The 288358-nt window shown below is 41.0% G+C and overlaps 7 protein-coding genes, 1 long non-coding RNA gene and 1 pseudogene across 10 annotated transcripts; 3 read left to right on the top strand and 6 right to left on the bottom strand.

Moving 5' to 3' along the window:
* Positions 1-1520: 1520 nt before the first annotated feature.
* Positions 1521-58376, bottom strand: pemt (phosphatidylethanolamine N-methyltransferase). Of its 2 annotated transcripts, XM_072373839.1 has the most exons (7): positions 58178-58376; positions 56785-56892; positions 39696-39811; positions 25978-26123; positions 20277-20388; positions 7521-7595; positions 1521-1863 (listed from the first exon to the last, which is right to left on the bottom strand). In XM_072373839.1, the coding sequence occupies exons 1-7, from the start codon at positions 58283-58285 to the stop codon at positions 1809-1811; spliced, it is 720 nt and encodes a 239-aa protein (XP_072229940.1). In that variant the 5' UTR covers positions 58286-58376; the 3' UTR covers positions 1521-1808. The 2 variants fall into 2 exon arrangements, with proteins under 2 accessions (XP_072229940.1, XP_072229941.1); XM_072373840.1 differs by lacking the exon at positions 7521-7595.
* A 40766-nt stretch (positions 58377-99142) lies between these two features.
* LOC140277994 (ras-related protein Rab-26) lies at positions 99143-172678 on the bottom strand. Its single transcript, XM_072372867.1, has 9 exons — positions 172143-172678; positions 169799-169909; positions 145282-145323; positions 142854-142920; positions 131580-131632; positions 108460-108525; positions 106881-106937; positions 106128-106204; positions 99143-101151 (listed from the first exon to the last, which is right to left on the bottom strand). The coding sequence occupies exons 1-9, from the start codon at positions 172317-172319 to the stop codon at positions 101049-101051; spliced, it is 753 nt and encodes a 250-aa protein (XP_072228968.1). The 5' UTR covers positions 172320-172678; the 3' UTR covers positions 99143-101048.
* On the bottom strand, positions 106365-229633 carry LOC140277993 (arf-GAP with dual PH domain-containing protein 1). Of its 2 annotated transcripts, XR_011909171.1 has the most exons (12): positions 229313-229633; positions 221568-221695; positions 218557-218648; positions 214682-214764; positions 210626-210738; positions 210360-210506; positions 209081-209164; positions 208867-208929; positions 207887-207958; positions 207562-207790; positions 206551-207121; positions 106365-106377 (listed from the first exon to the last, which is right to left on the bottom strand). XR_011909171.1 is itself a non-coding variant. In XM_072372866.1 (11 exons), exons 1-11 carry the CDS (start codon positions 229401-229403, stop codon positions 207093-207095), a joined length of 1131 nt encoding a protein of 376 aa, XP_072228967.1. In that variant the 5' UTR covers positions 229404-229633; the 3' UTR covers positions 206166-207092. The 2 variants fall into 2 exon arrangements, 1 of the variants encoding a protein (XP_072228967.1); XM_072372866.1 differs by lacking the exon at positions 106365-106377 and having other exon boundaries at positions 206166-207121.
* Positions 177682-197611, bottom strand: lmf1 (lipase maturation factor 1). Its single transcript, XM_072373359.1, has 11 exons — positions 197388-197611; positions 196410-196719; positions 195797-195807; positions 193113-193261; positions 187987-188052; positions 184348-184515; positions 183007-183187; positions 180731-180884; positions 179657-179840; positions 179301-179413; positions 177682-178230 (listed from the first exon to the last, which is right to left on the bottom strand). The coding sequence occupies exons 1-11, from the start codon at positions 197596-197598 to the stop codon at positions 178044-178046; spliced, it is 1734 nt and encodes a 577-aa protein (XP_072229460.1). The 5' UTR covers positions 197599-197611; the 3' UTR covers positions 177682-178043.
* LOC140277992 (transcription factor Sox-8-like) lies at positions 198414-202167 on the top strand. Its single transcript, XM_072372865.1, has 3 exons — positions 198414-199091; positions 200413-200657; positions 200761-202167. Exons 1-3 carry the CDS (start codon positions 198682-198684, stop codon positions 201462-201464), a joined length of 1359 nt encoding a protein of 452 aa, XP_072228966.1. The 5' UTR covers positions 198414-198681; the 3' UTR covers positions 201465-202167.
* A 1865-nt stretch (positions 229634-231498) lies between the features above and the next one.
* On the top strand, positions 231499-233828 carry cox19 (cytochrome c oxidase assembly factor COX19). The gene is made up of 3 exons (XM_072373277.1): positions 231499-231676; positions 232747-232858; positions 233463-233828. The coding sequence occupies exons 1-3, from the start codon at positions 231595-231597 to the stop codon at positions 233554-233556; spliced, it is 288 nt and encodes a 95-aa protein (XP_072229378.1). The 5' UTR covers positions 231499-231594; the 3' UTR covers positions 233557-233828.
* Positions 233829-237713: 3885 nt separating this feature from the next.
* On the bottom strand, positions 237714-243089 carry LOC140278619 (RNA-binding protein with serine-rich domain 1-like). Its single transcript, XM_072373665.1, has 7 exons — positions 243005-243089; positions 241126-241272; positions 240796-240975; positions 240495-240597; positions 240104-240257; positions 239873-240014; positions 237714-238115 (listed from the first exon to the last, which is right to left on the bottom strand). Coding segments are annotated over exons 1-7 (828 nt in total). The 5' UTR covers positions 243007-243089; the 3' UTR covers positions 237714-238015.
* Positions 243090-243433: 344 nt separating this feature from the next.
* On the top strand, positions 243434-246357 carry LOC140278766 (solute carrier family 2, facilitated glucose transporter member 11 pseudogene; annotated as a pseudogene).
* Positions 246358-283293: 36936 nt separating this feature from the next.
* LOC140278372 (uncharacterized) lies at positions 283294-284955 on the bottom strand. Its single transcript, XR_011909189.1, has 2 exons — positions 284851-284955; positions 283294-284661 (listed from the first exon to the last, which is right to left on the bottom strand). It is a non-coding gene; the product is annotated as an uncharacterized lncRNA (long non-coding RNA).
* Between the last annotated feature and the right edge of the window lie 3403 nt (positions 284956-288358).

Raw genomic sequence — 288358 nt, 5'->3', positions numbered from 1 at the left:
ATTTGCTTTGGAAGGATGTGTGTAGGTCCACTATGATGGCAGTTTGGGTCCAGTTCCTGGGGCGTCTGAGCTCACCGACATCACATTTTGAAGTTAAAACAATGCAGAAGATCACATGAAACGCAACAAAGGCTGTGTCGAGGGAAAGGGACAAAGCTGGGTATTAAAGACTAAAAACATGACCGTAATTATACTGTAGAAAATGTAGTCATCGGGTCAAAACATTTCAGAGAAACAGAGATTTATCAGGAACCTCTGGCAGTGATTAACTGTTTGCCACTATCAAAATGTTTCACTCTTGTCTGTGCAGATCTGAGACGTTGCAAGTGATGCAAAAGACACTTAAATGTAAGCAGCTAGAGTGCCTGCACCGAACCACATCTGTAGAAATCCAACGAGATCCTGGAATCACCTTTCAAATGACCTCCAGATGTGTTTGATTTTATGCTTTTTTCTGACCATGCTTTACAGAATATGCACAAACGCTCTGCCTTTGCATGCTGAGGTTAACGGTTTGAGCCTGGAATAATTACAAGCCTCCTGGTTCTGGTTCTCTCATGCTAAGTGTGGACTAAAATGTCTCTAATTTTTTAGCTGTAGTAGCACAAATGTTCATGAGGAAAAGAAAGAACACCCTCTTTTAGTTCAAAGGTTTTGGATTTCGGAACGTAATAAATAAAAAAATTAAAAAAACTGTTTGGTCCTCATCCGGTGTTAAAATAAGGTAAAAGCAACCTCAGAGGATCCAGAACACATTATATACAGTATTACACTGTGTTATTAAGTCAAGTCTTACTGCTTAATAACACAGTTACATGCGAGGTCAGAAGGTAAGCAGCAGTCAGCTGCTGATAATTTAAATGCACTTGATTAAAAATAGCAGAGACTGTGTCGGTTTGTTGGTCTGCAGCATTCAGGTGTGTGTAACACAATGCCAAGGAGGAAAGACATCAGCAGTGATCTTAGAGAAGCAGTTGCTGCTCCCTATCAGTCTGGGAAGGGTTAGAAGACCATTTCTAAACTATTTGGAGATATCATTCTACAGAGCAATATTATTCACGTGGAAAACATTCAAGACAGTTAATCTTCCGAGGAGTGGACATCCCAGCAAATTCAGCCAAATTCATGGTCAGACCGTGCAATGCTCCGAGAAACTGAAAAAACCCCCCCAAGAGTTACATCTCAGACTCTACAGGCCTCAGTGAGCACGGTCACATGTTAAAGTTCATGACAGTACAGTTTGTTTTTTTTGTTACCAGCTTTCTTTTTGAGAGATTCATTATCCACTCTGCCTGTGGGCAATGCAGCAGGAGCACTGAGGTACTTATGCTTGGCATTGGGACTGAAAATTAAGTGTTTCTTCTTTCATTCGACTTAAATCGAAAAACAGATCTGGGATGAAAACAGATTTTTTCATTTTCAAAAACGTCCCTCAAGTCCAACAAACACTGACACTTTTGGTAGTTTCTCAGACTTTTAAAAGCCCCTTTCACATATCCAAGTAAACGTAAAACATCAAAGACCTTTAAACAGATTTTAATGCATAAAATTGATTCAATTCTCCTTTCAACCACAGCTGTTGAATCAATATTCTTATCTCCAAACCATCAGTCCATTCTTTTACCCGACATATCATTTGGTCCAGAGTTACATTAGGAAACACTCGGTTCAACAGTGAACATTTCCTTCAATTCACGGTAGAAGTCAATTAATGACCAAGGCAGGTGCTCAATCTGCCTATCTGTCCAAACGATCAGATGGGAATCCTCAGCTTAACTCGGAGCAGGAAGCGTCTGGAAGTAAGGCGATCATTCGTGCTTGCGGCGCTGACTTCTCTCCCGATAGATCTGTTCAGTGAATGGTCTGTAAATACAGAAGAACAAACATGTAATAGGACAATAAATCAGAGAGTGGAAAACCGTACCAGTCCGTGCCAGGAGTGTGTGTGTGTGTGTGTGTGGTGAACCATGGCGGAGCTCAAGTGTACATGTGTATATGATAAGAAGATGCCTCGTATCTCCACGTGTTCTTCCACTCTGTTGCACATGAATGCACCGAACAGCTTTTCATCACTCAGAGGAAGAGTATTTAACGCCTGGGAGCAGAACAGGGATTAGACCATTTCTCTGGAACTCCACTGAATGTTTATACTACCCTACTATAAAGCCTGCACTGTGATATTGATTGAGCAAGGTGCAGAACTGTTTTCTTGGATGTAAATGATAACTGCAACCACAGTCATTTCAAAGAACATGAGATAAGTGAGCACAAAGACCACCGTGAGCGGCGTTTCTTTATCAATCCAAACTTATTCCGTTTGTATATATTCTGGCTTATATTCTCTCCAATTTCATTCCTTTTCGATAAAGTTTAGGAATAAAATAAAGCTTGTAGGGTTAGAAAAAGACCGTCGTCAATGTCCAGTTACAGACTTGTCTCCTACTACTGATAGTAGGAAAATGGCTACATAGTAATAGAAGTAATACAACTAATTCAAGTTCCTGATAGTCCTAATAGTTCCAACATTAGATCCAGAAAAGTCATTTAGGATCATAGGTTGAAAGTTTGTGAACCCCATTGAAAATTTCTGTGATACTAAAACTAAAAAAAAAATAAAGACAAAGACTGACTTTCATTTAGTACTCTTATTTTTGGAGAAGATAAAAGGAAAACAGCTCTTTCCAGCATGAGAGCCTTTTCTCAGCTGAGTAGCATGGTGGTGGCAGTATCATGCTGTGGACTTGAACATTGATTTCCAAATTCAAGCAGCAAATTCTGATGGGAAATAACGGCCATGAAGTAGGGGTTGAAAAGGACATCTAGCTTCCAAAGAACACGAGGAAGCTAGATTAAAATCCAAAAAAAAATGTACTTCAACAGCGACTGAGCAATCAAGAACTAGAAAATAAAAGTGGAAGTAAAGCTAACCATGGTTAACTTGGAAATAACATGAACTGAACACGGAGCAGGAGCTTTACCAAAGCAAACAAGGACCAACCAAACAAAACCAGAAGATGTTCACAAAAACATAACATCACAATCCATCCACCACGACCATGTCAGAACGTGTGAAATGAATCTCAGCATCAAGAGCGTAATGCAGCAATATAACTTCCTTAAGCTCGTTACCATAGAAAAGTTAAGGAAGAATAAAATGAATGTTCAGGAATTAACAGGACAAAATAATGATTTTAAACAAAGAGCTGAAGATGTTTTGGAGTGGAAAGCTTTAAATGTCTCCAAGCTGATAGGTTAGCTGCAGTTACAACACATACTGAACTGAATACTAGAAAGTTGGATCATTTTCCTCATTAAAAAAAGAACAAACATAACATTTTTGTAGAATTAGCCCAATTGGTTTAGTCTTTTATTAACTTTTACGACCTGTGAAAGTCGGATGATGTTTTAGATTATAAGTGACATACAATCCCAATTCTAAAAGAAGAAGAAGGGATGCTGTGTAAATTGTAAAAAAAAACAATCAAGAAAACAAACAAAAAAACCCAACATGAAGTAATGATTTTCAGATCTCATGAAGGACACATTTTTATTTACAACAGCTTTACAGCAGCACTTTTCCCCACTTTAAAAACTAACTAAATTTATTAGATTATTCTATTCTGGACAGCACGGTTACCATGACAGAATTCTAACTGTTAATTCCAGTGTTGACTGAGGGTAAGAAGATCATGGGCATCCAATATTGATTTCCTGACGGAGATGCCTCAAGATTCTCTGAATCTTCAGATAATACAGCACTATGCACTGTAGACAATGGAATGGAAGTCTTTGCAGTTTTACACTGCGGGACATTACTCTGAAAGTGCTCCACACTTTGTAGATGCACCTTTTTGCCTCTTCTGCCTCTTTAAGGTGCTCTTTTTATACTGAATCGTGTTACTGACCTGTTGCTTATTAAACAAATTACCTGCAAAATGTTCCTCCAACATTTTTATTTTCTAAACTTGCTTTTCCGGGCCTTTTCTTGCCCCTGTCCCAACTCTATTGAGACCTGTTGCTACCGTCAAATTCAAGATGAGCTAATATTTTGACAGCGTGCCTATGTGACATACAGTATGTTCATGCAGGCAGTCTTTAGCCCCAACCGTGATTGTTTTTTAAACAACCAAAGTAGTTTAGATTTGTAATCCTTTGTGATAGATTTGTGATTTTATTTCCTAAACCCAACCAGAAAGTGACGTAACATGCTTTGCTTACATGGAACTAAGGCTGGATTGAAGAGTTTGAACAAACGGTTGATACGAACGGTTTAGTTGGAGGATGTGTGTGATATCCTTTCAACATGTTCTCTATGAACTGTCATTAATAAAATGTTGGTTTACATGGTTTGTTTTGTTTACAACATACAGAGCAAAACCTAAGTTTGGCAGATTAAACAGAAAACAATTATTTATTCTAAGTAAGCATTGGCTGGATCAATCCATGGATCAATCCTCAAAAGGGCTAGATATAACCCTTATTTCTCTTGATGTCATCTTCGAACGGTGCATCTTACTTTGTGTCTTGAGTGTTATGAGCTTAAAAGGCTTCAAAGCATTCAGCTCACACGACACCTGTTCACTGCAGAGTTCCCTCATCCAGTCCCTGCGTGAGGTAATATCCCACCAGTCGCCTCACTCTGCATACAGTTTAACTAAATGAGATCATTCAGAGTCTGTGGTGGAGACATAAGACAGATATAGCATGCAGATCTTTTCACCTTCACAACATGTGGTAAAATCTGGCACCAGCCGAAAAGATAACTCACAGGTCGGGGTGAAAAGACATGATGGAGGCTGAGCATTGCAGCTAAAAACCTGCGCTCTCACCCACAGCTTGCATTAATGCCACATATTTCCAGACTCGCAGCTCTTTGACTCGGCCACGTCTGCTTTCATTTCGAGCCCCAAAGTGGCTTTTTTTAAATTTTACCTTCTTGGTTAAGTACGGTCCCTCTGAAAGATGCAGCGAGGCAGAGATGGTTGAATAACTTCCTGCCATTACTGGTTCTGATTTTCCACAGAAAGAAGGGTAAGAGGATGCGAGTAAAACCAACAACATACCCTTAAGGAGGTTGGACGGAGGCAAAAAGAGTTCATCGGCTGTAGTTCTCTGGTTAGCATGTGGACACATACGTTTCCCTCAAATGTCTTTGCTAAGGTTTATGTATGTGATAAATAAAGGTAAAGCAATGCAGTACATCACATTTCTTTGGTATGCAGAGAACCTCGTAAAAGCCTGGTAAAATACTTGGTTAAGATGAAAAATATTCACAGTACAGTGAGGCCAGTAATCAAAATAACGATTTATACAGTGTGACTCATTAAAGCAACCCTAGAGAAGTGTTTGAACCTTAAAACTATATGCTTCTGGCTTGCTTTGAAGTATATTGACAATTATTACACACATTTCTGGCCTTGAATCACTAGGAAATGAGGAAAAAAAAGATAATGTGTACAAACTAGACACGGGCTGAGAATAAACATCAGATTTACCGCTGGAGAGCTCAGAGATAAAACCCAACCCAGGATCACAGGTGAATCTACGGGTTTACTACCATGACACAGCACATAATAATATACCACATACGTGTGTCTTATTCTTGTTGGTCCCTGTAACACTGGTGTTCTATCCAACAACTGTAGGGGAAGCCCAAGAACAACAAAAAAAAAGTTGTCTGGTATTACTTTAAAGCCACAATTTGAATGTGGCCAAATGTTGTTCCCAGTGTCCGCGGTTATAATGATACACAGGTTCCCTGGACGAGCTGTTTATCGATAAGAGAATTAAAGTTTCACAGGGTAGGTCCTTATATTTGCTGCTATTATTCTCTAGCTATACTTGATGGATGATAGCTTTGACTGGATTGTTGGTCAGACACAGTAGTGCATTTAAAATGCATTTTATATGAAGTACAGGTGGTCCATCTTTGCTGAGTACTGTCACACTTTTACAGGTCTTGTCTGCTACAAAGATTTATAAAAGGGGACTGTTTACTCGTATATATATTCATCATGCATATCACTATGTCTCAAAAGTGTACAGCGACATCTCGTCTATCCTCTGTAAACTTACTTCTGATTTCAAAACTCTGGCAGTCCGAACAGAACCATTTCCCCTCTGTTGTTCCTGACCACCAAACATTACCGCATTCGTTACTACAGCTACCTGCCGTATCCCTTACTTTCTCACTAATAAATACAGTTTCCTGTCTGAGTTTAGCTTCACAACCAAACCAACACACAAAGTAGGGATTTCTTTCTTTAGCCATCACATAGAGAAAGTTTCAGAAGCTTATCAACCCACATCAGTCCTTGAAATTTCTCAGTCTTTCTGACAACAACAGAGAAGCTACTGTGAACATCACACCCACCTCCACAGCACTTTGATTGGACTTTTGTAAATTCTGGCCTGCATAGATCTATTTAGTCTTCTGTTTTCTGGAAAAACTGTACTTGTGGATGACATAACTAACAGAGAAATAACTTTAGGATTCTATTTCCCTCATCAAGAACCAGGCTGTGTGACTCTGCAGCTGCTAACAGCTGTTCACTGCCTTTTGTTCTTATTTGTTTTATCAAAAAATGTCAAATTTCACAGATCTGGTTGTTAAAAGGTGCTCTTATATTTAGCTTTTGTTGCGTTCTCGTACAAGACACGTTTGTTTTATACTTTTCTTGGACAAAATCAAATGGATGAATAGTATTTGGTGCATCCAGAGAAGAAATAAAGGAAATAACAAAACACTAGCATGTCGAAACTGTCAAATCATCCTCAAACAGCTAAAGCCACTTTCCCTCTTATTCGATGGGACGGTCACGGCTGTGCTTGAAAATATTGTGATTTATTGTGATCACAAATGATGTCACATAACAAAACTAACATCTCCATGCCTGGTGCATGTGGCTTCAGTCAGTCGAGTTTATATAGAAGAAGGATCAGTGGGGGAAAAGTGTGCAAGCAGTTTCATCTTGATCTCGAACTGTTTGAGATGTGTTTGAGTTGAAACTGTTTAGATATGGCTGCCCGCTGTGGTGCCATATCATTTACGTCACAACAGGCTCATGCAGTGACGATGCGGAAAAACACGATCATGGCTTAAAACTCCCTGAAATGTCAAGCTAAGAGTTTAACTAAGATGTTAAACTCTTCAGGAGGGAACACTGTGGGATTCACCGTTAGAGAACTCATCATCACATGGTCTGAATGGAGCCTTTGACTGGAATTGTTTTTTTTTAGTTTGTACCTGTGTTGATTAGCAATGTTGGATAAAACTGTCTGTGATGCTAACGCTTTAACTTTGACTTCAGACCTGTCAGAAATGTACTCTTAGACAGTTATTTTGACTTGTGAAGGATACGTGTCCACATTGTTGTATGTGAAAATTGGATTTTAGTGTTAATTTCATGTTGGAGGAAAAAAACAACAATCAAATGATGGTGTTAGCACCTGTTTTACTGTTGTTTTACAAAAATATCTTCTAATAACAAAGGTGAACAGGACTGGAGACAAAGACTCACCCCTCAAATCTTATTGCCACCTTGTAAGCCACGGCCACTATGACAGTCAGGACTAGACCAGCAGGACTGGCACCACTGGAGACAGAAAGACAGAAAGACACAAGAAACAGTGAGACACAAGTCCTAGTTTGCTTGCACAATATATAATTGGAACTCCACAGACAATTTTCTCGGTGGAGTGCTCCTCTGAGTAGTCCATTTAGCTTCCACAAAATGTGAACTGTGTAATGAAAGAGATGGGGAAAAAAATATATACGAATGTAGGGCAGCAGAAAACAGACTAAACTAAGGTTTAAATAAGAAAACAAAGCTTTCGTGTCCACATCCATCCTAAAATGTAAATTTGATGCATCAAACAACTGATAGGAAGCATTTAATCATCGACCTGAATCCCACAGAGAGGCACAGAAAAGGAAGTGAACTAATGATCGTCAATGTAATTACTGGAAAAATGGGGCCGAGTTACGTAACTATAGAAAAAAAAACAAAAAAACATAACACATTGACCCACATATACCTGATCAGAAAGCAGCAGAGAGACACAGATTCTTATCATCGAAAGAACAGAAAAGTTGGGATAGAAATAAAACCTGAACGCAATGACTTGCAAACCTCCCTAAACTAAAAATGTATTCATAACACATCTAAAAAAATAAATAAATAAGAGCTGGGTCTGGTTATGTGGGGAACATCTGCCTTTACCTAACCAGAGAGCAGCTCCATAACACCGATTTCACAGAGCGAGGAAAAGAAAAAAAACCAAAACATGCAGATACGCTTTCCTACAGGAGCACGCTCACACTGACATGATGGTGGCAATGAGCCAGGTGTAATCATGTGAAAACCTGAGATTGCAGCGCTAAAGACCCTCTCATGTGACAGAACAGTGCGAGTAAGAAACAGCAACACACACACACACACACACAATGCACTGCATCTGTGTGAGCTGCAATACAGTTCATGCTAAATATCTCAGGTTTTAAAACAGACTCATGTGAGTGTCAATCAAAACAATCCCTTTTCTTATCTAAGACACGACTATTATTAAAGCGCAGAGTAATTGCAGCTTTTTAGTTGTCATATGGTTCAACAGTAATGTGCAACCTTATTTCTTAAGATTAAACCACTTGAGTGAATAATATGTTAATTATCTGAACGCTATATTCTAACTGCTTAAGATGTTGAAGAGTCCAAACGGAGCATATCTGCCGTACAGCCGTGCGTCACTTCCACTTACACAACTGTAACCGTTTGGCATCTGAGGGGGACAAATCGTTCAGTTTGGAAGTGAAAGGTTTAGCACCCTTCCTCAGCTACAACAGACACGTCGTGTTGCTCTAAAACGCAGGAGGAATTGATAGGAATGCAAGTCTGAATGGGGCTGCATAAATGTAAGGCTTTAGGACAGTCTTCAGGGGAGCAATGACGCAAAATAACAAACAGAAAATGAACAAATCCAAAACACAATAAGTCCTTGTCTAATGCTTCGGTTACGCTTGCCGTTCTCACCCTGTTTTCTATTTATGCTCCACGAACACGTTTCATCAATTTGAAACGGTATTTGGACAGGTTTTTTTTCCATTTCATCCATGAAAGGCATCATTTCTTAAAAAGAGCAATGTTGTAAACTCCCACCCGCTGAGACAGTGAGTTACATCCCTCTAAGACTTGTTACGTTGACATATTATGTTCCACATCCGGTGTTGACGGCAGAAAGATGAGAACAAAGCTGCAGAGCCTTATAGAGGCTCTCTCTCGTGACTTTGTTTTCTAAGTCAGTTCAGTAGCAGCTGTGATTACCTTCTATTCATGGACTTCATCCGTATCAGATTTGATGCACAACACTGGCTTCAGTGAGGCCTGCTGAGTGAGACACACCATGAGTCAGCAGACCTGGTGTTGAGTCGCCTTTCACCACTGACCCACATTACAGACCGTCGTAAATACAAATGTCAAAACCAGAACGGAGCAGTATCTGTTCACTTGATTGTGCCACATTGGAACATTTTCCCCAGAATGACAAAGTGCTCCAGTTTCCTCTTTTCATTTCAAGCGGGGGAAATTGGATATCAATCTTTTTTTTTATTGCTATTTATGTCCCGTTTTTTATTTCTAATATAAGCCCTTTGGTTTCTTCTCACAATTAGACAGAAAACACCTGCTTTATTTACTCTGTAACGCAATGTTGGATCTCAGTCTTTTCATCCAGAGAGAGCAGCTGTCATTTTGCTGACAGGTGTTCTGAATAAATGAATATTACATTGCATATGTATGAAAAAGTCTGTCAGTTTTAAACACCCCCTCCCCTTTTTTTCTATTTTCTTATTTCTTAATGAAGCCTGTTTTTAAGCCTGACAGTCCCCTGGAACGTAGATTAGCAGAAATTAATTGAAATATGCAGGTTATTCTTGTGGCAGACCTGGAGGGGAAGAGCAGGTTTAGCCTTCACATGTTCTAAAGTAAAATGAATAGAATGCAGCTGGTAGCACATGACGGTGCTGTTGCTGTTAGAGACATTTGCATGTATCGTATGTCCAGTTAAAAGCCCGGCCCTTCATTATAAACGATGCTGGACTACATTGTGCTCATCTCTGTATTTCTCTTGGTGATTTGTGCTGGAGAAGCTTATTGCTCCATTATTTTCCTCCCGACTTCAGGGTACATATGCACATATTCACTGGGAACGTTTGGGCTCTTCTTTTTTTTTTTTTAATATTTACTCATTTAAGCCTTTAATACCCAATTTTTCGGTAGCTTTCAGAAAGACGGAATTAGGTGTCACTTTGTTATTAAGATAACAAGTTAATTAATCTTGTTTTCTCAAGATCACTACATAGATTTACTGTGAGCTTGAATATCAATGGTTCCTGTGTTAACATCTAATTTTATTGTTCATTATCTTTCTAATGGCGGCTGGGGAGGATCTATTAAGCCATTACCTTGAGGAAAGACTGTCTTGAGATAACAACATAAATCTGTCAATTGTGATGATAAGACAAACCTTGTTATTTCATGATAGTGATATTGAAAAAAGAATTCCAAGCATAGCTTCGCTCAGTTTCTTTCGCTCAGCGTTATTAAATAAATAACAGAACTTTAGAACGTTCTTCCTCGATGGTTTACCCATAATGACTTTACCCATACTCTGAGAATTGCTTTTTTCTCAGCATCTTGAAAGAAAAAAATGTGCCTAAGCTGTAGCTGAAGCGTTCGGTCTGTGTCTGAACATAAATCCAGATTTTTACAGCTCCAATGCACGACTGTTTTATTTAAAACAATGCAATGTGTTTGTTGGCTTGATGTGGATCTTCATGGCAAAATGACATGTTATGAGACAACTGTTAGTCTTGTGAAAGAGTTTTCTGTAGTATGACGCAGCTCCTCCTCTGACACACAGCGGAGGGCAGCTTTCATTGAACGGGAGGCCTGGAAATTTAAAGACACTAATTAACCTAACATGCTTGTGGGCGGAAGCCGGAGTACCTGGAGAGAACCCACGCATACACTGGGAGACCCTCTTGCTGTGAGGCAACAGTGCTAACCACCACGCCATCATGCAGCCCCCATGTTCATTCTCATGAGAATGTCAAATATCAGAAAGCGCACCGTGGTGCTTCTCGTCTCTTTCAGAGGCATGCCTGAAGCGTGAGGCCCATTAAAGCACAAGTGACCAATGTCTTAGGGACTGAATGTCATCAATCTCACAGATAATGTAGCCTATCTTATGCATGGAAAGAGGCTTCAGAGTGTAAGCATGTATACAGGCACCTGCGGTCTTTGAGCATAATGCTAACAATAGCATGCTAACATCCTCTGAATGTCAATGCTAACATGGACTTTTGTAAAGATATGCAGATAGTGAGTCACATGACAGTGAGATTTATCATGTGAAAACAGGTGCATGCTGCTGTAGATGCAAACTGACATGTCCGGGGAATCACCAAAATCTAAACGCCCCCCGGTGTCAGTAGAAAAGTTACTGAATTATTTCAGTCTTGTTCAAAGTACTGAACTGACCAACTATGGACACGCAACAGTGCCCAATATAAACTCAAAACCAGCCACATTGGCCTTGAGCTCTGCATTGTAGGAATGTTGTTTTATTCAGCAGTCTGTTCCTCAGTATAGTTGGCAAGTCACTGCATATTTATGTGAAAACATGTAAAACCTCCTATTAGCAAGGTTAGCACCAACGCTAACTTGGCTGGGTCCCTCATTGTCATGTAGACAAAGGGGAGATTGGAACATTTTCTGATGTCAAACAAAAGCGATAGCTGTACACAATCTGACGTCACAAGCCAAAAGTCTTAGTTTTCCAGTCAACACATAAACATTACAGTCTGAGTCAGCTATAATCTTTAAACTGGAAGGCATTTTCCAAATAGTAACCATATTTCCATGTTTGCGTGTACAGAGTCTTAGAAAACCAGTAAATAACATTCAAGAGGTTGCAAGCTGTGGACATTTTTGAACATATATAATTTTTGTACAGTTCTAAAATTACTGACTTCGCATTCTCATCCCTCCTTCCAACTGGTGTCCGAAACAAACAGAAATGTGACCTGACCCATTTTAGTTATAGCAAATCAGTTAACTACATGCATGTCACACGCATGTAGTTAACTGATTTGCTATGATTGTGAAGTTCAAACCTTTACTGCCTTTTTAAATTACAATAAAAGTAATATAATGTTCTCTCTGATAAAAGAAAAAGTGTTTTGCTTAGTACTCCAGCCTGAGCGAGGGAAGTTCTCCGACTGAAACTGAGTTAATGACATTCAATCGGGTGCTTTTTCATCATTTACTGCACAAGACACATCCTCCCTAATTTAGAGGTAGTGTGCAGGCTGCATGTTCCTGCTGCCTTCCCCCCATTTTCACCCTATATTACCTATAACGTTTGTGAGGAGCATCCTAAAATGTCCTAATGATGAAGATATTGTCCTCATTGTGATCATGAACTAAAATGTACACACACATATACAGACACACACAGCAAAAAGAGAGTGGGCGTTTTCCCTTGTTATCGTCTGCGTATGAATGAGCGGCAGCAGGAGACCTAAACAACAAGCTGTCGATGATACCAACAATCATGACTAGAATAGAAGAACTATTTCCTGAGGGAAAGTCTGAACAGATAAATCATTATGGTCACTGGTGGCAGCAGCACCATAGAGTTCAAGGTCAGTCAGACCACTCAAGAGTCCTTCAGATTTCCAGCCCTGCTAACAAGCATGCCATCTGCGTGGGTATTGTAAATGCAGATCTCATGGAGCAGATGGCGAAGTTAACGGAGGGGGTGGGTGTTGTGAAAGTGGACAGTTGGAAATCAAAGCTGTATGCTTAAAAACAAGCATGTGTTCTGTGTAAAATATTTCACCTCATGGTAGTGTGAGACATTTATAGGGTAGAACTACAACCCCAAATCACGAAGAGTTTGAACGGAAGACTTAAACTTCTGCGATTGAGCACAACCACAAGCCCATACCATCACAGAGCATGACTGCCTGACTGGTTGCTCTTTTTTATCTTTTGTCTGGAGCACATAGTGTTCATTTCTTCCAAAAAAAAAAAATCTGAGACACTGATTCATCTGACCACAAAACACCTTTCCACTGTGTGATAGTACCTTTCCCATGTTGGTATGTCACCTACTGATGAGTCATGGTTTTTGAACAAAGTATAAGTGAGGGATTGGAGATCATGGGTGTCCAGCATGGGCTTGCATTCTTGTTCTTAATACACTGAATTTACTCCACAGTCCTTTAATCATTTCACGATATCATTCACCATAGAAGAAGAAATATGCAAATCTCCCCAAATTTCCTTCAAAGAAGACGCTGCTTTTGTATGAAGTTATGGTTAGAATCAACTACTGAGATCACCTTGCGAGAGGCAGGGTGGACCTTATATGGGTCCCTCTTGAAAAGGAGTCCCTCTCGCTATAAGGTAACGGTGCTAAACACCAAACCACCCTGCAGCGCACCTGTCTAAAACGATTTCTGATCTATTCGCTCAAACAGCATTTGAACCGACTTTTCTAAAAGCTGAAAGGTAGCGGATGACCGTCTCTGTGCTATAATGTATGACTGGGAGATGAAAACAGCTTCCAGTTCATTGCGAAAGCAAGGACATGTGAGGGTGAAAATATGCAAGGAGATAAAGAGCGGTGTGATCCACTGTGTTAAGTCTTACAGAAGGAAAAATCCACACAAATAATACACTTTGACTGAACAAAACTGCTTCTGTTCTTTTACATAAAACCAGAATGGTTAGAAACACAGACTGAAAGGATTCGTTTAGTTATTTGCTTTAGGCTCATATAAAACAGGCCAAATAAAATCACCTCTGATGCGTCATGACCAGGCCATTACAGTAGTTAAATTTGACCTACACCATTAAATCTCTTATGCAACTGAAGTGTTACCCATGTTTTTTTGTTTTTTTTAAACTGAAACTTCTCAGCACTTAACTGTAACAGTAAGTTTGTTCTTGGACAACACTTGCAAATATCAGCGTGCCAAAGCAGAATCTGAAGCCTTGAAAACAAAAATCAGAAGCTTCAAATAACGACGATCTGAGCGCAACATTACACCAGATCATAAACACAACCACTTCACATTGTGTCCCATGTTCATGCCACAGCAGGTCAGGCTTGTTTTGGTCGTACCCACGCAGTGTCAGTCAGGTACTTTTAGTATTGTGGTTGCAGTACTCTTGCTACACTGAAGCAAAATCATCTCTGAACCACAGGCGCTAAACTGCTGACGGGGCAAATATAGCCATGAATACGTTCTCTGTCCATGATGATGTCTTGAGATGCATTTTATCATTTCATGATTGAACTCTTGCTCTGTTGTTAAACTCCAGACACCGCACAGTTTATTTGGGCCGCAGCTGGCAGAGAGTCGGGAGCGAGGGTGTGATTTGGCCCTGAGCGGAGAATGATCTTCTGAGAGTCAGAGCATCATTGTTCGGTCGCGCTCAGAGATGCCGCCTCAGCCCACAAGTACAACACATGACTAAGGTTTATGATGCAACTGAGGAGCAGAATTTACCACGGCTATAGTCACTGGGGTACTGTGACACTGATAAAGCAAATTAACTGTCTGAAGCTGTGGGGGAAATAAACTGTTGGGGGATGGCTTGCGGGACAGTTGGAATAGTTGGATTAAATAAGATTTTCATCATGTGAAACTCCAGGTCAGGTCATACTCTTCTTGAATTAGCCTCTTTACGACATAAGTTTTCACTTTTCTTACTGGCAGAATCCACGATCAAAACCACATTCATATTGCATCCCGAAGCTTGCGTGCACATATAAAGTCCAAATGTTAGATATGAAGCAAAACTTCAGGTAATGACACAAACATTCAGTATTCAGTTCAGTAACACCAACAAAACAAGGAAGACCCTCTTATTAAGTTAGGGAGTTTTATTCAATCTGGTGTATTCCTGCACGACACAATGAGTCCTCTTTATGCGAGTGCTGTGACAACAGATGCTCTTCATCCCTGCTGCATATCTGAGAGAACATTACTGAGAGTTGGACTGCCAAAATGATCACATTCACCAGTGACTGTAGGTGCTGCTAAATCAAGCAGGATTTAAATCTTGTGGACTTAAACTCAAGGACCTTGATGCCTTAAAGTGTGCTGAATAAAGGTTAAATCCTGTTAGTTCAGAGGCTGTGCAATGATTCCTTCATGGCTTTATGGGAAAAGCTCAAATCAAGAGTGGGCTGTTTTCAGTGTTGATAAGGACAAGTAACTGTCCAATAGTGTGACCTTCCTTGTGGAAACATCTGACAACTGCTGCATCCATTTACAGAAGATGCATTCATGAACAACGCAGAGGGTGGATCTTATTTCACAATAATTGAATAAACAGAGGAAGACAAATGGAAAATCCTTTCCTATCCTATCTTATATCTCAATTTGATGGCACTACATCCCAGTTGTTGAGATATTTCACTCACAGCCCTAACTGAAAAACCTTATTCCACTCAAAAAATTCTCTGGGGTTCAACCAAAGATATTCATCCTCTGGAGACCATCAATGTCTGTATGTGTTTCCTTACGTCTGGCCCCATTCCCTGGAGTCAATAGGCTTTTCGCCCTTGTCGTCACTTCTCTGGTGCAATGGTTTTCTGCAACCTTTCACACATCCTAACTCTGCTCATCTGCTCCTATCCTATCCCCTTCCTCTGTTCATGTTCTACCGAAATAATAGATTGGAGTCCAATCACCAAACAAAGTCATTTTAAATTAATCACTTGAACATCAATAAATTGCAAGCCTTCCTTTCACTTGATCTCTTCTTATCAAAATAACTGAGTGATATTTCCACCTGTGCCAAAGTAGTCGATGTAGGGTTGTGATCCTCTGCTGATACGCCTCTGAGCCGGAAAGGGAAGGACTAACCGAGACAAAACAATCTGTCGTAGTGCTGTTGGCATCGCAGTAAGGACACAGTGATTTGGGGCTGAGCCGCCTCTGTCAGCCATATGTGAACAGTGGCAGGTTAACAAGCTTATCTAGTGTCTTTTTTTCACGGCATGAAAAGGGCTGACAACAGTCATGTGTTGATATGGCAAGTGGGTTAAGTGATTTGGAATGCTTTTCAGTCTATTTTGATCATGAATACTTAAATATGTATAAATCCTGAAATAAATAAATCACATAAACATAACTAGATATATAGAATTGATATCGTAAAATACATACAATTTTTTATTAAAAACACATTATTAATAGGAAACTTTATTCATTTCAAGGGGCCTTTCTTTTTTAATTCTACATTCATTTATTTTAGAAGACTTATTTCATAATTCACAGTGTTTGGAGTCATATGTCAGGGGAAGTTTCCAGCTAGATGGAGAGTTTTAACATTTGATGGTGGTGTGGTAAACTGATTGAAACCAGATCAAAACTATCCTCCCTATTTAAATATAAGAACCGGGAACAAAAAAAAAGCTGGTAAATAAATGTCTCAATGGAAAATATTAGTCCTGCAAATGAAGTAAATGTCACATTATTTTAATCAAATTCACCTTAAGTAAATAAGTGTGGAATTATGAGTTAAAGTCACCTTAAATTAGCTGAAGTTGTCCATTAAAGTGATATATATTCTATACGATTTTTTGTTCCATGATTTACTTAATAGTTCTATTTATCTATTTAACTCACATTTTTCTGCATATTCATCACTGTTTATTGATTAGATAGATCTACATGTGCTTAAGTTTCTTATCATAAATCCAGCTAACAGTATGCCTCACTGGGTTTATGAAAACTAAGAAACATTCATTTTATGCTTGGTTTGATGTCACAGAGGAGGATTTTGTAAGGATTTCCAGGGGACTTACAATTTCCATTTTCTGTGATAACCTACATTTTCAAAACTCTGCATGGCAGCCTATCATACTGCTGCATAAGGAGTAATGCACAGCGAGAAATCAAGCTGTTTTTCTGCTGGTCGATACTAAAGCACAGGCAGAAACAAAGAGAAAGCTTCCACCAAGCAAAAATGCATAATAAGTAACCACAAAAGAAGAATATCAATGTGCAGCAATTCTATCTCCCATTTTATCTATTAAGCAACACAATTGTCTTGTCACTCTTGTTAATGTAATAGTTGATGTGTGTTTGCTTAATTTGTGCCAGCTAATCTCCTCCCCCTCTAGGTCACACAGCGAGCAAGTAAGAGGTCTAATGTGTGGGAAAGATTGATTTGGTGGAGGTGGAGAGGAAAGTGTTTTTGTCCTTCAGTTGCAGCTGCAAGCCAAGATTGTTCTTTATGTGTGTTTGATGATGTGAAAAGAAAACAACACAATTACCACAGCACTTTCTGTCAAAGTCACAGTTGTCTGGGAGGATTTTAGGCCGTTTTTCCCTTTTTTTTTCAGTACATGATAAATACAGCTGATGCAACGAGGCACCAAAAAGCAACACGGTTAACAATTACAAAAATGTGACCCTTCTGAAATATCCAATTTTAAAAAAAAAAAAAATACATGCACTTTCACTTTGTGGTGTTTAATTGCCCCATTACATTCCATCATGGAGTTCTCAATGAATACGGGTCTTAATGCAAACGACACATTCTACACCCATATAGGAGTGAACACAGCCCAAGTTAAAAGATCCTGGAATTTTCGTTTCGCATTTTTATCACACGTTGTATAATGTGTGATAAAATTACAATAGCATAATAAGCATTGCAAACTGATGAACTGATGACACATTGCATCCACTTTCTTAAGGACATCACATTTTAAGGTGCTGTTCATCTGCTGGAGATGGTTTTCTTTTTTTTTTGTCCTCCATTTTTCCAGTTTCCTTGAATATTTTCAGGACACACTGAACACACTCTATCAAACTGTTATCTTTGGCAATTTTCTAAAAGACAGTCACAGAAAAAAAAAAGACAAAACATGACGGGAACAAATGAATGATTCATGGGTCAGATTTTGGTCAATTATTCCTCAAATGATTTAATACAAGGTCAATGAAAATGGCTCCTTCACAGCAATATAGAAATAAATGAAGGACAGCCCAAAAGGGTAGAAATTGCTGCAGCAGAACAACAACCGAAACAAAGAACAACCCGATACTGACCCCGGGCTCAGTCAGTCCTTGATATGGAAGACAACAAAGCCACAAACCACCAATTACTGTCCTGTCTGTCCTCAACCATCGTTCCAGCCAGATCAACAAAGCCAGCCATAAAAATTCCACCCGCTTCATGTGAAAAACCCTTTTTTATTTTTTTGTTACAGTAAAAAAAAGTTTGCGCATTTTTCTCAAATATTCAGAATATTCAAAACTGATTGATTTGATTTCATTTTTGAAGACCAGAGCAACATAGCAGACACTGCTCTAACACTTGCAAGCATTAGCATCGTAGTTTCAGTCTTATACAGGTTTTGACCAAACTATGCATATTGTGTCCACATTGTGCAAGAGATGCCTGGCTATTCATAGTCCTGTATAAATTGGAATTTATGTATTGAAGTTACTGATCATGCCTGTATAGTTTACTGTAATTTCTCATTACCACGAGCTAATTTGATTTTCACCATTATTAAATTCTTACCTAGCTTTTGTTTTTAATTTTCACGAGCCTCCCAATATGCCACTCTGTTCACCAGTTAATCAGTAAAATGTGATGTATCATGCTCGACATGTGATGCAAAGATAGCTTCAGCAGATGGTCTCTGCTTAAAATGTTCAATGAAACAATCAAGTCGAGTGCCCGTAAACCCAAGCAGAGCGCTGGAATACCAGAGAAATCCCATGAGGTTTGTTACCCCAGTCAAATACGAGTCATCAAGAGGTTATCTAACATGGGTAAGAAATCCTCTGTGACCAATGATGTTACTTATGTCATCCAAAAGAAGTTTGGACATGGGTATGAAGATGATTGGTGAAAAGGTGAAAAAATGCATTTAAAATGATTCTGGACATTTTCTGTATCTCCTCTCTTTAGTCCAGAGGCTGTGGCATCCATGAGAAGATGGTGACACCTCTGACTTATGTTCACATATGGCTTCTTCTTTGCATGGGAGAGCTTTGACCTGCATTTGTGGATGACACTGTGAACTGTGTTCACAGACAATGATCTCTGGAAGTGTTCCTGAGCCCAGAGTGATGCCTGCTACCATCAGCTTCCAACGTTGATTTCTGGCCGTGTCCTTTGCACACAGAGATGTCTCCAGATTCTCTGAATCTTTAGATAATATTATATATCGTGCACCTTTGCCCATCTTTACTTCTGAGAGACTCTACCTCTCTAAGGTGCTTTTTTTTTATATCCAGTCGTGTTACTGACCTGTTTTTAAACAAATCTAACTGGTTGCCGGATGCATATGCAATCTTTTTTAATTTGTTTTCAACATCCTAACTTTTTAGAACCTAAAAATATCTGCTGGCTTGCTTTTTTGAGGGATACTGACTAACTGTAATTCTTTTAAAATGTATTCGCTGCAGCAAACGCACATCACTTCTACCACAATTCAGAGGAGCTTAAAGTAACCGCCAGTTTTGAGATATTTTACGCCATTATTCACCCTTAAGATGAAAAAATAAAGTGACAAAAGTATGATGACGGCAGAGCAGGCTGAGGCTGCAAAGAAAAGGGGTGGGATTGTGGAGGTAATAGGTGGCAGTAAGAAGACCACTGGTTTGATTACTGAGCGGCTTGAATACAAAGTGAAAAGGTGAACTAAATGAATGAGTCGGAGCAAAATAGGAAAAAAGACGCAGTAAGACCAATGCTGAGGTTCACATTCAAGCTCAGGGAAAAGTAGAAAGAGCGGCTCACAGCTTTATTTTTATCAGAGACATCGACCCTGTAAAGCCTGCCTAGCAACTACATGCTGAGCTCTGGGACACGTTGCAATGGTTGTCATGGAGACGGGAGCACACGTAAAAGTTTTCAGGAGTGATCTGCAACTTGTGGAAAAAAAACATTTGCTATTTTTAGGTTACAGTTCATCATTTATGCAGCTTATTGTCTTCATTTAGAACAGCATTTGAAGTGCATGAGCACTTTGCCACCCAGGTGATGGATTTTACTGAAGTTTAATTTATCCTCAAACTAACAACGTCTCAGTTAATGGTGAAGGACCAACCTCTTAAAACAGCTTGATTTGTAAAAACTCAATAACTCAATTGACACTCTTTTTGACTGAAATCACGAAAGTGCCCTTTTGCCCCACTGAACACACAAACACACACCCACACACACACTTACATGAGTGCCAGGCCGAGGTAGTTGGCAGTGCTGCCCCAGTACATTGGGTTCTCTGTGATATTGAAGGGAAATCCTGTCACCTTCTCATCCATGAGAATGCCAAAGTAGTCACCTGGGAAACAGACAATGAAACACACAGTGGATTAATGCTGGGACACAGTCACATGGGAGGATTTTGGCTCAATTTGACACGTTAACAACATTTAATTACTAAAAGCTGACAGATTTTTTTTATAACCGTTTTCTCGGTTCAGTAATACAGGAGACTGGTGCCAAATCCAGCGTGTACTTGGCGAGAACCATCAATTATCTCCAAAAAGGTAAAAGTCTCAAATCTGACTCCAGGGAACACTTTAACCAACGGCTCTGGTGAACTGGAATTCAGTGTCATATTTGTTGACAATGAATATTTGTTGGATTGCGTCATGCTGTTGCCTAGGTTTCTGCAACCTTGATGTCTTGTTATGAACTCGAACCAGAAAGATTTTGGACTTGCTCATAATGCGATGACCATTTTCACGAGTTCCTGACAAACCAACAGCACACTGAAGTCAGAGTGCACATGCATTACCAGGGAACTGAACTTTGGCACCACACTTCCCTGTTAATGCTTCCCTGTCTGGCTGCTGCACATCACCTGAACATCACTGATGTCAACAGTTGAGTATGAGCATGAGCTCATCTAAAGACTCGGGAGTTTTATCTGTGTAAAAGTGCTTGAACTCTCACTTTGTGCATGAGGATCTATACATTTTAATGTTGCATTTTTCCCCAAACGCTTTTGAACATATTTCTTGACACTACCTCAGGTTTAAACCTCTGGGTGTGCGTTTCCCATGGCGACAGCTGCCAAACATTTTGGAGACCAGTGTCACTAAGGCAACCTCCTGTCAACTTCTGCACCACGCTATTTCCTGGATAAACAGTGATCTGTGAATATATTTAGACAGTTGTTCTCAACTGCTATGAGCGTATCCGCCATCTCAAAATGAAAATATTTTGCAACCGCCTCCAAATGCAAGAATGGTAAAGGGTAAAATTGAATAGTATCACACCTAGATGACACCCACGGTTGGATGTCTGCAGGGCTGCGGAGCCAGTTTCAAAAAATGACAGGTTACTGCATTTGACAGATATTTCTCAGAGCTAGGTATCACTTGCAACATAGACCAGTGAATCACTCAGTTTTCGCAGAGGGATTTCACATTCACTCCTCTGAGTCAGTAACAGATCAGCCCTGACAATCACCTGCAAGCTTTTGACTCAGTGTGCTCGAGCTGAAATGCATACATAAATAGGACAGTGTAAGAGTTTTTAAATCTTGTGAAAATATCAGTTACGATTTTGTTCCCGCAAAGGAGAAAATCTTTTGTACTGTCAGAGCATTAAGCTGCATCTTGTTTTTTTTTTTTTAACAACTTAAGCCCACAGGAGTAAGTCTGTTTCCATCAAACAGTGAGGCCAGTTTGAAGTATCACGTAAGAAAATGCTCATGTAGCCAAGTTAGATTCCTGTCTGTTTCTCTAAATAACAACAACTTGAGAATCCTACTTGCCAGAGCCAAAAACACGAATTTCAGACCAATAATCAGTCTGCTCTGGCTGCTGTGGCTCAGTTTTAGATTAGACAACAGCCTTGGCAGCTTTGTTGATCTGATTGGTTCAAATTTGCTTGCAGCCGTGATGGACAGATGCTGCATCCAGTCACCAGCTAATATTTTTCAAAAGTGCCTGCTCTTTTTCTGCAGAAGATCTTCCACCAGGTGATTCAGTGGAACAAATACACCTTACATGTGTCACGTGAGGTTATGATAGAAAAGTAAAAAAGCTGATCGCAGCTGATCAGCGGTAGGACACGCTGGGCAGCGACCGTGCACGCAGCGACCGTGCACGCAGCGGCCGTGCACGCAGCGGCCGTGACGTAACACAGATGTTCTTCAGTTGAGATCTGCACAAACGTCAAAAAACATCCATATGATTGCAAAACTGCCGCACTGTAAAAATTGCCATATTTAGCGTTGGTTCGAACAGTTATTAAAGTTTTTGAAGTGTGGTCTTTTAACTGGGAAAAAAGTCACTCATCTGTGGCTGCAGATCATACCTCCATAATTTTCCAAAGTGAGAGCGCTCTGACCATGATCTACTGCCGACAGGCTGCAGCTGAACGACTGCCCTGTCTTGGGCTGTGTATCAAAGGATCGAAAGGATATTTTAGGAAAAAATAAATAAATAAATCTGTGCACTGTCTAAGTCCAACAGTAGCTATCCATAGCTAAGTGCACATTGTGCTTGGTATACCGAAGGCTTTGGGCAGATTTCTACCCAGACCACAAAGAATACTAAAAACTGAAACCCACTCCAGCAACCGTCCTCAACTGTCCACAGCATGCAGTTTAATTTCTCCGACTTGAAAATCACTTTATTTCATATGTAACTTCTTGTTGCATAAAGGGACTGAACCTTTAATTTAGTTTTACAATCTGACTGCATAATGATTAAATTCAATTGCATCATAAGCTGACACAGAAACACATTTTCTGAGTGAACTTTTAACTCCTGACCGACCAGCTGTTTAGAAAGAAAAATTGAATTTGTCTCTATTTTTTTCCCCCATTCCTTTAGCAAAGCGAGAAAAATAGGTTACCTGACCCCCACGAGGAGAATGGGAGCTAGAATACTTTGCTTGCTAACATAAGCACTGAGTCAGTGTATAGACACAACTGGTTGTCTGTAAACTCAGAACATCCCACTTTTGCTAGCTTTTTTTAAGCTTCAGTCATGACACTGAACAATACGTGATGCAATGCAACACAATCACAGAGTTCCCATCACAGATATTGTACCATTGTACCAGTCAACTTGCACTGCAGATATAGCTATTTAAAAATTCCTGCCTCTTGGAAAACATTCTCATTGCAGTGTTCTTTAATTTTTTGTGCAGCTAGAATTTTGGCCAAAAGACAAACGAGCTCAGAGAATAAAATGATTCATCAGCAGAAATATATTCTATGTTTAGTTCAGTGAAATTCTGACATGTCTTGTCAGGATGTCGAACTGAATGACAAGTATGTGTGTGTGGTCCAACAAAACTTTGAGTGCAGCAGAACTAGGACATTGCTCCCTGTAACCTGAACACTTTCTATGGTTTGATGTAATAAGCTGCATCAAATGTAACCACGTATACACACAAACACAAAAACAATTTCTGACCTATTTTGGGCCTTAAGAATAACAGGACATGCACATTCAACTACATCCCTCATGCCTCCTCAGTGTGCCCACACTAATATTTCTACACATACACACGCACGTAGGCTGTTGGCAGCTACAGCTGACCTGTTGATTTACACAAATGTGTGGCTGTTGGCCCTGTTTTCCCGTCAAAAAAGGGCTACTCATGCCTAAGTTACATAACACTTTTTATTATGTATGCTCATTTAAAGCACAACAGGTAGGGCGTGATAAAAGAGATTATATAAACAAATCTGTTTGCCATTCAGCAGCAAACCAGCCGCAACCGTCTTTCAACAATGTAACCTAACATCAATCTTTGACTTGCCAAAGCATTCAGATCCAACAGCCAAGCAGAACATCATTTTCCTATTATCTTGGTTCAGCGTTGTTTCATTTTTTCATTGTTATGAAAATGGTCAACGTGGACTTCCTGAGGGGTAGTGATTGCATTATTGTGGTTTTGATGTTGGAGAAATGGGCCTGCAATCAGGAGGTTGTAATCAGAGTTTGGTTCCCCCAGCCAGATGGCCAACTTGTTAACGCTACATGTAATCTAATTTCAACTGGACTCTTGTCAGTCCCTGTGCCATCAGTTTGAATCATTGGGTCACAGTGACATAAGGGGATTAATGTAGAGCCAATAAGACATATCAAATCACAACCCACACCTACAGGCTATATCCTCAATTATAGGTCTTCTATGCCAGGAGGAATGGGAAAGGAAACATGGTGTCATCAGGAGTTGCATAAAGACCATCCTTAAGTACGCACTCATCCTGAGGACTTTGGAATAGACTTTTGGATTACAATAGCAGTATTACAATTACAATGTTAAGATGAACCTCATCCCACTACTAAGGTATTCCAGGCTTTTTTTCCCCCAATCACTGACCTTTGAGGGCTGCTGTTAGCATAACGTGTGAACATTATTTAGAGAAGGCTTCCTGTAACCCTGACCCAGGCCGGTCTGTTTAGCACCTGGACTCTTTGGCTTCGAAGCCATTGAAATGCTTGGAGAATGATGTTTGGCATTGTGTTGCTGAAGTAAACGAAGCCTTGGCAGAAAACAAAGCAACCAAAACCTACAAAGATACATACGTCTTTTAATTCTAAGGCTCTACCTATCAGGACACGATTAAAACATCCTGTGGCCATTACCTACTAAATGAGGTCTGCAGAGTCTGACATGTAGCTCTTGTATTTTACTTCCATTTCTTTGAGCACTGTACAGTCTGGCCTTGGGGTGAGACCTTGATGAAAATGGCCTTATAAGATTGATAGGCAGCAACAACAGCTTCTCTTGGATTATTGCTTTCATCTTTCATCCTTGGCATTGTGTTAACACACCCCTGACTGCTACTTTAATACGATCAGGTTTCCACTGCATGAGTAGGACCTTATAAATACAATTTGAAATGACAATAGATGGACAGATTCAGGCTGATCATTGTTAATAATTTCTTTATTGGTGAACATTTTTTAACTCCAAAGTACCAGGCTCTCTTCTACCATATTTGAGAGTCATTGACCTACATTATTGCAGCCTACATTAGCCATTTCATGTCCCAGCTTCATTCCAACTCTCACTCCAATTAGAAGCTGAAAGATGGGAATTCAGTGACACGTGCACATGCACATACATGAGCACGTGCCCATGCAAGCTGCTGACACATGAAGTATGTAAACACATTTGCCCACGTGTTTGGACACTCCTGTCACCTCCTGCTGCTCCTCCTGTCTCTCCTCTGTGATGGACTGACATTTCAGCCCACTGATGGACAAAGATGTGGAGGAACCGATGCGATCGTCTGGATCTCGGAGATGACTCAGTCAGTTGACTGACCTAGAAAACTAGATGCCAATGCTTGGCAAATGGTCACCGTGTCCATGTTGTGCTCGTGTTGATTTGAGATAATGTCTGGATGTATGCTGGAGCAGCAGAAAAAAAACGAGCATGAGGCCTCAGAGGCAGAGGCGTGTAATAAAATTGAGGATATGAAAATGTTTGCTGCACGCATAGCAACGACAAGGAATGTATACACTGCTGGACATGCGTCAGATTTCATGTGTCTTCCTTAATGCTGGAGCTCTATCTATTTTTCTTTTATTTGTTTTCCTTCCTTTGTCATAAGTTTTCCAAAGATTTATTTTGTTTCATAAGGTGTGCCATTTGGCATCCCGGCGAGACGTATAGCAGGTTAAAAAAAAACAACAACATGTTATTCAAACTGTTACAATAAGAAGGCAAGAGACCAGACAGCCACAGCTTATCAGATTTCACAGTAATCCATCCCATAATTGTACTGACATTTCAAGTAAAACCTCCTGGAGGTGCTAAATAAGCCACCGAACTGACGTTAGAACCATGGATGTTTGCCTTAAATCTGATAGTAATCTACTGAGATGCAGGGCAAATTAGTTTAGGAACAAAACTGGTTCAGGGCCTCTTCAATATCTTTCACACTCACCTAGAAAGGTTCCGGTGAATCCCAGAGCAACGAAGCTGCCGACCACCAGCACGGTGCCCAGCACCAGGAAAGCTGCCCCGCTGTAGAGAACATCTGTGCGCTCCATCGCCTCCCACCTGGCCTGAGTCTTCATTGCCACCGTGATACTGGGGAACAGTTCAAACCACAAGAGCCGTCGTTCAACTAATGTACACAAGATAGAGTTAGTACGGCTGAGTTGGCCTGTGTACTGTAGCCGAATAATATTGTCGGTTTTATAAAAACAGCAAAAGAAAAACTGAACACTAGCTTCAGTTCAAAAAAGTAAAGTAAAAGGCTTATCATTTCTGTCTGAAAGGACACACTCCTGATCACAGTCACACAAGTTTAGGAACGTGAAAAGATGATATATCTCTTATTCAGTTAATGGGGACATGTTGGTCTGAGGCTTCTGGTCATTTTGGAACAATTCATTAGATTTATTTTTTTGTCAGCTATGGGCATCCAAAACTGGGTTAATACATTTATTTTAGATTTTCAGCTCAATTAAAAAAAACTCTGATTGCAAGGCAGCTTTTTCTCCTTAAGTGGAAGCAAGAGAGACCACCCACCCACAGGCACTGGACTGGGGAGCTGATGCAGTTTCTAGATTCTGAGAAAATCAGATCGACTCTGTGGTTCCGCTGACAGATTTTCATGAGATCTGGCCATCGCTCATCTCATTGTTGAGAACTGAGTCCGTAAGCTGCAATAATAGGCTGTGACTTTTCCAACATCAAACTCCATGCTCCTCTGGCTTCATTAAACATTGTTACTAAGGCTCCGTGCAGTGAAACTGACATATCAGGTGCTCCAAAAGCAAATTGTGATAATTAGAAGTCCGGTGTGCTCTGAATTGACTTTGATTGCGCACTGCTGCATTCGGACCCTAATAAAGTGAAGCAGGCCAGTTAAATAAGATGATCTGAATTCATTTAAAACAGTAATAGTTGGCACAGAAGGCCTAAAATCAACTCAAAAATCAAGACTTATTGTTCACAAGCCGATTTGTGCTATTCACATTCATGTTGTGATTAACAACACTAAAGAATAATCACATTTTCATTGAGTTCTTGACGGTCACCCTTTTTACACGAAAAAGTCGTGTATTTAAATGGGATTTAATGCTGGTGCGCCTGAGAAAAGAAGCACTTTCGTCTTTTCTCATTACTAAAAGTGGCCTGTTTACCCTCAGTGCTCTGAGGGCTGCTGCGTAATTATAGAACTGGAGTTGAATTTAGTTACAACAAGGGACATTAGTACTGGCTGATGTTCAACTTAATGGCTGCAATCAGCCCATCGGCAAATAGGATAACATCACCCACTGTCAGTGGTCAGTATTTTTCTTCTTGTGTCCTGTTGTGTTTCTGACTTCACCCTGACAGATTTTGTGTGTGTGTGTGTGAGAAGGGCTGAATCACTTTAAAACTGTTGAGTTATTTTTCATAACGCATATTAAAGACTTTCCCTGGCATTAAGGGGAAAACAGATACCAACAACATCATACATCATTGTAAAATGGCTCAAAAGGCCTGAAATTCTGCATTCTGCTGACAAGTCAGAGCTAATATACACTACTACTTTTTAATTAGTAACGTGACAACTGCCACAGGGATTAAAAAGGCTACAAAACCACACTAACCTGGCAACCCCGCTATCTCCTCTAATGCAGCCTGTGTGTGTGTGTGTGTGAGAGAGAGAGAGAGACTGCTCGTTTGTGAGAAGGCATTTAATTTTGGCTGACGTCACACTTAATTGGCGTAAGCACTGACAGATGATGCGAGGGTCACGGGTTGTGTGAGTTCGGTCATACAGTAAAAGCATTTTCATTTTGTGTTGCGTGTTCTCCCACAAAGCCTCCATTAAACCTGTCCGAAAATCAGCGCCTGCTTTCAATGGGTCCTCAATTTGTCTCCAGTGTTGCCCGCATGAAAATGCATGGCCTGTGGAAGCAGTCACCTTAAAAAAAACTAAATTTGTGCCCCAGTTCAGACCATTACAGCCTGAACTGTGATGGCACAGAAACTGTGCTAAACTGCTCGGATGAAGTTATTGGCTGGTTTCTAGGAACGCCCCTTACCTATTATATCAGCTATGATATATATTTTTAAAAAAACATCACTATTGCCTCAGTAACGATGTCTTAAAAATTCTTGCATTGAGAGACAGACTCATATAATTCAAGTCCCCTTACAAATAAGAAGCTGGATGGATACAGGAGAAGGTGAAGAAACAAGTTAGTGAGTTTTGCTCTAGTTGCAGAAGGCATGCTTGGTTTATGTCTGTGATGACATGAGATCAAATTCTGTAAGCCCCTCGTGTCTTACTCAAAGATGGTAAACGGGTCACAGGTCTGCAGTCACATATGAGCCAAGCAGAAGTGACCAAAACAGTTGATTCAACTTGATTCTTCACATTCAAAAAACACTGATGCCATTTCAAAATGTATACAGGAGACACTGAGTAGTTGAAAAAGTAGTTTTAACCGAGTAAAGCAGGCAAAACACTAACTAAGCATCAGTCTGTGTTTGCAGTGATATCTTCCCCCAATGCCAGAGTGATATTTGCACTAATTCTATTATACCCAAATATCCCTGTAAAACACAGAGCATTACTCAAAAGTGTGTTCTTTTTACCCACAGCCATCAGCTTCAGGAGCTGGTGTTGCCAGATCTTGTGAATGAAACCAGCAACCTTGGCTCTTACAAAAAAAGAATGCTTGTACATAACAGACCTGGCCGCAGTGGCGATGAAGGCGTGCGTCAAAAATCAGCTGTGTGTGCAACAAGATGCCGTCAATGATAAAATTAAAATATATTAATGTCTGCATTAATGCAAGTTAGTTCAACCATTGCTTCCTTTGAATATGGCGTTATTTGGGTTGAGGAGATCAAAATAATGTTGTTTACTCGGTAGTGTCTTATTTAAAGTGAGGGTCTTCACATCTGAATGTTTTTGAGCATGTCAACAAAAAGATCAAATTCTAGCTGTCCCGGCAGAACACTGGTGTATCATTTAAAATCAGTTCAGTCCCAGCTGTGTAGTGTCAAACGTTAAAAATGATGCTGGTGCTGTGATGAAGAAGAAACCTGTGGGGCGAGATGGTTATCGGCCCATCAGTCGGTTTTCTGAGGTCCTGCGTTTCAGCTTCACTCCTCAAAATATGACTCCAGTTTTTCTTGTCATTATTCCTTTGCCGTTTAAGTTGACAGCCCAAACTCTGGCATCCAGGTAGAACATACTTCTGTAATCAGGGATTGAAAAGTTAGCACTGAGATGCTTGTCCGTGGCCAATGAATCACATTAGGTCCGTTTATAGCATTTTCGGTGTTAGGGATGGAGTCAGTCCTCAGCAGAAAATCTCTTCATTTGCTTTACTTGGACTTTTAAACACTAATTTGACTGTTTATTGCCTTTTTAATGTCTTTCATACTAAGGTTTTATCTTGGCCGTTATGCCCAGCTGCTTTGCAGACGCCACCAGGCCACAGAGTCCAAGAGTTAATCCACCTCGAACTGGATGAGTTATGAGTGCATCTGTGCATTGTTAGCATGGAGACACCCATGGATTTGTGTGGGTTTTGGTGTGAATGTGGTGTGCTTCCTGCACACGAAAATGGCTCCCAAGACAAAACTAGGTTTGGGGTTAACAAGAGAAAACTGGGTTACGGGGTCTGTGTTGTGAGTCCTATGGTGCACTTCCTTTGTTAAAGGAACCATGAAGCATAATGTGATGTCGCATGGTGTTTGGCTACGTCAGACACAAAGAGGGCTGCGTCTTAAATAAGGTGGTTTGGGTTGGCACACTGCTGGGATTTGGATTACAAAAGAGATGGAAAACGAGGTCTGTGGGGACAGAGATGGGGGCAGGGGTTTAGTGGCTCTGAGGGGGGACTGACCGCTGCATGTCACATAACAGCTAAGGATGCATCATCGGTGAAACTAGAAAAACTTTCTTTGAAAATAGCCTTTTTGTATCTTACATAGATTTGTGCCTCATGCATATAATCATGACAGCCTTACCAGATGATTACGATTAGGGGAGAGGTCATAGATTTCTCTTCATCCTGCTTTTCAAACTGAGAAAGTCTGACTCCAGAGGAAAAATTGTGGGATGAGGAGGAGGATTGTGACAGTCGAGGTGAAAGGTTTCAGTGTGGGAGTGAGACAAAGTCGCCTTCGCAAGCAGCAGAGCTCAGAAACACAAGAAACACAAAGATCGAGGCATGTGATTTCACAAGAGCACATTTAGGCTTTTCATTGTGAGATTTCAAGAAAAAAAATTTGATTTAGAAACTTTAAAATCTACTTCGATATGTGCTCTAGTCATTTCCTGCATGTACTCAATGAAGCCAGACTGCATGTCAATGCTGCAGATCAGACAGGAAACAAAGGAATGAAAAAAAAAAAAGGAAGTCACAGCCGCTCCATCATCTCCCCATTTTCTTCTCGTCCTTCTCTCAGAACTAAGTAAATAACTAAAAAGCACAACTTCCTGAGTACTTTTATGCATTTACCTATTGTCAACAACAACAATAAAATTTTAAGAATAAATGATTATCCATTCACACATGTTGCAATGAGTCAAGTTGTAATGGATGCGCGATAGTGACATGCTCTATAACACAATGCATTGCTCTTGACCTCCATCTCTGCGCTCACATAAGAGGGCACAACAACAACCACACAGTCATTTCAGATTCAGTGGAATGAGGAGAGAAAGAGACGTCCTTTGGTTCCAAGGACACCAACTAATGTTGCACTCCACGACTCTCATCTCTCTGCTTTATTTATCTCTACATACAGCAGATAGCTCCTTTCTGTCCTTCCTAACCAGTACCACAGTCGACCCCCTTATTCATATGAAAGTCAGAAGGTCAAGGCTAAACCTTTATGATAAAAGAGAGAAATGTGAAAACAGAATGTAGGAACAATAAAAGAGACAAATACATTGAGTCAGAATATATGGAAAATAAAATGGAATTTTAGCACAACACAATACAAATTTATAGGAGGTGTGCATCTTTTCCTTAAAAGATGATTTAATACATATCTAATTACAACAAGGGGGGATTCATCACCAGAACGATTCGACATGGAAATGGATCATATATTTTCTTAAAGTGGACCCCAAAGGAAATGAGACAATGAGAACAGCATCGGACCCAAAATGGACCCCTGAGGAACCCCACAAGTGAGGGGGCTGCAGAGGAGGGACAATCCCCTCAGTGTACAGAAAACCTTCTCTGTATGAGGTTTCATTTAAAAAAAGAACTCGAGCCGATGCAGTCTGATACAGCCAAAAGCATTTCTTAAACAAATATCACTTTTCTTTGCAGATGAGTCATTATCTATAATTGTGGCAAATAAAAAGAAATAAACTAAAGGGAATCACAGTATTTTTGCTGCTTCATGGCACAAGAAAAAAAAAACCCTTACTCACTCACTTCCAACAGCTTTAATGTTTGTACGGTCACACTAAACCACACCTAAAGTTTCTAAATCCTCAGCAGCCTATCAATGTAATGGCATCTTTTATTGTTAAATACCAATTTGTATGAATTTCAATTAATTTTTCCACACCTTGACAAATAAAAAAAGGTGTCATGGCATATTTGAGTTGAAAGCCAAGTTGAGGGAGCATATCTTTAGCAGTAATTACTGATTTTGAATATGTCTAAGCAACCGCAAAAGCTCGATTAGCTGTTATCTTAGATCATCTAAGAGAAAGTGGCTGGTTGACTGCAGTCCCTCTACGGGGCTGTGGCTGTGAATACGGTCAGTTACATAAGATGGTATGAATCCATTTAAAATGGTAATAGCATTAAAGTCCTAAAACCAGCTAAAACTGAACTGTGAGCAACTTCCTCCTGCTTTTCACCATCTTTGAGGAGGCTTCACCTTGTCAATCATTCTTAGATGAAAAAGTTTGATTTGACATCTGCAATGATCTGCTTATCCATCTATGTGAAAGAAGTGCCAAAAAAGAAACCACACATACGGTGTTAACAGCAAAGTGGTAAAATGAAGCCAAAGGGTCGAGAGTGCCAACAGATTAACAGACTGATTTGGTCTCATTTTCAAGAAGATCAATGAAGTGAAGTTCTTTCCAAGGTTTTCATATCACCTAAACATTTCAGCAGAGGCTGGAGTGGGCATCTGCTGTCAGACTGATACATCATCACTGATATGGAAATGAATATCATGAAAAAAAAAAAAAAAACAGACCTGAAAATACTCAGACGCAGAAGTTCTTCATGATAACCTTTAACCCAATTTTTTAAAAGACGTCAACCGGGCAGTCGGAAGTGCTCTTCAGAAAACTAGAAACCTTAAACCACCTCAGGGTGGAGGGGACATTCAACAGAATCTGAGTGCTGCTACAGAGAATGATTATTCTCCAGTAACGTTTGTACTTTTCCCTGAAGGTAAAAATCAACCTCTGTAGAATTTCTTTCACAGTGGTTTCCATGGTCACGCAGCAAGCACTGGCGGTAAATTGTACCGCTGATAACTCCTTATTACAGGGGTGGAGCACTTTGAGAGATCGTGAGATCAGCGATCGCCAATGAGTCTTCTTGCCAGTCTTGGTGACCTTGGTTGAATTAACACTGAAACCTCCCAAAGCAACATGGCAACTGCTCACTGCATGACAACAACCAGTCTTCTTCTGGCGATTGTTCAGCCTCCAAAGACTTAAGACTGGTCATAAAAACTCCATATCAAAACACCATGTAAATAATCACTTACATACCTTTGAAAAGATTACATTAACAGAACTGATACTGAGATTGAGATACATTTCTGTTCGTTTCATCCATCTATTTGTCAAAGATAATGCGAGCCGATTACAGCCACATGAAAACAGTTGCTGATGTGCTGACGTTGCTCTGAGCAACAGTGACTTTGGCACAAGGCTTTGTACTGATAAGGCAAACGATTGCAAGAGTAACACAGATGGTTGCTGTACATGTTCATTTGACATACGAGACCTTTACCAGACCAACTAATGTGTAGCACAAATAACACGTTTCTGTGAAAATCTCTTTATTTGCTTTACTTGGACTTTTAAACACTAATTGTAGATACACGTAAAGCACATTTGTCACTTCCTGTTGGAGTTTAGTCAATCACTTCACTTGGCTTAGCCAAGAAAACAATCATGCTTCAGACTAAAACACTTTGTTTTTTTAGAACAGGACTGTCAACTTCGTTGATGCCATTTTTGAGTTGTCCTTTTTAGTTATTTACATCTCTTGTGGCGATTACCACAAGAGGTCAGTTATTCTTGAAATGTGATTACAGGCCGCTTCAGCCCGCATGAACTAAATCCCTTTTGGGATGTACTTGCACAAAGGACAGTCTTTAAATAACACGATCTTGGCAGCAAAACACAAACATAGCCACTGTACATTCTTTCTTTTTTGCTCCACTGGAATCTGCATTGCTTTATTGGAAATTTATGGACAATTTGGGCACTTTTATGAAGTTTCTAGTAATTTGTCAGATTTGAAACTGGTACATTTGATTCTCTAAACCTACAAGCAACATCTATATAGTACCAACAAAACTCTATTTAACATGTTCTTTTTTTAGCATCTAACACTTGATGAACAAAAACACGCACCCTGTGTTACATTTTCTATATTTAGTGCTTCTAAATCTTTAAACTCCACATCAACTATTTCATTGGAGCCAATCAAACACAGAGAGCTAATTCCCCTGGAGGAATGTAATCAAACTATTGAGTATAAAGAGTGGAGAGCATCACTGTTATGTCCTTTGAAGGTAAAAATAAATCCTCTTTCCTCTGTGCGTCTGTCAAACTGTTTTTGTCCTGCCTGGCTGAGCTTAATGTGTGTCAGTCAGCCAATCACAGCACTGGTGAATCAGTGCATAATTAGGTCAATTGGGCGATTAAGCAAAAAATCAAATTTCCTCTCACTTATGCTTCTCAGCAGCAGTCAAATCTGCTTCCCCCGCTTGGTTTCAGATCAAACCGTGACCACGGACGGCTGCTCAATGTGGCCTTAAGTCCTGCGAAGACCAAATCAGTACACTGACAGATAAAAAGGGACAAACATTGTGTCAGGGTTACGGGTCTGTTTGATTGGCAGGTCTGACCTAAAGTACAAGGACAGAGCAGTAATACTACAATAGAAAGGAGGAAGAGCCGTTCAGCAGCAATCACATGGCTTACTTACTTACTCTCAGGCTCATTTGACCTCGACTGTTGCTGCGTTTTCTCTCCAGCTGAGACGGACAAATATCTCAAACTTTAATCGTTGTTCAAACGAACGGCAATCAGAACTCCTGCTGTGTGCTCTTGGCCATTTCTTTAAGCGGTTTGGTAAAATGTACATTGATCTGGATGTGTTTTGGATGCCATCACCAACATCACAACCTGTCTGGAACAAATAATGATGGCGTTGCCTTTGCTGCTTTGTTAGCAATTTTGCTCAGGAAATTCATTTTACCTTCCTGCTCTCATCCCGTCTGGGTCCACTGTTCGAAAATAGCACGAAACAATATTTCTGGTTCAAATTTAGAGTGTGAGGCATAACTACACTACAAAATCCAAAAATCTCAATAAAAAAAATGTAAACTGTGATTTTGTAAAAAAACAATATATATCAAAATATCAATTCGGTCACTAAACATCCAGTCTCACGTGACTGGTGTTACCTTTAAATGGGGTTTCTACTGTAAAGTATGGCAGAGCTACTATGGGCAGGATAAGCATTAGCACCTGATTTTATTTGATCTCTTTTTTTCTTCTTCTTCAGTGTATTTGTTTGAAGTTAATCAAGCATTAGCTGGGCTGCTGTTCAGTCATTATTCATACTGCTCTGCATCCACCTGACCGAGGGGGAACAGGACAACACACTGAAACCAATTCTGACCATCTTAAAGAAGGATTTGGCTCATCTCGAATGACTTCCTTCAGCAGTCGATCATAATTACACAGCGACGCAACCGTCCATCTGCGTATGGCGCTGCAGGCCATCTATCAATAAAATAACTGCTTGTTATACTTGAATGTCCTGTGTTCTTGAAGGAATAAATGGGCTTATTTCAGGAAAGTGTATAGCCTGTAATAAATGGCCTTATAGAATTCGAGGAGCAGATATGAACATGTCAGCGGTGGCAGGATGAAAGCTTTCAGTGTCAGAAAACCCAATGAAAATAATGAATGAATACAGTGCTGACTTACCCCAGATAAAATGCCTTTCACAAAGAAATCTGATACAATGGCCTGTGTTAAAAGCAGCAGCAGGTTTCTAGGCCATACAGGCTTATGTAGGTACACTTTTCTGTGATGAGTAATCCTGTTAAATTACTGTGTGCCTTCTTGTATCATAGACTTAAAAAAGGATGGACAGTGTGGCTCCACTTTCTCTCACAGTGACTCAAAGGGAACTGCCATGACATGATTTTAGGTAACATCAGTTAGGGGTTGTCGAGCTCCTCCTCACGCCTGGCCGACTCAGTTGTGAGCAGACCCCCTGAACCACAGCTGACTGCTACTTAAAATGCAGCAAACTCTACAAACAGACTCATATTTCAATATGCTATATTGCTAAATATGAAAGTAATGTTTTAAATGCTCATCTGTGCTCGAGCTAGGCCAACTGAGGCATCATTTCAGCTCGTAGCTAATAGTTAGCGATGCCAACACAGTCCAGCTGTGTTTTGTTCAGTGTGACGGCGACACCTCTGTTCTGTCTGTTCGTAGAAGGACTTCATGTCTTCCTCTGACACAAAATACAAGTCCTTACAAGTCCATTGCGCCTTTGATGAAGAAAACACATTTCATAACATTTCTCAGGGTCAGTGTTCCAAACAACTGAAACAGAGGTTCAGTTGGTCTGAGAAAACTGACAGTTGCTGTCAAAAAGTGTAAAGGTCACAAGCAAAGTAAGAGGACAAGCAGGACAAGCATTTTTTTGTATCTATCTATATCTTTAAATCAGCAGGTGATTCAAGGCTCTTCAGAATAATATGTTATTTATTTTCTGTTCCTTAAGGTCTATCTTTGTACACGAGCATTAGGTGTCGTGTGTTCCATCACGTTGGTGCTCTTTGTTTATCCTTTCCTTATATTTCATCAGGTCAAGAGTCATGTGATTTGCCTTTGAAATTGATTTCCACTTTGTTTCACCGAGGTAAAAAACACAAGCAACCCGAGTTCTTTACTCCTTTATCTCAACACAAAATGCAGACGGCAGGCAGGAGTGACACGTATATAGCTGAGGCTCATTCCTGAATAAAACCTGTCTAGACAGCAGGATGAGGCAACAATTGTGCTCTGAAAAAGATTCAGAAGTCACAGTACTTTCTACCCAGCCTCCAACCAGCTCGGTGTGCGTCTACAGTACTGTGCAAAAGTCTTGAGTTACATTTTGTTCCATTTTGCTTCCAAGCAAGAGGCACAGTAATGCTGATTGATGGCTCCTAACGACACGACGAGGCATCAACAGAGAGTGATCCCGAGAAACTAAAAGCAGTACATTTACCACAGGCATGGGGGCATGGAGTGATTTGTGGGGCTCCAGGTCTGGTTCCCTCCCAGTTCAGTGCTGCAGCAGTATTTATATGTTTACTGTGATCAGACTCATAGCTTCACACCTCATCAAAATGAATGCAACAGTGGAATCCTTCACCGTGGCGTGTGGCGTCTCCAGCGTGTTGAAAAACTGCCTGTAAAGTCTCGTTTCTATAAAAAGAAAACTACGATCATACTTAGTGACATACATGAACCATTAATGCTGTGAGCAACTCTTTAAAGCTATTTGATGTCATGTCAGCTAAAGATGACTAAGACTTCATCATTTAGCCCTGTTTATGCAGCTGAGGACGATAAGGACTTATCTTACACTCAAAACAGCGGAAGACAAAGCAGACTTTCCTGAACTGTGCGACATCCTTCAGCTTAAGTTTAAGGATTTGTTACATGAGATATGAAGCAAAACCAGATGTCAGAGTGTCTGTAAACGGTAAGTGCAGTGAGCAGGCAAAAACAAACTGCATAATGCGTGTCAACATGGTCAAAAGCATGGTCTCCCAGTAAGAGACCGGAGTCCTGTTTTAGGATTTAGACTTGGTTAACGCAATTTCACTCAAGAACTACGCCATAAAACTATGTGATTTAGATGGGTAAGGCAGTGCCATGTGTGGCAAGGAGAGAGCTGAAAGGCAGAACAAACAGGAAGCCAGGAGTAGGTGAGGCAGGAATAAATGCTCCAACAAAAAAAGAACAACTTAGGGAACAATAGAATTACAAGGAAACCAGGAGAGCTTCGTTTAAACCAAAGATTATCAAAGACTGGTTATAAAGGGCTCTACAATTAATTCAAAATGCAGAGAAAGAGCAGTCTCAAGGTTCCCATTTTCTTTTTATACTTTTTTCCTTTTTTTTTTGGCTTCTTCTGGGCCGACACCTACTCATCGCTGAGGCATCCATTGAATTTGGCGGAATAAATCGCTTCCTCCCACGATTTCTTGAGGGGTTACAACCCATAGTTGGTGCTCGCAGCGTCAGTGATTACAGTTGCTGCCTTTGGACTGCCAGGACTTCCCTTAACATGAAGGGAAATCTCTTCAAACATTCTTCAAAAATATGCAGGAGCAAGTTCAAGAGATTAAAAGGGAATTCAAATAAAATGACTACACCTGCTTCACAGTATTTTAGTTTAAGGATATAAAAGTAATCTGGACAACTGGCTTTTACAGCGATTTTACAGCTATTTCACGTTTGCTGCTCCTGAGTGAGTAAATGTAATGTTGTGTATAACTATATTTAGCCTGTCTGTGCTTCTGAAGAGAATGATCAACAAAGGTCAACACACAAAGGGGAAAAAAAGGAACTGGTAAGACTATTTATCGCTTAGAGGCTGCTTTTTCTGTAAGTTGTTGCCCAGCAACACACACATCTCACACACACATGCTTTGGGAAAGAAAGAAAAAAATCTTACACTGACTTACTATATATGTGCAGCTACACTGAGGGTGCTTTGCCATCATTTTGGTAGAGAGCATGGGGTGACAAGGGCCTTTTAGGAACAAATAAGGAGGAAGAAAGAAAGAGGAGCTGAAAAAATCCATATAAATGCTGGTTAAGTGGGGGAGGCATTCACGTTTGAAGAAGAAAGCAGAAACAAAGACGAGTAATTGAGATAAAGAAAGCTTTTGTTTTGAATTTGTTGTGTGGACGGGAAATCGTCAACACCCCTTTGGAAAGAACTTTCTCCCTTTCGACTCACAGAGAGCATGTCGATCCTCTTCAGGTAGAACATATATAAGTAAGAGAGTCAGAAAAACAAGAGATACAGCCCAGAGAGGGAAAAACCGTGGGAGCACAACCTACACAATCAGTCTGTCAATCTTAGGCATTGATCGTGTACACAGAAACCACACATGGTTGGTCTTTGCAGGGACTCCCAGGAGAAACGACTGCTGTCACTCACGTGTGGAGAGAACAACAGATGTGCTGACAGTTCCAGTAAGGTTTGATTCAAACAAGATGCTCACATCTTTGACAAGGAGATTCAAACTTCACTTCTAGTCAATGCATACTGTATTTGAATCAGCAGGCCACTGTAGCACCCCATGTATGCGGTCACAGTGCTGAGGTGCCTTTCCTGGGCCCTCTCATAAGCATCCTAATCTGTGTGTTGTTGGTTGGACTTCGACTCCAAGAAGAGCTTCTTCAGAGAGAGATGAGATAATACAGATTAGCCTCAAGCGAGAATTACTGTTGGCCCTTTGTTTGTCTGCGTCACTCTTCACCCCGCGCAGGCGGAGGTTTTGACGTGCTTCATGCCGTCCTCAAAAAGCGAACAGCAAGTCGTCCTCGGTGAACCCGAGCAAAAGATCAAGAAAATATTTAGTCACAACTTTCATCATGACCTTTCTTTCTTCAACGGAGCAAATTAGCTCCCGTTAGCTAAGACGGCCCAACGCATTGTTACGCAAGTTACCAAGAGGTGTGATTCTCTGCTTTTGAAGAAGTTAACATCTAACCCTGTCTTATATGACTGCATTTGGTTTTCAAGATGGACAAATGATGCTCTTATGTTCTTTAAAAGAAAAACGGACCTTTTAAACCCTTATACCCCCTCACGAGTGCTTTTGAGCAGGTTATACAGTGGTAGGCATGTTCATGCAAAAGCACTGCAGATAATTATGTTCAGCTTTTGGACTGAGAAGTGTTATTCTCACATTGTTGAACTATTTGCCCACAGAGTCACAGGGCTACTGGTCAGACTACTGGTCTGTTAACTACTGCCCTGATTAGTTGTAAGATATTTCATTCGGTGTTATTAAACTTTTAAAGTATTTCTTTCCCTTTTTAAAAAAAAAAATGTGTTGCTTGCATCAAATTCAATTTCAGAAGGGAATTATCTTATTCATTTTGCACATATATATATCAGATTTATTGTCATGTAGATACAGGGAAATCCATGAAATTTCTCCTTTGCTTTTAACCCATCCAGCTGCTGTTGAACACACACATGCACAGGGTGGACTGCCACTCCTCCAGCTGTCAGATCACCAATCTTTGAATGGAGAGAGCGTGAATCGAAGTGGCTGCCCCGTATCATCTTATTATAAGCGCCTGTCGAAAAATTAACTCTTAAAATGCCCATCCGCATCTTAGGACCATGAAAGGCAGCATGTTTGAGGACAAATAAGATTTACCTGTGGCTTCGATAAACATTGAGCAGAATGATGACAAAGCCCAGGCAGTAACAGGCCAGGTGGGGGCTCCCAAAGATCCTGGAGAGTCCCCGGGTACGATGCTCCCATCTCGCCACCTAAGGAACGCCAGAAAGGAAAAGATCAGCTCACGTGACCGATAATTACGATGCCACCCATGTTGGAGTTGTGTTATTAACTAACAGCAAAGATCTCAATATCCGCTACGATTTTCCACTCATTTATGTTGGAAACCGAACTACTGAAGTAAGTTGACAGTGTTTACAAGTGTGTACGTTGCTTCTCAACACATTAGACCTGTTGGTTTCTCTTAAAACCCGAAAAGACATCTAATGCTGCACCCTGCAGCATCCACATTAGGAAGCTATTTATGCTGTTATCATGAGTCAGAGATGGTACAGCAACTTCACACAGCGCTGTTCAACATGATTTACAGCCATCCACTGGATGATGGAGTGTGCTAAAAATACTCAGGTGTTCTGCAGACAGACCTCTGATGTTATCAAAACCAATCAAGCCTTGGAAATGACAGAAAGGCACAGATGAGGAAGGTACAGGGAACGGCGCCAGATTGGCAGAACTAACAGCTCTTCAAGACAAATCCAATAAAGCCTTAACAGGCTCCACCTGCATCCCTATCAGCCCACTTACATCTTAGATGCAGACATGGGTCTTAAACAGAACAGTGGGAAGATATTTGAGAGGGAGGGATCTCTGACAATCTTTTATTCGTAAGAGAAGAACATCTGAGCAGCAGAAATGGGAAAAAAATAGCTAAAAGTAGCCCCAAGTCATTTTCACTGCATCACGCCCTTGTTTACACACAAGAATACACACTGTGGCAATTGAAACTTTATGTAATACAAAAGTGTGGCAAGGGTTATTTTGGGGTAACTTGTGTTAATTTTCAAACCCTTCAAGGGAGAAAGTCTGTCCGCCTGATCAGCAGCTGACAATTTATTCACGTAACGTACGGCTCTTTAATGGAGGACAACCTGCACACAAGCACAGCATCAGTAATATGGGTAATGAGGGGAAAAGAACAGGAACATAGACGGTTCATATGCTTGCAAGCAAAATAAAAGCAGAAAAAATAACACTTGAATAACAAAATATGCGGCCCTTAATTGACATTTTGTTAACTGTAGTGAAGAAAAACTGGGATTAGACACTATCAGCAGAATAAATTACACTCATATATACACAAATTTAAAATATGTAGACCTGTTAATGGGATGTTAGCAATGCCAGCTAACAGCTAATGTTGGTTTCTTAGCTGATTACAGCATCACTAGAGCACCTACTAGAGAGGGCCACCAGCACTGTGACTTGGTGGTCATTGCTGGTGGACATTGTTGTTGTTATTGTTCAACTCTTTCTTCTACTCCCCTCAACCTAATTGGTCCAGGCAGATGGTCATCTTCCCTGAGACATGTTTTATCAGGTTTCTATTAGGTTTCATCCTGGTAAAAGAGAGTTCCACCATTGCCATGTGCTTGCTCACTTGGCTTTATATCTCTATATCTATTGCCCTGAGATGGTAAAGTCAGACTGAGGTGAAATTTAATCTAACGTCTCCTCCAATCTGCTTTCTGTGTGACGACCACCCCCCAGAATAATCAAATTGCTGGTCAAAACCCCATCATCCTATCAGTGCTTTGGGCTCTGTTGGAGCCGGTGCCGGCAACTTGTTTTTCCTCAGTGAATAATGCTGCTGTCAGGTTGTCATACGATCCAAGATGACAACACTTCAGAAGGCCAAAGCCTTGCAGAGAATTCTTTTTTTTATTTTTTATTTTTAAAAAGTCATCACACCATAACAGTGCCTTGAGAAAGCTATGAAGAATGGCTGCTGCTGTGACACAAAAGCATCAGAATAAAGGTGTCTTTTTCTTTCATTGTTGTGTCCAAGCAGAGACTCGTGAGCGTGCACATTTTGACTTCCAAAAACACGCTCAGTGAAACAAATGATGCTGCTGACGATGTAATGTATAAAGGACCATCCCCTCTGAAAGTGTCAATTTTTACATATACATTATCCGAAATCTTATATAAAGACACATTTCCAATTTTATCTATTTATTTATTTTTTTTAACAATTTTGGCCATTGTCTGACAAACCAGACATTCACAGTCACTTAATCTGCCAGAGAAGTCGAATTAGAGCGCAGCCCAGCTCCCTGCTCCTCATTCTGGCTCTCTTTGATTGATTCACACAACCAAGGCTGCTCGTGGTCAAAATGGAGCCCTGATTAAATTTTGTGTGGAGAACTCCGCAGCACACACACACACACACACACCCACACACACACACACACAACACAAACGTTGAAAAAAAAAAAAATCATCATAATATTACATCATTAAACACCTAATTTATAGAATTTTAACTGTTGTAATTATAAGGAAAAAAATATATATCGGAGAAAAAAAAGTTAATTTAAGATCCCCCTAATTCGAAATGTGCATCCAGTTTTTGTTTACTCTATCAGTAATGTATCAACAAAACATTCTGTACTTCTATCGATCTATAACCCCTCATGTATCTTTTTTTAGCCCGACAGAGTTAATCCCCCACTCTCTTTCAAACATCACCACCTCCACTGATAACAGGCTGAAAAGGGCCGCATATCCAGTAGCTTACATATGGAAAACTGGACTTCTGTCAAGTCATGAAACACAGCTGAAGTGTAGCTATAATACGGCATCCTTTGATGTCATTGTACGTTCGGCAAAATTCAGTCTGAAGCAAACAGCTGAACTTAGCAGCTTAAAAAGGGTTTGATAAATTAACAGTAACTAGGGAAGGCGATACTGGCACGAAAAGGTCGAATGAGACAATAAAACAAGATGATTTGGTGCTTCATAAATTAAAGTTAAAAGTCCAAATAATTAGGAAAAACTTTCAAAGTTCAAAAGTTATTCAAGATCAAGGTCTAATTTATGAAACAAAGGGGGGGTGGGGGGTCCAACCAACTGACTTGTACTTGAAATAGTCTTTGTTCTTATCGCAAATACTATTGAACTACAAAGTAATCCTTCTCAAAAGCTTTTCTTCTCAAACTTTGGAGGACTTGGGGTTGAATTTGAGGCCATTTTTCGAAGACGGCCGACCAAAATAAAGCCTCTACGTGTCTGAAAATCAACTCAAATCCAAACAGCATTATGTAAACTAACTGATGTTAAACCAGCAGCAGATTTCTAGCTGAAAACTAACCTGAAGAAAACAGTCTGGAAATACTTTCCAGTGGCCACCAGCGCGACTCGCTGACACACACAAACCTTAGGCCTCCCTGCGTGGGTACACCTGAGGTCACGTAACCATTTCAATCAGAGTAATGGAGTCCGCTCAACAAAAAAAGGGAAACACGGAAGCAATCAACCATATAGTTCACTGAAGTCATGAGTACATATCAGAGTGTGCCTGGCTGAACCAAATGCATATGAATAACCTGATTCACGAGTCAGACCAGCTACTGTTTCTGTTATCTCTTGCATCACAGTTATTTTCAGTTCAAGTAGAGCTGCTTCATTTCTAACCAAAAGGCAGAAAAACTGCCGAACGAACAAAACAGCGAGCCGTCGTGTCGAACGAGGACACGTAAGCTCTGTGTACGCAAACAACTGTTTCTGTACACGTCAAGCAGCCACCGCAACGTTGACAGGAAAATAACTGAGTGAGGTTTCAGTCCAGTACTTACTGGCACTCCAGCTCCAAAAGAAAAACGCTGAATCTCAGCGGGATTGTCAGGTTTCCTTCCAGTACAGGACAAGTGTCTGTATGGCTCTTCAGTAATACTCAGTATTGGAGAGCATCAGCTGTGACTGAAATGATATTTGTCCATTTTTGTCCAAAGCTATTCGTCTTTTTTATTTATTACGTCAGCCCTGTCTTTGTTAGGAACAGTGTACGACTAAAAGAGATTGATAAGAGCTCAGAGAGCGAGGTTCAAAAATCTTATTTGAGAGTAAACGCAGAAAAATGAAAATGTTTCCAGATGTGGGCTGTAAACATCTAATCCCAGCTGGTGAGAGGCCTGTGACGGACAACAATGTACACTCACACTTATGCCTGCAGTCTTTAGAATCCCCACCTAACCTTCTGTAACATCTTTTAACTGCAGGCACAGGAAGCAGACTCCACACCGTTAAGGCTGCAGCTGAGATTCAATCGGCAACCTCCTCGGTGTGAGGCGGCTGTACCGCCCGTCACAAAAGAAAACCAAAAGCAGCATTTCTTTGAAGCACGTTGGTGTTTCTGTATGAATCAACATCTCGCTTCCTTTGGCCCTACGTGCGCTCGTTTCCCCTGACCTCAGACAGCTTTGGAGGTGATTTGCCTCTGCAGCAGCTGACATGGACAGCATGAGCTGATGAGTCCTTTGTTCCCTTATATGTAGGTCACTGGGCAGCTCAGACTGAGATGACCGATGACTGATACGATCTCCATATGTAAGGAGAAGCTCAGATGACGCTCAATATGCTGTTTGCTCTATCAGCTTGATCTCCACAGACGGGCAGGTTGATAATGCATGAATCGAGTGGCTTGTTCACCTGAGGCTGAGGGTAGAGTGGGACGTAACACTGTATGCATTTACTGGAAAAAAAGGGGGGAAAAAGTCAACAGGATCATTGAGCAGAAATGCACTCGGAAGCTGTCAGATACCATGGCAACCATCATCTGTAATCAGGCAAAGGATGCTTGTCAAAGCTGCGTATTTGTACTGAGATGGTGTGATGTTAGCATCTGAACTGTACTCCTGTATTTGAACAGTCACAGAGGTGTTGTCTTTTATTCATTTTCTTATAACCAGTACCACAATTGCAAGAGTGTAAATTGAACAGTGTTTATCTATAAATTTGACCATACTAACCTTGCAAGCAAGCTAGTTGCACTAGTGGTTTAAGTTAGGATAAATAGTACGCTTCCTACCATCTACCTCATCATAAGGCAAACAGAGATCATAAGGCAGTTAACTGTACCAGTTGCCAAAAAAGATGGATGGAAATTGGATCCCTCTGCTGCACGCACATCCAGAAATGTTTTTGATGATCTGGTTACCGAGCCAAGCTGAGTAATCAGGAATGAAGGGCAACTCCTTTGTATTTAGTCCCAGTCCCAGCAGTCTTTGTAGAGGATACCAGGCACTGATTTGTCACCTCATTAACATCATTCCTGCGGACAAGCATGGCGATGGTAGCATCATGCTGTGTGGATGTTTTACTGCGACAGAGGCTCGGAGACTTCAAACATAATGCTGAAACATGTTTGAGACCAAAGAACTGATCATACAATACGAAAGCCACATGCAATGACAATCGCTTTTAGTGCTCACAGCACTTGGTAGAGATCACAGATGAGAGTCTGAATTTAAAAAAAGAAAAGCTGAATTTTGTGAGAGCGTCTCGCTCTGCGCGTGGCTGTTGCAGGTGATTGTAAAACCTCCACTGAGAGAGCGAAGGAGCTGGCTCCTGCGTGAAAAGAGTATTCCGTTCCTCTTTTACTGCTGCAGTATGCACGCTTTTAAAAGCGCTTAAAGATATTAGATGACTAAAAATAAGTAAAACATTGGGAAAAATACGATAAAATAAATCTTCCCGTATAAGAAGCTTTACAAAGCGAGAGATAAAAATAAATTAAGGTGAAAAAAGCTTGACATGAATTTAAAAAATTAATTAAATTAAATGGGGAAAAAAGTAAAAGTATGTAGTCCAGTAAAAGTATGTTTTAAGAAGAGATTTAAAAGACAATGATTCTGCTGACCTCAGTTAGCCTCTGTCACCTCTGGACTTCAACCACATTACAGGAACAAGTAAAAGTCATCTGCAAGAGGGTCTCAGTCACGTAGAGGCTAATATTTTACTTCAAAAGGCAGATAAATAAGAAGATGAAAGGCCACTAAAAGTCAAGCTTTAAAAGTCAGTCAAATCTTAAAATCAATTCCAGCGAGTGCAAGGGGGCTCAAACTGGTGTAAATACGCTCTCCTTTTTTTCTCGATTCATGTTAAAAGTCTTGTATCCAAGTTCTGATCAACTGGAGCTGATCGATGGATTTCTGATTGAGAGAAGAAGTATTTGTGATGAAACATGAGGAGATCAAAGCGTGTAGAATGCTATCGGACTCAAGCAAAGGAAGCCCAAAGCTCGGAGACTATCTTGTTTTTATCCTTCATAAAGACAGCAGTTGATGATGTAAAGGTGATGTCGTTCCCAGTCCCAGAAGCGACACTCTGACCGCTCACGCCAGCCAATTCCTGTTGATCCCAAAAACTGTTTCAGTAACTCCTTTGTGTCCTTTCAGTAACTCAAAGCGTCGCCTCTGTCATTCAGCCCGAGATTACTTTACCATCACTGAATAGGAAATTTCTTCTTCTGCGAAGGCAATTTCTAAGAAACAGGGAATTAAATCAGATGGCATAACCAAGGTATTAAAGCCCATCGGGAATTTAACAGCCTTAACTGTCTGTGTGCAGTGGCAGGCTTGACAGTTGTAATAACAGTAACTAAGAAGAGCTGGGCTTCTTGAACAGTCAATTATGCGAGACTGCTGCGATGATAGTGCTGCAAATTGGAATAGTACATTCAAATGAACACACAATTTCCTCACTGTATGGACCGTCGTGGGACAATCGAAAAACCTCGACACACTCACATCTACAGCTTCAACTAATTCGTGACACACACACACACACAAACAGCAGCAGACAAACTGTGACATTTTAATGCACAGTCCTCAGCTGACGCAGAGTCACTAATAATCACCCTGCCATTAAGTTTGTATTCTAAGGCCGGCATCATGCCTCCATGTGCGCAACTCTTGTGCGTCACGGAATAAAAATAATCTGACAGAATGTTGATGGTGGAAGGAAATTTCGCCACGGGCGCAACATTAGGAAACTACAGTACATACAGCATATCTTCATTCTACGTGTAAATTGCACCAGACAGACAAGATTTCAGAATTATTAATACCTCATATCACATGATAGCGATAACAACAACTTTCTGTCTGTATGTCCCGCAGCCATTTGAGACCGTCAGCATTAGATGGAGTATTTCAGTGAGGGGACGGTGACAGCCTGACACAACCTAAGAGCAACTCATCGAGCTGTCATCCTCTCCGTCTCTCACGTGTGCTTCTCCTGGATTTAAATTGTTGATCTTCTCTATTCGACTGTTCGGCGAGCCTTTCATCTCTGCATCTCTCCCCCACCACCCCCGTGTTTCTGTCTTTCAGATAGATTTATTTCACTCATCAGATGCGACACTTCAGTCGGACTGCACGATGTTTATCTCAATCTGGTCCGCACAGTTGGCAATTAGCTTCTCCTTTGCCAGATGTTTACTTTGTAAATGACCGTAGATGTGCCAGAAGTCACACTGACATCACGTTGCACTTCCACATTGTTTGCACAAAGAAACAGCTCCAACAAAAAGAGCACATGCAAGCTGCTCTTCAGGGGATGCACACAATTTTGCATTTGTGTAACTGCACCCACTCCTTATTGTACATGACATTTCAACCTGGTGTTCCTTTTGAGCTTTCGTGTTTCTTTCTATTAATTTGAATTGTAAAAAAAGTCCAAACCTATATCAAAGTGTGTAATAGCTACATACTGTATGTGTGTGTGTGTGTATATATATATGTATGTAAATATACCTTTAAAAATTTTGGAAAAGCAGCTGGCAGAAGTTCACTCTGCATAGCAGGAAATAACTCCCCACAGTACATCCACTTCACTTCGAGTTAATATGGCTTTAAAGCCAGGGTTGATGCAGCTTTGTCCATCATGTGTGACAGTACCAAAGCAGAGCGGGGGGGTTCGAAGATGATCTGCTGTTGATACACATCGGAGAAGCTAAAAAGAGGAAGTCACTGAGGTGAAAGGCGCTGTGTGTACCAAGCAGAGCCGGCATGGCGGAACACGTCCAACAACATTGGCATCACTCAGCTGATTCTACAATGCCGGCTTGTTGACCATCACCATCTTTTGTCCACCGATAAATGATATGTTCAAGGGACTTTCGTCTTATTTCAGGGTTCAACTGGCAGATAGCAGGGAGGTGTTTTTTGCACAATGTTCTGATCTGATGGCGACTCTGAGTGGCTGTGGAGTGTGTGGGAGGAAAAAAAAAGCTTAAAGAAATTTAAACTTTGATTTGTTTATAAAAAGATCACAATTACATTGCAGTTTACAGTCGCCAGCCTTCAGGATACAATTGTCACTGTGATGTAAAATTGGGAATTCCACCAATTACTTACTGTTACGTCTGTCCACGGTTTAAACACAACATGCCAACAAAAATTTTTTTAAAAAAAGCCAAAAGGAGAAAGCACCTCAGCCGACACAATTTGCTGCACCTTCTACAAGGTCATGCTGAGAAGTGGGAGATATTTCTTTAGAATGTGATCATGATGACAGAATCAGAAAATAACATTTTCTTTTCCTCGATGAGATTTCAAGTCAGAAAATGCTCAATGCAACAAGCTCCACCTTGAAAATACCGGAGAATGACAATGCTACAGCAGTGAAGCTAAATCAATTGCTAAATCGATGAACTGCTCTTTCTTATGGTGGGTTCCTAGGTGTTCCTTAATAAAAAGGCCGACAATTTCTGTAAATCACGTCTTTATTTCATTCGTTGAGCTGTTTTTTGGTTGTCCAAGTTAGCCCATGCAACTGCTCTGCTCAGGCTATGCAACAATGTACAGTTGAATTTTCTCCATTTTGGAAAGATTTACACAACACCCCTAATGCTGCTAAATTATCTAGAAGATCAGAAGAATATGCTGGGCACAGTCTCCGTGCAGTAGTTACAATCACTTCCCATACCCGGTTATCTGAAGCCTGGTGTCTTGTCCACGTGATTGAACGTGAGATGTCAGACCATCACGGAGAGATAAAATAGGAATGAACACGCTGACCACTTCCCACTCTTTGCATTAGATACAGGTCGACACGACCCGTCACTCGTGCCATCTGAAACTCAAGTCTAATCTCATTTAGAAGCAGATTTAACTTTGAAATACTTTTAGATTTCTGGGACTGCAGCAGCCTGCTGTTAATGAAAAGAAAAGAGAAAATGAAATCCCAGTGAGACATCATCCTCGCATTCTGCACAAAGGAGAAATATCCATGCAAACCTGAACATCTTTTTAACGACGGGACTGTTTTTAAAAGCCCCGATTCCAAAAAGCACGACACATTTGCTGTGTAATGTGTAAATATAAATAGAACGCGTTTTTCATCAAAAAACATTTTGTTCAATTCACATCATCGAAAACATGCCAAATGAAAAGTGAGATATTTTACCAGATCACGAAAAATACGAGCTCATCTTAAATTTGATAGCTGACAGTCATGTTTACTACTGGGTGCAACACCCCGTTTCTTTTAAGAACAGTCTGTAAACATCTGGGAACTGCGGAGAGAGAAGTGTTGTCTCATTCTTGTCTGATTTAGGATTCAACAGTGTCGGGTCTTCTTTGCTGCATTTCATGTTTTCAACCAGTGAAAGGGTTAAGAGTCTGGACTGCAGGCACGTCAGTGCAGCGCCTGAACTCCTGTACTGTGAACTATATCCACCGTGACCATTTCAGGCAGACTTCAGTGACAGAAAGGAGCTACCTGTGGGACTAGCTAAGGACATAAAGTAATGAAAGAAGTATTCAGAGTATTTCAGAGGTATTTAGCGTTCACTCTGGTGATAAAGCCCGGTCACAACAGACAACATGACAGCACAGCAAACCACACATTTTGTGTGCTTTCAAATCAGTTCCTCAGTAACACAATTTCTGAACAGCCATGATCTGTTAGCATACGATCAAACTCAGTGTTATGGACGCCATCATAACACATAACAATTCTAAGTTCTCCCATTAAGTCCTGAAGGAGAGAGAACCGAAGCACAGCACAATCATCAAGGAAAGGAAGGGGTAAAGAGCCCAAAAGAGGACAGATACGTAGCCAAGAAAAGGCATGGGGCTCACTGGGGTGTGGTATAAGGTATTATGAAGGCCTACTCACATTATCACTGATTCACTCTCCATCCCTGTGACACAACTATTGTGAGCAACAGCAGGGGGCACAGAGAGCAAAATAGAGCAGAAGCAAAGTGAGAAAAACAAAGGAAATTAGACACAAAAAGGAGGAGGTAGAAATGGGACATGACAGAGAATAATCAGTGAGAATACATAATGAAACATTTGAAGGAGTGGACACAAGCTTGGAATAAACATTGGTAATGTGCTCACGATGAAGAGGTGAGTAATCTTTCCTGCCCCGGGAAGATAGATGCGTTGTACATGTCAAGCAAATGAGGTGAGAGAATCACATCGTGTGTGGGCTGCTTTGGATGGTTTGTATCCACTGAGTCTACCTTTAGCCACTAAAAAGAAAACAAAGCTGTGGAAAGTTGAAACAAGAAGAATATAACATCAGCCAGATTTTCAATGCACTTTTCACTTTACATCTCCATAACACGAAGAAGAAAAGAAGAATGAGAATGGTTCGAAGAAGACTTAATGCACACTCGGGGGAACGGAGACACTTTTCGGAACTGCGTCCGACCTGGCAATGATGATAATGTTGTGACTCACCGGCTGTTTCCAGTCTGGGCCAGAAAATACACTCACTGGCATCTTCACAGGTATTATATAACATTTAACTAAAGTGATTCCTCTTTTCTTCTTAAGGATGTCCACCGCAGTTGTTGTTGTTGTAGTTTTTCTCTCCTAAAGGTTTACTACTTTTTTTGGTTAATCTTTTAATTGAAAATATGAATAAAAAAAAATAAAAAAATACAAATCAGAATTCTAATGAATTTCAGTATTACGCAGCCTAGTTTATTGCCTTCAAACCAGTAAATGAAAACATATCTGACTATCATGTGATGTGGATTTGAAAAGCGAGTGAACGGAAAATGGACTTTTTGGACATATTTTCAGAAGGAGGGGCTTTTTGTATATGTATGACACAAATCAGCTCTGTGCCTGCTTAGGCCCTAAAAAGCTGGGCATGTGGTTTTCACATCAGTGTGTACAAATCGATTGGGACACTGTAGATGCCCATGTGGTTCTGTTCATACCACCTTTCGGGTCGGCAGCTCTGGAGCTTTCCATTCATTTGCTATACAGGACATCGTGGAGATGTGGATAACAGCAACGTCTCTCCTCAAAATGCAGCCATGTTGTTCTGCTGCTCGTCATTATCACACTACAATATTTGGGCTGCTCGGGTCGGCTGCCGGGGAACACGACACAAACTTCGTGTCACACAGGCTTATAGCACAAGCGGTGCAGAAACAGTTTGCCTGCAAGAGGCCTTAAGGTGGCACACAAGACAGCTTACGTTGAAAGGGAAAAAAATGAACAGTGGGACTGTGATGAGTTGGATAGAGGATGGATGGATGAACTGTGGGAACTATAATAAGTTATAATTAAGTTAGCTTTGTGCTCCTTCTTCTTCAAGTCTGAGCAAAAAGAAAGCAGCTGACACTAATTTTTCGGTATTGTTAGACTGACTGTTTTAAAGGAGATGGGAACACTGAGGTATCGGGCGTGATTCTGTGCGAGTGGCAAATGTTTGACATGGTTTCATGGGTCAGGTAAGAGGGCCCCAGGGCAGAATTTTGCGTCGGGCCTGAATTTGGTCAGGATGGGCTCTGACGTGTGCAGCACCCGATGACACCCCTGCAGTAAGTGCTCAGACGCAATTAGCATCAGCAAGTGCAGCAGACTGTGAACCGAGCCTAATGAGAGCACAAAATCGGAACTTTCCAGAGGCTTTTAGCGGCAGGGTTTAAGCATGAGCCACTGTGTGGAACACCTACACCTAACCGCCTCTCCGAACCCACACTGCGCAGGTGTTGTTGAGGTGAGTTAAGCCGGCAGAGATTCTTACATTGTGTGACTGGCCCTGTCCCGCAGGGAGGTCACCGAGCCCTGTGGCCCCACCGAGCCTGCAATTCTAACAAGGAATTCTCCACTTGCCTCCTCTCATTCTGGCTCTGGAAGTGGCACCATTTGAAAAAGCAATTTTGAAGACAAAAGAGTTTATAGCGGAGTGCTCTACTCCTGAAAACACCAATGACACACTTATTCTAACATGTCTGTGGTACATTTTTTTTTATATATTTAGGAACCAGTGAATGCGGTTTCATTCATGGGCAGTATTCATGTCAGTTTGACAAAATAAAAAGTTACACACTGGCAGCTGGTGGGAGGGGGTCCCACACACAGCAAAAAGTCAAAGGACAGGCCTTGCTGTCTGTGTCTGTTGCACTTGGAACACTGAGGAAATGCAAAGCGTGCCTCTGTTGTTAAAGAGCAGGTGAGGAGCTCCCCCCTCTGTTGTTTAACAGTGCATATATAAGTGGGGTATTAAAGCAGTGTACTTCCAGTCCCGGACCCCAACATTACGGAAGCGGTGTGGGATCATCTCAACAGAGAACAGAACAAAAACGCAGACAAAGAAGAGCTTTGGAATCTTTCAAGAAACCTGGAGAACTGTTCCTGACGACTACAGAGACTACAGACTTAAAGAGATGACAGGAAAGCTCGTCTGAGAGGGTTCAGGTTGTGTTGGAGAATAAAGGAGCTCAGACCAAACTTTGACTTTCATGCTCCTTAGAACTATGCAAAGTCTGCTTTTTGCCTTGTGTATTATAATTCCGTTTGTTTGCAAATGTCTCAATAAATTGCTGCAACTTTTTCTAGTTTTCCTGGCAGCCAACAGTACCTCTTCTGTTCACCACAGAAGCAATCGTGCAAAAGGGAATTTCCATTCATGGATGTGAAGAGCAGTTAGTCGAGCCACATTCCGAGTTGCTTGGGCCTCCTCCATTCTGATGTTTAATGTGAAAATCAACTGAAGCTCCTCACCCAAACCTATAGGGTTTTAAGCTCTGTTGTCATAAAACTGGCTGATTGTCTTGTTTTATGAATGAAAATTAAAAATAAAAAGGTGCAGGTCCAGCAGACTTACTTCATCCTCTTTGTGCTCCTTCACGTTTAAATCTCATTTCAGTTAAATCAGCCACACTGAAATACAAAAGTCGGAACATTTCTTGGCTAGAAGTAAAAAAAAATTTTTAAAAAACAGCAGGAAAACATTTTCTGAATAGTTTAGTAGATCAGTGTATCGTTTTTTTGAGTGACAAGAAAAGTAGCACAAGCTTTAACACGCAAAGCGGTTTATGCTATCAGATAATTGTTACCAAGGTCCCAGACCCTAATTAGCATGCTAGAGCCATGGGCTTACTTACAATCTGTAATCACAATGGGCAGGTGACGCACATTTAAAAGCTTCAGCACCACTGGGCTCCTGTAAACAGCCGCCTGACAGCGTATTTCAATAAGTGATGCCCACAAGCAGGTCATAAGGTTACTGGGGCTTTGGACTACTGTCTTTCTGCAACGTAATTAAGATTGTGATTTAGAGGACTGACATGTGATTATCTAACAATTGGACAACACCTTTTTTTTTTCCTCACTATGCAACTATGCCCATGATCAGTTTATTTCAAGTCCTGGGCCCGAGCACGACTGAAGCGGTGTGGGTTCATCTCGACAGAGAACAGAACAAAAAGGCAGCCAAAGAAGAGCTTTGGAACGTCCTTCAAGACTTGGCTCAAGACTTTTGCAAAGTCGTGTGTTTTGTTCACGTACCAGTTCTGTTCACCACAGAAGCAATCGTGCAAAAGTGAATTTCCATTCCCGCACCGATGCTCCTCTCGTCTCTCTGTTTTAGTCATGTGCAGGTTTCTTTATCAGCATCAGTCACACATGCACCCTCCTTGTTAACAGAATCCAAAGTAAAGCTATAAGTGATTACGAACACCTTTAAAGCATACTTGACAGAAATCATCAAAACCTTTCTGCATGAGCCTCTCCTTTTCTTCCCTTTATGGTGAATAGGATGGAAGGTGTGATAATGAACTGAGTCGATGGTCCAATGAGTCATTGTTAACGGGGTTAATCAACTGGCCGTCTTAAACTGTGGAAATTACGCCAATTTCAGCCAAGCTCTCAAACTAGTTCTGGAGATTACTGTAAAATGTGATCGAGATCATAACCAAGTTGATAATGGCTGATGTAACACATGAAAAGCATCAGAAAATGGATGGATGGAAAGGGATTCAGGTTTTCATGATTTTTAGGTGTTTTTATAATGGATAATCCATTAGCGTGTTGTTACATGTTAGCATTTTTTATTTATTTTTTTCCTGCTGGATCCCATTTGTGACCGAGGGCAACACTAAACTGGAGCCCACCTTTAAAGAATAGAACTTTTCTGTCGCCGATGCGGGCAACATTGCTTTTACCAATTTAAGATCTTCACGAAACATAAAGGAAGACAGCGGAATTAGGCTGTTGAATGACAGAATGACTGTGTAAGGCTGGGTGATATGGCAAATGATAGGATCAGAATTTTATTTTCTATACTAATCAATATGGATCTCGATCACGATATACTAATGCTGTCGATTTCAAAAGTAGACCGATAACAATAGCATTAAACAAACGTACTGCAGTCAAACTTCAGATTTATTAACCAAAGTTAATGACATGCGTTGCTAATCTCTGTGCTTCATTTTGAATGCTTTTCATATGGGGTGATACTTTTCTGCTGTTTGACGCCTGCACTGCAAGAACTGGTGCAACGAGTCGCATCGGCAACATTGTCTTAATCGGTTCCTCATCATTTTTACCGAATCCAAACCATTTCCGCACCACTGACGGATCTTTTTTTTGTAGCGTATCTAAACACTTTGGGAAGATAAAGTGAATTCAGCATCTATCGCAACCCAACCAACCAGCTTAGAGGGACATTACTGCCAACTTGTGGACTGCAGTGGGCTGAGGGATACACAGCTGGCTCTGTAGACAGATCCACTTAAAAATGTCTCGTGTTTATCACTAAGATTGCCGTAAATTTAGTCCCAGCCCTACTGCTACTGAGGTGTAAAGACGCGGCTGAAAAAGGTCTGTGGTACTGTAATCTGTAATCCTGTGGCATTTGGACCAAAGCCCGAAACAGGCTTCTCATTAAGACATGAGGAAATAAGGTAACTTGTTAGAAAATCTTTTTTAAGCTTGTTGATTTTACACACATATTATTGTGGAATGCAGCATAATAAATTGAGCGCTTCTGCTACTTATGATGGTGAGTGTTTTAAATAATAGAAGGTACTGTGGATTTTCATTAGCAGTCTTATTTTACCTTAAGGGAAATTGTGAGTCAGCTGAAGTCTGCATAACAGACACAACAGAGTATTTTCTCTTAGCGCTTTTGTCTAAAGGACGCACAAAGTCTCGGTTGTTCATGGGGAGCAGCAATCATGTTATGTAACCCCTGCACACATAGATCTGTCATCAGTCTTGAGCTGCAGACAATGGGAAATCATTTCAATAAGATTTCAGATAGAATCTGGACATGCATGGAGTCATCTTGTCAGTGCAGCCTAACAGTCAACAACAGACCCAAGGTCAGACTAATCAGACTCCGAGAGAGTGTCCAGAGAGCTTACCTTGATCTGACATATGGCCTCGGTTTCAACAGACACATAAGTTCTCCAACTGGTACACTGAATTTTCCACATTCCTTCTCCAGCTCGACACATAATGCTTAATGTGGATTATCTAAAGATATAGAATATACATTGTTTTATGTCAGGTGCTCCAAACCATGACTTGGAGTCAGCAAAGCGGCATAAACAATCCCTTACCATGTTCACTTGGCCAAGACTTGAAATATAACTCACTGTTTTTGTATTCTGTCTGGCCTACAAATAAATGAAAATAACAGTAATGCTTGTGACTAAAATTAATGCACAGGCTATGTGTTTCATCAGCTTGCTGGAAAAGGGCATGGTGCTCTTAAAGGAGACATCTTATGATTATTCATTTTTTTTCACAAGCTGGCACTATTTTCGAAGGTCTTAATGAAATGCCTGGAATGCTTTGGTCAAAATATCACAGTTCAGCAGCTCCTTTTTCTACCTTTAATTTACACCTATATTCAAGACACCCCAGAGCACACACCAAACTGAAAAATACTTAACAGCTAATTCTGTTCTCAAATACCTACATTCCCTTCGTCTGACAGCTGGAATTCTACCACTCCAACGGTAAGGCAGAAATTTGTTGTGAGTAATGTGTTGTACTTCTCCAAACTGTTAAAAAACACACGACTGAGCTAAAAGCCACTTATGAGAGCTCAGCTAACGGCTCCATAATCTCTAGATGTCACTATCGCTCCAGTTCTCTGTGTTTCGCTCATGTTTTTAGCAGTTACAGGAAAAGCCTGACCAGCTGTTTGAAAAGGCTGTTGCTAGTGCTACACTGATGGCGTGTTCACTGACAAATGGGGAAATAGAATCTCCAACTTCTGGCGTGCAAAAATGACATTGCCTTGTTTGGCTATAAAACATTGGGCAAAGCTGTGAAAGACAATTCCGAGGTCATTCATTTCTACAGCGAAACGCAATACGAAGGATGAGATTCTATGTTACTATCGAAGTAAAAAGCAAGCACTTTTGAGATACAATGAATGCAACATTGTCTAAAGTTGAAGGAGACTGGATAAACTTTAAATGGACGTAGGTTTCCACTTGAAATCTGAACAGCCAACTGGTCAAATAGGTCAAAGCAGGTCAAAGAGTTTTGTTTTGTTTTTTTTTCCTTTTTTTGCTTTCTTCAGGGAATCGGTGAGTTAAAAGCAGCTCAGAGTTTGCCAAGCCACTTTACCGTTAAGTCTATGTGATGCCAATTTAGTCATTCCCTCGTCTGTGAGGGTCCACCGGGCCCTTCTGCAGCCGAGTACTGAGTGTGCTGGCGAGACACGATCAATCTCCATTCAGTAAAACAACACACCAGACAAACATGATGAGGAGTAGATGAATAAAGAGTTTGTAGGAAATTCTACGTTAGCCACACTTCTACAATGTATCGTATGCTTGATGATACATATTTTCTACATATCATATATATAATATCATAGTGGCTGCTGCCAGTGCTTTAAGATATCACAGATCAGTATCAGCTGTACAGTCAACAGCACTTCTTACCACATTCCAGAAGAAAGGGTTGAAAATGATGGCAATCACAGCCACACAAACGCTAGAGTCCCGAAGGTTAAAGTATCGGAGGAGTTCTTCCATCACGGTCAAGTCCATCTGAAAGAAATAATCCTGTTTTAATAAGACAAACGAGAGAAATGTGCAAAACAACAAACAGAAACAGGATTTCATCAGAGGACCGACGTTAAAAACATGTGGCCTACAATCCGTTTTTGTGTTATTACCGAATCAAAATTTCAGAATTTTTGCAAATAAGATTGCAGTCATGGATCGTTACTGTTAGTTGTTTTTTTGTTTTTTTTTATCTGGCATGACTGGTCATAGTTTGGTCATGTGTCTCATGTGCTGCACGTCAGGATTTGTTTGCCAGTGTCTGTCAATGTTAAATTAAAAAAAAATCCTTGATTTAATTTTTAGCATCATGCTATCATCAATACATCATTAGTGTCTTTACAGTCAGACGGTATAATTAGGTCTGCAAATTTGAGCTCTGAAGTTTTAGAAAAACTTAAAAAGGCCAAGATGTTTGCACTGTGGAACATCCTGCTGCTTGTTTAAAAAAACTTTAATATGACTTGAATGTGGTTCCTCTGTGGCTTTAAGTGGGCTTTTTCTCCAATTTGTCATTTGTGATACAGATCAACACCGCTGGTCAGAGGTGCTAATGGACTACATTATTTTTTTATGTAAATTTTTAACTGAACGAGGATGTTTTTACAACTATGAAGCGAGCCCTGCTCACACTCAAAACTTTTTTTATTCCAGAATGAACAGTTTTGCCTGGTAACATCCTGTCAGTTTATACACCTTGTTGGCTCAGCTCAGTAGTCATGACGACCTGGCACTGTATTGTTGTTGTTCAGTATTGCTGAATAAAGCACCAACTTTAAGCCTGGAGACTTAATTAGCCATTCTGGGGCTTAGGCTCCCTGGCCTGGAGGCTGAATTAAAATGAATAAGTTCATTTTAGTCTGTAAACTAAACATTAAACTGTATTTTGTGAAGTGTGAATATTCACAACTGTTAAGTTTGTAAGGAACTTTAACCAAAATAAAAGCAAAACTATACTCAAATGCTGCCAAAATTCGTATCATTGTTTTATTGCTTCTGAAAGTTGAAATTTTTACAAGTAGTTTGTGTTTAATCGCAGTCAATCACAGCACTGCTAGAAGAAAATGTTGAACTGTTGCAGAATTGAGCAAGAAGCGGGCTTTTGTTTTGGAAAAAAAATAGCGTCAGTTGTGTTCCGGTGGTCAGGGCTCAATTCAGAGAGTTCACGTTCACTCTCTGTCAAACCGAGGATGACGTAGCGTCCCTCTACTGTGTTGTGTCCAAGTCTGACGTACTTGACAACTTCTGAACTGTTCAGTGTTAGCTTTACCTTCGAATAATCGACGTTGTTGAGCCCTCCGCAGCAGTCCAGCACCACGGGTTGGGTATTTTCAGCGGGGTTGGCGCTCCGCGAGGCAGCAGCCTGGCTCGCGCTCATCCACTCCGACTCCACGCTGGCAGAACACCTGCACGCAGACGTGCGTGGAAGATAACAAATGTTGCCCAATAGAGAGGGCAAGGTTCTGATGTTCACAGTAAGAGGAGGCTGTAGGCCTCGTTGAAGGGGTTAACAGCACAGTTCTAAATAACCTCTAACCCCGCTTAATGCATTCTGGGTAATGTGGTTCGTATGTCATTTATATCGAATAAAAATAATTGCATTTGAAAAAAGTAGCCTACTGTTTTCTTTTTTTAGGACAGAAAAATAGTTGTTTTGATAATATTTAACTGCCACAAATGGACAACCTGAAAGATTGATTTCGTTCATGGTTTCCTCCCTCGCAGTACATGAGTCATCTGAATCCAGAGTGACACCTGCTGGCTGAATATATTGAAGAGTTTGTGTGTTAATTAAAGACTCTTTGTATACATGAGTCATTTTCTAAATACATAAACGGAGGTTCGGTCTGTTGTGTTTTCCTATTTATTGTCCTCCTCTAACTTATTCTGTTCCACCTCTTTTCTTTATCCAGTTCACTACCCCCCTTCTTTCTTCTCTTCTTTTTCTCCGTTGTTTATATTTTTTCTTGTTTTTTTTTTCATTTTCTTTCCTTTTCCTCCTTCCTTCCTTTTTCATTCACATTTTGCACATCCTGTATCTCTTTGCATCTTTGATCACCACTCTGTTTACATCCTCATCTTTCCCTTCATTCCTTTTTCTCTTCCCCTTTGTCATTTCTAATTTTTTTTCGAATATTTTCTTGTACTCGCTCCGAGTTCTCATACTTGCTTGTTTTTCTTTCCATTCTGCTTACATGACACCTCTTTATCCTCATCTTCCAGTGACCTTCATCCTCTTTTCAAATCCCCCCTCTTTCACAGTCTCCGACTGTATCTTCTCTTTGACTGTTTCCAACCTTAAATTAGTGTCCTTGCTCATCTTTTCCTCTCCTCCTCCACCACCGCCCCCACCACCGTTTGTTTGGAGTCGTTCAGTTAAGTAGAAGACGCCTCTTGTGGAGGGAGAAGCAGAGGGAGCGCTTAAGAGCCTCATAGCTACCTGACAGAGCATAATGTCAATTCATCAGGTCGGCTGAGCCCAGGGTGCTAACATGTAAACTAAAAGGAGCATGACACCCAGCCAGCAGGTGAAGATTATGGCTGTAATTAAGATTCTCTTCTTCTTCCTACTTGAGTTCTTCTTTTCTCTCTTCCGTCCGGATGCACGCAGCATGGCATGTGTACTGTGCTGTTCAGCCCCTTTCAATCCAGAACAGAAAGTTATGTTTTCATCTTATTTTTGCACTTGATATAAGAACAAGTCAGATCGGCATTTTTATTGCATTACCAGAGGCTGTAATGGTATCCTTACGCACAGTGTCATCATCAGTCTGCTACTTTCAGAGGAATAACATGAGTCATGATGATTGAATAATTGAATATGATCAAAGTAAGAGGAAATAGCTGCTTAAAATAAGGTCAAAACAACAATCCTTGGGTGCAAAACTGCACCAAAAACGCCTATGATCAGTATCTCTACTAAAACTTTCCGAGGTCCCTCAGCTCTGATAAAGTCTCTCAGGGACCTGCCAGCATAGCTGCCACCAGGCAGCAGTGAAAAATCCCTCTTCATTTTTGAAAACAACCTCTTCACGACGCGACAATAGTGTCAGGTTTGTACACACAACAAAGTGTCAATGGAAAGACTGCGGTGCTCAAAAGAAGTGAGCGTTGATTTTCGGACCACAGGTTCAGGGCATAGTTTTTATGGTCAGGGCATAGTTTTTATGGGTTAGCAGATTGTGAGCAGCATTGGAATGAGGAGCAAGTGTTGACCTTAATGAGCAAAAAAGATGAAATAGGCTAAATATACTGACAAACTTAAAGACAAATTACAATTCAACGTCATCCCGGGCACCAAAATGACTTGGCCACAGTTTAAAAGAGTTACTACCCTTTCATAACATTATGTAACCCTGCACATCATATGCTTGAGCAGAATCTTTCAGTGATGCCAAGGGGTCCTGACCAAAAACCCTTGTGACAAGTCAGTAGGAGAACTTCGAAAATCGACTTCATGATTATAATTGAGGTCAGAAAATATCGATGTTTGATTTAGCTTAAAATTGAACTCCCTTGTATGTTTGATATTAATTGCTCAAATCTACTCCTACTCCTACTCCTGCCCTCCTGTGCAGCTGCATGGAGGTGTCTCTCTACCCCAAATCCTTTAATCTCTGCTGTATTACATCAGCTTGTATGAATAGAATAATTTAGGACCCGCAGAGGCAGAAAAGAAGAAAAATTAAGACAAACGGAATGATCAGCATGAGGATGCTTATTATGTAACCGCTGACAAAAGCTGTTATTGTTGATTATGTGGTATCAGTAGCTGCTTGCATCACCATAACCTTATAAATTAGGGTCTGGAACAGAATTCTTGATGAATTTTTTTTGCAAAGCTCCCGGTTCACCCTGAGTTTCATTCTCCTTTGCCATTTATAGTACTGATAATGACAAACTTCCACTCTTATAATCCCTGACACACAAAAAACATAAGCTTGTTCATTTGTCTTTATCAAAAATTTGAGTTGACTTCCAATAATTGTGTAATGCCAAACCCAAAATCAAACCACAACAATTGACATTTTTTTTGCCTAACCCTCATGTTTACATGCAGTCAACATGTCCCAAGAAAGAATGCTTTTTCCTCATTAGAACTGGGCTTTGTTACACATAAGAACAACTGGTCTTGACAAGGTTCGTGACTGTACTGTACCAGAAAAGGCCATAATAAGGTAACAAACACAAAAATGCACACGTGAAAGTCCATGCTTAAAAACAGTTCTACTGCATGCACATTAGTAAGTTTCTGTGCCTGTAACAGCTAGGCATTTACAGTTTGAAGTTGCTGTGCTACAGTTATTCCTCTCAGTATCAACGTTTCCTCCACCATCAGCCATAACATTGTGGTTTTTCACCTAACATCTAGGTCCTCTTCAAAACAGCAAATGAGCATTGATCAGTCAGGGTGAGGACAAATAGTACCTAACTGGAATGTCTGGGACCAGGAAGTTAGCATAAGGTTTTGAGGTCAATACATTGAGTTCATTTCATGTTTGAGATGTAAATTATTTACATATTTGAGTCTAAGAGGAAATATGTTTCTATAATTACAAGTTAATCACTCCACATTTGCATTGTGACTTCCAGAGTGAAAATCTAGTGAATCTGGGATCTCTGTGGACTGTGTTTGCTTCCCACAGGTGCCATTGGATTGATATTTGGAGAATTTGTTGTGTTCTTGTAGCCTTATTCTTTTACTGTCCTGCTAGGGAACTGCTCCCACCAAATGGGGGTGGTGATGGTCTGCAAACATGCCTAAAGGTCTGTGGCAAATGTCAAAATAACTTACATGTAGCAGTTATTATTCCTCTGAAAACTCACCTGTAATCATCAAAAATTGTGAACTCATGAAATATACTCATGGCTATGTATACTCAGGAGGAAGAGCAGTAGCCTACAAACCTGAAGGTCAATGGTTCAACTCCCAGCTGTCGAAGCATCCTGGGGCAAGACAACGAAACCCCACGTTGCCTCCAGATGGGTCCATCGTTGTATGAATATGGAGAAGAAAGCATATGTATGGACAAAGACTTTCTTGGAAACACACAATTATAAACGTAGAAGTCTGTGTGACATAGTTTCATTGAGTTAGAGTTGGTGGGGTCTGTCTATCAGGAAATACTCTTATTTGTTAACTGGCTGCACTAACTGCTAAATTCCATGTGGGGGTGTAAATGTAACCATCATTTTCAATTAACACATGATACTGCCATTTACTGTAAAGGATCCACCCAAGCTATAGTTCTCTACAGTGCAGCAACACATCCATTAACAAAGGTTTGGGCACACAACTATTTAAGTTAAAGGGAAACAGTGATTTGGATTAATATAGAGGACCAGTGATCAAAATAATGGAAGAATTGTTGCTAAAAAAAACACAACTTACAAGTTTTTTCTAGCTGATTTCTTTGTTTTTCCATCTCTGTACAAATCCTAAACTCCTCCTTTACACGGTTTGTGGCTGCACATTACCTGTGGCTATCATGCAAGCAGCCAAAAACAACAATGATGCACGTTGTATTTGTTAGCTTCCAGTTCAGTGTTTAATAAACCTATCAATTCTATCCACTGTTTGTTCAGTTTGCAGAACACACAAACGCACATCAAACAGCTGAGCCAACGCTTTTCCATGGGCTGGACAGGAAAAAAACATTTCTGCCACGTTTTCAGTCTCATAACGGCACGCCTGCACACAGAAAAACATCATGGAAAATTAGAAATATTCCTGATAAGAAGAAGGAAATAACACATGGAAGTGGAATAAAAGTGAGGAGATAGAAGGGCAGTCAGGCTGAACTCAGTTCATATAGGGATAAAAAATGCTGTCAGTCTGTCTTTGTGATCTTTCTCTACCTCACACTTTGATTATCACAGCCTGGAAGAAAACAGTTTTGCTTTTTCTTCTTTTCCCTCTGGTTTACAAATGAACACACTTGTGGCGTTTGGTTGAATTGCAGAAAGCTCACGTCTTTCAGCTGGGAGGTGGATAGAAAATGAGCTGTTGAGGCGCTGTGTGTTGTCACTCAGTAAAACGTGTTTGTTTGATGATTCCACCTGACAGGGGGAGTCTGCAAATTATGAGTTGATAAGGAGGTTTGTGCATGTGGTTTTGCCTGGTTAGTCATACAGTGCACCGATACTGAGCCAGACGAGGCACAGCGTAACATAACGACTGCACAAGCTGAAAATCACACTCATTTTTCCCTCTTAAGCTAAGCAAACAAATCTGATGCTGGAAATCTTTGGTGTTTTGTTTGGTAAATGACCTTGGTCTTACCATCGTTATATTCTGAAATACAGTCCGAAAAAGAAAATACACACTGTCAGCTCGAAGGTTTACCACATCTGAAAATAAAAAAAATCTTTATCAGGTCTTAAACTGAGGCAAATATAACCTCAATTGAAAAGCAACACGACTTATCACACCGTGTCCTTGCTAATTCAACAGAAACTAGAACAAAATGCAGAGACAGAGTGAGAAAAACAGCCCATGATTCAATAGCTTGTAGAACCACCTTTCGAGCAATAACATGAAGTAATTGTTTTTTGTATTCTGTTAACAGTCTCTCACACCATTGTGGAGGAATTCTGGCCCTCTTTTCTTCACCACTGCTTCACCACATTGAGGTCTGTGGGCAAATCTTCATCAACAGCTCTTAAGGTCCCACCACAGCATTTCAATCAGGTTAAAGTCGGGACTCTGACTGGACCATTGCATCACCTTGATTCTCTCTATTTTCAGACATTCTGTTGTAGATTTGCTGCTGTGTTTGGGATCATTGTCCTGTTTCAAGACCCAAGTTCAGCAAAGCTTCAACTGTCGGACAGATGGCCTCACATCTGACTCTAGAATACTTTGATATACAGAGGAGTTCATGGTGGACTCAATGACTGCAAGGTGTCCAGGTCCCGTGGCTGCAGAACAAGCCCAGATCATCAGCCCTCCACCACCGTGCCTGACAGTTGGTATGAGGCGTTGTTTTACAAAGATGGTGCTGTGTATTATAAACCTTGAACAGGAACATTGTTCCAGAAGTTTTGTGTTTTTTTTCAGATGTTCAATCTTTTTCTAACTGTACTGTCGTGAACTTTAAAATGCTAACTGAGGCCTGTAGAGTCAGATGTAGCTCTCGGGTTTTTCCATTCTCTGAGCATTGCAAGGTCTGACCTCGGGGAGAAGTTGCTGGGATGTCCACTCCTTGGAGGGTTGACAGCAGTCTGTGAATGGTCTTTCTCTTAGAGTGGTAACCCTTCCCAGAATAATGGGAAGCAACAACTGGCTCATTATCACCTTTGCTGATGTCTTTCCTCCTTGGCATTGTGTTAACACACAAATGAAAGCTCCAGACCAGCAAACTTCTTCTTTAACAAAGCTGTTCACAATCACTTGGGATCAATTAATCGAGTACATTTGACCGGCATCATCTGACTGCTATTTCCTATCCTCACACTTCTGCATTTTGGTACATATTCTATTCAATGAATATTAACATAATGTAAACATGATGTACTTAATTTCAAGACCTGGTCATTATACGCAAAGCCGCACACTAATGACCAAAACCGCTCTGTTCTTTTGAGGTCACTCGAAATGTGTATGAAAATATAAAAACACAAACCCATAATACAACTAAATGCACAGCCAGACTGCCATACTCTGTACAAAGAAGATACAGGCGTATGCCCACATATCCACCTGTTGGGTGCACGTAAACACTGTCTGTCAAAACAGCAGCTCGGTCATATCATTTCCTCAGCTTCCTCTTCTGTTTACAGTCAGGCAAGAGCGGGCAGAGGTCGGGGGAATAATAATGAGGTGGAGGGCTCCGAGTTTGTTTTCTCACAGTTCCCCCGCCCCCAGTGAAAGCCCTGAATCATCAGAGCCTGGCAACAAATAAGAGTGACGTTATTCAAAAACAAATATGAACATCGTTCTCATGAACTGTAGTGAACACTGGAAGGTGCTGATTGATATGAATGTAGTTCAAGAGAAAAAGTGAAAGCATCTACTTTCAAAGTATTTTAAACTGAATGCTGGGTTTGTATGTCTTGATTTATTATTGATTTCTGGATTTAGCATTTATGAAAGTCATGAAGCTCTGCCATGTACTGCTAGGAAACTTAGTTACTGATGATTATACTGGACACAGTACTCTGAACTGTTATCATGGACATGTGCATGAATCAAAGCGGTCTTTCAGTTCCCTGTTTTGGTTTTCAGCAGAAGACCAAAGAAATGAGAGGAAAAACACATACATATAAAAACCGTTTAGCAGCTAAGCAGCTGGATTTTTCTTTACGGGGGTAGGAGTGAATGTCACACTTTGCTTTAAAAAGGAGCCCTGAACCGACAGGATGACAAAGAGAAGGCTCAGTGAAGGTAGATGATGGCTGCTTGCCGACATGGAGACAGGCTTGCTGTTGTGAACGCCGCTGCTCTTCCTGCATTCTGTTTTTAACAATATAGATATCAAATTGCATTTTTTCAACATTTCGAGCAAAAAAGAAAAAGAAAAGAAAAAAACGTATTTCCAACTTTCACCCTTTCAAGTGAACAGAAACTAAAAAAAATTGGCAAACGTTTATGCACCCTGCATGGTCAGTTTAAAAAAAAAAAATTATGCATTCTGTGGCAGGTGAAAGTCTTTCAAACTCTTGTTTTGGGGAATTTTGCCTCTTGTTCCTGCTTAAGGCTCCTAGTTCTTGGAGTTTGTTTGATTGTCCAGCATGCACCAATACTTTGAGGTTCCTCCACGTGTCTTTTGATAATGTTTTAGGTTGGGTGATTCTGAGAGTTATTGTAAAATTTTTAGCTTAGGCTTCTTAAATTTAAAACACTGTAAATTCTGAGCTGCATTTAGGATATATTAATTTTTCATAATTATCTAATATTTATCCTGTTGCAGAAGATAGTTTAAGGGTGATGTTCTCTTCCAGAATTTGCTGGTATTTAATCAAATCTATTCATCCCTTTATTAGATCAAACTTTCTCGACACACTGTTTGCAATACGAGCCCAAAGCATGGCACCTTTAGCCCTGCGATTGACAGTTGGAGAGGAATAATTTTCGTAAAAGTCTGCACTGGTTCTACTCAAATATGAATTGTGAGAATTCTATTCAGACCTCATTGCTCAACAGAACTCGTGTTTTAAAAATATACTCGACTGATTAAGATTTAAATTTGCTTTATTTTTCGGCGAGGACAGGGGAAATGTCTTCCTCAGATCATTTCTCTGTGAGGGTCACACTTGCTCATACAGCCCTGTTACCATAGAACACAAAATAGGCACAAATATCCTATGAATAGTGGTGTCACAATCCATGGCTTGGGAAGTGTGAGATTGCAATGTCGTGCTAGGCTGTTGTTTCTTGTCAGGCATTATTCACGAGATATGACGGGTACAGTGACGCAACTAAGCACTAATTATATACATATATATCTATAGATACATTTAGAACAGACTTAACTATATAAATAAAATCAAACTGTAAAGCTCCTAAGTGCTATCCACTTTTTGGTGAGACTGCAGTAGAAAAATAACTACCAATGGATGGGAAGTCGATTGAGTGAAACTTTGAGCAGGATTAGTCTCAAACTAGCTCTATCTTGGATGAAGGCCCATTGATTAGCCCCTTCTTCCATCCCTTTCTTCGTACTGTTAATCTTTTATGCCTAATTCATCACCAGCAAGATCAAAGCAGAAAAAGGAAAATATCTGAATTCGACCATTTTTGGGCCGTTATTTAGAAACTACAGATTTTTGCGCTGTGAACCAACGTAGCTGTATCCCAGTCTGTCATGAGTTGGTTGAGGTGTGGCTGCACGATAGAAAAGTTCAAAATGCATTTGGTAAAGACGAAATGTATTTACTGTCATGTTCTCTTTTTCTTTTCACTGTAATATCTGTTTCAACTATCGTGAACAAGCCTAAAATACAACTATGTAGTTCAAGTGTGGGACATTAGTAAATGTTACTTAAGATCCAGACTCCCTTGAAGTGCCCAGACATTTGCTCAGTGCTTTTTCAAAGCTTAACCATTCACAGTGAGAGAAAGTTTGACGAGGGATGACGAAACCTTTGCATGTCACTGAACTACTCAGCGAAACAGTGACGGGGGTGGGGTGGGGACTGGTGAGAAGCAACAGGCCGATCCCGCACTCACAGCTTGTCTTTTTCCTTTGAGTTCCATTAACTGATTGACTTATTGACTGCGGCAGGGAAGAAATTCCCAAAGGATCTATAAAGAACAGCACAATTAAACTGCTTAGACTGTCTGAACAAAGAAGAATCTTATATATATGTAATCTTCTGCTACACATCTTGGGGCCTGATTACCACAAAGACAATTTTATGTTTAACTGTGTGTAGCGTGGGATGCCAGTGTTAAAAGGGGGGTAATGTCTGGGCAAGTTGCCCGATTATAAAACAGATAAATGACTGGAAGAAGCTAGAAATCTTCAGATTTTTCCAGACTGCTCCCCTGAGCCATGTAAGCATTTTATGTGTTGGTGTTATGGCCTCTGAACTTTTCCCTTAACAATAACACTTGATTGGTTTCCAGCACAGAAGAACATTTGACCACAAAAGAAGCAGACAGTTCATTCTATTGACAAACAAATAGGGGAGGGATGGAAGTCACAAGCTCTCATTTAGCCATGGATATCTCCGGTTAAATTTAGACCGCTATTAGCTGAAGCAGTTTCATCCTCATTACATTATTTATGTCATCACACAAACAGCTGTGAATATCTAACATACACAACTGAAGTTTCTAATCAGGACAAAATCCAAGAAAACATCAACCATATTTCAATTTTGAGCTTTCTTTGAAAGTTATACTTTTTAATCCCCAGTCCCTGAATCAGAAATTTTACAGGTTGTATGCTTCCACTTCTGGGGCATTGTTAAGAGGGCAGCTGGACACAAATCTATGATAGTGTAATGCTATCCGATAACCTTCATCTCCTGCCAGGACATGCAACCTGCAGTGGCACCAGAGGACATAGCTCACCGGTAAATAGAATCATACGTATCGTGCAGGTGAAGAAAAGGACACACGAGCAGTGAAAAGTTGCTTGTTCCTCTTCACTTTCCAAAGTTTTTTTTATGTAAGGGGGCAGTAATACTGTGATACTATGAAACAGCGCCGACCGTGTAGATGAAAACATAAACATAGCAGCGTGTGCTTTGTGTTTTTCAGTAGCATCATACAGAGCTTGGTCCTCGGTTTCTTCACTCCTCGTGGCCTTATTCAACAGCCCCACATAGACAGGCCCAACACAGATTTAACATTTAGAAAAGGTTAAAAAGAAAAAAAGACATCTTTGGACTAATTAGACATCTACTAAACCTCAAAATCCTCAATTTTAAAATCATTATAAAAAATTTGTTTCGCTAATATTGCTTTCTCCAAGAAAGATTGATAAAGAAAGATGTCAGAAATGAAGAAAACCATTGACCTCTCTCGCTTTTCTTCAGGTTTAGGTGGAAAGCTGTTGAGATGCAGGATTTCTCCACCCAGAGCTCCTACTTATAGAGGAAATTATATTCCGTTTTGGAGAACAATTAACATCCTCTCCACAGCATCCTGGCAGGACAGAGGAGCAGCTGCAGTGAGAGGCTCATCTCACTGCAGCTGCAGGACTGAGGGGTTCAGGAGGTCCTTTGTCCCCTTTGTCATAACGCTTTTTAACAGTGACTGCTGACATGTTTTTTCTCAAACTCATTTATTTATTTTTTCATTTATTATTATTATTGTTCTAATATACAATCATTGTAAATATTTCATTTGTTAAGCTGCTTGACTAATTTGAATTTCCCCCACTGGGGGATGAATAAAGTATTTTTCTATTCTATTCTACATGTTGTAAAAGTGAAGTCAGTTCTTCCATTCATTAAATCACAGAGCCATATTTAGCATCATAAATCTATTTTCCAGCTACTTATCCACCCATCCACCCAATTAAGAAGCACCCAATAATCCATTTGTGCATCTGCTAATCCAATCACTCTGTTCATACATCCATCCTCCCATCTACAGCCAGTTATGTTCAGAGTTAAGTCATAATTGTAATCTATTTTCCCAGTGACTAGTCTGCTGAGCTGCTCCCTGCCTGGCTGTCCATCATACAGTGTTCGGACACCACTACTACAGATCTCAGTAGTAAGGAATCAGATAACGCTACACAGGAAATTGATAGGAATGGCAAATTTGTCAAGGGAAACAAAAGGCGATAATCCTCTTGTTTATGTCTCAGGCAGTGCTGCTGCTATTGTCGTCATCTCGACTGGTTTAGTATTGAGCACCTCATCCACTAATTTATTACAATCATGTGTTGTGGAGCGACGCAGAGAACACATCACTGCGTACAAAGACTTACAGTAATACTTGCTGACGAGATGTACTGATGGTACACATGTGGTCACGAGTGTCTTGTTGTTTGGGTACAGGAGGTGGAAAGTAAACAAACACAGACAACCTCATCAGATTCAAGTTGGTGCCTGATGATGGAGTCACACGACGACGGCTAAATATACTTCTTTGATTGTTTCATAAGGAGGGCTTTATCAGTTTGAAGCCAAACTTCCGATAAAACACGGAGAGAAAAAAAGGACTGGTACAGGACAGCAACATTTACAGGACAACAATGACAACAAAGCAGTCATTTGCATAAGAAGTTAAAAAGGCTAATGGGCCACTGGAATAATTATAAGAGCAGCAGAAAAAAATGACAGAATTAAGAAGGTACAGAACGGTCTCTCAGCATGTGGACGTCAGCCCACGCAGTTACTGTTTATGTAAGCTGCAGGTGAATAACAGGACACACAGGCAGTGCAATCAACTGCTAACTTTGTATCTCTGTCTTATTGTTCGAATCTCCTCTAACATTGTGTCTAATGTGTTCACATAATGTTTTTTCATAATATTAAGTGGCATGCAAGTTTGGGAACCCATTCATCCTTCTAAATGCTTCATTTTTGCATTATTTCATCTTTTTTCCCTCTCTTTTGTGCATGATAATGGTCAGATTGGGAGCCTGTAATGCCCTTCGGGTTGCAGGCAGAGCATCTGTAGGCCTGTTTAATCTGATTTATAGCAATCCAGCATTCCAGTGCCCATCAGTGTTTACATTACATTACCTTGCTGTTGTTTAGCAGATGCTTTTATCCAAAGCAACTTACAAGTAAGACACTGGGAGGAAAGTATATTGAGTATATAACAAGGAATCTGGAGATCCAACCAGCAACCCTTCGATCTTTGCAATTCAACCAGAAAATATTTTGCTATCTCCTTACAGCTTTTTTGTGTTTTGTGGGCATCATTTATTCCTCCTGCTGGGGCAGTCAATATGTTTCCATGCACACTTAAGTCATGCTACAGCCCAGCTGGGTCATTAATTGGACCATTGCCAGTTGTTCCAGTGTACAACTACAGGGGGGGGGGGGATGGAGTTATTGACTGTAGTATGTTTGACTATGCTACAATCGATGATGAATTCAGGTTGGAACTGACTAGATTGTATTGAAACCAATGCTACAATCAATGCTCAATCTGGTTATTCATAGAGTCCACTTATCTTTTCATGACTGTATAATCAATGAGGAAACCAGTACACTACACAGGTTTTCAGCATCAAGACAAATGATTGCTCCGAAATCCCAAACAGACTGAAGTTTTGGTTTAGTGTCTTTTTATTTCAGGTAATGTGAATATAATATTACATTTAATACAAAATCTACAGAATTACTCTTTTAAGCATCCTACTGAACATTTTGTCTGAAAGACATCCAAATGGTCCGTAGATGTTCCCTATTTGATATCTATACCTATATGATATGTTTTATGAGCTAAAAAAAGGCTATTTGACGTTCAGTTCCTTATTTAGTCTATGTGCTGAAATGATGCCTTTTTGTTGATCACAAGTCACTTTGTTGTGAAATATAAGTTTGGAAACATTTCTTCACATTCTCCAATATCGTTTCATTTTCAACTGTTTTTTCCTCACATGTTGATGTTTTATTGACATTTTCAGCAGCTGAAAAGTGGTTGAAAAACGTTATTAGCCACTTAGTTCGAAGAGGCACCACCACTCTGCATCAGTAGTGAATCTGTTGAACAGATTAGTAGAGTAAATTAGTAGAATTGTTGAAGCTGTAATTCCCAAATCATGCTAAATCATTCAATTTCTTTACATTTTGTTTTTGAACTACCCCTTTAAGATGTCCTTCAGATATCTTGTTATCAGCACAAAGCCTAAATAGTTCCACAAAATCATTCTGGAAAAACAAAATGTTAGAGTTTTATGAATCAGCATGTGGAATTGAACATAGACATTCAGGAGTAATTCATCTCCCATCCACATTATCCGAGTATGTTAGCCCAACTAACAGGTTTATACATAACTTTTAAATGTGCTTTTAGTCAGACTGAAAGAAAGGACAGAATATTTATAACGCTTTCATAGTGTCAACAGGCCTCTCCTAATGTATGTGAACAAGACATAACCTAACAACCTTACGTTGTCAGAGACCAATCTATTTTACCCTGAAATTGTGATAAACAAGAGTTTCTATCCCATACAGATTTCAGTCCTTCTCTGAATATTACCTCGATCTCTAGGACTCTCTAAGAAAAAATACACTCTGAAACCTTTTTTTTTTTTTAAAGCAAAACATCTGAGTTCCTCTTTCTACATTGTTGGGCTGACTTCTTGAATCACACTAAAAACCGCTCCACTCAGGTCTTCCCAAAACTCCTCAGACACAGTTTCATCTATCTTACTCTCTGCTTCCTTACTCCTTCTCTGTCCATCTTACCCTCCACCCTCACGCCCTATCCTGTCATTACAGTGTAAATGAGGCGAGCCATACAGTTAGGTCGTGTGTGTAAACAATGACTCACCATGTCAGTGGATCAATACGGCTGATGGCTACCTCGTGATTTTAGCAGCCGATTGATGGGAAATGACAGCCAGGCTCATGTGAAATATTAACCGCAGCATGAAGACTAAAAAAGTAAATAAACAAATAAAAGCTGGTGATGGTAAGAGGGCGACTGCCATCAAATATGAGAAGAACGTCAATGCAATAGTTTTCTATAGAAGAAGACTATTTAGTCATGAATGAGCTATTAAAAGGTCCTGCATAGAAGTTATCGTCATTACAGTCCTTGTTAAAAAGTGACATGGCCTCAAGTCTTGACATTTAACACAGAGAGGTCCCATTAAATATACTATGCGGCTGTCCTGTCACAGTAACATACCACTGAACTTAATCCTCTATAAAAACTGAACGTGACAGAGGAAGAGGTTCATTCTGCCCTTTCCCTTTCGTATATTGTTACCAGGACATATGCGTCACTTCTCTGCAAGAGACTTTCTTCCGTCCGTCCAGGGAAGGAGATTAACATGCTTTTCTAATTCAATAGTAATGTTACATGTCTGTCAAAGAGATTCCTCTGTGGCACTGACAGAGGCTGGTCACAAAGTGGCCTTTAAATTTGGCAACAAGTCTGGGAAGAAGTATGAGTCATGAGAGCTCAGAGGGGATGTGTTCGCTCAGTTGGCTGGATGGTCTGTGTCTCTGACCATTTCCCTCCTCACTTACTCACTTAACGGTGACTTATTCACAAACTCAAATATGTTATCCTCTCATTTACTTATTTCACAGAATTAGCCATTCAATGACTTTCAAATCCACTTGCCGACTCTTTCATTTAGCCACTCGCTGCAGTGACCACCTCAGTCTCCAAGGTCAATAGGCCTTTGCATCACTTTTCAACACAATGGAAACTGTTCTACAGCTGCATACTACTAGATATCCTGCGGCAGCAACTAATACAGCAGCTGCACCAATAGAAACATTTCTTTGACAGTGCTATCTTATAAAGATATTGACTTGTATTCAAATCCAACAATCAGGGTATGGTTCAGTAGTCAAATAAATGACTTCCTATAATAATTTCTTCAGCTCTTTTCCTTGACCTGCAGTGTGGGTCTGCCCTACCGTTCAATAAATATTTCTTATGCAGTTACACAAGGGCTATATCATTTGTTTCTATAATAAGAAAAAATAATTCCTTTTATTATCGAGGTTTGTCATTTCATAAAGAAAAGAAGATTGTCACAAGCTGCTCACGCTCACTCTCATGTCCTGCTCATCCACACAAATCACGGTTAGAGTGACAGGATGAAAATGTAACTGAACTCTGCTTTCAGAGTTGCAACTGCGAGAAAATGTGGGACAGAATTATCTCCCCTCCATCATAAAGGATGTACCGGTGTTTCCTCTGCCAAAGAAGATGATAAAGGAAGCAAATAAGCTTATTTCCATTTAGGAAACTTAGACATCACTCATTATGGCTGCTACTTAGATATTTCTGGGTCATTTAATTATTTTAGTTACCTTTTTAAGCAGTAATTACATTTGTTTTGGGGGTTTTTTTGTCTTGATTTTGATTTTCAATCCCAATTTTTTGATTCCATCATTGACTATACCACTTTGTTATGGTGTCTAGTTAAAGTTATTAAAAAGGCATTCAAAGTAATTGCTTCAGAAAACATCTTGATTAGGTATTAAGATACTTAACAAAACCATTTTATAATCTGGAAAGAATCTCATCCTGACTCTGTTATGTGACCAGCTCAGGAAACCTTGCAGATGTTCTGTCACAGTGGGCTCATTGGCCAAGTGATGAGTTTAGGCTGAGAATGGGTTGGAAATGGCAGGCGGGACAATGCATAGCAGAAACACTAAGTAAGCTGTACAGAGGTGGAAATTGGTCGAAAAGGGTATTCCTGGCTTCTGCAATCAATATTTTTTCCTATTACTTTTTCACTCATTTAATGACTTACACACTCAATAAATACACTCTTCACAAGATAAACATCTTCATATATTACTGACTCATTCCCACTTTATCGTACATTCATAATGAAGAATTATTGATTTTCACTTTCACTTACTGACTCATTCAATGACTAAAGCTTAATTTATACTCTTCCAGAACGTCGACGTGACGTCGTCATTGAGCATCAGAAGTTCTGCGTCGAGGGAACACGTTACTCTGTAATTCTCCATGCCGGTAGGGAGGTGCGGCTGTGTGTTTGTGTGGTTTCAGGAGTTACTTGCTTTTTCTTCCGGTCACAGTTAACAACAGTAAACAATGGCAACCGAGGTGGAGCAGCTGCATTTGCAGTTGGAACTCATCAATACTGAAGAACAAATGCTTAAATTGCAAATGTTGAAGCACAGGCGAGAAAGAAAACGTTTGCGGGGGTGGTCTGTAAGACCAGCCGAGGCTGGGAACGGGTGAATTTACAACACTGGTTGAGAATTCACTGTACAAATGCACTTTCGAAAATTTCGAATGTCAACAAGCTTCTTTGCCGTATACAGCCATTAAGACCAGAAAAGGCAATTGTCGGAAATTACATTCTGAGCGGACCAATCACAGCCCTTACGGCCCGCGTCTACACGATGTGCAGTTAGAATTTTTAGCTACGTCGTGCCCAACTCAAAAGTTAAGATGCCAAGTGAGTGTGTGCTGTGCTGCTGCAAGTACCAAGACTTTTTTTTGTTTGTGTCTGGTTTCATTCAGTAATTTATGTATTGGCAGTTTTTTTTTTTTTACTCGGTCGCTCACTGATCTTGATGACAAGTCATTCACTTGATGACCTCTAATTCAACCTTCACACATTCATCCACTTACTCAGCGACTTTGACATTGAGGCGATAACCTTTGTGCCAGTAAGTCTTTTCTTTGTCCACCACCTTCCCCCTTGCTGTCTTTTTTGAGTACACCCCCCCATCCCCTTATGTATTTGAGAAAGAACTTCACAAATAAACACTCTCACCTTTTGATCTGGTCTTGGATCTGTGTAGCCTACAGACACAGCAAACCTAACACACAAACACTTTGCCCCGATTATGCAAAGACATGCGGCAAACTGTTTAAAATGCAACAGCCAGGCTGATCTTCCATGGTGAATTAGTTGATAAACATATGACTGCTGAAAGCACAAATTGTATGGTACTGACCTGCGTCAGAAGTGGATTAGTGAATGTTTTTGTGTGTTTTGTGCTTGGTGTGGCAGACTGAGCGCAGACTGCTGACTGTGAGGCCCACATTTCTGCAGGGCAGAGCTGTGCAAAGAATGTCGAAGTGTCATTAAGAGGGCTAATCAGGAGATGCATACAAGAAATTCTTTGCTAAGGGCAGGACTGCAAGGTACTGTACATAATGCATTATGCACATAATGTGGACATCTTTTAATACATATGTTTACACGGTGGTGTGGTGGTTAGCACTGTTGCCTCACAGTAAGAGGGTTCCAAGTTCAATGCCCACCTGGGGCCCTTCTGTGTGGAGTTTGCCTGTTCTCCCCATGTATGCATTCCCTCCAGGTACTCTGGTTACTAGGTTAATTGGTGACTCTACACTGTCCCTAGGAGCATGTGAGCATGTGTACATTTAAAACATAAAATGTGTTAGTAACCATCCAGTCAAACATGGACAACTAAAAGAATTGCAAAGTGAGGTTTTAATCTGTTGAGACGATAAGCAGTGCTCTCTGCTTTAAGACATTAGGGGTGCATCAGCTGATTGACTTATTGTGAAATTCCATGCTTATTAAATTAATTAATAAATTAAACTGTTATTTTTAACTCTTCTCAATCTCTGCTTTTAGTATCACACTATTTTATCAACAAGTTGTAACGTTTAATTTTTTCAACGCCCCAAGGGTTGGGTCTTTTCATAGACTTTTTGTGTTGGTTAAACTGGATTAGCCACTGATCAGCTGTTAGCTGAAACACAGGTAGCTAATGGCTACACCAAAGGCCACAAATTTGTCCCCTGGAGATGATACGCAGCTAAGGAAGGCTAACAAGAAAATTGCTGACCTCTTGGAAGATACCCAGCGGCTCTCCAGTGGGTTACAAAGGAAAGATGACCCTACAAGCATAATACATAGAAGTGGCCCATGAACAGTCGCCGTGGATTACCTCCCTCACCTCAGCTCTCCATTACACTGCACCTTGGGATCCCTCCACCGGCAAACGACCATCTTCCTGTCTACCTTAAATCACTAACTGTCCTGGACTGAGGTGGTGATTTGTGGGTGACAGAATATTTCTACTCGGGCAGCTGCACCTCCCTTAAGCCTCACAAATTGTTTTAAGATGGACGAGTGTTTGGCTTTTTGTCCCTACTGGCAGCAGGCAGTGATCTACCAGGTTCGCACTCTGGGGGCCCTGTGACCTGAGGGGCTGTAACTACGGCCCCTATTTTGTTTATGGACACTGTGGATGCTGCTGCTCTTTGCCAGGGTGGGTCAGTGTCGACCTTGGCAGGGCCCAGTGGTGCCCAGAGTCAGCCTAAGGCAGGCCCCAATTGTGGACAGAGGCCCGAGACTATGACTACATCTTCACGTCGCTGAGGGAGTCAGTCTGGTCATGACAAAATGTGGAAGTGCCGCATCCATTCATCCTAGCTATCTCTGGCTAAGTTTGTAAAAAATGAGGTATTGGCAATGATCCTCAAATCTTTTACCATGGCTCTGCACAAAACTCAACCCAAAAAGCATCCACTCACCGTTGTTTCTCTTCTCTCTCTGGTTCTATGAATAGATGTGCAGTCCTCTAACCTGCAAGCCTGGTTCCTCAAGAAATGAATCCATGGTGTGTCATTCACACATAGTGCGTGTTACGCCAGTCATTATGAGCACATAAAGTCAGTAACAACTGCTGAGCAAGAACACCCTCAATACCATGAGCATAAGTGTGATTCTCCGAGCACGTGTGTAGCCCCACCATTATCTGCAGTGACAATTTCAAATTCACTCAACACAAAATGAATCCAACTCCTCTTCATCTAATTTTTCCTCTGCAGCTTAATTAAGCAGCATAGATTCAGAAAATTTGATATCCATGGAAAATATATTCATGTGATGAAGGCAGAACAGTTAGCATTCTTGTTGTCAGATATACAGCTAGATGGCATGGTTAGCTAGTCAAGGGCAAGCCTATTACTAACACATTACAACGTTATTGGCAGGATTAGCTTTTTCTTGCCTTAATTACCTACTCATGACATCATTGATCTTGCATTGTAGACCCACCCTAAAAATCCTGAATAGAAAATTAATGACAAAACGCTTAATAGTGCAATCGCTCAGATTAGTAAAGCATAGTACTATATTTAAATATGCTTTCAACATCTATTGTCCAATACATATAACATGTTTCCACACTAATCTTTAAACTTGTCCAACACCGTTTTAAGAGACTTCAAAACAATCGAACCTCAGACTGTACATACAAGATGAACGTAGTGGTAGAGTCTGAAGAGTGAAGCCAGTGCAGAAACCTGCATTCTTTACATTAGTTTTGTAATTGACAGGTACTGAGTCAGACCCACCTTTTGTATGTCATGTCTGGTTTCAAAAAGCCAAGATAGTGGAGGGGATGCACTGATAAAACAATGGCTATATGCTCATATAAATAAAATTTTTAAGTCCTAGTGATGATCTTTTTATCTTGTTATTTTCTTGGTTTTAGTCCTTGATCGCTTTTAATTGGAAATTTTACCTAAAGGTTCAAATTTTGTTTGGAACATACTGATAATAACAATAGACTGTGTATAGATTAATTGATACTGCGAGAATAGGCATAGCTTGTTGAATAATAATGTGTCACAGTTGATGTTTTAATAGTCTTGTTTTCAGTTTCTTATGTTTTCTTTCTCATGTTTTCAGGTTCTTGTCACGTTTCTCCCCTGTCACGTTTGTCTCACTCATGTCACCTGTTTCATTGTCATCTGCTGCACCTCATCACTAATCACTCCCTCCACAGCATTTAATCTCCTGCTTTCCTTTCATTCATTGCAGAATACCCACCAACCTTTCATGCCACAGTCATGCCGAAGTTAAGTCTGGTTTTGCCTCATTGTCTTTGTTCTAAGTATTTTTTTCATAGTCTTGTTAATTCACAGTTTGGTATTTTTGAGATCCGACACTGCTGCGCCTTTTCTTGCTCCCCTTTTTGTTAATAAACCTTGTTACTTTTGAAAGAACTGCATCTGGGTCCTACCTCACCACCGATCCTGACATAATGAACAGTTTTTCCATTTGTATTTTTCTCTCACTGAGACATCAGTTAAAACCGTTTGGAATCCAAACTAGCATGTTCGAAAAGAGCAAAGTTCAAACCTGGCTGGGTCACCTGAGAACTATTAGTGTTGTATTCTGTTGAACATTTAATGTCATCTCCAGTAAATAGACTTCACCTTCAGCGCCTGTGTTTGTTGTTGTCTGTATGACTTCCATCGTTTATGATCAGCCACAAGTCCTACTCGGTGCCATGAGGTAACCAAACTAGAGTGGACAGAAGGTTGGCAAGTTGGTGTCGCAGATCAACACAACCATCAAGAGACCCGAGAAAAGGTAGAAGAAAAATGCTTTTATTTAAGCCTGTAATGAGACATCAACCACTGTGTTTTGATGACTTAATGTCTGGCTGAAACAAAAGGTGAAGCAAACATTGCTGTACAACAAACCTTGAAGAGAGGCAGCATGGTCCAGAACTGAATGTGTGAGTGGTTGTTGCATAACACTGAGTGAATCAGTGTACTAATGAGACCACCCACATCTGCCAGGTAAGTGCAACACTACGACACTTTAAGAGCAAAGTTTTGAAAGCACACTCAACCATCCTCCAGAGTGTAGAGGTCAAACACTTGTCTTTTTAGACTGTGTTTGCTAGAATATAAATCAAAGCATTGTGAAGTGTAAAGTCAGATGATTCAGTGTCCTGCAGAAGTGATAAATTCAACAGCTGGGGCTCGGACGGATTAGTTTCCTCTGTGTTGTAACCATATCCCTCATTTGTTTTCCCTCATCACTTCAATACCCTTGCAACTAAGGTCACTTGGACTTTCTCTGTTTTTCATGTGAGTTTTGGCATTCTGGTTATTTGCCATAATCACAACAAAAGAACCATGAAAGTGACATATCTGACGCTACTGTATAACATGTTGGGAACACATCAAGATTTGCAGGATTCACTTGAACGTACATAGCAGGGGAGTTCATTTCAACTAATCTTTGTTTTTCAATAAAATTCTATAGTTCACACTGTGGGACTGATGGGACATTAATGGCTTAATCAGTCAGTTAAAAGTGATAGCACGCATAGTAAAAGAATGTGAGTGTTAACCTGAAGAAGGAAAATAGCAAATAAACTTTGTCAATGCTTGTTGGTTACTTTTACTTCCACAACCCGTTTGGACCTTGTTAGTTTTAGGCATTAAAAAGTACTTGTACATAACCACAGCAACTTATGATTTCATTGTTACTAAGCAACTTTTTGATACATTTTACCTTCACTGATCTTTATTAGAATATTTATTATTATTACTTTTTTTTTTTTTTTTTTTAATCTTTTTAAGATTGAGAGTGTATCATGCTTTGAACTCTTTGATACACAAACTAAAATTAGCAAGCTATGCTAATTATCCAAGCAAGAAAGACCAAATTGTAAATTGAAAATGTCCAACCTCCACCCCATAAAGTGAGTCAGCTTAAACCAAAACAGCACATTTGCTGATTTTAGTTGTTACAGCTGAACCTAACTATACCATAAAGGCAAGTGCTATTGAATCCTTTCAGGTTATGGACCCCTTTATGTACAGCTACTGCTCTCCTGCACTGTTAAGGCCAAGCAGCAAGTATTTTCATGGCTTTCATCTAAGTAGGAAATACCAAAGTTTAATCTTATTAAAATCCCCTTGATTAGAAAAAAGGTCATTTCCTGTTTCATATAAACAATTGAACATATCACTGAAAAGAAAATTTGATTTTCTGTTTAAACAGCGATCAATGAGATGAAGTCTCGCTATTATTCATAGAGGGAGACTCATGCATGCAAGATTAGGAATGCCGTTGAATTTATTTAGCTTCTCCATTTTCATTATTTTCATAGCTAGGGCAAACATTTGCAATCATGAGACCCTCTGAACTCGTCTCTTATTTCCTTTCCATCACTGATCTTGTTTTCCCATAGAAGCCTCCAGACTTAGAGGTTTTCTTATAACTCAAAAATGAAGAAGTTGTTAAAGGTTAAATGAATCAGTTGAGAAATTATCTTATACAGTATATAATTATCTGGTGATACTCATTGAGGGGCTTGAGAGTTTATATATGTCTCTATCTATCGTAGATGACCTTCACTCCTGTCTCTTACCACAATCTAGTGAGCAAGCATAGTGGCATCCACCTTGTAATGAAATCTGTGGATTAAACATTTCAATCTAACACTATGTGATAACCCTTTTTACCATGCACCCACAAACTCACTGCTAGGGACAATTTAGAGTCACCAATTACCCTGACATGCATATTTTTAGGACGTGAGAGGAAGCTGGAGAACCCAGAGAAAAAGTAAGAACTATACGTTTTATTTTAAAATCGTGAAAAATTCAATTTTAGGCTTTTCACATGTCAGAGATATGTTGCGTCTTAGCATAAAATGACACATGGTTCTGCTGTTTACAGTCTGTAAAGAGTGGAAGGGATGACATGACGGCACGAAGCCAAAATATCTCTTATCTCCTGGTGGCTGCTTGCTTTATAGGGCACAAACTATCCATTTGTGTAGTACAGTGAGCTTCTCAGAGGAAGACTTCACAAACTTCCACAAGAACAATGCTCCTCCTTATCAACACGTCTTCTGTATGTGGAGCATATTTTTGAAGATGCTGGCATTTTGCCTGCAGCATCCAGCTTTAGCCTCACTGTCAGACGTCATGAGTGAAATACCCTTTTGTTTGAAATGAGTACAATATAAGTTAGATAGAAACTTTAAAAGGCAGCAGTTCACATATGACGTAGCTTCTGTGTTATTGTTCAATCAGACAAAAAATAGTTTAAAAAAATAAAAATCCACAAGTTTAAGAGGAAATATGGAAGGAAACTTCTTATCAGCTAGCGTTGCTCAGCAGGTCAAACTTGGTAACAACCACATAAAAATTAGTTGGGAAGTCCACAGAGCACTCTTGAGTCGCTGTAGATGATAAAAGTTTGTTCTTGCCCTGAGTAGCTGCTATTTTGGCTCACTCGTGAGAATTCCTTCCAGCTTCTCCAAACAGAGAGTGCTCTAACTGCCTGCTGCAGGTAAGGTACTAACAGGACTTGTTACAGGTTTAAGCAATTAGAAGTAAAGTAAAAAAGGTCAAGATCAACAGTTCCCTGCTGGAATATAAATCTTTTAGCTGTTAGGACATTAATTTCATCAATCTGGGCTGAAAATGTTGAATACCTACATACAGTAATTGTACTAATTTCAGGTTTCCAGATGGGTAAAATAGGAGTTATCCTGGTGAATTGGAAGGCATGAAGCCAAGGAATTTTAAATATAATTGCTATCACTCCATGAAAGACTGTATAAAACTGGAGAATTTGATGTACTAGTGTTACCGATATGGATAGTAAAATTTCTACAGGAGAACTACAGGGTTTACCTTCTGAATACCGTTATATGGAATGTTTCTGAAAACTCGTTCTCTAATATTCTGTTTAAATACACCAATATATTTTCTCATTAAATATGCATTTGTATGCATAAATGTCCGAAAGACAAAATACTCACCTAATTTGGTATTATGGATACTCTCCCCTCTGGCATTCTACAAGAAGACTTTTTTGGAAACAAAATATTCTAAATTCTCAACCATGAAAAACACTTTTGCAGTGCCTTCATAAAAAAATACCTTCATCCTTTGAAAGGAAGGGGAAATATTTTACCCTGCGTGTCTCTGCTGTTATTACAGTACCATAACTCCTGCAAGACATCTGTGCATGAGCCAATATTTTAACCCAGTTACGTCTACGTTTATGTAATTTTCGCAGTTTATAAATGAAGAAGAACGAGGTCATGGTCACTTTCTTTTTCTAAAAACGAAGTTGAATAGTGCAGCGTGGCGGTGTGACGGGGGTCATGATTTGGCTTATACAACCCATAACAGTTTCAATGATGAACTGTTTAAATGATGTTCCAAGGTTAGGAGTTAAATAATAATGAACACAATGGTAACAGTTAAGCATGAATGACAGGGATGTTTTATTGTAGCTACAAAGCTAGCTGTGGTGACCTGTGGTGAGAGCAAATATTTCTGTTAAACTTGCATAGACCAACTTGCATAGTTTAGACAAATACATTGGACACCCACTTTATAGCTCAAGATACTTGGACTCAACATCTTTGTGACTGACCTACTTTGGCGGTTATATATTTAAGAAAAATGGTTACTTTATATGAGGAAAGAAGGACAGGAGTCTATCTTTTCTACCCAATGTTTGTGAGATGGTCTGAGATGACGCTGAACATAAGCGCTAAATAGCTGTGGTTCAAAAAGGAACATCTTTGGTCTTGGGAAGTATTCGGTTAAAAAAGAAGAAACTGGCATAGCTCAAACCTAGAATAATAGGGAAAGATGATGTTGGGAAGATAAAAACATGGAGTGTGGATGATACTGAGGTAAAATGAAAAAAATGAAGAAACTGAAATTTCATAAAATAGCTGCAGCATCATAGAACAACAGAGAAACCTTTGTAATCTCCATCATTGTACGCCATACTGTATGCCAGACTAAACTGAATTTATCTGCACTTCGGATTTACTGATTTCCTTATTTGGAGCACAACCATGTGGTCCAACTCATGAATGGATTGCAGTGATCATTCAGGACAACCTCACCTTGATAAGCAATTATATGCACAAAGCGTCTTTGTTTTTCTGTGAATTTCAGTCAAGCTTCTTTTTAAAGTTTCACACCACGAACAGAGTTCAAATAAGAACTTAGAGGGAAGCATGGAAAAAAAAATCCGTTTTCACTAGTTTATCAGTTCTGTGTGACTCCAAAGGGTGCCTTTTTTTGGGGGACATACCCAACCCACAAAGTAAAGCACATGCTCTTTGTTCTTGTGTCACAGCTGATATGACACAAGTAAAAACAACGTCTCTGCACTTTAGAAGCAGTTTCCACACCATCATTCTCAGTACACTGATGTTTTTATTCATGCTAGAGATATAAAAGGCTGTATGTCAGAGACTGATTGTCAGCATCACCAACTGATTTCTGGAAAAGTTTTCAAGATTTGATTTTGTCATTTTGGTAACTTTTTAGATTTTAGAAACTGAGGAATCTGAGTGACAACCATAACAAAAATCTTCAAAGCCAGTTGTGACTTATCATTCCCAAAGGCATACCTTGCTTCTCATCAGTTTAATTTTATAAATGGTACCATCATTTTTAAAATCAAAATTGATTCAATTAAAACTAGAGTTAAAGTTAGTAATTGATACAATAAACATGTTAAGAAATGTTTTTGTAACAAGTAAGTAAGAAGTAATTTAGTTGTCTGCAGCTATTTAAACTCATTCATCCACTCATTCACTGTACAGTGCAGGGAGTCGGCCATTTTGCAGTACTGTACTATATATTGCATTACAAACTTGTCACATGGTTTGCTAACAATAATGTGTAGAAGACATACACTGCATCAGACATACGGACTATCATACATTGCAACCTTGGGTCAGCTGCTGTGGAGCTGACGAAGAGTGCTAATACTAGCTTGCGCAAACATTTGTTGTTAATTTTTTGGGATGTCTTGTCTGTTAAGAATGTTGAGCAAGTGATAGTTTTCAGGTGTCTCAACTGTGAGTGGTTTGTGTCTTTTGCTGCCTGCAGAAACAGTCCTCAAAAATGTTTCAGTTGTTCAGTCTAAACAGCAAAGGGATATGTTGTCATGTAGTCAATTTTTAAACATATGCTTACAACAAGCTACAACAAAGGGGCCATTGTAGCTCTAAATGCAGTTTAGCAATAGTTGCATTGCTGTGGCATATTTATTAGCTTTTCGTGGTTATTAATCTATTAGTATATTGATGATTATCATATAGTTTTAGCTCCAGTGTTTTGTTGGTGGATACAGTTTGAAAAAACATTTGTCAGTTCACACAGATTTCTGTCATAGTTTGAGATATTAATTAGCACATGTCCTCAATCAAAAACTTCAAACTTGTGTCCATCACCTCAGATTTGCCATGTTTCTATCCAGCAGGCATTAGTTTATGCGGCATATAATTAAGAAGTGCCACTGCATTCAAGTAGTGTCCGAAATGCGTGAGCTGCTGTGTGTCACTACCCAATGGGGAGCTAAATGCATTTTGTAATCAACAGTTGTATTGTTGTGGCATATTTAATAGCTTTTCATGGTTAATATTAATCAATTATTCATATATTGAAGATCATCAAATAATTTCAGCTTCAGTCAGGGCTTTGTTAGTGGATACATTTTGATAGAAAAAAATAAATAAACATTTGTCGGTTCACACAGATTTCTGTCATAAAATTTGAGAGGTTAATTAGCCTCAACCAAAAACCAAAGGCCAATTTCTGTTGTCCATCACCTCAGATTTGCTGTGTTTCTATCCAGCTGGCATTTGTTTATGTGATCATATAATTATGAAGTGCCACTGCCTTCAAGTAGCGTCCGAAACGCGTTCTCATACAAGCTTTTTAACAACCTCAGCAACTTCCGCCAAGGTGATGAACGAGTCTTCAAGTCCTCAGACTCTGCCTCCTCAATGGAGGACATGCTAGCCAGATTGATTAGATCCTCAAAGCACTCGTTCCACTGTCCGACAATGGCCGCGTTTCCCAGATTCGCTAAGAAGCTCTTAGCGAATCTGGGAAACATGGCCAATATCTTTAGTTCAGATCAGTAGTTCTCCACAAGGGATGCAACGGTACTCGGTAAAATATTGAACCGTTCGGTCTGCTATGCACGGGACAATACACCCTTATGGGCTGCAGGTTTTCGGTTTTGCAATTCATTTTGGGCTGATGCTTTCATGGCCACTGTCTGTGCCTGTCCAGGCAGTCGAAAAGCCCTCCACGCAAGACCCGAGTGAATGTCTAATCACTGTTGTGCCTCCTCCCATGCACCCCTGTAACTGGAGGCGAGTTCAAAGTGCAGCTCACAAAAGGAAGCGGAAAAAAGAAAACAAAGAGGCATGGCCAGCACTCGCGGAGAAGTTGAGAGCGGTGAACCAGCCATCGGGAGCACCAGAACATCTCCTGGTGGTCTGGCCGCCAAACTGATCCTTGAGGCCAACCGAAAGTCCTTCTCCATAGCCTCACTGAATTCCTCCCACACACAAGTTTTCAGCAACCACCAATGCTGCAGCCCTTTTAGCCACTCTGTACCCGTCAGCTGCTTCAGGTGACAGCCGGGACAACCTAGCCTGAAAGGCCTCCCTTTTCAGCTTGACGGCTTCCATCACCACTGGCATTCACCAGTGGGTCCTGCGGATACCATAAGGAATAGGCACAGACAACTTTCAGGCCACAGCTGTATCCGTAATGGAAGTCCTGAACATGATCCATTTTGATTCCATGTCCCCAAGATATGAGAAAAATTCAGGGGCCTCCGCCAGATGTTCTCAGTTCACTCTCACTCCTCATTTGGGCTTACTCGATCTTCTCCGGCACTCTCCCCCGGCAGCGGATCCAACTCACCACCAGCTTGTGAGCAATCAACAGCTCTCTTCCCCCGAGTGTCCAAGACATACGGTTGTAGCTATGATGACACAACTACAAAGTCAATCATCAACCTTTGGCCTAAGGTGGCCTGGTATCAGGTACACTTATGAACCACCTTGTGCTCAAACATGACATTTGTAATGGACAATCCATGACGAGCACAGAAGTCCAAACACAGGTCAGGGAACCTTTTCCTCTCAATAATGCCTCTCCGGGTCACTCAAGCATTGCTAACATGGGCATTGAAGTCCCCCAGAAGAACAAGGGAATCCTCCTCACGTGGAGGTGAGCGCGACTGAGCCCCAGGAGCCCCTGCCTTGATTAATTTATTTACCTATATTGTTAATTGATCATTAAGGTTCATAATTCTGAAAAATTAGGTAACCTGCATGCAGGGCGGCAACAGTGGCTCGTTACCGACGTATGTCTGTGGTTGCCGTGCATGTGTACTGCCTGATTCAAGAAAAACTGGCATCCAAACATATGTTGTGCAGGGAAAAACTTGCTGAACAGAAGATTGAGTCCTGTCATTTTAAGGGTGGAAAATCTATATGAATCTGACATTTCTTAATAATCAGTCTGTTAAACACTGTCCATTCTGTAACTGAAAGCCTTCAACTTGAAACTACAAGTGCATTGGAAGGGTACTGATTTAGTTTAAACCACCGTTTTAATCTTTAGTTTCATCTCAATTAATTCTTTGTCTGTTCACATCGTGACCAATTTTCTTTTAATCTGACCTGGTTTGTGGATAAAAAGAGAAATAAGTTTGGAAAACGCATCAAATAAGTTTCTGCACAGGTTCAAAGGAAGTTGGAGGTCTGTTTTTCTGTCCAATTTCAACTAAAAGCCTTCAATTAATTTCTCCCTTGGGAATAGGTTGATGAAGCTTTGAATGGAAATAGCTTGAACTCTGAAATACTCGAGAACAAACTATCAAAGTGATATCTCTGCACTTAAAATATTTGGAACATATTTTGTAGTAGGTATACAAAGAATCTGAGTCCTTCGGTATCAAAGGGGAAAAGAGCGCAGAAACAATGCCCTCGGATTCAATAAGAAATCAAAGCTGACCTCACTCAGAGTAATAAGATGGTCCCTGCTATTCATGCTCTAATGCTTAACTGAAATGGGTGCTGCACTATAACTCTTAGAGACATTTAAAAAGGAATGACTCAGTACCATTATGTATGTTTGTATGCTGGCTAAGGACACACTGCCATGCTGGCTGTAGCAAGTTACGGTACCTGTCATCCAAACATGGGCCTCCATTGTGCAATTTAACACTATAAACGCAAACATAACGAGGCTATTCCTCCAGTCATAACAGAAACACTCCAGCTCTATGCATAGATATCTTATGGATGTCCGTATTACAGAATGTAACCATTCAACTAGAAAGCATTTGATTAACAAAGTAATAGTGTAACAATAGCGGTAGCCCTCGGCACCCATTTATGAGCACAATTCCTGTAAGACTTGTACCATATCTTTTGCATGTTCATGCACACACACATTAATTCACTCAGTCACATGCTTATCAAACAGTTACTGTGTCATCCTGTAGTTTCAAACCATCAGTGTCCACAATTCTGTTCCATGGACTTGCTGCTGGTGTTGTTGCTGTTTGTGTTTTTTTTTTTTTTTTTATCCAGTTGTCTTGCTGCAGGTGCTCCTGATGATTCTTCACCTAGTTTCCCCACTGAGGTCATAGGATGTTTTCTGTTTACTCTTTCTACAGATCTAGCAGCTAGTTGTCTGGTTTTGTCTTGTTTTTTTTTTTTTATCATCTTCTCATATTAGTTCTTTGTGTCTCTGTCTCGTTTCCCTTTTTTCTTTGCTCTCCCTCTTCTGCATTAATATGCATAAAATATTTTATGAAAACTAAATAAATAAAAAAAAAACAGTACTTGGGCATCAAGAGGAGCTTATTCATGAAGCCTCCCTTGGCAAAGCAAATGTGTTTGGCACAACACAGTATTCATATTAATACTCTTCTTGCCATGATGCTGAACAGGACCATGTAAGAAAACCAAACAAAAGTGGCAGCAATAACTCTTTCGAGTTGGTGTATGCAATCTTCAGTCTCAAATCTCCAGCTGTAAATGAAAAAAAATAAATGCATAAATCAACCATAAGGAATTATTTCTCTAGTCTGAAGTTTAGGCACAGAGTTGGAACTGATGCTTCTTTTTGGCTCAGTTTCTTCAGTCCAGCGTTGAACTGGACCTAGTTGTTAAAATAGTCTGATGAAAAGTGGCTGCAGCAAATACAGTCTTTTGTCTCTCTTGTTGGAACATTAACCTCAAATATAGTTTATCCACTGGACTCTTATATCCTCTGAGGCTGGTGGTAGATGTAAGACATGCTCCTCAGAACAGCTGGCAAAAGAACATTTCCACAAAAGGCTGGCTTCTAGCAGGGTGGATGGCTAAGCAGAGGAGGGGATGTGAGCTAGAGGTGAGAAGCACTTTTGAAATTAAAATCAGGTTGGCTCATTAAATGAGGAACTTTCAAACAAAGGAGCACTTAAAAAAACGCTAGGGTTGTGTTTTGAGGGAGTTGGAGAGATCCCCTTTAAGTCTCTTATTGCAAAAAAGGTGAAGAGCTCGCATTTAAAGAAGTCAACACCACTACCTGTTCAGGTGAGGCCGATCTAAATTGACATTGCCTAATGCAAATCATTAGAGCACAAGCAAATACAATCAATGGAGGAAAGATGCGCCCGACACACACAGGCATGTGCACACACACACACACACACACACACACACACACACACACACACACTGTAAGATCACTGAACATTATAATGCAACATCTTGGCTCACAGGCCCTGATATTGTGTTCTCAGAGAAAGACAGAACAGCATGTAGTGGGACAAGCAGTCCCGTACTACATATTCATGAATCCCAGAGCAGCTCACTGGACTGATTGGGTAACAAAAGTGGGAACGAATAGTCAAATCCGTCCATTAGCCAAAGAATATGTAAATCATTCAATATTGGGTTTAACACACCTTCTCATGTCTTAAACATACTTTGCATTAACATCAAATTCAAACAAGATGATCCCCATCCGCATGCAAGAACATGATTAGAAAAACACCACTGTTGGCTTAATTCCTGCCTCGGGTCCATGAATGTGAAAGATGTTGCTATTTAGAACTGACCAGAGCAAAACAAGTATTTGAAGCAAAGAAAGATAATGGGTACATACTTCTGCTTATTCGCAAAGTTCTAAAAATAGTCATGCAGTAGTTTTGTATGTAATGAGAAAAAATAATTGCCTGCATACCAGTTCCTGTATGAAAATTACACCATGTACCATTTCATACAAACACAAATCTGTAAATTATGCTTATGTAAATTTTATACTGGAGAACAGACAGAGCTGCAGATTCTTTGTGGACATGAAAGTTCATGTTCACTTGTAAAATGCACAAAATAAATTAAACTTATATTGCCAGATGCCAAACACAACCTTCATAAACTAATTCAATCATACAGCACAAATCTCTGAGCACTTTAGACTTTGGAGTCCTTGTTAGTTTTAATACATGGGACCATGGTTTAAGAGACTCCTTGAGCAAAAATCTAACTTTTCTCGATAAAATAAAAATTTCGGAGACTGCAGACAGGTCAGCAAAGTAAGGCCAAATGTATTGAGATGGGTTATGTAGGTTATGTAATCTCAGACATTAAAAGGAAATGCGTTTAGCTATAACAAACAAATAACATGCATTTAAAAAGTCAAAGATGAGAGATTCACTTCTCTTCATACACTACAGCAAATATATTCGAGTTCTGAATGTCAAAAACAGTGAAGCAGAACTTATGTGAACATAATTTAACGTTAAGCTACCTGTTTATGTTAGGCAAACGTCCAGCATAGGTAACTGAGGCCAAAAGGTCCAAGTCTTTCAGATGAGAGTCGACTACAGTTCAGCTGGATTCATATTAAATAGATTCAAATGTGTAACATATGTAGAAGGTTTCCTTTCCTTTGAGTGTTCTGTACTCGCTGATCTTTGAAAATGAGACGTTGCCATGATGCAATGCCAGACAGCTGGAAACTCCACAGCCAACTAGTGCTTTATATTCAGTGCAGAGATGGATACATGAATAGTTTTGGTGCTGTTTTTAAGGTGAACAGGTTTACCGTGTTCTCACTAGGTAATCCCACACTTACTCATGTTACCGTGGAGCACAGTCGCATCAGTGGAGCCCCCACAACCCTGAATTTATAGTGATGCGTTCACATGTCAGCACACATTCTGTCAAGTTCTATATTTATTCATGTGACACATTGACATTTCGTCTTTGTGTAGACCACATTTCATCCAGCCGTGAAGCATGAGTTTGATTAAAAAAATGACACGGAAGGGAGATACTTCACAAACATTCAAAATCACATTTTACCAGCTAGTTACATTCGATATTTCCTGACAACAGCACTGCATTGTTACAGTATCTGGTAAAATTGCCACACTGCTGCATGCTGCCGCTGACATGTGAACTCAACACCATTAACGATAATTAATTATTATGTGTGCTTCCATACACAAGAGATATGCGTTTCACTGAAATAAACATGAACTACCAGACCTGCAGAGGAACAGAAGGCAACAAGATACCTTTCTTTGAATTAAGAAAAAAAAACTGAGAACACAGGGGACCGTGGAAATTGGCATATTTAGTTGTCACCACTACCCCCAACAACAGTGAAAAGACCTGTTGTGTTACAGGCTTACAATTGAGCTCAAATAAGTCGGAGGTTTTTATCCCATTTACTGGTAACCAGTAACCATTTCCTCCCGCAGATTCACAAACAAAACCAAGGAGGATGTCAGACAAAAGAAGCATCTGATCCCTCAGGAAATTACATTATAGAGTAGATGGTCTCGCACCCCTTCACTCTGTATAATTCCATATCTCAACTAGTCAAACTGACAGGACTGGACACTGCCAATCGCATGTGAGGATGTTGCTAGGCCAACTGCCAAACAAATGTTTAGAGAAGACAGCTAACACATCACCAGATGGCTGCAGCCATACAATGTCATAGGTGAATCACACCATCTGCCAGACACCAGTTTCTTTCACTGCACATGATCCACTGCAAGTTCAGACCTGCACTCCAAAGGTGGACATTCAACAGCAGACACTGGCGTTGGCTGCTTTTTCATTGCCAGATGTTAAAGAAAATGTTATTTGTACATTGTCTTTATGCATTTTACCTGAAGAGAAAGTTCAGGTTTTGTTGGAGCCAGACCTGTTCAAATCCTGGTCATATATGGACAGGTTTTGGACAACTTTTAAATAATTTTTATTGAAAAGAAAGAAAGCAAAACGTTTGACTTGTGAGCTATGGGAAGCTTTGGGTTAATTTAACCATCCATCAAAACATCAAACCTTTTTAAAAACCTTTTTGGCAGCAAAATTGTAATGATAAAGCAAGACTACAGAAGTATGTGAACCTTACAATTATGTGCTTCTGACTTGTTTTTTCTAGTTCATTGAATTATTGTTGTGCATATTTCCAACTTTGCTGCTATAAGAATATCTACAATCAACATTTAAAGGATTCCTCATTTATAATTTGAGGACTTGGAACATTCTAGTCACAAATTCAACTTGACAAATCTTGCATGTACAACACATTCTTTAACAACAATAAATCCCCAAATTGGGTTGTTTATATGAATGTGGAACAACTTCCCATATGCTCCTGTGGGGGTTCATCCAAAGTTAATTTAGCAAAAAGCCCCAGGAGAGTTTTGAATAATTCAGGCTGATAAGATTCTTGTTTGCATGCATGACCAGGAACTGCAGCTCCTTCCAGTCTGCGACTCATATTCCAACACAGTCTTAAAGCTATGTTTTCATCCGACAGACTGATGCAGTCAACTCTTTGCGTGACTATAGGACTTTCTGAATTTCTTCAGTATTCTTTTTGGCCTTAAGTTTAGCTGCTAAGCCAATGGTTGATTTGTTCACAATTATGTAAAAGTGAAGAAGGAAGGCCTGCAGAAGGCACTACTCTGTGGACTTCCATACAAGACACTACGAGACCCATCCTATGCTACTTTTGTCACGGTCTTTTCATTTTTCTACTTCCCTCTCATTGCAAATTATTATGGTTGTCAAAATACATGGATCGGGTCAGAAAAATTTAAAGGGAGAGGTCTCAAGCGGTGGGGATGTGCGTGTCAAGGAGCCAGTGTAGATGCTCTAATCTGTTAGCACCAGAGCCAAAACGATGATCATGACGCTGAGCGCATGCCGTGCCGTCGCTATGAACCCAGCTTTACTCATTTGAATATGCATGTGTCCTGACTGCCATCATGTCACGTTTTGAACATGTAGACAAACATGACTGCAACACGTTTTTGGGTGTCAGCAAGTCAGTGGAAGATGGATAAATGAGTTTCCATCTTTGGTTATGTTGCATGATTGTAATTAAATGAACAAATGAGAGGTTATAATCATCAACGCAACACATTGCAACAAATCATTCCGGCACGTCAGACTGCTAGCTGAAATAGCTGAGATTTTCAGTCTTTAATTAACAGGTCTTAATGAATTCATTATCGGAGCAAAACACTCTGGTTCCAGACTAAAGAAAAATGGATTTTTAAAGAGAAAAAAAGTGAAAACAACTTCTTTTTTATTAAGTTCTCAGCTAACAGGTGAACACAGTAAGAGTCGGGCCCAGTTTTTAATTTCTTCACATTTAGATGAAAAACAAAGGCATTGCTAAACTATTCACTAATCATGCCTGACTGGTATGGCGCTGCGCTTTCCTCTTTGGAATCAGTGTAGTATTGGGGCCTCACAGCAGCGCAATTAGCCTGTAAACTGCTCCCACAATCATGCTGAGTCAAGCTCAATTTAGGGCAGCTGAGAGCAGAGAGGGGACGCGATAAAGATAAACCCAAAAGGTCAAGGAGTGGCCTGGTGGCAGCTCAGCTGAACGTGTCTTTTGAAATTAGCAGAAGGCAGCTACAGAAAGCAAATGCAGCATATGTGACGACTTAGATTGTTTTGTTGGAAGCACCTTTGGACTGGCTGGTTCTCACCCTAATGAGCCTGTGTTTAGGCTTTTCCGTGACAGTTATTCAGTGTGACAGAAAAATCCGCTCAACCAGGCAACAGGGGGAATGTAGATTCATTAACAGTTTGAGTCAAATTGAATTATTTAAGCCTCATTTAGGTTTCGCCATATAAGGAAACCGTGAGTCCTTTCCCCCCTCAGTTCAAAACTCACATCATAAGCAATGCAATGAGTGAGGTAGACTTCACTCTGAGCAGTTCTGAGAATGTTTGACGCACAGAAAAATACCAAAAGCCTTCAAAATCTGCAGGATATTACAACAAATTAGAATTTGCCTTTCAAAGATCTGAACACAAATCTTTTAAATGTATTTTATGTAACAGTAGAATTGTATATTAGGCATAGAAATATCAACCCCCCCCCCCCAATTCTCAAAGCCTTACATCTTAGGTCCTGCACCCATCAATAGATGCTTAATAATAAAGTATATGACCTGGCCTGAAGTCAAAGTTCTGTGATCATTTTAATCCTTAAATTCAGTTACATCTTTTCATCATTGTTGCTGTGCTTTTGAATGGTTATAGTGTAAATTAGAATATATCAAACAATTCATTTTCCATCAGCCCATCAGTTTTTGTCAGTGATTCATTTTCACATGGCTGGATGTGTTGGAGGATGGGAGGAGTTCAAATGTGTTAGCATCACGTTTTCTCTTAGTTTCTCCTCATGCTTTGACTTTGGTTTATACATTCTGCACCATCCCCTGCCGCTTCCTCTGCACTGATGTTAGAAAAGGGTGCAGTCAGCGACTGAAGACAACAGTACTGTAGAAACACGAGACCGATCGTATCGATGGCAAAGGAAAGTAAACAAACCCAGCAGAGCGTGAGTGTCACAGCAGGAGGGTTTCCTCGCTGTTTGTTGATGGTCTTCTGCTGAATAGAGAGCAGGTTTATCTTAAAGGGATGTTGGTGGTAGACTGGATGTCTCCATAACAGAAACCACAGGAACACACACACGTCGCTCCATTCATATGTGTGAATGGCAGCTAAATCACCCACATCACTGTCAATAGAGTCACATGTGAAGATGAAAGAAGTGTTTGTTTCCAGCATTCAGATATCGATTATAGATGCGCTCTGAGAAGGCTACTAGGCTTCATAAACAAGTACTTTGGCATAATTACTGGCCACATTATAAATAAAGAGCAAGTCAACACTCTGACAACATTCACCTTCTGTTGCTACAGTTTGCCTCATGTGATAAAGCAGAACAATTTGATCCAGTCAGAGCAAGACTGATTTAATTCCAGCCAATCTGGCCTTATCCAGGAAAATCAAATCTATTCTAACTCAATCCAAGTTTGTGGTGGAGTCGAATTAGAGTGGAGTCCATCCCAGTCCACTCAAATCTAGAGTTTCTTAATCTACTGTAATCCAGTCCAGTGGAATCCACACAAGTCTGGTTGGTTGCAATATTAGATAGAACCAGTATTTAAGATTACAACCGGTTCAGTCCAGTCTAACTCGCAACAGTCCAACTAATGTCGTCCACAGTCTTTGGAAAAATGAATTCTTAAATTATGAGGAAGCCATTAACTTCCAATGCTACTTGGAAGAATCTTTTGTTCATCAAGCGTTAAAGAATGAGGTGTGCAGCATTCAATAAAGCCATGATCTTTATGCAGGACGATGCATCATGACATGCGCCCAGAGGCTCCACTGCTTAGCTTAGCCGATAAAAAGCCTCAAAGATGTCTCCATTATAACTTAGTTCCTAACCTCACCTAAACTGTACATGAAGGAGGATTACAGTCGTCCATGACTACTAGGTAGTGGTTCAAAAACGTTTCCCCACTTTTATATTCCATCAACACTTTTATTTTCCTTCAACTCAAATGACTAAATCTTAAAATGACCAACAAACACAATTAAAAAGAGATGAAGCCCAAAGAATAGAGCTCCAAAAGAAGAGCCTAAGACATGAGGATAAAATGCAGAACTTTAGGCTTCAAATCAGCACCTCACGCACCAGTGGGGGTGCTGATTGCGAGTGTGTCCATCTTTTATATACAGGCTATGTTTAGAGCTCGAGGGCCCTTTTAAAATGAAAGACTTTCAGTGAGGAATAACAACCCACCTCTCTGAATACAAAGGCTTTTGTTGCCGTTTCAATGACAAGAAACCGAGGCAACAAAATAGAAATAATGAGAAAAAAAAGAACTGTGGTAGTTAGGGAGAAGAAGGTAGATTTTGTGGTTTTATTTTTTTTTTAAGAATTTAGTTGTCCAAGTGGTATGATCCAATGGTTTTCCTGTCCTGAGGTCTGGTGATTCAAAAGGAGACAGACATATAGAAGCAATAAAAACCAGACAGGAGGACCGGCTTTATGTGCGACTGCCTCAGGCCGCCGAGCTCTCTCTGAATAGGAATCATTTAAAATAGCACAGGTGGGCTTGCTGTGAGTGCATGCTCGGTGTGCACGGGGGTGAGTGTACACTGTATGATTTTCCAGACATACAGTGGCCTTCTGGACACACGGAGGGCAAAGAAGCTAGCATTTCGACACACACACACACACACACACACACCACATGGCTTTGTTTGGGGATCCTGGTCACTTCAGCACACTGGAGTGGACTGCTTGGCAACTAGTTGAGCATGAACACACACAATCAGACGTAAACACACACCGGCCACTACAGGAGAGCCACTGGGGTTATGGTGCCCTCAGGTAAGGCTAATGACACGGAGAGTAACCAGTGCAACAGATGGCTGTCGCTAAGCCATATGAAGGCCAGTTGGCGAGTGGGAGGGCTACGACTGTCTTTTGTTTACTTACTCACACTATCGCACATATTTACACACATTCAGGCAGCTTGACCGCTCTCTGACAAATCCTCTTCTGCTTGCCAATCACTTTTTCCATGTAAGGAAACAATCTGGATTATATCAAAAAAAATATTGTCACCCTAATGACTCCCATTTTAGCCATTTTATTGTGACAAATGGCGGCCTCTTTATTTGTTCAAATGAAACTCCACTCAAATGAAAGTATAGAGACACTGGGTAGCAAACAGATAGCAGCACTATATTTACCACTGTAGCAGGAGAAATCTCCATGGGATACAAATAAAGCGGAGATCAAGGAACAGCACAAGGTTTAAATAAATTGTTTTTACCTTGGCACGGGGTGGTGGGGGGGGGGGCAGAGATACTGCAGTTCACAGGTTTTGCTTCCAGCCCCAGCCCACGTTGTTTGGATTTACGACTGCTTGATAGTTTTGTGGCTTTCTATGATGTCTTTGAGCCCTTTCGACATAACAACAAAGTCATGTGTACGTCTGTACATGCGAGGCGCTCACATGGAGATGTGTTTTTATGACAGTGGTGTTACATCACACAGCTGTCGTGGGAATAAATAGTCAAATTCTCCAATGTCACTTTCAAGAGGGAAAAAAAACAACCAGCTTTGGGAGCTAGATGGTTTGCAGTAGTTATGCAAGACTGACATCCAGAAGACCCAGGTTTTTCTCCTGTCAAAGTATTGTTTAGCCTCACTGTCTTTTGTTTTCATTCACAATGTCACATGGTTTGATTGAGTCAATATGATTGACATGGTCCGGGTTAGAAAAACCCCACGGCACAGCTGTTAGGAGGCTATAAGTACCATTCACCATTTTTTCCCCCTTACTCATCTTTGAAAATGTATCAAAATCGTTTATATGCAGACGAGACAAATGTAGTGCAAATCCAAATTAACTGTAATGTATTACTTTCAAAGTTGTGCCAATCCATGTCCACCTGCTCTAACAAAGTTATTTTTTTATGGCCATTTCACATTCGACTTTGAGACTTGGAGACAAAACCGAACAGCTAAACAGAACAAGGCCACGTTGCCAGGTTAGAATCTAAAGGCCAATTCAGCTGGTTGTGTGAAATATCGTCCAAATCCCAGCAGATCGCGGGATGCAAACGCATGTCAATTAAAGAAAAACAAATCCAACATCAAATGGAATGTATTTCAGTTTCAGCAAGCAAAATGCACCAGAGAGCAGGGGCTGCTGTGTGTGAACACTGAGCCAATCTGTGGTCCAACTGAGACCTCTGCTGAGCATCAAAGACACTACAGCTCACCCAAGCTTCATCAGAGGTCACCCCTAACATTGAAAAGTTCACACTTCTTCTATTACTTTGCATTTTGTGAGACTGCCGGCACTAAGCATATTCTTTTTCTTCAGTGTGAGGTTGCATGGGCCTCATGTATCAGCCCCACTGCTCTGCAACACACCGCAAGAACCGGCAGACTGAGGGGTCTCAGAGGTTTGGAAAACACGGGTGATGAAACTCATCAATGATTTACTTTCAAAGCGAGTAGGAGAGCATCAAGTCTTCATCGAGAAAATAGATGAACTTGCCTGACAGACACATTGGTTAAGGTCGTTCTGCCTTGGCTTTATACACGCTTTATAGACGGTAAACCCGTGGCAGGTTAGAGCGACTTACTTCAAATAAATGCTAATAAAGAAGAGAGAGGGGGACATGTCTCAGAGCACCACTGTCACACCGCTTCACACTGGGATGTCATAGGAAAAGTGGAAGAACGAACTTATTACTCAGTCTGAGTCACAGCCTGCCTGAGGACACGGTGCTGATCACACAGCACACGGAATCTATTTTCCACTCGCAGCCGAGGACACAGTAATACACCGAACACCTGAGATGTGGAAAGAACACATTTCATTTTATTTCTATCCTCCCCCATCAGGAGAACGACGTAAACAGGCAAAAGCGAAAAGAGTGAAGACATATATTCCAAAAACACAGCTGTAAGGTTCATTTCTTTCTCACTGAAAAATACAAAACGTGCTAAAAGCTTTCATTCCATGAAATCTACTTTCATTTCGTTACAATGCTGCAAAATAAAAATCCGATACATGAATCACACTGAAAGTGACTGAGATCATTTTTGTAGTCTCAGCCTGGTCTCTAAGGCACTGTCAGTTGGAAGAAACTGGAAAATAAATTGGCTTTCCTCCACTGGACAGCAGCGCTCAGAGAGACAAAGAGACACAAGGACCAGTCACAAAGCCGTAAATCATAGATAAAACGATCTTTTTACAAAATAAATCTAATTTAGCAAATCGTTCATCGGTGTGACATTAAAAAAAAAAAAAGCTGCCATTTGCTTTATTTTCGACTCAACCGCTTGCCAAAGGCTGCGTTCCAAAATCATGGCCACAGGAAGTACAAGCAAGTGTTCACTTAAAGTTCTGGGATTGCAATTCTGAAATCAGTCACTTCATCACATTTTACTGGTGCAACACATGGTGTCACACAATAGGGTGTGAGTTCCCAAAACTGAAACTTAAGGAGCGTTTTCACATCAGGGGATAGTTTGATGGGGCAGGGGGAGCCGAAACATTTCACACCTTTATTTGGTTTGGTTTGGTTCACTTTCACACCTTTATTTGGTTTGGTTCGGTTCACTTTCACACCGTTATTTGGTTTGGTTTGGTTCACTTTCACACCTTTATTTGGTTTGGTTTGGTTCACTTTCACACCTTTATTTGGTTTGGTTTGGTTCACTTTCACACCTTTATTTGGTTTGGTTTGGTTCACTTTCACACCTTTATTTGGTTTGGTTTGGTTCACTTTCACACCTTTATTTGGTTTGGTTTGGTTCACTTTCACACCTTTATTTGGTTTGGTTTGGTTCACTTTCACACCGCACTTGGACATCATCCGGTTACAACAGCTGCTCATCTGGGCCGGTACTGCCTGTAACGACCACTGACCAGGCAGGGGGGAGGGGACCCGGCGTATCGATCGATAAGGACGGAAAACAGAAATCCACCCCCTTCAGCCGGCTTGTTCACAAAAAAAAAAGCCCCAAAAAACAATGGAGCTACAAATAAAACAAGAAGTTGACAAGTATGAGCAGGCGGCGAGGCAGTGAGCTCTCCTACTTCCTCTCTTTGGTTCGCTCGATAGTCCGTTCACTGTAAGCAAACCGCATCAGACCCACATTATCAGGCGGACCGCAGCTTTCACACCTGCTCAGCCGAAGCAGACTGTCCCAGGAACCTAACCGTGGTCCATTTAAAAGCAGAGCAAACAGCTCTGGTGTGAAAGCGCCCCAACACAAAGGCCCAACCTCAGTTCCCCCACTTAGCCCTATCCATAATTTGTTCTTTCTTTCTCTGCTGCCGGCAGGTTACTTCTTAGTTGTTGTTTTTTTAGGGGGATTGATGCTGGTCATGTAGCCATTCAAATGACCGCTAACACCCAGACTGAAGAACTGGATGACCACTACTCTTTGATTCCAAAGCAAAAAAATAAATAAAATAAAACATTTGCCCAGCAAAAAAGAGGGGTTAACCAAGGGGAGTAAATTTACCCCTATAACCCACTTTTCTCACTGCTGGTCCAACATTGGTGCAGTTTGAAGAGCTCTGGGATGAGCAGCGTATGTAACAATTAGCCAGAGCCAATGTAATTACAACTTACAACCACAAGATGGCGCCACACAGCCACAGGAGAAACACTTGTCTTTTCAGCCGATTCTTTATTTTGAACACAAGAGATTTATACAATACAAATAATTGCATTTAAAGGTACAGATTACAAGTCAATGACACGTTAATAAATTATTTATTCTGAAAATTTAGGATCTACAGCAATACTCCTACAAATACTTGATAGTTTTTCCTCTCGCTGTGTTCATCAACAGCGGCAGAGATCAGCATGAAACCAACTTTGAGAGAACATGTGGAAAAGAAAGACGCTTCTTCAGATGGATAAAATCAGTGAAGCCAGCTTATGGCCTGAAAACGACAGCACCACCGCATCCCTCAGCCCACCATCCAGCCCTCCCTTGAGCTTGGATGATAATCTTAACATTGATCCGACAAATATCGACTCATTGACTTTACCCCCACTGAGTGGCAGATACTACGATGCCTCAGCAGGGACAAAAATGACAAAGCTGACAGTCAGACATCCTTCAAAGTTAAGCAGTTCCCCTCCTGTCTAACTTAAATTCTTTCCCAAACCACGTGCAGAGCTGGGGAAAATAATCAATAACCCAGTTGCTCACTGTTGTAGTTTTAATCACTGATGTGTACAAAGAGAGGAGAGAACCCCATTATCTAAATGAGCAAACCCGGCGCATAAGAAAGGAAATCTAAAGAACAACAGACACTGGCTCTTTATGGAACACCTCATGACTTTTACAGAGGATGAATTTGATTCACTGACTGTCAAAAACACTCAAGTCTGTTAGAAAAGCAAGGGCGAGGGATTTTGGTGACATCGAGCTAGAACAGCTGCAGATGACAGTAAATACTCCCTACAGGGAAAGGGAAAAAAAAAAAGACTCCAAAGGAATTTGGTTTATGCGTTTCGGATCACTGTAGAAGGAGGAAATAAATGGCCCTCTCTAAAGATAACAAACACTTTGCTTCTGATGTTCATGTGATTTTACCTGAAAGCAAACGTTTGGATTTGCCTAAATCCCACACTGAAACTCAAAGGTGATGCAGATCTGCAAGGTTGGTGGAACGATCCAGAAGAAGCTGGTGGGGAGGACGCTGAATTAGGGTTTACAGTGAGATTTTACACAAAACAACCATCTGGTTTATTTCACCAGCTTCCCGTTGGATTTTCTTAGAACACCGATACATTGAAAAAAAACAAAAGATCCGTCTCCTTGGTTTCTATTTCTATGTTACAAAAATGGATTTACACTTTGGAGATACAATCTATTTGAGCAACGAACCATTAAAACCTCAAAATCTGTAAAACGCAGAGTACAGTATGTTGCTGATGATGTAGTCACATACATTTAATATGGTCTAGTAATTACCGAAGAACATTTAGTGATGCTTCACACAGCTTTACACTTGAAATGCACCATGTGTCCACAGTTAAGGGCTCAGATCGTGTAGCACAGACACATCCACTGAAACAGTTATCCTGATGTCCTGCACACATTAACAGCACACGTCGGGCGCGTTAGCGTGTTTCTACATGTGTGTTGGATAAGATCCGTTCATTTTGTTACCGTCACAAGACTCATTTGATATACCGTACACAACATTTTCAGTTTGTTTTTTTCCCAAACCAGACCGGCTTTTAACAAACTACAAAGCTTTCAGAAATCAAAGTCAAAAAATATGTACATCACTTTTGGAAAACTGGCACAAAACGGATTAAAGGGGCTGTGAAGTGGAGTCGTGCGAGTGTGTCGACATGCATGTGTATATGCAAGCATGTGGACAGGAGTTCTGTTACATTCACAGTTGCAGAGGACGGGTGGGCTTGATGGGAGAGCCGAGTGGTCTTATAACCACAGAGAGATACTACAAACACTGAGAATTCACCCCCTACCTTGTTGTCTGTTCTAACATAACGTACCTGTGCTCTCTCTCTCTCACACACACACACACACACACACCACAGGATGGGGTCTACGAGCGGCAGCAGCCAGCGGTCCTCATTTCTTTGTCGACGTACTCTTGCAGCTGAAACTTGGGCTGGTCGGGTTCCTTCATGGTCCTGTGCTTCAGCTCTCTGGTGGACACACAGAAGGGCAGTGCTAACACAGCGCTAAACAGATGTTAAACGTGTTGCTGCTTAACCAACTTCATCATAACGCCGTCTATCTATCAAGACCTCCTAACTTAAAATCTGTAGAAGCCATTTGTCCACATCATCAGATTTGGCTTGTAGGAGTGTGTGAAAACAGACCATAAACAGAGCTCATGTCAGACTGGGAACTCTTACTTTTCTTTGTTTTGCTTTCGCTTCCTGTTCAGTCGGGTTAAGGGACCAAAGTACCTGTTGAGGGTCAGGATCAGACAGCTGGAGAACAGTCTCTTAAATATTGCTTCACATAGTTAGAACAACACACTGTTCTAATTCAGTCCAAACTCGGGCCGTCCTGAATGCTACTAATCCAAGTCACTGCAGAAGCCAAAATGTCTGTATGGAAGCCAAAAAGCATATCTCAAATGGAGTTTTCTGTCTCCATCTTTTTTTCTTCCTCCATTCTATTTTGGACATGTCAGCTTAGATAATGAAGTTTCAGAGGGCCTTGCTTTAGCATCAGCTCTGTAAACTTTGCACCCAAACTAAACAACGTACAGTAGAAAATCAACATTTAGTTTCGTTTGACCTCTTTTTTTCCTCCCAAACACCTGCAGCTCTTTGATCCAAGAACCGCTTTTAAATCTTTGGATGTTTGTCTGAAATCTGGAAATGGAGGTGGGAGGGGTGGGGTACAATTGCAAACTCGTGCACTCATAAATAGGTGCATGTAAACTGTCAAAGTGTCTGAGGATGGCTGTGTTGCAGCTGCCTGCCGGGCTCACGACGAGTCAACCCAGAAAATAGGAGAGGTTCTTTAACCCAAAATACGATCTTCACCCCAAACCTACCCACACAGAGTAACAAAAAGCAGAAGGTCTCCTTGCTGAGAGCCTCTTTGCTTTAAGTCACGCTTCCCACACAGGCTTGGTTCCTGCTGTATGACGCCTCAAACACAGATGCAGCGCACATTGTTCGTCTGCACAGTCGTCTATTTTTGAAAGTCACTGGCAAAGTTCTGTATTCTAAGAATGAGGTCGTGTCGCAGGAGTCGCAAACATGACTCAGAATTACGTCTGTAAAAACACAAAGAAGCAGAAATCAAAAGATATGGCTTTCTGGTCTGAAACGGCACCTTTTGTCGACCGAGTAGTCGGTGCCACAAATGCAGAACTGGAATTAGGAAAAGAACACTATACCTTTAGGAAGAATTCAGTGAATGGTGATTTTATTTGGGGATGGATCTTTTATGTCTGCAGAGATATCATTGCATTCATGAGACATGGCTGCGGTGTTTCAGCCAATCAGTGTCAGGGTTTTGTTGCATTTACTGACAGAAGCACAGAAAAAAAATTATCTGATGCATCTTTTGTTTCAAATCAGTGTTTGGAAATCGACCCTCTGGGCATCAGCGACTCTTAAAGCCTAAAACACACCCAGAAAAAGGGACATACTGGGAGCTATGTCTGGGGCTCAGGGGATAGAGGGCAGCGGATCAAACCACTATGAGGCACAGGAGGGATAAACGCTTTTAAGAACTTAGATTTCAGCCTCTGTTCGGGTCTCTCTGTGACCGTTTGGCTGTTTCATGGTTGCTTTATGTTGCTGTAAATGTCTCTGTTCAGTTATTTTGAGAACTTCCAAAACTAAAAAGTAATGACTGGCCCCTCGGTATGTTCAGTTACCCCTTTGTGTTTACCGTCTCACCAGAACTAACAAAATAAAGGCAATTACTTGCTTTTAAAAAAAAAAACAAACATCAAGAGAGTAAGTTAGATGTTCTGTGGATGTAAAGCTTAACATCTCCATTCGTGCTTAAATCCTAAGAGTGTAACAATGGGCCATCTGTTCTCGTTGTGCCTGCACTTCCACAGTTTCAGCACTTTTCTTGTTGCTTTTCATCACACTCGTGTTATTTGTGCAAATAAAGTACCACTCAATGTGAATGGTACTAAAACATGGGGAAAGCAGAGTGGAGCAGCCACAGAGAGGTTTGGAGAGACGAGTAGGTGAACGATGTAAGAGCCATAAAGCCGCAGACACAAACTAGAGGAAAGTATCTGGTTTGAAATCCTCTGTATTAGTGGAGTGAGTGTGTCCCCCACTGCTACACTATCCTGAGCAACACCCCCATCATGCCAGCCTGTAACAAAGCTATAAATGTGAAACAGCTCCCACACAAACTGTCGACAAATATAGGTGAAGGTAAAGCAACTTTTAACAGCTTAAAAATTAGGACCCTTCAGGTAGTCAGAGTTCTTAAATTGGTCAAAGAAAGCAAAACAAGTGTCCCAGTTTGCAGCTTGTGTGTAAAAAAGGTTGGAATTCACAGAATAAATTAAAACTATTTTGAAAGTTAACTCTTGAAACTTGTAAAATGTCTTAACTAAAACTGTTGAAGTTGGATAAAATAAATGTTACCTTTGTTTTCAAGTGCTTGAAAAAATGTTATACATAATGTACTTAAATATATTAGGGGTCAATTCAATTCAATTTGATTAATCATTTAATTTTCTTTCATTAATCAAAATACATCATTTAACTTTTTATATATCAAAAATGCATTGAAAATACAAAATAGTGTTTTTCCTCCCTGAGATCTTTATTACGACAGGAACAACTCTTGTTGCAGTTAAACTGACGTTCAATGGTTAAACTTGAAGATGTGCGCTGCGGAGCTCTAAAGCAGAGGAGTTTTAGACTCACTGAGTCTAAAACGAGGGTGTGAGAGATGGCCTGCCTCACAATTAATTAGGCTACTTAACAAAGCCTCATAAAAATAACTATTAGGCCGAACTCACATACAACTTCAGCACCAGTCTACTGATTTTTGTTGATAAAGATAAGCATGTTAACATCTGGGGTCAGACGCGACCGCAGCCTGGTGACCGTCAGTCCAGCCGCGGAAAACACCCGCTCTGAGGGGGCCGACGTTGAGGGGGCCGACGTTGAGGGGACCGTCGTTGAGGGGGCCGACGTTGAGGGGGCCGACGTTGAGGGGGCCGACGTTGAGGGGACCGACGTTGAGGGGACCGTCGTTGAGGGGACCGACGTTGAGGGGAACCGACGTTGAGGGGACCGTCGTTGAGGGGACCGACGTTGAGGGGACCGACGTTGAGGGGGCCGACGTTGAGGGGACCGATGTTGAGGGGACCGACGTTGAGGGGACCGACGTTGAGGGGAACCGACGTTGAGGGGACCGTCGTTGAGGGGACCGACGTTGAGGGGACCGACGTTGAGGGGACCGACGTTGAGGGGAACCGACGTTGAGGGGACCGATGTTGAGGGGACCGACGTTGAGGGGACCGACGTTGAGGGGAACCGACGTTGAGGGGACCGTCGTTGAGGGGACCGACGTTGAGGGGACCGACGTTGAGGGGGCCGACGTTGAGGGGACCGTCGTTGAGGGGACCGATGTTGAGGGGACCGACGTTGAGGGGGCCGACGTTGAGGGGACCGTCGTTGAGGGGACCGATGTTGAGGGGACCGACGTTGAGGGGACCGACGTTGAGGGGAACCGACGTTGAGGGGACCGTCGTTGAGGGGACCGACGTGTTGGTATAAGAAAGCCCCGGTGCTTGTGACGAGTAGCGACACAAACTCAGACTGAACCTGTATAAATGTGATGGGCGAAATCAATAGTCAAAAAAAAAACGCTGTATCTAAATAGGCAACACAACACAGATAAGAGGTAACTATGCATATAGATAGGTCTACTCCAGTTGGCTATTTATTATGTAAATCCCATAAACTAAAGTTTAGCTTACATTCATTTGCTTCATAAGGGAAGACCGCACTTTTGACTTGAATTCGATGATTCTGGGCCCGTCTCCTTCACTGCGCATGAGGTGGATATTGCTGAGGCTAAAGGTGATGGGAAAGAGTTCGAGATGGAGACGTCTGTCTCTGCAGATATAACTGTGGTGGCACATTTAAGTGCTGACAGCGAAGGTTGTGTGTCCTCCATCAGCTGCCAGTACTCATCCTTCAACTCCAGGATCCTGGCATCTTGAATCTTGGTCACGGTTCGGTCCTGCAGTGCTGTTAAAGTGGCTAACGGGTTTACTAGCTGCCGATATTACCCGATGTAGATACACTGCAAGTCCGTCATTTATGGCCAACGGGAGGGTGTGTGCCCAGCAGGCAACAGAAGTCCAGAGCACTCTGGTGGGACTGTTGGCAGCAACAATATTGGCTGCTTTGTCATGAACGCATGCAACAACTGGGTCTTCAAGTCCCCACTGTTCTACAGCTTCATTCATTTCCTCAGCAGTTGGTCAGCTGTATGCTGGCCTGGCAGGCTTTCTGTGAGCATGAGTTAATTTACCAGTCATCACCGATGTAGTGGCAGGTGATGGTGATGGAGCTCTCAGCTGTTAAAGCGGCCCAGCAGTCTGTGGTTAGCACAACGGTCTCAGCTGTGCAAAAGCTCCTGCTTCCGTTCTTCGTAGTGAGTTTCTTTCAGTCTGGTGACTGGTGACTACATCATTTGAGTCGTAGACGTGTTGTACTTATACACGGCTCTGCAGTGTTTGCAATGAACTAAGTCATTTTTTAAAACTAAATGGTCCCACGCCACACTTTGCCGTGACCGCTTCATGATTACTTTTGAACTGAACTTTAATCAAAGTCAAATATTGCCCCCGGGTGGTAAAATGTTTAATTATTGGCACACAGTGAAATTTATTGCATTGCTTCAAAACTCACACTATGCAACACAACCAGCATTTTATCGATTAAAAAAAATTAATAACGTGATCGATGAAATTCTTAACGATCAATTTTCAATTTGTCGATTAATCATGCCCATCCCTAATATATATATGATTTAGCTTCAGAGACATCACCATCAGGTGACATGTAGAATGGACTGCGTGCTAAACACAAACAGCCCTCTGTTAGAAAAGCTTTACAAAGTCTACAAAGTGAAAGAGTGCTTTTCATGCTGTGCAGTGACTCACTTGGCCACAGCAGTGAAGGCCAGCTCCACATTCAGCCCAGATTTAGCACTCGTCTCCATGAAGGGCACTCCAAACTCCTGCATAGAGAAATATCTGCTGTTAGGTGTGTGCGTGTGTGTGTGGGGGGGGGGGGGGGGGGGGGGGGATTGGTGTTTTTCTGTGTGTGTCCCTGTGTGGAAAAATGACCCAAAGCTCAGACAGATGATGATTATGATTCATTTACGACTTGGAGCTCTAGGTTTTTAAGTGCCTGGAGAGAGATGAAAGGGTTGCTGATCAATACCAATAACTCAACAACACTTTGGATATGTGATGATATTTCTGGCTTTCAAAAGTAATTTTCTCCCCATTTTCTTCTAATTTATAAACAAGGGGAAAGACACAGTTCAGTCGATGAAACACATTCTCAGGTGTAATGCTCTCATTCTGTGTCTGTGAAAACATCTCAATATTCCTGCTGAGTGCGTCGGCTTCATAACTGCAGTGCATCTGCCGTGCTGCTCCCCACCACCTCATATTCACTCCCAACATGCTCTCAGAGGTTATCTGAGAAAAGCAGCCTGGAGAATTTAATTATAAAGGCTCCACCATTTATTCCAACAATTACAGTATTATGTGGCTCCACAAATACATAATTATACACACTGATGAAACCAAGCCAGCTCCATGAGGGGAGGAGGTACAGCTAAAGAAGCCGGTGTCCTCTATCAACGTTACATGTGTCAGACTGCAGATGTATGATGGAGAGCTCACCTTCGCCAGTCTCTCCCCCTCCTCTCGCTTCACCACCCTGTCATGTGTGGAGTCGGCCTGGAAATCAATGGATGCAAAAATGGAATTAGAAACGGTTGTTTCAAGTCACCAGTCTGGCAGCACTGTTTTGGAATTGTGGGTAATCCAAAGGTGAGGCCTCATACGCTGCTCTCAAGGTGATGGCGTTCATTCCAGCAAGACGATGCCAAACAACATTCTGCATGTGTTACAACAAAATGGCACCGTAGTAAATGTGTGTGAAACTGAAAAGGACGTTTCACCTTTTCAGAGTGCTGGTAATAACAGAGGTGATGTAACATAGTTGTAATCTATGGCGTGGTCTAAAGATATTTGGAAATACTTTTAAAATTTTTAAATATTTAGCATATCTTAAAACATGGAGTAAAACAAAATGCATTTCCTCAGTTTTTACATTTGTCACATTTTTTTCATTTGTTTTTAAGGGCTTTGAATCAAATTATTCTAAATGACATATTTAGAAATATAAATACTCTACCAGATAGTAAATTTCTTATCAACTATTGCAGCATACTTTGCAAATTGTGTTCTTTTAGCTTCTTGAAGGCAGACAAACTAAAAAACAAGGAAAACTAAAACAACTTTTGTTTTGTTGTTGCCTTAGTTAATCTAAGTGGCATGTTAGCTAATAATTCTCAGGCCAACATTCACTTTTAATTTAATTTTGTGTCGTTTGTTTTGCCTCCTGCTGCTGCTGGTAAACCTAATTTAACGTGTAATTAACTAAATTTTTTTCAGCTCTGTTGGGACACAAACTTACTGACACTTGTTTTAATAAGTAGCTGCTAATTTCTCTACGGCTCAGATGTACTACAGGGACAGCTAATACGCTAACAAAAAATAGCTATTTACACATTTATTGGACAGGTGTTAGCATTCAAATTAGGTGGCTCACCTTAGAACTCCATTGTCTAATTATTTTATTGCTGTTTTCATCTCAATTAAATGACTTTCTTTTTTTAAACATGGACTGTTAATGTGAGATGTCCAACTTCTCTTGCTAGCTTGCTAAATCAGGCCTTTTCCTAACAAAAGAGGTTTTTAAAAAAAAATAAAAACGTTTAACACCAATTTCGAGTCTCCTCTTCTTTATGAGCTAAATACTCCCTGTGTTCAGATGATATTGATGCGTAAAAACGTTAGATAAAAACGAATAGATGTTAAACACCACACAGCTCTTTGGGACTGCATGGATGGATTCTTCATTTTCTGTGGATTTGTCAGTGAGACTATTTTATGTCACTTGATCCATTGTTAATATAAATGTTAAACATTGATTAGTCGAGCTTTAATACCACTTGTGTTTGAGCCCGTCAGGTTTAGTAAGATCATGGTGTAAAATTACTTCCAGAATGTGGCACTGGTGCATTTTCTCTGTCAAACATAATTAAGTTCTTTTACTGTTCTCCAAGGCACATGCATCCATCTGTCCTTACACTCCGGCTCCCATAACACTTCCTTCCATGGCCCCTTCCCCTTCCCACCCTCTGAGTCCATCTGTCCATCCAGCCATCTCCCAGCATTGGCAACACGGTCTTACCTTGTTGCCCAGCAGCATGACGACCACATCTTGCTGAGCATATTCATGGATCTCTGTCAGCCATGCCTGTTGATGAAGAAACAGAAAAGAGTAGTAAAGAAACCCAAACAGTTGCAGAGACAAAGAAAAACAAGAGAATACAGAGAGATTGCAATGATGGAGGGGAGGAACAGGAAATAAAGACTGGTGATAGAGGAGATGGATGGAGCCATTGAGGAAACAGAGCCAATAAATTGTTGTTCACTGCCTCCATTTCATTCTATACAGCCCTCTTTCCTCCAGATCTTTCCATCTTCATACATGTTCTCTCATCTCATATCTCCATCCATCCATCTTCGTCCAATTACAGGCCAGTGGATTCTTTCCACTGTGCTACGAGGCTTGCTCAGAGAGCTTTTATCTTCTCTGGGAGTCATTTCTGCACATAACTTTCAGCAGAGATAAATATTCTTGTCTGTTTGCCAGAAGCCGAGTTTGTTTCCATCCTACTTTTTATGTGGAAACCCAACATTGACGTCAATGAGCAGCCGCAATACACTGAAACAAATTAAAGATGCAGCTAAAAGACGAGATGCAAAGACAGTAGAAATGGTTGCAGCATCTCTAAAAGCTGGTATTAGTCAGGTGATATTGGTCAAGTCCTTCAGCTAATATAGTATAATTCAATTCACGAGACAAAAACAAATGCACTTGGCAATATTCCAGTATTCCAAATAAAGCTAATGCAACAAATGGGCTTAGATTAAGTTAAAAGCACTGAACAGTTTAAACAAACAATGTCCTACAATTGATTTTAAATGTTCGAGCAGAAATCTTGTATGCTGGGGAGGGAAGAAAAAATAAGTATGATCTGATACTTTAATGAGTCAGTATATTAGTAAAATGTTTGAATAACGAAAATAAAATGATCATTTATTGAATTTTGTGCATAAAAAGGTTTCTGCCTGACCCACTCACACAAATACTCAGAGTGCTTCTTATTACATATTTGTACCCTATACATGCACATTTACTCTACAACCACACACCGTGAGCAGATCTGTGGTAACTTTTCAAGTTTAGAGTCTCGCACAAGGACATGCATGCATGCACGTGGAGCCGCTGTGGATCACACCACCAGTCCTCTGATTGGCATATGAGCGCTCCACCTCCTGACTCATCACTTTAAAATCAAACATCTCCATTGTAATCGATTCCATTTCCATCGCCTCTTGTATTTCGTTGGGTTTTCGATAGATGCAGCATTTTTCTTACTGCACTGCGTTATCCAATTTGTGAAAAGTTGAATTTTTTTAAAAATTTACTTGTGTTTTGTCAAACTGCAAAAAGAAAAACCAACCAAACACTAATGGGGGGGGGGAAATGAGGATGTAAAGATCTGATAGACGTTCTGTTACCAGTTATCAGTTTGAAGTGAGGGACATAATGTTGGGAAAATTGAGTCTTATGTCCTTTATTGAAAATGAACTATTATCCTGCAAAATCAAAGGGCTCCTTTGATTTATATATGATTGATATAGCAACTGAAAATGCGAACCTCAGGACTACATGTCTGGAAATGAAACAAAACAAGGCATTGATGTGCAGTGAGATAAAAGTGGGTCCATCAGACCTCTGCAGGTCATCACTGCTTGAAGCTACCCCATATAAGACGGATATTTAGAGGTAGATGCCTCATACTGGCTTGTGAGATGTGGCTCAGCAGATGGTACATTGCAGCTAGGCACAGTCTGCTCATTTGAAATAGAAAATACCAAACTTCACTTCAGGACTTCACTCTCCTCATCAAAAATTTGGTATTCTTTAAAGTTCTTTATACTTAATTGGGTGGCATTTCCCTTTGCCTGGTGAGGGAGTGAAAATGTTTTAGATACAGTAATCAGAGTACTATTCCCAAATCTCTGAGGAGATTCTGTATGTGTGTGATTTTCTGTGATTAAAATTATAATGAGCCACAGATAAGAACAGGATTTTAAACCAACTTTAAAGGCTGCCTTATTTTCAGTTCACAGGAGATGAGGAGCAGTTAGATTTCCTGCGATTCTTCCATTAATCCTGGATAAGCGGGAGAAGAAAAAGATGGACTAAGAACGAATGAAACTCAGAGCTTGTGCAACAGTTAAATCAGCGATACTGAGCCATTCGAGGTTGTGTCGAAACAGGAGGCGTTTAATCATTAGCCTAAGGGGGATGTTACCAAAAAACATGCCCTTCAGCAAAATGTCCAGAGAAAATATTATGTCAAATCATTACATCATCTCTTTCTTTCAGACCCCGAAGTTGCATAACCTACTTTACAAAAAGAGATGCGGCATCCTTTGTGTGCGTCGACTAAATGTCCAAACAGGGGAATATATACTGATCGGACCAGAGCTGCAGAAATCTGCTGACCTCTAAATAAATCTATACTGGTGTAAATGCAGATTTGTAACGCAGAGACCGTCTTAAATTCAGGGCTCGTATGTGAACACATTCAACCTGACCCACATACGTTTCTTGAATAAATAAAACAGGCACACACACAGAGGGACTGTACAAATGTCTTAGAAGGCCTTCGAGGGTAATTAATAAAGAAATGCATGACACAAAATGTTCTCACTGCAAAACAAGACAGGAATGTGGGAGAATAACGATGACTTGTGACTGGTTTAAGATGGTAAGGATAGATCACCAAAAAAAAAAGTACTGTTATGGTCTTCTAAAAGCAGGACTTTTAAAATGCTTCAAACATCTTAGTCTGACAGAAATCGTACAGCACTTAAGCTTCTCAAAATTAGAAGAACGCAGCCTGATAATGAAACTGGGGATCGAATCACTCGTGTATATGTTCAACTAGACTCAAATGTGCGGAGGTGCTCTGCACATGCTCCAAAGTTCCATCTTTTTGCACCTTTTTCTACAAAATAATATACCTTAAGTGTATATTAATACAAATTAATTCCCAATAAAGCATCAAAGCATTCATATATTTTTTAGCTTTTGTTGTCAAAATGCAGCAGAAACTGCCCGTTGAACTTGTGGTCACATGCATTTCAAGACTGTCGCTCTACTGTAACAAAATCCTGCCTCATCTGACAAAATCACCTTCCAAATAAATTAATGACAAAATCTGTGCAGTGGATTCAGCTATTCTTACCTGTAGCAAAAGTTGGAAGCAGCAGAATGCCACACGCAGTTCAGCGTGCATGCGTTGGACATACGTGGATTCATCAGTGTCATCAGTGTTTGTGGGAGTAGACTGATTGAAAGGCTGGCAAAGTGTATCAATTTCAAATTTCTTTGTAGAAAATAAGAGTTGGAAGCATGAAACAACATCAGGAATAACTAGAAACTTTAGATTCTGCATTCAAATTGTATTTTGTGAAAGAAAAAGAAAAAAGCCTTGCTTCTGACAGCTAAATCTTCTGACTGAGTTGTCTGACTGGCACCTAAAGACTCTGACCTGAGAAAAATGCTTTGGATTACTCAGTCAGGTTGAGCTCATTGCAACTCATACTTCATGCTGAGCTCTACCATAAAAAAGAGAAAGCAGCTATGATTTACGCTTTTTGGCCAGCTGTCAAACTCAAATCTCTGAAGCACACCTCAATAAATCTGATTAGCTTGAGGGGACAAGGCTTCAAATGAATCCATTTTCTCTGGAGCCTCAACTGAGCCATTTCTGTGCTTAGCTATTGTGATCAAATATCTATCGGCTTAAAAACAAAACATTTCTGCAGTGTATTTTACACTGTTCGAACTTGCATTCTTTCCCTCCCCTTCTCTTTTAACCACATTAAAGGATGAGTTGCGGTACACTTGAAGAAAAAAATCCTAATAAAAATGAAGCAGGTCGGCTGCGACAGAGAGCAGCTGTTTATAGTTCAAGCATCAATAAGCACACAGTGACACCGTCTTACTATCGGGAAGCAGGAAGCACATATGCAGTATTTCATTGCTATTGAGTCAAACAGGAAGGAAAGGTCAGGTCAGGTCTCCGTCTTACACACGCACAGATTTCCACTTGACTTCCTCCATCACTCTCTTTGTGTGAATCATCAAACGAAGACCACTCAGATCAGCAGTAATCCCTCCCTTCGTCTGCAGGTTTACAGTATCCTGAGAGCTTTACATCACTTCATTACACTGAGATTAATGCGCTGAGCCCTCACCTTGCAGCTCTGACTCCTAACAACATCCAAACCTGCCAATTACTCACACAGCCTTGAAAGATTTTGGCGGTATGTGGGCGGATTAGGAAGTGAGGGAAAGAACACGGTTTCTGGGCTGAAAATCAACCTTCAAAGCGCTTGCTGTCGACACTGAACATTAGGATTCGTACAGTACGGGGTGGGCATGCGAGGAAGACACGTGCATGGATGGATCTACATGTGGTAACTTTTGACTTGCAGTAAGATTGGCAGCCTTGGCACAGATTTCAGTTCGACCGGGTGTGCGCTCTGCTGTGCGTTTTCCCTGTCGTGCAGACAATGCAAACAACTTTGAGATATCAGTGCTATTCATGCCAAGAATAATGATAAACTTCTATCGAACCAATTAAACACGGTATGTGCTGCTACAGTCACAAGAAATCACAAGACAATGGCACATCTTAATTTGCATACTGCTGCAGCTTCTGGACCCTTTCGGGTCTGCTTGAAATAGATAAGCAAATAGTGTCAGAGCCACTATATCTCCAAAATGGTGTTTTTTAACATTTGTGTGTGTGTGTGTGTGTGTGTGCGTGTGTATACTTTTAAATGTGAAGACAACAAACCTATTATAGAATGGTGCCAGGCAGCCTGCTGCAGAGGCTCTATCAAGCTTTTTTCTGAGAAAACACAGATTTCAGAAACATTTTCTGTGTTGGTTTGGATGCTGTGCTGCTGGAAAGACTTCTGCTTCTAACTCTAGCAATCTTTTACATCTGTTATGACGCATAACCATAGCAACAGGGAAGTTTGTAACCTTAATAGAGCAGCTCCAAGCCCAAGTAATGCCTGGAATAACGCTTTAATTCATGACGAGTTGAAGACGTGAAGACATCTGGGATGCAGAGCAGGAACATTATGGAGAAGAAGGGGAAAGAGGGTCAAACCATTTCTTCCCTCGATCATCATGGGAAGTGTGAGATCACTGGCAGATGAAACAGGCAAGCTTGGACTCCTGATGACGACAGCGTCTCTGCACCCTGTCCATGTTGCCTACTGAGAGTTCAACCGTTTTTCTTGTGCATTCATCAGCTAAGTTGTTGCTAAGCTACAAAAACAACAGCCCAACCTATTGATGGTGACCTCTGAAGATATCTACCAAACCTTCCTCTCTGCTACACCGTTTCCATGTTTGTCAGCTGATATATATTTAATTTTGTAATCCATCTATAGTAATAGCATATCTTTAATAATATTTGATGCTGTAGTATAAGATATGTCATTTTGCTTCAGGAATGACAGTTATTATTGAACTGGATTATATGATTTACCCTCCAGGAGAAAAAGACATTCTGATCCTATGCATCAGTATTTATCCCGATTATATTTTCACATATGAAAACAAAGTAGCTGTATCAATTTTCCAAAGTGACAATTGTGGTACTTTTTCCTAAAGCATTCAACAGCAAACTACATCATAGTATATTACGGTTATAAAAATCAGTGCGAGGTCTACGATTGAGAGCTTTGCAGCTTTGAAATGCAGTAAGTGAAACAGTCTTTGTTCATGCTGTTCCTTATGTTGGTTTGTTATAATCAGCATGTTAGAACTAATAGTGATTAAATACATTTTATGCACTTCTCATATTGCTTGGATTAAGATCCAAAATTACATGGATAGGTTGCTTGTCTATGTGTTATGCATCTACCTCAGTTACCTGCTTTACATGCTATTCCATACGGGATCCACGAAACTACCGAGCACGCAGCGCGAAAGGCTTTTATACAAATAAGAAACGACTCTAACTCAGGGTGAGGCTCGACAATCCCTTTGGACAAACATCAGAACTCTGTCTGTAGTAAAGACATCACATCAGACCAAGTACCTCATAGGATCTCAGGTAGCGGTGGTTCAGATATGTGGAAGTATAATATCTAAAAGACAAGAACACACCATCAACTGCTCATCTACAGCAGTAAGTGTTATCACCTTTTCCACATGCCTCGATACTTTTTTGCTGTCCTGAAATTACCCATTTCTGCTAGAAATTAGAAGATGACTTCACCGTTATGACCAATGCAGCATAAACATTACTGAATAAGGCTGTGCCGCTGCATAAATTGAAGACATAAGAACCTATTGAACAGCTTTTGGTTTCCCACTTGAAAACATTTCCAAACAACAGACGTATTGAACTCCTACGACTCTTTAGGACAGCAGTATTATGACATAGCTGACCATTAACGTCAGAGCTGAGGTGTAATAATTAGTGACCAGAGACCAATCAGTTAAAAAAAAAAAAAAAATGCCTTGATCAGAATCCTGTTCCGATACTTAAATTGAATTGGAACGTCCCAACTAAGTCCCACAAATGCCAAATGCACTTTTGCAACAGAGGAAAAAGCTGAACTGTAAAAGGCAATAATTTATTTTCTGGGCACCATGAATGTCCCGTCCAAACATAACCAAAGCTATATAATAACTGAGGGATTTTTGGTAAAATCCTTAGAGCTGCACTGCAGAAGTGATGAAAAATGTTCCGGCCTGCAGCTGTTGCTGAGTTTGTGAAGGAGAGCGGTTATGACAGGGATTGAAAACAAATGCCCATAATTGCTGAGAGTGTTTAATCTGGGAATTGAGAGCACTCAGTTCTAAGCATCATGTAGAGAAGGCATTCAAAATGCAAAGCAGCAACACTGCTCCTCCTCAAACATACAAAATAATCAAACCTACCGTTTTGCAATGACTTTATAGAGAGAAATTGGCACTGAAACCATAAGAGAGACACAGCTGATCGAACTCGTTTGGGTGATAAAGCTGTGAATTACCTCTGAAAACAGTGAAATTATGGTAGTGACTGTGAGGTCATTATCACGATTGTGTAGTTATGTTCCAGTTTAAGGGTTTCAGGGTGGTGTGAAATGTGTTTCCTAAACAGCAACTACTGTAACCCGCTGCTCTCCACGGTATTAGGACACAGCCGATCATCTAAATTAACTGCTGTGTGCGTGGGTAAGTTTGAACGGTGTGTGAAAAGAGGAATCTGTGGGTTTCAGGATGTCAAGTTTGGGGAAGCTGTGGTCAGATTTGGGTGGGTTACAAGGAGGGGCCATAGAGAGCGATATTAAGACTGATGTGTGAGAGTTTCAGTCTACACTGAGAACTGAGATCAGCACAGCACTGCAGGTAAAAACTATTTTCTATTTCACATCGTACAAAAGGCTTTATACTCATTTTAAACTTTTGGTGTAACTCATGAAACTAAATTTCATGGTTATTATTTAGTTAGCACTCTTGTAATTTTTAGTAAGACATAATCTACTTAAGTGAATCTGAAACAGAAGTCAGAGGAGACGTGCTTATAAAAAGTCTCACAGGGGTTTAAACCGAGTCAGTTTGACTTCACACATCAGCAACAACCCTAAAGGAAAACTTTAGCATTTAATCCATAGTCTACAGAACCGTTGCAGCTTATTTTTCAAATGGAAATGGTTAACAGCAATGTTCTACATAGGGTGTTGACATATCAACGACAATATCTGTTGTGAAAAGATAACCGTTGTGAAACTCCACTTAAGTCAAAATGGGCGTCTACTCTTCCTCTTTTCACAACTTAAAAATCCTGACCCTTTTTTCTCTCTTCATGCTTCTCTGCATAGGGTTTTTCCATTCACCAAGCTCCCGCCCCACTAAGCAAGATGAATAAACACGTCCCGGCTAAAAGTGGCGCTGTGAGTCCAGCTCAGGTTGCTGGTAGCTGCGACACGTGTGGCCAGATGAGCAAAAAAGTGCCTAATGGAAAAAATGCAGGTGTCAGAGTACAGAGCAGAGACAGCAAGGAGAGACAAGGACCAGGGTGCGTCATTCCAAACAGCCAGGTGCCCAGAGAGCGCCTTTTGCCGACAGTCTCTCCACCGAATGAGACCCTGCGTTCTCATCAGCGGCGGTGGTCAGTCTCAGTGACGTCTCCGGTCATCATAGTTAAGAAGAACAAGAAGGAACCGCTGCCCCCCCAGCGCGGTGTATCCCTCCTGCGACCTCAAACAACAACACATTCTTATTTCAAACGTTACTCCTGCCCTCCCATTGGGACAGGTCACTCATCCTCCTCCTCCACCGCTTCCTCCACCACCTCCTCTTGCTCTTCACCTCCTCCCGTCCAGACATCTGTCATCACTGGCCACGATCCTCTTGGCTGGAAGATACAACCTAAATCCAGCTCCAGTTCCTCCCGGGCACGTGCTAAGAGGCTGTCTCTGCAGATTCCCCTCCCTGTCATCCCTGTGTCCATCTCTCAAAACCCAGAGCCTTCATCCAAAACCAAACCAGCCCTCAGGCCCAAACCTTTCCGTCGCCACCACTCTGAATCCGCAGCCTTCCTCAGATCACCGGGCAGCCCTCTGCCTGTGGTGACACGTGAGGAGCTCCTTGCTGTGCTTCTTCGCCCGGTCACCTTTTCAGGTGAATCAGATGATGTGTTCTGTGAGACGACTCCAGGACAAGGAACGACTACTCCGGCGCTAAAAATACCACCTCCGGTTCCAGAAAAAACGGCCATGGCAAGACAAATCGCACAACTGATCGCTCATTCACGGAAGCGCTACAGTCCTGTTGCAGCTAAAAGCAACACGGACAAAAACACTTACACCAGTGTGATAAAGCCAAAACCTAAACGGTCACCTCAGAATGGTTACAACAAAGCTGCAACAAAAACACAGGAAAACCTCCTCATTTTAAACGGGGATTGAAAAATAACGTCTTCTCAAGCCCACAGCATTAGTCGCTACTACTTCTATAAAGTTGGAAAACTTGTCAAGGACATGTCGATAAATCACTGTTATGACCAAATTAAAATCTTTATCACATATTTCAATACTGGCCTCTAGTGGAACTGCTCTGGAGCAAAATAATGCGATAAAAGGAATACCATGCAGAGGCAAACAGTTGACAAGGATTATTGTACACGTTACTGTGAAAAACTATAACAGCGGTGTCGGTGTGTTCAAATTTGATTAGTCTTTTTTTTTGTTTTAGTCTCATGTACCAAAAAAATGCAACACGGTTGTGTCAGTTTACGGCAGCCTTCTGGTTTAAAGGACCAGACCAAAGATTTTCAGGGTAATTTCTTGGATTTCAGAGAGCTCCTCTAAAACTGTCAAAGGTTAAAGAGGTCTGTGTAAAAGATGTAAAGTGGAGGACCCCTTAAGATGCACGTATGCATTACAAACAGTAAATGCTTCTGCATGAAAACTAATTTTGCACAATTGATGCACAACACAGATCAGCAGCAAAATCTTAAAGACCAAGTGTAGGCTCTCGCGTCTTTCATCGTGATTAGCTTTAGAATGATTTCCTTTATGATATGATGAATGGTGGAGAGGCAGGGTCTTGCACTCCAAATCAATACAAACTGTATTAACTTTTTTCAGCTGGCTTGCATCTTGATATTAGCTGTGACAGAGAGAGATGCACTCCACATGTACCTGGCTGAAAAGGCTGCGAGAGCAAAGCAGGGGACGGCTCCTGATCATCAGACAGATACATAACGGGCTGCTTCAGGCAGAGAGAAAACATAGGGCATCGTTTATATCTCGCAAGTCATATCATCAGCGCAGCCTTCAACAACGATATTGCACATTATATAGTTGAGGTGTATTCCTTGAGGAATTGAGATTTTGGCAAACTAAAATACACTTTCTCGCTCTTACGCCGTAGTGCTTTTTTTTGTTTCTGATTGCAGCGTTGCTCATCTTATGCAATAGAAATCTTTGTTGGATTTCTGCTTTGTCCTGCGTGTTGCAGTCCATGTTCTGTTTGTGATCACAATCATGCTATAGCTGAAAATGTTAACTGCTAAAGCCATGTGACTGGATAACTTGGAAGAGTTTTTGTGAAATAAATGTTCTGAAAAAGCAATGGTTCATTGGCTTTACTGTCAATTAGCAGCTGTCGCGCTCCGCCGTCCAACAAGCACCAGCTCACAGTATAAAACCTGGGTAAACCTTACTGTGTTTGGCTGAAAAAACTGTTTGCAGTGGCAGCAGGTAAGTTGCCTGTCGTGATTATTTATTTATTTATTTATTTTTTTGGGGGGGGGTGTCGTTTACTTGTCAGTATTTCTCAACTACACAATGCCTGTATTCCTTCACGTTACTGCGTGCACTGCAGCTTTTACTCACAGTTCCCCTCCAATGTACAAATGTCAACAATATAGCATTCAATGTAGGTTTAAGTTGACTTAGATGGTAAAAATGGACTCTTAGCCGTTAGCTTGGCTTCCCCATGAGAATTCCTCCCCGCCTCTGACCATGCTCTTCTGCTGGTAAAGTACTACCTACTCTTAAGTACAGCACGCAGCTTCAAAAGATCCAAACTATGCCTTAAATGCATGTGCAGAGGGGCAAAGGCTCTCTGAAAGTGGGACCACCATTACAAGAAGCTTTAAGTTTATACACCTCTATCAAAGAGGACCAGTTGTGTACGAGGAGGTTATTGAAAAAAATAGAAAAACAGAATTAATGCTATCATCATGCAGTATGGCTACACACAACAACCGTCTGAAAACCGTATAAAGGCAACAAGAATATGTTTTTTTACTAAGAAAAAAAAAATCTGGGAAGCTTAAAAATAGATTATCCAAAAAAAAACAAAAAAACAAAAATATTAGATTCAGGTGTAGTAATAACATTCACCTCACCACCACTGATATACTCACAAGGAAAGACTCCAAGAGTATTTAGTTTTGAAATTTAACTAATGGGTAACATGACATGGTCTTAACACGATCAATTTCTTACAAAGCAACTGACTAGTTCCTCTGGACAAATCGTGCCATGTTATTCTTTAATAAGGACCATTTTTTCTCCTAAACACGTCATACAAATGTAAAAGACAGACACGGACTCAGTCTGGATCGGTTTTTTCTGTCATCTTTTCAAGTCATCGAGGTGCAGCTGCAGTGACATCAGGATTGATCCAACATTTCCCAGAGTGCAACTCTGTATCGTACATTTCCCTATAAAACCCAAACCCCCACCACTTTACTCAACAAATGAAGACTTTCTTTTCCAGAAGTCTTCAGATCCATTCTGATTCAAATTAATTCTTATTCTTCTGCAACTTGTTTGATATGCAACTGGCTTTGCCTGGCTTCGATTTGTGGTAGAAGAAGTCACGATATTGTAAAGGAATGTGCCGTCACAGCGTTACTAAGCCTCCTTTAAGATAAATATGTTTTTTCCATGAGAAACTTACATTTTCTCACAGTTAATTGTAAAATGAAGGGTACTCGTTCATTACCAGTGTTAAAATGTGGCTGTAATGTCTGTATTTTACCAGTAGGTGTCAGCAATGGTACAAGAGCAGAGTAGATACAGAAAACCTCAAAATGGAAAATTTTGCATGACAAAGTAAGACAAAACGCTGTCCGTGTACATGATTTATTGCAATTGAGACTGCACAGTGGAAGTGAACAAATATTTTCCAATAGCCTCTTGCTAAAACCTGTGAGAAAGTGGAGTTGGACCCTCATCCACCCACGTCACAGTAATTTATCCTGTTATTCAGAAGTCACACCCACTAGCCCCTGATGACTGATGACACTGGATATAGGTAAAGCTGGATGATCCAACCACAGGTCAGAGCCAGACATTAATTTGGCAGCACCAAACTGCCAGTGAGGACGAACAGATTCCGATGCTGATTATTAGCATTTCTAGGCTTGTCAATTGCATTCCCTAAAAAAACAAAGATATCCATTCAGTGAATAAATAAATTGTTCTTTCCGTTTTAAAAAGCATGATGTGCAACTTACTTCCAACATATTCTACAACTGCCTCGATTGAAAATCCAATTTTATTCTAGTGTCTTATATTCTAGAACACATGCCATGTGTGAAACAAGCAGTCAACTTCACAGCTAAGCACCCCATTTAAGGCTCAAAGGCATTATTTATTTTCATGGAGAAAAGATCAATGTCATTAACAAACATGAATCATTTCACTTTTAGAGCTTTAACAAGTTAGACGAATGAACATCGCATACCCAGCAGGGTTCTTTTGACTTCCTAAATTAAATCTCGTACAGGGGTATTAATAGTCTTATTGCAGCATTATGAAGCTTCACATTACTAATGACTCTCACTAGCCATTGTTTCCACAGGTCTCTTTCTCTAGCATCTAGCTTTTGTGTTAAAATTGTTAAACACTAAGAGTATCTGCATCTGTCATCCAGCCAATGGCAACTTTTGAGTTGAACCGATCCCCTCTAAACAGACCTGCCTGCTGTCTAATGTACTACCTTTCACATATCTATCATTATTTCAGCAGGAGACAGGGCAAACAAATTTTTAAGAATATTACTGTAAACGAAGGTGAAATTAAGGAGAAGCTGGGATCAATTGTCTCACAGCTGAGTGAATCTGGGTTTGGTCCTCTGAGATGTTCAAGAGAGAGATCTGCAGTGTAGGCTGGAGGCAATGCTGCAGGCAGCCCAACGTGGGACAGCCAGTCACCACACATACACAAGCATCCTAATCTGAAGCTAATCCTAAATCACATTCCTTCATCAGTTCACTTCTTACATTTTCTGAAGAAGAAGAAAACAATATGTGAAAAGTGTGAGAATTAGAGGTTTTCCTCTACTCTTTATTTCACCTCATACGAAGCAAAAAAAAAAGCTAAATTCTCAACAGAAGACTTAATACACGTGTATACTATAAGTTGAACAATGATTACTTCTACTAAATTCAATAATACTTTATTAAATTGGCTCTGATATTGATAGCCCAATGGTGGACTCGCCCAAAGGAGTACCGGGAGTTTCCCCGGTGGGCAGGTGGACAATTGGGCTGGTAAACTGTGTCGTGTTAAAAAAAGAAAGAACAATAATTCAGTCGAAAATGAACTGGTCTGTGGCCCGATCAAGCGGCCGACCCCATGTTATTACTGGCCCAGGTTGGATAGGTAGGTGAGCTTTGGGAAGGAGGCGTTTTAACGCGACTTGACTACAATCTCGCGTATCCCAAACTTGTAGCCAAATAACTTTGGTCGTCGTGAGATTCTGTCAATCACTCAGATACTCCAGAACAGAACATGTAAAAAAAACAAAACAAAAAAAAAATCTTGGATAAAAACAAAAACACAGTCAATACAGCGCTCTGAGTCAGAGCCTGAAGAGAGGAGAGCACCAAGGGAAGCTTGATTATGTGATCATTCATGTCCGGCTGTAACAGCTGTATGAGCTGGACTGGCCTGTTACTTGCCCAAAACACACTTGCATAATGACAAAGCCTGCCCCTAATCAGTATATAAAAGCTAAATAGGTGTGACATTTTCTGTTTCTTTGGTCAGATGCCTTATGATTAGACTTACGATTAAATCATGCCCATAAAGTGTGTACATTAGTTTGGGTCTCTGGTTGATTTTGACTAAGACTTCGCTCAGTGGAACTACCCTGACTTGCTGTTGGGCCCCTTAACATAACATTGTTTTGTAGCCATTTTATAACTGATATTCTGACTCGGACAAGAAAAAACCCAAAAAACTTCAGTGTTCCGATACATAAAACAGCATAAATAGAAATCCCAAAACTGGAAGCATCTAAATCAAACAGCCGAGGACACCAGAGGGTTTGGGGGAAAAGTCTGACTCACTGTGCATCTGATGATCCAGACCCACATGTTGCAGCCAAGTTTAAAAAAAAAACAACAGTGGAGAGGTCAATATCCCAGGAGCCTAAATGGAACAGTTAGATGGTTTCCTAAGTGAAAGAATGAGAGGAAGATGAAAAGGAGGAGAGGAAGAGATCTTGTCATCCCTCACAGGGAGGTGAGCAGCAGAGTCCGAGCACACCCACACTTATTAGCCTGCGTGTTTCAGATATCATCTCATCTGAGATTTGTGTGTCAGAGTTTGTGTAGTTATTGGGATTATGTTTTTTCATACGCATCTGTTTTTAAGTCCTGTGGTTGGTGCTATGGCAACAAGACTAAAATTGTGCAAATACAAGGTTAATAGTAATAAACAGAGCACTCAGCCAGAATGCATCTTAGTGGCTTTGTTGCAGTCCATTATGATGCTTCTCTGTAATACTGAGACTCTCCAGAATCACAGCAAATATTCTGACCTCGACATTCAAGTGCACATTATAACCATGTATATAGAGTGTTTGAAAATGACTAGATCAAAACTAATTGAAAAAATAATTAGGAAAAAGTACTGTTCGGCATTCCTTCAAAGGTACATATTATGGAAAAAATCACAGCGAAAAACTCAACCTTGGCTTTTTATTTTTTATTTAAGCGAGTCCTATCTTTCATAATTCCTCATTTAATGAACCGTTATGATTTTCCATTTAAAATTTACATCACTTCGAGTTCACTCCGGCCCCTGTTAGCCGTGACCTCTGAGCCCCACCCGCTCACATCCAGCCTGTGAGACAGATGAGGCAGCTCTGTTGCACCGAGGAGCATCTTACATCTACCACCAACCTCAGAGGATGCAATAGCCCAGCTAATTCATTATATTTGAGTCTAATATAATTCAGTTCAACGCTGGACTTGATAAGAAACTGTGCCACAAAGAGGGATCAGTTCCATCTCTGAGTGCCTGAACTGCAGATGTAAGTTTCTGAGAAATCATTCATTAGGGTTCATCTATTTTTTTTTGCCTGTTGATGAGAAAGCATTATTTACTAGCATCTGCTGCTAACTTACAGCTATACGAAACAATTTCCTTCTCAAATCAAAAGGAATAACCATCATCTTTTTCTGCATGAAAAAAAAGGAAAATATGTTTACAGGGAAATAATCATCGCTTCCTTTTTCATTATAATGCAACATTTTACAGCTTTATATACACACAAAAAAACCTGCATCATGGAACTCAACGGTGGTCATAATGTTGTGGCTGATCAGTGTACATATACATTTCAAGGGAGCTTAGACTTCCCTGCTGTTTCTTGTTATAATACCCGAAGGCTGAGAGAAGACGACATCATTTAAGCTCTTTTCAGACTTTCTACGTGACACTTATGGCATTATCACTTTGGTAAAGCAATACTTTTAAGCTAATGCTTCTCGCGCCATCATTCAGGCATACCTACAGGAGTAATGGAGACAGTTAAATTAAATGTGCCATTTGTGGGAGACTGAACAGTAAATAAAGTAAGGTCCTTCCAGAGTCAGAGTTGTTTGCCATAATAATTCATCGCCTGGAAAGCACACTGCTGTTGTGGAATTTACTGTACCTTCAATGAATGGGAGCAGTTGGAAATATATTTTCAACATGTTTGCACTTGTTGAATTGGTGGTTTGATAGATAACTCTCACTGGGTTCTTACTCGGGAAGGCTTTATCGCCCTTACAGTGACAGTAAGGGACTATGCAGTTCAGACTTGCAGACAGTGGTACGATTACTTGGTCTGAATTTATAATGGTTTATAATTATAATGACTTTATAATGGTCCATTGTGAGTTTTTGGTCAGAGGGGACCACGTGCTAATTTAGAGAGAGACACATTCCGCTGCCATCAGAATAATGGAGAAAAAAAAGTGTGTATTAAAGGTGCTTTATGGTCACTTTTATAACGCAGCTGCATACAGAAAACGCTTTCCCCTTTAAAGGTAAAATCTTGAGGGGATAAAAAATGTTCAATATAGTCATGATGGTGACAAAAAAAGCTGAAACATCAAGATGTCTTGACCTTCATGTTGTCTCATTTTTTATTTGTGCACTACAAATCATCCACACCGTCAGTTAAGGAAAAACATCAATGCTCAAAAGTCCTTAAAGTGAGACACATTTTGTTGCCAACATAATGTAATATATTTTGGGTTCCAGGTTATTATTCCAGGTGCTTTACAATGTGGGGAACATTCGATCGATCGAATGAGCGCACGTTGGCCTTTACAAGCAATTTCTAACGCTGCCAGAGAAGCGGTAAGCCAAAAATATAGAAATGTCATTTCTATCATGCCAGAGGAGGGTGAAAAGTTGACTTAGTTTAAGGGAGATGCAGCCCAAATAGACAGGGAAGAAGTACAAAGGAAGGGAGGATAAAAAAATGAAGAAAAATCAACAACTGTGATTATACGAAGAAAAGACTGGAGGAAGACAAACATTTATTGGTGCTACAATGTTTTAACAGTGGACTCGTGCCAAAACAGAGTCATATTATGGCTAACATACCAGTAGGGGAAGGGTTTAAGGAAGCTATAAATATTTCAACACATCAATGAACATGCGAGTGGGGTACCAAGCTACACCATTGTAAGGAGAACAGGACAAATGCAACAGGTTAGATAAAAAGAACAAAAACCACATTCCAGTGATACAATTAGCACAATCTTACTGAAACCTCCCCATCATCTGCTCCATTTCTTTCTACTCTGCAAACATTTAGCGGGCCACGTGCCAGCTGACACCTGGTGTACATCACATAGATTTTTACTTCACTGATGGGGGAATGTTTTGCACAACAGTTCCTTCCTGCTGTGGGAAGGCTTTCAGCGACTTAATGATTTTATTTTTTTTATTCCCGTGGCCCGTGAGCCTGAGCTTGCCGGTCAATACTAATAAAATGTGTCTGTGTGTGTGTGTGTTTGTGTGCTCATGTGTGTTTTTTGGCAAGTATGCATAAATCTTTAGCCAACAGGGTGTATGCAGCCACAACAGCAGCTGTGAAACCCTGATATGAGGCTGTAAAGGATTTAAGGGTTTAAAGGTGTCAGGCGCCGGAGACATTACAACTATTTACACGCAGGCAACAATGTATTTATCCTGAACAAAGCAGCTTCGGCAAGAGCCTGAAAAGCTGTTGTTTAGCTAAAAGCAACTATTTTCCCGTTCATCGTGATTTGGGTCTTTCGTTTTGATGATTTGAAATAAGCTCCAGGAATTAGACGGTTACATTTACATTGCAAATTTGAACATTTGCAACATTGTTGTGATTGAACATTGGACACACCTACAATTGTTTGGTGCCTGAATAAGAGACAATAAAGGTCCAATCAAATATGTCAGCAGTAAAAGTGGAAAAAACCCCACTGCACACGCAATTGTCCACCAGTTGGCATGACAACCACCAAAACAACATTAATCATCAACATATCCTTGATGAGGAGCTTGGATGGATGGTAGTAGAACCATCCAGAGGATTATGTTTATTACTTGCGTTTCAGTGCATCGTGTGAACCATGTGAAAGCTCAGCAGCCTTGACATATTTGCATCCTGCATGCTGCACATACACTGTTCATTTGGGGAGGTCTCCATTTGTCTGTTATGACAGGGCAACAGGATACCGTCACATAAAAAGGGCCACTGATGAAGAGCGTGCCTCATTTAGGCCCCCTTGTATCACAGATACTGTCAGCTCTACTGAATATCATGGAGTCATCCTCTGCTGTTACCACACGGAAATTAAACAGGATGTAACCACAGCAAAGTGAGACGGGGTAAGGATGGAGCAGTGACTTAATGAAAACTGAAGTGATTAAACTTTTTTTTTTATGACACATTTATGAATTAAGGCGAGACACTACAGGGTTATCGATTTTCACCATATTTTATTTTTTATTATAATGTCACATAAATCAGGCCAAGAATTAATTTATTATCAAATCCTTCAGTAAATATCTCCAGAATACTGCTAAGTGTAAAACTGGAAAGTTTGGCGTGAATAAGGTGCTACATAAGCTGAGATATTTACACTGGAAAAATACTTAAAACTGATTCTGAGAAAACGGCATTTAAAGATTTAAATAGGGGTCTGAACGCATTACGTTAGCAGAAACGAGCAGTAGCCAATGAGATTAGCTATAAATCCGCCTTTAGACATTCATGACTGGTTACTGATAGAAAGGAAGTGCCATTATTTGCGTTACATATCATTGTGCAGGAGACTCAGAGCTTTACAACCGGTCATGACAGACTTCAGTAAATAGACGGAGCTCGGCATGGCGGCTCAAATTTGACCACTGCATGAAAAAAACAAACACTGCTTCTGCCTGCCGTGTCTTGCCTTAACTACTTCTTTCCAAAGTGAAGTAAAGACAGATTCTACAAAGAATGGGATTTTACTGCTCATCACCAACAAAACCATTAATGTGGAATATATGAAAACAGAAGCTAAGTTCGTTTAAAATACAGAGAAGCATGCGCAAATGTTGAAAACAAGAAAGTATGAGAGGCCGTTTAGGAAATAATTCATATTTGCTCTCGCACTTACCATCATACTCTCTCTCTCACACACACACTACCATACTCACACACATCGTATATCATTCTCTCATACATTCACTATCATGTTGTTCCATCCATAATAGTGGGAAATAAAGTCGTGAACTGCGGTATCTCAGCCCCTGGGTGCTCCAGGGTAGTTTCATGCCCAGAAATGTGCGGAACAAAAGTCAATGAAATTCAGAATAAGATAACATAACCTTATGGTTCACAAAGTTCTCTTGTTGCTGCAACACTCTCAGGTACATACAAAAGGGCTCATACTTGTTTGACCACAAGGTGCAATAAAAAAATTAAAAAACGCTTCCAAGCTGTTAGTCCATTCTCTCACAGTCAGTTTGGGGGAGGGGGGATCATTGTGCAAGTCCCTGTTGAACATTCCTTTATGGAAGCTTTCAATTCATGCAAAAATTAAGGAGATTATTTAAATGAATCTTTGGAAGTGATCAACTCAGGTTTGTGCTCGCCCTTTACTTCCCATTGCCTCATTATACTGGAACAAAAAGAAAAAAAAATGCCTTTGACATGGTTGTAGCAGTTGCCGCGTGGAGCATGAACAGTTGTGCAAAAAGAAAAGAAGAAAATTATCTCCACTTGTGTTCATTTCTTTAGAATGCCAGAAGAAAGTGTCAAAAGCCACAACATTCTTTATTGCCTGGATGAAATCCAAGATATCGTTGCGTCTGTGTGTAAATGAGTCATCTAACAGCCGCTGCAGTAAAACCTTTTTGGATCTTGTTCTTTACTCTTGTTCTTTGTTAGTCTGCTTTGTTTTAATGGACACACCATAACTTCGCTTGGATTGTCCCAGTGAACATTTTTACATTTTCACTTGTGCTGCCCAGGAGTGCAGATTCATTATGTGACCAAATGGAGCAGATGCAGCGATGCATCGGCAGGTTTATATTCAAATGCCTTTTCACTGTCAAGGAACTTCCACAGAGGATTAAGTGGAAGCAGAACTCTACTTCTGAGTCCATTCATGTCTGTGTGTTGCGTGATATAAGATTGGGTCTACGCTGCGCCCAAAGGCCATGTGTTCTGCTCCGAGGTTGAAAGAGGTTTAACTTGGGCACAGAGCTCTCTGACAACACAGTGATACGTCCAATCAGAGTAAAATTGGTTCTCTTTTTTGCTTATTTTGGTGCGATCCTCCCAGCAGGCTATCCAATTGTTCCATATACTCAGCTTGAAGTAGACCCTGAGGCTGGCACCGTACAGGTGCAGTGCCTGAGTGAGCAGATTCACTCCAAACTTCTGTCTTGCCCCAAGGATGTTATGAAATGACACTTTCTTAGCTGCAGCTCATGTCATCCTCTTGAGTAACACTAACAGCAGGCTTTCTTCTGACAGCTGGACAGATGCATCCCACATCCAAGTCTACTTGCTTAGGGTCGGAGATCAAAACTACTAAAAAAAAAAAAGTCAGAGTGGTTCGGACTGAAACATAACTTATCAACTTGGACACATGCAGATGCTCCGATGAGCACGAAGGGCTATTAAGTCAATTCAACCGGCATGAACATAACTAGCAGGGTCATTTATGGGAGGAGGACAGTCACACTTTCCAGATGGCATCGAGAAACATGTGCTTTAGCAACTGGTTTTCCAGCCCAGTGAAGGTGTGGCAGTAAAAACAAGAATGATCATTCATTGCTGATTTTATACCAACCACATGCCCAGTGGAACTGGAATGCTATTCATCTATGAAGTGAATAATTTGGTCAGCCGCTGGTCCAAATAATATCTTCACCACAAATTTGACAGAAGAATCTGTCAAAAACGTACAATTCTCTTATTCAAAGCTTAATCTATTCAATCCATGTCTTTGCATACAGGGTGAGAAGTGATAAATCATGAAAAAAATCTGTATAATTCATAGGCCAATTAAATCCATATCCAACTATTCAACATTATGCTTTCAACCGAGCTGAAAAATGGTTTTAAAACTAGTTTACTCAAAAAAAGGTAACCAGGTAATTTGCCTTTAAGTGCTTATTGGATGAGATATGCTTTAAAAGAAACTAATGAAGGAGGACTCTTGACTGCCTCTAAGATAGAGACAGATGTAGTGACAAAGGCAGAAAATAAATTGATAGAAAATAGCAGTGGCTGTAGCCGTGGTTACTGACAGCAGAGAGACCGAAATGAGTGAAAAAGCAAAAGAAAGCATGGGAGACAGAATGAGAGAGAGTGGAAGACACGGACAGCACTGGGCACCGTTTCTCCATCTCTTCATCATCCAGTAGCTCTCCAGCCTTCACCCCGAGGCTCTGCTGCTAATGGATTCATACTGTGGGAGACGGCTGTGAGCGCAGACACAATGTGCTGCAGTCGCCTTGTTTCATATGCTTGCATTCATCTGGCTTCCAGCTCAAATGGCCAAGCAACAGCCATCATGTCCATTTAGGTTTTTCCAGCCACTGAATCATAATGGGATAATTACCTGTAAGCTGTTATTAGTGGCACAATATTTAGTAAAATGACTGTTTGGAATTACAAGTGATAGATTAGTAGCGGTGAATTTTGAATGGAAATGACTAAGTGTAAAAACACATTTTGAATCGGCCCTTCTCAGAGGGCTACATTTAGAGCCGATACCAGCTTTAATCATTTTTACTATTTATTCTTTTCGGTACATTGTTGTTCATCCAAAACAAACTTATTTCTCCTGTGTGTATTTCCTTTATAGCGCGTTTCAGCAGCAAAGCCGGAACAAAAGCAAATTAAAACAAAAACAAACAAGTAGCCTGTGGTGATTAACGTGACGTTTGTGGAAGCGACAGCGATAGTCGCGTCCTTAGTAACCACCATAGCAACGTTCGAAACAAAATAAACTTTACAGGTTAATAACTAACAAACGAAAGCTTGCATATATTCCCTGAAGAAAGAAAAAGTAAAATTTTCGCTTTTAACAATGTATTATAATGTCGAAACTCTTTTAAAATGTTTATTTTCCTCTGTGAATAAAAGGCGCATTGGTCGCTCGAGTTGACGGATATTCATAGGATTTCTTTTCGTACGTTTTCATATGAACTGTGGGTGAGAGTAGCCTGAATAAACAGCACTGCAGATAAAGAACAGTCCAAACGATCTATTAAAACACCAATCAAAAAGTCAAGTTGGAATTCCTCCCGAACATAAAGATTACATAAACCTGGGACTCCACTTGCAGTGTTTCCATTCTCTGGCAAAGCAACTGTAAAGCAACCTTTTAAAAAGTTAAATCAGATAGGTGTCCGCTGACTGGTTTGAAGCAACTAAAACAGGCTGCATAATGTTGCCAGAGGGTAGAAGTCGAGGTTACTTTGCTAGAGTCATAACTCAGTGGGAGAAGTAGTTGCAATAACCAGAAACAGACTTCAAGGAGGAAAAAAAAACAACATGAACTGAGTATTGTATCATTTCTGGGAAGATGGTGTCAGTCATGTAACTTTATTGAGTCAGAGCGTCAAACTTTCCCAATATGTTCTATTTAGAGGCTTCTTAGAGGCTAATAAGAGTCGTTTCTTAGACAACGCTGTGTGTGCAAGTTTTAAAGATGTTACAAGTGGATTTTTCTAACGTGTGCTCTGGTATAGTGTTGCATTCCAAGACAAATGGGAAATCAGAATTTCCAACTAAATTACCAATAAGAAGCCAATGTTCTTTGTTGGAATACGAAACAAAGTACTGGAAAGCCATTTTTCATAATTTTTTCTTAAATCAAGTAAATTATTTAACCGATTATGACAATTTGCTGTTAATAGGAATCAGATGTTTGAGTTGTTAATCACTTCAGACACCCAAATAAAAGCTCCCAAACTCACACACAAAAATGTTTTTTTCATAATAATCTTATTCTTTTTAAAGCCTTAATGCTGGTAGGCAGCTGTTGGGCAGAAGTTAAGCTCTGTGTCCAATTTGTCCCGAGACTTTCCTCTGTTAATGACATCATTTGTCCACTTTCACATGCACATGAATGCACGGGTGCCCATGCGCACTTAAATCACACATAGTCATGCACACAAGCAAACCAGGCTCCAAACCGGCCCTGCCAGATGGCTGCGGAACCTTCCCTCTCATTCGTGTGTAAGACGCACACTCCTGTAATGGCCATATCCCTGTTCTCAGCTGTGCGTTAATCAAAGGACAGAAATTCACCTACGAGAGAAGCGGGGAGTAGCTCCAGATGGGGCAGGAGAAGGGTGGAAAATCATAATGAAAGAGGGTTCAGAAAGCAGGCAGAAACTACAAAGACATTGGACTATCAGGGGACATCTCATCTACACACCCATGCGTCAAACTTTCACTACCTCCCTTCATTTGTTGCCACTCATCATGCGCCCTCCCTGTTGTTCTTCAGCTGATCCCCTGCAGTATGAGTATGAGCCAATTTACAAACAGCTTTGAAAGCTTTTGTACATGTCAAAATGTATGACTCCAACTTATACTTCTTTGAAACTTGCAAGGACCTCATTTAGAAATAAGGGGGTCAATGTTCCACTCATCTGGGTCATTCTCGGTCTGTTCTCGAGTGTCCAACCAACTCTTCTTCATGTGAAGCAGCAGAAGCACTACGTCGAGCTCCTTATTGATGTCTGAGGGTTAGGGTTTCCCTTAGATAGGCCAGGAAATCATTTTGGGCATTTTGTGTTGATGATCTCATCAGCGCCAAAATTCTCTCGCCAAATATGAGAAGACGAATATGCTGATAAATCCAAGGCTTTGCTGATCCCACACACAGCAGCAGATAGGCACATTGATCTTACCCTGATGTTGTCAAAGGATGCTCTGTTAGTGACGTCATACAGGAGGAGTAGAGCTGGGGGAAAAAGGGAAAAGAAAGACAATTTCAATGTGAATACTTCAGTGTGAAATGTCAGAATTAAAAAGGATCAGGGGAAATGAGTTGGATTTTAAATCGGTCACAGTTTATACAGCATTCTTTTCAGACAAGCTGTTTAACACTGTGGTGCCACAGAAGTCCTCTTTGTGCCAGCTGTTAACAACATCAATGCTAAACATGACCGGTGTTGGTGTCAAAGGGCCATCAAACCGCTGCATGAGGACAATTTTCTTGGTGACTGGGAAACCTGCAAAGGAAAGTGCCCAAATAGTCGTTCCTTTCAACGCAAGGCAGCAGCGACTCTACTCCAAGTTACCCCTGGGTCTCTCAGCTCCTTACCCAGCCTCTCGGTTGGAGACGGCACCTGCATCACTGCATCAATCCGTCTGCATAACATGATGCGTTGCCCCAAATCCAGTTTGCATTGTTTGGACCAAATCGTGCCATCACAGATGCACAAGTTACCGTTGCTATGTGGACTAATGCACTTCAATGCTTTGTCTGTTCCCCCGTTTCCTAACTTCTGAGGAAATGATTTGCAGCCACGAGGGTGAAGTGCTCTGTAGTTTCTGTATCTGTGTTCTGGGGAATTTTTACTCTCATAAGAAACAAAACAAAACACACCCAGAACTGAGCAAAGTGGAGAAATCAGCGCAGGGCATCAGTCAATCACTTTTTGCTCCATAACTCAGCTTTGTGGAAACTTGTTTGGTCATCTTGATACACTATTTGATGCTCAACAAAAAACTGCGTTTTGCACAGGAAACTTGCAGCGTTAGCTGAGTAGAATGCTGAGCGCTGCCATTTGCCACAGCGTAACTAATGGCTGACAACATAACTGCATGTGTGAGCTCTAATGACCTCAGACTGCATTGTGCTGCCATACAGATCATCATCCCTTTGGGTGTTTTCTTAACAGAAATAATGTGTGCATTAGTAGGCTTTGTTAAAACAGAAAAAACCTGGTTTAACCTTCACTTGGAAGAATTACCCACTGAACCTCACCTCCTCCTCCAGTGTGTAATCCCTGCAGTCATCTTCTCCGTTACTTACATCTCACTCCATCTTTATTATCCCGTTCCCTGTGTATCTCAATCCCAGACTCCTCCAGTGCAACCTTTTTTTTTTGCCCATCTGTGTTGAATTAAATATTTTGTTTAATCCAGCCAGAGAAGTCCGTGAAGGGCGCTTAATGAGTTGTAATCACTGTGAATGTGGTCTGACTCGGTCATACTGAGGATACGGAGAGAGGTGGGGAGACAAAGGGGGCAGCGCAGAGAAAGAGAGATGATCTGCCCCGCAAATTAATTTCCTCTCGCATCGCTCCCGTTGTTATCTGCTATTAGAAGGAAACCAGAGTAAACCACAAGGAGTTGATTTCCTTCACCCTCCTTTAATCCAATTACATTTTGCCTCAGGAAAGATGAATGAGGAGAGAGAACTTTCTCCCAGCAGCAAAGATGCAAAGTTTCATGTTACAAAATAATTGGAGAAAGCCAAGCTAACGGGCAAAGGAAGAGAGAGATAGAAAGTTGGTTTAAAAAGCAGCACCACTACTGCGGCTGGAACAGACATGTGCCATGTGGGACACCTAAATACATCCTGAAATCTGAAGAGGCATGTGAAGACTGAAGAACACACGTGCAGATTTGTACATTTTTTAAATTCCCTTCCTCTCGGATGAAACAAAATCACAACATCATATGGTGCATTAAGTATTGGTGATATGATTTGTAATTCATTGAATTCGGATTTAACATAAATCTGATATGTTGTCCCAACTTTTCAGAAACTTTGTATTAAACCCAAACTTCCCAGCTGTAGATATCCGCCGAGATATCTGTGCGTGGCTATCGTTTGTTACAATAATAATTCTGACACGTCTATTATGATATCCGAGCCGTATTCTATTCAGCAGTGAATCATTTTTGGTTATGTGGCAGGCTTACTGTGGCACATGTTCGTAGCCATCGACCTAAAAAACGCATGCATTCAAACAGTCCTAACTTAGTCATTACTTATGTCACTCGAACACAACGTAATGCACCCATTTGTTGACTGCGATGGGCAGTTTGCTGCGACAGTTCTGACGCGTTTGAGTACTTTCTTCTGCTGCCCTAACCTTTTGCAGTCTTGCAGTTATGTACAGCTGCTGACTGCACACAATCCCAGTCTTTGAGACCATTTCAGAGCAGATTTAGTGGCGTTCATCAGGAAACAGTATATAGTTTTATAATCCAAGGCAAAAGGCCCCATAATTGAAAAGCAAAGAGGTTTTTTTTCTTGTTGGGTTTTCTTTCGGCTCAAAGCTTCAAGCTCCCCGGCTGCGAACGTGCGCTGGCTCGAAGCAGCAGTGGCCCAGAAGTATGATTGGGACTATTGATCATGAACAAGTCATAACCTTTGCAAGCCGATGAAGAACTGAGGTGGAGGCAAAAGAGTTTTATTAACTCGGGGTGGGCCAAGCATATGAATGGTGTTCCGTTAACATCTAAATTGTAAGGAACTGGTCCAGCCACACTGTACAGAAGTAAAATATAACACCACGAGTCTACAACATCATGAAACAGCTGATAAAACCAAACCTTTATAAGCTAAAACAAGCCAATCGACTGAGCACGCCATTTTGAATTTAACACACAGTAGTGTCAATCTTCAAATCCAAATCTCTGCAATAAAGCCAAGTGAGCATTCACAGACTGTTTAAATCTTCGTAAGTAAAGAGTTAATTATACTTTTAACTGAAGGATTTCACACACTGTACCCGAGGTGGGGTGCTTATTCTGTCAAAAGGTATAAATACTGTTTGTTGTACAGTTTAATCAAGAAAAAAAGGAAAACGTGCTTTGAAATTTACATCCACTTTCGGAATACTTCCATCATCTTGCAGACAGAATCAACAGAGGCCCAGAAGTCTCAGCAAGCTGCTGACCTGCTATTGATCTTCCTGTAAGACCAAATGAGGCTGAGTGTGTGGAACTGCGATGGACATCCCCTCCATTATTCCTCCGACAGTTCCAGCTCCAGTTGTCATTTCTGCCTCTCGTCTTGGCTAAGCTCGGCCCACAGGGCTCCGTTCTTTGTATGCCATTGATTTTACAGAGGGGCGGATCGATAACAAGGCAAGCGATAACTAAATTCTCCAGGCGTAGTGGCAGCTGAATCCATTAAAATTAGGAGCCAAAAACGAGACATGAACAGGTAAAATATATAGCCGGCTCCTGAGGTGTAACCGATAAAAATGAGCCAAGATTCTTCAGCATATGGACAACACTGTGACCTGAGCCCATACATTTTAATATGCAAGAAGCTGTAAGATGTGCCTCAGAGTATCCATGTGTGTGTGCCTGTAATAAGACACACAAAACATCTGATGATGGACTGCACAGCTTACAGCTTCCCCCACAGCGGGCAAACACCCTAAATGTTTCCTTTTGAATTGGTGCTGGCCTTCTCTCCATCCATCTCTCGGCTGCCTCCCCATTCTTTTCCCACCTCCCTATCTGCTGTGTACTCTGCCCGCTGATCTCTTGATCATCACTCTTCCCCGCCAACGTCCATCCTCCCGTCTCAGTTTGTGCTTTTTTCGACAGTGTGAGCTGCTGCTGATTGAGACCAATCGCTGCTCATTACTGATGGGATGTGTGGCCCAAGAAGACTGAACAGAAACAAAAAAAATAATGCGGGTAAGACGGGATGACACTGAGCAGATACCCAACTTAACGAGGCACTGACAGATTTAATATGAAAAAGATGCAGCATCTGCACACAGCTGTCACAACGTAATCTTTTTTTTTTTTTCTTCAAAGTTTCTGTTAAAACTCATCCCAAAATACTCGTGGCATTTTGACAGCGAGACAATTAAAAGTCAGTTTTTTTCCCTTGTGTTTCTCAGAATTATTGTGATTTGTCGGAAAAACAGTTTGAAAAAACAGACTTTTGAGATTTTTGGACTTACCAACATGTTTTGAGACAGCTGCTTGTCCCCAGCCATGAAACAGACACTACCATAGTTCAGCTGGGTGCAACGTAATCCCATGTTTATCAGCCCTGTAGCAACATTAACCTTATTTGTTAATATCTACTGGAACAGAGGGGGGGTGGGTTCTATAAAAATCTGATCTTCACAAACAAAATCGATTTTGAAAACCTAGCATAGAGTTGCTGATGCTCATCAGGCTGTAAAAACACCTCCAAAAAGCTTTGAATTCTACTATCTACTGTCATGTGGCATACAAGCAGAAACTCAAGTATTGTCCTCGATGGAAGTGGTCAACGAACGAAGGCAACTCCAACAGCAAGGTGTGTCATAGCTGGCAAAGGGACCCGGGACAACTTCCAGACAACTAAAAGCCTTTCTAACTGGTTAATGGTTATGTTCATGAGTTCACCATCAGGAGAACACTGATCAACAACCACGGTGTGGATGGCAGAGCTGCACAGAGTCACTGTTTTCCAAAAAAACAAAACAAAAAAAAAAACCTTATCGCCTGTTTGTGTTTTCCTGGGGAACAGATGGACAAGCCAGAAGGCTGTAGCAAACATGTTTTGTAGACAGCCGGGACCAAAATAGAATGGTTTGAGAATACAAATGTTTACAAATGGCCAAACAAAGGTCCATCAAATGCAAGCAGTTCACTTTACGAGAAACTCCGAGGTTGGAACCTGTTAGATTAGAGGACTGATAAGTCATCATGTGAGTATTCATATTCAGTGGCAGTTATTCCTACAAAAAGAGCTCACACCAAATACTGACAGCAAAGGTTGAAATCTGAGTGCGTTATGACATTGAGATTGATGCCGATTGATATTTCAGATGGAAGTTTTCCCCTCGGCAGCATCACAGCCTTAACTGCAGCTCCAGGTCCCGACGATACCGACACATCGCATTCTTTTTCAGATAAATGTATTCAAGAGGGCCACCACTGAAAATGCTCACAGAAAACAGTTATTTATGCTGGAAATGTTTCAGTTTGGTCTCCAAGAAGTCACGCACACTGGTGGCTTTGTCAGTGTCCTATTCGGTCGCTTCACAACTTTCATTTCAAATCTGCACTCCACTGATGGCTGCTAATTACTTTTTCCACCGCACCACAGGCAGGCTGACATTTGACGCTGTTGACACGGCTCAAAGCAAAAAGAAGCGACGGTTCTGCAACGCCACACGCAAATTTAATTTGTTCTGTACTTTAACATTTGCAGAACATTTGATATTTCCACCAGCCTCAAGTGTGTATTGTGTTTTAATCTATTTTTCATTAATGACGGGAAATAAATATATAATAATATAAGCACAAGCCATTGCTATCACAATGACATTCTCATGTCATCAAAGAAAGATGAAACATGGCTCTCTTTCTTGCTCCATGCGGCCATGTCAGATGCTGTGGAACGTGTGAAGAAACAGGTGTCGTCTTTGAGGCTCATCTCATCCTACTTAACACACACTCTTTGTGTAATGATCATGTGCTGGGAAACATAGGGACAATGGCACCTTTCTATCAGGTTTTCCTTTGCCTACCTGGCTTTACTTACTGTGGCGTCATGTTGAACAACTGTTCTTGGACGTCAGTCGGTTTCATCATTGCATGAAGCACTGTTTTGGTTGTGAAATTTCTCCTGAAGAATCATCAGCTCTTTAGGCTCAGATTGGGATTCCTCTTGTATTTTCACGTCATTGTAGTCGTTTTCGCAACCTTCTGCCCATCACAACTATTTCAGTACTTGCATGAATATCTGATCACATCTGGATGGAGATACTTTTTCAAGTGGAGGGGAAAACATCTGGAGTGGTGTAGTCAAGATCCGAGATATGTGGGTGTGTTAGTCTAGTTTTTAGAAGTTCAATATTTTGGTCGCACTAACCTGCTTACATGCATTTTTATTTTTTAGTGTCACGTAAACCTATAACATCATGATCAACCCCTCAGCCATTAATTTCATTAACTTTCAGTTCTCCCCCCAAAACAACTACACTAGCAAGTGTTGCTAAGGCAACACACAAAAGCAACCTTTACACTGATCAGCCACAACATTAAAACCACTGATGGGTAAAGTGAGTCCCGTTGCTCAGCTTGTCACAGTTCCATATTCTGTTGAGAAACCCTGCATCCTGACATTCATGTGGATGTAACTGGGACACCTAGCTAAACACTTTTTCAAGCACTCCCCTACAGCGGCAGCCTTCCCAAGCATTACAACAGTGAGATCAGTTAAAAACTGCTTTAAAATGGCTTAAAGCCAAAACCATAAAGACCTTGTCTAAATGATCCATTACGGAAGAATCTATTGCTAACTTTCCAATACCAGACACTCCAGAACACACTTGGATATTCTTTGGCCGCAACTCGACTGGTCAGATGAGGACCTACTCAATATTAGGAGGGTTGTCATCATTTTATGGCTGACTGGCGTATGTTTGAGTGACTTCCACCCGTGATGATTATGACCAAACCAAAGAAATACAAAGTCGGCACACAAAGTTCCCAGTGGATGGATGATGGATGGCATCATCAACAATTATGACACAAAAACATTCCTGAGGGAGGAAGTCTTTTTCCAATTCACCTCCGTACCAGCTGATTAATCAAATTTTTCTCCCCCCAGATAATTTCCATAATTGTTAATGCAGAGGCCGGTGGGAAACCATACAAGACTTTGGTCTCTTTTAGCCCTTAAACTAAGGAATATTGTGGCACATTTGCAATGAAAACCAACACTTTTTCTAGAATCTAATTTGGATGCATTGTTTATACAGAATATTTCTGAGGACACCAATGTTCAGCATTATTAAAACAGCCGTATCCCTGCAGGATCACGAGTGAACTGGCGTGCATTCCATTGAGATGCGCTTTCAAAGTCATAACCGCCCTTCCACAGAAACAGTGAAGCTATTACAGGGAAATGAAGCACCCAGAGCACCTTGTTCAAAGCAATAAAGCCTGAAAAACCTTTTCAGTCATAAAGCACCATTTAGAGACATTATCTATAATTTGGCCATTACCTGTTCCACAATACCCATTAACTATGTTCGTCGGTTTTTCTGTGCGATAAGGTCATGGGAAACGTCACTGGATGTGTTTCATTACAAGCTGAAATGCCTGTCAAAGTGACTGATCCCATAGAATCAAACATCGGGATGGTGCTCTTTTTAAGGAACAACTGTATTCAGTTCCATGTCTTCAAACAGTTTGCCTGAGAGGATTAATGCATGAGGGGGCAGGAATGAAGCACTCTTGTGGCGTGCGCTCTTTAAAAATCTTTTCCTTCGGGCAGGATGCCACTTCATTGCAGGATGAGCTATCAGCATCAACGGTGTGTGTGTGTGTGTGTGTGTGTGTGTGTGTGTGTGTGTGTGTGTGTGTGTGTGTGTGTGTGATTTGTACCTGTTTTCCTCAGAGCTTAGACCTTCAGCCAATCGGGACTCTTGAGGGCTCGATGTTTTAATTTTTCAATGGTTCTGAGACTTTGATCCATTGGACATCGCTGTTGCATTTCTTGATATGATTAATTTATTTGGCTCTTGTAACATTTCTCTACTCTGACACATGCATCAGGTTTCTACCCCCGCCCATATTCTCAGACTATACTCTTCTTCTCGTCTCACCTACTGAGCATGGTATTCCTCCCCTTTAGCACCCTGTGGTTTCACTCCATGCAGAGGAAATGACAAACTGTCAACCCTTTTGGGGGAAGAGGAGGGGTGAGAAAAAAAAAGAAATAGAAAATGGCTTCTGGTCCCAGCTAGACATTTGCAGTGCCCATCTACACCAGATGGGCTTGGCAGCTTGAACTTGGCTGACTCCAGCCACCACCTCATTTGCACAGTTAATGGGGATCTTGTTGCTCTCTCATTATGGACTTAAATGAAAATTTGCTAGACTTACTGAGCTGTCATTAGGAAATGTAAGTGTGTCGGTCCATTACCAAAGAAATCTCTCTCGCAATAAGGATGAATCTTTAAAACGATACGCTAATGTTCTTCTAGCACCATATGTAGATAGCAAATAGACTGGCATGACATTTTAAATGGATATTATTTGTTCCAAGCTGCTAGATTTGAATGACTTTGATGACTAAGTTGTCTTTAGCACTGTTACAAGATTAACAGCATTGTGGTTTTGAATGTCTCAAAAGCTATTGGAAACAGTTCCACTGCATGAAATTGAGTTAAACGGTGGTCGTGATAAAGAGCAACACTAACTGTAATTGTGAGCATGCACCATGCTCTGTATAAACTTAAAGTACCACAAACAAAGCTGTGGACTGGAAGCAGGGATCAGCAAAACCTCATTCCTACATCACCCACAATGCAACGTAGTTTGGGGCAGCTCAGTGTGTGAAATCATGAAAATTGAAAACTGGTTTATAAATTTTGGCAAATTCGACCTTTGTTTGTCTGATACGATTGTCAGACTTTTCATGCTTGTTCAAACTAGTCGTGTCATTGTATTCCTTTGATTGATCAAGTTACAGTTTAAGAAGAGTGGCAATATTACTAATAGTAATGATGATGGTCAAATTACAGAAATAAGACTTCGTGTTGTAACGCAGACACTTGTCAGCACCTGCACCTGTCATTTAGGAGAGGACTGCAATGACTCAAGATCATAGCGCCGTCTTGTCACGGTTTTGGAGCAAAATGACCAACGCATCGTGCACAACAGCAGGTAACGAGCAGAAATAGAGCAGTGGTCTGCAACAAGACCAAAAGCAAACCAACCAGTCTCGCAAGTCAGGAGCCTCAGTCATTGCTGCTTCATCCTCTTACGGCCTGTCCTGTCCAACTTTACTGACAAAGAACCGAAATGGCAGATTTTTACTAAATTAAAAACTCTGTGCAGTGCTACTTCTTCCTATCATGATATACTGAAGGATAATCAGACACTACAGTGAGTTCCTGTCCAATCTTGTGGAACAACATGTGATCACATGGATACAAACTGTCACCACCTGGTTAAGCTGCTAACTTTAGTATCTTTAAGCAACTATCTTAAAATAACTGTCAACAAACAAGCCCCCCGGAAAAGTTAATATATCATGGCACATCTCTGGAGCCATTTCTTAACTGCTATGCTCCAAAGAAGAGAACAACATGGACACTGCTTGCTTCCATTCTTCCAATAACCGACCAGGTGAAACAAAAGAGACAAATCCCACACTTAAGTTTTACCTTTGCATCGATTCGATAAAAGAAAGTTTATGTTTCAGTCATGTTGCAACCACCTGCATTCTCACTGGCCATTAAATGGCAGAGTAACAGCCCAGTGAAGGCGTAGATAAAGCAGGCGTCATGGGGCTTGGAGGGGAAAATCTCTACGCTCCTGGTTGCACTGCTTTGTTTAGATGTTTCATCAAAGTAAGTCACTGTTTTATGTTGCGTCCCATTCTTGTTCAACATAGGATTTTAGCTGCTAAATAGCTCTGGATCTTCTTTATCATGTTTTGCGTTTCATGATGTGCCAAATGTTTTCAGTTGGTGAAAGGTCGGGAGCACCAGCACCCGGATTCTTCTACCACAAAACCATTGTGTTGTAATAGATGCAGTAAGTGGTTTAGCATTCAGTCTTGCTGAAATATGCAAGGACTTCCCTGAAGAAACTGTTACTTGGATGGGAGCATATTGTTGCTCTATGACCTGTATGTATGCCTTTCAGCACTGAAGATCTTTTTAGATATGGAAGTTGCCAGTTCCATAACACACCTCCAAACTATCTGACATACAAGATTTTGAATTGAGCACTGATTAGTCCAGAGGGTCCACGATTTCCAGAGAGAATTTCAAATTCAAATTGTTTGACGACAACAGGTATTCACGTTCACTTATGCTTTGTATGATAGAGCTTTGAGCTGCCTTTGTGGATGGCACGGATTTCATGATGATATTTTCAAAGTGTTCCTGAGACCAAGCAGTGATTTCCATGACAGAATCGTGCCTGTGACGCATTGATCTTGAAAGACTAATCGAGCTACTTAAATTAAATTGAAATGATGAACATAAACCTGTCATGCTTTCAAGAGCAGATTCAAAGCAGAGTCCCTGGAATTATTTGTCTTTGAACTCGCTCACTTCAACCTATCGATGCTCTAAAATGAGGCAGAAGCTTCTGACTGCAAGACCTTTTCCTTCCAAATTCTCAGTCATGAAACTGAACTGTCCATCAGTTCGCAGGGCCTGTCGGCTTTCGTGATAACTGCATTCAGGCTCCAGCTTCTCCCCTGAACCTGCCTGTCAGAGTGAATAAGCTTTATTTAAAAGTCAGTAACGGACAGACAACTCAGAGGAGCTGATCCGAGGCTCCCTGGGTATCTTGTTAAAGATCAGTGAGGGTGAATCTTTTCACTGACAGAATAACATTGGCAACTGGCCAGACTCACACACACACACACACACACACACACACACGTGTCCACATTCATCTTCATGAAGAAAACACCCCTCGTGTAATCACACTTTACATGAACTCACTTGCTATTCCACACCCATCCTTTCATACTTGCAATCAAAACACAGGCACAAGCTCATAATTATGAGACAAACGATACAAACTTACCATCAGCAACCATTAATATTACATTTTGAAATATGCAGAACAGATTTGCAGGAGATAATGGCTTTACAAGCAGAATGTGTGTGAAATGTGCGTGTGACCCGCAGCGTTCCGCCACACCTGCTCATTCTGGTTCGCCAGAGGCATACTGCTATCTGTGCTCAGGGGGGTTGCTTGAGATAAAACTGCAACACATTCACAAACACACACTTGGGAATAGTTCATATCTGCCCCCCCACGGCTAATTTTCCCACTCAGCGGTTATCTGAGTGACACAACCAGGTAAGTATCACTTCAAAGCAGGTTTAATTGACTTACATGAAGCATCACCGCAAGTTCGACACACCCCAGTCTTCTGCAAACTTTCTTTTTGTCCCCGAAAGATAGGCAGTCCACGATGGTGTGATAATGCAACATGAATAACAAAAGGTGTGCACACACTCACAAATACACACCAGTCCATCAAATGTGCTGTGACTTTAGCGTTTGTGTCACTGCCAACAGGAATGAGGGAGCGCCAGGGAGTTTGCTGATGTCAATCAGACATTTGAGGAAAACAAAGGCAGTAAAGACATCAACGGTTTGGCTGCAGAAAGAAGAATGTTACTGCAAGCAGGCTTGCGTGGACACAAATGAAGGCATCATACCGTGGGCGTCTCGATAGTAAGCGTGTGTGACGCTGCGGAAACGCTCCTGACCAGCAGTGTCCCAAATCTGAGAGGGAAGAAGAAGAAGAAAGAGGATGTAAGGATTACAAACGAGCTGCCAGAATATTGTGAATGCCTGCGCTCACCAGCCTGACATAAAAATGGACTTTTCACTCAAACTGTCCCAGAGGGATCGTAGCTTCGCACCACGGCAGTTTAGCCACCGCAGGTAAAGCAGAATGACTGTTGGAAGATGGACGTCTTTCAATAAAACACAAAAGCAATAAAAATGCTTTGGAGCTGCGTTGTTTGTATGACCAATCAGCTGTGTTACAGTGGGCTGACAAAACATAAAAAACAGTCTTCCCTCTTAGCCACAGATCTGATTTATGTCTGATTTATGACCACATGCTAAAATGGCCAAAATCAGCTTTGAAAAAAATAAAAAAATAAAATAAAATCTGATTTTCATATTTCTCAATCCGCACGGCCTTGGAAAACAAATGTCGAGTCAGTGTTCACACCAAGCCACTGGTGTTAATGTAGCCATGAATGAACCATTGTTAACATCAGTCGTGACACCTGTGCTTTTACATTGTGTGAAAATGGCTGCTGTGAAACAGGTCTACAGTGAGCTGTAAAGAGCTTCTTCACCAACAAACAAGACCAAAGCGAGGCCCAATGTATTTTAGGAGCGTTAGCAGTGGATACGCCTGCGTGGATGTTGCTCGTCTTCTGTTCCATTGTGGAAGTTTTGTGGATACTATAGATGGGGTTTAATACCAACTCCTACCAAGACAACAGGCAGAAGGCCAATGAAAGTGCATTTTGCTTCAGTAGTAACAGGAGTAACGTTTAACTGCACCAGAGCTAATCATTAATGCTTTCCAGAATATTACTGTCACTGAGACAAGTGAACACTCAAACCAGAGTGACTCTGAGGTAAATTTATGTCTCCTTTCTGTTCCACGTTTTCTGTTTAATCCTAATCTGTAGAAATGTAGAGGAAAACTAATCTGCATGGGTGACCAAATCCTAACAAAAATAATAAATAAATCCCAGAACGCACGCAAATACAGAACTGTCAGAGAAAAAACTGATGCAGATCATTTCCATCATAACCAAACCGGTGCGCTGTAGGGCTTCATGAAAGATTCATCCATCATTAAGAGACTTTGTTCAATAGGATCAGATCAGCAGCGAACTGATCATATTTGTAAAAGACATTTTCCTGCTGAAGACGTGCGAGTATAACATGGTGAAATTTACCCAAAGCACTAATGGCATTCTGGTCATTGCATTTCTCAAAGCCGTTCTGAACAATGGTCTTTACAGCTATAATGGATCGAACATAAGATAACATTGTGATTGGGTCTCAACATAATAAAAACAATGATTACGTTTTTCAACAGTTTTTTTTAAAGCTAAAGGCCACATAATTTAATTGTAATTTAAGTTTTCAATGTAAATGTGTTCATATTTATAAATGTATCATACAAAAATAATAAGAATAATCTTATCGTGGATGCTTTTGGCGACAACATGTGTAGTGAAAATTTAATCTTGCGAAAGCCCTAGTTTGCATAATGTGAGAGGACTCACTGAAAGAATCCATCACCACCTCCTCAGTGACTTGTTTATGTAATCATTTTAGTTTTGAGCATTTTCAGCTAGGAAAACGACGGCTTGTTCATTGCCACAGTTAGTGACAACTGTCCTCTAAGGTCTACCACAAGAGTGTGACCTCAGCTCTCTGATCCTTCACCTCCTGGCCTGAAGCACTCCTACAGCTCATCTGATGTCAACTTGAAGGGTTCACGCCTCTGCCCATGGCTGTGATCAGGGTGGTGCATTAAAACAAGGTGGAAAGACAGAATTGGGAATTTCAACTCTGTTGAACGATCAGGGTCTAAAACAAGGCAATGCCATTTTCCCCACATACTGTGTTATATTAATACAGTTCCGCGTTTTGGTCATGATTTAATCTCAAAAGGAACTTACCATGGATCGATCAAGGAATAGAAACATTAACGGTGCATAACTACAGCCGAAGACCCGTTAGAAAGCATCCAATACCGTTTGTGAACGACAAGGATTCATCTGCATCTCTGCCTGCCGGTTTCACTCTGATAACTTCCAGCCCTCATAATTTGATGCAAAAGCATGCTATTCCCACAGTGTCTTCATCAGGCAGAGCAGCGGGCTAATTGACCGATAGAGATAAAACGGGGCCTCATTAAGTCATCGTTTGCGCTTCTTTTGCCCTCCCACAGCACGCAATGAAGATGTATGGGATGAATTTACAGCAGAGGAAACGACCGCAGGCGACTTGCTTTCAACAAAAACCCACATGTACCATTTGACAGGAACGAAAGGAGACTCCTGAACATTAGGAATCAAACACATTCTGTACATTTTCTGTTCTCACCTGCAGTTTGACCTTCACAGCATCGATGCTCATAACTTTATTCTGAAAGACAAAAGAAGGACAAATCGTGGTTACACACGAACGTAAAAGAGAAAACAAGGGAGCAGGAAGACTGAAAAGCAGGAGGACTTAAGTCAAAAAGTGAACAAAAGAAAAGAAAAGAAACTGAATGATGCTTCCAGCACGGCACAGTCGGGTGTTTCTAAAACAGAAAATTAGAGAGTTTGGAGCACAAAACCAGGCACGAATGCAGAGGCTGATGTATTACAGTCGGCTTTCCGTGACCACAGTTGGTTTAATAAGGGCTCAGCCTTCCCCAGGAGGCTCTCCTTTATCACTGCTGTGTTGTCGGCATACGGCACTATCTATAGCTCACACAAACACATAAAGACAGCTTTGGTTGACGTAGCCTTTGTTTCAGAGAGTTGCATCATTTACCAACACCACCAAGCTCTTTGCATGAAGCACACAAAAGCTTTTCAATAACTCTGCAATGTCACCTCGTGAGGAATTATAATGCGAGATGAACCGAGAGCAGAACTAACTGTGCCATCTATCAGTACAAGGGATGTGATAATACTGGCAAAACAAATGGATGAGCCTCAATAAGGCAACAGTGAGAAGATCAGCAACCCTGTGTAATATAAACTTAACAGAAGGATAAGAATCCCTCAAGAAAGTAGATCTCAAAGTGGTGTAAAACCTGAAAACAGGTTTTTAACTCCATCCTTATGGTCGCCTTATAAGACAAAGGAGAACAGGCTTTCTAATGCTGTAGCTGTTTCCACTCCACATTCTGTTCCCCGAGTCATGACTCCAAAGAATTTGGTATTCACCGACATGGTTTGAGGTCTCTATGGGGCCAAACCTCAGAGTTCTCCTCCCGACTGAGTTGTTTTTGTAGCCAAGATGAGAAATTCAACAAAAACAGTTTACACGGTAGTTGACTGAAAGCCTTACATCATTCCTAAAAAAATAAAAAAGCTTCTCAGCAGCCCAGTCAGCATGAAAAGGTTAATAAACTCAAGGGAAACAAGTAGGGGCTGACTTAGATGTTTCTTTATCTGCAAGCCTGTCGACGCATCATGTTTGAAGTGGATTAACAGAATGTACAGCACACCCAGCAAGTCTTTTGATCATGGGAAAAGGAAAAAAAACACTTTCAAATCTTTTTTTGTAACAGAAGTTGTCAATATAAGGTCACAACGCTGACATTTCCACAACATGCAGTCCTCAGCTTTATTCACTTCTGTCACCTGCACATTTCGGGGCATCAATAAGGCCACCATTATGTTGGAGGTGCAAACAGCCTGTCGTCGCGGAGACTCAACTGTCCATCACCCTGAAATATGTGTACTTTATTTTTTGGTACCGGTGCAATTCTGTGGTTATTTTAAGATAACTCCAAGTGTCTTTGAGGTGAGGCAACAGGAGGCATTTCTGCTGGCTTTTATTACAGCAGACCAAAACTGCTGCTTGATAATCATGATTCAAGCGAGACCAGCTCTGCTGGACATTCCCCCAAAGCAACAAAACGCACACTGCTTTACTAATAGATTCATTTTTAAATGCACATGGTCATCCAGTTTCCCCTACTGTGGAATGTGCATTCTACTGCCCGAGGCCTCGTCTCCTGCCTGTCAGGCATCATCACACACTGTGAGCAGGTCGCAGATTTGAAGAGCCAGCTCTAATATTGAAATCTGTGTCAACTTTTGCATGTGTAACCCACCCAAAATTGCATCCAAGTAAACAAAAGGGAGTGTGTGAGCCATCAGTCAGATCACTTATTTGCTTATCACTGTTTATTTTTTGGGGGTGGCTTTTTATGCCTTTATTGATAGGACAGTTGGAGAGAGACAGGAAACAGGGGCAGACAGGGGGGGCGACGACTATAGCCTCTGTACATGTGGCGCCTGCACAACCCACTACGCCACCGACCACCCAGCTTACCACTGTTTTTGTGAACAAATAAAGTCGCTGCACCAGTTCTTTGTAGACAAACTGCAGATGCTGTGCGAGTGGGTTTGACGCTTTGAGCACTTCGCCCTCATTAATAATACTATTAAGATTAAAAGAACAATCAGCTTATTTAGTGCCAAACAATTTCTACACACAGAAGCTTGGGAGAAATCTTCAGGTGTTGCGTGACACCATATGCATATATTCAATAAAGTAGGAGAATTTTCCTTCAATTCTCCAGCGATCTCTGAACATAAATGTTGCTGTAAACGATGAAACTATTATATGGAAATACGGCTTTTTTGTAATAAGTTTATATTGTGAATAAGAACAGGGATTTGCTGCTTTATGTTCAAAACCATTAGCAACATGATGTAACATTATCTGAGGTAAATCTTAATCATGTGGCGAGCCAGCATGTCTTAGCTTCTCTGAAGCCAATTTTCTCCCGTCAGGAAAATCCACCTTAGAAATGTTACGGTCCACAGTCCCAGTAAAAAGAATGATATGCTCCGACACTTTGGAGCTTTTTGGTCATGAATATAGGGCATTAACTAGTTCACTCATGGGGGGGGCACATGAAATGACTGCAGTATTTATGGTCATTTATCAGCTACATGCATTGATAGAAACGAAACACCAGGATGCACACACATTTTCACTGATGGTGCCATCCTCGGGGGCTGCAGAGGTGGACACAGCTTACTTTTTAATGGCAGGAACACACATTTACAGACTGCAACATCTCGCACAGAGTCTCCTAAACTGACAGTGAAAACCCAAAGTCAAACAGATGAGGTGGATCGATTTCAATTTAAGTCTAAGCGTGGGACGATCTCTGCAGTCTGGTAAAAAAAAATGTTAACCTAATTATCTCAACAGTGATAGTTTATAGAAATCCCGGTTAGATGCAACCTGCAGAATAGAGCCCCTCTCATAGAGGGAATGTGCCTTAAAAAAAAAAAAATCTGACTCATAATGCAGAGCTGAGCTCTTCTTAATTAGCCATTTTAATTCCACATGTAGATCGTGGATAAAAATGATGCATGAGGTAAGAGGGGAGGTGAAGCCCTCCCACACACTTGGTACCACTCTGACTTCACTACACTATTCTGCAGGATACGACAGCTCTGAAGCTAAAAACTATCCATGATGTAGATGCCTGAAGGCAACGCAGAGAGAATGAAAGAATTTAAACGGCATGGTTTATTATTCAAACATTAAGATCATTTTAGCCACAATTCAAGATCACGCTAGAATCACAAGCACTTTTCCTTTGTGATGCCCGTCTATGAATGCCTCGTAGACCCCTCCTACCCTCATCTCTAATCTCTCCTCAGAGAACAAAAACTTGTAAATACAATGACACGATCCCTGCACACAACATATTTATGCTTTCCAAATGCAGCCCCAACCACAATTTTCCTGCAAAACAAAAGAAATAAAAAAACACAATTCAACTCCCACTAAAACTACATTGATACAAAACTGTCCTCAAATTGTTTGTCGCCCTACATCCACCAAAACAAAGAAAAATAAAAAAGCAGAATCTACGACCAGTGAAGAACGGCGAAACTAAAAATAACAATTTACTGACTGATTAAGAGAGCTCGTCACACATGTTGCCTCCATGTACCATCCCAGTTTTTCCTTTTGCTTCCGACATTAAATAAACTACTTTAGAAACAAAAGGGCCATCTGTTACATCAGAAAGCTGAAGTCTTGTCAAAACTCGTAACAACAATCCCTCTGGTCAGATTTAAAAACTCAAAGCTGAAGCAGAACTGAAGCACAGCCCAAATGTATCTTAACCAAAAATTCAAACTACACAAATGGTCCGAGTGAGTTAACGCTTTTCAATAAAAAGCCCACACTTCTCCTCTGCCAAAACGTGCCCGTGTGGCATTTGTGCATGTAGGCAGATATAGACTATAGTCAGGTTGAAAGATTATATGGCCTCCAGTGGTCATGACGACAGCTGCAAGGACAGTACGGTTGTCTCATTGTTGATCCTTTCCAACTCTAACCGAGTGATGTTACAGCCTGAAGACAATGAGCACAGTTTGTAACGTGCTCATGTGTAAGCATAGTAACATTATACAAGATAAAGATCATGGTTTAAGCTAAAATACATTCTTTTTACAATGTGACAGTCAGTCTTATATATACATATATATATATATGTATTTAGCTTAAATTAATTTTAAATGAAGTGTTGTGGCGTAATTAATGGAACGTTTGTTTAGCTTGAGCTCATAAAGGCTACACCAACCCTCCTTCCTTCGTCAGAACTTTGTTATAGAAAGACTTAATGACATCAGCTCCAACATTTTCACAAGGCTTATTTCCCTAAATGCTGCATGTGGGGGCAGTACATAATGGGATGGACTTATGCGTCATATTTAAGAGTTTGAACAAACAGCAGATGTTTAAGTTGGAGAATTTGCTGATAAAAAGAGAAATACTATTAAGATTAATTACAGACTACCGCTGGTTGTGTTGCAATCTCAATCTCTGCCTGTTGTTCAACTTTTTCAACTTGCAATGGGAAAAAATATTGGAAAAAAAACTGGAATGCAAGTATGACTAAAGAATTAACAAATGCTTTATGATGGAATCCAACCCAACTTGCTACAACACTGAAGCCAGGGTAAGGCTGTAGCCCTCATTCTAGGGCTGTTGTGGACAAGGGAATTCACACAGCGGTTATTCTGGGTGCCTCAATAGAGTGCTATGTAATATTATTGCTTTTTTTCCCCCTTTAGTGGGAGAGGAGCCTCTATGTAAGCTTTGCCTCACTTTTGTCTCCAATGGACTTAAATAATTTATCTCTCCTCTCTATTCGAGTCAAATTAGTCTGGAGTCATGAGACGAAGTCGTTGCACCTGACCTCCACACATACCCAGACGTAAAGGCAGCTGCACCCTTGCACTGCGCCGCCAGGAATGCTGTCGTTCAGTGAATAGCAAGGCTAACAAGGGCCCATTCCTCAGGGGTAAGAAACTAGGCAATGACAAAACCACAGGGACTGTATACGGCAGGATACTGAGAGCCTCCCTAGTGTTACTCAACTTTCTGGAGAGCTCACATCAGTTTCTGTTGTCTAATATCAACATAAATATGACTATTCCCAACAAAGACTGGCAATGAAGCAGCACGGCCATTAAGAAGATGGCAACCAGGTCACATTACCGGCTCTTTTGTACCAGAAAAGAAGACGCAGAAGAAGTTATCAGTTGCGGCCTGCAACTGTACATCTATCACTCAAGTAGTAGACAGACAGTTGCAGATTTAACCAAATATAATTACTACAGATTTCTATGGGTCCTTCACCGCTCTGATGTTTGTTTCAAGGGATCATGGAGAGTCTAAAGAGCTATCTGAGAGAGCGTCTCTCTATTTTTCTCTTCCATTACTGCTCTCCTCCCCACTCCTTCCTGTACCACTTTCAGCCACTTTGCATTTTTCCACATTATACTTTTGGTAGAGTGAGGCCCAGAGCTGAAGTTACACTTTAACCACCTGAGGGTCCCATTAGAACCACGGCTGCGATTTTGGACACATAACACACCAACGGAGAAACCATTATTTTCAGCTGGCACACACAGGGAACTATTTCAGGCACAGTCTTGTTTATTTCTGGTCAGAAATTCTCAAAAATGATTTGATTGAAAGTCAAAAACTTTTTGTGGGCCACAGAAAGCCTCATTATGAACTGTAAAACCATCTCTGCACCGTGCAGTTTATTTGGATCAAATGTAAACTTCACTTCAGTCATTCTCACCAAACAAAATGTCAATAACAACCTGTGGAAATCAATGTTGAAAGATGACAAAAAGCTCTTTAGTCATTTTTTCAGGTGTTGCTGATGAACATGGCAGATATTTGAATGGGCTTTGACAGACTGACATGTTTTTGTCATGCTGTAGTATAGCCACCCACACATCCCACAAAAATACACAAAGAAAACGCACGTATCAAACTGCAGGAAGTATGGAAGACTGTCAACTGTGCTCAACAGCAGCAGCACATTTCAAACATTACAAAGACCCAAAAGCAGACACGTGACAATTATAAACACAGTAAAGAACAATCCACTCATGCACACCGTACTGAGCTCCTCACAAATGAGGATTAATATTCAACAGCAGCAGTGAGCATGAGACAGCCCTAAGCTATGTGTCAATCAACCTGGCAGCCTGACAAGCCTCCACTTTCAATATATACACGAGTATTCAGAACCTCAGGAAGTCCTCGTACTGGAGAGAGGGAAACACACCTGAAACTGTGCCACTTATGAGCTGAAAACACTACAAACCTTTAAAATCCTGTAATACACTCTGAAAAGCAGAAAAACATACGAGCATTGGGTCCTGATGATTTTCACATGTCAGCCAATGGGCACAAAGCAGCCATTTGTTTCAATGTAAATCCTTCTCAGAAAACATCAGCAAAACCCTTGATTCCCACTCTGATGCACATCTGTGTGCACTTCTGAAGCCTAACTGACACGTAGAGAAAAAAAAACTAAATACCAAGAAAGGTCTGCTGCCAGAAATTAAAACTCAACTCTGCCGACTGATTTCAATCATTCATTTCCAGAATACTTGATTTCCCAAAAGCTATGTTGTTTCAGACACATTTAAGACATTCTGACTTTTTTTTTTTTTTAAATGTTCCTGAATAGTCAAACATTTGTTGAGTGTACAAAATGCAAAATAAATGTCCCTCAAACTTAAAGGCAAAAAAACAATAATAATAAATGCATAAATCAATTAATAAACCAGTCCTCATAGAGGTTTTGGAACATAAAAGTGGTCACTATAACTGCTGTGAAGACTGAACAGACTACAGGCAGCACAGACGGCTGAATTAACTCGACTCACTCTTTTTTAAACCCGTGTTAAAACTGATGCTCCGAGCAGAAAATGGAGGCCAGCAAAGCAAACTTTCCAGCTGAGTTGGAGAGCAGCCGAACTTCCCAAACACAAACCAACCTGTCAGCACTCGGCTTTCAGCTGAAGCTAATTTTCTCCCCGGCTCCTACTTCACTGTTGGGAGGTAAACACGGAACAGCCCTGCCAACTCCAAAAAGATGATACGACAAACACACAGCTGTGCACAAACAATGCAGCGCTCCGTCTAATTACGGCAGACTTAATGAGAGTTAATTAATTCGGCTTGCTGGCTCTTCAAGTTTTCAGAAGGGTTCAGGTATGACAAATTAAGAGAAAAACACTGCGGCGTGCTTCGATGAAATGTGAATACAGAAACGACTGCAGGCCCTCATTTGACAATGACAGAAGGGCTCTATGGGAAATAAAGAAAGTCATTCCTTTCTACCAACCCTGGGTTTAAATTAAGCACTGCAGCGTGAACATCCACTTTGCCCTGCTGCCGTCTAAGAAACTGCTCCTAACCATTTCTGCATGGAGATTGCCTGATGAAGGACTTACTTCACTGATGAGAGGGAAATTAAATCAATGAATCCCTCATTTCGCTCCCACTGCAATCAGCATAATGCGCCCCGCTGATTTTTAAAGGGAGGAGGCGGCCTTTTGTTGCCTGAGCTGCCTCTTTGTCAGATCAAAGTTTGTGAAAACTTATCCTGCTTACACATTCCACCCAGTTTCTTTGTCACACTGCTGCACATGTTCCACACGTTGCTCGTAAGATGCTAATACTACAGATTTCTGGAAAACCAATAAGCACTTGCCCCCGCCATTTTATTTTAAAACACCGCAAATATACAGTTCTGTGTGAAAGTCTGGTCCAAACTTTCTTGTAATCTCTTTACAAACCATTTTAATTCCAGTCGTTTGTATCTGACCATTTTCAGAGGTGTAATCCACTTCACATTGACCTCCGGAATCAGTCAAGCATTAAGAGATGAACCAGTGTTGTGTCTCCACAAACATAAAACTTAGCAAGGAACCATCTAGAAATGGTAGTTACAGGCACTTTATTACAAGATGCCTGTTGCCAGACACTTCATTTGTTCCAATTTATTTAGCTGCCACGAAGACAAATACGAAAGATAACAGTTTGACAGACATAAAATAGTATTTTTGCTCCAACAAGGTGAGTCCTAAAGAGCTCTTATCCATAAATTGGAATATCTCAGCAGGTGTTTTAAAAACTTTGAGGAAACTGGAAAGTGGCAGACCTAAATAATGGTCTACAGCTGATTAACAGTATCTGAAAGGATGTCATGAAGAAAGAGGAAAGACCTGACACAGCACCTGAGAGATGCATCTGGACCTTCAGTTGATCCATCTGCTGTTCACTGAAGCCTCATCAGAAATGGTCTCCATGGAAGGGTGGCTGTCAAGAAGCCATTCTTAAGGAAGGGAAACGGGGAGAAAAGGCTGAGCTATGCCAAATGACACAAGAAGTGGACTGAAAATCAGTGGCAACAGGTCTTATGGAGGGATGAATCCTCCCCAGAGCCTGGACCTCAACATTATTGAAGCAGTGTGGGATCATCAGACAGAGAACGGAACAAAAGGCAGAAAACATCCAAAGAAGAGCTTTGGCATATTTGTGTAAGAGGGTTCAGGCTGTGTTGAAGAATAAAAAGATGCTCACACCAAATACAGACGTTCGAGATCGTTGGAATTATACAAACATACAGTATTTCCCTTTTTGTTAGCACATGTCCAAATACATCCCTGCACCCATTTTTCATTTCCTTGGTAATATTTCTATTTCTAATATATTTGAAAAAAAAAAAGCATGGGTGAGCCAATGAATTTTGCACAGTACTGTAAACATGCACACATGTAAAGATTGCAGGCAAATGCAAAAGTCGCAAGATTGCAAAAGTCGCAGTCACAAGTGCTTTAGAATTATCTGGGGTGCCTTGGCTCTTAGATCATTTTTTCAAAGTCATGTTAAAGTTTAAACTACCCAGAGGAGAGAGAACTAGAGAGAAAATGACTGGCGATGCGTCTGTGCTGTGACTGACATGAATATTTTAATCGTGTAAAAAACCTGTACATCAGGGGGTTTTTAGTGAGCGATCAGAATTACAGCAAGTCTAACTTCTCGTTTACTTTCTCAATACATTCTGGAAGTCAACTTTCAGAAAACCCAACTTTATCCTGTCAAACAGGCAGAAATGTAGAAAAAAGGCAGCAACAGATGCAGGCGTATTTGCTCTCTGGTTTATCATTAACTGTAGGTCTGCGCTGCGCCAACTGCCAAAAGTTTGAGAAGTTCCTCCTTCTCTTCCTACACCTGATGCTTTGCTCGCTGTAACACAGCTGGGCTGCTCTTTCATGACCTCACCCGTCAGCGAAGCTATTAATAAACTCAAACTGGGAAACCCAAAGCATTCTACTTTCATCCAGTTTCACTTTGGCTATGTTAATTGGCCCTACAACTGCATCTTAGACTGTGTGTGTGTGTGTGTGTGTGTGTGTGTGTGTAAGAGCGGGTACAGGGGTTGCAGCTATGATAGAAATTTGCGATGACTCATCACCGTTGTGTTCTCACGGATCATGTGGGCTGAACACTGCGGCCATCTTTATTTGCACATTACACTTTAGAGTTTGCACACATCTAACTTTTGGTGTGTCAAAGTAACGTTAATATCATCAGGACCTGAATTAAGTGTGCGCTCAACAAAGGACGGTTTCTGGGTCACCGAGAGGAAAGACGACAGGAAGAGGCACCACCGCCCCCTCTCCAATAATGTTGTAGCAGTTTGGCACAGAATGCCCCACCACCCTGCATCTGGCAATAAGACCAGCTGATCCTGGATCAGTCATCCTCTGTGACTCTCTCCACTCCCTGCTCTTCTTCCCCTTATCCAGCCTAGTCTTTTCATCAAGCCCCACATTCCCAGCTTCCTGTTCTCTACTCCAAATTTCCATCCATAATTCATTAATCCATCCCTTTTGAACCGGCAGTCTATTTGATGTTCCTCACAGATTAACAAGTCTCCCACCTGCATTACAGTCGTGCTGCGTGCTCTTCCTTGACCTTTGATTTCGGCGCCGCTCCACCCGTCTTCAGATCTTTGACCTTTTGCTCCTTTTTCACACAGCCATTAAAAATAACTTTTTGAGGCGTTTCAGACTACACACCACTCCATTTCCACACACACAAATTAAACGCGGATAGCTACTGGCCACCCACACGTTTTAGGCAAAACATTTCTGCGTGAGATGTGCTGTCAGATGGCGCCTGAACCAGTAAAACACATTTTTTTCTACAAAGCACTGATTCACAGACTCTGACACGCATTCAGTGTTTCTTGTCGTGTGCATGTGCACTCCAACAGTACACTATAGTCCTACACCAATGAACGTGTCAGGGGCAATGTGGGGTTTCAGTGTCTTGGATGTGCTGGGGATCGAGTTCCCTGGGAGACGACCCATGGCGGAGGAGGCTTTCTACGTATTAAAAATGTCTGCTCTTGTGCTCGAGTCGGCGGAGCGTTGGAGGCAGAGGGGCGTTTGACTTGCTGCTTTGTTGGTAGATTTGGCCAACGTGTTCTCTGCTGCAGTAGCTGACATTCAGCTCCGACACACCGAGCCAACAGCCAGCCGCCGGGTGCGTCAGTGAGCGTAAAAATCTTCCTCTGACTGTGTGCACTTCTATGTTTACTTCCTTTCTTGAAATCTTTCAATTTATCCTTTCCATTTCATTTATTCGTTCCCATGTCCGTACCGGCATGGTTCTTATCTTCTTTCTCTTCGAGCGCCATGAAGCTGGACTTCAGCTGGAGGCAGGGGAGCCTCTCATCCCAGATTGTTCTCCACGCGGGTTTCTTGTGAAGTAAGGGTCACTTTCAAGATGTCTAAAAGGTTGTTAACAGATCAACCAAATCAGCATTTATTTCTTCTAACATTATCACATGACGTGACCGACTCAAAATCCAAAAAGTGAGGTTTATCAAAGTTTTTGTCCTCTTTGCTCTCCCATTATTCATTTCACAACTCCTCAGATATATCCCGAGGCCGTGTGTCCCTAACTGTGAATAAAACAGGTCAGATTAGCTTCAGCAGCCACAACAGTAACAGGAAGTTTGCTTACTCATGCTTCAGAAATAACTAATAATGACCTGCAATGTAATATCAAAGGGGCCAGACCAGTAATTCTACTTTATTGCTACCAACCTACTTACATACAATGCTATATTGGTACTTTTATCTAAAGTATCTACCATCTCTCAATGTTGGAAAAGATTCTTCTCTATATAATTTTTTTTTTGTATATCATGCCTCCAGAAACCATTCAATCCTTTCCCCACACATGACAGCATTATCCAAACAATAGGCTGGGAATCCTATTAGGGCATGTCGTGTTCTTCCAATAAATCCAACTGGGCTTTAAAACTTCTTCTTAAGCCTGAGTGTTATCTCCATCTGTATTCACAGGACACGGCACACAAGCTCTTTCAGGTCAAGAATTCACAGAGCATATGATATTCCAGCATTTTGTTGAGACTTTGAGCTGTTGGTATGTAAAGAGAGGGGAGAGTGACAGTCCGATGAGTTCGCTGTGGTGTGACAAACAGGGGCTTTAAATGGGTTTCCTTCATGCAATCCACCTCCACTTGTATGTGCAGGATGGAGAGTGTCTTTCAGTAACTACTGGCAGTATGTTGTATTCTTTAAAATGTTTTTTCCCCAAGCGGGAGCTTCTTAGAAAGATATGACACCGTTCAAATGTTTATGGGGCCGCTTGTTCTGCTGTCTGCTTGTGCAACAAATACTATTCAGTCTTAAAAATGATGAGGTGTGGCCTTTATTGGATCAGGACTGTTGTTTTCCCAGACTGAGATCGGGGGAATTTGGGACCCAAGTCAACGCTTCCAGGTTCTGCGTCGTATTTTTTAAACCCCAACAGCACCATCTTTTTTCTTTTCTTTTTTTTCTGCATTGTGACAGGGTGCATCGTCCTGCTGAAGGCATCAGCTGTGCATAAAATATGAAAGTCGTCATCCAGTCTCAACTCTGAAGCCAATGTCCAAAGTGCCTGAAGAAGGCTGATACATTTCTCTCATTGTGACTCATTGTGATGTCAATGGCTAATTTTACTGGTGACCAGCGTCCTGGTGGTCCTTGAGAAAATAATTCCATAATAATGTAGGTTGGTGACTGGCTGACTCGAAATGCCTGGGAGCCAAAAGACGTGATCGGCAGGTCTAACAGATGAGGCTCCCAGCGGGTTCATTTAAGGCACAAACACACAAATTGCTTTGTTTCATGACTTGGATCATCATTAGAATACTTAACCTATTTTCCAGAACTATTTTGTGTGAAGAGGAGGGACGGCTGGTGGAGCCTATGTAGAATACATGTAGATAACAGTCGAAAAAGGCAAGGTTTGTTAAGAAGGCAGAGGTCAGTCACAGGTGGTTAGTCAGCGAGGGAAAGGTCACCGGCAAAAAGGCCACGAACAGCCAGGAGAACAGAGGAATGGATCAAACTGTGTACATATACCAGGAGAGAAAAGAAAAGAGTTCTGCTAACAGAGGTGTGGAACAGGAACTGAGGAGTGGGGTAACTCTAAACCAAGTAGAGAAATACAACAGAAATAATAAAGCTGTGAACATAAAAGACTGAAATACAATAAAAATAAGGTTCGGTTCAGGGTAGAAATGGTCAACTGGACTAACAGACTCAATAGAGTCTGATGTTTGTTTCTTTTCTAAAATGTTCATTCTTGTGTGGAAATAATTCATGCGGTTTGCAGGAAATCTTCCAGCAGAACGTCTACAACGTGCTGCATATCTTCACATATGTGACTGAACCGAGATGATCGATGTTCTAAACCGCACCCGTCAATGATTTTAAATGATGTGATTGAGTGGTGTGTGACTCAGAAATTGAAGGGTGCATATGTTGCTATGGCCACACAGCACAGAGAAGGCAAGTTTTCAGAGCTTCGACTGCTTCATCAGCCTCAAAATAGCTACAAGACAAACTATTTTAAGCAATACGCTGATGTGCTCGTCATAGCTTTGAGTTCTGCTCATCATTTCTCTGATCAAATCCCTTTAGGTCTTATTATTTTTATTCTTTCCTCTGTCCTTGAGTTCCACTCACTCAAAGAAAATGACTCGGCTCCTGCCGGTAATGTTTAAAAGCTTTATCATTATTCACCTGGTCAGAACAACTGTGTCATCATGAATCTTATTAAGACGAGATCAAAACAAAAGCTGAGTTTTGTTTTATGGTTTGACCGTAGTATATAAATGGGACTGATGGCGGTCGGAGCATTTATTTGCATAGAAAGAGAAGGACGTGTTTCATGTGAATGACGACGAGGCAACAACGTTCAAAGGTTTGTTTCAGCGTCAACTGCTGCTCGAACGCCATCTGAGAAGCCACTTCCTGATTCCGTTGCTTTAGGATCAGAACCTTAAAAAGACCTGAGATGGGAGTCTTCAAGGTAGCAATAAATTCCTCTTTAAGCAGTGGCTTAAAACTCAATCAAAAACTTGTATTAAAGAAACGAGAGGGGGGAGTCTAAACCGCTGTGGTTCAACCTGCTGTTTACTGAGCTGAAACACAAGCTGCAGTGAAAACATTCTGCGCTGAAGACGTCTCTGCTTTCAAAGCTGAGGGATTACTTCTGTGGAGAAAAACAGACCACAACACGCTTTAGATTTAAAGTGCATTATATCTGACATGGTTTATCAGCAACAGAGCATTTCCAGAAATGAATGAAACTTACAAAACACGAAGAAAGAAGAGATCCGCTGAAATTTAAAATGATAAGCGGCTCTCTTTACCTCAAAATCTTTCATAATAACCCCTTTTTTTTTGTTTTACCTCTAAGAAAACAGTGAGTCGACGTAATATTTGGCCAGTCCTGAGTCCAACATGAAAGGATCTACTTTTTCAGCCCTCCATGTGTGCTTGAGAATTCCAGCACAGTAAGAACAGAGCTTTACTGGAGTAAAATAAAACTTTCAGTGCTGTGGCAAATTTTGAATTACCTTCACATTAATAAAAGAAATGTCCTCAGCACAGCCCATGTGCAGCTCTAATCTGTGAATATGATCCACTACATCTGGGACAAGCAGGCAGAGAGATGACGGATTACTTAAAAGAGCATTAATTGATCACCTGGGAATTACTGTGTCCGTCCACTGCTTAAATGATAAGAATTATATAAGAGGAAGTTTGAACTTTGGCATTAAAATAGAGGGGAAGTAAAGCATACACATCTCACTTCCATTGAGTGTGTAGTAATATAGTAATATCTGTTGGGTAAAACACCAGGTTGATACGGATTCAGAATTCAGATAACCGAATCCTCATTTGAAGAGTTGGTGCAGGAAGTGTGGGTGTTTTGACTTTGCGATCAGAAGAAGCAAAAGGCTCTTTGAAGCTACCGCCTGGTCAAAAAGCAAATGAAAAGCTCTGCCAGTTCTTACGCGAGGACTGCGATTAACTCTTTAGGGAGTTTCTGACTGGTACTGACAAGATTTCCCACCAGCATGCTTATCACACAGGAATTTAATTCTGGGGGAGGGACATGTTGCTTTGCCCAATTTGGAAGCAGGTGCGACGCGACAAGACAAAATATCTATAGTAAGAAAAGTCCAACGTGAGCTGCAGAATGATGTTCCGACTCATAGCTCAACTGCAGGCCTCGCTGCAACACCGAGATGAATCACTGGACCCGTATCGTTGAGTCAGCTTTCATCGGCTCGTCTTACGTAAAGGCAACTAAAATGCTGAGCAGCTACCAAGAAAAAAAGTCTGGAAATGGTTCCCTGAGGTCTGTGTCAATAATTTGTCGGCGCCACATGTTCGGCATGTCATGCTGAGCTGCAGTCCTGTGAAGCATGACGGTGAAGATAAGGCGCAGCGTGGATCCACGTGGAGAGAAAAGAAGTTGATGCAGCTGCACCGTGATCAGGGCGCACAAGTGTGACAAATTACAAATTCTTTCCTCGCTAAATGCGAAATGAGGGAGTTTAACGCAATTCGACAATCCATCTTCCACTCATTCACTTAATGACAGGCACATGAACAAATCAAAACATCCTCAGTCAACTCCACGCATGACGAGGGCCACATAATTCGCCGCCGAGTGCTGCCTTTAAATGAAAGAGCTGTTTTTCTGATTTTTCTCCACCTTTGTGCTGTAAAAAATATCTAATTATAAAACTCATTTCCACAAGTGACTAAGATAACCTGAGGGGGCAGCCTTAGACTCCTCAAAGACAAACACAGATTTATTTATAAAAACATCTCTTGGTCAAAGCCAATAAATTTGGAAGCTGACAGGAGCATGACAATTTGGATCCCAGGCCTGGCGGGAGGGGGGGGGGGGGGGCTTCTCTGCTTAAACAGTCAGGACTGTTTTGATCTCAGTAAGGAACCGAAAGGGTCTGACGAGACTGTTTTCTTTTATTTGTAATAACTTTGCAAAGGTTTCAGGGGTATCATGTGTGGAATTTTGAGGTAGAAGATGAATGGAATCTGTTGGGGCAGAACTGGGTTTGATCCTCGACTCCTCGGAGGGTTGGCCGTCTCTCACCTGGTAGAGCGGACGCCCCATGAAGAGGTTCAAGTCTAACTTATAGCCTCCGTTAGAACTATGAACCTTTGCTGCTCTCAGTATTCAATTACAATTAGTCTGTAGACGATTTGATGCATCTTCGTGTCTTGCATCCTCAAAATCACTATAAAACCCACAGATCTATTTCATTAATACAAGTTTCAGGTGGATTGATCTGATGTATGCATGATTGACCCTCCTCATACTGAACATTCTGTACGTAACAGACAGTTCAGCTGCCCGTTTCAGTGTTGCCGTTTCTGTCAAATGAAATGTGTGACAGGAACTTCTCCTACAGCTCGAAGGTCTTTAACAGCTAACAAACCTGCGGTTCTCAACTCATTTAGCGTGCAAGGTCTTCGCTCTGAAAGGCGACACAGAATAAATGGTCTCAGAGAATAGAGTGCAGAGCAGTGCTGCGTTAATTAGTGGCCGATTATTCGAGGGTTTGTGATCGCTTTAAGTTCCGTGATGCAGATTCTTACGTACTGTGTGCATCTTCACCTGGTTTGTGCTTTCCAGTAAGTTACTCTGAATCCGGCACGTTTCCAAATGGCTGCTTTAGAGCCACTACTTCTGGGGTCTTGGGTGTTGTACAGCAGTTTAACATTGTCCAGCTGAAATATGCAAGGCCTTCCCTGAAAAGGATGCTGTCTGGATGAGATTATGTGGATTATTTGTTTGTTAATATTTAAGTTATCTCCCTTCATTCCCTTCAACTGTTTCATATTCCAAGCAACCACACCAAGGATGGGTCCTTTGTGTTTGTAACAGCCCTGATATCATCAACAATTCCATCGGATAACAATTTGCATCTCACTGAAAAATCCCTTCTGTGTGTGGCGGAGATCAACACTTTAGCCCAGACTCACTCCAGTGGAGCTGTTCAGCAGCCTTCACTGAAAGGCTGTGATTGACTTGGAAAGCGTCCAACTCTGAAACTGGTCAACTGTGAGAGTGTGAAGGAAGGCATTTCTCAGGCCAACCTGCCAAGACTAAAAACTGTCTAAAAACCAATCTGTAAATCTGACGCCACATGCAGATTTTGTCACGGCTCGTTCTGTAGCTGCAGCAACAACAAGTAAACAGTCCCCGTACACGGCAGAGGACCTCAGACAACCCTGAGACTTAAAAAAAAAAAAAAAGCCTGAAAGCCATCTGTCAGCCGCATGAGCAGAAGCTGGTAGAAGCAAGTCACTACACATTCACTGCTTTGATATGTCGTCATGGTTACTGGTCCATAACAACCGTCTCCAGGGAGCCCAACAAGTGCTTGAGAAATCATGTGATGCAAAAGCAAAAAGGTAAAAACCAAGCTGACCGACGAGCTGGACTGTGTGTGTCGGCTTACTGTGCATCCGTCAGGTCTTCAGGTCCCGTTTGCTGAAACACTGAAGAAATGCAGTTACGTTCCAGTGCAGGGAAAAAAAAACTGATGAACAAATGGAAACGTACAGCAGAGAGGATTAGAATGCCATGAAGAGGCGCAGGACATGTACGAGCTGAGAAATGGCAGCTCCACTTAGTACCAGTCCTGATACCGTTGCCCCATAGCAGGTTATCAGCATTCTGTTGATTCAAAAACACTTCAGTACAATGTGCTGCTTCCTTTTAAGAAAGCTTTCCACAAGGATGGTGAATAGACATTTTCAAGCCATCTATACCGATTACAATATGAATTCTATAGATTGTATTGGGTATACCAACAGTAATAAAAAAATTTATGGAAGCTGACAGGACAATTCTAATGGTCCCTGTGACATACTGGCGACCCAGCCGGGGTGCACCCTGCCTCTCCACTCGAGCCCTCCGTAACCCTGAGTTGGATTAAGCGGGTATAGAAAGTAGATGGATGGAACTGTCCACAGCAAATCAAACAAGTCCTAAAAGTTCCAACTTTTAGTGTACCACATTCCACATTTTAATTGACATCCCTGCAGCTGTGCCTCAGAGCAGAGGGGCTGTGGAGGTTTGGCTGCTCGGTCCCCAGCGTGTGCCTTGAGAAAGACACTAAACCTAAAACACTTTGCATCGTGCAAGTACTGGCACACATGTTCACAGATAAATATGCAGACTGCCTTTCATCCTTTTCATTTTACGCACAGAAAATTGCCTTGGGTGTACTTGGGCATTTGTGGTTACGATGCCAACAAATGTTGTCCAGTCTGGTTGGTGGAAAAGTAGTAAAGGACAGTAAAGTGAAAAGAAAGTTTAGTCTGCCTCCGATTTGTATTTCTCTGATTCCTCAGTCTTTACCAAATAAATTGAGATTCAAAGCCAGAAAAAAGAAAAACAGTCAATGATCAGTGTCTAAAATAAGATGTAGACCAGATCTATGGATCGACTGCAACAGTCATGCTGCCTGTGGATACTGAGGCAGAATCATCTTCCACAAGTGTTACATAAAATGTGCAAAAACAGGTTACTTTGAGACCAAGATAAAGTTCACTCTGCATTGCATTTACCTTCTGTGTGTTTGGGGTATAAGAAAAGTTTTCTGTCAAAAAAGCAGATCATTATGCATTTTTTGTTGAAGGCTAATTAACTGATCTAATTACTGAGATTATGGTCAGGATCTGTCGCTTCTACCTCACACTGCCAGCACTAAAATTAACACATTTCCCATGGACACTGTTGCTTGTTAAGCAAAGCAGCCTGGAATCCCACAAGCCTAATTCTCACTGCAACATTTCAGCCTTGAAAACAGCTGCTGAGTATGTTCTTGAGCAGAGAGCCAGCCTGAGCTGAGGTTGATGACAATAACAAGCAACTAAACTCACTACCTCAAGCATCTCACGAACGTCAGGGGGGGTAAATGGGGGTTCGTCTGGTTAAACCTGTATGCCCTCCATCACAACACACAGAAAACATTCACTTTGATAACAGTGGAAGATAATTGGACCTTTTCTTCCAGGTTTCTGCCATAAAGTGATGGACAGTAGCACTTTCTGACTCAGGGGGGAGGTTACTTAACTGCCACATATAGGGGCAGAAGCCTGTGCCACATCAGATATAAATGTTACTCTTTCTTCATCAATTTTAGCTCTTAAAGTTGGTTTCAGAGGAACAGCACACTCATCCAGCAGTCAATGTTAACATTCAAACTTCTTTCTGCTGAAGAAGAGGCTGGAAGTGACCGTTTAAAATGTGATGTCAGTAAAACAGTTGGGTTGACTGTAAAGGTCTCAGTTCACATCACCCACCGATAACATCTGCTTCATCTCAAAGAACCTTACTTATATCGCCTAGTTTTCTTGTTGCAAAAGTATCCATTTTCTGAGGACTATTATTGCTCAAGTGGTTTCAATCCTTTCATCATCTATTATTGACAGATTTTAGAGCCCTGGGCTGCATCATCACCTCACTTACAAGTAAAACTGTGAGCGGTACGGACTTTAGCTGTTTAATGCTTAATACAGTTAGTGCAATCCTGTGGAAACGTACACCTCTGACACGTGCTCTGGTTCATCATTCTTCTTGTTACAAATCACACCACAGCGCACTGCTTTTATACAATCAGGCTTTTAAAATGTCAACAACTCAAAATTCAGGAACTGTCTTGTGTGGGAAGATGTCTCTTTCACACGCACACTAATATACATTTAAAAAAAACATACCCACGGCAAATCACAAGTTCTCCCAGGAAAAGACAAAAAAACCCAAAACAAAACAAAAACCTGAGCAAGAGCAGCGTTAGAAGTGGATTTCTGATGCATCATCTCTTTCTGTCAGGAGATGGAACAGGAAGACAAGACTGGCAGAAGTTTGGATGAGGCCCTTTTTCTCCACCCTCTGCAGGGTGCTGACACCTCCACCTCATTATCTTGAAGGTCACTGCTGCAGATTCCTGATGGTGCTGAAAAGTGCTGCTTTAACACTCACTGCTGCACTAACTGACAGAATATATCAACTTATGGGCAGCAAATTAGGACGCTTCAGAGTGTGATGGACACCGAGGCTTCGGCGCTTGCAGCTGTGTTCTCATATTCACACTTGGCCAAAGTTACAAGTTGACAGCAAGTAATAAGCTTGATATATTTCCCTGCTGATAGGAGTTTATAACGTTGGAACTTTAAAGTTTAATCAGAGCCTTTCACATCTGCTGTACACCAGAAAACTAACTTGGCGACAACAGAAAGGACACACTGAACTCCGTTCTCACAGGTCTAAATAGTCTTTATGAGCAGTTTAACTTTGAAGCAAATTTTCCAATTTTCATTAAGCACGAAGTATAAGTCAGTCCGACCCCTGCAGCTTCCTGATATTAATCACATCTCCTACAATTAATTAAGATATTCAGAGCTTCTTTTCTGTGGGGAGATTTACCCACAGATCAACTACAAATGACGTTATGCGAGTATTTGGAAGTTAAGATCAGAGCCACGTTACTAATGCCGTTTAAGGCCACGTGCTCTCCCACACTGCCTCTACCCGTCACCTTTTTATTGCACCCCGCATACACGCCACATTATTTCAAAGGATGTGTGAGATTTCCATCACAAACAGGCCAATTAATTTAAAAGAAAATACACTCACTGGCCACTTTATTAAGTTTAATTGCTTGTTAACACAAATAGCTAATCAGCCAATCGCATGGCTGCAGCTCAATGCATTTAGGCATGTGGAGGTGGTCAAGACAACTTGCCCAAGTCCAACCTGAGCTTCACAATGGGGAAGAACGGGGATTTAAGTGACTTTGAACGAGACTACAATCCGCACGAGCTCACCAAAATTGGACAATAGAAGATTATAAAGATGCTGTCTGGTCTGACGAGTCTGAGTTCAGCTGCAACATTCAGATGGTAGGGTCTGAATTTGGCATAAACAACATGAAAGCATGGACCCATCCTGCCGTGTATCAACAGTTCAGGCTGGTGGTGGTGGTGTAATGGTGTGGGGGATATTTTCCTTCGCACACTTTGGGCCCCTGAGTACCAACTGAGCATCATTTAAAATGCTGCAGCCTGCCTGAGTATTGTTGCTGACCGTGTCCATCCCTTTATGACCAGTGTACCATCTTCTGATGGCTACTTCCAGCAGGATAATGCACCATGTCACAAAGCTCATATCATCTCAAACTGGTTTCTTGAACATGACAATGACTTCACTGTACTCCAGATCTCAATCCAACAGAGCACCTTTGGGATGATTGGCATCATAGAGGTGCAGCCAACAAATCTGCAGCAACTGCGTGATGCTTTCATGTCAATATGGACCAACATCTCTGAGGAATGTTTCCAACACCTTGCTGAAAGTATGCCACAAAGAATTAAGGCAGTTCTGAAGGCGAAAGGGGATCCAACCTTTTACTAGCAGGTGTACCTAATAAAGTGTTCGGTGAGTGTATGTTCCCAGACAAACTTAACATTCAGACTTCTTCTAACTATCAATTAAGCAACGTTTGGAGTCGACAGAGGAGAAACATCAACCCAGAAGGGCTTTTTAGCCTTGGGTAAGAGTGGCCAAATCCTAACCATCGTTCATTATATTGTGTATACAGAACTGACCGACGCAGAACTGACACACTCGAGTTTTTTTTCTTTTCTTAATAGGTCTCCTTGCTAAAGAAACACAGAAAGTAGCTTTTAAAGTCACACCACTTCTGCTTCACATTCAAGAAAATTCTTACAAAACAAAGAAGTGTAAAACCCACTGATAGTCCTTGATTTGTTCATCTAAAAACCACGTGGGCCTGCGATTCAATAACAAGCCGGTGAAGCTGGCGCATTACAGAGCGGCTCTTTCAGTCTTCAGCTCAGCCTGCTAATGATGAACACAATCTGTCAGTAAGCAGGTGCGCAGGACCTCAACAGCAGACACGAAGCAGGACACTCAAAAGGTGAGTGACGGTAAAAGCGCTTTAAAGTCGTGTGATGATGTATGGATAAAAGATGAAGACAGGCTTCATTACCCTTCACAAAATGAGGAGCAGGAATTATGAATGAAGAGCCCAGCGTCAAGGTGAAGAAATGGCTAGTTCCCCAAGACAGGAACATGGCAAAACACTGTGCCAATCGCAATTCCTGTTGTCTCAAAAGCTAAATCTATACCAAGAGCCATCACACCCAGGTCACTGTGTGGTTGGAGCTTCTGCCATTAGGCAGGGCGTACAGGACAATAAAAACAGGAACAAACTGCCTAAAGAACCGGATTTATCCCAAGGTCTTTGTTTTCCATTTCTTTTCTGTGAATATGGAGGGATGAGCTATTTTGGGGTGGGGGGGCATGTGTGGTATGTGTTAATGCTTTTAAATAGTAATGTACAGGTCATTTTTGTGTTATTTCTTCAATTTTTTTATTAGGACATTGACAATACAAAGATTTATCTGTTTAATAAAGGCTTTGCAAGAGAAACATTTATTTTTCTCTTTCCCTGGAATTTGAATCTATAAAAAGTTTCCCCTTCATCTCTCTCTACAGTGCTTCAGGCAGTGATAATGACCATTATTTTCCTGCTGCAAGGGTCTCTATAAACACAGATAAAAGACATTTATCTATTTTTACCTCTTCAGTGTGAAAAGACGGCTTTGTATTTGAGACACGTGGGGACGTATGAAGCTTTATTCTACTTCTATTTTCAGTCACTGCCACAAGAAAGCAGCATTTGTTACAAAATTGCTTGGTTCAATGCAACCTTAGTTCTTTTTCTGAGAATCGACCATGCAAGACCTTTACATATAACTCCAGGCTTTGTGAAACAGGTTCTCAAAGCTTATGAAATCTATTAGCATCCGGTAGACCCACCACGTCTTTGGCAGTACACAAAGGCTGGGTATGTGATGTTTGTGGAAGTATTCTTCATCTGCTGCACTGGTAGCAAAGCGTTCAACGCCAGCCAGCAATGACTGGTTTGCTGGGGCTGAAGCAACACAGGTTGCACTGAGTAGGAGGATAGTGGAGCCTTGGGCAGGAGAACCAAGGAAGCATCAAAGAGACGTTTCTCACACTCCAGATGAAAAGAAACTGTAGAGGAAGGATCCCCGTCTAAAACAGAAAGTGATCAATGGTGAGAACACATCAGTGTTTGTGTAATGACTCAGAAGCAGAGGAAGTTAGACGGCTGTTCTGCTGTGATAAAAATGTTAGGAGACGTTGTTCATGAGCCTCTGCATGCAGACATCGGGGTGCTGCTGTTTGTAGTGACTGTGCTCATCAGGCATGTATGTATGTATGCAGGGTCTTTAAACAGACCTCATACAGTTACCATAAGAACAAGAACGGTTGTGTTACAGCACATTTGTCAAGGGTAGCGTCAGGCTTCCTTACTAATGTCTGCAGCTTTAAGGCACCTGCCTCACAGGTGAAGAATCAAGTAAAAACCAAAAGGTGTCAATTAATACATAACCTCAGGCATCAAACAAGGCTGCATCAATATTGTGCGTTCAGCTCTACTGCTTCTTCCTGTCATGGGCTTTAATATAGTGGAATTTGACATCTTCGTACTGCACACTTGCTCCGCTATAAACCGCTCTGGTTGACAGCATCGGTGAAGCAGGGCTCCGAATGCTTCCTCGGGGAAGGTTTTTCCAAACCGCCGTGTCAGATTCTGCTGGAATCTTGCTTCAGGGAGCAACAAGACAGTAAAAGAGCGAGACGGGTCACTGCTTCTCATCTGTGGCTGTGACACTTAATGTTTTTTTTTACTGGCACTGTAACCATCTTCTGGAATCCCCCCAAAGCCCTAATGGGGCAGTAATTTGGGTTTGTCATTAGCAGTAAAGAAAAATAAAAAAGATGGATCAAAGATTAAACACATCATTCAAAATCCACTTCTTTTATTTCACTTCGCCTGGTTCAGAGACGTGTTCTGTGGAAAGCACCCACGTACAGGTACAGCTTCAGGAGGCACAAAGAAAAAAGAGCCAGCGTGTCAACATCTAAAACTCATAATTCAGAATCACAACCATTCTTTATGAAACTACCCACTTCCAGTCAAAGAGCAATTTTGCTGATGCTATCCTTAAAACAATGCTGAGAGGAGGTGTTCAGACTTTAAGGGGATTGATGCACAAGGGTTGGTTTCTTTCTCAAGGACAGCATCCGTGTATCTGTGGAAACGAGGAGTGTGGTGCTGGAAAACAGCCCGAGCAATGCAACAGAGTTTAGACTTGAGACATCTAATGACAAAGCAAATGTTTGGAAGAAAAGTCTATGATTCAAACACTGTTTTAATATAATAAGTCACAGGTACTGAAAGCCATGAAAGACACAGTCAAGGAGCACTGGGAGGAGTGCCGGCTTTGATGCTGCCATTCTTTTTAGAAATATGCAAAGTTAATCCTCTGCAGACATTTCACTTCTTTCTCTTCCTGCTATGCTGTGCGATTATGCTCATTTTGTGTTTCCAAATGCATCATTTCAGGAAACTTTTGTTGTATATTTTCTAATTCGCTTTCACTTGACAATGGTTAGGGTAAGGACATGTGGTTCGGGTTAGAAAATGTTATTTACTGTGGTTCATTGCACATCACATGAACAGTGCCCTACACTAAGCAGAGAGTATGTTGCAGTGTCAGAATTTCTACCCATGGACTGAGACACTACTTCATTGTGGACAAGCATTACACATTTTCTGGTGAGGCTGGGCTGTTTGGAGTGTTTTGTTTCCAGTGCAGAGGAACAAAGTTTGCCAGTTGCTTCGTCAATTAATCATTTCCAGTTGGCAACTAGTTGAGACATTTCTCTTTAATACCCGACTTTCAGAAAGGTATTAAAGATGATTCATAGAAAGTTTTCTAAAAAAGTTTGGAATGCTTCAGGAGCCTCAAACTGTTTTTCTTCATGTACGCCGCCGCAAAAAAAAACAAGTGCGTCGCCCATTTTGAGAGCTCAGATGAAGATTTAGAAGCAGTCAAACGTTTCTGGTTTTTTTCCTTTGGCATGAAACGTCAGCCAGTACATACTAAAGATGGGAGTCGAAGTGTGCGCTTTTTTAGTCACATGACAAGACATCAGTTCTTCTAAAGCACCAAAGAGAACCACTTCCAAACATTTTACTGTCATGCTGAACTAAGGTAGCGCTTACCCTGAAGTCGATGCCCACAGTGGAGATGAAGCTCCCGGCGAGAAATGCTCCATCTTTGAAGCGGACCAGCAGACAGGTCTTTCCAACGCCTGAATCCCCCACCAGCATCACCTGAGACACACAGACAGTGGAAGAGTTAACATATTGGTTGATAAAATCCAAAGCCTTTGTGTGTGTTGAAAGAAAGAACAAGCTCAGGAGACAACTCATCTAAATATACACCAGTTCAGGTGAAAAGAAAATTGGCATTAGCGCTCGGTCCACTGGCACAAGATTGACAGTCTATTGCAAATTTTTCCAACATCTTTTTCCCACATCATTTATAGGCTGGCACCGACACAGATCTCATGATTGACTGAGCTTTATTTGCAGTGATTACAGGTGATGTCCGAGGCTTTCATCTGCCCCAGCTGTGTGCGTAATAAAGTCAGCGAGAGCATCTATCTGTCCACCTGTTCATGAGGTGATAACTAATACCACCCACATGAAGATTCATTACCCTTTCATTTATGCTTCATTCTATTTATGTGCATCGATACTCATTATCAATTATGCATCACTTCATCTACAAAAACAAGTCTTTGAATATCTCAGGGCCAGTTCAGATGATAGAGAAGCAACACTAGTGGCTTCTTCGGTCAGTGAAAGTGATGACATTCTGTCATTCAGATGCAGGCCACGTTTACAGTGACATTTCTTTTGCAAAAGAAATATCTGTGACATGTTTGAGTAAAAAGACCAGAGGACTACAATGCCACTGTGCTATTCTCAGCCTCTGCTTATAGATGCTGATTTAGGGGGACGGTGGAGTGAGCCACTTGACTGGAAGTTTTATTCTCAAATAACATTTTCCTCATCTGCAGTTCAAAACTGCATCAGAGTTCGTGGGCCGCGTGTACGTTTGATAAACCCTGAGATTCCAGTTCCAGTGGTTCATCTGAAATACAGTCAGTTGTTCAAGGCTTAACAGTAAGTTCAAGTTCAATCAATATTTGGACTTGGGTTCAGGTGTTGTGTTATGCTTAATGATGCTATATTTGATAACAAATGGGAACTTCTTACTTACAAATGGAAATAAATAAAAAAATATATAAAATCTGATGTCCTTGTTGGCAATTCATGTTAAGGTTCACCAACCCAGACGTCTGCATATGAAGTCGGGTAAGAAAGTAGCTAAACTGTTTTTTTTTTTTTTTTACTTTTACTTATTTCTAAGTAAACTATACAGCCGCCAATGAGAATTTGATGTTATTCACAAAAAAAATTTCCCGCTTCCAAGGTACAGCGAACGCAACATGACGTGAAGGTGGAGGTAAAGATGGCAAGAATGGATTACTCCACTCCGAGCTGGGTCTGTGCCAACCTCAGTGGCTCATTTGATTACATATTTTCAGAACTAGGCAGGGCAACAACAAAAAAAAAAGGGCACTGAGCTTTTAACTGAATAGTTCCTTCAGAAACAATAATTAGCCTGCATTAAACAGGTTGTCGAACCATTCCAACTCCAATTTTTGCGCCAAATGAACAAATAAAAAGAACAACGAAGACACAGCCGATAGCCACACTTATCACAACAAGAGCTATGAAAACGTTATGATCAGAAGAATATACAGTAAGAGTCTGAAATCAGTTTAACAAGCTTAAACACGGTAAAAAAAGAAAAAAAGTGTTGTGTAGCGATGTGCAGGGACATACTTTATCAGTTCCAGTCGACAGAAAAAGGCCCTCGCGTGCTGCTGTTAATTGCTATCATTAATTATGGAAATCTGGCTCCATCGTCTCCTCTATGTTATTGCACTGGACTGTGGTTGTGGAGCACAAAGTGACGAAGGCAGGACACAAATTGAGCTGTACACTAAATATATTACTTGTGTATTTTGTTTGGAGAGCAAATACTTAAGTCCCCCACCTTCCCTGCAAGGACTATAGTTGTACATTAAATCATTTGAAAGGTCACATTTTACTGTACCGGGAGTAGGAAGTGTTTTAAAACGGTCTATCCAACGAAAGCCAAAATTATTCCCCGGCTAAATGAAAATTCCGATACTAAATATCGAAAAAGTTTGTCGAATTAACATTCTGCTCGACGTGGCTTTTAACCCGAGACTTAACATTTATACATGTTGTCGTATCACATTGACATGAAAGCACTCAAAGTTTACGACAAATAGTTTTAAAAAACCCTCTTCATCGCACCAAAATGGGCTTTTAAAAACGACAGAACAGACTCAAACCACCACAGGTGGAGCCAGTTCTGTTTAATTAGCCCCCGAAAAACTTGCACCTGCTTCTCCGCTAATTATCGCGAGCCCTAGTTGTAAGACACGAAAGCTCGTTCGCTCACCTTGAAGGCGATATCGTAAAACTCTCCGCTGTTGCTGATGGACGGTCTGCTCGGGTAAACCAGTCCGGTGGACGGAGCAGCTGCTGCGGCCAAACCTTTCCCAGTCCGCCCGCTGCTCGGAGACGCCTTTGGGCTCTTGGAGCTCCCTTTACCCTTCACTGCCTTCTTCCTGGACATGGCTGTGATAACCTGTTTAGCTTCAGGCAATTAAAATAAGATGAGAGTGTGGGGGGGGGGAACGAAATGGTCTTTCTTTTTTTTTTTTCCTTTCTTTCAGTGCACTTTTCCTTCTTCAGTTCTGGTCGACGTCACGTTTAAGCGAGAGAAGTTCACCTGTGCGTCAAAACCATGACTGTGCGTAAAGCGGACAAAAATTGGCACCGTGGAGAAGCAGCTGTTGTCCCGCTGGTGCTGCTGAATGACTAAAAACCTCGAGTATATCCACGGTGGAAGCAGCACTATCCCCGCCTCTCTATCTCTCGGACTGTGGTGTTGGGAGCGAGTGAAAGTATGGTTGTTACGGCGTATAAAGGGAAGAATACACTAAAAACAAAAACAGTAACGTATATATTGAAGGTAATTTTGAACATACAGCTTCAGGTCCAAGGCTGAGCTCCAGCGCATAATCAATGCTGCTTAATTTTGATGGGCAAAAAGACGAACTGATATTAATTAAGCGATGCACCAGCGTTTAAATTAACCCCAATTTACATTCCAAACCAAACCATTTGAATGCAGCGTTCCAAGACCGGATGTAGCAGCTTATCATTACAATTCACTTTGAAAAACCCGAGTATTACTTGACCGCACTGAAAGAGACACTGAATTCAGTTTGTAATTCAAGAAATGTTGCAGAAATAAAAGGGAAATTCTATCTTGGGTTGTATTTTCCTTTTAGAGTTGCAGCTTGGTACTGGCGCCGATTCACACTTCCAGAGGTTTGTGACAGCTTGTTGAAGCAAGCTTTGCTTTTCACTGCAGTCACTGTCAAACATGAGTCTGACCAGTATCAGACAGCTCCTCCGGGGCTGCACACATCTATCAGACATTCAGCAGGAATACTGTATCTGAAACATGTTGGCACTGGTCCACAACCCTACTTTACATGAAGTATTGGCTTTACAGATTGGCTCCATCAATACCCACCCAATTAAGCTCAAATTAATTTGTTTGAACTAGTTTTAAACTGGACCACTTTCATCTTACCATTTCCTCTAGGCGATCAGTAAATGCTTGACTAACTCGTTCAGTTGATGAGTGTTAAATCTAATAGATTTACTCTGTTTAATAGCCATTCAGCCAGTGATCAGTCTCAACCATTTATCAACAACCTATGTCTAACAATTCCAGCTAATTTAGGTATACTGCTAGCTAACTATCCCAGCTCTTAATCTATTATGGCTAATACATTAATTTAGCCTCTCATAAGTTTAACTACTGATTTCCAACTATTTTGAGAAACATTCTATTCAGAAAAATTACCACACAACAGTGTGAAAACATGAAAACTGTTGATTCTTGTGTAGATAAACCTTACACTTAGGCTACATAACGTAGGCTGTACGCCTATTTTGAACGTGAACTTAACCATTGCATTTGCAGAAATATTTTTTCAAAATTTTGTTTTTAAATTTGTCAAATAAAAATGAAATTTTAATTGCTGTCAAGATGTTTTTTTTTAATGGTTAATCTGGTAGACTATAGGTCAGACTATTAAAACAGTATATATTTTTTGTGGTCCTGTAAAATATGACGATATGCTGTTCTGGATCCTTTTAATTTTTCTCCATTTGATTTAAGGTTTTGTTTTGGCGCGGATGACGAATACAGGAAGTTGAACTTGTGGAACGCAAGAAAATCCGGTGTTGGTTTTCAAAATAAAACTGCTTTTTGCGAGCGCGACGCCTCTGACTTGCTCCCGGTAGATCGAAATCACAGTACAATCAAAATGAACACGGACCCTTTTGGTTGTTAATAATTACGATGTAATGGTGAAAATACTATCATGGTGTGTCGCACCCTGGGCATATTATTTAAACTGTTAGCTATACTTTTAGCTGGTAAGTTCCAGTTGTTCGTTATAGTACGTATGTACAAGATGGAAACTGCCACAGTTACAACATCAATCTCTGGGGGGTTTGAATTGATGTTTTGAGGCGCAGAGTTCGACATGTTGACTGTTGCCTCTTTTCATTAAACTGGGACCACCGATCGGTAGATTCCGCACAGTTAACAAATAACCCAGATAGACTATGCTCACCTATACAGAAGCAACCAACCAGTTCCACCCTAAAGCATATTTTTAAATATATTTCACCTCTAAATGGAACGGAAACTATGGACACCATAAATTTATTAGGTAAAAGTCCAGATCAAGTCAGAAGTAGGGCCATTTTTTCTCTCTCAAGTTGTTTAATTGTTCAATTTTGGGAACAATTGAAATTGTTAATCATACCTTTGCTGGAAGTTGTAATCTTTAATAACTGTCTGAACATTAATAAGTGGCTGGCCAATTTGTGTAAGACCATGTCATGTACTTTAACCATTCAAAACAACAAACCATTGCAGCGAGGTGATAAATCAAAATAAAGCCAGTCAGAAGAATTTCTCCTTTTCTGTTAGCCCCCTGTTCTTCTGTTAAGAAAAAATGTCTTATTTCAGAGAGAGAATAAACTGCAGTTCTGATGTAATGTTTCACCGACTAACAGTATGAATGTCATGGTTGTGAACAGATGAAAAACTAACACAATCTAAATGCTTTCTTGTTCATATTTTCACCAAAATTCCCTGCTGATCACTCATATTTCCTTCATTTACATTCCTGGGTTTGCCCCTGTGCATGCAGAGGTTTATTACTTCCTGTGCATAGAAGAAAATTATTCCCTAACAGGGTCACTGAAGAACGAGCAGGTTCCATGAAAATACCAACATTCACTCCTTTATATTCAGTGACTCTCTACCTTCAAGAAAGCACATTTTCCTATACCTGCTGTGACTATACATGCTCCATAAGACATGTTATTTAACCATAAACACCAAGAATAATCTGCCTGCTTCCCTGTTCTCATCAGCTCGACATTCTCTGTCTTATCGTAAGCTCTTTCTTGGAGAAGAATTGCAAAGCGTAATTATTCCTCCCGCCTATTTTAGTTAGATTTGCACCTGAGGTCTGCCTTGCTACAAAGACAGCTCTGCACAATCTTATTGTTGATTCACTGCTGATGTGATTCTCTCTCCTCCGGCAGATAGATTTTGCCCAGCAGGGAATTCAACCTCCACCTCATCCCTTTTGGTCGCACCCAGTCTTTGCGTGTCGCTGCTGCCTCTTGCTTTAATTTGATGTCAGATGACAACTGGGGAAAAAGCCAAACCGAAGCCGTCACATAAAGTTGGGAGAAAAGGCTGCCAAAGTGAATCTGAAAGGAGGGATTTATTTGCGGTCCGGAGGCGGTTAACATAGCAAACAAGATGTAGATACGTTTGAAGAGGAGGCCATTAAATACACCCTGGCTGTGCAAGTGTTGCATTGTCAAAAACCAATGAGCTGCAAACAACAGGAAGAGCACACACACCCATCCATGACCGATGTCCTAATATAGTTTCGACTTAAACCAAAGTGACTGAGAACTCTGCTGAGTTGCTTGTTTGTACAGCTCACAGCACCTTTTAATGGAGACGGAACGCGTTCATTTTTAAACGCATCAAAGTGGAAAGTAAATCATCTGATGCAACATAGAAATACTTCACCCAGCTTTTCTGCCCCTTGTAGCCTGCACTTTAACTTGTGCTGCAGCTGGATTGTGCTGATTACAGCTGTGCTTGTGGCTGAAGTACCAGCTGTGAGAAGTTTTTGACACGACTCAGTGCTCTAAGAGAAGATGGCATCGATGCTTACATTGGTGGACAATGTAAGACAAAGAGAGAAATACTGATGGATTTTTTTGTGTTGGAAAGGATGTTTCCACCCTCCTCCCAACTTGTTTCATAAAGAGTTTGATTCTACCAACTAGTTCTGTGTGTTTTCCAAAGCGCTTGGCCTTGAAACACTTTTCAAACCAAGGATTTCCAGATTTCTGTGGAACAAACTGTCCATCATGTCAGGTTAGCTCGCAGCTGTTTTTTTAAAAGAAGAAAAAAAGGTGATGCAACATAAAACGTCAGTTTGCATTAAATCCCTGAATTGCAGCTTTCCCGACTTGAACCTTTCAAGTATTTCTCTGTGACCACCAACCCGTTTCATTTGATTTATCCAAACTCTTATTTTGCTGTTGTAGATGACCAAGTGAACATTGAGAACATCAACCCACAGACATAACACTTTTTCTGGGGGTTATTTAGCATGTGTTGCATAACCTAATTCTCCTTTGACCGGAGTCTGTAAGCTTCTAACGTAAAACCATGCAGGAAGAAGCAGGAAAAACCCCAAAAACATCTCAAATATTAAAAGAGCCTGTTTTCAGATAAAACATTTTCTGTGTCGATGCACCCAGTAGTACACCGTTCCTGAGGCATTATTGGATTTCTTAGACATTATTGTGCTGCGTGTCTGGAGAGAATATTGATGTTTATCCCTTGACTAGAAGCTCAGAAAGTTACAGCCAAACCTTTATAAGCTGTGCAAAAACATCCCGAATAAACATAAAAGCTCATTTCATACCGCAGGCTTCTGCTAGCTACGTTTGCTCCTGTCATTTCTGAGTGAACTGCGTCATACTGAATGATCCTTTACCCGGTTTATAGCCTCAGATGATTTTTATATTTCACTCTGCCGTAGGCTGCACAGCAAATTGGTCTTCTTTTTCTGGAGAACTGATATAGTATATTGCAACACCATCATATTTCTGCTTGACAGTATTTATCCAAGATGTCAGTGAGGTAAAAATAAAGATCTAATGTTTCATTTGAACATAAACAAATCAATAACTACAGTTCTGGTTTTCCTTATTAATCATCGCTTCAGACATATGGTTTGGCTGCACAGTAGTTCTGAGACAAACGGACTGAATGTTTGTTGAATGCTTCCACCTCTTGTAGAAACTAGACCCCAGTCGCAGAGCAGACTGGTAAAGGTCTCAGATTTCCTTGCTCGCACTGTGAGGTCTTTAACACGTTGTTGGACAGAGACAGTTTGATTTAAAAGAAAGGTTGGACTGCCAGCAGCACTTTTGAGATTACAGTCCGAATGGACTTTTAACTGGGAAACAGTGCCATCTAGAGGACTTTTGAAACCATTTCTTTTGGTGTTTTAGAACCATTGGGCGAGAGGCGGGGTACACCCTGCACAGGTGCTGATCCATCACAGAGACAAACAGCCAACAGCACGCTCACACTCACTCCAAGGATCAATTCAGAATGACTTACACAACCTAACGTGCAGGTTTTTGGACTGTGGGAGGAAGCCGGAATACATGGGGAGAAGATGAGAAAAGACAAATTCTCTTTGCCTTCCTCTCATCTGATTCAGTGAGGCTGCTCGCATTAACTCTGATCCCAGTTAGCACACAGGTGTGTTTTAAAAAGAAAAACTGTTTTGAGACTTATTAGGAAAAAATGAAAGAATTAGCAGGACCAATATAGGTGACGACTGTGGCAACACACTGATGGTGAGATTCTCTTTAATATTGTAGTTGCCTTCAGCATTGGCTCATCACTCAGGTTGTCTGAGGCAGAAAGACAGAAAGCTGAGCAGTCAAGCACCTGATTTGGAATAACTGGAAATACATCTCAAACTGGAACTGTTTGTCAGTATCAGGAGAGACTTCCTCATAAAAGCTGATGGCATCCACGGTGATGGTAACCTGATGGTAAGCTGTTAACAGCTCCACACACACAAAGAGGACAAATGTGGGGGTGAAAATGACGATTTCCTTCTGAGACGAGTTCCTGTCAGATGCCATGGCTTTAGTTCCTGTTTGGCGGTATATGTGGGTGAGGCCAGTTCCTGGACTGGAAGTATCCCCGGAGTGCCTCCAGGTCCACAGGAGGGAAGTAGGCCCCGATGCGTTTTCTCAGCCACCACTTGCCCTGTGCTGCACTGGCAGAGCCCGGCTGGCTGAACTTGTAGCGGAAATGTTCTCCTCGAACCCACCTGAGAGAAGGATGCAGAAAACACTCACATGATGCAAAGACTTTGACTGACAGCATCTTTTCTTCATAAGCCCAGATCTGCCAAAACCACATCTCCCACACAGAGGGAGAACTCAGTCCAAGTCCTGTATATTACTGATAAAATGTCCTCTATGGAGAGAGTCAGAAATAGACAATTAAAAAATAAGTGATTGGAAGCCTCTGGGAGTGAGAGCAATGCCATCCCATCATCACAAAGTGTATGAGAGGATAAAGTTTCTATTTTTTTGTGAACGAAATAAAGAAGGACGTTGAAATATCATAAAAAGGTAATAAAACTGCTAATCAAATTCTTTTTACTTTAAAATCGTGTCAAATGTAAAACTAAGAGCAGATTTCACATGACTTCAGAGCAGAAAGACAGATTCTGTGGTAGTAATACTACAGCTGCAGCCAGAATTATTCCACCAAATTTGACAAGGATGGTGGACTTCTCCCAGGATGTGCTGGACAGTGTTGCTGGACAGTGTTGCTGGACAGTGTTGCTGGACAGTGTTGCTGGACAGTGTTGCTGGACAGAGGAATGTCTGGATTTCCTGTTGCCTCCATCACCTGACCTCAGGTTAGTGAAATAAACGGGTGGCAGTTGGACCACCACTGTTTTCTTTGTGCATGGCAATGCAATAAAGAATTCCCCTATTCATGATTTTTCAGACATATGTCCAAATACAGCAGAATGTTGTGCAGCATCATTTGTTTCCCTTTTAATTACTGGATCTCTATATAAAGCATCTCTCAATACAATAGTAAAAATAGTTTGTATTTCACAGTAAGACTGCCTGTAAGAGGAAGTGAAAAAGCCTGAAGCTCGTGTTTCAGCCCTAACGGCCACTGCAGTTGAAATAACGTTCCCTGAGGAGACAAGGTTCTCCACTGCTCTTTGCGCCAGCAGAGGGCGCTAATTTCTAGCCGTTAATAGCACATCTATTTGGTTTGTTCTTCAGGGACAGAACCTGTGACATGAAAAGGTAGAAGGCGGCACAGCGAGTATGTTGGTGCCACCAGTGTGAGCCCACAGTGTGAGTCCTGTACCTGGGTGCGTCTCTGCCTTGGAAGGGGTTGTGATCCAGCAGTGAGAGGACAGTGCTGTCGTTAGACAGCAGGCGCCCTGCTATGTGGATCACCCACTCACTCTGCTCATAGGTCTGTAGGAACACACGAGGACAATGGTTTATTTGCAAGTAGGAAAGGTGAGCAAGATAAGGAGAATAAATTACAGATGATGTGGAGAAAGAAGAAAAAAAAAAAGAGGCAAACTGGGAAGAAAACCAAGCATGGAGAGATTATGGAAAGGACATTAAGATTGGAATGATAAAAACAGGAGCCATCTTAACTTGCTCAGACACTTAGTGGGAGTAAAACTGACACTTTCCACATCAGTATCTCACCTGGAAGGCTGCGAACCACATGAGCCAGTCGAGCCGGTAGTGGTACGGTGATAAGAGGCAGGGCCGCCGGTGAACGTCTCCTGGCTTACAGAGGAACTGGTACTCCTCCCAAACCGCCTCGGGGTCTTTGGGATCTGGGCTCAGAGTGCCTTGGAAAATCACCTCGGTACGCTCCTTAGTGATGCTAGTATTTGAAGCGGAAAACAAGATTAAATGCTTGTAGCTACATGTAGGTCTAGAGATTTTTAGACACAGACACTATTTTGTCTTTTTTAGCCATTTCCAAAATCATATGCAAGTTACAGCTCTGTGAGGGATAAAGGCTCAAAGAACTCAAGTGTGACTGGAGTCTAAAGCCAGCTCACGGACAGGTGTGCGCTATTCTTTTGTTTCTTTATCCCTCTGAAAGGTCTCACAGATTTATCGTGTGGTATTCATAGCATAAAGCTGCTCCTGCAAACTGGGGAGAAAACTGACTCCGACTCCTCCTGCAGGGATGTGCTGTTTGTTCGGATGGGAAAGCAGAGGAGGAATCTGCTATGACTGCGCTGCATTTCACTTGCTGAAGGCGAATCTCATCACAGCACCCGAAACTGGACCAAATATTTAAGATTTACAAATCAAAAATTTGCCCTTTTTAACATTTAAGCCCCTAAAAAAGAAAAAAAAAAGAAGGATGTTAAAGAGCTGTGCTTCCTAGTGTTTAAACCCATATTAGGTGCATTATTGACATCACTGTAACTTGTTGTTGAAACTGTTTTTACAAACAGCTGAAATAAAAACTGTAGTCAGGGCTGAAATATTTCTCCACCGAGCCGTTTATGAACCCATTAAGACCCAGTTCAACATGTATGCTGCTCCCCTTCATGCCTGATGTGACACGAGCACATTATTTTTCAAAAAGACACCTGTGTTTCCTTTGTAACTTCTTGATAAAAGCCAGTAAGTTGCAGTAAAAGCGAAAGGTTCAAGCTCTCAGCTGGTGTTTATCTAACGCAGCTGTCAGTGTCAGAGGCTCAGAAATGGAAGTTGAACTCTGGCAGCTCTACGGAAGCCTGTGGCTGCGCTCTGTACCTGCCAAAGGCCCCGTAGGTGTTGACGATGCGCAGCGGGTCGAAGGAGGTGTTCATCACCTGCCTGGAGCTCAGCAGGTTCATCACCACGGGGATGCTCAGACAGCCAATCAGAATGCCCAAACAAATGTTCACCACCCGACGTATCGACATACCTGACACACACAAAATGAATAAAAGGTTCTTAAATTAAATAAAAGGAGTTTTAAATGCAGTTCTTTGAATCATTGGAGACTGTTGATCACCCTGAGTGACCAAAAGGAAAACTGGGACATATTTGTCGGTGTCTTGCCCGGATACTAACAGCTTCAGTGTGGATGTGTGTGATCGGGGTGGAAGAGGTTCAGCCTGTTACATCACAGGATGGCTGCTTTGTGGCCAAGTCTGCCTCAGTTCCTTCTACCTGCCTGCTTATCCCATGCATGTTAAAGACATCACTGTAATCCAAATAAAACTTTTCTCACCAAGACAGACATTCTTGGTCTGTTTAAATGGTTCAAATTTGCTCACTGCAGGTACAAGTCCGTTTTATATTCAACATCCTACAGTAAAGTAAAAACACTAATGGGTCCAACGAGACCAATTAGAGGGGCCACGAATACTCCAAACAGTCTGAATTGTAAAAATGTACACGACGTTACTTTAAATTCCATGAAACCATATGTCATACTTTTCCGAGCTTCTCAGCTAGTGCTAATCCCTTTTATTCCCGTAATTCCCTCTCCATCATGACCAGACCCTCTACCTTCTCTGGTTATTGGCCTTCACTGTAAATAATGCATATGTTTCTCTTCAACCTCACCCTGCACACATGCCAGGACTTACAGTCACGTGGAAAAGAAAATACAACCTCTTTTAATTCTATGGTTTTATATACCAGGTCGCAAAAAAAAAAAAAAACATCTCCCGGTTCTGACCAGGTCTTATAAGCAGGAAAATGCAACTCTGGATGAACAGTACATGACGTATTACATTGTGTTGTTAACTATTTAACAAAAACTAAGCCAAAATGCAAAAGCAGAACAGTTTGTAGAAACACCTTTAGCGTTTGCTGTATGATGCTATTGGTGGAATTTTGTCCCGACTCTTTTCTACAATGCTGCTTCAGTTCATTGAGGTCTGTGGGCATTTGTTCATCCACTGCTCTCTTAAGGTCCCACCACAGCATTTCAATCAGGTTAAAGTCGGGACTCTGACTGGACCATTGCATCACCTTGATTCTCTCCTTTTTCAGACATTCTGTTGTAGATTTGCTGCTGTGTTTGGGATAATTGTCCTGTTTCAAGTTCAGCAAAGCTTTATCTGTCGGACAGATGGCCTCACATCTGACTCTAGAATACTTTGGTATACAGAGGAGGTGTCCAGGTCCTGTGGCTACAAAACAAGCCCAAATCATCAGCTGCTCTGTTCCAGAAGTCTTGTGGTTTGTTCAGATGTAACTTTGCAAACCGAAGCTGTGCTGCCATGTTCTTTTTAGAGAGAAGAGGCTTTCTCCTGCAACCCTTCCAAACAAGCCATACTTATTCAGTCTTTTTCTTAACTGTGCTGTCATGAACTTTAACATTTAACATGCTAACTGAGGCCTGTGGAGTCTGAGATGTAGCTCTTGGGTTTTTGACCTTGGGGTGAACTTGCTGGGACGTCAACTCCTGGGAAGATTGACAGCTGTCTTGAATGTTTTTCCACTTGTGAATAATCTCTCTCTCTGTTGAATGATGGACTCCAAATAGTTTGGAAATGGCCTTATAACCCTTCCCAGGTTGATGGGCAGCAACAGTTGCTTCTCTCAGATCATTGCTGATGTCTTTCCTCCTTGGCATTGTGTTAACACACACCTGAATGCTCCAGACCAGCAAACAGTCAAAATCTCTGCTTTTACAGAGGTGCTCACACTTACTTATGATCAATTAATCAAGTGCATTTGATTAGCAGCACCTGGCTGTTACTTGCCATCTTTAATCCTATTGAAGCAGTAAAGGTGGATGTCAAACTCTGCCTCAGCCTTTTGGCTTCATTTTTGTTAATAAAGACCCAATGGAATATGTCATGTCTAAGCCCTGGTAAAGATCAGATAAGTTCTTATTAAGTCCTGATTTACAAAACCTTAAAGTTGAAAGAGGGTGTGCTTTGATTTTTACGTGACCGTATAAAGTATCAAATGTGTGTCAAAAACTACATTTAAAACTGGATTCAAATTCTTTTGAAAGCAAAAAGGACTGGACAAAATGAGAGCTTATGTCATTTCAACGCAGAGAAGAAAATTCAGAATCTGAATACCTTTGGAGGGTTTGGGAGTGCGTCCGGCTGCCTGCTCGTTCTGCATCTCCAGCACTGCCTTCTTGGCCCCGGTCCCAGAACGAAACAGGAAGCCCAGCGACGCATCATCAAAGCAAGCCAAGCTTGGGACGATTGTGAGCCAATTCAGAAAGCTGAGGTTCCCGCTTACAATCAAGACCACCTCCGGGCCAAAGAGGTAAGACAGAGAGAGGGCACACAGTTAGTCCACAGAGGAGAGCTGCATCCTACAGTACAAACATATCCAGTCGTGACTTCTTGTGACCCAGACTGACCTGACATACAAGACCTCCGACATCCGCTTCACAAAATGCTTAAATGAAAGTGTCCACTGATGGATAATACAGATAAATGCAATAAAACATGCACATAAAAGAGGCACCATATAGTAAAACGGAATAATAAAGATAAACAAGGTTTAGGAGACTTACACTGAAATCCCAAGACAGATTTAGTGTTTAGTTAGGGATATAAAAAACATTTTAAAAGGGGAATATTACATCCTTTTTTAACCAGTTGCCACAGTTTCCCAGGGTCTCATCGAAATCTATACCACATGCTTTGGTGAAAAAGATCACTTGGCTTAAGCTTTGGGGCAGTGCCTCTGTTGAGACTGACGTCTTCTCCCTGCTATGGCAACCGCTGAGCGAAGCTGAGCAGAAAGCAGGTTTCCAGGACGGAGCGTGATCGTGTCTGACAGAAACGTGCGAACGGCTTCAGTTTGAACTGGAGTCAGACCCTGAAGAAAAGGCTTGAGAGTCGAGCTTTCCTGCAGGACATCGGCGAATAGTTGGCTGAAAACACTGTCAAGCTCGCTGTTGTATCACTGACTGTTTATATCGAATGCTATGAAAAACAGCACTCCAGCTCTTTCTCAATATGAAGATATAGTTACTTTATTGACCTCAGGGGGGAAATTGCTTGACACTCTACTGGTGTAAGTTATCAGTACCAGCAGACAATGCTTTCTCATCAGCTGTAATGAATCGAGCAGCAGATGCACACAGCATGCATACAAATCGCTGTCAGCAGTCTATTCCCGTGAAAAGCTGCCTTCATGGTTCAGGCCAAGATGGCCGGATGAGGCACGGCGAGCTTGACAAGTGATGTAACCACACTGAAAATCTAAGCGGGTCACTGACTGAGATATGTCCAAAACTCAGGGGCACAAAACAAAGTGCAAGGTTTGTATTTTTGCCAGAATCTTTCAGTTCGTAGTGGCTTCTGACAGAAAAAAAACACAAAAAAACCAAAAACAGTCTGCTTTCCATCATTTGAAGTTTGACTCTTGGTTGTCATTTTGTGCTGCTGAGCAGGGGTTACCTGGAAAAGAACCTGGATTGCTCCGTTCACCGTGCACATGCGCCTGCCCAGGAAGGTGAAGAAAGGGGCGATGAGCTCGATGAAGTGGTTGGACAAAGTCTCGAAGCGATGGAACCACCACGGAGAGCGATGCATGTAGAAGGACATGGGGTTGGGAACCGGCTGGGTCTGGTGAGAGAAGAGACAAAGCTGAAGGGGGACAGGTTCTTCAATTAATGCATTCTTCCCTGAAAGTTTACGTAGAAAAAAGATTTGAAAAAATTAAAAAAACAATCAAGCAGAGTTCACAGCAAACATCTTCTCAAGATAAGAGTGCATCTATTGCTCAAGATGGAAGTTTTTACTGCTTTACTTTGGCACCGGTTCTCGTCTCCGAGTGGGACGGGGAGTAATTTATGGTGCCGCACCTTGAGGGAAAAATTTCCATGTCTAAATAAAAATTGGAACTTTATTTAAACGAAGGCAACCCCACCTTCCCTCAAAAAAAACATGAGGTCTCTCAACGCTGCGCAGTGTTTGTATATGTATGATTAAGTGTGTGTGTGTGTATGCGAAGTGTGTAATAGCTGGACATGCAAACAGTTTCAGATGAGGTGGGGAAAAATAAATATGGTACAAAAATAGGTGGAGCGAGAAAGAAAACCGGACATCTGGCATACCAATCAATACTTTCAGTGTTTTTAGGAAATAGAGGGAAAAATTGGATTATTCAAGCTGTAGCTTACCAAAAACACTCGTGGAAATTCACAGGCAACGAGTCTGAGACCTGAGAAAACCAAACCACCGCTACATGGTCTCCAAGCTAGCTGCACTACGACAAACTCAGGCAAAAAGAGCAGAGGGGGACAAACAAAGTGCCAACTGTCCTCTTCAGGTCTGAAAGGGAGCAGTGTGTCAGAGGGGTTAACAAGGCTTCACCTGGCGCCGCTGGCTTCAGGTGTGTGTGTGCATTTAAATCCGCATTACAACTTGGGCCGCTGTCAGCTCAGGGAAACAGACTCAGCAAGGAATAAGCTCCACATTGTGAGACGATCTGTCAAGTTGCACCACCTCTCTGATACATTGATGTAAAGTACCTGTCAGCAAGTAACAGAAGGATTCTTGTCTTTGATGCAAGACTCTTTGGCTACTGCTGGCTTCTGTGGCGGTTTAAGGATTGTTTTAAACATAAGAACAGCACGATGAGGAACAGCCAGTGAATGAGCAAAGTAACGCCACAGAACAATATTCCAAGTTTCCCAACATTATCTCTGATAAACTACTGGCCACACATTACCGGTGAAGGCTGTAACTTTAAGGTTTAAAGCTGCTATGAAATGGCAGACCGAGCGCTGTTTGCTTCCACTTATTTTGCCACGTGTCCTGTAAAAACAGAAGCCTCAGAGGTCAACCCGTCCCAGAACTACGTCTGTTCTGATTGGTCAGCTCCACTGGCCTGAGCAGGCACTACCCACCGTACCACCCATTTAGTGCAGGATGAGTCCCTGTTTCTTTTTTAATAGAATTTTCACTCAAATTAGTCAACTTCTTTAGTTGTTGTTGAGCCAATCATCGGCGGACAGGTGATGTCTGGTACGACTCGTGTCGTATAAAAGACTTGAGACAAATAAAAATAAAACTCTCCACGTTCAGGACACAATGCAATTATAAGTCGTAATTATCCTCGGAGGAATTTTAAATGTTGAAACAGAGGAGACATCTTTTATAAGACGAAACACTTGAATGTGGACTGAAACAATGAAAGAGAGCCCATCCAAATGATAGCTTTGTGAATATTGTGACTTTACACATAAAACAAGAAATAAAGTCACTAAAACTAGACCCACATACGCACACATACCAGGTATGCAAACAAGTAGGTCTGTGCAAGAGACTGATTTCAATGAATCAGAGTAAATTGAACTAAAAGCCACACGATGCTGATTTCTGAGAAAATATCCAGCTGACAGTCTGACGCTACAGTTGTTAATCTTATTGAAGATAATCAAGTACATGTGCTGCCTTTACACAGATCTGCAAGTTCTTTTTCCAAAAACTACTTTGATTCTTTTTCTTCATTTCAAAAAGTTCCCCGAATTGTTCAATTCTACTTTCTTTTTGCAGAAACTGTCACTGAAAGGCTCCATATTGGTTCAGATTCTCTAATCTAAAATTCTATCCATCCATCAGTTTTCTTCCTCAGGTCAGGTCCAGGAGACAAACCCAGACACCCTTCTCACCCTGCAGGTCCTCCCGTGGGGATCCCGAGGCGTTCCCAGGCCAGAGGTTTTATTTAACCACTTGCTCTGGGTCTGCCCCTGGGTTCTCCTCCCGCTTGGAGGTGCCTGACTAACCTAAAATGGGGGTGACCTGAACCACCTCAGCTGACTCATTTCGACGCTAAGCAGCAGCAGCTCTACTCTGAGCGTCTTACGGATGCTCAAGTGTCTCAACCCATCTTTAAGGCTGCACCCAGCCACCCTCCAAAGGAAACTTGTTTCAGCCGCTTGTATCCATGATCTCATTAGTTTTGTCACTTTTCAAATCTAGTGACCCTTGGTTTGAATGAAGATGGTGGAGTAAATCGAAAAGCCTTTCAGCACAGCCCGATCTTTACAACAACGGACCAGAACGACGGCCTCATTACCGATGACAAAGTCCCAATTCGTCTGCCCATCATTCGTTAACAAGATCCCAAGATACTCAAACTCCTCACACGAGGCAAAGACTACTCCTGGCATGCAGGGAGCACGCCACTTATTTACTTTTAAGAGCCGTGGCCTCAGATTTGGAGAGGCTGACTTGATCCACAGTGCAGGTTCTGAACACGGCTCATTTGGACTCCATGTCCCCAACCTCTCCCAGTAACTCTGCATTGAATCAGATAATTCCTAACTTTTCCCACCTATTTTTTTTTCCTCCAACAGATTCATGTACTGTGCAGTGGATGTATTGTAAAAAACACTGATCTTCCAAAAACAAAATAAGTTTTTCTTTCCCCAAATCCTTTACATCAATTAGCTGGACCCATAATGATACCACACAGCAGTCCCACATTAGTTAGTTTGCATTATAATCCTCTGCTCCAATTGTATTTTACACAGGGTGAGTATCTTCACCGCATTCTTGTTTAGTGTGTGTGTCATCTCCAATCCTCCAGTCCCACTGGAGCCTGTGTATTCCTGTCTGTGTTAATTACAGAAGACAGTCTTCCTGCCTCTGCGGCTTTGTTGCACAGATCAGTGTGGCTCAGAGCGACTGAGTGTCTCACAAGTAAAAACAAACACTGGATTTTGCGAAACCTCCCGCTCTGTGTAAGAGGCTGATTTATCAAAATCCACAACAGCGGTTCCTGTAATGAGCTGCCCTGGTGTGGTTAGCCTGATGTGAGCTAATGACATCTTGTCATCATTCAGAGAGAAAACCACGGTCCAATGTTCCTGTTAACTGAACCATTCCTTCTCTTCCAACATTTCACACTGTCCTCAGCTGCTCCAGTCGTGGGCCTACGGGAAATCTACCAACTACTCTCTATATCTCCGGTCGTATGGACTCCAGAATAAATGTGATAGCTTTAAAGCTCAGAAAATAACTTTGGGATTTCATATTGAGGAAAGTTTTCTGCACTGCATGAGCCAACATGAAAAACATCAAACACACCTCGTAGTGGTAGTCCATGCAGGTGAGGTCTCTCCAGCATTTGTCGCCTCTGATTTTAATAAGACCCTGAAAAACACAGAAGACAGGTTGTGGAACTCTTTCATCTAAATCAGACATATCATCAGGACAAGGAGGAGCAACCCTCGTTCGAGAGGTTTAGTCACAAAGCCATGAATGTGAGAAAACACAAAGGATCAGTCGAAGACAGTCAGTCAGTGGGGTTACATGGCACAGAAAACAATCGAATTAATGGCTAAATTACAATAAGACTGAGTTATTAAGTTCATGTATACACCTTAGTCTGACTAAATATTGGACCAGATCGGGTTCCTCGCAGTTGGACTAAGACCCCGAGATAACTCGGTTGATAGTCTGTTGATCTGCTTGTATACGGTGAATTGGACTGGGAACTGGACTTTGCATTCTGCGCATGCTTGAGATTTTTTCCCGGGGAGTCGAAGGAGAGGTTAGTACTGCTGTTGCCGCCGCCGTCGGAAAGAAACCAACAACGCGATGGAGAATGCAAGAAGCAACACGCACTTCTGGACGGATCTTTCTCAGATGCCTGAATTTGTCGTTGTTGTTGGTGGTGAAGAGGTCAACCTATTTTACCTATCTATTACCGTTAGTTGAAATGGTTACAGCGCCACCTATCGTACTGGGGTATGACATGCTTTGTGCCAATGATTCGATTTATTCACCGCCATATATACTTAATATAAGGCCCAAATAAGGAGCATAGTCCAATTATAGCTATAATCGAATTAATCTCATCATGTAGACCCACTGATTGAGGTAAAAAGATAAAGATCATTTGTAGAGAAGAACTTTTAAACAACATATATTACACTCTCCAGCTGAGGAGAGCTGCCATGCAGCATGACTGTGACATCAAATGGACTACATTCAGCAGCACACTTGTACTTACGAGCAAATCATTGAATAATATAAAAGTGCACAGCTTACTTTGATGGGTTTTTTTTGTTGTTTTTTTTTTCTTCTATTTTCTTCTATTTTTTTTTGCCTATTTAGACAGTTTATCGTTGAGGCTAAATTTGAGTGTTACAGCTGTGACAAAAACAGGTTTGCGGTGTTGGTGGTAAATTAGATTTTTCTCCATGACTCAGCATCACAGCTTGCGTATATCATAAAAAGGAAGGGTGGAAATAAAGGAAAGGTTAAAGAGATGGACGCACTGGAGGGAACCTATACCCAGGGAAATAGAATATTATGACCGAAACCAAAGAGAACTGCACGTTGATGAAGGTCAGGTCTTTGTGTGCAAATCCGTTTGTAACTTCAATTATTTATTGCACTCATCAATCTTTTTTTTTTATCATTGCCCCTTCCTGAATCTGCACAACCATATCATTTTATAGCTAAAATCTTTACATCCTGCTGTAAGAATGTCTTTGGTGCCCTCGTGTCACCTCACCTCACGTCTCGTCTTGTTCTTTCTGGACAGGAAGAAAAGAAATCACAAATAATGCTGATTTGACCATTTTAGGAGGTAAATTTGGTCTTTACAAACATCATTTTAATTTATCAGAGAATTATATAACCAGCCATACTGACTGGTTCATGGATCCAGACTGACATGATTAAAAGGTGAGGAAAAGCTTTTTCTGGAGAAACTGATGATGGAGGACCCGATGAAGTAGATAGAGAAGAAAAAGAAGACAGGGAAACAGATGGAGAAGATGATAAGAAAGATAGAAAAGCAAAAGAAGAAAAAGAGGAGAACACAATGAAAAACAGACAGAGGGGAGAAGAAGACAGAAGAAAAAAAAGAGGACGAGGAGCATTGACAGATTAAGATTACAAAAGAAGAAAAAAAGCAGTAACAAAGATGAAGAAGACACGGAAAAGGTTACAAAGAAAAACAAAAAAAGACTAAGAAGATGAAAGAACTGCACTGAAAGAACAAGAAAGAAGACAGAAGAAAGCAGAAAAGAGAAAGTCAAAGAGGTTGATCAAGGAGACAAAGAAAATAAAAGATGAAGAGGATGAAGAAAAATAAAGAAGATGGAGGCAATGGAGAAGAAGAAAAGGTGGGGGAAATGACATATCCATAGTCTAGGTTCTACTAAATGCTTTACAGTGCATGTGAGGGTTAATTTGGAGTTCAGGGACACTTTGAAAGGTGAAGGAGCTGGGAATCGCACCACAGAGCTTCCTGTTGGAGGGTGGGCACTCCACCCACTGATCCGCAGCAGTTTGTAGTAATAGTAACAGCGGTAGGAGCAGCAACGACGGCACAATGGCACAATGACAATGCTTAAGCAGCCAGTTGATATCAGTCATTTCCCCCAAATGATCCAGATTTGACTCTGGTTGCAGAGTCAGAGGAAAAGTCAGGGAATCGTCAAAGTCAGACTCAGCCTTAAAAATCTGTCTTCCCCATAGAGCCCTTAGCGAAAACTACCACAAGATTTATTCAGAACTTTACCAACATTAACCCCAGACTCCTTCCACGCTTGGGTAAGTTGCCACCAATATGAGACGATGCAGTCATCACAGAAATGTGGTCTGAAGCCACATCACAGAGAAGTGACATAAATGCCACTGTCAAATGAGGCATGTCTGATGCATCACTTCATGCGCTGACAATAAAAACAGACAGCAGCCACCCCTTAGGTGATCAAATGTGATCCGATTGCTGTCTGTACGCATCATTAGCTCATCGGACATTATGCTTTTGAAATAACGGCTCACAACAGCACATGTGTAGCACTTTGAGACACTGACGCAAACGATCGGGGGGAAGCACAGACAGATTCATCTATGTCGTTATACGGCGTTTTAGGAGTACGGCTCAAAAACAAGAAGCAATGCTTAAACCAGAGAAGCTTCAGCTCGACAAGAATATATATACTGCAGCTTGTGGTTATGGTGTAAATTAGGCACATTATCTAAAGTATAGGTTAGAGGGTTAACTCAACCAAAAACAGAGTAAAATGCATCTTCAGTTCTGGGCCTGTTTTCCACCAACACTACTAAGTAAATAACGTTCCATCCAGAACACGAGACTGTCAATATTGACACATCAGCCCATCATGTGGTTGGCATGGAATGTGCAGCAAATCGCCCTTTAACCACTCTAACTAGATTTAGAAACACCAGATCATTTCACTCTGATTAGGAGCTGGACTGCTGGCTGCGGCCAGAAAACCCCGCTGATAATCCAATTCAGTCATGAGATCCCCAAATGTCATCAACTGTAACCCGCTGCACGAAAAACAGAGCCGTCTGTCCAGAGTGTGAAGAGCCTCGCCAACGACACACCTGTAAAGTCAACAGGCCTTTGAGAGGAACATGTACGGTGATTAAGCCGAGAAGTAGAGACAAAACCCTACAGGAAGGATTATTTTAACCCAACACCTGTTAAAAGGGGTCAAGCTCCGTTAAATCTCATGAAAAGTCGCATAGCTGAGGTCAAAGCATTCATCGTGTTCAACTCTTCATCACCAGCGCGGGTTCATCTTTTTTTTTTTTCTAATCTAACTTTATGGAGTGTAGCCAAAAGAACTGTCGCCTCGGACCATGTTGGAAGTCGTTAAAGAGAACAACTACTCTAAAAGATGTCTGCTTATCACATTCACTACCCAGCTTAACCCCTTCACAGAGGTCCACCAACACGAGGACTGCTTATTTGTAAGGAAAAGAGGAAACTAAAGGCTGACAGGGCTGCATGTAAACAACCAGTAAAATGTGTTTTTTTCATTTTGCTGTTGTGTGAACATCCTGAACATGTGAGAGGGCATCGAATGCATTTTGAAGAGAGTCAGCCCATCCTGCTACACTCTAATTAGCTGCAGTTTTGTAGTTTACCGACTCATCACCCTCACAGTCTGCTGCTGGTGGAGACAAGCTGCTTTACAGTCTCGAGAGTATGCTAAAAGCATCTCCAGCTACGCTAACAATGACACCAAAAAGGGCAATCAATGCATTAATTAGCGCATTTGTCAGTGTTGACGATTCTTCTTCACATAACAGGGTCTTTGTGCTATTTGTTACGTTTTTGCAACTACGTGTTTGAAATTATTGTGTCTGAGCAACCTGCGCTCTCATTGATGATATTTTCATTTATCTGTTCATTTTAAACAATTTCAGGAAAAATATAGACTTATTCCACAAAAACGAGAAAAGGCAACCAAATACTAAACATGATCTGAACATCAGGGAAACATTATTTGACCTCTTTGGACCTTGAATATCTGAAGCAGTTTTAAAGGCAATAAATCCACTTGTGGTAACTTTATCACTGCCATATCCCTTTATTCCAGCTGACATTACCCTTAATACAGGATCATCATCAGTGTGGTTAAAAGTCTTGATGATTTTATCTTAAAAGGCCAACTCTTATATTTCCCTTGATTCTCTTGGAGTAAAGGTGAGGTATTTCAAATTGCAGCTGTCCAGCATCCGAACAGAACTCTTTACATTGTAGAGACTTTCTATGTCAGTGAACACTCTCAGTTACAGTGAACAGGAGCCGAGTGTGCTCCCTGTGTGTATCAGATTTCTTCGTGGGCTTATTGGGAAAAATTCCACTCAACTTGTGGCAACTGCAGTGATTGACATATAAAACACAGCCGGTGGTCTTTAATTCACTATGGAACTGTCAAACATCGAGACATGTTGTTTAGTTGACCATATATTTGGTTTGGCTTCACCAAATACTGGCACGGTTTTATAGCAGAACTGTGTTCACAGAGTATCAGCCTAAAATCAGGAGATTTGCAGGGTTTTCCTGGGGAATTTTGCTGTTGGGAGATGGCTTGATTTCTTCAGCTAGGCTTGCTGGATGTATTCGGGTGTGTCAGCGTGTTTAAAAACTTAAATTAGTCCAAGAGGCCAAACGCATAATAGGGAAAGAGAAAAAATTCCTTCTGTGTGAAAACATGCCTGAAAAGATCATTGAAAAAAAATCTATTTACCAGTGATAAAAACTAAAAAGCATTTTCAGGTGTCATCGATTGTTTTGAAACGCCTCTGGTCTCAAAATCAAAATCATTACAGGATTTTGTTTTTATTCCATCAAACATTCTTACCCTAAAGTGGTCTACGATCTCTTATTATACTTGCAAGAATCCCTTTTGTGTGTGTATGTGTGCTGCACTCACAGCTCCCAGCATGATGCGAACAATGAGCCATCTAAAGGTCCAGATGCAGATGAGGGAGGGAGGACAGCGCCGGGGGACCTGGGACAGAGTCCATAGCGGACACAAGAAAATAGCCAGAAAGCCTGTCTCCAACAGCTGGCTCTCCCAACCTGCAGAAATAATCAAAATATCTTTTTTTTTTCTTTCCAATAAGTAAGTTCAGCGTGCCACAGAACAGAAAAGAAAACAGTGCTTAAAAGGTACAGACACAATATAGTACATCGTGGAAATCTGCCATGTCAACAAAACGTCATCTACAAAGGAGCCTGCAAAGGATGTGATGCCACATGCAGAGGTAAAGCACATGCTGATCACAATCCACAAAGCATGAGTGAGGTGTTAGTTTGCAGTCTGGCATTCTGATTATATGCTGAATATAAATGGGTTTCTTGGTTAAAAATATTGCAGGAAAAGATCACAGCAAAGTGGCGAAAACCACTGCTGCCATTCACAAGATTATAAATAACTTCTTTAATTAACGTAGATTTAAAGTTTTAGGAAACTCCCTTTGACTCAACAATGAAATAACTGGAACATTCTATTTCACAGTTTGGAGTTTATATCTAGACTAATTGAACATGTAAGCTAGCGCTTTCTTAATTACCTAAGCTTGTGTTTGACATGTTTCTGCTCTCTTTGTTTGACATGAACAGTAGCGTTGTGGTAATGTTAGTTAAAACTGGGCTCAATAAGTAAAAATGTGAACACGAGGCTACTTTACCAGCCACCACATGTAACAAAAATCCCACCTTTTTTTCAACATACTGTACGGGTCATAGGTGACAGCTAGCTTAGCCTAGGACTGCGGCAAGAACGGTCTACATTGTTAGCTTGGACCACCCTGATAATATAGATAAATATGGTATGAAAACTCTTGGCTTTTCTTAAGAGGACACTGTAAGAGTGCACTAATTAAACATTCACTTTAAACTACTGTGAGCTAAATGCTACTGTCAGTAAATGTTACCATTGTAAATGCTAATATTTGCAGATTTAATATCATGCTACCTTCTCAGTTTAGCATGTTAGCATGATCACAGTTGCTCATTAACATTGGTTGGAATTTTTTAATAAAACATGGGTACAAGTTAAAAACTATACTGAAACTACTTAAATTCAACTTTAACAGTATTTAAGCACAAACTTCTGTTTAGCAGTAAGTATGGCGCTGTCAAAATTCACCAGTTAGATGTTAACTGAAATTTGACTGAATTTGCCAGCTATTTTAATAACTAACTTGCTCGACTGTGCCCTCCAAATATTTTTAAAATCCATAGTTTGTGACACATTTAACTTAAAAAACAAAAATCTAAATATTTGGTGATGCTGGAGGAACCCTGGAATGTGTATAAATTATTGTGCAAGGCCACAGAGGATGTTCATACATTTTTTTTTAATGTATAAGTGAAAACTGAACAACAAACACAGGAACATCAGGTCATTCCACAGCAGCTTATTTCATATTTGTAGAGATAAAGAATTTCAGCTGGGAAAAATACTTTGGACCACAATTGCTAAGTGTTATCAATTTTATTCAAGCTTAGCTAATAAAAAGCAATTTTGTAGCTTTAAATATTTTTGCTATAATATGTGGTAAAAACAGTAAAAAGCACTGGCCTGGCTTTCAGTCAGGAACAATCAAACCATCAGCAAAGGTTTGTCTGCAGATGTAAAACTGCACGGTCAGCCAGAATGTGATAAAGATTCCAGAGGAGGAGAAAAAGCTCGAAAGAGACTCAGGGAGGACCGAGCGACTGAGAGTAAAAGAAAATGACTTTCCTTTAAGAATAATAGGAGCCACATCTAAACCACAGACATGGGCCTGGCGTCTCAAAACTACAAATCGTCATTAACCAATAATAGAGCTACCGCCGACCTTACCGCATCTCTGGGCTGTGGCCCGATATGCAACCAAATGTTTATACTGAATTTCTTCCCTGTCTTTACCGTGACAGTCATGACAGCTTACTGTGTTCACCATGCTGGAGGGTAACATGCTGTACATAAATAAACCAGACTGTGCTTTAGCTCAGAAACAGGCCGTAAATAAAGCAGACAAACTGCATCACTCTGTGTATGACGCCACAGAAAAAAAGAAAAGAAAAAGATATGTTTTTGTTGGTTTTTAATACCACATTATTTAATGTCTGTTTGGCTCAGCACTGAATTAAGTGGTCAGATTGGATTTCAAAACATGTCCATTTTTAAGTCCCGCTGTCACTTTCTCTTCCAAGTTCAAACGTCAAGTCGGACATGAGAAAACTTTGAACTTCAGCAACCCATTCAAATTAAAAAATTAGCCTGTAAGCGCTTCAGACCATAGGTTATAGAGCTGGACGCATCCTATATTAGCTTGAAATAAAGCATGCTGTGGCAACCTTTAGGAAAACAAGATGTTCATGTTTTGTTTGGTTAATTTCTACCAAAACAGAGAAAAGTTCCATTGCGTGTTTATTTCACTCTTTCAAATTCCGTCACATTTTCCTGGTTTGGTTTGCAGGATATCAACAGGTAAATTTAATTCTTTAAGAAAGCACAAACACCCACGATAGCCAAAGCTGTGTCACATGCCTCTAATCCACGCCTTCTTTTGGAGGAGGAGAAACAAAGGAGGCCCTGGTTTTATTAGTTTCAAGTTCACTTACCAAAGGAGTACCTAGAAAGAGACAAAGAAAGCAAAAAGGATAACAAAAATAAGAATTTTGATAAATGTCTGACATTATCAAATATCCTTTTCTTGGCCAATAGGGGGCCACAAAGCTAGCTGAAAACACAAATTTTGTGACTGATAAATGTAGCCGCTTATGACATTTTGGGAATCTATTGGACAATGACCCTTCATTTGGTGAAGCCAAATTTCAAGCCAGTATTCACTCTGTTTTGGTTGAGTTTTTTGGTCTTTTCAAAAACCTGATGTGGCTCGCTAATAAAGTATCCATTGTGGTCACCAGCTAGCCTTCTGTATGTTAAAACAAAGCAATGTTGCAGACATAGACACCTAAACAGAGATTCAATACACTGTAGACTACCAGTTGAGGGATATCAAAGAGTCAGGTGCCGATTCTTTGTGGGTTTATTACCACAAGCAACATGGAGGAAGTTAATCTATAGAACACTAATTAACACAGTTTTAAAAAGCATGCCTGACTATGACACAAATATTTAAAACACAACCATTTAAACGCCGTAATAACTTAAAAATAGAGTGTAGGGCCATCTAAAAAACAAGTCCCAGTGATATACTATGTCTACACTTACCACAGCTGTCCCACGTTGACCAAGGAGTGGTAAAGCACCCACAGTGTAACCATAATCACCATATTGGCCATCCCTGTGATCAAGACAAACCCTGACAACGCCAACCCCACCAGGGCGATGCCATCTAAGTTGGCGTCCATGTGGTTCCAGTCCAAAAACCAGAGGATGGAGGGGGTGTATGCCAATGCAGCCATGCCGATCTTTCCTCCCACATAGCGCTTGACACTGTTCAGGTAGTTCTTGCAGGGCATAAGGCCATTCTCACCTATCAGTTGCTTGTTCTGGTTGTAAGCGACGCTGAAGGCCACAACTAGAGAAAAAGAGGAGACAGGAGAAGGTGATGAAGACAGGAAGAGCAGCAGGAGTCACAGTGCATTTTACTTTCTATTCAAAGCGTTCGAAATGTTATCTTAACATAATGTGGTCAGAGGGCAGAGCAGCCTACAGCAAGTCTAAAGGAAGTGTGAGCCGACAAGAGGACTCACTCCCTGAAAAATGTTCAGTGTCATCCCAGTGAAGAAGAGGAGGAGCAGCTGGCCAAACAAGAAGAATTCAAGCCTCCTGCGGCTTTATGGGCAGAAAGCTTAGCTGACAACAACTGCTCTACCAGGTGGATAAGAAGAACAGTTGCACATAAGGGTACTTGTGTTTCAAAGATACAAACACACAGAAATGTTACCGTCAAAGAAGTCGAAAAAAGCTATTTTTTTCACGTAACTAATTCAGAAATTGTCAATAAAGCACACCTGTGACCGCTTAACTGCTGATTAATCACCGTTTTGTGTTCACTGTCAACATATGAGGGGATGGTTGTTATCTTTGCATCAGAATACAGGTAGACCGTAAAACTCCAGCAGTCAGGGATGAGGCACTTTAAGGAAATTGAGCAGCTATTCTTCTTCAAAAAGAAAACCGTTGAGCGCAAATCTGAGCAGCTACAGCACGAGTTCACGTGCACACAGCAGTTACCGGACTCACAGTAAATAAAGGCGACGGAGCGCAGCAGCACGATACGAGTGAGCCAGTAAGTCCCAGGCTGCAGGGACAGGAGCTCCTTTTCTTTTTCTGAGCCACCGCTGGCGTTTGCTCCATGTTCCAAGTGGCTGGGAACAAAGTCTGTCTCTGTCCTTTTATTGTCCACACGTCTCTTCCTTACGGAGCTCTCTGTAGGTACACCGCTGGCCGCCATGTTCGGCGCTCACGGTCACGTGACAAAACAAACACGGAAGTGTATGATGATAATAACTATTGTTATTATTATTATTATTATTAACATTATTTATGTTATTGTTTTTCTTTCATACTCAGTCTATTGAGAAATACATTAACACATATGAAAAATACTGGCATACATTTATTAGAAGTTATACATAATGTAGATGTTATGTTTCCACTGGCTTCTTGGCAGGGAGATATCAATGAAGATGAAAATCAGTGGCAACAGGTCTTATGGAGGGATGAATCCTCCCCAGCGCCTGGACCTCAACATTATTGCAGCAGTGTGGGATCATCTTGACAGATAACGGAACAGAAGGCAGCCAACATCCAAAAAACAGTATTATAATGTTCTTCAAGAAGCCCGGAGAACTATTCCTGAAGATTACTTAAAGAAGTTACATTAAAGCTTGTCTAAGAGAGTTCAGGCTGTGTTGAAGAAGGTGCTCATGACAAATATTGACTGTAAAGCGCGTTAGAAGTCTACAAACTCTATTTCTGCCCTGTTTTGAGTTGAGGGGTGGTTTGACACTTTTGCTGGTCCATTAATATATATTTGATGTTGTGTGTACGTGCGCGCGCGTGTGTGTGTGTGTAGACATAGCAATACTGATTCGAATCTTTTCGATCTTGAAGAATCCAGCATTTATTCACCAAAAAATCCACCAAAAGCCCTTACCAGTTCCCTGACACCGTTTAACCTTGTAAGAATTCTCCAAACACCTTCCCAAAATGTCCACTCTATTAATTTGTGAAAGTTTTCAGCCTCCTCCTGCCTTGTTTTGTGAAACTAGGAGGAACCCAAACGTTGCAAAAGCCAGTAGGACATGAGGGGTGGAGAGAATCACGTCTGAATAAGAGTTGAAATGTAAAAATGATTCAGTCAGGCTGCGGAGGATGATGTGAGAGGGCATGGCAAGTCCAATCCAAGAAGTCTTCAGTACAAGTATTTCACTTGCTTCCGTGGTGATACAGTCAGATCTGTGCGCCTTTGCGCATTTGGAGGGCTCCTCAGAAACTTTGGCCCTATCAAACTTTCTCCACTCCAGCACCAAACATGACCGAGGAGAATAAGTCATTAAGTGATCATCCGTGCAGTCCAGCGGGCAGCGACGTCTCAATTCCACAGCACGGATCGGACTCGGAGTGCCCGACGTCTCCTGCTGGGTTTGACGCGCACGGGGCAGCGAGCCCGTTGGGGATTACGCGCAAACCGGGGAGCTGCCCAGAGGACGAGCGGTTCCCCGCCTGCATCCGTGACGCGGTATCGCAGGTGCTGAAAGGTTACGACTGGTCTCTGGTGCCCGTGCCGAGTCAGGGGGAGCGAGGGCCGAAGAACAAACCGCATGTGAAACGGCCAATGAACGCGTTCATGGTTTGGGCGCAGGCGGCGCGGAGGAAGCTGGCGGACCAGTATCCCCACCTGCACAACGCAGAGCTCAGCAAGACGCTGGGAAAACTGTGGCGGTGAGTAGAGCCTAACATAACTACAACTAAATAGTTTGACACTAACATGGAACCAATTAATCTTATAAAATGCACTTAAAATACAATACATCTCTGCAGTGTGATGTGAAAGAAATATCAATAATTAAGTACCAGACATATATACCCACAAACCCCATTTACAGGAAAGATGGGGAATGTTCTAATATGTAATAAAATGTCAAATCTGTTAGTTTTTCATTAGTTTGAGCCTATATTTAACTGACAGGATTCCAAAGAAATGATTCCACGTGTCTTCACTGACCAGCTACAACACGTTTTAACACTCTGGAAATTGGAATAAAGGCTTTTTCACTGTTGTGTTAAATCATCCTTCCTATTAGGTGAAGTTTCTGGATGTAGCAGTGGATTGAGTTGAATGAAAAATGTTTTTTTCAATGCACTCCTGAGGCCATGTGGTAGTATACGTCACATCTGTATGACATGAGGGGTCAAAGCTCACCCGAAAGTGGTTTCTGCCTTGGCCTTTACCAACTGAGATTTGCCCAGACTCCCTCAGTCTTTTACCAATGTTTAACATTGTAGATGTTGAAAAATTAAACTTCTTTGCAATATTGCAATGTGATTTTGTTTTTGTTTGTCTTTGGTGGATGCTCCTTTCATACCCAATTCTGGCACCCTCACCCGTCACCAGTTAATCTGCTGATTGTACAGTCTTGCAGGGCGTCATTGCTTGTTTATCCTGGAAACTTTTCAGTCTTTTTGTCCCTGTAAATATTTTCAAAGGACAATGAAGTTGGTCAGTGAAGACACTGAAAAGCAATTCCTTTGACAGGTGTCCGTTTAATCGCATTTTTAGAAAACTTTTCATTTGTCTGATTTGTATGTACAGTAGGCTACAACACTTTTCACAGCAGCAAGCAGCAAGAATGTTTCTCTTAGCCGTTAGTCAAAAAAACACAGGACTTATGGCTCAGGTCTGGCACTGGCATATTTTAGTGTTTTATGGTTCTAAAGATCAGAAAGAAATCTCAGTCCATCGTGTCTGATGGATTTGTGGCTGAGTGAAAAGAACCACAATCAGTCTGAGTCAACTTTGTCATTCAAAGCCAAGCTGGACTCATTAAAAAACTGCAGCTGTTGGCCAAACTGCTATCTGGCTAAATCGGAATTCTTATATTAATAAAATGGCTGTCCAGAAATGTTACTCAGTGAAGTCGTGAAAATCCTAAACCTATTTTTTCAGTATTGAGCAACGTGCTATCTACTTTGAAATGGGCACTTTTTGGCTGTTTTTAAAGCTCCGTCCTCATGTGCACTAACTCCTTGCTGCCTCTGTCAGACTTCTCTCTGAAACAGAGAGGCGTCCCTTTGTGGAGGAGGCTGAGAGGCTGAGGCTGCAGCACAAGAAAGACTATCCAGACTACAAATACCAGCCTCGGAGACGCAAGAGTGCCAAACTGGGCCAAGCGGACTGTCTACCCAGACTGGTTCAGCAGCAGCACGGCTTTTGTAAGACAGAACCTGGCTTGGCCAGTCTGAATGCCACAGGGGAGGCGAACCAGCATTACTATCCAGACAGGCCAGGTGATGGAACTATAATGCATTTATGATTAGAGCATCTTCTACAATTGAAATCTTTTATGCTCTAGTGTAAAAGACAACCTTGAATCTTGGTTCTGATTTCTAGGTCAGCCTCATGGTCCTCCGACTCCTCCTACTACCCCTAAAATTGATCTGCACTTGGGGATTAAGCACGAGGGCCCTGCTCTTCCTCCCAGCCGCCAGAACATTGACTTCAGCAACGTGGACATCTCAGAGCTCAGCACTGACGTCATCTGCAACATGGATGGCTTTGATGTCCATGAGTTCGACCAGTACCTCCCTCCAAACAGCCGCGGCACTGCTCTTCTGACCCCGATGGAAACCAGCAGCCCCTCTGGGTCAATCGTCCCACACGGTGGCCACGCTCACATTGATGGCATCCTGCACTGCACAGCAAAAGCCCAAGAGCTGCATGAGGTTGGCAGTCAGGGGCCACAGATTAAAACGGAGCAGATGAGCCCCGGTCACTACAGCTCCTCGCCCTCCTCCTCCACTCCTCCTCTGTCACACCAACTTCAGTACACTTCCCTGAGCTCCGGCGCCTGCCCTTCCTCCACCTCCTCCTCCTCGTCTCCTGCCAATCAATCAGACTACACTGACCTCCAGAGCTCCAGCCTCTACAGCGCATTTTCTGGCTATCCCGCTGGTCTGTATCAGTACCCATACTTTCCCTCCTCTGGCAGGTCTTACGCCGCGCCGCTTATCAACAGCCTGGCCTTGGTGCCACCTCCACACAGTCCTCCCTCTGGCTGGGAGCAGCCTATATATACTACACTCACCAGGCCTTAAAAGGGACAAATACGAGGCCTTGGATACAGTACTGCACAACTCAGACTTGAGGTCTTTATATATGCGGCAAGTTTTGGCCACAACTCCTGCTTTCTGTGTCGATATATCGCTTCTTTTTTTTCTTTCTTTCATGTGAAAAAGAAAATCAAAGATTGACAAGGATTCCATTTCTTGTTTTGACGTCGACCCTTTTTTGAGTTAAAGCATGAGCAGAATGACATTTCAAACCAATTAAATGTTCCAAATTTCCCACCAGGGAAATTTAGATATGAAAGTAGCACCTATTTAAGACAAGGAGTTTGAGGTTTTATGAGACTTTTTCCGCACAAAAGCTGGCTGAGTGAAATAGTTTCCGAATGTTCATGTGTTTTGATTCACAATGAAGGTATTGCATTTAATTATGTGAGTCTGGTTTTCATAAGAGTTTTATACTTCAGACCAACAGATTGTGCCTTTCTTAAATTTTTATTTATGTAGCAGCAAAGATCGGCACACCTTGAATGCCCCCCCTCCACTGAGACACTGTTTATTTAAAATTTTGCTTCTCGCTGTTGCTTAAACTTCACTGTGTACCTGTCAACAGAATGCTTTTCACCACAACTGGTTCAGAAGCCCGTTCTGGTCCAATAGGTCAGTTTCTGCTGACCAGTTTCATCATGCTGTTTTTAATCAGGGGTCAGTAGCACAGCTGAAGGAGGCCTGTTGCTTCAGCTCATCTTCTTTTTCCTTTTATTTATTGGTGTCCACTTAACGTGTTTGTATAGCGAAGTGCCATTCCAGATGATTCAGAGATGCAGGCTTTTGAACTGAGTGCTGATAACAAGCCAGATGGTTCCTTTTTTGTCTTGGGAATGTGGCGTCCGTGTGGAATATGCAAGGTCCATTTTAAATTAACTCTGGCCAAGAGAAGATGCCGGCAGTTCTGGATAATCTATGGCTTCTTCTTTGCATGATGGAGCTTTAACCTGCATTTGTGGATGGTATGTTCACAGGCGGAAGGATTTCAGAGCTCATGCAGTGATTTCCGTGACAGAAACCTGTCTGTTTTGTAAATGCAGGGCTGCAGGAGGACCAGAGATCACAGGCATCCAATATTGAGTTTCGACTGTGTCATATTATGTCCTGTAGATGTAGGAATGTCCGGAGTCTTCAAACGCAAACGAAAGCAGCACAGGCAGTCTTTAGATACCAGATGTCATGTAAGTCAAATAAGTGCACAGCGACATTCACTGTCTAACTGTAGGTGGTACTTTACGCACAGCATTTCCTGTTTCACCAAAGGTTTGATCAAACATCAACAGAACATTTGATAATACACACAAACATTTTTACACCCGTGATGTTGTGACCTCAACGTGTGAGCAGTTTTGTGGCTCCAGTGGCACAACCAGTGAATCCTGTTCCACTGTGATGCAGAGGCCACGGTTTAAAACCCCTGGTGGTCAAACACTGCTCACCAGAAATGTAACAATCTATGAATACGGTTTGATTTGAAATGCTTAGCATTTTGCTTGGACCCCAGTCATTGCCACTTATTGCTGTATTTTCTGGGTTGTTTCAGTCCAGCTGCTGCTCCTGCCGTGTTTCCTGTGATTAGCTAATTTCACAGTCTAAACTCCAGCTGTCTGGTCAAAACGGTAGCAGGACTACATGGATAGGACAGCTGTGCAAGGTTTTCCAGAGGCGCTACAAGAAATTCCATTCATTAGCCTCTAACAGAAGGAAAATACTTTGAGTTGTTGATATTAACTGAGCAGAAATAAGGCAGTCTGGGTTATCTAATACACTATTAAAATGCTTTAATGAAAACAGCCATTAACCCAAGTTAGGGTTTCAGCTCTTACATCCAGGCCAAACTATCTGGTAATGAAATGGCAGCTTCATCATTAAGAGACATTTGCTACATGTTCCAGTGGCTATAATATTATCTTCAGGAATTACACTGTGACTGCTGTGCCAATGTCCCACCCATTTTAAACACTTCCTGTGTGGGTCCAACCTGGCGGCTGCAGCTCAGTGGCTCTCTGTCTGAGCAGTTTACCATGACAACCCAGTTGCCAACGACAACAAGACAGCCAGACTGAAGAAACATTGATTTAGCCATATGTCCGTAACCGGGGAGCCCGTGTGCGGAAGTTTGTGTCAAGACCGGCGAGACCATCATGTGACATTTACACCAGCAGTCACACGGATCGCAGTAACACATCCCAGCTCTTTTTTACACACCCAAACTGCAACGGTAGGAAAATTGAAAAAAAACAAACAATAAAACTCAGTAATTCTCACATTTACTTTGACTTGAATGTGCTTGCAGACAGTATCGATCTGTCTCCAACACGTCTGTTTGAGTCTGTATATCTCCAGACCTGTGCGAATTTAGAGCTTATAATGAGGTAAATGAATAAATACAATTACTTTATTTTAAACGGGTGATTGTCATTATCAGTCAGTACAAAGTAGTGTCCATGAAAGGCTTTGAGTCTTTGAGGAGCAAAAATGGGCAAAGGATCCCCAGTTTGTGAGAAAGTGACTGAAATAAAAACTCAAATATTAGAGGGAATTTTCCCTCCATGGTACAGAATATCAAACAATTCAATGACTCTGGAGGAATTTCAGTGTGTATAGGGCAAGGGGGCGAGCCGAAGCTGGATCTTTCATCACTGCATTAAGAACTGTGACTCATCTTTAGCTGATATACACTTTGACAATAGATCTTTGCCGAGAACCATGATATGGAGTTATATTCACAAATGGCATCTAAACATTTACTGTGCCAAAAAGAAGCCTTATGTTAACGTTGTCCAGATGCAGGGTCAACTTCTCTGGGCTCCGAGGCATCTAGGGTGGAAGCGTACATTGTTTTTAGACCAATCAGTACTCTAGATCTTTATCAGAAGACATGGACACAGTGGATCAAAAACAAAAGGCATCGTCCAGACTGTCGTCAGGAACAAGTCCAGTTGCCAGGCTCTGTGATGGGTTTGGGGTCGTATCGGTGATGCTGCCTTCAAGACGACATCTTTCCCAGGTACATCGGTTTGGCACGGGTATGCCTGCAGTCCTTATCTGACCCCAAGAGGAGAATATATGGAGAAATTTGAAATGAAAAAATGCAACGGCAACCCTTGCTGCTGCCGACATGACATGTTTGCAGGAAGAATGGGACAAAATACTGCAACAGCTAAAATGCTTTAGCAGTTTGGTGGCCTCGATGCCAGAATATCTTTTAAGTTACATTACAAAGCGGTAAAAGCTTCACTGTTCAAGCTCTCTTTCGGAATGTGTTGCAGGCAAGAAATGCAAAGATGGTATGCTCACGAATAAAATGAAGCTGAGAGACATAGCATGAGATATCTATGGTTCATACTGTCTGCAGTGAAATAAAGGTCATTGTTAATGTTGGAATCAATATGATTTTCCCCCCTCTTTTCAGATTTGGGATTCAAAAGGGAACACCAATGGGCACAATCTGCCATAACTTCAACTGTGTTGAGAAAGTGGCGCTCGGGGATAATAAGAATGTGTATTCTGTTCAAAAAAGCTTTATTGAAGACCATCATGACGAGGTTATGAATAGGACAAGTCTGACGCATTCAGCCAGTGGTTGTGATCACTGCCAGCTATTAGAAACTGAATAATGCCCATTGGTTACAACAAATATGATTTGTGTTACACATTTGTTAGCACCCAGGCTACTTGTTTTCCGTACTCTCGGCCCTTATTTAAAGCTAAGCTAACTGCTTCTGGCTTGCATCCGTTTAATGGATTTTGGGAGCGTACGGGTGTTGTTTAATTTTTTTTAAGTCAGCCAAGTCAGTGTCAGGTGGGGTTTAAGTCTATGTGAGTGAAAATGTAAGAAATTTGGGAGACGGCATTTGACAGCAGATGCTCTGGAACCCACTTCCAGTCTCTTATCTCTGCTTAAGGCCAGCAGTTTGGAGAAACACTAGCTGTGACGAGCGTTTCATCTTTTCATCATTTTCATTTTACTTTACTTGTTCTTTGTTTAGCTACATGAATGTGTGTGGGTCATGTGACAGAGTGGCCACCTGTCTGGGGTGCACCTCAGCAGGGATAGGCCACAGCCACAGGATTCAGCAGCTACAGATGTGTTGAATGGTTGTACAACAAGAACTCCGATGCTTTTACGTCTGCCTGTTGTCATTGTGACATTATAGCAGAATGATAATAATAATCAGTAGAGTACTCTTCTAATGGAAGACAGAGAGACAGTGGGAGCATTACCAAAATATCTAACTATTCCTTATATTTGCAGTCAGTCTGTAAAAAATCTTTTTCAATTGGCTTCGGCGGCTTCTTTCTAGTTAAAGGATGATGTCGTCTTACTCTCATCTTTTCTCATTTAATGGAAGTGCTCCATCTGCTGGAGTGAAGTTAATTTTTATAACTGTATTGCCTATGCCTGTCTGAATGCTAATTCAACAGCATCTTGCATTGTGCTATGTTGATGGCATCATGTTTAAATTGTTTTAAAGGCCCGGAAAACCTGTGACTATATGTCAGTCAGTCATGCTTAAACAAGCTACTATTGGTTTGACTTTGGTTGTTTTTCATTCAACAGTCAGGATTTAGCATCAGTGGAATCAGAATGTGACAGCAGGTGGGATGCTGAGCTGAAAAGTGGATGTAATCCTACAGAAGACAGGAGTGAACACTGAGAATAATCCAAACACTGCCACGTGATTTCAGACTCATCTGTATTGACGTCATCATCATCAATGAAACAACTCTCACTATGATGTAAGGACTAACATGTGTCTTCAAAACAAGATGCAAAAAGTAAAACGAAGAGTTTAAGTGTTTTATAAATTACAATCCTGTCACATTACAATCCTTGAAAGCAGCAATAATTACGTCTACGGTGACTCTGTATGTTCAACAGTACAAATAAATAAGAGAACAGCTGTAAGACTGAGGTTTTAAAAGAACCCTGCCTGGATGCAGATCAGCCTGCCCCAGCTATGTTAACAGCGGTGGTGTTCACTGAGAGTTTGTGTGTGAGTTCTGTATGCATATTTGTTGTTAACAGCACTTGGTAGATTCAGGTTTACCAGGGTTTCAGTGCCGGAGGTTCAAACTTCACAGCGTCCTTAATGAAAACATCACAATTCCACACGCAGGGTAAGCCACTGTCATCAAAACTGTACATTCAATAACTGAACAATGCATCGTCTTTGTTAAGCAACCAGTGAAAGGACTCTAGATTACATAATTACAGTAAATTACAGGCAGAATGAACCATTCACAAGACAAAATTCAGGGAAGAGGGGAGCTTGTTGCAAGGGAGGGTCACATGGCTAAGGAAAGGGGGGGGGTTGTCTGGTATAATGTACAGCACAAGTTTGGTAGGCGCAAAAGGGATGACATCATCTACTTAGTCCTTGGATCACACCATGGGGATCCTAACAGTTGTCTACACTTAGACTGGAGTCCCCCTGGCTTCCTCTTCGTTGTCTTCGTCTTTTCTTATCTCGGAACGTTCCAAAACCCTCTTCTGACCCCAAACCCATCGATGCCCACCATGTTCTCTTCGCACACGCTGCAGGGACTGTCTCTGATCTCACTGAGACTGGGCCGGTCCAGTTGAGTTGCGACTTCCCGCGGGCTTCAGGGCTTATGTTTAAAATGGGCCTCCACTGTAGAGACAAACAAGTAAAGCGAGGCGCAGTCATGGCGTTTGCATTCTCATGTCGCCATGTAATTCAGTACATATCCCCAAACACATCTACAAGGTTTACATCAGAGCACTTCATTTTCAGCCTGTAAACTGTTTGCAATGTGATACTTCTATTGTCATTTTGCTGTATATTTCTTAAAACTTATTACAGGCATATTTACACTTCAGTTTTGGACATGAAAAGACAATTATTAAGATAGCCACTTAGTTTTCTTTCAAATGAAATAGTTTTGTGGTGTTTTTTTATTCGAGTTTTTGCTTACACTGTAAAGATACTTGGCCACCATTGAGTTGGAGCTTCTAATAAACACTTTTTTTGTGTATGCGAGCTTTAGAATTTAAAGTTATATAAGAATTCATAAAATTCCACACATCAAATGCTCCAGGATCATTAATAACCTGCGTATTCCTGCGGTCTCATTGGCCTGTTGATGACTCTCTGGAAAGCGGCTATCCAATCGCGTTGCTCGGCCTCAGTCTCGCAGGCAAATAGGAACTTCCTGTCTGGTGTGATGATGGTGATGCCGTGGTTCCAGTGGCAGCCCTGTGTGGACGGGGGAAGCCCGGCCAGGACGGTGTAGCTGTTCTCTTTGCTGCCAATGAACACCTCACCTCGGGCGTAGGCGTCCTGGGAGACGGACAGACAGGCGGATGTCACGCCAACAAACTGAGTCCAACAAATAAAATCAAATCAAAGGTCAGAAGGAATCAAGTCTCTTCTTACCAGAGGGTCCTTGAAATACATGAGCCGCCTGTCATCCATGGTAAACCACCTCTTCTTGAAGCCCTCTGTGTGCTGGGGCAGTAAGGGATAAAAAAATAAATAAATTATCAAGAGAAATTAAATGCAAACTCAGTCTTTGCATTTCACATTTTAACGGCTCTGAAGGTTGAAGAAAAAAATGAAGTCTAAATGATGCAAGGTTGTTTTTCATGATAACTTGTGCCACAATTAACCTTAAAAAAATAATTTTTCAATATCTATAGATTAGTTTGAACACTATTCACACCGTTTGATTGCTTAAGTACATTTTGGAGTCCTTGAAGCTCCAGAAGAGGGGTGAATTTGAACATGATTAAATTTTGAAAACATCAGAGAGGATAAACTCTTTGAACTGAACCTCAACTGAGGAGGACAGTAAATCTTAATCGATCTGATGCTGATGCCCAGTATTCTTGAGGAACCCGTGTAAACTTACAGTGCTTTCAGCACCTTAATGTTGTCAGTTTGGAGCTTTCTGCCTCTTCTCAAATTAAGTTGTGTTCACCTGTTACACAGCAAACCACAGCTTGTGCACTCAAACACAATAAACTTAATAGACTCACTAAAGTTAATCTGAAAATTTAGAGGATAGGAAAGAAGAGAAAAAAAGATACTTGCAATCTCAAAACTGCATTATGCCTTTGAAAATGTCAAACTACCATTAATAATTCATGAGCGGGTCTTTCAACAAGCTGCTTACATACAGTTTGCAGTGTTGGAAACGTGTCGCTGATAGGTTGTAAAAAACAGTTCAGTACTCATTCTAGGCTGGCGCAACACAATGGTACAGGTAGCTACGAGATACTTGTCTATCCAATGACAGTTTGGCCAGATTTGAGCTGATAGAACACTGAAACTGGGGTGGAACTAAGTATTTATCGGCCTATCAATGCTTGTTTCACTTCAGACGGGCGCTGGTATCCAGCAAGAACAAAACAAACCTTTGGACCGGTTTTCTCCATGAAGCCCTCTTTCATAAAGTTTCGTGTCAGTTTTGGCACCAGCTGGAGAGCAGAAAAAGATATCCATGTAACGATAAGCATGTGCATGAAACTAGCAATTTGCGTAGTTTCTTGTGTTCAAGTACTGCTTTAGAAATGCACAAAGATTTCATTCATTTTCTTTAACGACCAGCTAGATAACAGCGAGGGTCACCTCTTCATCACTTGCTCCAGGGAAGGCCACCTGCAGGTAGTGGAACCTGGCTGCTCTGATAGCGTTGAACCAGTCGACCATCTCCTGTGGAAAAACAAACTCTCTCAGTGGCGGCATGTTCTGCTGGACTTTTGAGATTTTAATGTCCTCTTTAGTTCGCCAGCGATGGCATATTTTACACACGGTAAGCTGCAGTCAACAGCATCTGTGCTTTGTGGCTGCTGCTGATAACTCCACCACAGAAAGGAGTGACAGCGACTGAACCCGGTGAACCTTCCTGTCACAGCTGTCAGTAACACTGCTCAGCCAGCAGAGGGGGCAGTGCTCCCCCTCACCCTGTCTCTCCTGTTTTTCTTCACTGAATCACTATTAGTATCCGCCTTTTTTTTCCTCTTTAATATTCTCAGTTCTGATTAAATCTCCCTTCTTCTCTTATTTTAATCGGAAATTCTAAAGATGAAGCAGCAAATATGAGTCTCAGCAGCCTAAAATTCCCACTGAGACACAGAGGGCACGCAAAAAAAAGTGGTAGAAATTAATACAGCTTTATAAATTCAGCACACATATGCATTATTAATAATTGCTTATACATTCATGAATGCTGAAAATGTCCAAGCACTTAACTGCACCGGCTTAGAACACTGTCCACCAAAACATTTTCCAAAAACTCTCCAAAAAAAATACAGGTAATTTCCTCAAGGCTTGCTATTGGACCAACAAACATGAAACACTTATTGTAAAAAAAAAAATAAAACACGCCATAAAACCTGTACTTTTTTTTACATTTATACACGATACAAGCAGTGTTAATATTTGGGATCAGTCAGATATTGCGCGTTATGTGAATCATCACAGCAACTCTCGGTTGCTGTTACACAAGAAGAAAGCGGAGGCAGTCAGAGGACTTCATGACTTTGGGATACTATGATGAAACATGGATTTGAAACATGACCAAATCCAAACTAAAAGCCAGAACTTAGCCCTCAGAGTAACAGTCCAAGACTCAAAGCAACACACGACTGTATGTGCTGTTAAAAAGCTATCTTCTGATTGGACAGTGTCTGCTGACGCTTCTGAACGTTTACATCTGTGGTTATGGAGAAAGAAAATGGACATTTAATGAACACTTTCTTGTCCGAGTGCGTTTACTAAAGCAGACAATGTGTATGCTACCTTTGATGCTCTGTTCTAGTTTGATCTGAGACCTGACATGGAGCAAATTAGGATAAATAGTTGGACTTACTCCACTTGCAGTATACAGGTGGGTGTGACGGTGTACCTTAGCGTCACTGTGGTAGACAAAAATGTTCCTTGTGCTGTTGTCTTTCAGGTAGGTGATCTGCAGGCCGCAGGGATTGCCAATCTTGGCCGGTTGAAAGGTGGCATTGAGGGTTTCAATTTTCATCATTGCCTTGGGATCCCTGGCCTTAATAGAAGCAGAACAGAACTTAGAACATTGTAGAGAGCATTGGCTTTTGAAAGCATTGAAATCCTGCCCCTGTAGACACTTCTGTAAAACTAAATCAGCTGTATCATCTTGCTTACATCCTGCTTGTTGAAGTATTTGAGTGCTCCCTCCCTCTCTGACAGGACGAACTTTCGACTCAGGAACTGACCGTTGTCTCTTCCCCGTTTCCATAGAAACCCCTCTCGGTACCCTGACAGACAAAAAAGAAGAAAAAAACAGCGTGTGGTAGGGAGGCTGATACCGAACAGAGATCAAACTGAAGAATGGGGAGATACTGTAACCGGTTGGTGCAGGATGATGCACTCAGGTTGGGGCTGAAATTAAAGATTGTTTGAAATCTCAACAACACAAAGAGGAAGAGAGAAAACAAAGCAGACCAAGAAGAAACAAATAAGGAAGGGGAGAATTTAGCAGGAATTGTAGCATGACTCAGCACATGTTTGTGTACATCAAACATCCCCTTTTCAGGGTATGCTGTCATGACAAGCAGCTCTATACTTAGCCTGCGAAGGCTTTTTTCGGTCTATTTCAGGAAATCGCCCACACTGCCCTCTTTTCTCTGTTATCTTCCATTTCAGTCAGATTCTGAGGTCCGTTTAATCTGCACCCATTTCTGTGACTTGAATGCGAGGAAATGACTCATTTAAATTCGGATGTTTTATTAGAAGTGGTAAAAGTGAAACAAACTCCAACTCCTATGCTAAAAATTCAAATGAAAAAGCCCATAAATGGCTCTGTGCCATTAAGGACTATATGGGTGAGTGTTGCGGGAGGTAATGAGTTTGAAAGGTTTTTCCACACACTTCTTCAGGAAGTGTGTCAGTGTCGCTTCTGCTGCTCAGTTTTAGGAAATCCATTTTTGATGCTTGCCTCAATTTCAATTTCAAAATAAATTCAACTACAAATCTGTGGAGTGCCACGATATCATGTTCAGAGCCATCAACGGCAGCATCGGACTCGGAGCCAACTGGAAATTAAAAGGCCAGAATGCAAGCAGATTGGAAAGACTGGTTGGAGCCGGTTTCACTGGCTTAGGTAAGATAGAACCTCCAATGTGATGTGCTACATTTGTTACAAACAAAGGTAAGAAGGCTTTGTTGTCAGAGTGACAGGAAAGAATTAAAACCAACCGCTCCCTGTTGGAAACATTTCAGGTATTTCACGTCAGGCAGCAGAAAACTGTTGATGAGTCAGAGACCACAATAAGATTATTCTAATAAGATCAGAAAAGAGATGCCTTTTCACAACATTTAAATCATCCTCTTGAAAAAGAGCATGTTATATGGAAATAAGTACACACACACACACACACACACACTCATCTATATCTGGATCGATAGCTTCATCTAGATTGATGGAGCTGTCAACAGTTGGGTAGGTACACCTAACATCTTAAGGGAACTAGAGAAAGCTCAAATCTCAGGCCAAGTTCCTGTAAACTGAAAGAGGGAAGCAATGGAAAAATCCTCACTGCACACATCACAAACATGGACCACGACAAGAGGGCTCTGCAGTGGGTGAATTAAACAAGGTCAGTACCATGTACCAGTGTTTCATGGTTCTAACTTGTTTATTTAATCATTCATATATAACTTCTTCAGAGTGTATGTGCGTAGTATAAAGGGACTGCAATTATAATTTCACAATCTCATCACTACGTGCTTGCACTGTAATAATTATACTGCCTCTGAGAACTAAAATTGTAGATTTGAGGTCTGCAAACAAAACAACACAAGTGAATAACAATTCTCTGGAGTGAGCAGCAGAATTCTGTGTTCATACTCTGAGCTTTCCAAAATATTCTGCTGATATGAAAATAATGTGAAAAATATGAAAGTGGTGGCGCTTTGAAGTGAAATTCTGTTCGTCTCTTTATGCTCTGTAATCACAGACATCAACACCACAACTGGTTAAGCTCATGTGACTTTTTTCTTGAATCACAATCAAATATCTCATGAGGTGTTTTCATGCTCGCTCATTTCATCTACTCTGCTGCTCTCTGTTCTGTACGTCACTGTTTTTTCATTTAATCCTCTCTGCGCAATTTGCACTTTGTGTCTGTGACTTTCTGACTGGAAACATTCACCTACACAGGCATTACCTCATCGATCAATAGCCCTCCTTGTCCCCACCCTTGCCTCCTTCCCCTGCACCCTTTCTTCTCCTGTCCTTTGCACACCCGATCAATGGTGGCTACAGTGGAGGCCAGGTTACTGCCTATAGCTGAACTCAGCCCCCACACAAACACACGTACGTCATTCGCACGCCATGTTCCTCACAGTGACTGATGAAGTGAGCAGAAATGCTCAAATAGAGAACTGACTCGTACATTTACACTATGAGTGTGTCTGTGTGTGTGTGCATCGTTCTCCACTGTATCAATAAAAAGGGTGAGGTCACTGAAAGCCAATCAGAGAAGACCATCTTCTCCAAGATGTGAAATGTATACTTGTAGACGCATGTGTGCATGGGCCACACAAGTAAAGTATTCGCAGCTTCCACACACACACACACACACACACGCACACACACACACACACACACACACACCCAAATGCACTCACTGTTTTAATGGCAGTTCCACTCTCCAGCAGTGACAATTACAATGTCACTGCTTGAATACGCTTTTAACAGCAAACATATACGCAACCACTTAGGAGAAGAAGGATCAAAATGAACGTTTGAAAGACATCAATGGATGTTGCGGGGGGGTAATTGAGTTTCTGCTGCCGGGCACCCGCTGGGAGATGATTGTTCAAAGAGTTTTCAAGGTTCTGCTTATTGAAGGGTAAACAAAAAAAAACATCTGACATGAAAACAGATCGGCCAACTCCCTGATTTAAATAAAAAACGAGTGTACGAAACAAAGAAAAAAAAGTGCGCTGGTCCACGCGTGCATCTGTGCATTTGTTCGTTTTTCTCTTTTCCCACAAATGTAAGACAGAAATGTCTTTTTTTCCCCTTAGACTGGCAGCCAATGCCGAAGACATTTAAAGACACAAGCATAACATTTACACAGGTACAGAGCCCAAACCTGTATACTTAGTTGCACACCAACTCAGTGGATAGTTATTACAGCTAACCTGTAGCTGCTTTTGTTTTGGATCCACAGACTTGGAGCGTCCTCAGAGCTAATTCACGTCTTCGAGCCTCATCTGTCATCTGTCATAGATCCAGACAGTGCAGAAAACTTCCTTTCGGTGTTTGAACAAATTTGGGAGGAGTTAGAAATAGATATAAAGAATAAATAGCTGTTTTTAAGAGCTGTGATCTCTGTCATGTCACTATATATCAAGCATTAACGTGACATTCTACATTTCTTTCTCTCAAGATGGGCAAAATAAAATGGATTGGCAATAAAAATACTACATTTCAAGAGGAGTTAAATGAGAAGCTTTTATTTGTCTCATGAATATGAAGATACAACCGTGATCCAGTTAGTCTGATTTCAATTTCAAAGCTTTGCATAAAAAGTGGAAGCAGTAGAGAACAGCTAACCTGGCTGAGGACTGTTTCCTGCCTGGGGCACTGGGATTTGGAGTCTTGACATTAGCATGAGATTTACAGGCAACCAGGAATGTTTTAAACAATGAGCTGATCAGTTCACTTCGAGGTGAGTTTGACTACATTTTGTTACCTTCATCCTGAGCCAGTATAGCTAGTTTAGCCTGTTTTCAGTCTTAGTGCTCACATGAACCAAGCTCCAGTTTCATATCTACCAAAAATCATAAAACACCTACGACTGTGTGTAACGCAGTGAACTCTACAACTACTCTTCTGGTGTTCAAGCTGAGCCTTTCAATGCACAAACCATTACTAAATATTAATGAAAAGACTCCTTCATGCTTTCTTACTTTGCATTCCTTTATTTCATGGGGTAAAATACTTGAGGTTGGTTGTTCCTACTTTCATGTCTGTAGTCAAATCAATTCTTAAGATAATCGAGGCTTTTGTGGGTGAAGTTTCAGTATAGCTCGACAGCTCTTGAAGACAGAATCAGCACTTTCACAACGTTCCATCAGAGCATGGATCAAGTTCAACTAATCAGTTTAGATGATGTCAGAGCCATGTGGAGGAACATATAAACTGATGACACATGTAATGATGACACAAAGGTTTCCAAACACACGTACCTGCAGAGTAAGGTTCCTGCTTCTCGATAAACTCAAACTCATTTCTTTCGTACTTGGCTCTGATCCATTGCTCCCTCAGCAGCCTGGAGACATAATGAAAACGCACGGTTAGCCTTAATGCGAGTTGCACACTCATCAAATGAGATGAAATAGATGAAACCTATTTATTTTCTAATAACTGGTATATTTTGCCTGTGACAGAGGATGATAAATAGGAGTTTTCTATTTTCTGTAAGCGGTTGTTGAAAAGAGGCTGCTGAAGTGATGCTCCATGAGCCACAGTGGCAGCAGGTGAAGCAGAGAATTCCAGATGTCCCTTTCTCCAATGACACGTTCTGGGTTTTCCGGGGTAATCTCAAGGCTATGGATGGGTAAACTTTCTGGGGGATTCTGGGCCTCCTCACAGTTTGACATGCCCAGAATGAAAGCCACCCAGCAGATATCCAAATCAGATGCCCAAACCAACTCAGCTGGCTCTTCTCAGGTCTTGTTTTCATGTCTGAGCTCCTTATCACATCTCTGAAGCTGAGCCCAGCCACCCACTGGTGGAAACCTATTATGTGTGTCTAACTGTGTCCATAATTCCATTTACTGGATCACCATCCAGAGAGGCCAATCAGGATGATGCAATCCACTGTTTTTTCTCATTTTGATCCAGCATAATATCAGCGTATTTGCAGATTTGAGACACAAACACTGCAGTACTCAGGGTCTGTATGATTTGTAGAAGCTACAATGCAGCTGTGTCTGAAAACTGACAACAGCCTGATGATAATTGGGTTCAAAGGGCAAGTTGACGACTATTAAGTTTGGTACCAAACCAATTAAACTGAATGATTACGTTTAAGCTGAACAACACAAACACAGAAGATATGTATGGCATCAAAACGAGGACTAAAAGATTATTCAAAGCTATCATGAAGCTGCATATAAAGGCAGCAATCATCGTTTTAGAATGTCTTCCTCTTCGGGAGAACAAAACCCCCCCACATCAGTCAGTTTATCACCATGCCAACAAGCTCTCATTCCATTTACTTCTCTACCCCTCTCTATGGTTCAGTCTCCCCTTCGGTTTCAGAACTGTTCATCCTCTTTTTCAGCGCATTTCTGCATTTATTTCCTGTGTGCCGACAGAACATAAATCAGTCGTTCATTCAACATCAAGAAACAAAAATGTCTTTGGGAAAAAAAAAATCTTCTTTCAATGAAACCCCCTGGCAACACTACACCTTTAACTCTAAAACGCTGTGGGTCTCAGGGGAGCAGAAATGTGTGAGCACAACGACACACTGTTGTTCTGACAGGGGAAAGGACAGAACTGACAGAGTCAGAAGTGTGACAGACAGACTCTTTCTTTGGTCTGGGTTTGTCTACTCTGCTTAAATCCTGTGGATGGCAGGCTCAGAGGTAGATGGGCGAACAAGCCTCAAATGCTGAAGTGTGACTTCCTCAAAAAGAATTCTTGAAGGCAGATTAAAAACTATGTAGATGCATTCTGCACCATGGCAGCTTTCAGACAGTTTTCACATGTGCTGCATGTTTGTTGTCAGAATACAACTAAGCTGAATTACTGTCCTGTGATTTCAAGTTTTTGAATATTCAAACAGGAAACTCTCTAACAAGGGTGTATTAGATGCTTATTATAGGCCATTTATAGAAAAAAAAAAGACGCAGCAACGCTGAAGTGTAATGCATAAACAGAGGTGTGAACATTAGTGCAATATCTCAGTTTCCAGTGTCATCGTCGACTCTATGTTTGCTACTTTGACAGTTTTAGCATGCGGTGTGACGGAAAGCCACACACACTTGCAGGCAGCGTATTAAGGAGGCGACCTAGGCTTATAACGTAGAAGAAAAGGACTTTAAAGAAGGCCTCTTAGGCTCATTTCATGCTCTGTATTCTTGATCCAACACTTCACAAAAGAAGCTTTCCTTTTAAAGCTGGTCTTGAGAAAGCCATATCTTATTCTGCCACTTTAAGCAACCTCTCAGTGTCGAAAAATAAGCCGTTTAAGCTCATGTCTCTTCAGAGTCTTAGCCCTAAAAGCCTACTTCTCTTTACGCAGCACAGTCACCAGGAAAATATGTCACCATTTTTGTGCTTCTTGAAGTCAAAACTTCAAATTGATGTGTTTAATACATAGATACTTAATGTCATTTATGCACATGCACACAATATCTATTTAAATCTTTATTTACCTTTGGGAAACATGCACAAACAACACATGTCAGGTTTATCACCTACAGATAGGGCCTCTGTAGGAAGTGTGCTGGGGATCCGTGTTTGACTCAAGAAGAAAATTGTTCACCTGCTTTTGTGATCAAAGTTGAAATTGGTGGTTTTGATGCTTTTACAAACACACTAAAGCCACATGGTTAGATTTAAGAAATAAAACACCTGCTTCTGATTAGGGAATAAAATACCTGATGCAGGCTAGGAAAAAAAAAGACGTGGTTGGCATTAAATACCAGCCAAGTCACTACGAAATATGACATGAAGACACTGTGCATGCGCTTAAAATGCATGCATTTTTGGTTTCAGCAAATGTCAAATGGTAACTCAACTTTTCCGGAGACTGCAATAGCAATTTATCAACACCTGTTTGAATCTGGTTACATGTCATACAGTCAGAGAGAATGAAGAAACTGTGAAACAAGTCAACAACTCACCACATAAAAGATACTGAGGTTAAGAATATGAAATCTGTTTTGCAATTTTTTGCACCATCATGAGACTCTCGAAGAGACCCAGGACAACATTTTTTTTTTTAGAAGAAGTGAGGAAAATGAGTGTCAGACTGGCTTTTGCTGCTACAGAATGCTCAGAGAAAAACTTTATGACAGATGGATGCAGAGTTAGCTTTGTTGTCACCATCAGTAAGTAATAATACATTAGCTACCTTGTTCATTTAGTGTTTTGTCTTATCTGATTTGCTCGGATGTTTAAAACCATATTATTATTATCTCACAGACAAAGCCTCAGATAGCCACTTCAGTTACGTTTGAGACTCACTTACAAATCAATTTTTCTCATATAAAAATGTGCGGTCAGTTTTTGCAATTTTCACACAAAAGTCGTGGAAGTTGGCAGACTTTCAAAAGCCTCTCTGCTCAGTAACTGGCACTGTAACTTATACTGTACAATATGAAATACATTCCACATGTATTGATCTCACAATAACACTTATTATTATATCATATCATTAATATATTATTTTTTATGAGTGTGTTCATCACATGCATCAAAGTATAAAAAGAGCTTCTTCAACATAACAACAAATTTGCATATATGGCTGTGAATGTGTGCGGTTCCATTTGAGACTGGTCTTTGTAACAGTGGTTTTAATATCTCACAAATGTAGAGGGAATGAAAGAGCAAAACATTGCCAGAATCTTTTGTGATGGATTTCAAGTAATATTGTTGTAATTATAAAAGTTCAGAGACAAATCAACCAAAAAGAACATATTACCTATTTTTATTAGCTATGGTAGAGATCAGCCACCAGTTTAATGTTACAAAAATGTCTTTAAGATTAAAGACCATTTTCACAGCAGCCTTATTGACAATAAACAGCACGTAAACACAGCAGTTATTCATATAACTCTGTACCCAATGGAACATACCCATGTTTGCCTACCATTTCCTCTCAAAATGGCAGCTGTGAAAACCCATTTTGGATTAAAAACACTACTCGCCAGCCCACTTAGCATTAGCATACATTGAAAATTAGCTAACCAACAAGTAAGTGAATTCAGTGGCATGTCTTTTATTCTTTCCAACAGATACGTGAAATACCCCAGCAGAACTTATAGTCGTGAACTAGACACAAGCAGTATTTGTGTTTGCAAATATGAGGAAAAGGAGGAGTACTTACTTGCAGTCAGTGTGCGTTGGTCTGTAGTAGAAAGCAGGAACTTTCTGCTCATATTTGGCCTTGGCTGCACTGTTTCCCGTTGCTGCCATTAACTAAAATGGAGACAAGAAACAAACCTGATCGTACAGTATAATATAAATGATATCAGTACAAATCATCCTTCTATTAAATTAGCTGAAGAGTAGATTTTAGTGAGCAAATGTTGCTCCCTTGTGTTTCTTGTTGGTAGCTGAACATCAAATTACAGGCAAAAAAATTGTAAAAATCTAAAATGTCTTGAGGTTCTATAATGACAGTCATCATAACATAGACTGATTAAAGTAAAAAAAATAAATATTGAGATGTGCTGATCCACTAATTTTTATTCCAATCCAATTCTGAGACCTGAATTTCGATATCTGCCAATACAAATGCATCCTGATACCAGAGATCTGGATCCAAATGTAGATAAAAACATGGATAAGTGACATCATGTAGCAGCATAGGGTTGAAGCACAGAAAGCTTTAAATATGACAAAACATTTCACTTGACAACAAAGCCTGCTCTGCATTGGTCTTCCCTCTGCCCTGGTTCCTTCATCGTGTGCTTTACCCGAGGATAATTTCTGAGCCCAATCCAAGTGGATGAATCCCATGGCACGCCTCCCCCTCATCCTCTGAAGGACTCTGAGAGGGATGCAGCATGGTGGCATTCTACTGGGAAGGTCAAAGCAGCACGAAATCCACTCACAACACTAATTTCTACAGAAAGCCACTGAAATGATCCACGGATTTCAATGTTGCCAAAATGTAGTGTAACTGACACTTCGGGTGTAACATTTACACCCCTGCGTAGTATTTAGGGTGTTCTTTACGTAAACTGATCGGTCTATCCGACTGAGAGTGTCAGCCATCTGCAGAGCATGGCAAAATGAGCAAACCTTTAAGGTGGCACGATACTAAATAGAAAAGAAAAATGGCCGCATTCACCGGAATTTTCAGCTGTACATTTGCATCATACAAAATTTAGAGTTGGAGCCTTGTCTATTAAAACATACCTTAAACACCTTTCCAAACATTTGCAGTGTTTGTCACTACACTGTAGAAGTTCTGTTATGTCTTTACATCCTTGAGATAAGAGCAGCAGATTATTCCAAGAGGACTGTTGAGGAACAGGTCAGCTAATGAAGTGAATACTCCAGTGTATCTTAGATATAAGTGGCTTCTACTATCGCTGATGTTTTATTTGAATTATATCACAAAACAAGAAGGTTTATGGTCTCAAAATCCATTGGAAAAAAAATAAAAAATCTTAAACAATCTCCCGCTTACAGTAAATATCAAAAAGACAGGTCTCATATTTATCTCCTGCATTTCAGTCAAACTCATGAATAATTCATATAATCTAACAGGTGTGCCCAGCTTTAAGCTTCATCTCTAAATCAGCAAACACAATTCTGCCTCGTAACCTCCCCACTTCGCTCGGAAGTCAAATGCCTGTTCCATCCCAATTACGGTCCTCCTGCCGCTCTAACCTCATGATTCACTTCATGACTCATATCAGCAGCACCTCCCCCAAAGTGTTTCAGCTCAGATGGTGTTACGTTCAAGTGACAACCTGACTCATCCTCTGTACAGTCACTGACAGAACCTAAAACCTCAATTTCTGATATTTTTCTGAGGAGAGCAGGGTTTCAGCGTACACAACAGCTCAGCTGTTCAGTATCGGCAACGAGTTATACAAATGCTCTACATATAGGCTCGCAGTGCAAAATAACCCAACAACAACAACAAAAAAACAAAACAGTAGCAGCCAGCAGTGAGATTTGCACCCACATAGAACTGCTTTGGGTTAAAAAAAAACAACAACAAAAAAACCAGTGTCACTCTCACACACTCTGCCTGTGTGTGTGTGTCTGCCAAGTCAGTGTGGACACACATCAAATACGCACACCTATGTTGGCGTGAAGAAGACAGACTGTGACCATTTCATCATACTTGCCTTCATGTGCAAACTACAAACAGGTTCATAAAGTATTCTGTTGGCACTTTGGGAAATAAGCTTACTGGCTTCTTTGCTATGTGCTGAAAGATGGTTACCAGTAAATTCCTGGAGTCTCTGCTGGTTGCCTGGCAACTCCTACATCCCAAAAAAGGGTCTGATACGCAACCCCAAATGGAAAAATCTGCAAAAATCACTGGCCACTGCTTAAATGAAACATTCGTGACCCCGAAAAGTTGAGAGGGTTAAGAATGTTGTTACAAACGCAGGAATTAATTCTAGATTTCTAGAAAGTTTTAGCCAGAAACTAAACAAAATAACATGAATAGCAGAATCATTCCAAAACAACACCGAACCACTATTGTTTATTGAATGGTTTGCATTTAAGCATCCTTAGTTTGACCCTCTTCTCTCCCAATGCAACGGACACCAAGTGGCACTCCTTGTCTGCAGTGTCTGCAGTGTCTGCAGTCGCCTCCTCCTGCTTTCCCTTAAAAAGATTTTAAAAAAAAAATGCATTTGTCATGTCTGCAGCATTTCTTTACTGCTGACAGGTGGATTTAGTGGGTTAACTGTTAGATTAAGTGAGACTAATCAAACTGAGCATCCTCAGCTTCTCTGGATGATTGCTTATTGGCTTATCAACTTTTGGCCGGCTGCGCTAAGCTAACTAAGCTGTCTCCTTAAAGTTTCCCATGTTATCATTCTTAGGTAAGAATGTGAGTTCAGCACTTTTCCTGAATTTTCTAGTTATTTTCTTAAGCACGATGTGTGATTTCAGAAAATGTCGAGTCGAGTTGTCTCTAAGGTGGATCATACAGGTTCTATTAGCTGTGAGCTGATTGTGGCAGATCATCTAACTCTGTTTGGGCTTACATATGTGTATGTAGATATGTTCTTGCATTTAGAATAATGTCTCAAATGGTGAGAGAATGAGAGAAACAGGTGGGTAAAGTGATGCTAGGGCAACATCAAAACTCTAACAAATCTGAGGTTAAGTGGAAATTGATTATTGCCAATACCGCCTTACCTCCACCTCGCTGGCATCCCATGTGTCCTGAACAGACTTGACCCGGCTGATGTGAGGGATGCTCCGGTGAAGAAGGGAGCAGGCCTGGCAAACAAACACACCTAAAGTCAGCGACGCCCAATCCGGCTCTGCAGGAGAGAGGGAGAAGGGGAAGGAGGGAGAGTCAGGGGAATGAATTACGAGATAGTGTAGTGAGAGCAAACACAGAGGTGAGCGGAGAGGAAGGGAGACATCGGGGCCAGCAGTAAAAAAAAAGATGACAGAGAAAGACTGAAGGGAGGTAAAGAAGGAGGGGTGAGAAAGTCTCGTCATAAAAGTGCCGCAACAAAGAGAACAGCATCACAAGGTTCAGGCTATAAATACTGAAAGTGCTGATGCCAGGGCTGTTATGGGGTGATGGAAGCAAAGTAAATGAAGCAAATATTGCAAGTGACTCTGTTTGAGTGTGTCCCTGCTCGTAAAGGAGGAACAGGGCAGCAAAATATGATTTGGGGGAAATCCCATTTACTGCGGCATAGTAACAGGAAACAGACCACCTGAGATCTGATCAGAAGTCAGCTGAGGTAGATATCAGCTTAGTTACATGATGACACCCCCAAACACACACACACACACATGCATGCATACACACATGCATACAGCATGCGCACCTTTGCTCTGAATAAGACCTGAACATGTGACCAAAGGCACACTAAGTGCAGCCTGGAGACTCCTCAGCAGCCAGAGAGATTGTGCAACAGAGCTACAACGTCGCACAGCAGCAGCAGCAGCCGTGGGTGGTCGGCAATGGCACGTTTGAGTTGCTTCACACACACACACACACACACACATCTTTGTACAAATGAAGTGTTAGTGAGATGTGACATATGATAGAGAGGAGGCACCAGTATAGAGAATCCTAGAACGTCCTACACACACACACACACACACACAACGACACCCTGATCTTTCAGTCAGTTAGCTATCCCCAGCTGTCACGCTGCTTTCTGAGTCACAACTAAAAATCTGGCATTTTCCCCTCCACATGTGGCACCGTCTACTGGAGCACCGCCTTTTCTGGACTGAAGTATCTCGGCAACAGTTGATTTCCTCGTTGTTACCCTGGCTTTGATGGGGAGCCAATACTGATGGCTGGTAGATCATCAGACATATTACTGCAGGGATCTTTTTAGGCAGATACACAGAATAAGTTATGGAAGGAGGTAACATACTGTATGTGTATTGGAGGCTGATGGACGACACATCTTGATGCGTTGACAACAACCCAGTACATTAAAGATAACGTTTGTCTTTGTGTTCATGTGAATTTGCTCATTTTATGGTGACAGCAGCTCAAGTTAAGATGACAAACATGATCACCATAAAGCCTGCTAAAGAATAGCAATCAATCAGCATGCTGTTCCCATTGTTTGTTCGCATTGGGAAGTCAGCACTGAGCTCAGAGCACAGCAGTGCAGTGCAGAGATAACAGTGTGACTCCTGTTTCTACAATCACTGGTAATCAGTTGATGATTCTTATTCAGGGATTGTTTCAGCACAGAAACACCACTGTCCTCTCCACCGTTTCTGTTCATATGCTCGAGTATTTGTCAAACTCCTCTCAACAATGAGAAGACATGGACCTGCCAGTGCATAACTAAGGTTCTGTTAGAGATGTGTGTGCACCATGCATCTTCATAAGTTAACAGTGGTAGCTTGTGCGTGATCGTAAGTGATTTAAAAGTACTGAGAGTGTCCTCACTTGCCAACACTCAAGTTTCTTTCCCTGCATCTCAGTCGCTGTACAGCTGCCGTTTCTCACACAAGGAGGCCCTCATTGTGGTGCACTACAGCCATGTTAGCACTCAGGCACAGTGGCAGGCTGAAATAATCAAGGGAATCTTATGAAAGCCAAATGAGAGTGAAGGGGTTGACAGAAGCATTAAAAGACCATTCCTGCAGCTCTCTGTCCTGCTGCGGTCGCTGCGAGCAGAGATGGAACTGTCACAGAGAGCAGCAGAGGAGAAGGAAGGTTTAGAGGTGAAGAGGAGGAGGCGATAGAAGGAGCAGAGGCAGGAAGGAGATCCCCTGAGAGTTCATCCAGCATTTACAACAACCCTTCCTCCGATTCCTCTGTTTTAACCCAAGTTAAGCAGGATCAAGTGGGCCACGCTTTTCTAGATGTCGGTTAATCTTTTAATCACTCTTGGTGAGCAAGCACAAAGCATCACACTCCTGGTGTTCTTTTCAGCTCTGTTGTACCTTCGCGCCACCAACAATTTACACCAAAAAGAAGAGAAAAATAAACCACATTACTCAAACACACACCACCAGCTATTTGGTGGTGAGGTCATGTTTGAGTCAGAGCTTGTAGAGAAACAGCAGCACTCATGAAGATTACCATGGCCACATGACTAACCAACCAACCACACACACACACACACACACACAGACACACAGAGTGCCGCCTCCTCTACATGTATGCAGGACATGCTTCTCAGCAGGCCTGCTGGGAACAACAGCTGCACAGTTGTAGCAAACAGCAGGTGGAACACTCCTGATGCATGACTGCTGTTTTTGCATTTGATGTTTGAAATGAGTCTTTTAAAGTGCTGCTGCTGCACCTTAGCTCCATCGCTGGGGAACTGTCCTCACTAAGTTTTGCAGGAACGCTTGTTGGATGGAGACACAACAGAGCTATTGATTCAACCTGAGGCATTGCTGCAGGCCGGACGGGCGGCGACTGAAAGAAAGGGGCGTTTGTGTAAATACAATGACCGTGCCTGTGAGCAGAGACGTTTGCAGGCCCGTTTTTGCATCTGTGCGGGTTCATTTGTATGTCTGGATGCAAACACGAGTCAGTCAGTGGCTGCATCGCGGTGGGAGTTGATCAGCAGAGTGCAGACGGTGGGGGCCAGCTGAGGTTGTGACCCTTGCATGTAAACAAACCCCTCAGGCAGCAGCTCAGTGTTATTCCAACAGCTTCTTTGACTTCAGTGAGCACACGTTTACGTTCAGCCTTTATAAAATTAAAAAAAATGTTAAAGGCATTAAGGTACTACTATCCAGACATACATATAGATCGTCTTCATTGGTCTGCACATATGTGTTTTCTCTATTCTGATTCCTCTTGTCTGTCTGTTGAATAAACAAACAAAAAAAAAGTTGTGCTCATGTGCTCAGACTGACTCCAACCCTTTGGGAATATATGCAGATATCTCATTCATTTGTATGGAAACAGTCCATTGGATGTGGCACTTTTGCTGCATTGGAGCATCATTCAGCAGGGTCCTGTGTGGCGTGAATCCTTGTTTAAAATCCTGTCTTAAATCAACTCTGCATCTTTAACCACATCATAATCATCAGGACAAAAAGTAAAGTAGCTGGCGGTCGGCTCACTCTTTGGAAAGTACAACAGTTAAACACAGGGCCGTATAACAAATACTGATGTCAGGGTTTACTAAGGGAACACCAGCTCTGCTAACAAATCTTTCTGTCGGCTTGGATTTATTTAGAACTCACTAAAACACAACTATCAAGTCTTGTTTTTGCTAAACTTCTCTGCAGGCCCTTTTACTCACATGGTGGTACAGATTTTATATTTCCTACTTTTCAACCACCTGAACTGGTGGATCTTTCACCTCTGCTTGACTCCGATATTCATGTAAATGTTTTTGTGACTCTCTTGACTTTTTCCACTGTGATGATCTTACAGCTGTTTAGACCCAATACAGCTGTTTAGGGTAGCCCCATAGCAACCGTATAAACCTCCCTGTACATGCTTCCCATCCGCTCCCATCAGCAGTGATTATAAAACAACCACCTATTATACATCAGGGACTTACTCTGCTGTATTTATTAGAGCGCTGTATTACTCGAACAGAGCTGCCTGGTTGATGGCAGTGAAAGGCTCTAATTTTACTGCGTGGGTGTGTGCCACAGTCTAAGCTTAAAGCATCCTTCTTCAGCTCTTTAAGCTGAGGGAGGATGTGTCAGTGTACCTCAAGTCTGACGTGACCATTTCGACCTCTGAGTAAAAGCCGTGCACAGCAATCGGATCACTAACACTTTAATCATCTGGGATGGTATCCCACCTATTGACTCTAGGTCTTAATCAAGAAGCTGAGCTAGGCAATGCACAAAAAGTTCTAAAAACAGTCAGAAAAGCCAGGAGCCATTAGAATCTAAGCCTCCAGTCTCATCAGAGCTCCTGCTGTTTCTGCTGTTCAACGAACATCCTTCTCACACCTCAGTGGGCCGCTGAGACTTCTCCGTAGAGAATCATTCATCTTTGTGTCCTCTGCAAAGGGCAGAACCACAATGCTGCTGAGCTACAGAGAAACCCTGCCGTATAAGCTCCCAGCTCAGCCTCTGTGGTCTCATCAGAGCACACCAGCGGAGAGAAGATTGGGGGGAAAAAAATAAAAATACGCAAAGGTAAGGAAGGACAGAGTAAGGATGACTCAGCATAAAAATGCACAAGCTTTGTAGTTACTTTGTGTGTTTTTAGTGCAATTCCAACAGGTTTTCTGTTTGGTTAATGGTTGCTTTCTCAGAGGGCAGGCAGGTCATTGCTAATGATGTCTGTTTTACAAAGCGAGCCTGCTGATTCGCAGACAATAGGGGATTTCATATGATGTCATGCAGTAGCCGTCTTGGTGGGGTTCTGCTTTCATTCAAACCTTGTTAGCTTATGTGCACCTTCTGACAGGAAATTTAAAAAAAAGTCATCACCAATTAATCTAAATTTGTATGTAGATGAGGTCACCTTGTTCATGCAGCAAACTGTGTCGGATAGCTATTACACCAATGTGCTCGCTAGCTCACACGCACGACCCCCCCGCCAAAAACTGAATTTCATGGTTGTTTTTCCCCCCTGATTCATCATGTCACTATTAGCTACGCTTTACTGCGCCACCTGCTTAGACATTTTAACACAGGAAATATCCCTCACACCTGAAGTTTCGTGTTGACAAGTTGGCACATTACGTCTCATGTGTCAGTATAAGGCCGTCAATGACTCATTCCCATAGTTTTATTTTCCCGGGGCAGAGGAGCTGAATTATAGACATCTTCATTAGAACAAAAACAAAATACTCAAATCCTGATGTATTATAGCTTTTAATAAATCAACACCGAGTCAAAGTCGTACATACAGGCCGAAGATGCACAGCACATGCTTGAATGTCCCTCACCACCTCGACTAGAGGTTTTTGGTAGAAATTGAGAGGCTTCTGGTTGGATATTTGACCACTCTTCAATTGAATTAGCTGGTTTTCAGGTACAAACCCAACTGTCAAACAAAGTGTGCATTTGTTGCACTGTCTTGTTGGAACATCCAGCGTGTTTCCAAGTCCCGAGCTAATGGTCTAACGTTATGCTACGGTCGTCTTCTTTGATTGATCCTGAGCATATGTGCACGTGAAATTACGTGAAATTAATCCAATCCCTTCCTGATTGTGGGTACTCAGTTGTAACAGTTACCTGCAGATCCTGTGATAGAATTCTGGGGCATGTGAATTTTTGCAACAAATCATCTGCTGTTGGGCCCCAGATAAATGGAAAGGTGAAATCTATGGTACTTCTAAATTACTCATTTTGGCAAGTTATTATAAATGCTTGTCAGAGTCGTGAGCACCCACAACCTGCCTGAAAGCTTGGAGAGTTTTTCAGAATCTACTGAATCTATGAGCAAGATGACAACGCAGCGTTCAGGCTGTCACTCCAAAAGGAGGTTGTAGAAATCGGCACCTCATTTTGTTTTGTAATTAAAAGTGGAATAGATGCACTTTTTCATACGAATGAAATGGCACTGCCTTAAATCTAATGAAATACTTTCCTTTTCACATGGCGTAATCTGTAACCCCAAAGTAAACGCGGTTTACACCCACTTCAGCGCGTGTTTGTTTGTTAGGTCTTGAGATGACCGGCTACATTTTCAGCTGCACAGAAACCTTTATATTTTTTAATAGAAGGCCACAGAAATAAAGCTGCAAAGTGTTGGGTCAGAGATAAGATCCTGTCCCCATCCTGGGATTTGGTCACCACACCAGCATCAATATTTCATGTCCTGGCCATTATGAGATATAAATTACGAGACTGGGAATTCCCGGTAACAGGGGAGGAGGCGATGCTTTGGTTGATGGATGGCTATCCTTCCAGTTTTCATCCATGCTGTCTCTATGCTCTCTATGCTCTAAAATGTCATGAAATGAGCTCAGAGATTATGATGGCAAACAGAAAAAAAAGCTGTTGGTTATACTGCTGATGACGATGCAGTTTCACCAGGAGTTATTTATCCAAGTCCTTTTAAATCTGTACCTGCTGAGGAATTTTTAAAAAAAGAAGCTACTTCACTAAGTATTCATCAGGACTGTTCTCTTATTTCCCACGTGCACTTTTCACAGATGCACAACACCTAACATCTGTCCTACCGCAGCTTCGCAGAGGCTTAATTTGATTGTTTAATGACTGCAAAGGTGAAAGCGGTTTATGTGTCAGGAAATATTGACCGGTAGTCTCAGCAGAGGAAAATTAAGAGCCAATGTTTCTCCAAGACAGAGCAGAGTGTTGCAGAACAGTGCAGGGAAACAAAGTCAAATAAGACCATCAGTATCCATCATTATCCCAGTTTCCCCAAAACAAAACTCAGTCTGTAACCATGCTAGCCAAGCTATGCCTATAAAACCAACCAATACATTTATTATATTAATAGTTGTCACACCTCTGAGCTTATGTGTGAGTAAATGTGGTCACAGGGGAAAATCAATCTATGTGTCAAAAGGAGAGCCGTGATGGCAGGACATGGCACACTGTACCACGCTGCCGTACTAACAGTTTATGGTTTCCGCATGACTGGGACATCAGAGCTGTGTTATTTAAGCTGGACAGAAGAGTAAAAGTCTTCATAAAGATATCAGATAGCTGACACAGTCAAAACACAAAAACACACACACAAGCAACAAAACATTTTCTTTCTTTTTTTTTTCCAGTCAAAACCAAATCCTGGTCTTCAAGTGAACAATTCTCTCACAAAGCCATCTACATTTGCATGAGCACTGGCTGCAGAGGGCAGCTACAGCCAGTCCTCTTAGGAGCTATAACCAGGGCCATGGAACAGGCATCCCGGCAGGCTTGGCTCCAAGCACTGGGCACTCAGCCCACACTGGAGCCTTAGTGGCCACTTACTGGTTTACTGCCATCTCACTGTGGAGAACAGAGATACTGAAGAGAGATATAAAGGGAGAAGCGGGTAATGGAAGTATGGAGAGATAAGGAAATGAAAAACAATGAAAATGATTAAGGTGGCTGAGCACTAACACTAAGCAACATATGATATGGAGGTAAAACCCCTCCTGAAAATAAAAGCAACGCAGCGCTAAAGGTGCACAGGCAATAAGTGAGCAAACTGAGGTTGTTGCATGTGTATGATGACACCAGCCAACACAGACAAAACAGTCTGAAGGGCGGTTGGCATTTCCGCGCGCGCGCACACACACGTACTCCTGACCATGTCATACGTGAGTCTTTTATGGTTTAATGACTCAGACTTAAGTCTAGAGTTCAGTCTGTTAGGCCCTGTTTTACCTTTAAATAGGAGAGTTTCTAGGCAGGCCTTTGTCATCATGGACCAGTATCACTGAGACTTGTTGGCTTCTAAAGCGCGAGCTCTCATCCTCCCACCTCGCGCACAGCAGCCTGCCATGCCTGAGTGCAGCTGCAGCCTCGCGCACCGGCTCCAGGCGCCGGGCTTTGGAGCGTCTTACCTGGATTGCCGCAGTCCGCGCACGTCTCGTTGCCAGGTCTCACCAGCACGTCTTGCAGTAAGGGCTTGTTTCCCTCCGGTTCCAGCGCCATGGTGCGTTTATCCGTCCAGTGTCACCGCGGTGGGAAGAAGCCCGCCCGAGATCATGCACCGCTGGCGTCCGACAGAGAGGCAGAGCGGCCGATCACCTGTCACCTCCGATCTGAGCTGGACCGGAGAAGAAAGAGCGGAAAGAGAAAGGAGTGGACCAGACTGAATGATCCGTACAAGGCTCTCTATCTGTTCCTCTCTGATAGCTCTATTACCAAGTCTCGCTGACTGCATAATAATCAAGCCTATAGGTGACCACCACCACCACCACCTCCCCCTCTGCCTGATTGTCTTGTCCCCCCCTCAGATTCTTTTAGAAGTGTGACATCCAGCGGTAGACTGAAGAACGGCACATCCCAAAAATAGGCTGCTTAATGTACCAATAACCTACTTTTTTTTTTCTTTTCCAATGCTCAGTTACTTTTGAGTAAAAGTGAAATCCTGTCATACAAAAGTCTAATTTAGCACAGTTACCTGCTGTGTCAGCAGCATGTCAGCAGTGTGCAGGCAGCCTCCTGATGTGGTGGTGAGAGCTGTTGGCTTCAGCCAACAGCATGTCCACAGACTATAAAAAAAGAAAAAACATACTTTCATAGACCTTAGTATGAATTAAATGAGAATAAAACGTCGTTTGTAGATCTTCTGATAAAGTTTAAAGCATTTTATGTCCTTTTCTATGTCCATGCCATGTAGTTATGGTTGAACTTATTGGTGATTTACATCCTTCTGCAGCTGATCAAAGCAGCTGGCTGTGCATCTGAGGAGCTCCAGTCACCTGTTTCCATCCAGTGTTGATGCTGTGGGGGGGCGACAGCTAAGTGGGGTGTGTATAAACTTGACTGGTTTATATCACTGAGGAACTCCACAAGAGTAAAATATCCAATCTTGGACAATCGCTGACCACTTCATGTACTCACCCTGTTAGCTGCATTTTCCACATATTTAATTACTTTTATCTAAACGGGCAATACTCAGTTGCTAGTACGATAAGTAAACTTAATCTTACTGAAATAATTTGTTTGTTTGGAGCCTCTTTTTGCTTTTCTATATAACAAATATTTCAATATCACTCATTTAAGTTTACACCACCAAACGTTTTTCTTAAATTACTTGACGTTTAAATTTGATTTAATTGCAGATGACATCCAACACATTCCATGTTTGTCTCTCTAACTTCACTTAGGTTGTTAATGTACATTATAGTATTTCAGGACAGCATTTAAAAAAAAAGGCATTTTGGCATTGAGAATACAAATCAAAGAGGCATTTCAGGAGGGGATGAGTTTGCCTACCGGGGTGGGGAGGAGAAGCTGGCTGCATGGTGCAAAGTCAACAGCCTGGTTCTAAATACCATCAAGACTAAGAAGCTTATCTTTGACTTCAGGTGGAAGAAAACAGAGATCCAGCCCTTGATAATCAGAGGGAACAGTGTGGAGAGGCACAGCAGAGACTGCACTTCCTGCAGGTACTGCAGTACAACCACCTCCCACAGAAACTCTGGTGTCCTGCCACTGCTCCATTGAGGCAATACTGGCTTACGGTTTCTGCGTGTGGTTCTGCACAACAGGAGACAGAAAGGTCTTCCAGAGGGATTACTGTTGCTCAGCTCAGGTTTATGCCCTTTATCCACTGAAATCCCTCCTGATAAATTTTCAATAGTTTCAATAAAAACAAAGTTACTCACTGTAGAGAGAGGTGCTGGTTCCTTGCAATCTATGCAAGTATGAGGAATGTTGTTGTTTAAACATTTAGATGATTTTCTCTCACTCATATGTTGAAAAACTGGAGATCCTCAGACCATCTCTGCTCCTCAAAGACTCAGCTTTTAATGGATGCTGCTTTTGTAAACGATATTTACCATTAAAAAAAACTAAAAAACTTTTTTTCCAACTTTATTGCTAGCTCTATATGTTAATTTTATGGATTAAGGTTCTATATATTCTATTGATTGAGAGTGTATTTACATAAAACAAATTAAACCAACAGCATCATCGATGGCATATAGACTGTGGTTCATTATTAAAGTCTGTTCAACCATCGTTATCATCCAATCGATTACTAATGCCTGGCAGCAGCGTCCGGCCCCAAAACAAAACGTCATATTTGTGCGACACCGGGTCATTTAGGGAGATAATCGTAGTATAAGGAGGACTAACCGCATTTTGAACTTTTTCTTCATAAAAACACAGCAACATGTCCACTGCTATGAATTTCGGCTCAAAGAGTTTTAAACCTCGGGCTCCCGACAAGGGCTCGTTCCCTCTGGATCATTTTGGTGAGTGAAGACAGCCGTTCGTGCCTGTTTGGTTAAATAACACTTCGGTGACGCATTTTGAAATAACAATTTGATGTGTTTCAACAAATTTTTTAAGTGGTGTGATTGATTATGAATGTAGGATATCAATGTTACAAGGCACTTGGAGAAATTAAATGTGGGTTTTCCAGTCCCTTGTCTTTATAATGGCTTCGGTTTACGTACGTTATTATTGTCAGATGTTACATTTGTATTGTAGCATGGGGCCCAATACACCTTTGACAATAAGGACATTTTTCGCGGGTGTGAGCATTTAGTTGTTATTTCGCATTTTACACCGCTCACCAGCATGGTTTCCAAGTCTAATAGTTATATATCGAAGCAATATCGACAGACATGCTTCTATAGAAACAAATATGTGGACGAATAAATAAAATCAACTTAAAATTATAAATGAACTGCACAGGTCGTCGCATCTTGCTAGCTTAGCTTTTCCTGTCATTATCGAGTGTGAAAAACGGAGTTACTATCAAATTAAACAAAATATTGTCGTCCCACCTGTAAAATGTCATTACTTCGTTGTTTTTTGTCTTTCTTTCACGAAGCAGAACATATTGAGACGTTTACTGTGACACGACGAGACCAGGACCTTACTACAGTATAATATCTTATATTTACGATGCTAGCTCCTTGTAGCAGCTTCACGAGACACCTGTTACTCGGGACTAATTAAACTAGTTTCACCTGTGAAACACCGGCCACGACTAAGCAAAAATGTCTGTAGACGTCCGTAGGAGTAATTTTAGGGACCAAAATATACGTATTATTCTTGGAAACATAATCATTTTTGGTCTAGTTTTAAGTGACTAAAAGAGAGTTTAAAGTATAGATTTAAAATTCTGCTTAAATCCCAGTTTATTTCCGTGGTTGAAAATATGACAACGTTGAGAACCAAAACTACTTATTTTTAACAGTTTAACACCACTTGGACAGCTGTGACTGCAAAAAAGACAAAATAAACTATGAATAAATAAACATTCTAATGGCATGGTTGGACAGTCAGGCTGATATTTGATTTACTGTTGTTTCAGGCGAATGTAAAGACTTCAAAGAGAAGTTCATGAAGTGTCTGAGAGAGAACCACCACGACAACTCCAAGTGCAGACTGCAGTCCAAAGATTACCTGTCGTGCAGGATGGACCAGTAAGAAAGCCGAAGAAAAGCGCTGCTCCCTTATGCTACCCACACACCAGACTTTGAGAAGACTTAGAAAAGACTCTGAGAGACTATCAGCTCACATCTAAAGACTCGTGTTTAGAGTTTTTAGTCCCAGACGAGCCTCAGACTAAAGATTTGACAAAGACTGTGAATCTTGTAGGGTCACTTTTTACAAGACTACAACTAGATTTTTTTTTTCCCCCATCATGCTCAGCAGAAGTTTTACAAAAATGGAGGAGAAGTAGCTTTTAGCTACAGCTGCTCTTGTCTGTGCAGTGGTTTGTAGTGAAAAACCCAACAAAAAGAAGAGAAAAGGCCACAGAATATTGCTCGTTCTTCTACGTCCGCTGACATGTTTGTTATTGACTGTCTGCTTTCCTGTTTCCGATTTTGTCAGTGCTCATCTATTGGTTGTTGGTTGTGTTACGTCACTGCGACCTGCGATAATATTAAACACGTTTGACATGATCCGAAGCCCTAGACTCCAGTTAGACTCCTAAAGACTGTCAGTTTTTAGTCCGGTACTGTGAAAATCGTTTGGCTGATGTCTACCAATTTGTAAATTTCCATGTCGTCTTGTGTTTTCCAGTCAGCTCATGGCCAAGGAGCCTCTACAGAAACTAGGATTCAAGGACCTGTTGGATCCTCCTTCCAGCCAAGAACACACGGATGCTAAACACTAATGTGCAGGCCCACAAACCCGGGTGTTGCTCATCCAACATTCTGCTGTGAATGAGACGACCACACGACCTCCGAGAGCAAATGTAAGAAAAAGACTGCTGTGAGTTTAAAGCGAAAAAAGGGCAGCCTCAAGGACGGAGTGTGGCCGCTGCAGGGGGGCGTAATTTTGTGGTGTTGGTTTGAATGAATTATCTACTACATAAAGTGAAAATGTCTAATATATATATATATATAGAGATGCTCTTTTGGCAAAACAATAAATCTTTTCTATTTATTGCTGTGTCAGTGCATTTATTACAGCATCATTTGTTGGTACTGGTGACCTTTAGTGACCTTTAGTTCAACAGGCTTTCTGGGACTTTTAAAGTCTCTTTAAAGGTGGAACTTCGCTGACATTTAAATGTTTTTATAGCATGCAATTGACCCAAAACAATTTTATTTAATGGCTGAACATTCTGGCTTTGCAAAACACGAATGAAAAAATGATTGAATCAAAAAAATAAAAAAATCACAATTAGTACTTTGTTGCACCTCCTCTGGCTTTAATGACAGCTTAAATTTTTTTGAGACGAGGACTTGACTGATGACGATAATATCCTTTCATCAATCAGGTTCCAGCCTGTGTAGCAGCTGACAGATAAACTTTGCAGGATGAGGCTTTGGACTATTTTTTTTTTCCTATTTCCACCATAAATTTACAGTCTGACTGAGATCTGGACTGTTTGCTGGTCGTGTCGTTGAGTTGACATGTCTTGAAGAAAAGTTTAAGTGCTCTTTGCTAAGTGGCAAGATTGGTTATCATCCTGAAAAAAAAATTCCTTTAGCACCACCGAACCTGCTTTCAAATGACGGAATGTCAAGAGTCCACCTGTGCATTTACTGTAGCGGTAATGACTGCCATCTCCTGGTCCTTCACCTGACATCAACCCCGTTATGTGCTTGTTTTCTTCAAGCAGTCACTGGACAGTCCACAGATGCAGTCCATGACAGCTTCTCCTCAGCCCACTGTAACCATTTGGCTTTTCTGGTTGGAAAAAACCCAGTTCCTTCAGCTGGTTTCTAACAGTTCAGTCACAAACACTGACTCCTGTTTCTGCCCATTTGTTTTCCATTTGTTTTATTCTACTTTTTCAATATTCAGGCACATCTATTGGAGTTCTCCGTCTCTTCTTTCCTGGTCGACCTGTATGTTCCCCTTTTACAACGTTCCCATTTTGTTTGTGCTTGCTCCAAATGTCAGACACAGCTGACTTAGAACAACCAACATCTTTTGCCACACTCCAAGCTGAATGGTTTGGGGCCATTTTTAAAGATACCTGCAAAGACCTTAGAATATCCTAAATATCCAACATCACATCAAAGGCTCGACTTAGTTGAAAAATTTACTAAAAACATGTGAAGATCATCGTCAGGAAAAATAAATCATACCAACAGCCTTTATTTTCACATTATAGGAATGTAAATGAGCCCTATTGCAGCATTTGGTGTATGAAACAAAAACCAGGCTGGATTGATATGGGTCCGTTTTCAAGCCTTTGAGGCAGCCAGGGCACAAACAAAACAAGATAAGGTGTGACCGATATGCCTTAAATTTGCAATCTAATTATCTTTAACCTTCATACAGCAGCAAACAACACCTGATCGATTAAAGGGGCTCCCACAAAGAGAGGGATACGATCTGTGTCTCTACATGTAAGCTTCTACAGCCAAGATATACACCCAGAACTCTGTTTCTCTTTTGGGTTTTGGCTCTGTTTAGGGACGTGTATCTCAAAACAATAAGGTTCTGGTTAACATAAGTCCTAAATGTAGACCATAGTTGATTTCTCATGAAAAATCTCTGTGTTTGTTGTGGAGTTACACTTAGGGACACCTTCAAGTTGTGAAAACAGCTACAGAATCATTTATTTACGAGTCATAGGAGAAAAACAGTATTATTTTCGTATACTACGCTAGAACTGCAAATTGGAAGCCACAAAGAGCGTAGAGACAGCCAGCGTGTGACTTAACAAAGTCTACCAACACCTCAAGGCTCTCTCAACAGCTTATTTTGTGAACCAACACGATTTTATTTGACATTTTTGATTTTATTCTCTGCATGGGTATCCAACAGAGCCAGTTAGCTGCTGCTTTCGGTCGAATTCACACATAATTATTTGCGAAATTACAGTTAGAAAAGTATTGGAAGCCAAACTCGTCTTGTTTGAGAGGAAAAAGAAGCACAGAAACACACATAGAACCCCTGGCAAAAATGATGGAATCATCACACTTTGAGAATGTTCTCTAGCTATTCAGACACAAAACCCTTTTATTTAACAGCTGAACCTTCTGGCTATGAAAATATTTAAATTACATATTTGGCTTTTTTCCCCCCAGAAAAAGAGTAAAAAATGATAGGATCACGTATTTCACAAGTCTAAATATGTCAATGGGTCTGCGGTTTACGCTTGTAGAGCTTAATGAACTGTTGCAGTGGGCTGGTGGACAGGAAACAAGGTCCCAGCAAGAGCTGCCAGTGGAAACAATGGAAAGGAGGACAAACTGCTTTAAGAAGGTCATTCAACTTGGGAGGGTGGCAAAACATGTTGGTTGTTCCCACGTAGCTGTTTAAAATTTAGGGACAAACAAAATGGAAAGGCTGCAAAAGGGAAACATATAGTTTGACCAAGAAACTTTAGAAAGGAAAGACATGTCCAGATCAGATTCCCATTGAACCTTAAGGGGGAAACTGGGAAAAAAAAAGGATCATTTGCAGACTACTGTATGTTAAAGTTGGAACCTGACTGATGAAGAACGCTCTTCGTAGGTGACATACTTGCCTCAAAGAATTCGAGCCGTCACAGAAGCCCAATATTCCTCCTTCTAAAGATAAGAGGCTTAAAATAGCTAAACTGGCCTGAATAATGGGAAGATGTGTTGAAATCAGACATGACAAAACCCTTTTACACAATTAGTTTATTGTCTCAGCCGTAAGGTTTGCAGCACTCATTGCCTGCTATGCAAAATATGACACGTGCACACATGAACAAGACACACAGGCCATTACTGAGGAAAGCAAGAAAACAACACCCATTCCCACAACTTAAACCCGCAGACTTCTGAATTAAGAGGAGGAGGTGGAGAAAAGAAGAGAAACTTGTGGGGCATCGCTGCAGACTGATGTCACTCAAAGTCACTCATTTGTACAGCTGCCTTAGTAATTCACAGTAAGTGGTGAGGCTAAAGTAGCAGTCAGACTGCTAAATTCTGTAATGTGGCTCGATTTTTCGGCATCAATATCATCCTGGCCTCTTGGACCAGGAAAGGATCAGCTATTAGCTTTTCACAGCTATTTTGTAGACGTTCTTTTCCACCTCCCTTAACAAAGACTGGGGTCATCTTAAAATGACACGGGGCAGCACTAAAAAGTCAAAACACTAAGAACCATACTATACCGTTGGATAGTTATAAAACCGAAGGGATGAGAACACAGACGCCAACATCAACCAGCAGAATATTTGCCTCATGCTGTGGACCATCAAATATATGATGGCGGCAGCTGGGAAAAGCTGCCTGTGGGTCCAACTCCATCATTTATGGATCAACTCATTTCAAAGTGAAACATCGGCTTCACCAAATAGCCTGGATGTGGCACAACAGCAGCCCAAAGAAGAAGTTGTGAAAGTGTGATGCGGTCGTGTCTTCCCCCGACCGACCACTTTCACTTCCTGCAGCAGGGGTCAGACATGGACCAACGCGCTCGCTTTAAACAGAAACGGCGGCTTAAAGCCGTACAAATCTCGAGACCCCAAAAAATGTTATTGGACTCCTCTCGGTCTGCTTTAACAAAGCCTGCTGAACAGCTTCACATTTAAGAGGATCTATGCAATACTGTTTAGATTTGAATGTACAAAAAAGTTACATAAAAAGCAACTACAAACTGTTGCCAACTAGGTTTTTTGTTATATATACACTGCGATATTGTTTTACAAGTGAATGTTTTATGTAGGACTTTAGGATTACTAGCTACATTTTTTAGTATTTTTTTTTCTTAAATTTGACACAAAAATCATTTTAATTATTATTATAATTTTTTTTTAAACTACACACTGCTGCACCAGCACTGGTGCTGTAAACGACTACATAAAAGAAAACATATTTATCAAAAGTTAAGCCAAACTACTGTATAAAAAGGGCTTTATTAAGCCTGCAGGCCACTGTGTGGCAACCAGTGCCCAACAGCAAACAGCTAAAACAGTTATCGCTCATTCAGACGGTTAGAAATCTGTGTTTCAAGTGTGTGTTTGTGTAAAACACGGGCTAAATGGGTCCTCTGGGAGATGCAGGGGTGGTTTTGGTGCCTGTGTTCTCATCACTTTACCACACAAACACTGCTATCTCTTTCCTGTTTGTTTGGTCGCACTGAATCGAAGGGATTAAATGAGGGGGGGGGGGGGGGGGTTTGAAGGGGTCTCCCAACCATTAGCGGGAGGAGTTGGAACTGGAGCGCGAGCGGTGACGGCGGCGGCCTGGCGATCGAGATCTGCGCCGTACCGGAGAACGTCTTCGAGGAGACCGGGACCTAAAAAAAAAGACATTTCATTAGATTCTCAGCTTTAAAATCCAGGGATCTTAAAACAATTAGATGATTTCTTCACTTTTACACCTCAACTTGTAACAAAAGAAAGCTGAAATTAGATATTTTTTGTCAGAATCAAGTGGTAACTACCACAGAGATTAATCACTAATTCTGAATCTCTTAAACTGCTCGTGTTGGTTACAGCTTTGTCAGTTACCGTTATGTTCTGAATTAAAAGGCTATTCTTGGCCTGCTTCCTCCTTATTTATGGACCTTCATTTCCAAAGAAGCTTGTCTCCTTTCTCAGGATTCATTCCTGCTTTTTGTTCCCATAACCGCAGCAAACCGTGGAAATAATGTTTTTAATTATTCTGCTTCTTTTGCATGGAATCAGCATCAAAACTACTTAAGATGAAAGAAGCTGATCACACAGACTGAATCGAAAGCAGTTTCATGCAACCAAAGCCTTCTTCATGCGCGCTTTCCTGAGCCTCGACGTATTCGGGAGAATGCGCTGACAACTCGATCCAGTATTTTTCCACAGCTGCTGTTCACACAAGCAGCTCGCAGCTGGAGGCTTTCAGCTGGAGATGTGAGGGGGGGGGTTGCAGAGGCGCGGGGTCTCAGAGCAGGCAGGAGGCAGCAGGTGACGCAGCTGGAAATCATTGTGCTTTTCTTAACAACATGATGGGAATAGATGAGGCTCCTTGTTGTGCTGATATGAATACTGTGGGTATCTATGTGTCCGAAATAGTAGGGAACGATGAGGGAGCAGCATACAGGTCAGCTGAAAGGATGAACTTCCACCAGCACACACAGTACGGCTCAGTACCTTCAGCCTCACATGCTGATGTTCTGGATAGTTCACCAGGGGGGCTGGGTATCGTTATGCGTTGTTTAAACTGTGCTGCCGCTGTTATAGTCAGGATGCTACACACACCTCCAGTCTCAATGATACTTTTCCTGGTTCATGCATCATCTGGTACATACAGTTCTGGACAGCTTGACTACTTTGGTAGGGATCTTTGCTGTGAACAGTCACATCCAAATGGAAAAGGACTCCATGAATGAATAAATAAGCTAAGCCTGGATAAAAAAAAAATATAAAAAAAGGTGCTTGTATTGCACAATCCATCATTACATCAGCTACTATAGCTTCCATCGGCTATTGCAACGGCCTGCTCACTGGGCTCTAAACAGGCTGTAAGACAGCTGCAGTACATCCAGAATGCTGCTGCTGAGTACTGTCCAGAACCAGGAAATACGACCATATTAGTCCAGTGCTCAGGTCTCTGCACTGGCTTCCTGTCACTCAGAGAAAAGACTTTAAAACAGCTCTGCTTGTGTGCAAGTCTCTTCATGGTCTAGCACCAAAGTACATCTCTGACATGTTGGAGCCATATAAACCAACTCTGAGAACCTCAGGGAACCATGTGTATGAATTGTGCTCTACAAACAAACTTTTTAGACTTACATCATGAAAGTAATGACATCCAGTTCATATTTCTGAGCCTTGATGGAAAAATCCCATGTTGTAAGAAACAGGAAGCTACTGGAAGCTATGAATACAGATAAAACTAATGTAAAACTGAATTTTGAGCATCTCCATCCTACAGAACGAATTATGGAAATGAAATAAGCAAAATTAGGTCAACTTGATGTGGAATGTCCACTTACTGATTTTCAGAATGCTAAAATAGAAATGTTCCTGAATGACACAACAGAATTTAAAGTATTCAAACTCGTCCCGTGCCGATTACCTTCTCCTCATTCTGGGTGGAGTCCGCCTCCACATCGGGGGTGGAGGAGGCATCCTGCGGGGAGGGGACAGCCTGCGAGGCGGGGGGCGTACTATGGGAGCCAGCACAGCTGTGACTGTGATTTCCTGACCGTCGATCTGACCTGAAACACATCAGTGAGAGTGAAGCTTTACCTTCAGCCTCACATCCCATAACAGTCTTTCATGTACATACTCCTCTTCTTCCTCCCACCTCCGTCCATGTGCTTAAGGGCCTTCTCTGCCTCTTCGGGGCTCTCAAACTCCACGTAAGCGTAGCCTTTGGACAGATGAGGGTGGAGACGGTTCATTGGCATGTCAATCATCTTGATCTTGCCATAGGTGGAGAAAATCTCCTGGATGTGCTCCTTTGTAAAGGAAGAGAAGGAAGGGAATTAGCTGGTTCACAGCACAGTTCAGTCCATTACTCTTCCCATCATTTTTTCCCCCCTTCATTCTTTATGTTGTATTTTTTCCTGTCTGTATAGATTTGTGAGGATTTCTTTTGAAAAAATGTGAATACTGACACTCACACAAAATGTATTAAGACACAGTCTAAACCCAAAGTGCTGCAGTAAAAGCAGCATTTGTGGTTCCCAGTTTACCTTGATGACATTTCTGGTCAGTCGGCCCAGGTAGACCTTGGTAGGTTTGGGTGTGGGGCTCCTACGTCGCCGATCCCGGTCATCCTTCTTTGCTGATTTTGACCTACAGGGACATTTACCTTTAATTTAACAATCTATAAAATGCTCTCCTCCAAAACTCTTTGAAAGCTGCATGCAGAGAATAAACTCTTTTTACACAAACACTAAATGATCAAAATCAAGTATAAGAGTTAGCAAAAATCAGCTATTATTCCATGACATATCTAAGTTTTTATCCACATCACAGTAACCGGGTCCGTACTTTGAGCGCGAGCGCCGTCTGTTGTTGTGGCGCTGTCGGCTGGGGCTCGGCGAGGACGATGAGGATGAAGAGGAAGAGGAACGGGAGCTGGAGGAGCCCGAGTGGCTGGAGGCAGAGGAGCTGGAGCCGCTGGACGAGCCCGAGCTGGAACCTGAGCTGCTGCTGCTGCTGGAGCTGGACCTAAACAACGCATCACATTTCACCGTGGGATCGATCGGCTAAGTGAGCTCGCTCAAAGTAATAAAAAAGATAAAATAAACAGTACTCCAGGCAAAGGGGAGACGACACAAATGTGTGCCACAGTTTTACTTCCTGAGAGAAGCTGCTGACCTGCTGCTGCCGCTGGAAGCGCTGCGTCGGGACCGGTTCTTGTCTCTTCCGCGGTCTTTGTCCGCTCTGTCTTTTGTGGATCCTGACTTCTCCTTGCCACGCTGTTTACTCTTGTCATCCTCCTTCCTCTTTGTTGGTGAAGGCGCCCTGTTGGGTGAAGAGAGAGGAGTCAGATTTTAAAGTGCCTTACATCACTCCTGGGTGACATAAATTCGATCATCTTTATAGAATGCAAAAGAACCCATGTAAAATCAATGGTCTGCGTATAACAGGAACTATCATTGCCATGTAGGGTTTCCTCCCCAAAAAATAGAAATAAATCAAATTAAATGACCAGTACTGAGTTAATAACGATGAAAAGTTGTGGTATCAGTAGGCAGAGATTTCCTACCGACATGAGGCAGACGCACAGTTCATAAGGAAAGGATATGAAGAATCTGAATATGAACAAATGGGCTCAGTAACACTATTATATTTTAGCCATTTTCAAAAATCACCAGCAGTTTAAGTATATGTCCACTGTAGAATATTTTCACAGCACTACCCCTCTGTCAGACGCACTTTTCAACAGGCTGGAGCAGACCATCTGTAACCTCAAAGCCTCCAAAAACAGCGATTTTCCTCGTCCCAAACAGGAGCAGCGAGTGGGCTGCTGTGGCTTTACAATTTAGAAACCAGAGACTTTTATTTACTAAGTGCAGTTCTTTTTAAGTGTGGTCTGTCCTACTGTAACAGAAGAATGAAAGGAAAGTGCACAGAACAGCCCTTAACAACCCGGCCTGCAAAGAAATGGAGGAGATAGAGGAAGATGATCACTGAGAGACTTTGTTAACTCAGGCGTTCCTCCACAGGCTCCGTGCGAGCTCACATTGGGCGTTTTACAGGCCATTTGACGCTTCTTCCACACAAAATATGGCAATCACCCGACACTCCCTTCATTAGAAGAGAATTTAACCAAAAACTCTGAACCCAAACTGCTCTGGAGCAGCTTAAAAAGTCAGACTTTTCGCTCAATGTAGCTCGCCAAGCCACTAATCTCACTTCTCCACACACCCCTCAGACCTGCATGAAGCTGCATAAACTAAACTCTTTGACCCGCTCGGGTACACCGGTTGTTTACTTTGGCTTAGTTGGATTTGCAACTGTGAAAATTTGTCTTCTCACTCAGTTACCCTTATATTTTCACATCAGAAGACTAAACCTAAATTTGTGTTTTGTGTGTTTGATTGCAGTTGTCCCTCTAGTTTGTCTACATCAGCATTCTTATAGTGTCAAGGTGTGAAATCTGTTCATTCCTCCTGTCTTGTACCGAACCACGTGTTTAATATTAGCCCACTGCCACGATACTGTACATTATTCTCAACCTCTTTCTTCTTTTAGCTGTCCTTGGTGTGCCTACTTTTCTGTAATAACTATATCCCTGTAATGCTCTTCGTGTATACACTGCAGTGATTTTCTGTAAGGTTAGTATCCCGAAAGGAAACCTGGGCTCCCGAGTTAGGATCCTTTCATTTAATCATACTTTCCAAACCAATGTGTTGCTCTTTATGTAATTATTCTCTCCGTGATATTTCCTCTGCTACTGTTGATTAAAACTGATAGGAAAACCAGATGTTGTCCTACTGGTATTGTAGGTGTCCCTCACAGATCCAAGTCAACATTTTTTGCCATAACTTGTTATGCTAGCACACCAAATATTGAATCGTATTAGCATTAGCTAAATAGCTAATAATAGCATATTCGGCACCGGTTAAATGCACGTGGCGTTTAAAACCAAAATATCACACCTATTACGACTCTGGCTTATCGGGGTTCCATTTACCCGCCACGCATATAAGGAAAAAAAGAGATACTAAACAGATTAGTGGCGTAGACTTACATTTTTCACTTGGACGCAACACTATAGTCACCGGGAGATGACGTAATGTATCCACTATGTGTAAGCCAATCAACAGCCTGCACTTCGCAAAGGCAGGAACAAGCCTCAAGCGCTCTGAAACGTGCACGAATTGGAAATTTTATGTCCTCAGGCTTGACTTCCAGGTTGGAATACAACATACTAGAGCAGTTTACATCCTCGTTATCTTTGCTAGGGAAGTTTAATATCATAGTCGTTTTAACATGTGTATTAATGCATAATTACATGCAACGTTACTGTTAAAACCTTTCTGTCGAGTTAACAACGGGGGTCGCTGCAATAATACCTGTGGAATCGACTGTCATAAAGTCGCCTGACAGCTCATACTTAGGAAGAAATTTTCAATTGATTACCGCCGTTAGAAATATTGCTTTGCCTTCTTATGCAATGGATGTGGGCAGATGAAACAGATAAGGTCAGTGTGGAGCTGGACACACAGAACAAAAGACAGTCTGTATGATACATTTCCTACAACAAAGGTAAACGACCACATGCTACCTCTGACTTCTGTGATGAGATAAAGATTACAGGATACACGTGTGACAGTCGGCAAGCTGATGAACTCCACGAGGGAAAATGAATCAGAAGAAATCGGCAAGTCTTCAGGCAGTCCAAGAACCCTTGCTCTGACTGTGTGCTCTGCTGCCATAGGAGGCACCTTCCAGTATGGCTACAATCTCTCAATCATCAATGCTCCCACCACCTACATCCAGAGCTTCATCAATGACACCTACACGGAGCGCTGGGGCAAAAGCTTGGACGTCGCTCAGGTGACCCTGTTGTGGACTGTCATCGTGTCGGCTTTCTCCCTGGGCGGGCTGCTTGGAGCTTTGCTTGCAGGGCCAATGGCGGTTCGCTTTGGTAGGAAAAAGTCCCTGCTTTTGAACAACTCCTTCCTGCTTGTTGGGGCCGTGTTCATGCTGACATGCAAGGTGGCAAAATCCTTTGAGATGATCATCCTTGCTCGTTTTCTGGTGGGGATCAACTCCGGTGTCAGCATGAACATCCAGCCTATGTACTTCGGAGAAAGTGCTCCCAAACATCTCAGGGGTGCTGTGACTTTTTCCTCTGCTGTTTTCACTGCATTTGGGATCTTCATGGGTCAGGTTGTGGGACTCACTGAGTTACTTGGAACAGAGCCTCTTTGGCCCTACTTACTAGCCAGTAATACTTTGCCAGCGTTAATCCAGCTGGTTACCCTACCCTGGTTCCCAGAAAGCCCCAGATACCTTCTCATTGACCGCGGAGATAGGGAAGCGTGTGTCCAGGCTCTTGGAAGACTCCGCGGTGGGAAGGTTCCCGCCTTGGAGATGGAGGAGATGCTGCATGAGCAACATCAAATGTCAGCAGCCCTAAGTTCTGGTTCCTCAGCTCCTTCCAAGACGCTTTGGTCCCTGATTAAGGATCGTGACCTACAATCCCAACTCAGGACAGTGATGACTGCTAGCAGTGCCATGATGCTCTGTGGCAATGATTCAATCTATTTCTATGCATCCTACATATTCCTCGAGGCGGGGATCCCACCAGAGAAAATGCAGTATGTCACCATTGGAACGGGAGCATCAGAGCTAACTGCTGCCATTCTGAGTAACTTCCTGATTGAATGTGTGGGCCGCAGATACCTTCTCATTGGGGGGTACAGTCTTATGTCTCTTTGGAGTATAGTCTTCACTGTAGCTCTTATCCTTCAAAGCCAAGGGGTGGCAGGGATGCCATACCTGAGCATGGCATGTGTGTTTGCCTACATCCTCAGCTTCGGCTTGGGTCCCGCGGGGGTAACGGGGATTTTACCAGCTGAGATCTTCGACCATGCAGCTCGTCCAGCGGCCTACATGATCGCCGGCTCCCTCATGTGGATCAACCTGTTCATGGTTGGAATGTTGTTCCCTTTCATTGTAAACAACCTGGGTAACTACTGCTTTCTGCCTTTCCTGGTCGTGTGCTTGGTGTCTGCTGTGTTTTTTGGGCGAACCTTACCAGAGACAAAGGGCAAGACTTTGGCTCAGATTACAGCAGAGTTTGATAGAAGAAATGGAGGGAAAAGGATGGAAAGTTCAAACAGGGAGGATGATGAGCCTCTGAGTAATCAGGAGCAGCTAGGTAAAGCATGCTCTTTTACTACCCTCACACAGGATCCTGAATGTGACCAGAAGAATAGAGACTAAAATCTATTACAATGAAAAGTTTAAATGGAACACGGTGGGCCTTTGTGTCATATTTATGCACTTTGCAATATTATATGAAATTGTCTCATGAGGGATTTAAGGATTTGCATCCATTGTTTTTAGGGAAATGAATTTGTTGCTTTAAAGGTATGTGGAACCTCTGAAAAATGTAGCGTAGCTGTTTGATATAGTCATCATACTGAAACCTCATGTGATTCCAATATCATTGAGGCAGCCAAGAGGACTATATACACCTCAAACTTAGCTAGCTAACTCTTGTTCTCTGGTGGTCTGATGTGTTTGCAGTCGAATGGGGAATCATTTGAAGTGCATTTATTAAAGGTTTATCCACTCTGTTTGACCACTTCTGCTCTGGGAAGATAACAGCGCTTGTTTGTTGTCTATTCAGCTCAGTGAGCTGTACAATATGTTTTCCCATGTAGGGAACCAAATCAGAATATTCACTCTGGGGTTTCTGTTTTTTGGTTATTTATGTGTCAACTTAATTGTAAATGTGATTTAACTATATTAGTTGGATGACTCTCTTTAATAGCCATGAAGTCCATCAGGACATTTATTTATGTCCGTCCATCTATCTGTTATCTCGACCCATTTAATCCGTTTCAGGGTCGAGGAGATTTATTTATATAGCATGAAATAGTTTCATGTTTCTTTGTGTACTCTGTTTATGAAGGCAACTCTTCAAAAAAAGGCCAGCAGATGTCACCATTGCCCTTACTGTCTCCTTTCAGTTGATTTCTAAAAAAAATATGATATGCAAACATTTTGGACATCAACTTTCAGGCAAGGATGAGACTTTAAATTCAACAGCTGGCTGTTGACAAGCCTTTTGGGGACCATCTGTCAAAGCTTCTGTATGTTCTCCAGTCAGCCTGTGTTGCTTTACTCCTAGAATGAACCATATATGCAGATAGGAATCTATTCATGCACTACTGTAGCACGTGGCAGTTTATGAGAAATCACTGAATGAACTGAAGTTTCCAAAGAATTTAATTACAATCCTCTGTGATGGTAGAGATTTAACAAAAATCACATTTTATGATTCTCAGGCTATATAATATATATGTAATTTAAAATGTATTGATTATTTACTTTTTTCCACAGACTATTAAAAAATGCTGTTATGTAATTAATCATATTTATTCAATAAAAAGTCCTACTGCATGTACAAAAAATGAAATAAAAACTGTAGTGACTTGCACTCGTGTCCTCTTTGTGGTTCATTTAGCTTGAGCTTCACCTTTCAACAGAGTCAACAGATTTTTTTATTCAATTTAACCCTCATCACTATGACTCCCTTCGCTCCTCAGGACTTTAATCCAACTGTTCCTGCCCGCTCGTATTGAAACTGTATATATAGAGACAGAAGTACTCTTTTTAGAACCTTTCACTCTTAAGGAAGAGGTCAAGGGTGCATTTTCACTGGATTAGGTTAGAAAATATGACATTTTGGTCCTTACGTTTTGGCTTTGACGATTTACAGGGAAGCCAGTTGCGCTGCTAAAAATAACGGTTCTGTTAGAATAAAACGACAGAAAGCTAAACCAGTCCAAAAAATGATCTAACCGTGATACCAGCCTACACTACACAGAGATTAGTCTAATCCTGAGAGACGGACAAGATAAACACGCAAGCGTGTTTGAACACCTTTGTTTTTCTTCTCCTTTTTAATTTACCTTCATATTACCATGAAGCCCCAACAGAGACCCTGCCAGGGTAGCAGCTGTGGAAACTCGCAGCATATCAAAATGCAGCTTTGAAGCCTCATTGCAACATATATACAACATGATATACTAAAAACCAATAACAAATCTATTTAGATAGTGGACGCTTAAGAAAAAACACCACATGCTTTATTCAGTGCCGTTCCTTATGATTCCCTCAGGTTTATAAACAGATACCAATGTGTCTTAATTGAAAACCTTTCTGGAGAGCTCTCAGTTTCCCAGGTGCTTAATTGGAAAATGTATTCATCAGTACTACAGTAGTTAACTGACTGATAACTTTCCGGCCTATGGATTAGAGAGGAAATTTTACAATTTAGTTCAGATGGTAAGAAGCTGCTCATTGAATCTAAAACTACAGCCAGAAGACAGTCCCCTCTGCTGCATACACTGGAATAATTTTCCCTTTTTTAATCTCTGAAAAGAACCAAGCCTTTTCACCTGTTTCCCTTTTTGGGAAACCTCTTGGCTATACCCTTGAATTTAAGGGACAGATGTGCAAGCGTTTCATCAGCGTTGCTCTGATGATTGTGTATTGGGTTTCGGACGCTGATGAAATGCTGGTGGTCTACACTCTGTGAGTTTCGACATACTTTAGAGCACTACTCCAAATGTGTTATGGCTGACATCAACAAATATGAAGTGGGGATAAACTATGCTGCCTCCAGGATGTGTAGTTCACACGGCTGAATAAACAGAAGAGCTAAATGAGAAGGACTGAAGGTTTGATTGCCACAAACAGGGTTTATAAACCTTATAAGTTTTACAGAGCAATACGAGCAAATTCTAGTACAATATTCCTACATTTTTCATATTTAAAGATGGGAAAAATCCTCTCCTATCCCCTTAAATTTACCCTGTTTAAACTCACACATGAGCGATTTCACATTAGATACAGTAGTCACAGTGAGTCTTATGAATGGAAGTAACGCACCCGATCTTATACATCGCAATAGGTAAACTGGGCTGAGTGATGAAATCATAATTTGAGAAGGTCAGGCATGCTTAAAGTTTCACAAATGGCCAAAGTATTAAATATAGAGATGGGTGACACATCAAAGGAAAAACATCAGGATTTGCCACTGAGGGAGCTTTTTGCTCCATGGTTTCTATTCATTTATCTTTTCGTAAGGCTGGGGTCATCTTCATCATCAGGCATCCCTATCCTGACAGCAGTGGTCTCTTCCAGGATCACAAAGTCACCATACGTAAGACATAAGACGAACATAACTGAATGGTTTGATAGTTGAGAAAATCAAGTTAATCATGCTCGAGTCTTCAGATTTACCAGATCTTAGCTTAGATGAACACCAAAGGGACATTTTGGATTGATTGGTCTGCAGGTGTGTAACAGTGAAGATTAGGAACAGATTATTGTTTTAAATTCTTTTAAGCATTATTTGGTTACAATGCTTACCTTGCTTACCTATTTCCATGATCTGTATTCTCGCCAACTTTATTGCTGTTTAATCTTGAAACTGATTCTGTGACTTAGTTACTTCCTGTTTCATTTAGTTCCTTTGTACATTCTGTTTAGTTTAAAAAGAAGAAAAAAAAGCCCCTCTGCTAAAAAGTTTCAGTTCACAGCTTGTCCCACAGCTTTGAGAAAAAAACATCGGTCAAAACAGGCAGCTTGTTCGGTGAACTGTGAATTTTAGTAACAATTCATTATCCGTTTTTTATGAAAAATGCTGAAAACCAAAAAATGCACCCAAAGAGAACGAAGAGATTTTGCCAAAACAAGTGAACAAATACAGCCCTCTTTGGAGCCCTGCAGTTCAGGATGTTTCTGCTTTACAATAGAAACACCAAAGTTTAATACAGATACATTTGATACTCTACATTTATAAAATTCACATAAAAAAAAGCATTCAACTGTCACTGCAAAAAGTCTTAAAAAGGGTTTTCTCTCAAATCAGCTTAGAATGCACCCACTCAAACTCCAATTCACTCCCCTTAAATTTGATACATGAATTTTCTCTTCGAACTTGAAGGTAGGGGATAGAGTCACAAGATTATTCTGTTTTCCCATTGTTTCAGGCTTTATTTCTAGTTTCCCTCTGTGTCAGTGTGTCAAACACATTGGTGCTGTCTGCTTCTAACCATCAGTGAGATCCTTTTCAGTGAAATAATGCTTACTGTCCTTGTTCCACAAACTGGGATCTATAAGTGATTGGTACACATCTGCTTTGTCCCCTCCTGTAATATACACATACCAGGTTTCCTTTATTCAGTGCCGCACTGTTGTTGTTTTCCAGTTGCTCACCAGCGACCAGCTCCACTCAACGTGTTTTGCTGTCGGTTGCAACGACACACTGCACGCACAGCCACTTTCTCAGTGTTTTTCCATAACATCGCCCTGTCTCCAATGAGTAAATGCATCTTTGGTCTCATTAACTTTGTATGTTCAACACTGACATGTGGGCTGCGCATTAAATAGGATTCTGATGAATTATTTGCAGTGTGAAGGTGAAGACAGTGTGAGGCTGTTTTCAAAAAGGCGGGTCCTGAAGTGTTCCGGAGATGTTTTGGAGTGTGTGATGCATGTGAGACGGCAAATGTCAGCCAAATTTACTCCTGATTTTGTGAGGAGATTTTAAACCCAGCCCTGTTGTAAAATCTCCAGCGCATCAGCCAATGAGATAATGCACCAACAAATACTTGTCACTGTGCAAATGTGTGTGTTTGTGTGTGTGCTGATGAGAGTTTGACCTTAATGCTGGCCTGTATGCTGCTTTCCCCTCGCTTCCTGAAAATGTGGATGTGTATAGAAAGTTCCCATACGTATAGTGTACAAATACTGTACAGTATACTGTATGCCTAATGTACTGTTACACACCGTACACAGCGATTTACACAGCATCATTTTTGCGTTACATGCTGCCTCCTGTGCACTTCAGCACTATTTCCCAGCACGACCTCACTAGCAAAGCCTCCAGCTCTCATGTCTGTGTGAACAGCAAATTCATGAACTGCCTTAACCAAATTGGCCACACTTTGTACTGAAAATCTCCAGCGTGCATGTGTGAAAATGGCTCATAAAGCATGGATCACAGTATCAGTACCACTTAAATATCCAATATTAACCGTCGCATTACAACCCAGCCAGCGGCTTGGCCAGTTGGCCTATGAGACGATATTCGTGCCATCGTTTGTCTCTGATCTAGAATTCATTACCCAAACTGACATGGCATTTTAGGTTTAAATTTTCACCCTTGAGTAGCAGGATACTGTCTGTTTTTCTTTCAAACGAGTACATTTCTAAGTCTTAGTCAAACAGTTTATTATGTTTGTTGGGAAGATTGAGTTGAGTTTCTCTCATGAAAGAGGCAGAGCATGAGTGTGAAGGTAATGTATTCTTCACAAATCTGCTCAGTGAGGTGCACCTGTTTCTTTCTCTTTGCTTTGAGAGTGTGTTTCCTCTGGCAACCTGAAGTGGAATGCATAAATTCTGGAGTTGAGAGCTATACCTTTAATTGGACTTCATTGTTACTATGAAGACATGAAAAGGATGTTGCCAGGCACCTGAGAGATGTAATGTGATTTCTATAGCCCAAAAAAACAGGACTATAGTATCAATAACACCGTCTATGAGGCATAGCCCCTGTGTGCCGCTTCGGAACAAATCAGGATGATGATATTATTGAGCAGACATGGGGTCACAGTGAACCTGTGAGAGAGGCTCATCATCATCACAAGTGTTTCAGTAAAGGCTGGCCTGGACCTCCACCATGAGAAGAGCGCATGGAGAAATAATGTCATTATTACAGTTTGACTTTTTGTCTCAGGAAGCGAGATGAAGTGAAAATCTTATTAAATGAGGCCGACAACTCACAGTGAGAGCTGTTACTCTACGTGGATGTTCAGCATATGATGGTTGGTTTCAGATGTAGAACAGCTTCCAAGAGTATGTTATCAATTTAACTGTTACAACATCGCTCTGGTTTGAAGGCAGAGATTTTGTGGTATAGGTGGTCTGCATGTTCTTTCCTTTCTACCATGAAAATATAAATGGATTTATCCACTTTTTGTTTTGATAGGGAACAAGTCTGAACACGGTGGAAAGATTTAGTGAAATGGCAGATGGGTTAAAAAAATAAGTAAATGAGTGAAATTCTCAAACCGCTGAGCTATTCCGCCAGTCACCAAAAGATCCTGGAGGTTCATTTTTAGTACTTAAAAACAAAATGTCAAAGAAATGTGGGACTATAATACATTACTCAAATCACCATTCCTTAACACAATATACTGATCATATAAAGTGTCTGTGAAACAGAGGAAAAGGAAATGTGTTTCATTTAGTGATCTCGTTTCTGTAATCATGAACAGAAATATAACGGCTGAATTGAAAATAACAGAAACGGTCAGATTAGATGTGTGTTAACTCAACACACATAACTGATGCCTTATGGGAGGCCCAAGGGGCATTTTTAGGGATGTATTTGATGTGGTGCAGTCAGGAAGAAAGCATCTCAGACAGTGGGCTACCAGCAGATTCTTAGGATCTCGTGACAGGATGATGAAGGAAAATCTCCTTATTTCCCTCCATAATCATTTGTCAGAGGGAGAGAATGAATTTAGCCATGAATGAAAGCCATTGCGAACATAAAGAGGCACCTGGCGAGCACTCTGAACGGCAGATTTTCATCCAATTTAACAGTAGCTGTCATCAGCTCAGAACAGTGGAGTGTTGGGCAATGTGAGCCGCTGCTGGCAACCTAAATGGGTTGTCAGGACTCTGATATATTAAATGCAGAGATGTGATAATACATTTACTCATATTCTGGAGAAAATGAGTGACTTAGCCCCTGTTATAATTAATCTGAAATATACCAGTATTCAGACATAAAAACACAAAATAAGATCACCATTGTCACATGTACAGTGTAACAGGAGTCAGAAAACCTCTTTAAATGAGAGATAAGGAGTATTTCATACATCTGCGTGCTGGGCACAGGTTCTATTAACACTAAAACATAAGGATTTACACTCTATTAGCCTCATATGCACCGCCTGAGACGGCTTTAACCAAACACATTATTTTGCTGCCCCCACGGATCAATTTCACCTGTTAAATAAAATGCAAATTCAAAAACAGGATTCTCTTTCCAAAACCGGTCAGCTGGAAGTATGAATTCCTCAACCAGAGGCAGTTTTCGATCACCTCATGGAGTTAACAGCTGCTGGCTAAATATACAGAAGCTGTCAGTTCAGATGAAGAGACAGTGAAATTGAGCCAGAAATGCCAGGCTTGCTTTTGCAACTGCTCTCCGAAGTCAAGGATTTTTCACAGAATGCTAAAAACGGGGTGGTAGCAACAAACCATTTAAAAACCCACATCTGCTCTAATTTTCTTCACTTTTAAATCATGCAGTGGCTTCGACCATGTCAAGCTAAAAATCAGATTTTTATTACAGTCATTGTCCATTTCATCTGTTTTGTTTTTAATTCCAGAAGAAACAACCCCAGAAGAAATAACCCCACTGAGCCATTATCACTGCAAAAATGCAGTCTCGTTCCACTGTCACTATTGGCATAACAGAAAATTAGCCATGATGAGTAATAAATGGGTTGGACAAACTTAATTTATGACTGTGCACACAGCCTCAGCAGCATTGAGCTTCACAATCAATGAAAAGTTTACCACATAAATCCATCTTTTCATTTGCTAGTTTGTACTATTCAGTGACATTGGAGTCTCACTCAAGATGACAGGAGGTTGATATGCTTTTTTTTATGGCTTTGGGGGCCTATCTGAAGATACTGGTACATATATGTGTGTTTTCATATATATTATGTATGTATAAGCAGTAGTTATGTAAGGTTTGTTGTGTATGGCTTTTGCAGAATTGGCTTCTTGGGTATGAACAAACAAACTGTGTGACCATTTCAGTCAGAGGACAGAGTTGCTGTTTTTTCGTAAGGTACTGTATATTTAATAAGTGAATACGTTTTTCATGAGGAAGAAATCCGATACATAGGAGTATAAAATAAACCCAAGACTTCATTTTAATGGGGGAACTAACACTGTCTTGTGTCGTGAGAGAAAAAGTTGCTATTATTTTTTTCCATTGCTCTGACTGCTTTTCAAACTACAAACGCATCCTCCTCCAGTTCAATCATTTTTTATAAACAGATATTTCTGACAAAACTGACACGGCAACTTCACTTTTGTCATCTAAAAATCACACACATTTTGTCCGCAGCTTATTTTCAGCCATCATCAATCATCATGTTCTGTTCTTCTTCAGGCTGCAGAGGAAGGCAGCCTTAACAAAGTTGTCCTCATGCTTCTCTCCCAGGAACATTTTCCAGCTCCTACTGGGGGATCCTGAGGCATTCCCAAGTCGAATGAGCAATACATCCTTTCTAGTTCCAAGACTCCCTCTGGATTTCTTAGCTCTTTATGCTTTCTTTGGGGGCAAGTTAAATCGAATGCGCTGGGCAGAAACTGAGGGAATCAGAGCACTAACTGACTGAAACACCTCAACCAAGGTAACAGTTCACCAACAAAGTATCACATACGTTACGCTGACCTGGTGGTCTGAGGTGATTACTGGGCTGCAGCATGAGTGTAGAAGTCTTTACCAAGTAAAAATGGAAGTAATAGAAATAGAAATAGAAGTGTCTTAGAATTTGCTTAGCTGGTTCTATGAATGTCTAAGGTCACAGTGACTGCGTGATTTGAAGCTCATGTTGCTCTTTGCACCCTATCTGCTGTCACTGACTGCAGAGAAAGCAAGGCTGTCTGCTGCTTTCGTGTTATACTATTGCCATCCCAGCAGCTAAAAAAATGGCCATCTGGCCACGCAGACACTGGCATGCATAATCAGCGACCTCCGGAAACATGTGCTGAGTCATTCTGCACCCCTTACAGGCATTTATCCTGGGTAGACAGATTGGCAGACTCGGCGGGGAGATGGTGAAACCAGCCAATAAGACTCTGACGAAGAGGCGATGGAGAGAAAAAAAAGGGGAGATGGGAGTGATGTAGGGCTAAAAGTAATGATTGGGGAAGGCTGGACATGAGGTATGAGCCTGTTTTGTTGGGCATCCATGTAGAAACCACAAAGAGGATGAAGCTGTTGGGTGGGAAAAACACTCCAGCACTCCAGAGAAATGCTTTAGTCTCAATGTCATCTTTTAGCATCTTGCACTAAAGCTACAAGAAACAATTAAACATTAAAAAAATGAATATGAAGAATATAAATGCTGGGCTGTCATGCATAGTTTGTCAGTGGATCAAGAGATGAAAACAGTCATTTCAGCTGCAAAACAAACAACAATAAGGGAGCAATAAAGGGAGCAAGAAAATTGAATCACCATGAGCAAAGAGCCTCAATTTTGAGTAACTTCATTACCGCTGTAAACATAATAAGAAAGGTGGGGGGAAATTAGGCTGGATTACCAATTAGAAGCATGAGTTAGCTGAATCAGAGACACTCATATGAAGGAATTGACCAATTAGAGCAAATGGTTATGGTGTGAAAAACAGGCAGAGAAAGACCCTTCTCTGACCTTAAAAAGAAAACCAAGGAGCTGTTAAGTTGAGAAGATGCTGAAGCGGTTAGTTGCCTCATAAATAATGTTAAAATGGAAACATCCAAAACCTGGATACAAGAAGAAGCATGTATGTTGTGAATCTGTTGTGAATCCAACTAGAGTTGGAAATTGATGATGATGTAAAAATAAAGCAAAGGATACCAATTAGTTTGCTGTGACATAAACATAAAAAAGATAAATAAATGTACAGACGGACACACACTGTGGATAGTTTATTTGTATGCATTTTGATGGGAGTTTTCTTACTTGTAAATACTCCTACAATGAGAACTGCCACCCGTGACTCATATATTACAACATTTATATGATAGATTATGAGCATAGATACACACAGAGTATTTAATGTCTCTGTTTATTAATCAATCTTTATTAATATAGTCTCTTTTTTTGGCAAAATGCATCTCCAGCGGTCCAGTGCTTTGTAAAGCAATTACAGAACACACTCACAAGGAGTAGTTCAAAGAATGAAACATTTAAATGAATGACAACTATGATAAAAGCAATTTACTGTAAATAAAGGGAGAATATAAACAAAAAAAACAATACAAAAATGGTTAAAAAAAAACAACTAAAAAAAGACCAAAACACGAGTATTAAGTAGTGAACAAAAGTGTGTTAAACATAAACTCTTTGATAAACGTAAGTTTTAAGTTTAGTCTTGAACCCAGACTGGCAGCTGGTTCTACAGGAGAGGAGCCTGAAAACTAAAAGCTCTGCCTCCCATTTTGACTTGGAAATTTTGGGAACCAAAGAGTTCCTATGGGATTGTAGGAAATCACAACATTTTGGCAATGTCATTTAGAGCTTGACATGTTGTAAGAACGACTTTAAATTGTAGTTTTAACTTCCCTGAGAGTCAATGTAAAGTAGGCCAAAACGGTGAACTCTTGTGGAGGTATCAGTTGGTATTCTAACCACAGCTGATCAGCTGAACGATTCTCAGGGACTTTTTTTGGACACCCAACTAAAAGGGTATTGCAGTAGTCTAAGCTCAATGACACAAATGCATGGACCAGTTTCTCAGCATTCCTTTGCGAAATGATCCTTCTGATTCGGGGTTTTGCCTGGTTTAAAAGGCAAAAAACAAACAAAAAAACAAGTCATCCAGACTTTAGTCACTAAAACAAGCCTGGAGCTTGAGTAATTGATTAGTGTCATCAGGCTGCAAGGATAAGTAGTGCGGGGTGTCATCAGCATAAAAGTGGAAATGTATGTTATATTTCTTGATGATATCGCCCAAAGACAATTTATGCCCCTGTTTTTTTATGCTGTAATATATGATGGTTTGTTTTTTTAGCAGTAATCAATCCCACTGCTTAATAAAAAAATTAGATGATCGATGTTTAAGAAAAGCAGCAAAAGGAAGCAAAATAAACAGAGTGGGAGGAGGAGAGGGAAAAAAAACCTATTGATGCATTATGAAATCAATAACACACTTTGCAAGCTTTTGGGAGGGAGACTGGTTCAAATACTATATAGTTTGAAAGAACAGCTCACTCAACATTGTATTAAAGACTTATTGGCCTTCTGCCAGGCTTAACACAAAATGACCAGTGAAACGATGTGCACACTGTTGTAAATCCAAGAAAAACAAAATAAAAATACTACTGCAATCTGCTCCAGTTTGGACTCGTCTATTGTTTCCAATATTTTACATGACAATTCATATTCTTTTCATATCACTTACTACTTTATTACTTACTATTCATATTATTCAGAATATAAGAACTACAAACAACCCTACTTAAAAAAGAAAAATCTTTAAGGAACCCCAATAATACAGAGTAAAAAGAGTAACAGCACAAAAGTCAATACAGAAGATTCTTTTCTGTGTTCATCTGAGTCACCTTGTCTGCTCAGATAAAGATGTTCTGCTCTTTGGGATCTTTCAAAGAATAATGAACACACCCACATTCTGTTCGATGTCAAAAAGGAAAGCATTTCTCCAAAAAGTCGACGGTGCCCATCTAATAACCACCGCAAGCGTGCTTGATAATTGTTAGCTGTCTTAAACTTGAGTGATCAAAGAGCAGTTTTTCCATCTCCCCATTTTACAAGACAGAGAACATTAACCCCTTTTTCTTGTCATAAATTTACATTCTTTTTTGTGTGACAGTGTGAAAAAAGAAAACACCCAGTTTATTGTATTGCAAGGAACTGGCTGCAAAGACATGACAGGAAGAATTAAAGTCCCAGCACAATTATTATTACAGCTGGTCTTTTTTTGCCTAAAAGCAAAATCAAGGCTATCAAAATCAAGACATATTCTAACAGCAACATTTCTTATTTAAAATGAGTCTTCCTGGTTTGGAGTAATATGTGTACTAGTTTCCCTGAGCATGATATCTTGCAAACATTTTACAAATTTTTAAGGAAATAAGACTTAAAACTTAATGCCATGTACATTCTGTTAAGCCATCAACTAATAGTAAATTACATTAAATATAAATTTTCTGACTGCTGGAATCTTGATTTAGAAGGACAGTATAAATGCATCTGCCTCATTTACATTTGATGAAGGCTTAATTTGCAACAGCCTGGTGTCATGACAGTGCTAGAAACTGTGCAATGTGCATGAGTCTCTTTTTCTCTTCTTAATATGAGGTTGTGTGAAGTATTTTTGAGGAGTCAGTGCCTTAGCTGCAGGCGACATTGGTCAGTAAACTCTCAATTTGGAGAATCAGGTATAGGTGAGCTAAGCAAACAGCTACTGCCTTGTTTAAAAAAATGTAAGCGCTGTAATGCAATTGTAAGGATGGTTTAACACTACAGTTTTATTCTTCCAGAAAATATTTTGTGAAGATGTTCACATCACTTAAGCATGTGTAACAAGGCTTGATCTTTAATTACTCCTTGAAACCAATTTCAATTTGTATAACTAATGTTCTCTTTTAAATTTTGTTTCCTCACAGAAGCTCAAAAAAAAAAGGACCAAAGGCTTCTGCATTCAAGCATTGTTGTCCATTCTAAAAAAGAACACTAAAAATACTCATAATCTAAAGGTAGCAACTATGGCCTCATACTACTGATTAATTTTCTCTAGCATGAATGGATATAACGCTTACCTTGAATGAAATGTCAAAATGCTTTATAGCTGCATCATTATCAATTTAATTCAATGCCAAACCCCAAATGGCTGCAATGAAATCACCAGATTAGAAACGGATTAGCTGTTATCTCTGCCAAACACAAATAATATGCCATCAAGTACAGTGCTGCTTGACATTCCCCAAGTAACGATTTTGAAAAATCCAAGGCTCCTGATCATATTAAATTTCAGTTGAATAAAACACATTCTTTATGCTTCAAGTGTCTTAGCTAACATACAGTATGTTGTAGAGGGGCTAAATTAAGCTGAAAAAGAAAGTTAAAACCAGGTAAATAAGGCACTGCTCTGTGCTGGGAGTTAACGAGAATCTCTAGGAGTAAACCTGTCACGAACGGTGGAGAGGTAGGACCCAGATGCAGTTCTTTAACTTAAAAAAAAAAAAAAAGGTTTATTCCAAACAGGCAAAAACAGTAAGCGCGACTGAGCCGGATTATGAAAAATAATTAACTATGAACAAATAAAGCAAGACGATGAAAAAACAAGACTATGAGGCAAAAAACCATACTTAACAAGACAACTGTGGCATGAAGGGTAAGTGAGGATTCTGCTATGAGTGAAAGGAAACCAGGAGACTAAATGCTGTGGAGGGAGTGATTAGTGAATGAGGTGCAGCTGTGAACAATGAAACAGGTGACATGAGTGGACCTAACGTGGCAGGGGAGAAACATGACAAGAATCTGAAAACCTAACAAAGAAACCGAAAACATAAATGTCAAAACATGAACTGTGACAGAAACAACATAAACTGTGACATAAAAAACCTAAACTGTGACAAAACCAATTCAACTCAAATCCAAACAATGTTATCAAAGTGGCTTAAAGCTGCAATGATCCCTGGAGTTTGTAGTTGATTCCAATCCAGCCTCTTAACACAATGTGAGTTATCTCGGTTGGTCTGCAGGGCAAAATGTTGTAGTTGCAAAATGGCCCTAACAATTGTGTAATTACCCTACCTTGTTCCCTACTTACACAGATGCAACTTCCGTTTTGATTCGTCAGCATTTAAAGATTCAAATAATGCTGATGTTGTTTATTGCAATGTTTTATAAAATGTTTCTAATAATTTAAAATGTTCGCAAATAATGCCTGGAATAACACCCCACATCCAACTGGCTGAAGAGGACATGTTGTGGATACAGTGCAAGAAAAAAAAATGGAGGCAAAAAAAGGAGGAAGTTTAAACCATTTCTTTCCTTGATCATCATAGGAAGTGTGAGATCACCGGAAGATTAAATAGACAACCACAGAGATAAATAGACAACCACAGAGATCTGTTTCGCCCACACCTGGCTGCAGGAACAATATTAACACCCTTCTACTTGTCTTTGGGACTATATGGGGAGATAAAGACTGCAGATAAAGAGGTAGTGATGACAGAGGAGGGATTGTGGCACGTCTTGGCAGCGGATGGCGTAGTCTTTAACATGTCACTGGGAGGAAGTATCTCTGCACCTTAGATGATGTTGAAGATGTTGTCTTCTGAGAAAGTTCACCTGTGTTTTCTGCTGACGCTGTCTGTGACATCATCAGCCAAGTTGCTGACAAGCCACAAAAACATCACCCAAATCCCCTGATGGCGATCTCTGAAGATATTTTACCACACCTCTTTCTGCTACCTTTCTTTGTTTGTCAGCTGATATTTTTTTATTCTATTTTATTTTGTCTATATGTAACAGTAGCATAGCTTTAATAATAATTCATACTGCAGCAATAAAATTTCCCTGTAGGGATTAATGAAGTATTATTGAACTCAATTGAATTGGATTCTATGTCTATGCGTTTAAGTTGGGATGTCCACTGTCCTAATCTCACTGGCTACAAGAGTTTATTGGTAATCCCAATGATTAACCAAGCTGTGTAAAATATGTAGAGAATATAAAACATCCCTTCCTCTTAGGCACATCTGAAGTGGAAAGATTGTTTAAACTGTAGGAGTTAGACAGTGGAGATGGTCCAATGTGTTGTACGTATCACACGTAAACTCGTGTTTTTTGTCTGTGAGTTCTGGAGTCAGTCAAAATTGAAATAATTGTAATTGCATGTTAGAATGTATCAAATTAGCCACACAAGGTCTGTTGAATGATGCAGTGGAAAATCCAGAAATAGCACCACTAATTGTTTCAGCGAAGTGGATTTCTTATTTGAAGGTATCATCAGTATCAGTATCATTCAATAGTCACCAGATCACCACATGGCAGCAGCAACTGTGATGACGGTGATGATGTAATTTCACACCACTGAAAGAAATGACCTAAATGAACCTATTGCTCATGTCTAATATTTGTACTACATGGACCATCTGCTGCCTATATGTTTGAAGAGACTTTTAAAAGCCTGAAGTGGGAAGGTTGCCATGGATCCTCAGTCAAGATAGTATCTGTTTATCCAGACTGTTTTCTCCCACTTCTTATCCTTTTTACTCTCCTCTGATTCATGAAAAACAGCTCATTCTGCTTGGAGGCCAAGCCTCTCTGTTTTTTGTTGCTTCCTCCCCCTTCCCCGTCCTTCCTGCGATTCTACCTTCCACTCCAGAGGTGACAGCTTACCTAGGAAAAGGCCACCGGGGTTAGTGTCTACTATTGGGCATCTGCGCCCATATGTCACACAAACTCTCACACACAGACATGTACACAGTGTAATTTTGACAGTTTATGGACTATTAAGCTGGCATCCACTCTGCACAAATAACACTAGATGCATGTAGAATTTTTATTCGATAAGTTCTTAAAATTACTGATACTAAGACAGTGTTAACTTTTGTGTTTTTCTAAGGAAAAAATGGGGTGAAGAAATTTGAATTGCGAATCTTTAAAGGAAACAGTATTTGGAATTTTGCTTAAGAAGTAGTGACAGCTCTAATTGTGCTGAATGCGTACTGTGCATCCTGATTTGTTCCCAATGATTTCACTGTAGCAGCTCAGTTGTGTTGCTGTACAGAAAAGCATGACAGCAAAACGAGCCACACACCAAAACTGAATTTGATCAGAACACTTAGAGTCCTCGCTCTCCCTGTATTCTCTGCTTCTATTTTTTCTTTAAAGTGCATGCTGTCTGTCAAAAGGTCTTCAGTGACGTGGAAAAAAAGAATAAACCCACTGGCAGAAAGCCTTGAGCACATTTTAACTCATGCATTCATTTCATCCCGATCATTTTCTCATTCCTATATCTATTTCTGTAAACTGTGCCGTTTGCTATTTTCATAATCCTGCTCCACTTTCAGCTGTATCTCAGCAACACAAGCAACGATAAGGGCATTCTTAGTATTGGTGACAGAACATACCATAAAAGAGACAAAGAGGGAGAGTAGGACAACTCCTGTGTCTCTGGCTGATAAAAGAGACTAACCACTTTGAGGCTGAGAAGTCTGAGGAACATTATGTGCTCACCAGACATTCTCAACAGGTTAGACAATCACAAAAGGAAGGTGTGGACATTAGCAACAGCTAGCTGTAGCAAGCATTAGCCCGCTCCTGGTTCCTGGGTGCGATGCAATATGGCCTATTTCTGCCAATGTAGTGTACAGTTTTTGTACAGTACTTCTGCTGTATCACATGATGAGTTTGTAGTGCCTTATGTAGTGAGCAGGATATGGTTAAGAGTTCCAGTTGGAATTTCAAACAGCACTACGAAATGGCTTACTCATTATACAGTGGACGATATTGTGAAATCCGAACACAGCTTTGTCTGTTGTTTAACTTGTGCTTTGTTTGAATTTTGTGATATATCGTTTGACAATTTTTTCTGTTCTCTCTTATTCAAGTCTGTTTAATTCTGTAGTGGTTTGGCTCTTGCTCAGTTCTGTAAGTTTTTGCTAGCTGAGATGACTTACTCCACACCTGTTTTGAGTTCTGCTAATGGCCCCACAGCTCTGTTTCCATCACACACCTGCTTGCCATTTAGTCATCACCTCCCTCTGTGGTTCCCTGGCTCTTTCTTCCTATTTACCAGTTCTTAGCCATTATTTTACTCAGCCTCAACAGTTACCATAGGCCTGTACAAAATATTTCCTTGATGTTTTATCTTACAGTATACAGTGATTCAAATAGTCTATTAGTCATGTTCACATAGACATTGATCTCATGTATTGTTTAAAAAAACAAATTCAAATAACTGGATGTCTTTTTTTTTTTCATTGAATATTTTGGAGCCTGGATAAAAACAAAGGGAGCTTAGACAAGTGTAATGACTGGTTTTAATGCTTCATCTTTATTTGGTGAAAAAAGTTCAGTACATTCAGTACTGTACTTAACAGAATGATACTGAAATGTTTTCGGATGCCAGCACATTCATTTAATTAAATGCATCGTATCGTAAATAGTCAGATCTGCTAGTGCAGTGACGTGGCGGACATTGATGACCTTATTAAACTATGCATTCACAGAGTCAGCATTCTTTTTGTCAGCTTTCCTTCCTGCTTTGGGTGGAGCAACTGTGTTGCTTTTCAGCCTGCTAGAAATATGATTGTGATTGTCAGCTTTCAACTCCCCGAGTTGTACATTGTGCCCACATTTCCAGAGTTGGAATACCTTGGATGGCTTATAAAATTCTTAACCAGGGTCATAGTATTGCTTATAGATCTGCCATTGTTAGGGTTAGTTGAGTAAGCTAACTGGAAGATACACTGGATATATTGAACCTGCTTAGCTCAACCTGTCTCTTTTTCCATTTGGATAAATGGCATTCTGGACTTCCTGGCTGTGTAAGTTTTCTGTTCAACATCAGCCTGATTCCTGCTAGCATCTGAATACTGGGTCCTTGTCTAAGTGCAAACACTCAACATTGTCACAAGCTGCCCGAAAATATTACTGGTAAAAATATGTCAATCCAAGCTAGCCAGCCTGTGCGAGGAAGAACATATTTTATGATGTTGTGATATGCTTAATTCAGTGAAAATGAAAATGAGATATCAGTAGTACTTTGCGCAGTAGTACTTTACGGTGGTAATACGTAAAGTAAACACTGTCTTCTATCAATGGCCCATTGTGCTGCACCAGGCCCAGTAGGTTTGCCACTTGTGGAAGACAACATGTCTGTTCTTTTATGTTTGAATGAGCAAATGAGTGCAAGCTGCAATTTTACACACACAAACATCATTTCACACAACCTCACTTCAGTCAGTGTGAGGTCAGTGTCTTTCAGCAGAGACGACATCTGTCTTTGCTCAAGCAGATGACCACTGCTTTGTCTGACTTTGTTTGACTGTGTTGGCAATTATTCATTTCTCTGTTAAGAGGATCTGCATTGTTGTAAGCAGGCCCTATATCAAAATACCACCCAGGTGCTACGCGTCTGTTGATATAACAAACCCCCCCCCCAAAAAAAGAACAAAAAACACTTTGTCTCTATAATTCTATCATTTTAAAGTTATGCTTTGCTTGTGAGTAGGTGAGTTGGCTGTGCAAATGTCATGGCGTATGTCATCAGAGACAGAGAAAAGCAGCTGGTATTGACATTGGTCCTCTTTTGATACTGATACATATTGCATGACTTGCTTGGTTGCGCTCGGGAGTCTGTTAGTGTATGTGAGCACAGATCTCCTTATCCCGAGATATTTTGTCTTTTGAATTATTTTGTGTGGCCATTGTCCTTATGTGTGTCTGAGCATAAAGTGTGATCTGTTTTATGCCGCTGATCCATGCTGCATAAAGAAAACGCTTTAGAATCATCAAGTGTCGGTGACCTCACTCGAGTAATGTCTGAGAGTGCTGCCTCTTGTTGGATTCTTTGATAAATTCAAACACTTTAAAGATTAATCAAGAAGTAAACGCAGAATTAAAGAAGATATTTGTAGCATTGCCAATGATTAACATGACAGTTGGTGTGGAGGAAGGTGCTATGTGAGTTGTGTAATGACGTCATGAAAAAAAACTAAACAAAACAGCCACACAGAAGTAGAATATGTTTTTCAGTTTCTCTGCATGCCATAAAGAACCTTTCTTGTTTTTGCACCTACACTCTTGCATCATACCAGAGAGAGAATGGCTTCCATCGTGGTGCTACGGCAGGCTCAGCTTCCTCAGCGGTCCACCCACAGTTGCTCAATGCAAAGTGTGAATTAACATCAAGAGTCATCAGCAGGCTGCTCCCGCATAGCCTGGCTTACATATGGGTAAGTAGCCTTCATATGCCGAGTGTGAGCGAAAAACATGATAACTTGATGAGCGTGGGATGTACGGTTAAAAAAAAATGTGCAAAAAACTTGAAATATCACTTGGAAGTTATTTCAGGTACTGTTGAGCGTTGTTATCATGCAAAAACAAAGACCCTGCTATCACAGCTGTTCCTTGTGCTGTTCTTGTGTTTGTTCAATTTTCCCTTCCCCTATTTTTCTGTGTTCCCTCACTTATCTCCCCTTTTGTTCATGCATATATCTGCGGCCTTCATCCCAGTCTGTGTCAGCAGGCACTGCCGTTTTGTACCTGCCAACACAAGCTTTCAAAATTTGAATTTGGGAGGGTGTTTTTCAACATGTTGTGTGCAGACAGACATCTACACCTGTACCAGGTTGGAATGACGGATGACAGACGGTTGGAAACTGTTTGTAGAGCACCAATCTGGCAATCTGATTAATGTCAGATTACTGTTGATTGAACATAATTAAGTTGGCCATGTTAATTGCAGAGCAAGAGCGTTCCGGTGGGGGGAAAAATGGAAGGATGCTGTGTAATGCTATTCAAATGACGATCAAACTCAAAATCAAAAAAAAAAGTGTTGGCAGGTATGCTGTATCTCATCATCTCATCCATGCCTGCAGTACTTAAACCCTGGTTCCTCATCCATTTCTTGCCAAAAATATACACTCTGCTACTGTTGTAGTAATGTTACATCCTCTAAATGCAGCTTTGTTCTGTCTCCTGACTCCTTCTTGTTTTGACTTTTGGGTCAGTGCTTATTTGGCTCAGCTTCTTCTGCCATCAGTTCGCCTGCAACTCCTCCTGCTTGCCAAGCTCACTCCAAAGGCTGCTTCCCTGCTCTGGCGGCCTCCAACCTCCCTGCCACTCACTCACATTTATCAAAAATATTTAATTGGTTTACGAGACTGCTTTGCATGGGGAATTCACATTCAGGGCCAAATTTCACAAAGCCTCATAATCACATGTATTTAAGTCTATCAGGTCCTTTTTATGCTGGTAGGTGCTGGCAGCGCACACTGAATGCAAACCAACAAGATCATTCAGGTCTGTCCATATGTGTTGCCATAATAAGGGAGTCGTAGCAGAGAGGAAGAAGTGTTCCAAAACATGGCATGAAGAGAGCTGATAACAGCATTAGTTCTGTCTGCAAAACGGTTATTTCAGGTCTGGAAACATCCTTTAAAGCAACTACTTGTCTCCTCTTAGATTATTGGGTCAAGAATCTATAAACTAATTGATAAAGAGCTGGATCGATATGCAGCATCAATTATGGTATTGGTATCAATAAATCTTACCCCTACCCATCCCTATTTACAATAAAAAAAATTGGTACTAGAACATCATTTTCATTGCGGTCATGACTGTCTCGGTAGGTAAAATTAAGTACAAAAATTCCTTAAACTTTTTGTGATATTTTTCCTGCTTTTATTTCAGAGATTGAGTGCCCACATGCTCATTCTCAGATATTAAGACTGTTGGCTTTTGGATTCTATTCAGCACAAGTGGCTTCTGCTGCCATTTCTTTGACGCATCTGCCTCCTCCGCACCTACACCCTGTGCTCTTTGTAATATCTTAAGTAGCTCCGATAAACAGTTCATGGCAGTATCACTTTTCTAAATGGTATACGAAAGTGTGGGAGGATGGCAGTTAGATAGTACTGAAACCACTTCGGTGTGCTCTCATAACATTTATTGCCAAATCATCTCTCTTACTCATTGTCACTTTTGCTTTTCACTGAGCCAGCATGGCTAAAGAACATGTGTACCTTTAAATGGACAATTTACACAGTGCACCTCATTGCATGGTGCTTCCAAGATGTGAACCAGAGTGCTTTGACTAAGGACTGAACTGTGATGCCCACTATTTCACCAACTATCATACCTTCCACTTTATTCATAAGCAATTATATCGACTTATTTATGAATCAAATAACTGGTTTTGTGCCGAAAACTACAACAAGCAAACTTGGCAGTTTCTAGCACAAAGAAAATCTTTCCACCTATAGTTCACGATTTTTCAACACTGGAGGGGACGAGGGAACCTGCTGCTACTTCGGCTAATGATTTAAGTCTTTTAGCCACACGTTGAGTTCAAGAATAATTGATGGTTAGCCTGGCTTTCAGTTACTGTTATGGTGTGTTGAGACCAAACACTAAGTGTGCTTTGTAGATGGTGGGATTAAATCAATGTAAATTCACGAATAGATGGGAATTTTAGGGATGTTCACGTCTAATCGATTAGTCGGAACGACGCACATAGTCGACCACGTTTTGTAATAGTCAGGAGGAGACCCATGTTTCACTACGCAGAGATGTGAAACTAATGTTTACTGCGCTGTTTCTGCCGGAATCTGCTTTTCTAGTGGAAGCAACAGACCGGAGCAGATGTCAGCAACGAATCTAAGCAAAGCATGGCTGTATTTTACTCAACTGGATGTTACGTCCCCACCGTTAAGGTCTAGGGGAAAGGATGGGGAGCAACAATGTCTATAACCGGGAAGAACGAAGGAAATCAAACAGAGCAGAGTATGGTAAAAGTAATAAACTTTTATTATAAATAGAGTTCACATAAAGAGGGGGCCACGGTCACTATTCTCACAAAAAAAAAAAGAAGGGTCACAACCCAGAACGGAACAACATGAGGGGGGTAGAAAAACACAAGAAGGACCAAGAGAAAAATCCCTTCTGTGGCCTACAGGCCCACAATACTCACAGATCAGCAGCAACCTCCTCACTGCTTCTGCTGCCACAACACACACACACACACACATACACACACACACACGCACACGCATACACACACACACACACACACACACACACTCCCCTCCGTTTTTGATAATTTCAGTTTCATTTCCACCTCCTTACTGCCTCCTTAGCAGTTTTTTTTTCTTTTTCCATTTCCTTTTATTCCTAAATGAGCTGGTACCCACATGAACACTATATCCCTTCCCTGTTGCGTTAACCTGGATGTTTTAACCGTATTTCATATAACACTTCCTGATGTGTTTTTGCTGTTCCGTTTTTAATACTTAAGAGTGATCAAAATTAATTGCTACATATAACTATCTTCCTATCCCTCACAGCCTCCATCCATTCTATTGCTAGCAATATTGCACATAATTACACTGCATATACATTTAAATGATGTTCTTCTTGAAATTGTACCACTATAAATGGGAACCATCATTGCTGCTGCTGTTGCTCCGGCTACCTGCTCTTTGGACCCATCTGTGTATATATACACATAATTTCTATATTTTTCCTCACAATAGTTATACAATTCCTGCACTAACTAGGTCCACTGTTTTATTTCTTTCCTTGATGTTCCACATTTTTAAGTCTACATTTGTTTCCATGAAAAATCCATCCTGCCTCACCCTTATATAGTTTTAGGGCTGATCACTCATTATGTCCAGGTGCAGACTGGGGAAAATGAGCAGCAGCTGGGACCTGGAAAAGAGAGAGCACCACACACATATCCACCCACTTCCACAGCATGTAACACTGGACAACTACACATAATGCAGGATGAAGCTAGTTTACCACAGTTCTACCGGCAGGATGAGGACTCACTTAGTTGAACCATCACAAAAATGTTGCGCTTCAGGAGCAACAAGACCAGACGGACAGACAACAAAAAATGTAACTAAACGCTTGTGTGACAGCAAACGATAGGAATGAATTACTGCTTTGGTTGTTTAATGTTGATATAATGATGATGTCATGACTAATCGACTCTAATTGGCTTGATTAGACTACCTAAAAAAATCACTTAAAATGCTCATCCCGAGTTATTTCTTTGGAAACACGAGTTGAAAATGATTTGGAGGAATTATTAACATTACATTAGCATTTTCACTTCCCCTATGTACTGAATGCACCAACAGAGCCTCAAATTGTGAGTAAAATATCTGCTGCCAATAACTTGATACAAACATTACTTAATTTAGATAGATGGCACAACACTTATTTAGGTAGTTGAGTAAAAATCTGGTGAACTTTAAAATTCTTAATATTCAGTTTACATAAAGAAGCTTCAAGGGAATTGTGCTTATGTCATTTCAGGTGTGAGTAAAAGTGAGACCAAGAGACTCAGTAAAATTCAGAGAAAGCAGGCTTTGTTGATCATACCACCTGCCTGAGAGATGGATGCATATGCAGCCATGCTTAGCGGCTCCTCGGGCTGCTTCCTCTCTCTTCATCATGTCCTCCCCTCTGCTGTCAAAATTTCCCCTTGCTTTGTTTCCCCTGTGCTTCATTCATAAGCTTTAAGACCAACAGGATCACAGGAAAAAGCTACTTTTTGTTCTTCTACCAAAGAGCTCTCTAAATTGCTCAATAGTTGGTTTAAACTCAAATATTTTTCCCAACACCTAACCAAATAGTTCTAATACTGAAAAATGTGAGTGTCATGTGAAACGGTGACGGTTAACCTTAGTTTCCCAGGTAAAAGTCCAGCGTTTAACTCACTCATCCACCATGTCCTTCCTTCAGCATGCACTTTGTTACTCCTCCGTACCAGATTTCCTTAAACTCAAAAGTCGTGAAAGGCAGATTTCTTAGTTGCAAACAGCAAGCCACATGGGTGTGTTTCAATTCAGAGAGGCCTACATAACTCAGGGAGTATGGAGTGTTGAAAAAATGAATCCATAGATGTTTCAGCTTTGTTTTTGGAGTCATATCTTCCTATTTAAGTCAACTATTTGATGTGAAGATTTTTTTCATCTGCAGCTTTTGAAAATTCAAACCCAAGTGTTAGTAATGAGAGTGAGTTTGCACAAGAGATAGCTTTAGAATGACTCATCATTCGTCTTTTCATTTTGAAGAGATAGCTCTTAAGAAAATCTAAAATTAAATCTGATATGGTGCAAAGGAAATTTCAAAGAATTTACCATAAAACAAAACAATTTGACTAAAATGTTGTGCTTTTTTTTCCTCCCCTGACTTTTGTTTCTCAACATTAGGATTTATGATTCATTATTTTTCAATTGTGGATACTATAGATAACTGCAGCTGTGAGTAATGGTCCTGAGCAAGAAAGGGTGCACGAGCAATGTTGGTAAAGCTTGACATTTTTTTTCTGGCACAATGATTGGGAATTCTAAAAGAGAATCACTCGTGGGCATGACTCAGTAAGTCAAGGAAAAGGAATACTTGTACTCTTTTCTACTTTTGTGTACACATGCAAAGTTTTTGCCATTAAACCACATTTTCATTAATCTGACACCAAGTGTCCCAGAAACTCAAGTAAAGAGGAAAAAATACTTGTGCACAGTTTCATGAAGGTCTCCTGGCCCTTTGCCTTCAGTTGGACCGTGGATCTTGACAACCTCCAGCCCAAGTGTGTCATCTGTTGCTACAATTTCACGATGCTAACGCGGTGCCAATTAAGCTGAGAAAGCTATTGAAGACCAAATTTTTTGTGTTTCAGTTCTGACCACAAACAGTGATCTTTAGATTTAATGGCATTCACATTCCATAAAAATGTGTCGCTCTCCTAATTGTATGAGGATATCTGTACACACAGAAATCTGCAGTCGCAGGTGTACCACAGCCCTGGTGTCTTGCTATTATTAGATTCTAGCAAGTCTGGACACGAGTAAATAAAAATGAAAAATACACTTTATTTATGATTTGGTGCTACATTTTGTGTCAGAGAGGTAGAGTGAGATATGAGAGACTTTAGAATGTGCTGTTATTTATATATAGAACAGATCTGCATATGGACAATTACATCGTGTTTACAGGAATTTCCTTTGCCGCCCCAGAATGCTGACGTCATGGACAATGCATTATAAAACATTAGTGTTGTGCACCTGAGAGCAACTTTGTCTCGTTGGCGTAACAAATTATGGAAGAGTGAAATCAGGCATGACTCTGTGGTGTGTATCTCGTGTATGTGTGCACAGGACATGACAAGGATTGTTCTTGTCCATTAGTGCTATGAGCCCTGAAAGATTTGAGTCTCCATGTTTCCTTACATCTAGAAAACTCTCTTTCGCTGCGGACAGTGTGTGCGTGGTATCTGAACGATTCATTCGTTCACGAGCAAAGCTTTTTCACTTTTTCCCCCCTCATTTGTCCCGACCATTTCAATGTAAACTAGTCTCAAAGTTGAAATTTAAGGGCCCATGAGAAAGTCTTTCACACACAGTGATAGAAAGGATGGCATTTGCTGATAGGAAGAAGAGGAAAACAAATCAAACATGTACCTTTGTGGTTAAACCCTGCCTGCACATCATGATATCTGAGAAATGTAACTTGTGCTGTGGCACTCACAACGACTGTCTGACCACAATGCTGTGCATAATTGCAAAGAATATGACACTGGCTCAAATAATGAGACTTGCGTCAGTGCACTGATATTTTGGAAAAGGAAGCAACAGCCAGAAATTTCTGAATGTACTGTAGTGTGTAGAGAATGTAATATACATCTGCCTATTATTCTATCTATTATATTAAAACATGAATACAACAATCTTTGTCCATCTAGCACATTAGAGCAGACTAAAACTGTTCATCTCAGAATTTAGACTTAATTCATTATACCAAGGCACTGGAAAAGCTCACTCATGGCCACTGCCATTTAATTTTACAGCGTAAGGTTTCACTGTATTAGGCTTAGCTCAACACAGTGTTATTTGTCAAAATGCTTCATCAGCCCATAAGTCTAGAATTCTCCACCTGTCTAGCCTTTCAAATGAGAAGTGAAACATCCTCAAGAATCAGAAAGACAAGCCCAATTGCCTTCAAGCATTTTGTGCTGTTTTTATGCCAATTAGAAAATGTTATCTTTGGCATTTTTCATAGATGCAGCTTAAAACATGGGAACACATTTAGTTTTTGTGACACGCTACGGGTAACATTTTCAAAAGGGCAATTACATGCTGAGACACTAGCCATCAATGACTTGCCAATGCATAACAATGACTCAAAGATGCAAAAGGCAAAAGTAGCTAAAAGAAAAATAGCTGATATTGATCAAATTTGAATTAAAAGCCTATAAATATATCTGTGCAGCTATCTGCACTGCGTTGGTGTCCATCAGGCAATGAAGATACAGCATAATTTGTGGGCAGTGATAAAGCAAAGCTGCCCTGTAATTGAACTGTTCAGCGTATAAGTGAGTGTGTTTCTGTGTGTATAACTGACTGGCCCCATGTGCCTGATGTGCATGTTTGGGAACGTGTGCTTTTTAGAGTAATTGAAGTTTCTATAGCTGTCTGGCGGATGCTCATTGATCAGTAATTCAAACATAGCCACTCTGAAAGGGTGTGGCTTTTATTGGCCTTCCCCCATGAAACGTAACACAAGCCCACATATAAAACAGAAAGGCAGTTTGAGATTAAGAACCAGATAGCAGATCTCATTTACTGTCCTGTCAGTCATTGTTGATTCATCTCAGACTGGAACAAATGCACTTGTTTGTGATATACAGCCTCGGGGGAAGATTAAGGAGAAGAAACCTGTATAAAGAAGAAAACACAGCAGAGGGCTCAAAGGACAGGCAGAGGCAGAAAAAGAGAAAGAAACACTGTCATGAGATGCGAGAATAATGAGTTTTTATTATTTATAATGAATAGCACAACAAACTCTTTCTACTCCTCATTAAGAAGAAAACACTGATCAAATGCCCGGGGAGAAGCTGACTTGTGCCAGAAATAACCAAGAGATTATTAATACACCAGAAAATATCTGATGTTTCTGTCACAGAAAGAAAAAAAGCAAACTACATGCAAATAAATACAGTGAACGTGGCAAAAAATTAGTTTATACACATATCTCTGAGTGAATTACTTTGCTTTTTGCCACAAAGATTAGCTGAGACATTTTTGGTAATTCGTTACCTCCTCCTCAAAGGGTGGTATGTGGTTGGTATGGTTTACTATTTCCTTTTTTTTTCTGTAGTGCTTGAGAACATTTCTTTATATTTGGGTGTCACTGCCAACTCCAAAACTCAACCATAGCATTTGTTTTGAGCCCCATACATCTGGAAATTCAGTGAGCCTCCACCTAGCTTTAGATTATGCTGCATTCACTGTACCTCAGAAGTGGTAAGTTGACTTTTACTCTTGCTTTTTGCTTCGCTATTAAGATTGAATCTTTTCATCTGTAATATATTTCGATGAACATCATAGATCAATTGGATAATAATGCTCTACTATGACTTTGTTGAATTCTTTATCACCCAACAAAGGATTCTGACTTGTAATTGCCGTTCTTCAATTTTATTTACTAGGCAGAAGATAAAAAAATTATGATTTCCTCTTTGTCACTGAATGCACCATCAGTACAGCACCATTACAAACACAAACAATGCCAACATATTGCCCATGTTGATGGCTGAAAATGAAACACATGACTTTCAGCAAGACTATGCCTAAAAGAGGGATCATTAGCCAACCAGTTCTCCTGCAGACGAGGGAAAGTATTTACGTAAAATTGATAGTCAAGTATTTCATCCTTTTGGTGGGGGCCAGTGTGAGCTTTAAGGGTATTTATTGTATATTCTCTCTCATATGGTAAAAAATGTGTAATAATTGTTACTGAGTGTAGTAACTTATGTTTACACAGTACCTCAAAGCTGTAGAGTCAGAGAGGGGCCAAACTGCTCTAAAACTAGTTGCAATGAAAAGATCTGGAAATTCTTGGTGTCAAAGGGGGAGTGTTATTTTGACTAGATCATGTCATGGACATTTCTAAAAGACCTAAGAAAATTGTGTCAGTTTGTGTAAAGAAAGAAGAGACTATCATTTCTGCGTTTAATCATTATTTTTTACACATTTTTGTCACTTGTGACCTTTACTTAGCAGTGGGAGAGGGACAGGAAAGTGGGCAGAAAGAGAAGGGCATGACATTCAGCAAAGTGCAGTTCAGGTTGGGACTCAAACCTGGGCCAGCTGTGATAAGGACTTACGCCGCCGTGCTAAGTTAGATGGGCTGTACAGCACCCCATTTAAATTGAGATCTTAAATAATCCAACTAAACATCATGTGATACCATATGATGTTTCCATAGGTTATATGTGAGAATTTAGAGAACATAGAGTGTAAAATATAATGATCTCAGTACAAGTTTAATAGTCACCTCAAGAAATGTTAAAAAGTTACCTCTAAAAATAAAAAGAATTGTAGTCACCCTCAGATCAGAGGTTTGTTGCGTTTCACTCACTGTTCCAACAGTGATTGGTCTGCTGCCGCTGATAAAGACGTTACTTTTCAATCTAAAGCTGCTGTGGGACATTCAGGCATTCTGTTCATGAACACCAGCTGACTCACTGCTTAATTTCTACACTGGGTTATCTGAATTGTAAACCTGTTTTCTGTTGAGCCTTATCAGCTTATTGAGCTGCTGGGAGCCAAAAACCTGTTTTTTTGGTCAGCAAGTTGTGTTTATTTTTGCCAATCGAGGCTGAATGGATTCTAAAAGCACTCCCAAATGCATTCTTAATCATTTAGCCTGTAGACTCAGATGCGTTTTGTTAATCTGTCCTGCCATTACTCCACCTGTCTCAATCTTTGAGCATTAAAGGGCAAACTGTAGTTAGTTTTTTTTCACTTAACTGAGTGAAATATTATAGTTGTGTCATACATATTTACAGTGTGAATGACCCATAGAGGATCAAAGATGTAAAAAGAAGAAATGAAAGAAGGAAGTTAAAAGTAACTTTAGACAAATGGAAAGTTCCCATGAATTCAGTTTACACATATGTACAAACAGCTTTCCAATGTGATGACATATCAGCATTCATACCTCTTCATTACTTACACTATATTTGTGAAAATAAGATTCACTTCTATTGTGTTTGAACATTTAAAGTAACATGTGTACCTAGTAAATCACTAGCTAAAGAAAGGTGCAAGCCAGCATGAGATGATACTGGGTACAGAGGAAGTAATTTACAAAATATCAATATCACAAATTCACACCTGGCACACTATGGCCGCTCCAGGTTGATGAGATCCAAATGTGTGAGAGGATCTGAGGGGATTTTTGCTTCACTCCGTTTAGAAGAACTCATATTGAGAAAAAGACCTCTGAATTTTGACAGCTGGCGTGGTAGCTGCAGCGATGTGTGGTCAGTTTCTGTTAGCACAGATAGTCACTCAGAAATGAAAGCCTCATGCTGCAGTCACACAAGTCACACAAAGACTCCTTATTTGGTTTTTGTTGAAGCATGCAAGAGACAAAATGAAAGACAAGAAGTGGGTAGGAGATATTATACACACACATCACATGTTCATCTCATTTGAACTTGTGATCTGTGACTGAATTCATTATCTGAATGTCTTTAGCCTAAAATGACTCAGTCCAGGACAAGTAAGTTTTTTGGTATTCAGTTCATTATCTGTTTCTGTGACCATTTTTAAGTTCATTTTATCGAATGGCCATTCTAAATATACTCGCGATAAAGCTGCCGTAGAATGAGTTATTAGTAAAAAAAGATTAATAAATGTCACAGACTGACATACCAGAGGAAAAAAGGGACTTGCTGGCAAGCATTCCAGACTAACTGATTCTCCAAATTTTAAGGAAAGGAGTTACAATGCTTACTTTATTATCCGTTTTCATATAGGAAACACTGGAGCATCCTAAGTAAAAGGAAAGAAAATCATTCAATTCCTTGTGATCACAACTTTCAAAGTGACCCTTTATTATCTTCATCCAGTCTTACAAATTGGGATTCATGCAGGTAGATAAATTTGAGAACAGTTGGAATTTTTGTGTAATATCGTCTTAACATCTCGTTTCACAACTAAGTTTGGTAGAATTCTCTTTATCTTTCCCTAGGTCTTTATAAATTTCTCCAACTATCCTTTAATCTTTTTTTTTTTTTTTTTCTTTTTACCTCATTAGACTTTTCAATGAAGTCAAGGAAAAGTGCCTGAAAAAGCTGGAGTTAATTCTTTTGACTATTCAACCGTATCACTTGTTCGCCTGTGGACAAAATGCAGGACAACATAACTCAAAGTCACCAACAGAGGGGAAATATGTAACAGTGGTTGAAGAAGTTTGCCAGTTTTTGTCTCTCAACTGTTTTTGCTATCCTCGATCTCCCCACAATGTAATCCGATCTTACCATTCCAATTAGCTACGTTAGCAGGGCGGACATTTGTGATGCCTTTCCTCATTCACATTCAAATCAGTCTTATGAAAGGAAAGACTTATTATAAATTGCTTTCACCAGCAGAAAGAGGTGTCTATACATGTGTCTTACACTAAATATTAATTTCCTTTCACAGACATTATGTCTACAGTCTGTTTCTTCAGCCTTCTTATTCCTTCTTTGGTTTGACCCTTTTACACATCATGAGAAATAACTGATGACTGAGCTGAGAACATATGATGCAGTAATTCACAGTTACACAACACAATCAGTCACACAAGCCTCAGCTCAGGCTATTTAGAGTTGAGTTTGTGCCAACTTGTCCCATTTCCCTTGTGTGTGGAGCAATCATTCTTTGCCAGACACCAGATTTTAAAGGGAGAGCCAACACTCACCTTTTTGAAATATACCACCTGCCTCTATGGAAATAAAATAAACACACAGCCTCAGTGAACATTGCAAAGGACGGCTGAAAAGCTTGTGGGATTGAGATGGTGCTGACAGATCAGAACATGTGAGGGGACTTCATGCTGTAGTAATTATCAACCTTTGACACTGGACCTGCCACAAATGAGTCACAGCTAAGCAGAAGGATTCCATGCCTCGCTAATTAACAGAGCATGCTAATGAGAGGACTTGTCCGTGATGTTGGCTGCGACCACAACAGAAAAAAAATTACGAGAAGAAAGCTACGGGGAAGGGTTGAGCAGAGCAAGGGGAAGCAGTGAGAGGCAATCAGGATGGAAGTGATTAGAGCTATTCTTCTAAGCTTCTCTCCAGTGGACAGCTCAAAAACAGGTGTTGATCATATGCAAGTGGTAGAATTATTTAAAGAAACACTGCTGAATAAACTGGAAGGTTTCTCTTGTGACTTGCCTAAAAACTTTAATGTATCTTTTTCAGCAGTGCAATGCTACACCATTTGTTCATCCTAAATTTAACTGTTGAATAAATATTATACAAAGGGTTGTTAGTAGGCTTGAAAATGTGCTCTTTGACCTTTTTGTATTGCGTGATAGGTTGATTATTTTATAACCACCATAAGAAAAAAAGAAGGTTTTTTTTAACTTATAGTTCTCTGACATCAGGACCTGGATCTGGGCACGTTCTAATACTTGAATATGGCGTCTTGTGTCTGACGGCAAACAGAAAGCCTGATGTTGTCAACAGTTAGATCTGCCTTTAGGCTTTATTTGAGCAGCTGCCGGAGGAACAGTTTCATCTCACAGAAAATATGTGAAACAAGCACAATTAATTGGCATGCACTGAGCTCAAATTTTCACTCGAAAACAAAGAAACAAAGCAAATGGAAAGGCAATAAGCAGCTTTATCTTGGTGTATATCTTTATCGGTATATACGGTGATAATATTGTTCTCATTTATTGTTTTTTCGTCCACGGTAATCATGGAGTGAGACTGATGACAGCCCTAGTTGAAACAGTGACAATCCCAAACTTACATCTGATCTGAGCAGATGTTAGGATTATGATTAGTTAATCAATACAGTTTACACTTCTGTTTCAAGCTGTGTTCCCTCTCATCACTGTTTATTTTGCTGTTATTGACGGCACACCTCATGTACCTATACATATACATATATATAAATATATATATATATATATATATATACATTTTTTGGGAATCAAGCTCAAATGTGTGTGCTGTTTTGGATGAAACTGCAGGGCAGTGGGAGCAAGAAGAGCAAGAGCTGGTTCTATTACTGAAGAGTAACCTACTCGCTGCCAAGACAACATGTGTCAAACATATGTGAATAAAAAATACAAAGAGAAAATAAATATTTCCCCTACTTTCCCTGAATTTCACAAGCTTTGCATTCCTAATATTTACACTATACTAAAAATAGTGCGAAAAATAGTTTATTTTACATGTACCTGACGTTTATTTAAGTTAAGTTAAGTCTTTATTTGTCATGTAGATACATGAAATACACAAAATTTGTCCTCTGCATTTACCCCATCCAGGTCGGCACCTGTTGAACACACACATGCACATGGTCACACACTCATGGAGACAGATGGCATATACTGGAGCGGTGGGCAGCCAATTACAGTGCTCGGGGAGCATGGGGGTACGGTGAGATAAAGAAAAATGTACAAAAAGTATCAGAACCTCCATCAGAGTTTACCCTTGCCCCTTTTTCCTTGATTATGTTGAAAAATGTTGACTTACACACAGTTTGTAAATTCATGACATGGCTATAAATCAACAGATATCTATAAAGAGAAAAAAAATGACACCAATGGCAAAGTGGTGCAGTGGGTGACATTGTCACCACCTGTATGAAGTTTGCTTACATTTTCTATTCCTGGGTTGGCTTTTCTCCTGGTGCTTTTTTTCCATTCCCCCGAAAAACCTGACCCTGTGATAGACCGGCAACTTGACCAGGCTGTAACTTGACCACTCTATCACCCTCTATAGTTCTCTATCACCCTTGATAATATACCATGTATGGGGGATAGAAAGAAAAGTTCAATACAGACCACTGCATGGAAGATTGTATGCAGTATAAAAGAAAAGCTCATTACAGGGGAAGCTCTACCCTCGGTGGGAGCTATAGCCTTTTGTATCTTTATTCTTGCCCTAAATATGCTGGCGTCATTATGGCACCTACAGCACCACCCAGTTGAAAAGGTTCCTTGGTTATCTCGGCTCCTGCTGGTAGTTACCTCAAGTACGTTGTCATAAAGTAGGAGCCACATGACAGCAACTTGTGTGCATATCAATGCATTCATTCCATAAATTGACATTCCACTGTCTCTGGCCACATTACTGTCAAGCACAGTGGCCTGTGTCAGTTAATCCCTCCCAAATCTTTAGAAAGTCTGTTTGGTGCCATATATTGAAGCAAGGTCTGGCAGTTGTACATTATTATTACAGTTTGTTTTGATATTCAAACACATTTTGTCTTCCTCAGCATGGCAATATTTCTTTTTATGTTCAAAGTATTTCAGTGCAATGCTGCTGGGAGACAGCATGTATGCATATAGGTCATTTTTGATAATGCCCCATTCCTGATTCAGTACAGAGAAACAAAATGGGGTTCATTGTGACCTTTAAAGAAACAAACATCTGGATTGAGACGACCTTTGATATCCTGAAAGCCGGTTTCGGGTACCCAGGTGGACTCAGCATGCGTTCCTCTTGTCAGAGTGTGGCAGCCTGTGTGGTGTTACATCACATCCATCTGCAGGAGGAGGGTAAATCCTTTCAACATACATCCTCTGAGAGGTTCTGGACACCATCACAGAAATCCAGCCTGCTTCCAGAGCTGTGTAAAAGGCTACTCCCCAATTTTTTTTTTATTTTTCGTAGAAACACAAAGAGCAAAGGCTCTTTAGGCTTTTTAGAGTTAACATCCAACTCTACTTGTGATAAAAACTGTGCCCACGCCATCTGTAATTGTATCAGTTGAAACATTATTAGCTGTATTAGGCCTTATTTTCAAAGGTGAAAAACAGTCTTATCCATCCTTACTCTGTCAGGGAATTGAGTGCTTTAAAGAGAATGAAATAGAATAAAAAAGAATGGAAAATATTGAACGGGATTGAAAGTGGATATAAATGAACATGCGCTCATACAATGAGTCATTTCATTGACCGCACCGTTTGGTGTGGTGCAACCACTTGTATCTCCATTTACTTGAAAAATGCTTTGCGACCATCCACTGGCTATTAACTCCAGTGAAAATGGAGTGGTGCATTTGAACAACCTTCCCACTTTTGCTCTCACACGTTGTCTGCTTAACAAGCGGCCCGTCCCTCTTCCTGCCTGTATCCCTTGCTGTTGACATCACACAGACTATTTTTAGCTCCGTTCAGGGGGCGAGGGAGAGAAAATGACACGGCCCCTTATAGATTTGGTCGATAAGGAGGAGGGGGAGGTGGAGTGGGCGGAGGGGGAGGAGGAGGGAAAAGCGTGGGCGCATTCAGTACGCGTGCTAATTTGAATATTCATAGAAAACAGCTGCGCTCATGAAGGTGCTGGGAAAGCGATGAGCCCGGATTCAGTGGCGGAAATCAATAGAATGCTTTGCTTCCCAGACTTTAGGATGACTGGCATGACTAATAGGTGGAGCATACTAATGAGAAGTTACATAGGACATGCAGATGTGACTGCACAATGACTTTTAAAGTGAAAAATTATTTGTCTGACGGGGTGTTAGAATAGAGTAGAACTTACTGTATCTGTGTTGATGATTCTTAGCCCCAAGGCAATGGTAATGACAGTGACTCAAAGAAACTGAGTAAACTGATAAAGAAAGCTGGCTCTGTGCAGGGGACCGCTTTGGAGCCACTGGAGCGGATTCTGGAAAGAAAAATGCTGCACAAGTTCATTAACATAACGGACAATACTGCATCATAACAACGAGTGTCTTCAGTCAAAGGCTTCCTCTGGTTCGTTGCATCTCTGAGCAGTAGGTAATTCCTGCCAGCAGCAATAACAATAACATCTTAAGATGATGAAAGGAACAATAATACAATCAATGTAGATTTAAATTTGATTCAATGTATATTTATTCAATTTAATCTAATGAGAGCTGTTACTGCACCTAAAGGGGTGTAGCAACATTTGATTCCATTTTAAGTCAGACCAACTATTTTACACAGCTAAAATCAAGCTAGATATGAAAGTAACCTAAATTACACCCGATGGAATCATGAGGGCTCATAGTACATCATTATAATAGCGAAAAGTAAGTTAACTGACACAGTTAATCACAAATGTATCTAGCTGTTAACTGAGCTGAGATTTTAATTTAAGTATGAAGGAGCTCACGTTGTGCAGCTGCTGTGTTTAATGGTGTTAAAACTAGAATCTAAAACCTGCCATGTCAAAAAGTTTTACCATAGAAAGTTTGATTCGTAATCAAAATGAAGTCTTATTGAGAAATGATGCAGTTAATTTTGTATTGAATCAGACAGCATCCTTATTCAGAACTGTAAATAATTGCTAATTGTTAATAAATCCTAATTTTATAGTACTTAATAACTCAGATGTCAGAAAGAGGGAGGAAGATGAGTTTAAAACCAAAAAAAAGAGAGTGAGAAATAAAAACGAGGCCAGAAACGAGGTGTGATGAAGACATAGAAAGAAACGAGATCCTGCTGCAGAAAGATTTTTTCTTTTCTTTTTTTCTTTTGTGGTTTATGTAACTTTCGGTGCAGTAAAATAAATGTTTTTGGGTACAATCTCTACAGTATTGATTCAGATTACAACATAACAACCTTTGCTTTAAGATGCCTTAAAAAAATCTCAGATATGACCTGATGGATAGTGCAGAGCCAGTAATAGCAATGCTGTTTTTTTTCATGAACATTGATCTGTTGTTTCTGTTATCCATCATTTAAAAAGTTGTGCGTCTGTTTCAGTGGGAGCCTCTTACTTTACCATCAGGGATTGTTTGGTAATTCAGCTCGCAACCCTGGAGATCACATGACACTAGACTGAAACACAATTTCAACATGAAGTCATTTTTTGTTTTTTAGTTCCTTTCATTAATTTAAATTTGCCTCTTATTTATGGTGACAGCATGTCTTGATTTCAATCACAGGCATCCTCGGTCCTCTGAGGATAAATCTCACTGCTGATTTTCCTCTTGAACCACCATGATGTTAACGTTTGTTGTTTTGAGCAAAATATGTTGGAATTTCTGAACAATTGTGGGAAGAATGATTGACCCAAAATATGGCATAAACATCTGTGAGGAATTAATCACCAAATTACATAAAAGCTGACATAGAGCTAAAATTTTTGTTTGATTTCTATGAAACTACTTCTATTGGAAGGCTGCCTAATATCTTGATATTTACCACTTGGCATAGATCAGCTCAAATTTTGTCACAATTCATCACCAACAAATGTGATGTTTGCAAGAAGGCGGCAGTCCTGATATACCAGAGGATGATGGTTCCAGCTGTGCTGCGGAGGGTGCACACATGCTGAGAACGATCACTGAGTCACTGAGGAGGAAACCCAGAAATCCTGCAACTTCCTCTTCAAATGCTCTGCTGTTCCTTTTTCGACTATTGTGAACAAGTTGTCGGTGCCGTGCTGGTGCCACAGCCAATTAAGAGTTGGTCTTTAGAACCTTCTAAGAATTAATTTGCTTTTGTACGGTTCAGGGAGCAACAACAGACCTGCGTAATTATGTGACTGGAAATGTCGTTTCCAACATTGATTGTGTGTTGTTCAAACTTCACTCAAATGTATTCAGACTTTCTGTAGAGGACCATTGTGCAGGGAGAAATGATTGTTGTTATACACAGCATTTGCATGTCTTCGGTCGAATATGTATTTGTGTGACTACATGAGTTGAACCAGGGATGTCAAACTCCGGTCCTCGAGGGTTTTAGATGCTTCCCTGCTTCAACACACCTGACTCAGATCAATGCATCATTAGCAGGCTTGTGCAGAACTTAACAGTCTTTCGAAGAGATCCATTTCATCTGAATCAGGTGTGTTGAAGTTGGGAAGCATCTAAAACCTGCAGTATAGCAGCCCTCGAGGACAACCCTGAGTTACACTAAACTGCAATTCTGCGGCAGTTTCCCAAAACAGTCAAAACGAATATTTTCAAAAATCTACTTTTGTATTTATTTCGGTGCTTCAGAAACAGTGAACAAGAAAAATGCACACTTTCACAGACATTTTAAAGAAGCAAAAAATAAACTTTTTGATCAATATTTTTGGCTTTCTTACAAGTTTACCAAAAGAACCATATCAAACTGTGACTTTTAAGCAGCTTCATGCAGACGTACACTTAATTACACGGACTGAACCTGACTTAAAAAAACTCCACAACTTCTGATTCTCTTTTGGGCTACTCTGTTATTGGCATCAGGCGGCCTGCACAGCTTACAATAACTGCAGTTGACAAAGAAATATACTGATGTAGCATATAAAAGGCACTCAAGAGATAAACTTAACCATGCTGATAAATACAAAGCAAATAGACCACAACCACTTACGCCACCAATTAGTTTCATTCCAAAACCAAAATGTTAAAAATTTTACTTATTTCTATCTAAAAAAATACTAGATATTAATTATGTGCTCCACTGATATCAAAGTGTGTGTGGCAGTAAATTCAAATGGCGGATTCTCATTTTGGAATGAAACAGTGTATTTTGCACTCAACAGCATCACACTTAAAACCATAATAACCAGACTGCTGCTTAAACTAAAATTAAAACAGTTTAGTGCCTCAAATAGATACTTTACACTACAGGATGACTGAATCCCCGTCTACCAAAAATAGAAGATACTTAGATAGTCTTCACATTCTGTACAAGCACGTTGATAAGACACTCCGATAGAGGTACATTCAGAAATGTGGCTACACTCTTAGACACAGTACCTACAGTAAATGCATATGTCATTCAGAGAAATACTCAGTATTTCAGAAAAACAAACAAACATGTGAGCACACATAATGAGTCACATCAATGCTGGGAGGAGATTATGTTCAATTATTTCTGGTCTAATAAGCAAACTGTGAAAGCTGCGAGTGAAATTGGATAATAGACTTTGAGGAAGATGCGGGAAGATGAGGATAAAAATATCAAGAGTAGCATTAGTGCACATACACACATATCTGTAGCTGCTGCTGCACATGATAATTATAGCAACTTTATGCAAAAAGTTTGACCCCATCTAATGCCCAGTAAACAATTCATCCAACAGATGATATCAAATAACATCAATAAAATACAATAATCACGAGAGCTGACATGAAGCTGCTGGGTCTACCTCAGATCCACATAATCTGCTGGTAATAACCGTATACTTTTAAACAGTAGCTATTCTGGTGAGTTTATCTGCTACATATTGGCTCCACAACAAAGACGGAGAGAACCGCCCGGCAGCTTAGAGAAACATATAGATGTAGTATATGGGATTTATGTAGTAACAATGTTAGAGCAAATTCATCAAGATGGGCTTTCACAATAGCTACCACTCTTTTAAGCGAAACTGATTGGTAAAGAATGACAAGTTATATCTCGTTAAGCATGTAATTGTTTAGAGCTTTCTCGAAGAGAGGGAGAGTTGAAGGAACAATGGATTGAAAGAATTGAATTTTTTTCCGTGCTGCTCACATGTTTGGTTCAGCATGGCCTCAGCATTGGATAAATCAGTAAGGCAAGGACGTGGACGTGACACTTTTTCTTTATTGGTCTGTGCTCGCTGACTTGTCTATAATGGGATTTCCTTGCCAAACAACGTATAAATCATAATGACAAGTCCAAGACTACTGGGGGAAGCAATTTCAGTTTCAGGGGCTGAAAATGCAAAAAAGTAATAAACCAAAGTGTTTTTTTTTCTTCCTTTTCATTAATGAGGCAAACCGGAAAGCTTGGTGGCAGGAAGTAGACATGTTGACGTTTGTACCCGATGGCTTTCTATGAGAGATTTAAACACAGAATATTTTCCAACCTGGGTAAACATGCTAGCTTGTGTGTGATTATGCCCTACTCCATGGCCCCTTTTCATATAGAAACCCTCTCAACTTCCCCGTACTTTCACCTAATGAGCAGCTGCTCTTCAACAGTTGGGGACTGGAAGTCATATGTGCTGAAAAATACCTCCTTTGTAGCGAGACAAAATCGTGTTTTATGTAGCTCTGAGGGGCAGCTGCCATCAGGAGCTTCTCTTTTAATCAGGTTCCCTCAGTTCGAGAAAAACTGTTGTACCCTCCTAAACCAATTGCACAGTTAAACTGGCATGCATAAGCACAAACACAAACATCTGACAGTTTGCTCAATACGTCTGCTCAGGTCACTCCTGGCATCTGGATGTGTTTATCCAGGCGTGCTTGCTTGGAGGGAACTTTTTTTTACCTGAAAGAGTAAGGTTTCAGTGTGACACTTTTTTTCTGCTCAGAATGGAGGTGCTGCCTTTGCTAAATGGCATACATACAGTAACTGTAACTTTTAGAAAATCCCATTGACATAGTGATTATAACAGCACAATCAAAGTCTTAAACAGTGAGCACAGAAAGGGTAACTATCTATGACCCTACAACTCGGCCTTCTTTGTTAGTTCATTCTGGTTCAAAGTGGTCTGTCCGTACTAAAAAGAAGCCGCCCCTCTGTCACAAAGTACCGGGATCAGCAGTGAAGAATCCATTCTCTTTCTTCTTCCTCTTCCTCAGTCTGTGGGCCCTCCAACAAACAGCTGCCACAAGCAGCATCACCACTCCAGCACACAGCAGTGCCACTGACACCACTTTGGTTTGGAGCAGCGTGTTAAAGGTGAATGTCACCCCGGTACCCGCCATTCCAATCACAAGAGATATCACGCCAAACGGGAACACGCACCGGTACCAGGACTTCTCTGTCCCACCTGTAGCCTGGGCAAGTCTCTCTAAAGTCGGAAGAGACTCTGGAGGCTTAGCATGTCCCCTTCCAAGGCTTTCCTCTCCTTCCCCTCCATCTTCACAGCCATTCAAACTCTGGTTCTGGTTGTCAGAGTCTTGGGGTAAGGTATTGGCCTCACTGTTGTTGCCAAAGTCCAGATGGAGGACTGAGGCCGGTGGCTGACGGCCCGAGGAGCAGCCCATAACGGAACTGCTATCCCTGAGAAATGATGGGAGAAAGGCTGCCTGCAGTTGGTTCTCCGATGAATGCTTCTGTAGTGCCACTTATGACGTTACAGGGGGGTTTCTCTGAAGCTGCTTCTGGTGCTGCCAATACCAGGGAGGTTGCTACTGTTGTTGCTCTTAAGACTTGCTCCCAGCATGTGCTTGCAGCTGGAAGGATGGAGAGACAAGAGCTGAAAATAGAGAGCATGGATGGAAGAAAAATTTAGGATCGTATAGAGGATAAAACATAACAACTGGACGAACAATTTGAGCTGGGTTTCAGACTGAAACATTCACCTTGAAAAAAGCTAAATATGCAAAAGATCACAAGACAGAAAAATCTCTTTCACCCAGATCAGCTGCAAAGAGGACGCACTCACCTTTTATTTTCCGTGTCCATCAATGGGGGAATGTTTTCAGCGCAGCTTCGTCTGCTGAGCTGCCTGCATGGTGTGTGTGTTGTGATGCCGACGTTCACACAGTATATAATCGCGGAGGGGAGGAGGGGGGGCCTGTTGGAAGTGTCGGACATGATGAAAGCATCTGATTGGCTCCCTCAGCAGACTGTTTCAGAGAGGAGGGGTGGCAGTGAGGTTCAGCCGTTCAGGACTCTCATTCACTGATATTATTCATTATTTAGAGTGATGAGGAATTTGAGATGGTTCCTATGTAGTGCCTTTTTCATGGTCTGCAGGGATCAAACTGGAGCAGGTGACACGATATAGATACCATGTGACAGTCAAACTGGTGAAACTTGAAATGCCTTCAACAGTGCATTCTTATCAAAACTTGCTTTCATGATCAATTGCATCCCTGGTTTGGCTGGAAATGCATAGACTGCAATGTTTTTTCTCAAATACTTCCAATAGTTTATATTTTTATGATTATAATGTTCTCTTTTTTTAAAAAAGGCCATTCAAGATATCTGCCTCAGACAGAATATCATTACTGTTTAGTGGGAATCTTGTATTCCCAGGACATCGACTTACCGACAGAGGCAACAGCAGTGACATCTCTTTCAAGTTTTTACTGAGGTAAAAAAATGGAATGATTGAATATTTACAAAAAACACTGAAATTGGTTTAAAGGTTTTTTTCTCCCATGGCAGCAGAGATGTGTAATTCAGGAATTGTATTAAACCGTCTGCATGACTATAACTGACAATGAAAACAAGGCTCTCCCTGTTCCTCTCTCCTCTTTGTCTCTCGCTGTCCTCCAACTGTTCCTGGTCGTGTGCGTCATCCATGTTCTCCCGCACAACGGCACGGTGCTTAGCCTTGTCACACTCACCGTCTTTGTCACATTCCTTGGGTACATGTCTGTCCTGCTGTTCATCGTACCTTTTCACACTCAGGCAATGAAAGTAGGACACAGAGCCAACCACAGCACTTCCTCAGGGACAGATCGTATCAGCAGTGAATGAGCATGTGTGCATCTACAGTGTGTGTGTGTGTGAGTCTGCACAGGTATTGATGTGTCTTTTCCATAATTTTGTTCTATCCTGAAGCAATAAAATGCTCCGTTCTGTGTTATCTGCTGTAGTTTTCGTCTGATTTAGGCTGATGCCTCAAAGGCACAGCTGCTCTGGAGGCAGCTTGAGTTAAGCCGTAAATGATGGGACCAAAAAGCCACAGATCTTTATTGTTTTTTAATACCAGTTAAAATGGCACAGGGTGGGAGAAGCTGAAACCACCCTTGTGAAACACAGAGTCTGGGGTGGAAGATATTTATGATGTATCTCATGGCTAATTGCTGTCCAATTCCTAAACACAACACTAAACTAGCCTCTTAAATTATTTCAAAGACTTTCTGTTGTATCTTTTTACCTCAAGAACCAACTGTTTGATTCTCAATATTGCAAATTTTGACAAGACTCTAAAAATGACAATATTCAGAACAAGATGGTTGCATGAGCTGCAGATATATCCCAATTATTATTCCCGTTTATATGTTAAAAAGCATAGTCCATTTGATGACTTACGCCCACATAACATCCCCCACACGCAACTGCAGTGTTGCGTTTTTCTAAGGTCTTAATTATATTCACCTCCCTCAAAACATAGACCATTGGAGCTTACAGTGTTCATTGTAAAGCAGCAGTGAGTGTTGCAAGATGTAGTGAAATCTCTGGTAGGTTGTAATAGTGCCTATAATGTGTATACATATCAGTAAAATATGACAGAGATCGGAATACTCCACATAGTCTAATTTGATTATTTCTTACCTTAAATATGACCACATTTAGGTCAAAGTGCCATTTACGTGTCAGTTTCTTATCTAGAGTAAGGTCTTCATCAGGTTGATATTGGAACACTATCAACCTGGACATATCCATCATTACCAAGCAATTTATTTGCTCTTAAACAGGATTTGTTTAACAGCTTTGAAGACTGGCTGTTGCCCTCAGTGAGAGCTTTTCAATCAGCACTTCTCACTGGCCTCACAAAGTTGTATGGCAGGAAAGGTAAAGGAATGTTAATGTTACGATAATGTCTCACCAAGTCAAAAGAGCCAGCATTGACAAGACTCTGAAAGTAGCACAACAAAAGACCATGCAGCCATTAATAATGTATATTTAATTACACATGTACTACCCCTCCTATAATGTGTGTGCAAGAAAAAAAGGGTGCGTTGAGGTTTGAATTACCTCAGGCAGCAATATAGTAACACTCAAATTGGAAGTGTAACTTGGGTTTAAACAGGTATTAGTGTGGAGCAAAAATATACAGCAAATATCAAAAGAGAAGCTAATTCTGAATATGAATGGACTGATAATAAAACTAGACAGAAGAGATTTTGCAATCTGGTGGCCAGTATTTTAAGAAAAGATTCAACCAAGTGAATTTACCAAGGTAACAGTCCTCATTTTCAATGTAGGAATCTTGGCTTATTCTGTTTAGGCATGCTGTTTTAACAGTAATTACACTGTTTGCCAACGCTTAATCCTTTCTTTACTGTAGTAAGATGCAGTTGCCAAGGAAGGTCTTATTAATTTTATTCCAATAATCATTCTTTGGTTGTGGTAGTAAGTTTGATGACCTCGACATGAGGGAAAAATCTCTCTGTTCTGGGAAGCAAAGCAAATTACCATGCATCTAAAGAGCTTCATGCTACTTGTTGTGTTGGTTTCAGCCTAAGAAGAACTAAGAAGAGCTTTATGGGCAAAGGCCAAGAGCAACACCACTATTGAAAGGGGCAAAAAGGCAGGGTCGAGTTTTTGCAAATATGTTTCCGATAAGCCACAGTCTTTGCACAGGGAAAACCAAAGTAGCTGTGCATCAGTTTGCTTGAAGGTGAAGAATAGTAAACCACATGGAGAAGTATGTCCTACCCGCAAGTAAAACACCACTGCTTCTGGCACTGGAGACAAAGAGTCTGTCAAAGGAAGGTTAAAATCACAAGATTGCCAAGGTAATTTTGAGAGAAATGTACTATTCAGGGTAAAAAGAAAGTTTGAGGCAAAGGTCTTTCAGCTGAATACAATGCAATGTTGTCTACCAACAACATAAACGAGTGGGAAATGTGGACTGTAATAAGTGGCCAGCAATTACTCCTGACCTAAATCCGCTGAAAAGCTTTGAGAGAGCTGAAAAAGCACTCCTGCCAACTTCACAAATGATTGTTGTGGTAGAAGTTGCAGAAAATACAAGCAGACATGAAGCATCTCCATGACCCCATGAAGCGTTTACAGACCGTCATGCTTGACAAAGGCTCTGTAGTCTGAAATTGGTGATAAGGGCAGCAATACTTGTGTTCTAGTGCGAGTGTTTGTATTATTTCACTTAAAAAAATCTTTTAAAAAAAGCATTGCCCATTTAAGTCACTCTGCAGAAGAAAATGCTTTGCATGTTTTAAATGGGTCTTGTCTGATGATGGTATCTCATTACT

This window comes from Leuresthes tenuis, unplaced genomic scaffold (assembly GCF_036924035.1).
Source record: "Leuresthes tenuis unplaced genomic scaffold, fLeuTen1.0.hap1 SCAF_20, whole genome shotgun sequence".
Classification (NCBI taxonomy): Eukaryota; Metazoa; Chordata; class Actinopteri; order Atheriniformes; family Atherinopsidae; genus Leuresthes; species Leuresthes tenuis.
The sequence above is the reverse complement of the archived record's forward strand: the minus strand, read 5'-3'. Positions and strand labels throughout refer to the sequence as shown.

What these genes read in the sequence shown, in the direction of transcription:
- LOC140277992 (XM_072372865.1), top strand. Translation starts at nt 198,682, where the DNA reads ATGACCGAGGAGAATAAGTCATTAAGTGATCATCCGTGCAGTCCAGCG. An exon ending in ACGCTGGGAAAACTGTGGCG is followed by an intron (nt 199,092 to 200,412) that starts GTGAGTAGAGCC and finishes TGCCTCTGTCAG; the next exon opens with ACTTCTCTCTGAAACAGAGA. An exon ending in TTACTATCCAGACAGGCCAG is followed by an intron (nt 200,658 to 200,760) that starts GTGATGGAACTA and finishes TCTGATTTCTAG; the next exon opens with GTCAGCCTCATGGTCCTCCG.
- cox19 (XM_072373277.1), top strand. Translation starts at nt 231,595, where the DNA reads ATGTCCACTGCTATGAATTTCGGCTCAAAGAGTTTTAAACCTCGGGCT. An exon ending in GTTCCCTCTGGATCATTTTG is followed by an intron (nt 231,677 to 232,746) that starts GTGAGTGAAGAC and finishes CTGTTGTTTCAG; the next exon opens with GCGAATGTAAAGACTTCAAA. An exon ending in CTGTCGTGCAGGATGGACCA is followed by an intron (nt 232,859 to 233,462) that starts GTAAGAAAGCCG and finishes TGTGTTTTCCAG; the next exon opens with TCAGCTCATGGCCAAGGAGC.
- LOC140277994 (XM_072372867.1), bottom strand. Translation starts at nt 172,319, where the DNA reads ATGTCCAGGAAGAAGGCAGTGAAGGGTAAAGGGAGCTCCAAGAGCCCA. An exon ending in TCATGCTGCTGGGCAACAAG is followed by an intron (nt 106,938 to 108,459) that starts GTAAGACCGTGT and finishes ATTGATTTCCAG; the next exon opens with GCCGACTCCACACATGACAG. An exon ending in GCCTTCACTGCTGTGGCCAA is followed by an intron (nt 101,152 to 106,127) that starts GTGAGTCACTGC and finishes TGTGTCCACCAG; the next exon opens with AGAGCTGAAGCACAGGACCA.
- pemt (XM_072373839.1), bottom strand. Translation starts at nt 58,285, where the DNA reads ATGAGCGCGAGCCAGGCTGCTGCCTCGCGGAGCGCCAACCCCGCTGAA. An exon ending in ATTCACCGGAACCTTTCTAG is followed by an intron (nt 20,389 to 25,977) that starts GTGAGTGTGAAA and finishes TCTGTTTCCCAG; the next exon opens with GTGACTACTTTGGCATTCTC. An exon ending in TACCTCGGCCTGGCACTCAT is followed by an intron (nt 7,596 to 20,276) that starts GTAAGTGTGTGT and finishes TTCTGTCTCCAG; the next exon opens with TGGTGCCAGTCCTGCTGGTC.
- LOC140277993 (XM_072372866.1), bottom strand. Translation starts at nt 229,403, where the DNA reads ATGGCGCTGGAACCGGAGGGAAACAAGCCCTTACTGCAAGACGTGCTG. An exon ending in GGGATGCCAGCGAGGTGGAG is followed by an intron (nt 218,649 to 221,567) that starts GTAAGGCGGTAT and finishes TCTCCATTTTAG; the next exon opens with TTAATGGCAGCAACGGGAAA. An exon ending in GCAGGAACCTTACTCTGCAG is followed by an intron (nt 210,739 to 214,681) that starts GTACGTGTGTTT and finishes TTTGTCTGTCAG; the next exon opens with GGTACCGAGAGGGGTTTCTA.
- LOC140278619 (XM_072373665.1), bottom strand. An exon ending in TGACCAGAAATGTCATCAAG is followed by an intron (nt 240,258 to 240,494) that starts GTAAACTGGGAA and finishes TCCTTTACAAAG; the next exon opens with GAGCACATCCAGGAGATTTT. An exon ending in CCTTAAGCACATGGACGGAG is followed by an intron (nt 240,015 to 240,103) that starts GTGGGAGGAAGA and finishes GATGTGTTTCAG; the next exon opens with GTCAGATCGACGGTCAGGAA.
- lmf1 (XM_072373359.1), bottom strand. Translation starts at nt 197,598, where the DNA reads ATGGCGGCCAGCGGTGTACCTACAGAGAGCTCCGTAAGGAAGAGACGT. An exon ending in TTCGCATCATGCTGGGAGCT is followed by an intron (nt 188,053 to 193,112) that starts GTGAGTGCAGCA and finishes TGTGTTTTTCAG; the next exon opens with GGTCTTATTAAAATCAGAGG. An exon ending in CAAGGCAGAGACGCACCCAG is followed by an intron (nt 178,231 to 179,300) that starts GTACAGGACTCA and finishes TCCTTCTCTCAG; the next exon opens with GTGGGTTCGAGGAGAACATT.